General features: G+C 45.2%; 5 protein-coding genes across 13 annotated transcripts in view; 2 read left to right on the top strand and 3 right to left on the bottom strand.

Moving 5' to 3' along the window:
* Positions 1-6,414: 6,414 nt before the first annotated feature.
* On the bottom strand, positions 6,415-69,865 carry ARID4A (AT-rich interaction domain 4A). 5 transcript variants are annotated; one of them, XM_083166623.1, is made up of 25 exons: positions 69,774-69,865; positions 68,800-68,856; positions 66,361-66,471; positions 65,263-65,328; positions 61,709-61,799; positions 59,717-59,796; positions 59,540-59,634; positions 56,644-56,773; positions 47,521-47,600; positions 45,728-45,801; positions 43,155-43,315; positions 33,449-33,521; positions 27,408-27,502; positions 27,222-27,319; positions 23,948-24,179; positions 19,870-20,117; positions 17,596-17,820; positions 16,186-16,270; positions 14,717-14,918; positions 13,380-13,442; positions 11,590-12,741; positions 10,955-11,059; positions 10,595-10,801; positions 9,365-9,511; positions 6,415-8,520 (listed from the first exon to the last, which is right to left on the bottom strand). In XM_083166623.1, exons 2-25 carry the CDS (start codon positions 68,803-68,805, stop codon positions 8,417-8,419), a joined length of 3,930 nt encoding a protein of 1,309 aa, XP_083022749.1. In that variant the 5' UTR covers positions 68,806-68,856; positions 69,774-69,865; the 3' UTR covers positions 6,415-8,416. The 5 variants fall into 5 exon arrangements, with proteins under 5 accessions (XP_083022749.1, XP_083022750.1, XP_083022746.1 ...); XM_083166624.1 differs by lacking the exon at positions 69,774-69,865 and adding an exon at positions 69,619-69,752 and having other exon boundaries at positions 17,596-17,793; XM_083166620.1 differs by lacking the exon at positions 69,774-69,865 and adding an exon at positions 69,619-69,751.
* Positions 69,866-88,937: 19,072 nt separating this feature from the next.
* PSMA3 (proteasome 20S subunit alpha 3) lies at positions 88,938-103,259 on the bottom strand. The gene is made up of 11 exons (XM_083167812.1): positions 103,105-103,259; positions 100,216-100,298; positions 97,362-97,485; positions 94,023-94,124; positions 93,867-93,940; positions 92,951-93,023; positions 92,217-92,282; positions 90,684-90,730; positions 89,430-89,497; positions 89,176-89,240; positions 88,938-89,089 (listed from the first exon to the last, which is right to left on the bottom strand). Exons 1-11 carry the CDS (start codon positions 103,123-103,125, stop codon positions 89,045-89,047), a joined length of 768 nt encoding a protein of 255 aa, XP_083023938.1. The 5' UTR covers positions 103,126-103,259; the 3' UTR covers positions 88,938-89,044.
* Positions 103,260-105,151: 1,892 nt separating this feature from the next.
* ACTR10 (actin related protein 10) lies at positions 105,152-127,318 on the bottom strand. The gene is made up of 13 exons (XM_083167359.1): positions 127,163-127,318; positions 125,566-125,638; positions 123,243-123,325; positions 121,873-121,981; positions 120,258-120,365; positions 119,634-119,701; positions 109,982-110,061; positions 109,806-109,841; positions 109,164-109,243; positions 109,004-109,077; positions 107,792-107,873; positions 106,529-106,730; positions 105,152-106,371 (listed from the first exon to the last, which is right to left on the bottom strand). Exons 1-13 carry the CDS (start codon positions 127,237-127,239, stop codon positions 106,190-106,192), a joined length of 1,254 nt encoding a protein of 417 aa, XP_083023485.1. The 5' UTR covers positions 127,240-127,318; the 3' UTR covers positions 105,152-106,189.
* Positions 127,319-131,098: 3,780 nt separating this feature from the next.
* On the top strand, positions 131,099-264,112 carry ARMH4 (armadillo like helical domain containing 4). 5 transcript variants are annotated; one of them, XM_083167008.1, is made up of 9 exons: positions 131,099-131,617; positions 132,060-132,154; positions 161,113-162,240; positions 165,976-166,203; positions 167,480-167,677; positions 179,198-179,461; positions 244,070-244,101; positions 258,102-258,236; positions 258,388-264,112. In XM_083167008.1, exons 3-9 carry the CDS (start codon positions 161,154-161,156, stop codon positions 258,454-258,456), a joined length of 2,013 nt encoding a protein of 670 aa, XP_083023134.1. In that variant the 5' UTR covers positions 131,099-131,617; positions 132,060-132,154; positions 161,113-161,153; the 3' UTR covers positions 258,457-264,112. The 5 variants fall into 5 exon arrangements, with proteins under 5 accessions (XP_083023134.1, XP_083023133.1, XP_083023135.1 ...); XM_083167007.1 differs by lacking the exon at positions 131,099-131,617 and having other exon boundaries at positions 131,939-132,154; XM_083167009.1 differs by lacking the exons at positions 131,099-131,617; positions 132,060-132,154 and adding an exon at positions 136,296-136,527 and having other exon boundaries at positions 165,979-166,203.
* Positions 264,113-284,556: 20,444 nt separating this feature from the next.
* LOC146049783 (potassium channel subfamily K member 1-like) overlaps positions 284,557-288,358 on the top strand; it is a 14,783-nt gene continuing 10,981 nt past the window's right edge. The window contains exon 1 of the mRNA XM_083166406.1: positions 284,557-284,999. Within this exon, the coding sequence (XP_083022532.1) occupies positions 284,681-284,999 (319 nt within the window). The 5' untranslated portion in view covers positions 284,557-284,680. The remainder of the gene's footprint in view (positions 285,000-288,358) is intronic.

Here is a 288,358-nt window from a genome sequence, read left to right as displayed (position 1 = left end):
TTACGACCACTATGACGATGCCTAAAGACAAAGAGACCGAGGTGCATTCCCCTGCACCAATCCAAGAGAAGCGACACCTGATCTTCTGATCAATGGAGACCCTCACTACCCCCCCCCCCCCCCTCTACCTGGTCACTATAAGAGGTTAAGCATAACCTAAGAGCTCTCTCATTGTGCTTCTTCTTCCTGGACTATATTCTGGATAGAATATAGGGATCTTGGACCAGGTTTGCGCCAGCGCTATTGATGAGACGGTAACTGTTGCATTCCTGTATGTGAATACTGTATTGTGGCTGATTGTATTTATATCTGTTGTTTTTCCCCTGTAAGTTTAGAACCTATTTTGTAATGTATAGCAGTCTGTATATCTTGTTACCTGCTTCTATATGTCTGTAACCCCTGTTGTCCGCTAGGGACAGAAATCTATGGTACAGGGAATGTATCCCCTTGTTCCGGAATTAATACAGAGTCTTGGCTTTTATTAGTACTGAGAAAATATACCACTATAATGGCATCGGTATGGCACTCACCATAGGCAATTTTCAAGGGTTGAAGCTAAATTTATTCAGTCCAGCGGGCATAACATTGTATATACATATATCATCAGGTAAGTGTACAGGGCCTAACGCGTTTCGTCATAGCAGAAAACTGCATTCCAGTTTTGGATCCCAGCGTTGCACATCCCTACTTACAGAACAATTATCTGATTGCTGATATTGAGTAATTGAACAGAGGACCAGCCTAATTTCAGCCAATCAAAGAGTATTCTGAGGTACTATCATTGGTGGTTTTCTGCCAATAAACTTGGAACTACCTATACTGGATTGTTGTCTGAAAATCCTAAAGGAGACTCCCACCTTTGTACAAATCGCTCGATTGATATGCTGTTTTCATTGCCCCTGACGAAGTAATTGAAATGACGAAACGCGTTGCTGTTTTCATTGCCCCTGACGAAGTAATTGAAATGACGAAACGCGTTGGTCTCTGTACACTTGCCTGATGATTGTAAACGATCGAATATCTGAAAAAAACTCATCCAATGCTGTATTGTTATATTATTTTATTTTGTATATACAATGTTATGCACTCTGGGCAATTTTTATTAAATATTTTTCATATACATTTGTGTATTTACTCTTAGCGCCCTCTGAACTCCTCTTCTTTTCCATTTCTAAAAACAGGTGAGCCCTCAGAAGTACTGCTCTACTTATACTGAGCGTAAATGGGGGGGGGATATATATATATATATATATATATATATATATATATATATATATATATATATATATATATATATAGCACTTACCTCCCTTCTGATGAGGGAAGAAACGAGCCAGCACTCACATTAATTTTGAAGCAAGAAAAAAAGGGTCGGCCGCTGCTTGCTTGTATGCCATAATATGTAATGTATCCTTAATACACTTTTTTTCTTGCTTCAAAATTAATGAGTGCTGGCTCGTTTCTTCCCTCATCAGAAGGGAGGTAAGTGCTTCTATAATTCTTTATATGAACCTTGGGTACTTGTTTCCTAGAACAGCCACACCGATTTTGATCGGGTCGGAAAAATCGCGTCAATCTCATCGCATGCGATGCGACTGACGCGATGGACCCGATTTTTACATTGATTCTAATGTGAATAGGGTCCCTGGGAGCCTATTTTACATTGGATTCAATGTAAAATTGCCCCAGACCCCAATTTTAACCCCCCTGATGGCTCAAATACCCCCATTGTGAACGGCACCCCACGATTGACGCCAACCCGAAGCGTGGCGAGCGTAGTGAGCCAGCGAGGGGCGGCTGTATGCGTCCTCTGATCTTTTCATACCCCTACTATCCACGTCAGCGTGGAGTTGAGAATATAAAGTGTGGCGAGCGCAGCGAGCCCCGCGAGGGGACGCGCATAACTTCACAGGTATACGCTGCACTCGCCACACTTTACATTCTCAACTCCACGCCGATGTGGATAGTAGGGGTATGAAAAGGTCGGAGGACACGTACTGCCGCCGCTCGCCACACTTCGGGTTGGCGTTCACCGTGGGGTGCCGTTCACAATGGGGGGGCATTAATTAATAGCCATGACGGGGGCATATACAATGAGAAATGGCCCATTTCCCATTGTTTGCTATGTAAAATGTTGTTAAATCGCGTCCATCGCATCTTGTGCCATTATAATGGCACGCGACCGACGCGAGCAACGTGATTGCAATGTTAAATTTTTTTTAACATTGAACCCTATGGCAAAATCGCGTTGATCGCGTCGCGTGCCATGTTAGTGCACGCGACCGACGCGATCTTGCCTTTGCCGGCTAAACGGACCTCATTTCAAAGGAAATCATGTCCATCGCGTTAGTCGTGTACCTTAACTTAAGGTACACGATTACTAACGATTGTGGCCGTTCTAGGAAACAAGTACCGAAGCACTCCAGAGGAACTTGTCAAAAAATCTTTACGATGTACAAAAACTGCACCAACGTTTTAGGGCCGGCACGCCCCTTTGTCAAGGCAGTAAAAGGTGATATACACACACACACACCCTCTATCTCACAAACCCTACCAAACCCCCCCCCCCCCCCCCCAAAAAAAAAAAAGAGAGGGCTGTATACTCTTCCATGCTGGGTGCTCCCCACTTGCAGATGTACTGGGACAGGTGGAAAGTGACGTAGAGGCCGGCGACACAGAATAGGAGGGCGGCTGTGGAGAAGGAATTGGTACTGGGTGTCAGAATAAGTAATTGCTGGTGTATGTGACTGTAGGCACAGGGTGTTCAGCTAACAGGTCATCGGCCGCATAAAATACAATGTATTTAAATCTATGACGCTGGATGAGATTCATCGTTTACATCGCAGTGGCGATATCCATGTACAAAATCACTAATTCAACCGGGAGTTTCCCAAGAACCTCCTCCGCATGTTCTCAACAGTCCAGGGCTGGAAGCTTTAGCAGACAACCGTCTTTTCTTGGTGGCCGGCTGAGGAGGTGGGGGTCTCATCATCGGGTCACTGATGGCAGGGTCCAGTTCAGCATCCGAGGTGACGAGCTCTAATGAATAAAAGAAAAATAATTTGAGCAAAAAATGTTTATTTTTATTTTGTTACTTAAAAAAAATATATACTGACCTAGTGGAGAGAAAAAGCACCATAAGTGCCAAAAATGGAAAAGTGTGCAAGAGGATACTTTAGTTAAATACAGGCAAACTGTCCCCTGGCACAATTCTCCATTCTTGTTAATGCTTCACAAAAAGGTCTACTGGTTTAGGATTAAAAGAAACAAAAACAAAAAAATTAGCAGTAGGGTATTTTTGCAATGTGCCTAGCTGCTTACCAGCTTTTCACTGTACGCCTGGTATTCCTCATATCCTCAAGTGACCTTACCATCATTGGGCACTCAGACTTAACTCAGAGGTGGTCACTGACTATTTTGGCCTTTACTGTACATGACTAGTTTCTAGAGCGCCTGATTTTGGTTGTGGCTGTATTCTTTTGAATACATTGGCACTCATTAGCTTGGTAAAGATCAATTAATCCAGTCGAGTTCTTCACTTGCCATTTCTGTTAAAAAAAAAATGTGTAAGAGAAAAATAAAAAAACTAATAATATTTAGATTATTTTTTACACTTTTTTTGTGACACTTACAGCACACCACACTGCAGTACAACTTTAAACATGCCAGCTATCCCCTTGTACACATTGCTCCAGGTTAGCCAATTATAAATAGGATTATTAGTGGGCAGTGCGTGGAAAATGTGGTATCCTGCACCAGAAAGGCTAAGGAATCCACCCACCCAGTGCCTTATACATAATGTCCGCCATAGTGCCTTATACATAATGCCCCTTATACAGTATGCTCCTCCCCCTCACAGCGCCATAGCACCACATAAATAATGGTTGACATTTTGAAGTATATATATACACACATTAGTGGCCAGTACGATACACTTTTTAAAAAATTGGTGGTCAGTGCGGGACACAGGGACTTATTCTGGTTCACTCCTGGTAAATTCCTTCTTAGATGGACAAAACCATGAGCACTACAGGGGGGCAGATATAACGTGCAGCGAGAGAGAGCATTAGATTTGGGTGAGTTATTTTGTTTCTGTGCAGGGTAAATACTGGCTGCTTTATTTTTACACTGCAATATAGATCTCGCTTTGAAGTAAAACCCCACCCAAATCTAATTCTCTCTGCAAAAGTAACATCTACCCCGCCCACATGGTTTTGTCCATCTAAGTAGGAATTTGCCAGAAGGAGTGAACCAGAATAAGGCCCACAGTTTGTAAAAACATTGGTGGTCAGTGAGTGTTTGTACCATACATTCACTGTTGCCAGGGGGGTGGGAGTTGCATTCAAAAACATTGGTGGTCAGTGTAGTTGTGTGCTGTACTTACCTCTAGATGAGTTGTTCGTAGGAGCCCAGTGCTGTGCTGCTTCTCTATGTGCAGCCAGCAGATAATTACCCTGAGTGGCGGCTATGACAGAGGGGGGGGGGGGGGGGGGGTGTTATTTGTTGTTCAGCACGTACACACTTAACAACCTAGCCAAAATTGATCTGCTTGCACAGTCAACAAACCACTTTGATGAAGGAGCGGTGGGACTGTGCAGTTGTTTGTAGCATACACACAGAACCATCAGTTTGAACAAGATCGTTCAGAAGGTCCAAAATGAACAATATTGGCCAAAAAAAATGCATCCAGTGCCTATGCACCAATAGAGTTGAGCATAAACAAGCTAAAATCATGCTATATCACTGGAGGGAGCATTTGTGTTTAAAATGATCCATTTAAACCAAAGTATTTATTATTTTCATATTTAAAAACGGACAAGTCTCTTATAGATGTTGAGATAGCTCCAATACCACCTGATGGTAAAATTAGTAGTCTTACAATGGGGAAAATGTAGCCAACATTCTTGGAATTATACGGATGGACATAAAATGCAAGCTGGAAACACGCACATAAAAAAGGTGCACAGACTACAAACCTGGTTGCTAACTACCTCATAGGCTCACGTGTCTGGAGTTGGGAGAAGAGAAATGTATGCATACTGTATATATACCAGCAATAATATTATAAGGGGAATGCAATTACCTGTGATGTGAGATACATGTGGTTGTATGCTGCACGAATGTTATCGGCACTAGAAAGGACCACAAAGAGGGCTAGCGTATAAACACAGCTGCAACAGCCGCTCAACCCTTCGCAAGGATTAGGATCCCCCATAATATTGTAGCTGGCACCATAAGAAAGCTTAGGTACTCTTTACTTAGAACGGCGCCCACGATTTTGATCGTGGGCATCGTTAGTAAAAAATCTTGGCCATCTCGGGCATTGAATGCACTAAAAAATCGGGTGCGATGCGACCGACGCGATGCCCGCGATTTCCCATAGGGAACAATGTTAAATGTCTCAATTGACCCAATTTTCCTGTTCAATGCCTCAATTGACCAGATTTTTCCATAGGAAACAATGTTAAATGGCCCACAGAGGCCAAATAGGCACCCTGAAGTGTGAAATGGCCCCCACAATTGTTAACGCCACCCCACGATCAACGTGAACCCGAAGCGTGGCGAGCGCAGCGAGCCCGCGAGGGGCGGCGGTACGCGTCCTACGACCTTTTCATACCCCCACTATCTACGTCGGCGTGGAGTTGAGAATAGAAAGTGTGGCGAGCGCAGCGAGCCACCGAGCCCGAAGCGTGGCGAGCCCCGCGAGGGGACGCGGACAGCTGTGAAGCCCGCGAAGGGACGCGGATACCTGTGAAGGTATCCGCGTCCGCTCGCCACGCTTTGGGCTCGGTGGCTCGCTGCGCTCGCCACACTTTCTATTCTCAACTCCACGCCGACGTGGATAGTGGGGGTATGAAAAGGTCGTAGGACGCGTACCGCTGCGCTCGCCACGCTTCGGGTTGACGTTGACCGTGGGGTGGCGTTAACAATTGGGGTGGCCATTTCACACTTCAGGGTGCCTATTTGGCCTCTGTGGCCCATTTAACATTGTTTCCTATGGAAAAATCGGGTCAATTGAGGCATTGAACAGGAAAATTGAATCAATTGAGACATTTAACATTGTTCCCTATGGGAAATCGCGGGCATCTCGTCGGTCGCATCGCACCCGATTTTTTAGTGCATTCAATGCCCGAGATGGCCACGATGGGCGCCCTTCTAGGTAAAGAGTACCAAAGTTTATACTGCAGAACAAGTATCTAAGCGAAACGGCAAATAATGACTTACTGAATACTACTTCCAGTGTAGTCCAGATGTTACTCTGTATTACAGAGTATCTCTCAAACTAATACCGAGAAGTCTCTATAATTGAACGGCTACACAAGGCATTCCCTCTGTTTGGAGCATTTACATAATTGAATAGCAAGCACTGAATGACGAAAGTTGAAAAATATAATAAAATAGCAAAAAAAAAGCTAAGTTTAAACCATGGCCTTTATTGATGCTCTTCATTGAGTGCTGTATACATATACAACTCTGTGTTGCTTAAGAAAGACAGAAAAAGTGCATATTACAGGAGTACTTTCTGTATAACCCCCTCTGGCAGCTGAGAAGTTCAATCATCTGTGCTGGAAAGAATCAGGACTCACAACTTTACAAGGCAGCAAAAGTAAAATAAAATAAAGCGCATGTTGATTCTTTGCTACCGATTTCTAGTGTTTAGCGTAGTTTTTGTGAACATTAGCTCAGATATACAATCTAGCGTCATGTCTCCCCACCGTTCTCCGTACAGCTCAGCAAAACCGAGCTCTGAATTCCGTCACGGTCACAAGGGCCGCTATGGTGGCCGGACCTTGTGGCAGTGAAGGGAAAGCCTTCATTGGAAAAAAAAATAATTATTATTAAACAATGATGTTTTTAGACTTCAATGTGTGAATAGCTGGTTATCCTCCAAGACACGGTACCTCAAGGCGGATGGTTGAGAAACATTGGACTAGAGAATTTACATTATTCTACAACATATTAAACACAGAAGAAGGGGTTGCAAACCCATTTAATGTACAAATGAATTAAAAAATTGATAGAAAAATCACTTTTGTACATACTGTATATGCAAAAAAACTCTTAAATACAAGATTCAGGAAGTATTTACAAAATGTTTTCGCCTATGGAATGAAGTACTGTCCTCTCAAGCGAATTTTGTTTTACTGTATATGCTGCATCTTAGCAGTTGGAGATAACTTAACTTGGCAGTATATTAAATAATAATAATAATAAAAAAAAAATATGAAGGGCCACGTGGAAAAATAAAAAAGCAAAAAAAAAAAAAGGAGGTTGTTAGAAAAATAAAAAAGGTAAAAAATAAAAATATATTTCAAAATACTGTGTTATCGTCTCAGTATTAAAGGTCAAAGAGCAGAAAATCATATTGAGCGCTACGGTTGTATTGGAAGAGAGAACTAAGCTAGACCCTTCTCTTCATTTTTTTAATTTATTAATATTTTAAAAAATACATAAAAATACAACATCCAATGTCTGAATAAATATATTTAACAAGTTGCAAGATAATACCTTATTTTACACAAAAAAAAAAAATTTCAGCTTTAGAAATCCTGTTAAATAACGTCGCTGTAGTCATATATTTTCTTTTTGTCTTTTTTGTAACAAAATAAAAACTCTGAAATTACATAGAAAAAAGACAAAATAGATTTGCCAAGGGAGAAGATAGTCCACTGAAAACATTCACAATTCCACTGTAAACATTAATAAACATTTAAAATAGTTGCATATTTCTGTGCTCTAAATTCCTGTAAAAAGTGGAAGACTTGTTTCCATGTCGTTTTCAGTCTACTACGTTTCCCTTTCACAACTTATTTTGCCTCGCTTACAGCTTTAAAACTGGGCACTCTCGTTGAACACATCGGACTTTGGCAGTTCTGTACGGTGCAAGTGCTTTCAGAAATGGACACCAAAACATTGGACGTTAAAATGCAGCTTTCTCAAAAAGTGCGGCTGCTGTGACATTATTTGGAATAGTGCATCGATCTTTGCTTTGTACACTTGCTTCTTTTTTTTTTCTCTTTGAGTGTGTTTGTTGGGACACAGGAGAGCGTATTCCATGAGGAGGAAGCTCTTGAAAATATTATTCAGACATTTGTCAAATTCCTAAAAGTGTCGTTCCTCTGTTTGGACAAACCAAGAAGCCGCTGTGGCAGACTTACTGCTAGGACTACTATCCCCTACTATCCCTAATTATAAACAAATAAAAAAAGAAAACAAAATAACAAAAACATGAAATGGAAAAAAAAAAAAATAATTTGCAATCCAGCAGAGGAAATAAAAAAACAAAAACAAAACAAAAAAACCTTGGCAATATCAAATTGGTTGAGTGCTTTATGTGGTAGGATTAAAGGGGGCAGGGGAGGGGCGTAGCAAGTGTCCATGGCAGCCGGCCGCTGGAAGAAGTTAGCGGCACGTATCACCTGCACTCTAAAGCCAGTGTGTTTTGTGGGGGAGAAGAAGATGAGGGACTCATTCCAGTCTCTGAAGATGCGGAGGACATTGATGCTCCTGTATTGGATACTGTTGATAGGATTAAAGAAGAGTTAGTTCAACAGCAAAACATATGGAATTAACCCCATCTGTGGGAGGGGTATTTGCAACTACAAAACTCAATGTCTACATGTTCTTCCCTTTTACCCAGGAAAACTCTTGACCTGTGTAAGAGCTTTATGCAATAAACTGTCCTGAGAAGACTACAAAAACCCTTTAGGACCACAGCATTGGACCAGCCTGGTCCGGTGACATGCGGATGTATAGCTGCCATCCTAAAATTGCATTGGTTAAGATAAACGTTGTGTGATAAGAATCTCCAGTAGCTCGGTCACTGGCATGGTCAGAACAGCAGGTTACATAATCCATGTTCTGACAATCAATATTGGTATTAACTCCAATGGCTCTTAACATAACCCCAGCCTGGCTTGCTTATCCAGCATCAGGAGCATTATCCTTGAGTACAAACTGCATTCCTAAATGCAGCAGAGGTGCAACTGATCAAACTTGCAAACATTAGGTTTATATACTTTCCCAGTGGGTGAGGAGGCTAAATTACATATGGGTGCCGCCATGAGCTGAATCCCGCCAGACTATCTACCAATTTACAAAAACAGTTTTGCAAAGTCGTGTTTTCACCTACTAGTTTCTCCATCTTTAAAAATGCCCTTAAAAAACATAGTTGTCCAAATGCATTAAGTCTTAACAAGTGATAAAGTACCAGCCAATCACTGTAGCCTTTTAATAGCTTCAGCGTGAGTGCTGTTAATAATAACCCATTAGTCTGTGCGTGCCAGGAACAGTAACATACTGTAATATTCACTTGTGTATAATTGTGGGACATTTTTGTAGCACAAACAGAATAGTGTCTCACCTTCTCGGTCTTTCTTTTTTAACCGTTTCCGCCTCCTGTCTATTGTAGCTACTTCAGATTTTAAAGACATGTAGTACTTTCTGATCTCCTGCAATTTATCCTGGAGGAAAACTATCTTCTCTGTGCCAGACATATTATCCAATTCACCTAAGAGATAGAACAGGAGAAAGGAGTTACATCACTAGGACAGCACCTGCTCTCCGCAATACATATAATAACCAGAAACGGTTATTTAATATAAGTAGCTCTAATGAAAGTGATAATGATCATTGGTGGTAACAGGATCACCATCTTGTGGGGTAGGCAGGAATGCCAGGAGAGCGATATGGGTACAATGTCACCTGCTAACAGGCCTCGGACAGGGTCCGGATGATCTCTATTTCCCCAGCTGCTAAAGTTGCAGTAATCCAGAGTTTCACTTTCTGGCTGACCAACACTAAGGCGGCGTCACCGGGCGTTTGGGATGGTCATATGTATGACCCTTATGCTTCGCTCATCCACACTCAGGGCATACAGTGCAGTCTAGGGGAGGATATGAATCAGCCGGGCAGTGGTTATCCACACCTGATACATCTCCCTGGTGTAAGGAATATGGGGCAGCCATAGTACGCTATAGACCTCCCGCTCCCCAGCAAGGACTAAACATGGATAGGAGATGCAGGGACCTCCCGCTCCCCAGCAAGGACTAAGCATGGATAGGAGATGCAGGGACCTCCCGCACCCCAGCAAGGACTAAGCATGGATAGGAGACGCAGGGACCTCCCACACCCCAGCAAGTACTAAGCATGGACAGCAGATGCAGGGACCTCCTGCTCTCCAGCAAGGACTAAACATGGACAGGAGACGCAGGGACCTCCCGCACCCCAGCAAGGACTAAGCATGGATAGGAGACGCAGGGACCTCCCACACCCCAGCAAGTACTAAGCATGGACAGCAGATGCAGGGACCCCCCGCTTCCCAGCAAGGACTAAACATGGATAGGAGATGCAGGGACCTCCCGCACCCCAGCAAGTACTAAGCATGGACAGCAGATGCAGGGACCTCCTGCTCTCCAGCAAGGACTAAACATGGACAGGAGACACAGGGACCTCCTACTCCCCAGCAAGGACTCAGCATGGACAGGAGACGTAGGGACCTCCCGCTCCACAGCAAGGACTAAGCATGAGTTGGAGATGCTGGGATCCCGCTCCCTGGCAAGGACTAAGCATGGACAGGAGACGCATCGCTTACTGAGCTGTAGTGTCCATTTATACGCCCTGGGCGAGTGCCGATGCTTCTCTCGATGTTTGTCTTTTTCTAATTCTTTTGTATGCGGAGACGTGACTGTGGTCGGCGATCTCATGATCTCTTGTGGCTTAGGAATATTAATGTGCTTATCAGGGGCACATTTAATGGAGGTGTCCAGAGCAGAAAGGTCCTCACTGTCACTGCTTTGTCCTGCAATATAATACACACAAATAACCAGTTATTGATGTAACTAAGTCACTAACAAGGTGTCAGTAGACAGCGATCACCAGTACAGCCAGTAACACAGTGGTAATCACAAGTGTCCGCCAATACATTACACGGGCTGAGATGTGCGCTGCTCACCTAGTCCATTCTTTTCCCTCGGACATGATGCGCTCACTCGCTTTGGTGTTCGCTTCAGTTTCTTTGCCAGCGTTCCAAGGCTGCTGTCACTGATCCGCTTATGGCCTAAAAAGGAATAACACAAGAAACACTTATTTACAGAAAAAGATACTATCCTGGGTAAGAGTATACACAAGATGGGGACAACAAGGAGTCCTATGTTACAGAGCACATAATCATCTATCTATCTAGTGTCCTTGAGTCTCCGAAACACTGCCATCTGCTGGCAGAGAGTGAAACTACATCTCTTTCTCACACAGAAGGTAGCAGACTAGCTTTCAGGGTGAAATCCATTAGATGGGGAGCAATTGTGAATGGATTTCCCCTTATGTGCATGACTGGGAAAGCATTTGCATCCGTGTATCGGGGCTGGAACAGGCATTTACCTGATCACTGGGTTCTGAAGACTTGCAGCCCAGTGGCCAGGTCTGATTACATACATTGGGTAATTGCGGGGAACAGAATAAAGCCTTCATAATGTTAACAATATAAAATACAGTGGAGTGCCGTCTACTTCCTGGTAACAGGGGGCCGGATTGCTAGAATATATACACAAACAGTGGGGCATCAGTAAAAGTAAACGGAACATGACTTACACTTATCTCGCATCTCTGCCTCTTGCACGGTTGTGCTGCAGTTGCTAGAAGTTGTGCTGGCTTCAAAGCCATTCGCAGACTCGCTCTCACACAGGCCTTCTTGCGATTCTTCTGCCACGCTGTCCACCTCAATGGTTATGTCACTCTCACTCTTTGTGCTGTGAGACTCATCGTGACTGAGTGCAAGTGGAGAAGTCACAGAGTAACTCTGAGGCTGAACAGTGGGAGGCAACGTGGGTGCAATTATGGCCGGTGTGTCCATCTCTACCTTCTCTATTACCGGCTCCTCTACCTTGTCCGGTTCGTCGCCATCATCCAAATCAACTTCATGACAAACCAGAGTTTCTGGTCCAATAACGGGCATTACATGCTCGGGTTCTAGTTTACAGGACACCCTAGTGATCTCATTCAGTGGCAAGTCATGTTCCTCAGCTCTAGCGTTCTGCAGGTGATCTAGCTCAGAGGTTAAGGAGGGCATGTCCTCATTTACATTCTGCATCTGCTCTTCCTCAGCTACGTTGAAAGGTTCCGAAGTCTCGCGGAGAACAACCGGTTTCTCTTCGGCGGTGATGACCGGCAATTCTAGCTCACACTCAGCACGTGACTTTTTCTCTGGAGAGATCTGTTCTGCTGGTCTCCTCTTGCATCCTTTCTTCTCCTTGGTGGGTGAGTCCCTTGGAAGATCCACTTCCACAGGCGCAAAGAGCAACTCCTTAGTCTGTAATGATACAAATGGCGCAAAGTCTAATGCTTCAGGTTCTACTTTAGGTTCCACCAAATTATCTTCCTGAGGTACTAGAAGTTGTGTGTCCTCCAGAGAAGGTTCTTTTGTTTTGCTTCTCCTCCCCTTAGGCTTTGGCATATTATCAGCCTCTTTTACATCTACTATTAGTTCTGTTTGCTTTCCATAAATAGGAACAATTTGTTCACTGTTTTCCACTTCTTGGTGTAAGGTCTGTGCCGGCGTTACCGGGCTGGATTCCTGATCTGGTGGAGCACAAACCACCTGCGGCGCTGTATCTTGCTCAATGGTGTCCTCATGATGCAAAGTCTCAGCCTCTTCAGGTTCCTTCTCCACCATTGTCAGAAACTCCTCATTCACAGACACCTTTTCCATAATTTCCTCTGAATCACTATCAGATGTTGAAGAGTCTGCAAATCAGAAACATGGATCAAAATTCAACTAGGACAGCAGAAATGCAAAGGTGAACCCAAATAACCGGTCAAGCACTGGTCATGTTGGCCGGTCCAAACAAGAATACAAACAATATTGCTTATTTTGTTATATACTGTAAGTTCTTAATATTGACTAGTTTGTATGCTCAATATCATTAGCTATGCACGTTCCCATGGGTTGTTAATGACCCCCACCCCTTGTCATCTTTACAAGGAACTCAATTAAACTATATTGTCAGAAACTGCATATAACCAATTGTTATATGGACTTTATTAACCAATGGGAGCTGCCCATTGCATTTGTTCCAAAGTCAACTCAATGAAGGTCGACAAACATTGGGTCAACCACGGCTGGTTTGAGCCGACATGTGCCAACTCATACCCTACCATCCACTACGGCGCCACTCTGCCCTATTACGAAATATAATGTGATCCCCCTATAGTAGGGAACCATTAAGGCTGCCCTACAGTTGGTGCCTCTCACACCCTTCCTCTAAGTACAGTATGGAGAGAACATAAATGACTAATGAAGAGACAGGATAATTGGGTTCTGGTGGAACCTGTAATAACAGCTTAGTAGGGTTGGTATGATAATCTCATTGGGTCTAACTCACCATTAGAGCATTGGTCAGAATCGTACATTCCTGAGCTCCTCCTCGTCCGGCGCCGAACTGCTCCTAATATGTACAAAGCAGCATCAGCACAATGTTCCACAGTATTATTATACACAGCCAACAGTAACTATACACACACTCATTGCAGTATCTGTATACACTAAATTAGTGACTGGTATATTGTGTCACCACTTACTATAAGGGATAACACATTACTATACATAATGCATATTACAAGTCACCTCATATATCAGTGGTCTGTATAAGAGGGGTCTGTGCTCTGATATGGCCACAAAACTCACCGGAGACTTCTAATATCACTAGAACTCCAGCACACAATACAGTACTCCATGTAAAGACTGCACGTACATGGACAGGTGTGTGTAAATGTGCCTGGTTGAAGAGAAAGCACCATCCAAACATAGGGGGTTATTCTAGTCCATTCTTTCTGACAAAATCCTTCTTAGATGGACAAAACCATGTGCACTGCGGGTGGGGCAGATGTAACTTGTGCAGAGAGAATTAGATTTGGGTGGGGGTTTTTCTTCAAAGTGAGATCTATATTGCAGTGTAAAATCATGCAGTCAGTATTTTCCCTGCACAGAAACAAAATAACTCACCCAAATCTAATTCTCTCTGCACATGTTACATCTGCCCCCCTGCAGTGCACATGGTTTTGTCCATCTAAGAAGGATTTTGTCAGAAAGAATGAACTAGAATAAACCCCATAGTGCAATGTTATCTCTATACCACAGGTTCTCAAAGTCGGTCCTCAGGACCCCACACAGTGCAGGTTTTCCAGGTCTCCTCACAGAATCACAAGTGAAATAATTAGCTCCACCTGTGGATATTTTAAAATGTGTCAGTGAGTAATGAGTGCACCTGTGCACCTGTCGGGTGACCTGGAAAACGTGAACTGTGTGGGGGGTCCCGAGGACCGACTTTGAGAACCCCTGCTCTATACAGACTGAACACACTGGGGGAAATGGACTAAGATGAGAGTTCGCTTTTGCATGGGATGTTGCTATCGGCAACCAAGCAGATACTTTCTATTATCTTCTAGAAGGTGCTAAATAAACAATAAAAAAAAGTAGATTGATTGGTTGCCCATAGCAACAGCCTATGTGAAATAAAACTTCCATCTTCGTAAATTTCCCCACTAAGGGAGTTTTGTACCAATTAAATTGATGTGACAGGGTTCAACTGGATTATTCTCATTTAGCCTTGGCACCGTTAGACCTGAATGGTGGGGGCAGCACAACTCCGGTGAGTAAGACTCATGAGGGCTAAAACAGTGGTAACACATGATGTATGCACTCTAATCAGAATCACAGTACCTTCTAATCCATTGGGCAAGGCGTTGCCATCAGGCAGGCTGTTTCTCATAGGTTTATTGGAGGCTTTGCCCTCACTGCTTGGGGTCTTGGATAGAACACAGGCCATGTTAGACTGGAGAGTGGACTTTAACGGAGGCCGTCCCCGCTTTGATTTCTGCTTCTCTTCCTCTCGCTTTTCATCTCTTTCAATTTCATCTTTGTTCTTAGAAAAAATATAAAAAATATGAAGATAGGACGGACTTACATATCACCAATGTGAGACTGCAATCTTGAATATACATTTTGTATATGTATTTATCTACCCTATAGTAAGCGCGCGCGCGCCCACTCGCAAACACACACGCACACACACACACACACACAATTACACTACTGAATTACACAGGTTCTGTGGCTGGCTGATTTCAAGCCTAAATGTTAATTAGATTGAAAGAGACTCTAAGAATGACCAATCAGGTTCCCCTATAGATACTGTACCAGCAGCACTCCGTAAGACCAATACCTTCCCATCTAGGATAATATGGCAGTACAGGCACATATTAAAAATGCAGACACACCGTACCTTAAGGAGGTGATGTAAAGAACATGACCCCAAAAAAATTAATACGCACTACCGCCCAATAATTTCAATACACCACATTTGTGATTTTTTTTGATGATTTACTTAAATTTTGCTTTCATAAAAGCTCAGTTTCCGGATGAGCACCAGACATGTACCTGATGTCCGTGCAAGCGACCACGAGACTTTGAGCATGAGTTTCGAACAGTTATAGAGATCACAAACGGTTCTGCTGCACGCCTCGTTATCTAGCTAGTAATGATTATTGAGTATTTTACAACAACTATATGCTGATATGATATGAATGAGTGCAGACATCCCTTACAAATAGCAGTTCGACCCATTTATGTGCGGCAACCATTAATTGGTCTTTCCTTGGAAAAAAAAATAACAAAAAATAAAAATATGGCGTGTATTGAAATGAATGGCCGGTAGTGAGTATATGTATCGGGACCCCACTTTTCTGCAGGTCCTACTCTATCACCATAAACATAGCGATTACATTAGTGTTAAGGTGGCCATACATCTGCAGATCGATTGTCAGATTGGGCTGGTTGGAACAAAATCCTGGCAATGGATGAGCGCAAATGACAGTTGACCATTTGCTTTGCTGGAAAACTGCCAAAAACGGCCATTCAGATATTACCAGGTTTTTGTTCCAACCATCGATCTGTAGACGTATGGCCACCTTTAGAATTCAGGCATGCTCTCTGGTCTAAAGCTACTGTGCTTGCAAAAGGTGAGGCAATTACCAACACACCTGTCACAAAGCACCTAGGGAAATTGTTGGCACAAGCGACGATGAATAACGTAAAACAGGGTACATGAGAAAATGTCAATCTTATAAACTGAAAGCACTATACAATATATATTGGATATGTTCAATGTAAAAGATAAAATGGATTATTACTCTTGATCTTTTCTTTAGTTTTCTTTTCGATCCAGCTTTCTCTGAAGGCCAGATGATTCTGTCTGCTTTTACCCATTCATCATATCTGGAAGAGTATATATATGGTATATTAAGAACAACAGTAGTATTTGTACCATATACAAACATGTACATTGAATTGCCAAAGACAGTTTTACCACCAAGATTAAAATCCAGTTTCAGTTGGCTTCATTTTCATGAATTTATACAAAAAAAAAAAAAAAAAGTGTTGGGAGCAGGTGAAACTACATCTACTATCTTTCGAAGCATTAACAACGAGCGGCCTTAATAGTGATTTATAAGCTGTATTTCCCATCACTACATTAGTCCTGATTCTACAAAACAGAACTGCAACCCTTCTATGTCTGAAGTGATCAATATGAAATCTTCCTTCTAATCAGCCAGGTAGAAGTTCTAAGGTATATTCCTTCTACCATATACACAGGCTCATTACTAACTGCCACCCTATTACCATGTTAAGGCTGCGGCTTCCTGTGGTATTCAATCAATATTTAGAACAGGAAATAGCGGGCGTCACCTATTCAATGTTGCAGTTTCCTACAATACAGACACGACTTTAAAACAATTGTCACATTCATGGACTTCTTTTCCGCCAATCTGCATCTGTTTTCGCAGACACGCCCACTTTTCGACACTCAGAACATTTAATTCCCCCTGTCGAGCAAAACAAAGCTGCTCGGAATTCCGACTGTCGGGACGCTTCAAATCCCGGATTGAATACAGCCCTATGTATCTGCAACTCTCCTATTGGGCAACTGTGATTCTAAGATGGGAACCGCCTCGTGCGGAAAGCAGAATGAATGGCAACCAACATCTGCTGTCCAAGTTTTAGGTGAGCTTTCAGTACCATTTTCACAACTTTTTAATATAATAAACATTGGACATTCAGGATGGGTGCCAGAAAAGATGAAAATAATCACGCCATAAAAAACAGCAACAACCACCCAAACAGATCTAGTACAGATGTAGCGCCTCTCGTTTAGCAGGGGTCTGGCGGTCGGATTGGCAGCCGCGGGAAGGGGACGCGCTCACGGTCCCCGCCCCCTCCCTCTCTAACCAAGCCACCTCCCCGAAGCAGAGATGTGCAGGGTTCCAGTTCCCTTCCGCCGGGAAACTGGGACGTGCTTGAGATGCTCACAGGTCCCAGTCAGTTTGAGCGCGTCTCTGCCGGCGATCGCCACCGGGGACAATCTGGTTATCCCCGGCGCTGGTTGAAAGGTGCTCCATCTGTATATCAACCACTGTGCTTTATTTGCAACAAAGTTATGGATATAAAAATCCTTTAATAAGATATACAACACATTGCCGATTAGGATTACTGCTACACTGTGTTCCTGGTTTGGAAACTGTTGGGATTCTGTCCTCACTCACCTCACGTTCCAGCCATAGTAATGCACCAGGTATAACAGCTCTCCTCCATCTACCTCCGTACTCTTGATATTGGCTTCATATATTTTCTGGGTTTTCCCACGCCCATATTTAACCTTAACTTTGGTTCCGGCCAGACAATCTCTCTCCTCCGAGTCCTCCTCGCACTCAGTGTCTCCTTTATGTTCCATTTCTTCCCTCCTGCACAGTTCAAGAATACCAGAGTAACTAGCAGGGAAAAAAAGACAGTGTGACTGGATTCCCAGCGCTAAGGTGTAAACATCATAAAAGACATTATAACCATCTATACTCAATGACTTCACGGGAAGCAGAAAGCCACAAAACAAAATTATATAAATAAAAAGTACTTGGCTAATTAATTTCTTACAGATCCTATATTAATGTTCTAAAAAATACAGAGAGGAAAGTATACTCTTTGTTGGGGCACTCTTCTATTCTTAAAACTGAACTTTTAATTCAATGATTGGACTCACACACAAAAACATAACAAGCACCGACAATGTATATGAATAAACCACAGTTAGAGAACATCAAGGGTTTTCCCCCCCTCGGCCCAGTTACGGTGCAGAGGAAAATAGATAAACAAAAAATGCTCTGCAGTTTTATCCCTTTGTCCTATAAATATCAAAAGATCATGGGAATCAGTCTGTCAAACAGGCTGTTAATTTTCTAAAAGTAACGTAAAAACATATTTAAAATGAAAAATAAATAAATGTTGTCACTTTTAATGACCAGAAAGGTTTGTGATGGAGAATTTAGATTGTTTGCTCAACTGGCGCAGGGACGAACGAGAATGAATACACGGTATGGGTTTGTTCGGAGGCTGGGAGTATAGCAAAACCCATGTTGCACTGCAGGTGGGCATATTTAAAAGATGCAATGAGAGGGGCGTGTTCAAATACAATTCTAAATCGCTGTAAATGATCCGGAGTTGGAGGGATGCAGCCACTATTTATCCTGCATTAAAAAAACAAAAAGTTTTAGCACCCCTTGCATTGCAACATGCTTTGTTCTGGTGCACAGTTACTTGCTTGTCTTTTTTTTTTTGCTCTCACATTAGACTCGTGCTCTATATTTCCAGCGCTGTCTAACAAGCTGGAGATCTGCAGTTTTTTTTTTGTTTTGTTTTTTAACACCGCCATTGATAAAGAGTAGTAATGTTTAGCAAGTGTTGTATCACAGCTGAACTGTCCACTGGGTGGCAGTGTTCTATTTCTGGCTACGGATTATTGGTTTTGCCTTGGCAAACAAAGAAGAGCATCTAGGTGTCTATCAGACAGGGTGGCTCTTATAGGGTAAATTGTTGTACATTTTTCTAGGATGCTGGATTAAATATAACCTACAATGTCGGAAAGCAGAATTGCTCCTATACAGTTCCGCACTCACATAACAAATATAGGGGCAGATGTATTAAGCTTTAACAAGAGATAAATCCAAGGGTGATAAAGAGAGATAAACGTCCAGCCAATCACCTGCTAACTGTCATGTTACAGGCTGTGTTTTAAAAAAGTCAGTAAGGAGCTGATTGGCTGGACGTTTATCTCTCCTTATCACCCTTGTATTTATCTCTTGTTAAGGCTTAATACATCTGTCCCATAGCTGGAATTGGATTCGGCATGAAAAGCCGGCGGTCGGGATCCCGGCGTTCAAAATCCCGACGCCGGAATCCCGAATGCCGAAATCCCGACAAGGTGGGGGGGGGGGGAACACGGGGATCGCCCCCCTTGCGGGCACGCTGCGCTCGCCACGTAGCGGGCCCGGTGCCTCGCTACGCTCGGCACACTAATTTATTCTCCCTCCGAGGGTGTCGTGGACACCCACGGAGGGAGAAAGTGTCGGGATTTAAACTGCATCCCCTGGAATTGGCGCCCTCATAGAAGAATGGGATCTGTGACATTTTAATTTTAATCACCCATGATCCACTATGGGTAAGCAACCACTCAAGCTGTTGTGCAAATACATATTTCAGCATACCCTGCCACAGCTATGTTGTTAGGGCATGCTGGGATGTGTAGTTCCACCGCAGATGTGCCTATACTCTGTGATACGCAATGGTCATAGTGGATTACAAGAGAAATATATTTCAGCCTCAACGGATTTCTGCTACTCATCTGTTGATGAAGGGACAGATAACATAATGATACACCTCATGCAGACATGGATTGCTATTTTGATGCACACTGCAGTAACAGTTTTCAAGCAGAGAAGTGTACAGTGGGGTAACTATAACCCCTAGAAGATTCGCTAGTCACTTACATGTCGCTAAGCTTATCGTCCTCTTCATCAGACTCTTGCTCAGAGTCCTCTTGTTTCCAGCTTCTCCGCTCTTTCATTCTGTACGTTAGGCTCCTCCGTGCCGGGGTGGTGTCATTTTCCTTCTTTTCTTCATCTTTGTCCAACTCCTCTTCCATATCCTTATTTTCCTTATTATGGTCTTTTCTTTTATCGCCATCTTCCAGATTTTTTGTAACTGAAACGGGGTTGCAATTAAGTCCTCTTCTCCCCTAAAGAAGACAAAAACAAAAATAGTTAAAGGAGAATACCTGCAATCTCCATAAGCTAGTAAAACCCTTTAAACCCAAATCCCGGATCCGACCCGGAACACAGATCGAAGCCATGTTGGATCAGAAACTGCGGCTACCAGCAGTGTAAACGGGGACGGCACTTGGAGATGACATCTCCAAGCACCGGGGCTGCTGATTGCTGCGCCGGGTCCTGGACCGCCGCGCTGGGGGCAAGCCCAGCACCAACATAAGCTGCTGGGCTGCCCCCAGTCCCCGTGCACCCTCTCCCCCGCGAGGTGAATGGATGCCGCACACAGGCATCCATTCACCTCCTCCCTGCCTCCGCTGCTGTCTGCATAGTACAGCAGCAGAGGCTGTGTGTGCCCTCTGTCCAAGCTCCATGTTGACCGCAGGATGCTGCGGTCTGGAGGTTGGGCTTCCCCCATTGCTGTAAAAGGGAGCCTGCCCGTGTTCTACCCTGGTCAGGACCTGCGTAGAAGCTCTGTGAAAAGGGACACGGGTTAACCCCTTTTACACCGCTGCTGACCCGGGTCCAGGAGTAAAAACCTGGGTTTTTGCGGAAGTGTAAAAGTAGTAGTACGTTTATTTATAACGCGCCACAAAGTGTCCGCGGCGCTGTACATAGCAAACAAAAAACAAATTACAAGGTAACGTACAGGGTGTGTTGATAAAATACAGTATAAATAGGGGTATAGCTGGTAGAACTAAAATCAGCATCAGTTCAGAAGTAGGTGTGGAAATTGTCAAGGAGACTGAAGATGAAGCAGAGGAAGAGAAGAACAGGGCAGGAGCGCTGGTGAGGTAAAGAGGTAGGGTGAGTACGTGAGGAAGGAGGGCCCTACTCATAAGAGTTAACAGACTAAAAGGAGGTGGGTGGACGAACGAAAAACAATATGATAAATAGGAACGGATGGGACAGAGGCAGGATAGGAGGATCAAAAGAGGTTAGGAGGAGCCAACCTGCCTGGACGCTGCCACAAGAGGAAAATCACCCCCAGATTATGCTGAGGAGAGCTTTCAAATAAATACAAGCTGATGACATCATTCAATGCTTTCTGAGTGACAGTGATAAAAAACCCATCATTTTAAAATAAAAAAACAAACAATAAAAAAAAAATCCATAGTGGAATGGAAGATGCATACTGACAAGCCACAATGCTTTTGGGAGAATGTCCTTTCCATGAAGAAGTAAAAAAATTAGCTATTTTGGCAAGTCACATCAGGGGGGAAAAAAAACCCTTTTATAAGACACCATAGCAGCTGTGACACACGGAATAGCCCCAGTTATGTTGTTTCGGGCTGCTTTGCTGCATCTGTTATGGGGTGACTTGAATCTACACAGGGAACAATGGAATCTGAAAACTATTCGGAGCAAAGCTTACAGCTCAGTGTCCAATAGCGGTCCCAGGTCACGGGTGATCCATTAGGATAAAGGCCCCAAGCACACAGCTAAAACACAATAATGGATAAGACTGTTCTTATGTGGCCTTCCGACGAGCCCTGCTCTGAAGCCTACTGAACATCTATGGCAGGAACTGAAACATGGAGTCTGGAGAAGGCACCTATTACACCTGAACCAGCTGGAGCTGAAGAGGAGTGGGCAAAACTCCCTGCTGACATGGAAGTCACAGTGCTTATGGTCCAAATTAGTGGTGTCAAACATATGGACCTCCAGCTGCTGTGGAACTACAGGTCCCAGCATGACCTAGCGATCCATTATATAAAATCTGTGGCAGGGCATGCTGGGGTGTGTAGTTCCACAACACCTGGGAGGGCCATGAGTTTGACAGCCCTGGTCTAAATGGTAGATAGGTCAACAGCAAATGGTCAACATGAAAAAGGTCGTTGTGGAAATTGTCAACACATGAAAAGGTTGACAGGAGTTTTTTTCTGTGTCTACTACCAATGCCTTCAGATCTCATGGTTCAACAGTTGAAATCCGCACCACAGACTGAATATTTGTGGTGCATGCTCACCAATGATGACCAGGAACTAGAGCTGGGGTAGCCAACCCTAGTCCTCGAGAGCTACCAACAGTGCATGTTTTGCAGGTCTCCTCACAGAATCACAAGTGAGCTTATAAGCTCCATCTGTGGATCTTTTAAAATGTGTCAGTGATTAATGAGTGCAGCTGTGCAGCAGCTAGGTTGTCTGGAAAACGTGAACTGTTGGTAGCTCTCGAGGGCTAGGGTTGGCTACCACTGAACTAGAGCATTGAACACCGCCCTTTGTTCCATTAAAATGATTGAAAGCTTTGACTCTTCTGGGGCCAAAATACCTCTAAGGATGGACTGAAGTAGAATTATGTGTCCTCTAAATATCATTGACATAAGCCCGACTTGCCATTCTGTTCACATAGACATTTGTGGGGCAAAACAAAATAATCAGCCAAGAGAAGTAGATGAGCTCCGGCCATGGCAACTCCAGGGTAGGGATGGCCATTGCCCATCGAAGATTCAAAATAAATCGATGGTTTATGGTTGATTTAGAAGAGTTTTGCCATCGACAGGGGAGAACCAGATAGTTTCCCTCCTTCAATTTAAAAGCATAAATGAATAGTTTTCTTTATACCCCCCCCCCCCCAACGGCTGAGACATGAAACATAGCTCCGCTCCCCGACACCGTGAAGCCTCGCCCCCATGTTTTGACTGGTCCACAGGCCAATAAGTCAAAGAGAATGGATGACCATCAATAGGCAGAAACATTGATGTTCATCCATTGTATAGTAGGGCACTATCAATGGCCAGTTGCACTATTGCCATCAATGGCAATGGAAACCATGGCTATCCATACTGGCGAACAAAGATGGCCTTCTGCAAATCAGACGCAGAGACCTCTCAGCAATGAAAGAGCAAAACCTGGGGCTGTGGGGCAGATGTATCAAGTCTGGAGAAGAGATAAACTGGAGATAAACTGGAGATAAACTGGAGATAAACTGGAGATAAAGGGCCTTATTCTAGTTCACTCTCTGACAAAATCCTTCTTAGATGGATTTGCACTGCAGGGGGGGCAGATTTAAAATGTGCAGAGAGAATTAGATATGGGTGAGTCATTTTGTTTCTGTGCAGGGTAAATACTGACTGCTTTATTTTTACACTGCAATATAGATCTCACTTTGAAGTAAAACCCCACAAATCTAATTATCTCTGCACATGTTACATCTGCCCCACCTGCAGTGCACATGGTTTTGTCCATCTAAGAAGGATTTTGTCAGAAAGAGTGAACTAGAATAAGGCCCAAAGTGGAGATAAAGCACCAGCCAATCAACTCCCAACTGTCATTTTCAAACACAGTTCATTGGCTCCTGCTTTATCTCCTTTCACTGTATCTCCAGTTTATCTCTTCTCCAGGCTTAATACATCTGCCCCATTGAGTCTTGAGGACAGTGAATGGAAGAATGAAACCACTATCCAGATCTTAGTACCAAGGATTTGCTACCATACAAACTCAAACCCCTAGTGTCTAGTGTGGAGCTGCCCTGGCGACTTCACGTCCTCCACTAAAATGTGTTCCAGTGCCTTAATAGGATAGAGAGGAAATAACTTTTCTCTTAAAAGGAATGTAAACCTCTAGAACAGTGATGAAACTACACATTAAAACAGTAAACAGTAAACAGAAACAGTAAACTACACATCCCAGCATGCCATGCAGCAGTTTTAGCATGGCCAAAACAGTAAAACTGAAGCTGAGCATGCTGGGATGTGTAGTTCAACAACAGCTGGAGTGTCAAGGTTAGCCATCACTGATCTAGAAACATGATCCATGAGTGTTCTGTTCACAAAATGCACATAAAGAAAATGTAACTGTACCCGTGGCGATTTAACGTCGGTCTCCTCTTTCTCATTCTCGCTGCTGGAGTCCGTGTCATCCTCTTCTTTGAGTTTCACATTGACCGGTAGGTCCGTGGCCTCAGTCTTGTCACTATTCTCCATTGGTTCTTCCGGTACCGGGCTCTCCTCTATTGGTTTAGGGTCATTGTGGTGAATAGTCCTAAACTGAATGTCTGCCGAGCGGCAATATTCCTCAAACCCATACAAATACCTAAAATCAGAATGACATCATACAACGGTTAGCGGACATTGGATGGCCAGAAACGTACTGTAGCTGATTCATGCCAATGATGTCAAACCGGAATTCAATATATAAGTAACTTACCATGGATTCTCGTGGACAGATTTTACCTGGCATTTTAAATAAGAGTTTTATAAAAGGTATTGCACTGGAACGGTAAATACTTTATCTGAGGACACCTCATTAGAACGGATTGATCTGGAAAATAACCCGTGGCGTGACAAGTGGACGAGCGGTTTTGTGGTGGCGGTCTTATGAAGAACCTCAGATAAGCATGAACCGATTTTACTGCAATTTGGAGTTGAAATGTGTAAGCTTATGGGTATACTGCACTATGGGTGCACCCTTGTTCTTTTAATTATATGATTAATTGGAATCAAACAGTTTTTTTTAGGATAGAACACAAGGAATAAATGCCAAATAATTATATAGCCCATAACACTGCTCCTCACCTCTATGGAACAAGTGTTTTGCACATTAGTGGCCACCAGATGGTGCTATTTAAGTATTTCTCCTTGCGATGTGCACACCAGCCGGCACGGACATCGCCGTTACGTTATTCCGTCCTTTTCTACATCATACTGTCGGACCCAATTGTCCTGTGAGCCACCGGCAGCTCCCCGGGAGGCTCACATACAATTTGTCACTTGATGAGCCAAATTTACATGTGATAAATCGCTTGCGATTTATCACATGTAATGGGGAGCTGCGGGCGGTGAGGAGCAGGGGGCATGTGGTGAGGGGCAGGGGGGGCGCTGGTGATCCTCATCAGGGGGAGCAGTGGGGCGGGTGGCAGCTCCCTGAGCACTTAGCTGGCCGGGCTGGGACGCAGGGAGCCATGCAAGAAGCCACTGCCGTCAGCGGGAGCAGGGGGAGGCAGCGCAGAGCACCAGAGAGCCGGGCAGGAGAAGACGCTGCAGCGGCGGGTCTCGGGAGCAGAACACTTAAAAAAAAAAAAAGCCCATACAAACGCATAGGAAGCCATTCATTGGCTGAGACCTCTCTCAGCCAATTAGCGATTGGCTGAGAGAGGTCTCAGTCAATCAATGGCTTCCTATGCGTTTGTAAGTGCTCTGCTCCCGGCGCCACTCGCGCTGCCGCTGCAGCGTCTTCTCCTGCCCGGCTCTCCGGTGCTCTGCGCCGCCCCCCCGCCTGCTCCTGCTGACGGCAGCTTCTTCCTCCTCTGCCCGGCTCCCTGCGCCGCCCCCCTGATCCCTCCGCCAGCTGCAGTCCCCGCACGGCTCCGGGCAGCACATAAGATTTAGAAAATCTTATGTGCAGCCCGTCCGACCTGCCGACTCTGATCCGATGCCCGGCTCCCTGCGCCGCCCCCCTGATCCCTCCGCCAGCTGCAGTCCCCGCACGGCTCCGGGCAGCACATAAGATTTAGAAAATCTTATGTGCAGCCCGTCCGACCTGCCGACTCTGATCCGATGCCCGGCTCCCTGCGCCGCCCCCCTGATCCCTCCGCCAGCTGCAGTCCCCGCACGGCTCCGGGCAGCACATAAGATTTAGAAAATCTTATGTGCAGCCCGTCCGACCTGCCGACTCTGATCCGATGCGCACGGGGCCGCGCATCGGGTCGGCGGGCATGTCTCCACATGCGATTTGGCCCGATTTTACGTATTCATGGGATATGGTTGCTAGATCAACAAGCATTAGGTCGACAACTAAAGGTAAACAGGGCTTGGGTCGACACATGCAATAGGTCGGCGTGACTTAAGTCGACAGGGCCAGAAGGTTGACAAGCATTACATCAACAATGGAAAGGTCGACATAAGTTTTTCACTTTTTTTTGAGCCATCCAATAAAGGTGTGGTAGGAGAATATAACTGTGTACCAAATGCAGCGATCATGGGGCGGGGCACACGGATATGATGTCCATGTCGACTTACGTCAAAATTCAGGACGAAAAAAAAAACGTGAAAAACTCACACTGACCACCCGACTGTCGACCTTAGCCAAGTCGTCATATTCCGTGTGTCGACCTTCATAGTGTCGACACTATCACCCATACCCCTGTGTTTGCAACTGTAACCAGAAGGAATAACATCCATAGCATATATAAGTCCCAACTACTATTACACAGTGTTTGTATATAAAGTAATGAGACCTATTTTTTCCTACCACGACTGTACGTCGCAGCGCGTATGCTCCAGACGGGTTCGATGGAGGTGGGAGTCAGCTTCTACACGCACCGAGCGTCAGTCACGTCCGAGCTTCCGTGTGGTTCTGATTGTGGAATTAGTGGACCCCTGTCCCTAGGCTCGGTTGAAGCTTAAAAATGCAACGTTCTATGGAACAGCGCTACGCCATTAAATTCTGTGTGGGGCTCAGAAAATCGGCTATGAAGACATTAGCCATGATCCAGAAAGTATTCAGGATCAAAAGCTGCAGTTTCATGACAATGCACCAAGCCACACCTGCGAACGACTACCTGGCCCGGGACGGCATCGCAACGCTTCCCCAGCCCCCTACAGTTCCGATCTGGCCCCGGCGGATTTTTTTGTTCCCCCGAGTGAAGACAGCCCTCAAAAGACACCGCCATGGTACCGTAGCAGAGGTCAAAGCGGCTTTGACGCGCTGCTTGAAGGACGTTGCAGAAAAGGACTTCTTTGGCAGAATTGTGTAGACGCACGCGTCTTATTTTGAAGAACTGTAATTGTTTGTAGCGATATCTTCACTAAATAATTGTTCCCAAATATGGTCTCATTAAGTTCTATACCAACCCTGTAGATACTGGGCATCTATTATTACAATACTGATGCTATGCAGGTGCAATTGTAAGACCATGTATTATTCGGGAACAGCTGAATATGCTCACAGTCCCACCCTTGCAACAGACACCCCCAACAACGATTAAGCTCACACCACCTTCTCGGTGTGTCTCTGGGTGACAGGAAACTCTGCTTTATAGAAAACATGGACCGATAGAGCCACAATTTGCGGGCACATGCCAAGCTTTAGGCCCAATCGCTCTGCCGCACTTCCACCAGGAATAAAGACACTTACTTTTTGTATGCTGTTTTTACATTGTACGATGCTGCAGAGTTCAAAATGGGAATGCCAAGGTCCATATAAATCTGCTTCCACACAGCACCGCTTTCAATCTAAGAAACAGAAAGGGTTAACGCTCAATATCCTGACAAATAAAAGGTAATTCCGTATTGTAAGACACAGGAAGCCGGATCTACTTACATTGTCACAACCCCCCTGCTGATAGACAAGTCTAAACAGCTTGAAAAGTTTCAGATCCTTGTAACCCAATACCGGTGGCTTGTTGATTGGTGTTCCTGATAGGAGTAAATATAAAAGATAGGTGAAAATTCTGCAGATCATCGATGCATGAACGGTTTCATTATACATACTGGAATGTGATACTTAGAGGGAGACATAATCAATCAGAAAGCAAACCGAATATTACTTTCATTAGTAAACTGCAAAAAAAAAAAAAAAAAAAAAAGATCCCAGCAAGCAACCGCCAAACGGACAAAGAAGTCATCTCACGGGACCGAATCCCCCCAGAGAGAAGTCACCGTACAAGAAAGAGCTAGCTGTAACATTCACAAGTATCTATGTAAAATCTCCAGGAACTTATGATAACTAGATATATGCAATTATATGATTATGGAGGAAGCATTTTTCCGTTGCACCCCAGTGTTCCTGTTGGGAAGCTTATTGAAGCTTTTCAGGGGCTTATTAGGTGAATGCAACATAACACTATAATGCAAAGCTTAGGGGGGTATTCAATCTGAGATTCCAACTGTTTGAATGTTTCGACAGTCGTAATTCAATGTTCCTACTGCATACTTGCCTACTTTTGAAAACTAGTTTCAGGGAGAATATAGTTGGTAGTAGAATTTGCACGGCACCCCATTGAGGTGGAGTGTCATGCTCCACCCAAAGGGCGGGTCTAGTTCCATATATGGGGAGATTGTGAAAAGAGATTGTGAACGTGGCACCTAGAAGCGTGGGTGTGTACTGCTACATATCAGAGGAATCTTTTAAAATGACTTATATACAAATGTAGATGACCCCAAAGCAGTTAGTAAGAGCTACTATACTTGGTAAAGTGCTGGGGAATGGCGCTGATGATTCAATGTAAATGTATCTCTCATTCCTTAACAGTGTAATGTGGGCTAGGTGAAATGAGGGAGATTGCTAGACTAATGAGGGAGATTGCTGCTAATTCAGGGAGTCTCCTGCAGAACGCAGGAGGGTAGGCAACTATGTCCTACTGTCAAGTGTCGGAAAGTGGGCGTGTCGGCGAAAATGGCAGCAGATTGTCTAAAAACGTTTGAGAAGTCAACGATCTGTGGCCATCTCCGACAAAACAGATCCGACTTGTTTTAAAGTCGGATCTGTTTTAATTGAAATCCGCTGTCGGAAACGGAAGCATTGAATAAGCGGCGGCAGCTATTCCCACGGTCGGAAATAGCGTCCGATATTGAATACCCCCCCTCGGTATTGAAACTTTTACATATAGATCTGCAAACATAACAAGCCACCTCTTTACATTGGATCAACTTGTACTGTACTGGGATTGAGTGGTCCTTTCTATTTGGCGATGGCTGGCTGGGTCCTTTTACGTTCTGCCACTTGAACCTTAAAAAATTGGGTGGTAGAAGCGATACGTAGAATGTATAGAAGATTGCATACACCAGAAAAGTCTAGTTCTATGTGAAACACAAATAGGAGTTTGTGGCTATGGTATAACCTTAGCATTTTCACTGAGAAGGTGGCAGCTCGGAAACAGTTTCACTTCTGTGGCTGAAAAAAAAAAAGACATATGATCTAGAATTTGCAGAGTTGCCTTCGAGTGACAGTTAGGTCTAACGAAAGAAAGCTGGTAACTGCAAAAAGGGGGGATAGGCATCTTCCCAAAATAATGAGGCAAGTGAAAATGTTTAGGGCCCCCACACAGACCGACCAAACTTACAGAAGGAGTCACTGCCTTGGGGAGACGAGCACCCCCGTGGCATGGGCCCTTGGTCGGGTCAGTGGGTGAGGGACAGCCTACAGTCTGAAGCCTGGAGGCAGCCGCTGCAAAAGTAGAAAAACCGAAATCAGGTTGGTGAGCGGTACCCAATTCACAGCTTTAAGAAAACGTAGAATCAGCAGTTGTGACAGTTATGTACAAGATAATCAAGTCCTAATACTGCCAAATGTATGGTTGCTAGAACATCCCTTTAACCAGAAAAAAAAACACATGAACTGCACACAGGTATCTCTGATTAAAAGGAATATTATAGCAACACTAGCCTAAATGCAATGAAGACTTTTTTGATGTTAGCAATGCACAAAAACAAATATTGCAATCTTAACAGTCTAAAATATGCATTCAAATACATCATCTTATGCAGTTCACATATACAAGACCAACAAATAATAAGTTGATTACTGATTGAAAAAAAAAAAAAAACAGTTCAAACAAAAACTTTATTTATAAGGCTACGGCATTAAATGAACATTGTTAATACGTTAGGCTACATTCATAGATACAACCACGAATCAGGATGACTAGAGACTTTGTTACAGATGGTCAACTGATTTGCCATCTCCTCCTTTGATGGCTACCAGGCAGTAATTTTTTTTTCAATTCATTGTGCTAGAGCTTAAGCTCACTCTTCCCTGCCTACCCCACAGCAGGTATGGGCATCGTTGTGTGCAAATCATTGATTGTTTTCTGTTGAGGTCTCATACCATCGATGGTGAACACACTGAACAATGGTTAACACCATGACACTTGTTGGAAATAGGTTTCAGGCATTCACTACTAAGGTAAGTTCCCTAGTGTATCTGACAGACCAGCATTTATTAGGCCTGGAGAAGTGATGAAGTGGATGGTGACAATGCAGCAGCCAATCCGGTCACGTTACAGGCTGAGTTTGAAAATTTACAGGAGCTGACTGGCTGCTGTGTTATCACCTTCCACTTTATCACTTCTCCGGGCTTAATCAATCTCCCCCTTAAAGAGTGATAGAAGAGGTAATCTCGTACACCAGATGTCCTTCTATCAACACAGACATTCCTGAACCTTCAACGAAGCTCCCCTCTAGAGAGCGCATGCCTGGTAAACCTCCTGAATACACCAGCCCTCTCCAATATGGGGAGTGAGCCGGTGAAACATCGGAGGGGCTACATGGACAGAAGTACTAGGCGCTGATAAGCCGAGGCAGTGTACGTAGATCTGTTGCAGAATCCTGATGCCAAGACATTCCAGGTTGTTAAAGAAACTAGATGAAAAGGACATTCCAAGGTTTTTTATTATTTCAGTACTAAATATGCAGCCATTAAAATAATGTTTTGCTGGACAGAAATAGTCATCAAAAGCCAACTAGTCGTCTGTAAGTGTGGCAAGGGGCACAATCTGAGGATTATGTGCCACACGGTCACTGTATAAGAGATAGAAAATGTCTAGGTCGACACCTGAAAATGTTCGATATAAGTTTAAGGTCGACAAGAGTTTTTCACAGTTTTTCAATGTCTATGTTGACATTGATACCGCGTAACTGTGCAGCGTCCCCTCGCATGGCTCGCCATTTGCTTTGCCGCGCTTGGTGCACTTTTATATTCTTACTCTATGTCCAAGCTTGTTTAGGACCCCCCCCCCCCAAAAAAAAAACATGAAAAACTCATGTCGATCTGGTGTGTGTGTCGACCTTAAGCTTGTGTCAACCTTCTGTCAAAGCCGACCTATGGTATGTCAACCATTTCCAGGTGTCGACCTAGTCGCGGTCTACCATTAGCCACCCTAGTAACTGTCGACCTAGACCTTGTCGACCCAAGGACCGCATACCATGCCACTCGTGTAGATATGCTATTAACACAGTGAAAGATGATTGGTTCACACAGAGTATGGAAGGTACCAGGCTGGCACAGTGTTACTCAGCCGGTGTTCTATGTACATTCCAGACACACAAGATTAAGGGGTTTTTATCACCGGCCAATCAGCTCCTAACTTTGAAGTTAGACTTGGTTTGAAAAATGACAGGTAGGAGCAGATTGGCCAGTGATAAAAACCAGACACTTTATCACTTCACCGAGCTTAATAAATCTACCCCATAGGACCTTATTCTGGTTTATGCGCGCCCATGCGAATTCGCACGGGAGCACAATGTTTTTATTCTGCACATGTGCCCGCTCCTCACTGCAGCGCAGCTTATTCTGGTGGACATGCAGCGCTGCAGGTCAACCAGAATAAGGTCCCTAGTCTGCAACTGACAATGCGAAGCATCAAATAATAAATGTTGGGAAGAGTAAGGAAAGCAGCCTATGGCCGGACAGGTAATACCCGCGAAGCTGAATTGCCAGCCACACCTAGATAATTGGCAGGTAAACCAGTCTGATGTACAGTATACTTACTTTCAGTAATTTGAGAACTTTGAAGCCTGAACATTCTAACAAATTGCTCTTAAAAAAAAATCTGTATTGTGCACAAGAGACTATGTAATATATTATGCTTAATACGTTTATCCTAGTTTTTCACCATCTTCTTTTTTATGATATATAAAAATAGCCAGAGGCAGGGATTTTATGGTAATAATAATAATAAGAATGCAACCCATCAAGTTACATCGGGTGCCGGATGACCTCCCGACAGGGGCTATTCTTCCTTGTGGGGGTCCTCGACCACATCCAGTTACAATCCCAGCAGAGGAGTCTAAAGGGGTGAATTTACTTAACAAGAAAAAAGGTGATGTTGCCCATAGCAACCAAGCACATCCTGTATATCATTTTCTAGAATGCAACTGAGAAATGACAGGCCGAATCGGATTGGTTGCTATGGACAAAATCACGTTTGGGGTAAATTTACCAAAGCTTCCAAAATTGGAAATTTAGTAAATTAACCCCAAAGTGCCTCAAACGCAGTCCTCAAGGAACTCCAACCATCTGGGTTTTAAGTATATCTGTGCTTTGTCACGGGTAGGGATCCCGGCATTTGGCCTCAAATTCACCGGGTTTTCAGGATTAGACTGCATTCGATCAAACACTGCCCGGCGGTTCCAGACCTAATGTCTGGCCCTACACAGCGTGATGTGAGGTCAGAGGTCACGATGAGCAGGCCACACCCCCACACATGTCTGTCACTTGCTCTGCTGCCGCCTGTCTTAGTGTGGCACCCCCTGCCAGACCGATGGATGCCAATCCTGGGATAGAGCAATTTTTGGTACTTGTTTCCTAGCACGGCGCCCGCGATTTTGATTGTATTGATCAGGTCGGAAAAATCGCGTTGATCGCATTGCATGCCAACCAAATCGCATGTGATGCGATTGACGCGATTTTTACATTGGAATCAATGTAAAATGGTCCCCGAGACCCAATTTTACATTGATTTCAATGTAAAAAGCAACAAAACCCCCCATTTCAATAGAAACCCCCCCTGATGGGTGAAATGGCCCCCCATTGTTAACGCCACCCCACGTCCTACGACCTTTTCATACCCCCACTATCCACGTCGGCGTGGAGTTGATTTCATAAAGTATGACGGGCGCAGCGGACCCCGCGAGGGGACGCGCATAACTTCACAGGTATACTCGTCCCCTCGCGGGGCTCGCCACACTATATAAAATCAACTCCACGCCGATGTGGATAGTGGGGGTATGAAAAGGTCAGAGGACGCGTACCGCTGCCGCTCACCACGCTTCGGGGTGGCGTTAACAATGGGGGGGGGGGGCAATAACTATACTTGGCCCGCGATGGACGCGATCAACGTGATTTTCTCTTTTACCGGCAATTAAACCTGTGATTGACAGAAAATCGCGTCCATCGCATGCCTTAAGTACCTTAAACTTAAGGCATGCGATCAACCCGACGGGCGCCGTGCTAGGAAACAAGTACCCAATTTTTCAATGCAGAATCACAGAATTGGCATCCCTAGTCACAGGCAATCTGATTTAACCATCTGTGCTAAATCATGGATATACTTAATACCTGGACCGATGGGGTGCCTTGACAGCCATCTGTAAGAGGTGACAAAACATGGTTCCCTTCTCGAGGTGACCTGAACACCTTAAAAGAGCAATTTTTAAATAAACCATGAATGGAGAAAACGAGGTTTCTAAAACCGGCAGACACTCGTGGTTGATCATCCACATGACGAGCAGTCGTGTAAATTGCACTCCTAATGGCAAGGTCCATGTGATCTTTAGTTACCTATAGTTTGTCCTACAGGAGGCTGGCTATTCTGGAGTGAAACCAGAACCACATCACTAGCATTACACTGGAGAGTACTTTACCTCTGTCTTCCATAAACCTGTAGAGCTGCTGTAGAAAGTTGTCCCTTTCAAGAGGATCTGCCTCTTCTTCTGGCTGCAAGAGAAAGGAAACCCAAAGTTGAAAGAGAGATCTCGGTCACTATTACTGACAGGTGAGCAATCCTGCGCACAATTGGTCCAAATCTGTACCAAAGTCATTAGCCAGCAATGTAAGGTTTGTTCCACAGGCCTCCAACATCAGAAACAAAATTATGATCATGGGATTATCCTTAAACGGTGTCCTGCTGTTTTGAAAATGCCACACGTAGTAGAAGCATTATACATACATGAGGCGAATGCCGTCAATTTGCAGGGTCACCAAATGATTCAGCCTATCAATTCATTCCTTAGGTCAGGCATGTCCAAACTGTGGCCCTGCAGCTGTTGTGAAACTAAACATCCCAGCATGCCTTGCCGAAGTTTTAGCATTTCCTAATAGCAAAACTGTGGCAAGGCATGATGGGACTTGTAGTTTCACAACAGTTGGAGGGCCATAGTTTGGACATGCCTGGCTTAGGACCATCGCTACTTCCTAGTAGTATCTGTATTAATAACAAACTATAAAAAAAAAATTGTGTATTATCACGGAGCCCACGATGTTGATCTTAGTACATCACATGCGATATAGCGGCATGCAATGCGATCCGATTTTTAATTGTACAAGCACCCTGATGGGTGCTTACAATGTTAAATGCACCCCCATTGTCAACGCCACCCCCACTATCAACCTGAAGCGTGGTGAGCCCGCGAGGGGCGGCGGTACGTGTCCTCTGACCTTTTCATACCCCAACTATCCACGTTGGCATGGAGTTGATTTTAGATAGTGTGGCGAGCGCAACGAGCCCGAAACATGGTGAGCGCACGCGGATGACTTTACATGTATTCCACGTCCCCTCGTCACGCTTCGGGCTCGCTTGCGCGTCCGCTCGCCATGCTTCGGGCTCGGTGGCTTGCTGCACTCGCCACACTATCTAAAATCAACTCCACGCAGACGTGGATTGTGGGGGTATGAAAAGGTTGGAGGATGCGTACCGCTGCGCTCGCCACACTTCGAGTTGTGCGTGATAGTGAGGGTCGCGTTGACAATGGGGGGTATTTAACATTGTATGAACCCATCAGGGTGCTTGTACAATTAAAAATGGCATGCGTTGTGATATTTAATTGTACATTTTGCCTTTTTTATGCGAAAATCGCATTGCATACCCTATTTAGTGGTATGCGATGCTGGGTCTCATGGCAGCCAGACCCAACAACAGGGGGGTCCCCAAAACAGCCCCCCACCTATTTAGTGGTATGTGCCGTGATAATACACAAGTACTAAAAAGTGTATATATTTAGTATACAGAATATCTCCCCTAAACTCACGTCAGGCAACAGGTCCAAAACGTATTTTCAGATTGTGCTTTGACACATGATTTTACTCTGCAAAACTTTTATGCTGTGACGGATGCAAGCAGTGCGGTCCTCCATACCCCGTAAATACAGACAGCCGAAGTAACCAACTTTAAGCAATAATATACTTACACTATGCCCAATGAAGTGATAAAGGGATCATGCACCAGCCAATCGGCTGCTAACTTGACAGCCAGAGGGCTGGATTGGCTGCTTCGTTATCACCTCCCACTTCACCAGTCTAAGAACATCCTACTACTGTATAGATATAGCATAATAGGATATCTATATTAGGAAAAAACATTTTTTTTTGCAGAAACGGTGCTGTAGATGATAAAATTATAAAATAGACTTGGAAGCCAGACATAATTTATGTACACAGTATTGCCATATTTTGCTTTAAACATGAACCTTTGTTGCACATGTTGGGATTGTTAAGAACGCCTGACCTGTAAACAGGAGTGAGAGATCCCTATGAATGTGCTTGTCGTGTCCTTTGTGCATAGTGCTGAATGGAGTATTCAATCATCCAGCATGAATTTATTACAAATACAGGAACACCTATCGAGCAGGCTCACATACAAAACACTGAAAGAAACTGTATGGCTTTATCGGGCCTGCCCACGGGTATATGCTCGCTCGTCATTCTGCTGTATTAGCAGGGAAGAGACAGGCAGGCTAGTCATAAGTGGAGACAGTAATTGGAAATGGCATGCACAATAGGAAGTACAGCATGCAGGAAAAAATATGGCTGAATACATCCGATCCCAGCAGCCTCATCGTTCAGGCTTAGGTGCGACAGAATTTATCGGACGTGAAGGAGCACCCATCCATCCGTACCCACCTGCTTAACACAAGACCATATGTGAGACCTTGAACCTCTGCCAGACAGCCAATACCCTGGCCAGGACAGTGATGCATCAGCACAGACATGGCAACTTCGGGGTACATGCTACCCTACTGAGACAATATTAGAAACAATGGCCAACATACAACCAACACCTACAAACAGAATTGCTTGGTCATTAACATGTAGAACTCTTAACACATTGATGTCATAGAATGACATCCTTGTAGAAATGAGAGCACGAGATCCGCTCTTTATGCAGACCTCATGCAGACAGGCCAGATCACCTCATGGCTACATGTATAAAAGGTCTCTGCTGCCATCTCCTGAAGCCACCAGGAGGCTGAGATGCAGCCCGGCCTCCCCCCCCCCTTCCCCTGTTTTCCTACACTGCAGTTCCACAAACTTCACGTCCATGCAGCAATCCGCCCGGGCTTCAGGATCTGCAGGCGGAGGTCAGCTCCCACCTAACAGCCAGGGAGGGAGGGCAGCTCGTTTCTGTACTGAAGGAGAATGCATGACAGATTCCACTTTATTGTCTGCCGACATGCCCAGCCTCCACATGTCAGCCCTGCTCTGTACATGACAATCTCTGCATCTGAGTGCCACTAGCAGACATCCCCCTGCCCGTCTCTGCAGATCAGATCGGAAGGAACTACGTATATAGGCACAGCCGGTGCTACGGGGCAGGAGCCCACGCACGTTCTCCGGCAGAAATAACATCACATAATGCTCACCTACCGACGGGGCTCTTCAGAGAGGGAATTGCTCATGCATGTCCTAGCTGGCAGGCTGCGCCTGTGCGGCTTCTCGGACAGGCCTGGCTGCCGTAGGACTCCCTTGTCCGCCCGGGGTAACTACTCACTCACTGCTCTGCCTGCATTCCCTCCCGTATGGGGAGAAAGGAAAAAAATCAGACATTGCATGAAGAAAAGAAAGACAGCCCCATTTCAAAGCATCTGGCGAACCTCCCCTGGCAGCCGGCCAAGCCTCTGCTCAGCCTTCCTGTCTCCGGCAGAGCATGCGTGCTCCATGCCCAGCACCAGGTTTCCATGGCAACACTCTAGGCAGCCCCAAGTAGGGGGAGAGGGTGTCGTGTTTTCACACAGACAAAAAAAAAAAAATCATGACCCTCAGCAGTGGTGTAGAGGGGTAAAAAGGGGAAATGTTTCAGTACAAGTAGACACAATGACCATACACTGCAGTGTCTCTCCCACCCCCAGCCTTCCTCACAGCCAGCTTAGCGATGGGCCTAACACAGGGACTACAATGGTCTGCAGTAGAAAGGAGAGGAGAGTAATGTTACAGAACACGTTGCAGACTCTGCCCCGCCCACTTTCTTTTCAAATATATGCCTGGGACAGGACAGGGGAGAGTTAGGACAGTGGTGAACAGAGACCGAGAGGTCATGTTAGGGGAAGAAGGGTCAAGGAATCCGGAGGCCCAGGGGACAGAGACACTCTTTCACTGCCACACTGGTGGTCACGATCCTCCAGATCACAATTCTAACAATGCCTCACTGTCACCTTTCATATCAATGTGTAACGCACATGTAAGGCCCCATACACACCAGAACGACCAGGATCGTCTAACGATCGGCTACCGATTTGGCGTGCACTTTCCTGGTGCGCTCTCCCGCTGCCGGTAAACGACTAGGGAACGATCATGTTCCCTGGTGCACACGATTAGCTAACGATCCGACATCGGTAACGATGGTCGTACGACCGTCGGATGTGCGGATCGTTAGTAAATCGCGAGTACAGTGGTACAGTCGTTTTTAAAATGTTAATAAGGGGCAGGGCTAGCATAGTGGGGCAAGGGGGAAGGAAAAAAGAAAACAAAGAATATGGGCTGGGCTAGCAGAGGGGGTACAAAGACTAGGGGCCATTTTGCAGGACCTCATTTCTGCTTTGTGACTAGTGAGGCTTGGTGTATACCTGCTGAACGCTGCACATTGCTATTTTTGGCTGCTTTGTTTTTGCTTTGCACTACAAAGTTTGCTTTTTGCTTTTCCCATCCACGAGGCAAAATGGCTGCGGTGGGAGTGTCTTTATAAACAAGCCGGATTGGAACGACGGTCCGTACGACGGGAGCACACACAATGTGCTTCAGATGTGCATACAATCAGCACCCGACCTGCGGTCGGATTGGAGATTCTGCTGCAGGAGGCAAAATCTCCAATGCGACACACGACGTGACGGGAGCGCGCATCCCGTCGCAAACGATCCTGATTGTGAGTGAAAAACGAACGATTGACCCACAATGCATGCACAACCGTCGTTACAACGGTCGAAATTAGCCCTAATCGTGAGCTAATCTTTCTGGTGTGTATGGGGCCTTAGTCACACACACTAGCCACAGTTAATAAGTGCTGTGAAAGACCACATGCAGGGGTGAGCACATCTATGGCAGGGCATGCTGGGATGTGTAGGTCTAGAACAGCTGACACAAGTTTTAGAAGAAGCTGAAAGCACTCAGCTACAAGTATAAAAAAGGAAACAAAACAAAGTGTCCAGTTCACCCTCCAAGAATAAAAACAAGTTTCCAAAATAAAGTTTGTATCAATTTCCTAAACTGCCACAAAAGAATTACAAGTGGTATTTATTTATGATGGTTTGCAAAACAGGGCTGTGTGCTGCATTGGCAGCTTAATATCCTCAAGCACTGCCATTGGCTGAGGATCAGCTCATTGGGATTTTACAATATATAAGGCTGAATGAAGCAATACGACCACATTTTCACGCATTAATACAGTACGTTTCCATGGCTACAGCAAACGGACTTTACGTTTATCAGAATAACAAAAATAAAAATACGTCACAGCCATTACAAATGAATCGGGAATGGTCATTGTGAAGGCAATATAATACATAACGTACAGAGGATTGGTTGTGCCACATACACACTGGAACCAGAGTTTAGGCAGCAACAAGTCCCATATAGAGACTGCATAGTAATACTGTATATGCAGTTTATGGAAATCTAGTTTAAAGTGGCCAAACGAAAAAAAAGGTAAAGAAATGGCACCAGCCATAATACAAACTTGGATACAATAGAGCAACTTCAAACTAACTAAACATTTTATGCAACAAAAAGGGATAAAATCACATTACTACAGGAGACAACAAATAAATATACTAGAGGGATACAACAGTAACCAACCGATAATAAATAAAGTAGTGCGTTTCTTAAAGTGACAATGGTCTGATAACTGCACCTGCGCATTTCCTGTAATGCACATGCGCAGGGCCGGCTGCCAGTGCCTTCGGCAAACTTTTGTTTATGTAAGGAGCTTGCAGTCTGATTTGTGTGCCAGGGTGGACCCCCTGCGTTTTATGGGCGCGCCCACGAAGACTGTGGGCACACCCATAGTAATGCTGAGAGTGCCAGGCCGAACGCAGGCGTTCCTTTACCTGCTAGAGGTGGGCGCATGACCTTGGCGCCCGCCCGGAATTCGTTGAAACCCTTGCAGTCGCCGAGTGACTCCAGTGGCCTGCGATGGCTGCGAACAGCAGGCACAGGACGAGAAATCATTCAATGGTAAGTAATGATGAAATTATGTCTCCTGTGCGGGTGCTGGTGAATGGATACCTGTACACAGCCGCTGATATCATTGCACAGGTGTGGGTAAGGCTGGGGGCCTGCGTTAACCTGCTCTCTGGGCTCTGAACACAAGCAGCCCAAAGGAGGTCTAAACCAAGCCCAATTTCTCCAGGATGTGCCATAGCAACGGTAGTGAAAACATTTTGAGGAGCACAAACAAACTCCACACAGACCGAAGGTCCAAGTTGTCTAACCAACTTGTGGGGCAGATGTATTAAGCCTTAACAAGAGATAAATGCAAGGGTGATAAAGAGAGATAAACGTCCAGCCAATCAGCTCCTTACTGCCATGGGTACTCTTTACCTAGCACGGCGCCCATCGCGGGCATCGCATGCACTAAAAAACGGGTGCGAAGCGATGGCCGCGATTTCCCATAGGGAACAATGTTAAAAGTGTCAATGGACGCGATTTTAGTGTTCAATGCCCGCGATTTTTCCATCGGAAACAATGTTAAATGGGCCACAGAGCCCAAATAGTCCCCCTGAACTCTGAAATGGCCCCCACAATTGTTAACGCCACCCCACGATCAACGTGAACCCGAAGCGTGGCGAGCGCAGCGAGCCCGCGAGGGGCGGCGGTACGCGTCCTCCAACCTTTTCATACCCCCACTATCCACGTCGGCGTGGAGTTGAGAATAGAAGCGTGGCGAGCGCAGCGAGCCCCGCGAGGGGACGCGGATACCTTCACAGGTAAACGCGTCCCTTCGCGGGCTTCACAGGTGTCTGCGTGCCACGCTTCGGGCTCGGTGGCTCGCTACACTATTCTATTCTCAACTCCACGCCGACGTGGATAGTGGGGGTATGAAAAGGTCGGAGGACGCGTACCGCCGCCGCTCGCCACGCTTCGGGTTCACGTTGATCGTGGGGTGGCGTTAACAATTGTGGGGGCCATTTCAGACTTCAGGGGGACTATTAGGGCTCTGTGGCCCATTTAACATTGTTTCCTATGGACAAATCGCGGGCATTGAGGCATTGAACACAAAAATCGCGTCCATTGACACTTTTAACATTGATCCCTATGGGAAATCGCGGGCATCGCGTCGCACCCGTTTTTTTAGTGCATGCGATGGCCGCGATTTTTTACCCCCGATGACAATCGCGGGCGCCGTGCTAGGTGAAGAGTACCCTGCCATGTTACAGGCTGTGTTTGAAAAAAAGTCAGTAAGGAGCGGATTGGCTGGATGTTTATCTCTCTTTATCACCCTTGTATTTATCTCTTGTTAAGGCTTAATACATCTGCCCCATGTCTGTTAGCACTTTTTTTGATTGTCATTTGCTCTCAAACATTACCAGGTTATTGTTCCCACCCAGATCGGACAGATACATCTTTAGGTGTGTACCCAGAATATCAAGTGAACTAATCCTTTAAAATGTGACCATGAATAATGAGTGCACCTGTGCATCTGCCGGGTGCACCTGGATAAGCTGTTTGGCGTCCCAGGGACAGAGTTTGAGAACCACTTACAGTATATGTGCTTACAAAGCATTGTAAATGGCAACTACTATAGTATTTTTTATTTCACTCTATCAAAGCACTTTTTAACCTTTAAACATACATTTTATTAGTCCCATAACTTAATTTTAATTATATTCCATGTTCAATGGGTCTTTACTCCAAGCTTATATATGGTCACCTATATTTGACAAACTAATTTGTTTAATTTAGTACCAAGTCAGTAAAATCTAGGGGACAGATTCAATTAGAGCTTTTCCTAAAGCCATCTAATTAATGTGGCCACCCCTCACAAGAAGATCCCGAGGGTGTGCTTAATGCGGATTGTTCCTGGCAGTCTCAGGTGCACCCCCTAATGCTTACCACACAGGGCCTCTCCTGGATTCCAAGCACTCACCTGGTAATCTGTAGGATAACGCGCATTAGCCATGGGCTTACAATAGAAAGAAATGGGCTAATAATTAAATAGTTCCAGGCAATAAATCTGGAGCTTAAACTGTGCAGTAAGCCCCACGGCTAATGGGAGTCCATTCATAGGAGCCAGCAGCATGGATTATAGAGCCACGGTAGATGTGGAAAGAGTCATTAAATAATAATTGACTCCCAGAAGGTACCGTGTTTCCCCGATAATAAGACAGTCTTATTTTTTTTTATTTTTTTTTAAGAACAAAAAAAAAAAAACCATATGGCTTATTTTTGGGGTAGGGCTTATTTTAGATAGCATGGCCCCCATTCCTGCTTTTATCCCCATTATGCCCCTCATCTTTCAGCACAACTCTCGCTGTTTCATTTCTCAGCCTTTCCGCCTCTGCTGTCACTCTGCTCCCGCCTGTGTACCGTACAAAAGCCGCGTGGATGGTGCGCGGTGACATCAGGGCTTATTTTGGACCATTGTCCAGAACTAAGGGTAGGGCTTATTTTCGGGGTAGGGCTTATTATCGGTAAAACAGGGTAGATATCCGCTCAATGTTTAGTTCTAGTACAGTAGCCCAATGAGAAAAATCATTGCCAAAACATACCGCTATAAACAAGATGACTTGTTTGGAGAGGCTGATCTGGGCATTAGAACCCACCAGACCATGGGCCAGATGTATTAAGCCTCAACAAGAGATAAGGTTAAGCTGCCCATACACAATCCCGATTCTGGCGCCGCGATGTGTGCTTTGAGTTGCGCGCTCCTGCGGCATCTCATTGCACAGTACAAAAAGTATGTGCAGCACATCCTTTTTGTACTTGCTTTTTATCGCATTGCATTGCATGCACAAGGCATGCAATGCAATGCTTTTTTTTTAGCCCAGAATGCACGCCGGCATTGGGACGTGTATGGGCAGCTTAAGTGATAAACATTCAGCCAATCAGCTCCTACCTGTTATGTTACAGGCTTGAATGGCAGTTAGGGCCAAGTTGACTGGACGTTTATCACTCTGCATCACCCTCCACTTTATCTCTTGTTAAGGCTTAATACATCTGGCCGCTTCTCTGGAACCTTTACAGTTCAATTCAATAAGGTTCAAATGTGCTTTTATTTTATTCAAAGTTGTGCATCAACCCCACCCACTCTCCATTCCCATAATGCATCAGTATCAGTTCACTTCGCTCCCACCGAGGGAAACAAAGAATCAAGCGATGATCCAGCCATTAACAGGGAAAGGTAAATATCAAATACACCAACATTCCTGCATCACAGGACATCAAACCTCCAAAATCGCAGGTGACTGTAGGGACCCCTAATATTTACTAGTATTAAGCGTCATATACTGGTGATCACAATCCCAAATAGTAAGGTGGGGCCTGGACAACAGGTTGACAGTCAATAGGTCAATATGCATAAGTCCGACTTGACAATGGTCAACGAATGATATGGTTGATGTGAGTTTTTCACAAGTCTTTCATTGTTTGGTCTCATACGTTCCCATCCACATAGACTCCGATTGGGAATAGTGAAGCGTGCCAAGCACAGCAGTAGAGGGGCACATGGAGCCTGAAATGCTACACTAATTAGAGGTCCAAATGCTCGAGTGTCAACAAGGACATCGATAAAATGTGAAAATCTCATGTAGATTTTGGCTTGTGTTTTGCTTTTGTCATCGGCAACTTTGAGCATAATCAACCTTTTAGCATCTGTCTTATGATCCAGACCCAGGAAGAGGCCACATCATCTGAATCGGTGGACTACCTGCCAGCAGTAATTACCAGTGAGCCAATCAGAAGAAAGCAGGTAGATGTGAGCCATTCCAGGTTACACTGAGCTAGGCTACAAGTTTTTATCCCCATCCCCTCAACAAACGTAACCTGCAGACAATCCTTTGACAACCAAAATATATAGCAAACAAAAGGTTAATACAGGGTTATATGTTTAGCATTCTGTGTATACCTAAACACATAATTACGTACCTCGGCTTCCTCCCTTTCCTCTTTATTCTGTTCCCCTTCACTAATATCTGCATCCCCATCTTCTTCATCGCTGCTGGAAGACTCCAGGATTTCACACATGTCCATTTTCCAGCTGTTGGGGACCGTCCGTGACTTGAGGAAAGGTATGGCTTCCGTTACACCTGATGGCAAACAAAAGAGCTCTTGAATTTTTGAACATCCTGCTAGATGGTTTTATGGGGATGGGGAAATAAACTGATACCCGTCACATCACAAACGCAGGTTGCACCCGGGAGGTGGACACGAGTTCTTCCCAGCAGCGACCTGCCATTTGCGATCAAAGTCCCCCACAGCGACAGAGCAATAAGCCGGGTCGCTGATGTCAGAAAGGGGCGGGCATCAAAAGGATAACCCGTTAGCACAGCAACCTGGGTCCAACCTGGGATTAACCCCAGTCAGAATGCGGGGTTGCTGGACCTGGATAATTTGAAAAGGCCCTTTCACAACGCACATTGACCTGGCAACAACCCGGGTCAGACATTGGTTATTTTTGCAATGTGAAAGGGGTAAGAATGACCCATGCAACAAGACTCTGGGTTCCCAAATAAAGATGGTAATTCAATTGTGACACATGCTGCCTGCTGGCGGCCCTTTGTAATGGCTGTCTAGCAGAAAGATTCAATTGTTGCTCCAATTGAAAGCAGATTACCCGGAGTGCACACATTTTTTTCTTAAAGCCTTCAGAAAAGCAAGAAAAAAAAAAAAAAGGTACTTGTGTATTATAACGGCGCCCACATTTTCCATCGTAGGGCATTGTACAACAAAAAAATCACGTTGCATAGCATTGGACCCAATTTTTTAATTGTACAGGCTCCCAGATGTTTGATTCGTAGGTTAAATGCCCCCCCAGACCCGATTTTTGATTGTACACCCACCCTGATGAGTAATGACTATGTTAAATGCCCCCCATTGTTAACGCCACCCCACTATCAACGCGAACCCGAAGCGTGGCGAGGGCAGCGGTACGCGTCCTCCGACCTTTTCATACCCCCACTATCCACGTTGGCGTGGAGTTGATTCTATATAGTGTGGCCAGCGCAGCGAGCAACCGAACCGGAAGCGTGGCGAGCGCAGCGAGAGGACGCGGATGACTTCACATATATTCCACATCCCCTCACGGGACTCGCTGCGCTCGCCACGCTTCGGGCTCGGTGGCTCGCCACACTATATTTAACATGTGAATAAGCCCAAATCGGGCACGATCGCGTTGCATCGCATGCCATTATAATGGCATGCGATGCGATATTAAAATTGTATGCTCACACCCGGGGAAAGGCTCAAATTGGGTCCCATCGCATACCTTAATTAGTGGCATGTGATGCGATGCGATGGGTGCCGTGATAATACACAAGTACCAAAAAAAAAAAAAAGTTTATAAAGTCTGTAAATTTGGGCGCCCAAATCACTCATACAGAGATGTTTAGAGGCTCCTACAGCAACATTACAGGAGTTTTCTGCTTTATGCGGCTAAATCCGAAGCGGTCAGCTTTGGAACCTGCTAATGTGTGTCTGATCGAAGCAAAAATTGAACAGCCCTGATAGACATCAATTAGCACAGATGTCCAGCAGAAGGGGGGCAGAACAATTAAAATGGCCTAGACATAGTACTGCCTAGACATAGTACTATAAATATCAGCAAGGTAGCACCTCTCATTACAAGCAGCTACGGTGTGCAGTCTAGAGCCCCTCTTCCTATACGGTTTTCACTGCCTGTAAGTGGAGAGTCCGGCAGTGCACATATATCTATGGGTGCTCTGTTTTTGTTATCAGAAGGGCAATGATTGTAAAAGTGGGCAATGATGACCAGGGCAATGCCCTGTGCTAGGAGTTAGGTAAGCACCATCACAACAGGAACCACTCAGCTAACTGAGGATCAATGTTAGGTAACCTTGACCTAAGCCATAGATAACATGATCTGCTGATTAGTATTAACAGTGCTATGTATAGATTCCCAGTGCAGAGAAAGGAGACGGGAGCACCCAGAGGAAACTACAGCAGTAACCAAAATATACAAAGCAGTAAAGACTGAGCAGTGTGGATGACAATTCTCAGCATCTAGAACCAACGACAATCGATGCATGTGACACGCAGTGTGTCGGACTGAGACACAACATACAGGGGATGGGAACATCTCTAACTCTCCTGGCTTACAATTTGCTTTGCGTTTGGGTTTCTTATTGTGGGAAACACTCTAGAGTTATGAGTATATAGAAGAGATCTCTTCACAATAACAGAAGATGCAAACTGTACGGCTTTGTCACAATTCTATACACCGATAGCCAGGTTGGCACTACTTCATGCCAGCGATGAGCACCATGCGTTTTGGACTAGATCACATTGCATCGATTTGACAATGCATGTGATCTGCTAAGACAGCTTGCGTTTTGAACTAGATGCGAAATAGTCCAAAAAGTTCCTGCTGCACATTTTTTGTACTTTGCGATGTGATGTTCGCGGGTGCGTGCTTTGCAAGCCCAAAACGCACCGCGTGTGAAAGCCAACCCAACACTATGAAAACACAATCATTCATTTACCTGGCTTTGCAAGACAATCAGACGTTAGTGCATTTATGTCAAATTCTTCAATATCCTTCCTTGCGACTGGATAGCTAGTTTTAGGGTAGGGGAGACAAAACAGATTTTCAGTAAAATATAGGGTTGGGAAAAAAAAAACACTTTTGTAAACAATCGCATAAATTCCCTTGAATTGCTATCAATAGAGATTTAAAATTCTAAGGGGGCAATTTAATTCATTCATTCAGCTCTTGGGCTAAGTGCCCAGGATGTATTCAATTACTTCATGCAATAATGCCCAGGATTAACCACCCTCCTGGGCGTGATGCATCTTTAGGTTGCAACATGCCCCGAAGAACGAAACACAGATTTTGCCCATATCTCCAGAGGTTGCGAGCAGAAATTTGCGATAACTGCAGCTTCAAGGCCAGTCACGGGAAGCAATTAAACTGCAAATGATCATTCTACAAAAGAATCATTCTGAATACAGGTCTTCTATTCAATTAGAAAATAGAATCGAAGGGAAGTATTGTGCCACAGTATGGCATAATATAGTATTGCAGTACAACTATAGATGCGGTAAAGCAGTATACTAGTTCTTGAGGAGAAGCTCAACAGTTTTAGGATCGCTGATTACCATGTGTATGTACTCTGTACCAACGGGGGCCAAACCTGTCCTCAATATCTACCAACAGTTCATGTGTTTTAGGCAACCTGTGGATCTATAGTAGGAATGAGTGCAGCAGGTTTAAAAATGTGACAGTTAGTAATGACTACAGCTGTGCACCAGCTAGGTGATGTGGGTCATGTGACAGTTAGTAATGACTACAGCTGTGCACCAGCTAGGTGGTCTTGAAACTGTGGACTGTGGGTAGATCAAGAGGGCCAATTTGGCCACCCCTGCTGTACGAAGTAGAAAGAAAACCACTTTTTTCCCATACAAAAACCAAAGTAAAAACCGTGCATTCTGTATATTAAATATCTACATGACGTTCTTATTAAATGGACAGATTTTTATTAAGAACATCCAGAAACTTGTTCAAAACTGGCTTTAATGGCATATGTCAGAGGGAGGCAAGTATTTGCAGAAGTGTATGGACACCAAATACGACCAGAGACCTCAGCAGTAAAAAAATAAAAATAGTGAAAAAAACAAAACAGTAAATAAAAATTCTGTGTGGTTTATAGAAGTTGTGGTTCTTCGCTTTTTTGTTTTTCCCTCTATTGTTTTTGGATCCAAGACTTCCTCCAAGGTTATTTATTTATTTGTAGTTTAGATTATGTCCTTCCTTTTGTTACACGGTGTGTTCTGCCGGCTTCACTATTTGTTTACACTATACGAAATGAAACAACTGGCCCAATAGAAGCTGTAAAAAAGTGTCAAACAATTCTGTATTGCCAGAATAATGCTAAAACGATATATTTGTTTTATACGAAAGGTCTTGTGCAAAAAAAGTGCCCTCTCTGTATGTCTCTACAGGCTAATCTCAGCTGACAAACCAGCTTTGTGTTTATTGTTAATAATATAAGTCAAGTGAAGGAACCATATGTAACAAGAAGACATTGGTTGTATCTTTATCAGGACCGAAGGTACTATAAGCCAGGTGCACGTCATTATTTGATCAGCAGGAAGTGTTACCAAGTCTGTATGAAAGCAGAACCGGTGCCAATACTGGCCTGGAGTAGAGGTTCCCAAATCCATTACAGTCTATGTGTTCAAGATTGTTTAATCAAATCTCAGGTACTAACTGTATGTAGGAACACACACACACACACACACACACACGTTAGCCCTATATAGTAACTCTACTCACAATTTTGCATCTACAAAGGAACGAACCAAACACTGGTCTTTTTTCACTGTAGCGTCATCACTGCAACCAGGGGACACAACCTAATAGGAGAGGAAATAAAACCGAACATTTTTATATTTGTATTTATATTTGTAGCTATTAAACTGTAAATATTCCATGTCCTTACCAGTGACAGATGACATTCCCCAGCTTTGTCATGTGCATTCATCTGTCACCCCCCCCCCTCCTCAATCTCTCACTGCTATTACACCCCCCCCCCCTCCACACACACACACACACACACACACACACACACACACACACACACACACACACACACACATCAGCTTGCAAAGACTCAATGTATCAGTATTCATTCTAGAACTCTGCATCTTCCAAAACCCATGCAGTTCCTCTTCCCTAGCTTGGGTGTCTTTCTCTGCTGTGGTGCTTCTAGCACAGTGTGGTCTGTATTTCAGCACCAGTATACAGACCAAACATGTGAAAAAAGCACCAGAGCAAAGAGCGACACCCCAAGCAGGGAAGAGGAACTGCAAGGGTTTTGAAAGATGCAGGGTGCCGGGCTGGGAACCTGCAATATTACAGATGTTAAAAATGCCCAATTCCCCTATTTCAACCAGTTTCGCTCAGCATAGGGGAAATCAGGATTTGAAAACACATTTAATATTCCTGATTGCCTGACCCAGCCATTGTGGTGGTTGGGGAGTTGTCCCAATATCGCTCTGCTGTATTGTGGGGCCATTATACAATGGGTGTCACTGACAGCACTTATTGAGTACCACCACCTGTGCAGAGATGCATTGCGGAACTGGCCCAGACTCCTGATGACCAGGTCAGGGAATCAGGAATTGTTAAACAGGTTTAAAAAATCCCTGATCCTGAACTGGACATTTGTTTGAAGCAATTAGTGATACATTACAATAGTAGAAACGTAATAAGGTATCACGGATAGAAAGTAATTTCTATTAGAGCCCAATATCACAACTCGTACACACGAATACAATACAAAACAAAGTTTAGAGACAACTTTTAAACATTCCAGGAGGCAGAGGAGACAAGTATACAGTTGTACACATCTTGACAGAGCATCACAATGGCATCCAAACACCAGGGAGACAAGTAAGCAAAAAAAAAATATATGTTTCGTTGCGTAAAAGAATGTTTCAGAAAACGGACACAAGGTCCATAAAAAAAAATCATTAAACAATACATAGAAACATAGAATTTGACGGCAGATAAGAACCATTTGGCCCATCTAGTCTGCCCCTTTTTTACCCTTCAGGTAAACTCAACCCTTTTTAATCCTTATTTCTTTGTAAGGATATTCATATGCCTATCCCAAGCATGTTTAAATTGTTCTACTGTCTTAGCCTCTACCACCTCTGATGGGAGGCTATTCCACTTATCCACTACCCTTTCTGTGAAGTAATTCTTTCTAACATTTCCCCTGAACCTACCTCCCTCCAGTTTCAGTGCATGTCCTCGTGTTTTATTACTTTTTTTCCTTTGAAGAAAATTTCCCACCTGTACTATGTTAAAACCCTTGATATATTTGAAGATTTCTATCATGTCCCCCCTTTCCCTTCTCTGCTCCAAACTATACATGTTAAGATCTTTTAGTCTATCCAGGTAAGTTTTGTGATGTAGGCCATGAACCATTTTAGTTGCCCTTCTTTGTACACTCTCCAATGTATTTATATCCTTCTGAAGATATGGCCTCCAGAACTGGACACAGTATTCCAGATGAGGTCGTACCAATGACCTATAAAGTGGCATTATTACGTCTTTTTTTCTGCTACTGATTCCTCTCCCTATGCAACCAAGCATCTGACTAGCCTTCCTCATTGCTTTGTTACATTGCCTCCCTGCCTTTAAGTCACTTGAAATAGTGACTCCTAGATCTCTTTCCTCCTCAGTAGTTTCCATTATAGTACCCTTGATACTATATTGAGCCTTTGGGTTTTTGAGTCCCAAGTGCATAATTTTGCATTTTTTAGCATTAAACTGTAGTTGCCATTCTCTTGACCAATTCTCAAGTTTACTTAGATCATCAGTCATTTGATTTACCCCTCCTGGTGTGTCTACTCTGTTGCATATCTTTGTATCATCTGCAAAAAGGCATACTTTCCCTTCAATACCATTTGCAATGTCACTGACAAAGATATTAAAGAGCACTGGTCCAAGTACAGATCCCTGGGGTACTCCACTGGTAACATGTCCCTCCATAGAATGCACTCCATTTACGACAACTGTCTGTTTCCTATCCTGCAACCAGGTTCTTATCCATTTAATTGTTTTATAATCCAATCCCACACTTTCAAGTTTATTTAGCAGCCTGCGATGTGGGACAGTGTCAAATGCCTTACTAAAGTCTAGATATGCCACATCTACAGCCCCCCCTTCATCTAGTATTTTGGTCACGGAGTCAAAAAAGTCAATGAGACTTGTTTGGCATGATCTCCCTGCAGTAAAACCATGCTGTTTTGGATCCTGTAAGTTGTTTAATTTAAGATATTCCACTATTCTTTCTTTTAATAGTGTTTCCATTATTTTCCCTACTACTGATGTAAGGCTCACTGGTCTGTAGTTACTTGCTTCTTCTTTGCTTCCGCTTTTGTGCAGTGGAACTACATTTGCTTTTCTCCAGTCCTCTGGAACTGCACCTGTATCTAGTGACTGGTTGAATAAATCTGTTAATGGCGCTACCAACACATCTTTTAGTTCTTTTAGTATCCTTGGATGCACTCCGTCTGGCCCCATTGATTTATCCACTTTCAGTCTTGAAAGTTCTGTTAGGACTTTCTCCCTAGTAAATGTACCTCCATCTACCTTATTTTTATAAATGTCCTTGCAACTTAACTGTGGTCCCTTCCCTTCTCCTTCTATAGTGAATACAGAGCAAAAGTAATTATTTAGCTGATCTGCAATTGCCTTGTCTCCCTCCACCAAATTCTCAGTGTCTGTCCGCAGTCTTATTATTCCTCCATTTGATTTTCTCCTTTCATTTATATACTTAAAAAAAGTTTTGTTTCCTTTATCTACCGACTGAGCCATTTTCTCCTCAGCTTGTGCCTTGGCACGCCTGATCACTTTCTTAGCCTCTTTGCGTCTGGCAAGATACACTTCTTTGTCATTATTATTTTGAGTCTGCTTGTATGTCCTAAAGGCCATCTTTTTTGCTTTTACACTAGTTGATACCTCTTTTGTAAACCACACTGGCTTCCTTTTCCTGGTACTTTTCTTAACCCTTTTGATACAAAGGTCAGTTGCCTTTAGTATTGCACTTTTTAATTTTCTCCACCTCTCCTGCACTCCTTTCAAGTTCGTCCAATCCGCTAATGAGTCGCTTAAACATCTCCCCATTTTTGCAAAGTCAGCCTTCCTAAAATCCAACACCTTAGTTTTTGTGTGACTGGAGTTGGACCCTGACTTGATACTAAACCATACTGCTTGATGATCACTGGATCCCAGGTTCTCACCCACATATATGTCTGATATCCTGTCACCATTTGTGAGTATTAAATCTAATATTGAGTACCAGTAAGCAAAAAATATATAATGTTCCGTTGCATAAAAGAATGTTTCAGAAAACGAACACCAGGTCCATAAACAAATACAATATCTGAGCATTAATCATGTTCTCCCTGCCCCCCCCCCCACGATCACACAGTAATATGAGAATTGCGCAGAGAATTACGAGTCTGGGTTTGTTTGGCTGGTGACAGACCCTCTGTGAAGTTCACCCACATCTTAAAGAATCTCTCAGTTCTGGCCTCCTTCCCCAGCATAACCACTACCAACTCCATTTGGAATACAGGAAACTATTTTGTTTTAAAAAAAGGATAGTTGGAGGCTCAGGTACTATGCACACCTGAGAATCTAGAATATTCAACGTTTAAATTTTCCGACAGATCGCTGATCATTAACAGTCACCAACCAGCAGGTGGTGCCTTGAAACGTCAATACGCTGATTGGCGACCATCGATAATCCGTCATGGACATTAACCATATTAAAAATGCCTGCTTTGCCCACACCGACCTATTACGGTCGGCATCAGGCAACCTTGATTATTAAGCAGGTTTAATATTCCAAATTCCTCAACATGACCAGATCATAGCATTGCCCCTATAAACTGCAAATATATGGGGGCCATGATGGAAGTGATCTCAACAATAGAAAAATTGCACAAATGGACAATACCGGTGTATAGAGAGGCTCAAGCAGGAGGCTGCACACTAATGGGTCAATTTACTAAAACTTCTACAAATGCCCTGATCAACCAATCCAATTCTGTCTATCATTTTCTAGGATGTAATAGATAAATGATAGCATCTGATGGGTTGCTTATGGGCTTATTCATTTTTAGAGTAAAATTACCCCCAAGTTTAACACAAAATCAATCTGGATACCCTCCTGTGATTTTGCAGTTATTTTCTAACTAAGAGTAAAATGAAGGAACCAAACAGTAAAAGGAGAAAAAAGAATAAAAATAATGATAATAAACCCTTCATGGTTCGCTCTTTATGTCCAAAACAAACCATGTTGAAGAATTTATGGACACCTGTACTGGAGGCCGCAGCAAATATGACTGCAAGGTCACGGTTTCCTGGCTATCCTTCCCCATTATAAGACAAAGAACAAATTAATGATGCAAACAATGGTCTCTGAACAAAGCTCTGAAAAGGTCCAGAGAGTGAAGATAAAACAAAGACTTCTTCAAGAAACCTACCATGGCCTAAGCCAAGACTGAGAACGTCCTGGTTGAGAATTAAAAAATAAACTATATGAAGACATGAGGGGAGGGGGTAACTGGCTAAAATAGGGCCTTTCCAGGTTTAGAACAGGCAACACCAAAAAAGGTTTGAAAAGAATGCTGTCAGATTGTCAAACCCAGAAGAGGGTGCCAAGGAACTACTTTCAGTTAGAAAATCTGTATCGCCAGGAAAAGCTTTTATTTATTTATTTTTTATCAAAAAGTCAGAAATCTAATCTACTAGAGACATATTTGTAGATATCCTGCAAGAACGGCAAGTGTAAAGGACAGAAAATCAAACATTCAAAGATAGGATACTAATTAAAAGCCTTAAGGTATGTACACACTTGTACAATTTAGATTATCTGCATACAATATATACAATTTAGACTATATAGTGCAGATCTGCACTATATAGTCTATGCAGCCAAGACTTTCTGGCTGCAATACGGGAGCGCGCATCGGGATCACAAGGTTTAAAACCCATACAATCTGCATGAGATCCAGATGAGATTTTGACTATATAGTCAAAATCTCATCTGGATCTCATGCAGATTGTACAAGTGTGTACACAGCATAACTCTGCTCCTCACCTCAATAGTGTGCCAGCAGCTGACCGAGCTCTGTTCAGACACACACACACACACACACACACCCCACAGCATGTCAGAGCCCCAGCTCCCAGAAGCTCCGTTATTTTGACGGGCTGGTAACTAGTGTACGAAATGAAATACACTGACGTACACTGGTCCCACTCTAAAGTAATTCATGTAGAGAAAGATCAAAGAAGAAATCTTTGAAATAAAACATTATCCCTTCTAAATAGATCACATTGTGATCTGCAGAACTACTGTATATGTGTTTCAGTTCGATACAATGCAACATAAAAACAGGTAAACATGTAATACAGTGTAAAAGTCAGAGAAATAAATAACGATCACAAATCCTCTAATTAAAATCTCATATTAGGGGAGAACTCAATTTCAGCATGATAGGGTGGCTGCGTGTATATAGGTCATTATGGTAGTGCTAACACTGCATAGGAGAGAGACCGGAACTCTACTCACCGAGCGATGGTCTCAGTGGTTCTCAACCTCGGTTCTCAAGTACCCCCAACGGTTCACCTGACAGGTGCACTCATTATTCACTGACATTTTAAAAGATCACAGGATGAGCTAATTAATACACCTGTGATACTGTGAGGAGATCTGCAAAACCTGAACTTTTGGGGGTACAGAGGTTGAGAACCACTGATCTATCGCATGTCAAAGTCTTCAACACTTCTAAAGTGCGCAGGGTTATATGAATGTGGGTGTGGCACACCAATGCAGTGTGTAGTATACATACACATACCCTCTATGAGATGAAGTACCGCCAGAGACCACTTGACAAACTAATTACTCCTTTGTGTGCTAAAAGATGGCATAGCAGAAAGTGAAAGCAATTTCCGCAGGGACAATCGATCGGTTTCAAAACTTGCTGGATATGGAGTAGGGGGAGCTGTGAAGACAGAGATTGAAGGTAGGAGCAGATAGGGAGTGGGGGTGGAGTGGAGAGTTTGTGGGCTTAAAACTAACACCTCATAGTGAAATTAAAAACTGTCACAGCTCAACGTGAAAGTACAGGCTTTACATTGCAGACCGGCTTTTAACTAGTAGAGAAATGATACAGAATGTGGTTGCTATGAGCAACGACACTTAAACAGCTGCCTTTTAATAACAGAAAAGCTAAAGCTGGTATAGGAGTAATGAAGGGTGAAAAATAAACTGTAATCAGTATCTAAAAGGTAGTATAGGGAGATGCACGAATCCACCAACAGGTGTGTGTACTACCGTATCACCACGTAGGGGCACCTTGATTTTAAGAAAGACCCTCTTTTTAATAGATCGTCCTACATAATGTATTATTGTAGAGAATTTGTTGACTGAACTGAACACTGAAATAACACAAACACAGCGTTTAATAAAAGTCTCTGCCCCTTTGTGCCCTGGCCAGAGAACCAGTGTCCCAATCTCAGTGATCTGTGTGTGTACGGCTCACTCAACCATCCCGACTGAAGCTTAACCAAGAACATGCTGGCGGTAAGCGCGCTGGTTTATAAATGCAGCATTTCCTACAGCGGTGACCTTCAGCCATCCTGTGGTCAATCACAATGTTAATGTGCTCTGCAGATTTAAATGAAACCTCAATGCTAAATAAACGGTGTTCATCCAGAGCAGAACACAGCAGGCACGGGACATATCGCAGGCACATAAAACGCACACACCTAAGTCCAGTTCTGCAGACTAACTTAAAATAAAAAGGATCGGAGTCTGTAAAACAGCGCAGTGTCCCGAACGTGGGAAACCAAAGAAAGGACTGTGGTGCATGAGGTAGGAACACATTTACCAGCACATGTTACGTTCCAGAGAGCTGTGCAAAAATACTGTAACTGACAAACGCTTGGAATGCAGTTCCACAGATGTAGGACAGTAATTAAATAATAGGAATAAGTAGATCCCTATCTAGAAAGAAGTAGATGGTCTAGTTGGTCTTCAGTGTTTCTGTATACAGAGTGCTAAGCCTACCCAGGCAGCATGGACACTTGGATGTGCTCATGTCATCCTCTGCTGCCCTCGCACAAAAGTGTTCCCTTTCTCTCCTCTCAGCGGAAACAAAATAAAAAGGTCAGCTGGGCTTTAATTTCCAACTCAACCTTGATAAATAGGCTTTTTCTAGACAGTTCCGGACAAAGGAAAGTGACACAGTCCCAGACAAAATATCAGCTACGTATGACATATTAAAACCACTGTGAGCGGACTGCCAGCGGGCAGGTGCTAGAACAACTTCATCAAGCCAATCGTCAGACAGGCAGTACATAGAGCAGCACAGGATCTCACTGGATTCCTGTAAGCATTTATTGCTATTTGACTGTAATGAGTGCTCCTGCTGGTGGCCCAGGGAATGTGTCAGTGCGTAATAAGTGCACCTGTGCTCCTGCTGGTGGCCCAGGGAATGTGTCAGTGAGTAATAAGTGCTCCTGCTGGTGGCCCAGGGAATGTGTCAGTGAGTAATAAGTGCACCTGCTGGTGGCCCAGGGAATGTGTCAGTGAGTAATAAGTGCACCTGTGCTCCTGCTGGTGGCCCAGGGAATGTGTCAGTGAGTAATAAGTGCTCCTGCTGGTGGCCCAGGGAATGTGTCAGTGAGTAATAAGTGCTCCTGCTGGTGGCCCAGGGAATGTGTCAGTGAGTAATAAGTGCTCCTGCTGGTGGCCCAGGGAATGTGTCAGTGAGTAATAAGTGCTCCTGCTGGTGGCCCAGGGAATGTGTCAGTGAGTAATAAGTGCACCTGCCGGTGGCCCAGGGAATGTGTCAGTGAGTAATAAGTGTACCTGCTGGTGGCCCAGGGAATGTGTCAGTGCACATGTGCTCCTGCTGGATGACCTGTAAAATGTGTCAGTGAGTAATAAGTGCACCTGTGCTCCTGCTCCAGGGAATGTGTCTAAGTAATAAGTGCACCTGTGCTCCTGCTGGATGACCTGGAGAATGTGTCAGTGTGTAATAAATGCACCTGCTGGTGACCCAAGTAATGTGTTAGCGAGTAATAATTACCTTTGCACCAGTTGGATGACCTTGAAAGCAGGATCTGTTTAGGGTCCTGAAGACAGAGATTCAGAAACTATGGCTTATACCACAGGTTCTCAAACTCGGTCCTCAGGAACCCACACAGTGCATGTTTTGCAGGTCTCCTCACAGAATCAAGTGAAATAATTAGCTCCACCTGTGGATCTTTTAAAATGTGTCAGTGAGTAATGAGTGCACCTGCTGGGTGACCTGGAAAACATGAACTGTGTAGGGGGTTCTGAGGACCGAGATTGAGAATCTCCTGGAATATACCATCACTACCATGTGGATCAAGTATTTTCAAGAAGTAGTCAATTAGGAAAAAAAGCACAAACAGAACGTTTACACATCCTCCCACCAAACTTAATGATTTGTTAGCTGATCATGCTGGGCACAAGACAGCGCTACATAACTGCACATCTTTACACCACTTACTGTGAGGTCTTACAGCAATACTGGTTAGGAGAGTATTGTATAGAACACATGACTATTAGATGAAAACACACCTACCTGACACAAAAACTACCAACCAATTATTTTAAATAATAAAGTATCAAGGACCAAGCAAAGATGCTCATGCTATCCCTTTCAGGTTCATGCTTATAAATAAGAGGATTTAATAGAATAAAACAGTTAAGCACAAAGATTATAATGCGTTTCTAATCCAGAAGTTCAGCCCAAACACACACAAAAGGCTTTACGCTGCAGCAACATAAAGAGCCCCTTTCCCCCTGTTAAACGCTGGTCAACAATGGCAGGTACTCACCAGGGCAGGGTACCATTGTTTTGTCAGACTGCAGTTCACACCCACTACTTTGCCCAGTAATTCATCCACAATGCGCTTGTCATCTTCCTCATCCTCTTCGCTGCTGCTTTCCTCTTTCTCATCTTCGGTCCTACAACAATTAAATCGGAGAGGACAATGAGAATCCTGAGGTCACGATGTCCACAGAAAACAGGGCATTACAATACAGAGAGGTTATAATATGACTGAAAGGACGCATGTAGCAGGATCATCACTGGAAGACCTTTAAATCTGTTACTCCAGGCATGTCCAAACAATGGCCCTCCAGCTGTGGTGAAACTACACATCCCAGCATGCCTTGCCACAGTTTTAGCATTCCCTAACAGCAAAACTGTGGCAAGGCATGATGGGACTTGTAGTTTCACGACAGCTGGAGGTCCATAGTTTGGACATGCCGGCATTACTCCAATTACACAGTATTCATATACCACCTTTAGCGAGAAATAATTTGCAAAATCTAATAGCATCAGAGTTCGGTGGCCATGTGGCCATACTGGCTGAACTTGGACCTTTTTTTTTTTTTTTTTTTTAAAGGGGCAATCATTTACAAGGTAAAACCATGCCTTTAAATAAAGTCCCAAATTCGGAGGCTATTCCATCTGGCCCTAAAGCAATCCCCTGTCCTTATAACCGATTCCACACAATTCAATCGCCTCCGAATTGTTCTCATAATACAAAACTACTCAGACTCCAATTGAACAACTGGACTTAGAATATATTTTGGAAGTGGCACACAAGCACATCAGGGGGTTGTCAATAGTAAATGCGCCTTCTGATGCCAATAGAATACTTTGCCAGGCACCTGCGACTTAAAGTCCCGGTAAACATCCCTAGGCGTTCAGGTTTGGGGAAATAGTACAGACCATTCACACTGTAACTCACGTTCCAAACACATTCAGCAAAAAACGTACGAGCCAATAACAGAGATGGTGCATTCTGATCCGTGATTGGTCAGGTTACCATTGAGAACACCTGACTGCATACATATTGTCATTGGAGCCTATGAAAGATGTACTTGCCAAGCAGAGTACATCTGGAGTTTCCAAAGCGAAACTAACCAGCCCATTTCCTGCCCCAAAGTATCTAAATAAATAGTAGGAGAGGAACTGCACTAGGACTGCGTTACATAACACGAGAGCTCAGGGCTAATCAGATTATCAAGTAACTGCTCATCCTGTACAGTCGCAAGACTGTCAATCTATTCCACTTCCTACTCAAATGAGGCATTTCAATGGTTTTACCTCACAGCTGCCACTAGATGGTGCATTTAAATGATTGCTAAGTTGGGCATGAATAGACGTGGTGGGTTATCACTGTAAAAGGTCCATACACACTGGGCAACTATGCCCAGCATGAATGGACAGCGATGATCGCCATCATCACTGGGGGTAGAGCCACACAGTGCATACACGCTGAGCCACTTCACCGCTGGGGCATACACACTGGGCGGCTTTGAGCTGAAAGCCGCTCACACCTGCTGTTTTCAGCTCAGTCGCCCAGTGTGTATGGGCCTTTACACTCGAGATGACCCAACAAAGACTTTTCACACCCTGGGCAGAATTTTAGTTAAGCTTAGCTGCTTTGCGTGGCTCAACCCGATGCATCTGGGCACGTCAGAAGTTAATAGGTGCCATATCGCAGCTACATATAAATCGTTCCGATGGGTCGCCATTACTTTGTGCGCCCAAAAACGTAACAATTACACTATCATTATCATTCTGCATTGTTGGTATTCCTTAAGGTTACCTGGCCTCAGCATATATAACACATCACCGTTGGTGGTACATTTAATCTGAGCAGTGTACCCACCCGACCAATGCAACTCAACATGCACTTGAATTTAAGAATGTAGCAGAATTGTGCACATTTCTCAGCGCGAATGTAGTATGTCCCCATTGTAAATACTAGGGAGCATCAGGACAGTCACACATCACAGTGCGCTAAAACTGCAGGGCCAACGCAAATCTGCCTATATCTCCCATCTCTTTCAGTTATACTGGGGCTGGTATCCTCTATACATCACAGCCCCACCGCTGTGTGGGCTCAAAAGAGAGATCGCATAATGAGTAAAACACTAAAGAAACGGAGTAATTCAGATGCTGGTGCCTAGTGTTAGCCGCTATGCTACAAGCTAAAACCAAGCTGCCCTGGCCCTCAGAAGCATGGACATCAACATAATGAAATAGCCATCAGGGCACAAAGGCTTACATCCATAAGAATAAACGTCCGGGATATAGGATTCTATATGTGCACTGATCATTACACCTAAACAAAGTTTAAGGCTCTCGGGTGTAATCAAGAGGCAGGACTGCAAATCTGAGCACGCGAGAGCCAGAAAGCCGGGGAGCGCGAGAGCCAGAGAGCGATACTGTTGGATGAACGGCACTCATGAGGCAGGAATAATGCCCACAAAGGTGTGTATTAAGACAACGTGATGGGGCAGCACTGTGTAGTTATGCCTGTCCTGATGAAGGGGCTCATGCCCCGATACGTTGTCCTAATACACATCTCATGGGTATGATTGCTGCCTCATGAGTGCTGTTATTCTTAGAGAAGTATATGTTATGTGGATCGGGCACCGGGGCCAGTTGCTGTAAGGACATACATACACACACACACGCATACATACATATATACATGGCTTGTTCAATACGGTGGTGGTGGCCCCCGTCCTGAGGAAACGTCGGCTGTAACGTCACTTTGATATCATGAGTAATACAACCATTCAATTAACAAGTCCCTAGTGAGCGTTATCTGTTATTTACCGGTCAGGTAATCCACTGTATACATCCACACATAAAATAAGCAGAAGAAAACCGTAACATGACAAAAAAATAAAAAAGGGAGGTACACTTACATTGGTAGAGACGATCTCCTTCCCCTGTTAGATTTTTTCCCAATGACTGGAGTGCCAAAATGTTCTGGATTAGTTAGCGGGAGTTGGTCCAAAGTCTAAAATGAGAGAAGAGATGTGAGGAACCTCCGGGACCTTCATGATAATACTAGGACAATGTCTGTCTGCTACTTGTGTTACCTCGCTCTCTGCAAAGTGCCTTTCCCCCTTTAAACACAACGACGTCCTTCTTAAAGTCCTTTCATCACCATCATCAAAAACTACAAAACAAAGCGTTAAATATAATAATCACCTAAAAAAAATTCCTCAGCCATTATGTAGTATCTCGTGGTGGACAGATTCTCCTTTCCCATAGCAGAGCGGACTTCCTGTTCCTTATCACACAGCCATGTGACCACAACAATCACCGACACTCTAGGCCTTGCATACTTCCACTGTTTAACTTTGACAACATTCAGCTTTGCTTATACTGGAATAAATCCACAGTGTTGAACCCGTACGGTACACATTCCATGCCCTTCTCAAACAAAGCCTAGATCACTCACACAGGATTCTGTCCTGCAGCCAAGTGCCACATAATGCAATACAATCACACTGCAACTCCGTTCTCAAACCACACGCAGCTAGAACGTGTGTTATACTCGTCAAAGCTTGGAAACACAACTATCGGTGCCGTTATGCGCATCATTGTGAGACAGTAATACTCGCTTATGAATGTTACTGTCTCACACTAGCTTTAACCAAATTTACATTTAAGCCATGCAGGAGAAAACGTACAAGCGGTACGGAGCAAAAGATCTATTGCAAAACCTAAATAAGAGATTATGTAAATTCAGTTCCACTGGCAATGAATTCCATGTATTAACCCTATGAGTGCCAGCATTGCTGTGAGAGATCCTCAAAATATCTGTTAAACATGCCAACGCCGCTCACAGCGACTGTTCTTTTAGTATAAATAAATACAAATACGGCCGAGTCAATACCTTAAAGTTTAGTTATATATTGCACCCAAACAAAGAACAATCGCTGTGAGCGGCGCTGGCATTTTTTAGCGGATATTTTGAGGATCGCTCACAGCAACGTTGGCGCTCAAAGTCTTAAGCTGTGCTTCATCATAACGAAGTATATTTTATAATATTTACTAATGACAGATGGAACTAACCAACAGGAAAGCGCATTAACGATGTTGGTAATACACACAGGCCCCGATTCTGGTTCATACGCTCCTCTGCGCGCTCGCACAGGGGAGCAACGTTTAGCAACTGCCCATGCGCCTAATCTTTTAAGTGCAGCCGTTTTGTGCGAGTAAGCAAGAAATTTGCCGGCCCGTTCGCACCTAACACTGCGAGCGGGGGGGGCATTGGGTGGCGGCGAGGGGTAGCACCCATGGGAACGCCCAGCGTATATTGGGCATCCCCCATGAAAACGCTGTGACGAGGGTGTGAACAGCTGACGTCATGGGATTTCCGCTGCCCGCCCTCTTCCCGTACAGGGACGCCGCAGATTTGGTCTGCGAGAAATCATTCAATGGTTGACGACAATCTAATGATTGGCCCCCGCACACAAGGCTGTGAATAGATGTTTATGCTGGGAAATCGACGTGCGAGGGGCGTCCGTGCGGGCAACGTTTAGATGACCCGCAAAGCTGTGAATCAATCGGAATGACCTCCGGAACGTGCAAAATCACCCAAACATTTCACAAAACAGTTTTTTAATGAAATGTTGCGATATGCAGCTCTTAAAGAATTTTTTTTTTACTAAAGCTTCTAAAAAAGAAAGAATTTTTTTTTTAACTAAAGCTTCTAAAAAAGAAAAAAAGAAAAAAAAGTGTTATTGCCCATGGCAACCCAATTCTGTCCATCATTTACTAGGATGCAATAGAGAAATAAAAGAATCTGATTAGTTGCTATGAACACCTTTTGGAATTTTGGAAGCTTTGCTGAGTTTACACAGTTGCCTGTGACATTGGCCACACAGGTAACCAATCAGAAAAACGTCCCTGTCTACGATTGTATTTTTTGTTGATGAACGCGGATAAAGCAGACATTTCCCACACAGGTGGCACCATTAATGAGAAACGCAATAGGAAAAAGGCTATTAGACTAGTGCTGGTGTGAGGCAAGAGGACATGGAACCAGTCTGAGCACACATTTATAGCTTGCCAACACTCACCTACAGTATACCAGCTGGCATCTGTTAGTTTACTTATAACTGCTTCCTGGAGAGATCCGTCAGGTGCTTTCATCTCGACTGTAGCTCCAACCTGGGGACATACACCAACAATACTTTAGGATTACAGGTAGCACAACTTGACCCCTACCCTAGGGGTTTACGGAAGCACCACCTTACACACTTCCCTGGACACAGACATTTAAACCTTTGAAGTGCAACACGGCAGCTTTCATGAAAAGAAAAAAAAAAACTTTATTACCCTCGTCCAAATGTAACAAACTCCGAGTTTGGTGGCTGTGAGGGATGCCGGACGAATTTGGAGGTTTTATTTAAAAGGGGCTGGCAGTTACAAGGCAAAACAATACCTTGTAGAGGATTGCCCCTCAAAAAAAAAAAAAAAAAAAAAAAAAACACACCTTCTGAATTCAGCTGCCATCCCACACTTGGAGGCTATTACATTGGCCCGCCTATATCTAACTTTGGCTCCAACATGCTGTTGATGATGCTACTATCACACGAGACTACATTGCTAGGAAACCCGGACCACAACAGAGTTCGCGGATAATTTTTAGCTCCAATTTAAGCTAGGTTCTAGAGCAGGCGTTCCCAACTACGGTCCTCAAGGTACATTAAACAGTCCAGCTTTTAGGGATATCTAGAAATCATCTCACTGAACACTGGAGGAGGAGCAGGGGCCCGGTACAATACACAAGTGTCCTCGCCTCCAGGTCTGGAGCACATGTAGTCATATTTATGTCAAGATTTACTAATTTAGAGTTAGAACTGTGAATGGTCTTAATCCTGTGACAGCAGGGGATGCTGTTGAAACCTCATGTAAATATAGAAAGTGATAAAGTAGCTGGTGCATTATCGCCCCCGACTGTCAAGCTACAGGCCATGTTTGAAAAATGACAGCTAGGAGCTGCTTGACTAGCATTGTCACTTCACCAGGCTTAATAAATCGGACCCATACTGACACCGTACAGCAGTGATTTTCAACCCTTTTACCTTGCAGCACATTAAATACATTTTAAAATTGCCACGGAACTCCATGGAATCCCCACAGGGCAAAACACATTGGCCCACACAGGGGAAAAAAAAAAAAAAAAACTATTGGCCTCCATATTAAAAACAATCACACTGGTCCCCACAGGTAACAAAAATAAAATACATTGGCCCTTTACATGAAAAGAAGAGACCAGTAAATAACAGTTTAACTGGTGGTGGCTGTGAACTGGTTTGGGCATCTCTAGATCTGGGGGCACACTTGAGAACAGCTCAAGGCACAATGAAAATATTTTCCCAACCCTGAGTTCTGGGGTTCTATAGTTAAGTCACAGATAATTTGAGGTCATAGAGTTTAGTCATGGTTCCTAATATACCGTAGCAGGCATTTCAACAACAGACCCTTATATACCTACAAAAGCGCTGAGAAGAACTTAATGGCATGACTATTTAACAGGGGGAAAAGCCAAGGCTGATCTAGAACGCATCACCTTAACAAGTAGCATTAACCACTCCCTTAAACAAAAAAATAAAGTGCAATAGAGTCATGAAGTCTCAAGATAATAACATATACAATAACCACGGATAAGGCAAATATAATCTTCAGAGTAGCAGGTAATCTGTAGAAGTTACTATGCACACATTTTCAGATATCACATGCAATTTCCCAACAACCCCTTACAACTATGGTCATTTATACAAATGTGCTGCAAATTAGTGCAAGTGTTTTAGGTATAGCGCCTTAGTTTAACATGAGGAGGGTGGTAATCAGGGGTTGTGGATGATCTGCACCCCCTCATTCCAACCATACAATACATGAATGTATCTCAGGCTGGAAATTGTGAGGCTGGACTGCCACATTAAAGCTCAAAGTCACATGCCCAGCCAATCATTGCAGCTTCTGCTCCATTATCAGATGAACAGAACAAACATCTTTAGAAACATTTGGGGTCATTTAACATCAGTGGTTCTTAACCTCGGTCCTCAAGGACCCCCAACAGTGCATGTTTTCAGGTTTCCACACAGAATCACAAGTGAAATAATTAGCTCCACCGGTGGATCTTTTAAAATGAGTCAGTGAGTACTGAGTGCACCTATTGGGTGACCTGGAAAACGGGTACTGTTGGGGGTCCCTGAGGACTGAGGTTGAGAACCACTGATCTAGATGACAAGAATTCAATTATACTGATACCAAACATGGGGAAATAAAAGTGCAGTGACATTAGGCTACAAAATTCACCGTTTTAGGTGCCCAGTACTCCTGCCTAGGTTCACCTAATTATAGCACCAGCCCTGATGATAATAATTATACTAACCTAGAGCGAAGCAATTCTTTTGAACTGGACCCATATTTTGGAGAAAATCAGCCTATACATTCACAAGCCACTTTAAATACAATAATGGGTGAGGCATAAAATACCTCACACCTCCGGCCATTAGTCTCTACGTAAGCTAATAAAATGGTTCCCTCTTAGCAAAGATTATAAAAGACTACAGAGACTCCAAGATGACAATTCCGAAGACCTGACGCACATCAGCGCTACCGGCACAGACAAAACGTGGAAGGGGAGCAATAGTTCCTGCTTGCACAGAACGTGCTAGATCTAACAGCTTAGCGACGCTCTCTGTGTTTTATTTGGCCGTACATGTACAGCAGTGTACACACACTTCCATTTGCTTTAGATTCGATTTTCTATTAGATCTGGCATTAGACCTGTACTTTTACATTCGATTCTATATCAATTTCACAGTGTACACATTCGATTTACTGGATATTTGCTTGGCTGCAGAGTCGATTTTTCTTTTCGATATAGAGAAAACGGGAGCGCGCATCAAATCGAATGCCAGTCGAAAGTGTCCTAAAAACCATTCGCTTTAAATCAAATCGAAAACGGGGGAAAAAAAAAAATAGTGTACACAGCTTTAAGCTGAGAAAACAGGATGAGATCCGGCACAGGAAAGGTACTATAGTCACTTCCTGCACCTATGAAGTCTGTTTATGAACTGTACCACAAGGCCAATAGTAGTCAAATACATAAGGCCCCTATACTTTAGAGCAAATTGGCCTCTTTTCACCCGATTCCAACAGATCGGAACGAGAAGTCGGGTGAAAAGTTGTCAAACTGGATGTGTTTGATCCAATCTGATGTGCGGTCCCTTGCCCTTCAGACCAGAGTCTGAGGTCGGACGTGCAGCCCGACCTCCCACCCGGCAGCAGGGACCGCATGTGTTTTTTCTTCTTGAGATGAAATATTACAAAATGATTAGTTTAGTCAAAAATAAAAAGTTAACTGATAATGTACCCTTACTATGTTATTAAGTATGTCAGAAGCCATTCAGGTGTTCTGTGACTCTTGTTCTAGTTAAATAAAGCTGTGTTGACTTAAGTCTCACAATAATTTACAGTACGTAGATCGAGCATTAATTCCAATAATACACGCGATATCCTAATGAATGGGGACGTGACAACAAGACATAAAGAGATATTTTTCTCACAAAGCGATTTGCCCAACAATATAGGTCAAAAGCATCTCAAACATCACACTCACCCTTAATGGTCCTTTTACTTGGTCATCCTGTATCAGTTGTGTAGAGCTATCTTGCTTCAAAGTTACCTGTGAACAGAACATTTCTGAATTAAATAAATGTGTTGCTGCAACTGAACACCACAATTTTTCCCCTCGATGAGTGTAGGAAAAAAAAATATATATATTTTTTTTAGGAGCACGGACGTTGTAACCGTGTAATATGCCACTGATTTTACTTACATGTGCTAGGTTATAAAACAGGTGTGTGGCAAGGTATTTTATGTGTACTGTGAACACTCGAATTAGGGTATAGCCCTTGGTGTTTTCTGGAATACAACTGACCTGGAAATGGTAGAAGAGTAAGCCACCAACATCTAGCTTTCCCAATTGTTCTTTTACGACAGGGATGAGGAACCTTTGGCCCTCCAGCTGTTGTTGAACTACACATCCCAGCATGCCCTGCTTCAACTTTGTCAAGGGTTTCCCATCCCTGTTTGAGGAGGCCACTGGATGCCCAACTATGTGTGTGGAATTGCTCTGCATGACTGTTGTGCAAAAAGTATCAGCCAACATAGCACTGGAAGCTGACAGATCTGCAGATATTTTTACACAAGATAACAACTGAATCTAAGTCCTGTGTAATTTATTATCACATTTTCTACATCTAGGTCAATTATTTAGGTCTTGCTGCTGCTGGACTACAACTCCCAGGAGCCCAAGCCAAGCAATAGCAAGCGGATCATCTTAGAACCTGTGTGTCTTGAAAACATTTGCAGGCATATTTATTGCTGACGAAAGGGCTAAGAGACTGTCTGCAACAGAGGACGGGCAAGCAGCGAAACAGTGAGTGCAGCTGTCCGCTCTAATTGAACATTACATGATGAAGGATGAGATCTATGGGCCCTGTGCTCCCAAAAAAATCATAGAGGGAACACTGCAGTCACAAGACATTTTGCTTAGTGGAGGTGATGGTATGGTCACATTATAGCAATACAATAGCTCTAATAGCTGCCTGGATGTCATTCTAAAATGAATAAGCACAACGTCTGATTTTATAGAAATGGTAACTAATGAAAATGAAAACCAGAAATCTATGTCCCCATTTCTTGCACAACCTACCTTAACTTTTACCAGTCTTTTCACGGTTTTAATCTTTGCCTCGCAGAAGGCACCCCGGTATTTAGCACTGACATCAGTCCCCACGGTTAGGTAGGCAGGCTCATCCGCTGCCTAATAGAAGACAAGCAGCAGTCAATTATCCGGAGTAACATTGAATAAGTCATGAAAGACAGCAGGTACTAAAGCTAATAAAGGCCCATACACACTGGGTGATTTTGAGCTGAAAGCAACTTAGTCTCATCGTTTGAGCTGCTTTCAGCTCAAGTAACCCATTGTTTACTGGCCAGCGCTGGTGTAAACTCCTACATCATCACTGGGGGCCGTTGATCATCTGCTGGTATAACCAGCAGATGAGCGACGGGGTGGGCGGCTTTCCATAGCGTCAGAAGGACAAAAACCGCTCAGTGTGATTTTGAGTCCAGCTATTTTCTCCATCATCGTTGTCCATACACTCTGGGCAAAATCGCCAGTGTGTATAGACCACAAGACTGCAGCTTCCTGAAATAAAAGGTGATATTTTTCTCTGTATTTCTGATTTAGTACAATAAGAAAATGAATTGAATATTTGGTTGGTTTACAAAATAATACAGAGAAGTGTTATTAAGAAATAAAGTTAATAAAAATGTAATGACATGTTAATAATTATGGGGCCTGCAGTTAGAGCTGATGGGAAAGAAAGATTGGATGGTGGTTAAAGATGAACCAGGGAGGGTCTTTTAAGGATGGGAGATAAGAGAGTATGTTTAAAGAATGGGGAATGTATGTATCCCCGATAACAAACAGTAAGGGGTGTATGCAATGCGGCCGGCGAGGGGGTCAAATGGCAGGGATCGCAGAAAACAAGCGATCCTCACTGTTAAACCCCAGCGCCGGCCGCTCACCCTATTCAACGCAGCAGGGAAATCCTCACTGTCAAAGGACAGTGAGGATTCCCCCAAACAGCGAGGCTCTCGGCTAATGCAGGGGAGCCCGCTGTATTTAGCTGCGAGCCTTGCTGTTTTAGCGGATGCACACGCCGTTTCCCCCTGGCTCCAAAAACCTAGCGAGTGGGGAAACAGCGTGTACAGGGGGGGGTGGGGGTTAGTTGACCCTGCGAGCTGTGACAGCTTGCAGAAAGCACTGAAAACACCCCTAAGACTGGGTAAAAGGTGACGTAGAAGCAGATTATGTATTGCTGGGTAACATCGGGTGAGACCAGTGAAAATGTATGAGTTTCACAAGCGTCAATGAAATGCTCTTATGTACAATGTCTGTGAACATGGGTCTAAAGCTGCTCATCCGGGTCATGCACAACTTTGCTGATGTTTACTAAGAAGGGAACAATCAGGCAGATTATTTTCCAACACAATGAGAGGTTTACAGCAAATCCTGAAGAGAATGCATGAAACGTACGTACATTGCTCAACATAGAAAAAGTGCTCACATTCATAAAATCAGAATTGACAGATAGGGTACTAAAAGGATCCTGAAGACACAACCGCACAGGAGCAATGTACAGTAGTAAACAGATTAAAGCAGGGTTAGAATGGAAACAGGTCAGAGTGTGTGTGTGTGTTCCTCGAACATACCTCCTATAGACAGAAGTGTTCCCAGAATACCATTGTCACTTTAAAGCAAGCTGAAAACTTTAATAAATCTCAGCAGACTCCTGCCTCTAATTTCCGCATGAGTCTGCTGGTCTAAAACGCGTGGCTTGTACGGGATTGCAGCACATAGATGCCAGTAAGGGCTGCTGCGACCGCATAGATGTAGTTTCAAATCACGAGCGCTATCTCTGCTAATTGCAGTCTGGATGGGCAATCGCAGTGGGAGGAGACAGCAAGCCCTGGCACTGCCTGTCCATCATGTCATTAGCATGGAGCGTTTCCAAAGGAAAGACACTACTAGGCAGTCACTGGGATGTCCGATTTTACTGGGGAAAGTCGCAGCTCCAAGGTAAAACCTGCCACTGCTCAATATAGAGAAAGAATAGAACAAATACTGAACAGGAAAAATTTACATAGCACATTGTATGCGGGCAAAACAGATGATGCAGAGTTTGCACCATATATTCTAACCCTTATGAAGTTGTGGTATGAATGGACATATGTTACACAAACGTTGTGACACAAAGAAAAGTAAAACAGACCAACTATAAACAAATACAATTTCCTGCCAAGACGAACACTAACTAACTGAACCCCCACGTCACTAATAAAGTTGAAAGAGAGATTTTACATACACTACAACTAATACATCAGGAAGGATGTTATGTATGGTGCAAATTTACAAACGTTTCTCATCCTGGTGTAAGAGCATACAGACAGCAAGCAAAAGCCATTGACAAGTACATTTACCAGCCTGCAAGAGACTGCTGACAGAAGCAGCACATACCACAACCCCCACCGTGCATGTTCCAACATGGGCACTGGACGTGGCATAGGTAAATCGGCCACTTACCTTCATTGTCCAAGGTTATTTGAGGGATTCCAGCTCGAAGATTTGCGTTCACTACACCTGCAAGAGACAAATCGGAAGACATCACATTAGGGAAGCCATGGACCGCCAGCCTCCTGCCGCCATGAGCCCCCAACCTGTGGCCCTCAGCCCCTTTCTGCTGTATTGGCAGAACAGCTGTGTAACATGGATATAAATGCCTTCTGGTAACAGGCAGGGATCTCCTGATTGGATCATATGTATTATTAGAGTGGCCCTTTGGAGGGGGGAGAGGACACCCATGTGGCCCCTCTGAGGTGTGTCAGGGGGGCTATCACTGCTCTATAGGGCCACGGGGAGCAGCCCAGGGGTGAGGGAGCTGCAGGCCGCCTTGTGCCGGGTGGTCTCAGTCTTTGTGCCGGGAGTTGGGGGAGGGGGTGTCGGTGAGCAGGGGTCTCCCGTCACCAGTGCGGGGAGATGTCAGGTCGCCATTGCTCCCCACCGCCCTTTGTGGAACTTGCTCGGAGCCGGAGAGCCGCGGCGGTCCCCCCTCAGCCCCCCCTCTCCTCCTGCCCGGCTGCAGCACCGAGACACCCCATATGCCTGCTCCGATCCTCACAAGGGCCGGAGCCACACACTCTACCCCATCCCCCCGCCGCCGCCTGCCATTCACTCTCCGGCCCCGTCACATACCTCCAAACTCTCGCCTGAGAAGTCAGCGCTCGGCCAAAGCCGGATGCCCCGATCAGAGGGATCCTCCCGCCCCCACCGGCCTCCCCTCCGCCCCCCTCCGGACCGCAGGGAGCAGCAGACCGGGTGAGATAAGGGGAAAGTTTCACTCACGCACTCGGCTACTACAACTCCCCCCTGGCACGGAACTGCGAGCAGCTACAGACGGAATAACAAGCTGTTGAGCAGAACCAGTCCTTCTCGGAAACCCATTGGCTCATCCTCACGCCGTGGGGACCAAGCTCAGCGCGCTATTGGCCGGAACTCACCGAACACCAATTGGCCGCATGAGGGTGTAACGTCATTGGCTGCCTCGGATACAGGTACGAGAAGGAAGCCTCCTGACTGGCGGTACCGAGTTGCCGTCGCCGATTGGGCAGCTGTGAGAGAACACCGCCCCTTTCTGTGCGTGATTAGACATTTAAGATCCGGATGGGGCGCAGAACACGCTGATTGGCTGCGGCGGATGAGCGGCGAACCCCTGCCCGCCGGCTGATTGGTTGCTTCTGTTTCCTGGAAACGGAACTAAAGCCGAGTTTAGAGCGAGCCGGGGGCGCGTCGCAGGGAGGAGGCGGGTCGAGGCGCGCGCTCCCCGGCTTGAGTGCGCAGGCGCCTGCCAAGGGGCTCGGCGCCATTTTGTAAGGGATATTTCCCATTTTATGCTCAATCGGGCAGGAGGCGTCAGCGGAGACAGGCGGCGTGGCTCGGAAAGAGAAGCCGTAGGGTTTGACGGCGGTCCCTGCTACACTCCGGCGCGGTCATGACCAGATGCAGTGACTGTGTGCGGCGGGCTAGGGTAAGAAGCTCGCTTCTAGCGGAGCCCAAAGGTCATATGAAGGCTGTGACGTCGCTTGGTTTGGGTGACGCCAGTGACATGGCGTCGTCACTAGGGGGGTGTGTCTGTTCTATCCACTTCCGGATTTTGTGCTAGCTGTCCCTGGCTGGCTGGCAGGTGTCACATGTGTGCGGCAGCATGGCGGTGACCTGCTGGCTCCCAAGGCCCCAGCGTCTGTGTGATATGCTGGGACTTGTGGTTCACTGTGTACTGGGTACAAATAAAGGCGATATTACTATTTTCCCTTGAATTCTTGGACAGACGGTATTGTGCATACACACTGATTATTATTATTCATAATACTATTATCAATATTAATAAATTGAATGATATTGATAACGATCTGCCGTTGAATGATATTGATAACGATCTGCTGTGTGCCAATTCACACTTGATGATTCACTCCATGAACAATATTGTCAAATATCTTAAGCCCAATACACACTTAACAATTCCCCGCTGACGCCAATATTGATGGGGTGCCAGCATTGGCAAGTGTGTATGCACAGTAAACTGCAAGTCCCTGGAGAGGGGTTTCTGGGAGCCAGCAGGTGACTGGGGACCTCCATGCTGCTGCACATGTAACCCCTGACCGGGAGCTCCGGTCAAGATACAGCTCCCTCGCCTGGACATGTTTGGACACGGTAGGTGGTTGAGGATGCGTGGGAGTGTGCATTGTTAACGGCATGGAGTGTACACACTAGGCAATATTTATACACTATATTTCTCAGAAAGCCCTTTCTGAGCAATGTTGTGAACAATATCGCGTAGTGTGTATGGGGCTTAACCTTGTACTGCTGGTGAACGATATTGAGCGTACACACTGAGCGATTTCCCCTGCATTGCTGATATTGCTCACTATATCGGTGGTGCCACAGGAGAATGACAGTGCATACACGCTGACCGATATTAGTCAGTGATGTCAGCTGCCCCTCACTCCATGCATGCTGGCTTTGACAATATTGTCAGATTAAGCTGCATGTACAGATGAAGGGGGCAATATAGTGGATATGCACTTAAGTGATATTATAAATGTTAAAGCTCATAATATTGTTAAGCCCCGTATACACTAGGTGGCTAGCGGCACCACCGATCTAGTTATATTGGCGATGCCACTGGGCAAACGATAGTGCATACACACTGAGCTGTATTTAGTAATGTCAAACCCTCCCCCCCACTCCGGTGAATATAGACGCTATTGTCTGACTGAGCTGTGTGCAGAGATGGGTGTTTTGTCAATGATGTAATTCTATTAAGCATACACATTAGATGCGTTTTTAAATGATATCTGAGAAGGGCCCTTCTGAGCGATATTGTTTAAAAAATCATCTGGTGTATATGCTCAATATCTTGTAAAAAATTGTCTAATGTGTATGGGGCTTTAGCAGTGGAACAATACAAAGCACACTTGACCAAAGCTTGTAGAGTGATAAAGTAGCAAGCAATCCGCTCCTAACTTCCATGTTAGACGCTATTTGATAAAATTACAGGAGCTGAATAGCTATTACTTTATCTGTCCAAGCTCTGATAAGTCTCTACCCAAAGCACGACACTGACAAACTAGGTAGAAGGTAGATGTGGGACAGTGAGTCATGGGCAGTGGAAGGTAGCTGAGCACTCAGTGACCCTGTACACATTGAAGGGTGAGCAGAGAGTCAGTGGCTGAAGGGCATGTGGAGCACGGAAAGCAAAGTAGTACTGGTGAGGATGGAGCGCCCTAGCCAACAATCTTGTAGTATCATTTCGATGTTTGTAAAATCGCTCAGTGTGTACGCACAATATAGATTGTCCAGGAGTTCATGGGAATAACATAGTATCATTTGCCTGATGTCTAGTGTGTACCCGGAGTAATTGATACATATATATCCCTTTCACACGAGCCTCACAACCTGGGTTCTTGCTTGGTGCGAAGGGGTCTAACTGGGTTGTATCCCAGGTTTAACCAGCACAGACTTGGGTAGTTGGCAGCATGATTCGGGTCATCCGATCCAGATCAATCTAAAAGTAGCCGAGAGCTGCATCACCATCACCTTTAGATGTCTCCTTCCATTGCCCGCAGTAACCCAAGTCCAGCCTGCAGTGTGAAACTTTTCAGTTGCCTAGGTTGGATGTGGGGTTTTAGTGTTAAAGTTGTAATAATACTAAGGTGATGTGTGAATTGGGCAACAGAAAGTGAAATGGAAGGGATAAGAGTGGAGATTAAGTAGGCATTAGTGAAAAGATATAAAGATTTATTGACTGTTCTGTTAACAGGTTGACATGTACCATGTTGACGCAGATAATGTCAACGAGCTGCCCCTGGTGTTTTCTTACCTTCCCATTATCATCTTCGTCATGTGACCGTCACCTACTCCTAGTACCTAACCATTGGCATTCTTAGATTGTCAGCATTGTGACAGTATTGACATTCTGAGGATGATGACATGGTGCCTGTCAGCAGTTTGAACGATGTTAACATTGAGATGTCGACATAACTGTTGAACATGTGACTGGCTATGATGTTTAACAGCTTATGTTTTGGCTCAGAGGTTCTCAAAGGCAGTCTTCTAGGTTCCCTAAGGGTCCAGATTTTAAGATATTTATGCTTGACAGCAGGTAACTTACAGTAATTAGTACCTCAATCCGTTTCATTTAACTATTTGTGCTGAACCATGGATAGACTTAAAACCTGCAGTGTTGGGACACCTTGAGAGCTGCATTTGGGAACTGAATTGTTGTAATGTTTTGTAATTGAAGCCATGAATAGATGTTGATGTAAAGAGATGTCACCATGTTCTGTTTCTGACGCTCGTTTTTGTGTTTCTCACTAGGAATGGCTGAGCAGATGTAAATCTGAATACACAATTGTTGGAAGACCCTCAGGCACCCGTTTTGTATCTATCTGTAAAGAAAATTGAAATTGTATCTTGTGACCTTCCAAGGTCAGGTAACGTGATGTGAGGCCCGATCTCTTTGTATGGCGATGATGGTGCTGGTAGACTTCATGGAGCATCCTGGTAAAGTCAATTCTTTCCACCAGATTGTTCTGTATACCGGATGTGGGAGATTCGATTGGCTTACCGGCAGTTGTATTACCAACACCGGAATCCCGACACTGGTCAGAAGACCGGCACCAGGCACCCTATTTGTAGGTATGCTGGGGAGGGACAGACAGCTACAGGTTTGGCAAAATAAATATTGGGGCTCTAATGTGTCTGGGGCCCTAGTTGTGCATCACATGATGTCAACTGAGTAGTATGGGGAGATGAACAAGTGACAAGGCCCAGGGATGGTTACCAGAGTGGAGTAAGTTCACTTCCAGGAATCTGGGCAGGCTGGTGGGTGGCCCGTGCCTTAAACCATTGCTGGGCTCTGCACGGCTGCATAAATTCTTACTGCCCTGAATCCCTCAACCTTGGAGGCCCCTGTCACTTGCCCTGGGCTGCAGGGGGAAGCTTAGGTTTAAGCTGCAGGGGTGAGGTTAGGTTATGCACGAAGGGAGGGAGGGTTAAGGTGCGTACACACTGGGTGATATATCGCGTAGGCTCTGCAACAGAGCCAATGCACAATAAATCTACAGATATATCGGCACATTGTACTGTGTGTATGGGCGATTGGCCGACCGCACATACAGCAGCGCTGGGAGCCACTGCTGACTGACAGCTTAGTGGGTGGGCACATGCAAATGCACCCGCCCACTTGCGATGTCACTTCTGATGGATCGGGCATTGTGAATGGAGATCCATCTGTAGATATATCTGCAGATCAATTAATCTGCAGATACATCTATTAGTGTGTACCCAGCATAAGAATAGGTGAAAAGGTGTCTGGATCTTGGCCACGGGGATGCCACGTTCAGTCTTCTGACAGCCGGGTTCCTGATACCATCCCATGAGGTGAATATAGATGCAGTAAGCTGGTGGATAGATGCTCCTCTAGTAAATATCTCAGGAATTCATGTGGGCCAATTCCTAAACCTGGTCTGTTATTAGGTTGTGTGACCCTTTGGGACTTGCTAGGTTTCTTGTCTGTTCTTTTTGTTATTACTTCAGCTATTTGTAGTTCTAATGGTGCGTACACATGGGGGCGATTATTGCAAATATCGCTGGCAATATGGTCGCTGAGCGACCATATTGCCAGCGATGGAAGTGTGCACCGGCGATAAATCGCCGGGTGCGCGCTCCTGTTTTCTGCCTGTAGTGATCACCTGCGACCAGCTGATTTCCACTGCCGGGCTCTCCCGGCAGTTTCTTTTTCATCAGCGACCATCTCTGGTCACTGATGCAAAAGGGGCACCGAGCGATATATCGCTCGGTGTGTACAGGGATTAACACAGCTGTATTGCTTGTTAATCAGTTCTCTTTTGGCGTTATCGAACAGTTGGTTTTCATTGTCTTTGCTTTCCCAGTGATTTACGCTGTCTGTTGCTTTCCATGTGAGTTTCTTAGGGCCCCTATACAATATGGGACTCCTCCCCTCGGAGAAGTCCCATCCAATCCCCCTTGAGCTGCCCAGGACCTTCCGGTACTTCTGCTTCCGATCCCCGTTCCCCCGCCACCGGGAGGGGATCAGACTCGGAAATCTTACATGCAGCAGCACGTATGATCTTCGATGCGCACGGGATCAGATGGCGCACATATGTTTTTGGGCCGATTTCACCCGATCGCTCTGCCTGATCCTCTGGGGTCGGGTGATGTCAGGCCCAAATTGCATAGTGTATGGGGGCCTTTAAAGTCTTGTGTAAATAAAAGTAGCACTGAAAAAATGAATAAGTTGAAAACTGTGTATGCCTTTACATTGTTGTCACTTCCAGAGTATCCAATAAACTTTACAACTGCTTTTAACAAGTGATTGTGTGAAATATTTGCAATGAATGCAGTACTACAGGCCTGGGGTCCAAAGTTTGTAAGCCAGGTGTATATCCAATGGGCAATTAGAAGATCTGTGTTCAGTAAACTAAATATATACCACATAAGTAATGTCGGTGTACAAGCTAGTGAGAGCGGAATAGGTATTAGATAGATCTCTGTACTCGTTTCAGATTAATGGCCGCTCTGATAATAAAGTACAGTTACACATGCCTAGTATACAGCTTTATTACCACATTGTTTCATCATAGAAAACCTGGAAAGAGAATGTAGTAACTTTATGGTTTCCCCTGGAAACCGTAAAAGTTACATAACTTAGCTGATTCACACCGTTCTCAAGTAAAAGTATATAAGCTATGTATTACAGGTGGGGGATGCGGCATGTCAGACTGTGTGCCTTCCGGTACTTGATTAGAGGGACCTGATTCCTACTCACAGCTGACAGTGACCCATCCCTTTGGTCTATATTTCTTATAGACTCCTGCAATATTGGGGAATATTGCATGCACGTGTGATCCCAGCCAAGCCTGCTTGGCTCAGAAGCGAAAGATATTGCTTCTGCAGCTGGTGCGACTCGCAGGCTCTGGTGCGCTGCACACAGGAGCCCGCATTGCATCGGACCTGCTGTCATTCGTCTGTAATTTGGGCTCTTCCTGCAATTGATAGCCGCAATCCCAGGAACAGAGCCCATATTGCAGGTGAACTGCCAAGTGTATGGGGCCTTTAGTGCAGGGGTGTACATGTGGCCTTCCACCTGCTGTGGAACATAGAGCAGAACCGTGGCAGGGAATTCTGGGATAAGAATGTGGTAAAAACTGGAAAGGCACATACGGAGGGCCAAATGTTCACCCCTGTATTAATCTCTGTGATTATATGCAAGCACCGTATCCCCGACAGCTGACCATTCTTCCTCTTCTATACCCACTCAACATGGTATAGTTTTAGCACCTGTTTATACTAGATAACAATATCTAATCTGTAATGTATTTCTTTGTAAACATCGGTATTGTTATGGCCAAGGGGGAGGTACCTGCAATAAGTGTTCATTTCTTAAGCTTGCCAGGCGTTGGCACAACATAGAGTGGCTGGGGAGGGCAACAGCCTTTCCAAACACTTCACAGAGCTGTAAACTAGAGAAGGATTAGTACTCTGCAGAAAGTAACATGTGGGTTTATATTTTGTAAATATAGGATGTGCTAAATCTTCCTTCTCCTTCCTAAAAAGTCAGTTATTGTTTCCTAGGTATTTTAGTGAATAGAAATGTTGTGAAGGATGTGCCGCTGACTTTCCTCCACCACCCACTGCAGACTATGGCTCTTATTAAGGAGGGTTCTGGTTTTGGGCACATTAGAATGCAGAGAGAATCTGCAGGTACTATAAAGAGGTAATGATTGGCTAGCTACAGACTATTGGTAGGGTATTTGGACAGTTCGTGTCTAGGTCAACAGGCTGACACCATATGGCTGACCTATATATGGTCAATAGGTTGACATTGTGTTTGATGCATGAAAAGGATGACATGATTTTTCAAATATATATTTAAATTTATGGCGAGCAAAGTGGTATGCTAATTTTGGGGCCAAGTGCTCACGTGTTGACATTTTTGACCCAAGTAAGTCAAAAACTTTTGTCGACAATTGACTGACGACCTATTGTCTGTGAGCTAGACCACCCCCTAATGGTAGCGGGATCTGCATTATGGGCAGTGTAGGATGTGCCGTTTAGGTGACGGAACCTGGCAGCAGTATTTGGTAGGGACGGAAGTGGGGAACAAATGCCACTCTTACTGCCAGTATCTCAGAGGGACAGTGTGCTATAGGAGTAGTGCAGATTTTATATTGGAGATGTATGTTGCTGTGTGAAATCCATGCTATAAGGTAGTGGTAGTAACAGCATATGGTGGTTCTGGGAGCCACTCTTCTGGTGGTTACGGCTGACTGTCATACACGGTGACCTATATGGGCTTTGTACTAGGACTCGGGCATTGCTGGCACCCAGTAATCTCTTGTCAGGGTGTAACAGTAAAAATCTACTGCTGCAACTTAGCCCCATACACGCTGCACTAGTCCCTGCTGATACTCAGGGCATACACACTTGCTGGGGGGAGCAACGGTTATGCTGCGGCTGCAGCGTGACCGTCATTAATGAGGACTTCCTCATTGGAACATGTTGACCAGTTGCTCGCAAACACTGGAATACTGACAACAATTCTATTTCAGACAAATTGTCTAAATCCATTTTGATTTTATCCGAACAAATGTTTTTGTTTGTTTTACATCCTTTGGTAGCAGATGGGTGGGTACTTGTGAGTTATCCGGGCTGCCGATTTTGTCCTTAAGTTTAGTTAACTTATGGACACCCGACCGACGCGATGCCCACGATTTAGCCCCAAATCGGGGGCATCGCGTCGGTCGTGGCCGTTATAAGGGGCCGCGACGCCCGCGATTTCCCATAGACAGTAATGTTAAAAGACACGATGGACCCGATTTCCGACCCGATTTCCCATAGACAGTAATGTTAAAAGACGCGATGGACCCGATTTCCCATAGACAGCAATGTTAAAATAAAATGACAATGTGAAATTGGCCAATATGGGCATTTCACATTGGATATGTTTTCAAAAAAAATGTTTCATGGCCCCCCACCACCATTAACGCCACCCCGCTATTGACGCCAACCCGAAGCGTGGCGAGCGCAGCAAGCCCGCAAGGGGCGGCGGTACGCGTCCTCCGACCTTTTCATACCCCTACTATCCACTAGGGCGTGGAGTGAGAATAGAATAGTGTGGCGAGCGCAGCGAGGGGACGTGGATACCTTCACAGGTATCCGCGTGCCCTTGCGGGCTTCACAGGTGTCCGCGTCCCCTCGCGGGGCTCGCTGCGCTCGCCACACTATTCTATTCTCACTCCACGCCCTAGTGGATAGTAGGGGTATGAAAAGGTTGGAGGACGCGTACCGCCACGCTTCGGGTTGGCGTCAATAGCGGGGTGGCGTAATGGTGGTGGGGGGCCAAGAAACATTTTTTTTAAAAACATATCCAATGTGAAATGCCCATATTGGCCAATTTCACATTGTCATTTTATTTTAACATTGCTGTCTATGGGAAATCGGGTCCATCGCGTCTTTTAACATTACTGTCTATGGGAAATCGCGGGCATCGCGTCGCGGCTCCTTATAACGGCCACGACCGACGCGATGCCCACGATTTCGGGCGCGATGAAAAAATCGGCAGCCCGGATAACTCACAAGTACCGATGGGTGATTGTAATTTGCTCCCATATGTAACCAGATTTTGGTTTGAACCAGCCAGACCCTTGTGCTGGGTAGACACTGGCTGATGCATCGGCTGTTCAATAGAACGGCAGATATTTTGAAACTGGTGACTTTGGTACTACCGAAACTTGGCGGGCAGTCGGACAGAGAACGCAGTCAGGCTGCTGTCCTAAGGATTTAGCTGGAGCTTCACAGATTCACTGGGTGTCAGAGCAACACCAGGGCATGAATCTGAGGAGAGCGCTACTATTTATAAAGGTTCTAAGATCCCACGCTGTGCAGTTGGGATTCCGACGTCTGACTAATGACTGTCGGCATCCCGTCCGTCGGGTATTTATACCACACCCCTCTGGATTAAATATGGGTAAAACCAGTGTAAATGGGTAATGGGACATGTTTACATCAATGGAAAAGTCCATACCTCCCAGTCTGGAGGATAGGGCGCATGCAGAATGCACTGCTGTACTACGCAGACAGCAATAGCAGTGCCGGGGCAGCAGCGATGCAATGCGGGCACAGATGGAGGCAGCCCAGCAGCATACCCAATGTGCTAGACTTGCCCCCAGCATGATGTAGCCGTTGCCAGAAGTCCTGACCTGCGTGTTTCCTGGCACTTGGTGATGTCATCTCCAAGCGCTGGCCTTCATATCCTGGGTCAGCTTCCAATGTAAGAGAGAAGTGGCCCATGGCAACCAAATTAACAGTAAAGTATCTATAATTTGCATAGTATAAAATTTATACAGAGCAGCCGATTGGTTGCTGTGTGCCACTTCTGCTCTAGCTCATTTATCCTCCCTTATCACTGCTTCATAAATCTACCCCATAGACTGTAAGCTCTACTGGGACATGGGCTGCTGATATAGCGCACACCTATTCCGCAGCACTATGGAAATAACTGGTAATAAATCCATTCTACCATGACAGGTGTTACTGCAATATTAGTCTATACATAGTGTTTTGGGGAAGAGGCATGTTTTTGTAGCCCCCTGTTTTGTTCTGTAGAATATAAAGATATATTGGAGATAACTGATATCAGAGATAAGACAAAAATTTGATTCTATGGGGGAAAAACAGGGCTGTCACTCGAGATGCTTCGGATCTTGTGATCCTTTCTAAAGCTTAATGTTTTGCACAAGACAAGGGCGTGAAATCTGAAGTGCTGCTACGGAATTCATAGTAAGCCCAGATTTATTACATATCTCTCGACTATACTACGTTGGTTTTTGCATTGTACGGCTATCCATGGGGGATTGCCTGCTTGTATCTAGCTGTTCCTCCCTATATATAGCATTTTTCCTGCAGATGATATAATGTAAATGAAGTGTCTGTGTGTATCTTAGTGCAGAGACTATATCTGTGAGCGCTGTCCCCCCACCTGCTCTCTAGACCCTTATATGGAATAGCTGGGAGTGTTGCTGTGGAAACGCTGATTGCTCTGTCATAAGGGGGATGCTACAGCTCCTCCCATGTTCCTGAATCCACGCACCACACTAGCAGTTGTGTAACAGGAAGATTCGCAGGAGAAATGCTTTGTTTTGTTAGAAGTAGGTAACCTTTAATATGAATATCTATTTAGCACATGCACTGGGACTGATGTCTCTGATGGAATAGATTTCCAGCTTGTATTGGAAGCAGCTGCTGCCTGGAGGTTGCACTCAGCTGACCCTGAGTTAAAAGGACACTTATGTACAGTGTAACAGGTGACGCTCTGCGCCTCCTGTTTTGTCACTCGAAACGTTAATGTAGGTGGCGCAGAAGTGGCATGACCATACTATAAGGTGATCTAATAAAGGATCCTTTTTCCTCTTTGCTGACTAGTACCAACATGAAGTGGTATAGACCAAACCATATTCCTGCCTACTTGTGCTATCACAGACATGAGCATGCTGCCTGATAATGATCCACTCTTTATTATTGAGCATGCCAACAGGGCTAACCAGCAGTATAAACTCATATAGCACTCCTTAATTAATGCTGGGTACACACCAGCACCATACAGCTCTTGAGTGGGTCGTTACAGGAAGGTACGACCCGCTCACGAGCTGACTGAGCCTACGACCCGCTCCGAAAATGCACCTGATGTGGTTGCGACCCGCACCCACTTCATTGGTCATTTCTCAGATCCTGCCTGGAGCAGGTAGGATCTCAGAAAAGACCCAACAACCCGCGGGGCTGCTCATTGGATCGGGATTACATCAGAACTGTAGTGAAATGGCCCAAAACACGGCCAATTTACATACAATCTGTCGCGATTGTATCTAAATTGGCTCATTTTGGGCCAAATCGTCCTGGTGTGTACTCCACATTACTGTCTTGTTTGGTTGGATAGAACACATCCAATCACCAGTAAAGGAGGCAGTACACTTATACAGTATGATACTTTTCTATACAGTTTCAACGTATTTTATTGTGTAAAATCAGATGTCATTTACTCACGATTCCGATGTGCAGTCCTGTGCGCATCTGATCAGATCCGCAGAATCCTAAAGGATGGTTCTAACCTGGTGTTATGGGGCCTACACTGGGTGACACTGCTGAGCGATGTAGAGCACACGGCAATCTGTCAGATCCAGTGTTCTCTGGTGAGAACACTGGCCCTGACCGGGGCCACACATCATTATCCTGATGGATCAATGTAGGGGCATTTTCTAAGCTATCTAGTGAGATTGCTCAGTGCCCTGAAATTGCCCCATGTGTAGACCCTTTTAGTTTATTTTTATGAATAAGCGCATGGAAGTTAACCAGTATTAAGTTTCCTTTTGGCAACAGTCTGTGTTGTGACCACGTGTAGTAGAGATTTGTTTTGTGGAGCTAAAATATAACCTTGTTACAGGACATAACTGAATGAGTTGTCACTTACTTGTGACTTGCACCTCTTATTTACATTGTGACATTGTTCTAATACCAGGGTTTGCTCGTATCTGATGCCTCTAAGCAGTCTGTTTATTTTTGCAGCGTTCCATTCTCTTGCAGACATCGCTGGTATGTGGTTGAACAAGTAGGAACATTGAGTACACTAGGGATAGTTATTCTCCTGTAGTATTCAGTTTGTACCAAGTGTATTCGCGGGTGCCTCCAGGACATACTGCACCCATGTGGGAGACTGAATTAGAATCATAAGCTTGTTTTGTTGTAAGCGTTAGGTTTTTTCGGGTCCCTGCGCACTGTACCCGGTGGTCGGGGTTAGCTGCTTCACTTATTGGTTGACTGGTCCAATTGGGGGTACGTAGTTTAGGATGGATTAGGTGTAGCGCTTGGCCCCTTCGGTGCTGGGTGCTCAATAGTCAGTGTTGCTGTATGATGACACTACAGTCAAAATACTGACTGTAGTGTCATCATACAGCAACACTGACTATTGTTTTGTTGTAAGTGTAGCATGATGGATGTAATACATGGAGCTTGTTTATAATCCGTGATGCCTATTATCCCTCTCTGGACAGTTCCCTGTACAAAACACTAACATTTTCTTAATGGAGGAGCTTGCCATGAATACAATGCAATGTAATATAAGGCCAAAGTTGTAATACACCTTAGTACCATAGAGTCTCGCTTTAGCAGATCAGCCATAACTGCTACTTATTCAATCATTTTTGATTGGCTCAGAAATATAAATGATCATCTGGGTATTTTAACTGTGTTCTTTCCCGATTGGCCGTTAAATAGACCTAGCTGAAAAAAGTTCCTTTCCAGCTAGGAAGCACGTTTCTCAAATTATGAAACCCTAACCCATAGCAGGTCAGCTTGCTGCTGCCACAGATGACATGGTATGTTACATTGGTCATGTGGTCCAAAGGTGGTACAGCCACAGCCTGGAAACTAGCTGCTACCACATCAGAAAGCATGTAAAATGTTAGGTCATGTTTGCAAACCTTTCTAGTGGAGGCAACCATCTCCAGCAACCCGCCCTCTGCGCACCCACCGATAATATGGCTTTCCAGGCACCCTTCCCCCAGTCTGCATCTGTAAAGACATTTTGCATACATGCTCTAACTGTATTAGGCTGATGCCTCTGTCTTGCACTTACAGCCACAGGTTTGCAGAATCAGGCCACTTAAGGCCCTTCCTGGTTTATTTATAATTACCCAAAGGTTCTGAAAAACAGAACAACAGTCCTGCACGTGAACAATAATTGCTTGTTGTAGCGGTAGCCGCGTGTCTTGTGAACTATATTTGGTAAGCTGTGACTCAATCCGCCTATTGTCAGGGAGTCGGCTCTATCACACACAGCTGTGTGAGGCAGCGAGGAGACTTGTCTGTGTGGAATGAGTGTAGTACATGAGTAATAGCTGGGGTGCCGCAGGCTGTGACGTCTCATGTTGTTGCAAGCACATGTCATGAGACTGCTGCTCACCTGTGAGATCTGGTTACAGTGAGGGTGTGTCTGCTATGCACTAAGGGAGTGGCTGGCACTGGACTGTGCGTGCCATAGGCTGGGGATCACTGCTTGGGAAGTTTTGAATTCCTAAACAATCACTAAAGGAAGTGCTTAGCGAGGAAGAAAGTGCATTGGTGCATAGACTGGAAGGTGGACTGATTTTGGCTCACCGCCACCTAGAGGTGTGTGTTTTTATTTAAGAACTGTAGGCCAGTTATATCCTTATTAGAAGTTTATTTAGTGTAATAACTTGCAGAGAAGAGAGAGAATGCTGTAAAGTGGCTGCTGCTGGGTTTTCATTTGGTCAGCCTGGATAATAAATGGCACTATATATAAACAACTGATTTTCATTTACGATGTAAACAAGCTTTTCCTTTACAAAGCATTCAGAAGCAATGGCTCATCCCACCCTGTAACAACCATGCCGGATGTATCTCCTACACTCTGCATCCTATGGGTTATGTGTGTAACTTATGGTCCTAACCACAGAAATACAATCATAATATTTAGGGGGCTATTCATTGAAGCTTGTAGAGCAGGCATTCCCAACCCCAGTCCTCAAGGCACGCTAAAGTTTGATACACACCTACAGATTTATTGGTCCAATCAACCTGCTGGGAACAAAAATTTGGGAGCAAATGAGTCAACCATTTGCTGCCAAATTTTGGGAGATGAGATATTACTGACCATTGTCTACTTTTCAGCATTTGGGTGCAAATTCTTGCTTCCTGAATGCTCCCATACATTTTTGTTCCCACCAGATAGATTGGACAGATATATATTTGTGTATCCAGCTTAACAGTGCAGGTTGGTGATATCCAGGCATCAGCAAAGATCACTTACACCCTTTTCACATTGCACCTAATTACCGGGTTCATGCCAGTTTGACCCAGTAATTGGTGCGATGTGAAAGGGGTTACCTGTTACAGCTCACCCCGCTCTAAGCACTGCCTCCTCCCCCACCCTCTGATGATGCTCCACCACGCCGCCCAAATGTCAGCGAACCAGCAATATTAATAAAGGTTTTGCCAATATTGAGGTGTCAGCACAGGTGGTTAAATCAAAATAGCTGAATTACTAATTAATACCACATTCAGACCGCACATGCAGGGTTGCACCGGGACTGAACAGTTTCAAAGTTCCGGTGCGACCCTGCGGTTTGAATGCGGTAACTAGTACTTCAGCTATTTTGATTTAACCACCTGTGCTGACACCTCGATATTGCCAAAACCTAGATCAACAAATGAGTCAACCTTTTCTCCCAAACACTGGAAAAGACAAACACAATTGCTTGGATAAATGTATTCTCAGATTGAGGGGTAGATTTATTAAACTCGGGGAAGTGATAAAATGGCTTTTAACCACTGGTCACTCAGCTCCAACCTGTCATTTATCAAACTAAGCCTGTAACTTCACAGGTAGGAGCTGATTGGCTAGTGATTAAAAACCAGACACTTATCATTCACCAAGCTTAATAAATCTAGGAGTAAATATTTGCTCTCACATATTTCCAGATTTTTGTTCCCACTAGAATCTTGATTGGACAGATAGATCTGTAGATGTGTGCCTTGAGAACAGAGGGTGGGGATGTTGGTTGTAGTGATAGAACTGTTGAAGTACTAACTGCCATTTAACAAATTGCCTGGAAAATGTAAAGGGGCACATACATGCTCCGTTTTGTACTTAATAGTACACATCGCATGCCTTGTGCATGTGATGCGATGAAAAGCTAGTACAAAAAGGTATGTGCAGCACATCCTTTTTGTACTGTACGATGAGATGCGCTGGAGTGTGTATCTCAAAGTACAAAACTGAGCTGCAGCGTGTATGGGCTCCTTAAGGCAGAAGTGGATTAGCTGATATTTTTTTATCTCTCAACTGTTTTTTTCCCCAGGCTTTGCTAAATATATGCATACCACCATATTATATCAAATCTGCAGTATAGTATATTTTTGTAGAACAAGCAAGCAGCATGTTAGGTTTACTGTGCTGTATGGACATCCCAAACTGAAGCAAGGCTGCCTGACCGCATTCCAGAATGGTAGTAGAAAGATTCCCAATGGCTTGTTTTAATACAAAGAAACTTTCCCAGCAGTACTCTTGCTTTCAGTGTATGTAGGCTTCGGCTTCCTCCCCCGCTATTGTACAAGGAACAGCAACAATGGAACACAGCCAAGTGGTTTTGACAGCAGTTCAGAATGTTTTCCACACCCAAACCTTTCTACATGGTATCTGCATAGCTAAATATCACCACCTAGGGGTTACTCTTTGTAAGAGCAGGTTTTCTTTTCTCTCCTCTAGCACATTTGAACAAAAACATAATTCCAGCTTGATGTATCATTTTCTCAATGGCAACATTAAGGCCAGGTCCACATGCCGTTTGGTGCTCCTGCATGTTGGCCACAATGTCTTCTGATTGGCCGTACTTTGCAGCCAATGAGAAAATAGTGTATGTTGCAATGCTACTAACTGCAGCATGACCTGGTACATTGCAGTGGTGTGATATGTAGTCACACCATATACACACATATACACCATATATACACATATATACACATATATACACATATACACATATATACACATATATGTGATATATGGTCTATTACTTTTTACCTCTAATTAGTTTCTGCCCTCGCTCCATAAGGTAATACAAAAGATAAGTTACAGTTTATAGCATCAACTTAAGCTGAAAAAGTGATTATGTTCAGTTTCTATCATACTGTGGAATAAGTGCAGTATAAATACACTGAGAAACAATAATAGATCCTCAGTGTATATTATATGCATTAATAAATCAATCCTATTCAGATATATTTTAGCTTAACCTGGGAAAAACAATGTAGGTGAGGGTTCTCACCTTTCATACACACAGCTGTTACTCCTTTAAAAGAATATAAATTAAGTGACAACAGGAAACTCATGCTTGTACCCCAAATTCCTGAGCAAATGGGGATAATTCAGTTAGGTACAATGAACAGATGCACACACAGTAACCCAGTACCAGTCTGATTTTTCTGCACACAACAATGACAAGACCAGCACCAAGGTAAGCTGCTGGGCAGCCCCCAGCCACAAGGTGAATGGAGGCTGTGTACATTGCCTGCCCAACCTCCATGTTGACCACAGGACGCTGCAGTCCAGAGGTTGGACTTCCCCCATTGCTGTTAACAGGAGCCAGGGCAGATGACCTAGTGTACCCAGGTCCTGCCCATGTTCTACCCTGGTCAGGACCTGGGTAAAGGAACAAGGGTTAACACAGTGATGGATAACCTTGATACTCCAGCTGTTGTTGAACTACACATCCCAGCATGCACTGCATCAGTTTTATCATTGCCAAATAGTAAAACTGTAGCAGAGCATGCTGGGATGTGTAGTTCAACAGCTGGTGTCAAGGTAACTGGGTTAACCTCTTTTACACCACCACTGACCCGAGTCCAGGAGAGGTGTAAAAGGAGTATTAATCTGTACATGCTTATGGCAATCTACTCAGGGGCAGATTTATTAAGCTCTGTGAAGTGATAGTGTCTGGTTTTTTATCACCGGCCAATCAGCTCCTACCTGTCATTTTTCAAACCAAGCTTGTAACTTCAGTTAGGCGCTGATTGGCCAGTGATAAAAACCCAGACACTATCACTTCACAGAGCCTAATAAACGTGTCCCTCCTCCCTGAGGAAGTCACGCTTTCCCTGTCTGCTCTCGGGGAAGGTGGTTGCAAAAGTCTATTTAAGTATTTGTTCTGAAAAGTTTTAGCACATTAGTTTACAGTATCTAAGTTATGATCTATGGGTTATATTTAACAACTATATTAAAAAGATTACATTTAATAATCTGCGCAACTTGTCACTCACTATAAAAGGTTACTTTCTAATACACCCATACCTCTAATTCTATAATACATTTACTCTACAAATAAAACATTATATATTGAATATATACAGAAAAGAATGTGATAAAAACTGTCCTAAAGCTAGTAGTGATTGTGAGACTGGTTTCCACAGCTTTCTAACACTGAATATTTTCTCTATTAACACTTCTGAATGATGAAGAGCGTTATCTGTCACACACACGCTGCAGGAGACAAGACTGCGTGTGAGTATTACTGGGATGCACACAGGGACGCTTCACAGCAGTTCTGTTCAGTATAAATCATGTTGGACAATCGCTCATTTTAACAGACATATAGGGTGGTATTTAATTAGGTTTACCACCTCATCCCTTTAATTCCGGACACATTAATTACACAGGTTATATGGCCAATTAAAACCAGGTGAAACAGTCTTGAAGCCAGCCAGAGAACTTGTTTAATATGTGTCCTGAATTAAAGGGATGAGGTGGTAACACTATATTCAATCCTGGCTCATGATTGTTGGGCCGTCCCGACAGTCGTGTCCCGACAGTCGAGTCCCTTGCTCAACCCGCTCAACTGCATCTCGGCAGGTGGGATTCAATATCGGAAAGGGGGCGTGGCTGTGGATCATCGCGATACGGTCACTCTCGGCAGAACATGCCCAACAGCTTCTGAAGTTAGGTCCGTTCTGCCAAGCTGCCTGTTCAATGCTGTCGGGAAAGACCGCATCAAATACGCACCGCCACTATTTCCCCTGTCTGATATAACAGCAGAGGATTGAATACCCCCCCATAGAGTTTAATAGGCTAGTCACTATAGTGACTACCGCTGCAAACTGTGGATACTATTTATTCAGCCAGGCCTTAGCATTCAGTGTCTTAGCAATTTAGAGATCCATTACTATGCCACATCACCCACTTTCCATAGTCTCCCCTTTTGGACATGGAGCTAAAGATTAATGTAAGTTGCTTAAACATCTTTGGGAAGACTGTCTATTCCTGGAGTGTATTCTGTAGAATGCTAATTCCCAATAACTAATAAATCACAGGCTTGGTAAAACCTCCACCACCACAGGATAGTGCCTATAAATGCCAAGTGATGCAGTGGTGACAACAGATTGGGAAACACATGTAGGAAGAAAAATGAATAAGCGATCGCAGTGGATTCTAAACTTAGACCTCAATGCACCCTAACAGTTCAAGGCTATCCATGCTTAAAAACACATGTGACTAAGGGCCTTATTCTGGTTCACTCCGAGGCAAATTCCTTCCCAAATGGACAAAACCATGCTGCACTGCAGGGGGGCATATGTAACAGGTGCAGAGAGCTAGATTTGGGTGAGTTATTTTGTTTCTGTGCAGGGTAAATACTGGCTGCTTTATTTTTACACTAATAGATCTCACTGAAGTAAAACCCCACCCAAATCTAACTCTCAGCACAAGTAACATCTACCCCACCTGCAGTGCACATGGTTTTGTCCATTTGAGAAGGAGTTTGCCTCAGAGTAAACACGAATAAGGCCCCAAGTCAGTACCTTAGTAAGTTGATCTGTGCACAAGCATACATCTCCTTTAACCATGGTCTATTGCCGTAAGGCCCAAATTCAGGCTTTACTCACGCCTGCGAGTTCGGCCCCATCCCGATGTTTGTGGGAACGCAGACGGACTATTACGTGCATGTGCAGCTCCCCTATTATGTGCAGCTCCCCTATTATGTGCAGCTCCCCTTTGCGAATAGCTTCAGCGACTTCCATAGTCCCTGAGCGGTTCACAAGGGGCAGAGACTGGGAACGCCCGACATTTGATAAGCTGGGCTTTCCCTTGGGTACACAGGACAATGTGGGGCAGGCGGCTGACGTCACCTGCCCAGTCTTACAAATAAAAAATAGTCGCCACTGATTTATTTGCTTAGCCAGGAGAAATCATTGGATGGCTGGCGACAATTGAATGATTTCTACTGCTGTGGAGGGGTGTGACGGGAGGGGTGTGTCCTCGTTATACAGCCCGTCGCATGGTAGTGAGGGGGAATGGGCAGGGCGGAGCTTTGATCCTCGCAGATTACCAAGCAAACCAGAATGAGGGCCTCTGTATTAGATCTTCTGGTGTTCCAGACTACATTCAAGTGTAACTACAGTGGCAGCCTCCCAGAAATCACCAACTGCGACTACGCCATGTAAACATTATACTAAAATGGTAACTAAACAAAGATAAACCACTATACATTCCCAGCGATCTTGTCCAATAACACATGATGTGTAAACAGTAGTTTTATTGCCGGGTGACAATCTGTTCAGGGTATTACATATCTAAAAACAGTAACCTAAGTAAGGTGGATATAGCCAAGAAAACACAAAAATGAAATTACATGTTGTCGTCATCGGAGTCGTCCTCTTCTTCTAAAGATTCCTGGCAGAGAAAGAGTAACACCGGATTAGTACAACACATCATATAAGCACCACAGACGTCACAACTGGATACAATGATATATTTACCTTTGCATATTTCTCAGCTTCTTCGCGGACGTCTTTGGGGACCGTTTCATGTCTGCCTTTAGTAACTGTTTGAAAAGTGTTTTGTTTTTTTTAAACTTTAAGGATAAGTGAGACCATAATAAAGTGTACCCAAGTATTCTATGAGTCACCCAAAGAAAGGTAATAGATTGGACATCCATATTTAGGACTACAATCATAGCATGTACATCGATTCAGCAATGAGGTAGGAACAATACACTACTTGTTATACTTACTTTTGCCAACCCAGCTCAGTTCCAGTTCAAAGGATTTATCTTTAACTTCATCGTGTACAATATAGATTCTGTAAAGACGAATGAAGAAAATCACGATGGAGAAATTAAACTGATGACAAACCACCTAGATAGCCCCGATGGTAGGAGCAATCTAAAGGGGATGCGCACAATTGTTGGTACCAAACATGAGAACCATGTACAATTTTGTGGTCTATCCTGCCTATCCCAAAGGTTTGTTGCTTTTATGAATGGTATACTCGCACTGCTCTGCGTGCAATTCCAAAGTGTTCGTGCTTAAGAATCCCAAAGTGTTTGTGCTTAAGAATCACTTCTATAGTTATCCACTGCTACAGAAACCATCCTGCAACGAAATAGATATGTTCTTGTGTATGTATCATGCTCCATTATACATTCTCTATCAGGAAAGTAATGGGGCTGATTTTTTCACACCACGCAGAACTGGTGCATTGTGTCACTGTACAGTGGGATGGGTGGAGGCGTGTCCCAGCTACACATTCCCCTCAGTGGCAGTTGCCTATGAGCCTTTACAGTGTACGGTTCGAGCTGTATTGTCCTCTTTTTTTACGTCGGCCGAGGTTCAATGATATACAATTAAGCTTTGGGTTAAACTCTGGAAATCAGGTACCAAGACACTTGCTGTGATTCAAAAGGCCTTTGGGGGGAGAAATCCTTTTCCAAGGCGCAAGTTTACCACTGGTTTAAAATTCTTTGAGGAGGGCAGAGAAGATGTTAATGACGAACCACAAATGAACAAAATGTGGACAAAGTGTGTGATGTTTTGAACACGGACCGTCGTTTGAGTGTTAGAATGGTAGCAGCAAGGTTGGGACTTCCAAAAACTGCTGTGCAAGAGATAGTGATAAACCAATTAGTGATGCGAAAAGTGTTTGCCCAATTGGTTTGTATTGATGCTCTAGGGTCAAACTTTGAATATTAACCCTACGTATCTGAAAGTTCAATAAAAAAATTTTATGGATCTAGTCTCATTACTTTCCGGACAGACCCTGTATATTCTCAGGAGTGCTTGAACATAGCACTAACTAAATCCTACCCAATGCATCAACTGCAGTCTCACAAATCTAGTCAGGACACACAATGTTTGCTTCCACTTTGCAGCAGGAGAGGGTAATGAATGTGTGCCGCATGTTTACAGTGTACAACTTTCATTACAGTTCCCCTAAAGGGAGGTGAAGCTGGAGCTTCTGCAGTTGTTATATTAGTCTTAATACTTACATTTTTGCTACTTCTTTCACTACTTCTCGGCATGTCATGTCCTTCATCTGAGAAAAAACAGACGCCACGGGTTGGATATACACAAATAAATGCATAGTAAGTATATCAGTAAGAATCCAACAGGCATCCACATCATCATACCAAATAGCATACAGCTATAATGTAGGGACCCCGAGTGCTTACTCCACAGTGGTGGAGGTCACTGTGCACTGGGGACAGCATAAGGCAATCACAGTGAATCCTAAAATTGGTCACACACTTAAAAGCCCCATACACTCAAAAAGGGGCTTCTAAGCAATGTGGGGGGGATTCTGATTTGCGAACACCCGCGTACGGGAAGTTGGATGTTGAAGATCTGCGTTTTCAAATATGCACATGTGCAAGTCTGCTCTGCGGGTGCCTTTGGAGACTCGCAAAGAGGGTGGCATGCAGGAGGCGGGTGGCTGACGTCACCAGATGTCAACTGCCCGCCCTATTCTCGGAGAAGGGTGACGCTAATCTAAGTCACCAGAGATTAGCGAGCGCTGCATAAATCATTTGCTGGTCAGAGACCAGCAAATGATTTTGGGCTTGCGCACAAGCCTGCAATTGGAGGTTTATGAATTCACAGGCCTGGCACGCAGCATTACATGGTTGGCAATGCCGCAAACTAACCAATCAGGGCCATTGTTAAACATATCGTCGTTAAGTGTGTACATACGACAGATGGCGCCTCGCTCCTGTAACCGGCCAGCTTGTCATGGCGATACGTCTCAGCGTGCGCCTCGTTCTTGGCACGCCAAAAGCAGTATAGATAAAGGTGGCTCTATCTGTACACTCATTTATTTTACCGTTTCTTCTATAATGCAGAAAATTCCATTGCGCTTTACAAAAATATAGTTAATGATGCAAGTTTCCACGTGTCGTTAATGATGACTGTACATAGCCAAGCGACCTGCATGTTTAGTAGGTTCCGGTGATGTCACTGAGCGATATTGGTGACCCCTATCCACTAGTGTGTATGGGGTTTAAAGATTATCAGCTGTAAGCCACTTACGTTAACTATCTGAGCTACTTTCAGCACAAAAAAACACCCAAGTGTGTTTGGCCCGGTGGTGAGCGCTGATGGTAATACCCGCATCAGCCGGGTATTACCATCAGATGAGCAGCGAGGGGGGGGCTTGAGGAAAAAAACAAATTAATAAATAAAATCGCTTCGATAACACGAAGATCGCTTCGATAACACGAAGATCGCTCAGTGTGTATACACCAAGCAATTTTCAGCCCAGCGATTTTCCCATTCATCACTGCATACAGGCTGGGCAAAATCACCCAGTGTGTATGGACCTTTATATAGTACCTTACCAGCTGACAAATGAAAAATAAATATTTTATTTTTTCCCGAATAAATGCGCTTTTGTTGGACGTAAAGACTGATGTAAATATCTTATATGTTTTCCCTCTGATTTGCATATAAAACCAATCTGCGTTACAGCCAGTCTGAAGACTAGAATGACACACTTGTACCGAGACAGACACACAATTATCACTCACCTGCAGTTTTTCAATCTCTGTTTTGGCTGCTTGTTTGGCTTTGCCAATAGAACATCCCCAGTAGCCCTAGAAGACATAGAACGGTTATATGACCATATCTTGGATCTGGGAACGAAAAGCATGTACACTACTCATCTAAAACCAGGAGAAACCCTTTATACGGCAGATTGAAAAGTAGTGTCCAGATTCCATTACAGATGTGAGCGTGAACAGCAAGACTAAAAAGAAAAAAAATTCAGCCGTTTTATAACACTTTTGGTTTAATGTTATTTTCTTATTGTTGAATTTTTATACAACGCAATTCAACAAATGAAAGGACGTTAATCCCATTAACAATTCCCCCCAAAAAGCCCTGCGAAACCAGCAAAGGCTATCCAATTTCCACAAAAAACTGTGATATCAGTGGAGTCTTTCCCACGTGCAAATCGATTGGGGTTTATTTTTTCGTGGACCTTGGAGTTGCGAGATTCAGTCAGACTCATGGGCCTTGCACAAGCTAATTGAATAGCCTTGGCAAATTGCCCCCCACGGATTCCTTAGTAGATTAAACACCGGAGTTTAACCAGGCTTGTATAGAACCCTAGACGTGCCTTCCCAATAACCAGGTCACAGAATATTTGGTGCATCATATGGAATTATAGGTACTAAACATATTATACAATATGGAGACATTAGCAGAAAAGACCATCTTTATCAGCAACATGAACAGAACAAACATGTTCTTAAAAACTTACATACGATATACCCGAGGGGTCAACCATATACAACTGAGCGCCATCGTCTTCATTATAAGATCCCAACATAAAACTGCAAGAAAATCACATGCAACCAAGTCAAGTGAAGAACAGGATTTTTCTATGATTTAAAAAAATAGGGCTGTATTAAATATGCAGTTTTTTTTTTAAAAGGGGCAATAATTTACAAGGCAATGTTTTGCTTTGTAAATGATTGCCCCGTTAAAAATAAAATAAAGAGACCCAGTTTGGCTACCATCCCGCATGGCCACCAAATTCAGGAGATATTACATCTGACCCCTAGTCTGTAAAGCAGAGTACACAATGGCTGATCTATTGGGGCAGATGTATTAAGCCTTAACAAGAGATAAATCCAAGGGTGATAAGAAGAGATAAACGCCCAGCCAATCAGCTGCTAACTGCCATGATACAGGCTGTGTTTTTAAAAAGTCAGTAAGGAGCTGATTGGCTGGACGTTTATCTCTCCTTATCACCCTTGCATATATCTCTTGTTAAGGCTTAATACATCTGCCCCAATGTCTCAAGTGAAAGGCTGATATTACGCTGGTCCATAAGCCAGTATGTCCCACTGAATTCAATTAAATGCAGAACACACTTCTCTGTCTACAGATCTCAAGACATAGCTATAGGTGTGTACCCAGCCTTAGCGTTCCTTGAGGCGTTTGCTCTATTTTCCAGTTACCCAGATCACTAACAACTTCTGCAGGCGATGTTCATGATTTATGTCAGAATGGTAGAACCTAGGTTATAACAACAGGACTTTTTCAACACAGTGATCCAATCCCCTTAACTCTTATTTACCATAAAAAGCAATAGCTGTGATCTCTGTGTCATGATAAAGTTAACAGCCAATTCCTCCATACTGCACACACTACTAGAGGTGAATGTCCCTTACCTGCAGCCAAATGGTCTGACAGCACTGTACAGTGTATATGCATGTACATACATGGCCACTCTGTCTGAGAGATGCTAAGAGGAAACAAAAGACTGCATTACTAAAATGGACAACATTCAATTTTAGAATAGATATCGATATAAAGGAAGGCTATACCTTTAATGGAATGTCATAGCCGTAGTTTGATCTGAAGTTGGAAGCTTCCTCTCTGGCGATGTCTGCCAGGGAACGAGCATCCGCCAAGAGCCCAGCAACAGACTGCAATTCACACAGGAGACCGTTACAGAGGTAGGATATGCAATTCGGATTTCAAATACACCGTACCAAGTTCTTGTGCAGTAGGGTGTACATTTATATTCAATCTGTGCTTTGATCTTTTAACATAATTAAGAGTGTAAATTAAAGATCTTCCATTGACTAAGTTAAGCAACATGTACTTCGTTCCTTTATTACTGGGTAACTATACCCTATAACTATAACTGTAGCAGCCAGAAAGGGAACCTAAACAGACATTGTGCAAAAAGGACAAGGTCTTAAAGAGCGCCAATAACGCATTGTTAACTGGTGCATAAACGGTTCATACAAACAGCTGACCGAGTGGATTGGGATTGATCCAATTTTACTGTACTAATCCAGCCCACCCAATGGTAAACTTGCTACAGTCTGTGTGAATTGAACAGCATAAACATTGAGTGGTGGGTCTTTAAGTCAACGTACTGCCAATGCTTCATGTATCTATTAAAGAGGTCACACTTGTTCATTGCATAATACTCATTTACCCCCTGCATTTTATTGTGTCATCTGCAAACAAAATCTCTGCAGTGTGCTAGAGACCGCAACAGCCATGGAAAGTGGAGGACTGGAACCAGCACCAATCAGGGGCCTCAGGTGTCGTGGATGTACTGTATTGTAATTACTGAACACACATTAAAAACAGCTGCGACTGGTGGTGCAGTCGTGGATTTTATTTCACATCTCAAAACTAGGAGAAAAATAGGGGAAATTTGTTTTGAGAAGAAAAAAAATTAAATTGTGTGTGATAAAAGTGGGGCACCCATGACAAGTTAACATATGTAGAGGGTTATAAATAGGAAAAAATTGCCAATAACGAAGTCATTTTTTCCAGGCGATTTTCTCAACATAGCATAAGAATGACGTGAGAAGTTTAGGATAGGAAGTTACATTAATGGGGTACGTGACATACTGTACACGATAAGGTGTTATACTAATTTATTTATTTATTAACAGTTTCTTATATAGCGCACACAGATTCCGCAGCGCTTTCCAGAGCATAGTTATAATCAAAAACACATAACAAATTACAGTACAAGACAGTTTAGGACAAGTACATGGTTAATATGGATAGCTGCACCAGGGGACAGGACACTGAAGCAATTATCAGGGTGGCAAAGGTTTATATATTCTAAGAAAGGCACATAAGGAGAGAAGGCCCTGCTCGTGAGAGCTTACATTCTAAAGGGGAGGGTTAGACAGACTGGGGTGACACAGAAGGCGAAGAAGTGAGCTTAAACAGGTTAGGTTGAGAGATTGTCAGGTTTTATGCAGGAGGGTGGGAAGAGGTCAGCTTAGTCTTTAATATTTTAAGTCTAAAAAAGCACTGGGTCATCCAAGAGTAGACAGCAGAGAGACAGTTGGAGATATGAGTGAGGATAGAGGGAGCGAGATCAGGAAAGGATCGGTAGATTTTAGTATTATCAGCATAGAGGTGATAGTGGAAGTTAAGTGAGCAAATAAGCTCACCCAGAGAGGACACGTAGAGATAGAGAAGAGGGCCAAGAATAAAATGTTGGGGGACACCTACTATCAATGGAAGAGCAGGAGAGGTGAAGTCATTAGAGGTACAGCTGTGCATTTTCAAAACAGACAGTGCATATGCTAATGAGAAAGGGGTTTCTGAATTTGCAGATGGGAGTTGCAAGTGTTTTTTTTTTATATCTTGTAGACACCTTAATATTATTAAAGTACCCCAAAAACAGGTTTTTACTGAAATACACCCGCTTGCCATTATTTTTCATTAATTTCACTGCCCCCTATACTTACATTTACATAATACATTTATCATAAAGTAAGGGTTCTGCTGATCAGTAAGAATGGCAGATTTTAAATGTCAGGGGCAACACTTACACGTGATGTATTGCTGCAGTAGCTGTAGGATATATCATGTTTAAAATGAAAATTTGCCCTCCTCGCTGATCAGCACCCTGCACCTGAAGTGAACACTAGATCATGCATCCTGGAACACAGACCCTCTGGTTCTGAAAGCTAAAAGGGAATAAGAGGAATTCTTTTGGAGAGTATAACAATCTGTTCTTGAACCAATGCGTTATTGTGAAATAATGGGTCTCTAAGGGCTTGTTATCTGGGATTTGCTGTGCATGCCTGAGAACGCAAAGCTTAATCCCCAAGAAGCACAGACTTGTCAGAGTTACCTGGATAGCCTGTGGGAGATCCATAATACCCCTTTTACACCAGAGCCTCGACCCGGGTTATTGCCGCTCCAGTCCGGGCCGGGGCTTGGTGTAAAAAAAAATAACCCGGGTCCTGTTTCCCGATGCCCAACCCGGCAAATGTTCAGGGTCGGACACGGTGCTTCCCCAGAGTCAGGGGCTATGTAAATTGGTAACCTGGGTCATCCGACCCAGGACCCAGGGACCCATTTCCACCAATCAGGGAGCCCCAACCTCCGGACCGCAGCGACCTGCGGTCAGTCTGGAGGTTGGGCAGGGGCTGCGTACAGCCTCCACTGCTGTCTGTGGTACTATGCAGACAGTAACGGAGGCTGGGCAGAGGTGAATGGATGCCTGTGTGCGGCATCCATTCACCGCATGGAAGGAGGCTAGAGCGCACAGAGGCTGGGGGCAGCCCAGCAGCTTACCCAGGTGCTGAACTTGCCCCCAGCGTATCGGTCGGCGGGTTTCCCCACGCTTGGGAGATGATGTCATCTTCAAGCGCCGGCTCAGGGTCCGACGTCACCCACCCGGCGCCGGTGTAAAAGGGAACAACTGCCGGGTCACATCTGGGTCCAAAAACCTGGCTGCGAATGGGCAATTTTGATGTAAAAGTGGTATTAGCCACAGTAATTTACCACAGCTAATTAGGTACCCCTAAGACTCTGCTTAGTTCAGAGTTTAGGATTTAGTTACTATGGGGGTATTCAATATGTGGCTATATTTCCCTACAGGAGAAATATTGTCACTCACTTATTCAATGCCACTGTAAAGGACAGCACTGAAGGCTGTCAGATCCGACTTTTTTTTTTTTTTAAAGTTGTATCTGTTTTGCCGCAGATTTTTGAATTCACAGCTGTTTTCTCCAAGCAACTGACTTTCCAACACTCGACAGCCGAAACATTAAATTTGGACTGTCAAGTTACTGTCGGATCAGACAAAAATGGCCCAGGGTTCCGACAGTTGGAATCCCATATTAAATACACCCCTAAAACTTTTAATCTGTGTCACAGGATATTTTCCTCACCATTCCGACATGCCGATCCACATTAAAGATCCGCTTGTTAGAGCCTTCTTCGTACAGCTTAGACAGCACAAGTTTTTCTACACCAAACACAACTCCGTCCTTACATCTGATGCCGATGGCAGTGCTGGAAAATGAGAGGAATGGAGACAGAATTCACAATCCTGACTACATAAGAAATTATCGGGCCCTCGTATTGTAGGGCTTCTCCCCCTGAGAGCTTAAAGCCTCTTCATTTACAATAAGCTACAGTAGGTCTCTGTTAGGATTTTATAAGAAATCCAACTTTGGCATTCCAAATTCAATAAATGAGCAATGATTTGTAAACCTTATTGAAAACGTTAATCCCCATGCACACTAGAGGATATTTTAAAAGATCTTGCTCAGAAAGGAGCTTCTGAGCAAGATCTTTTAAAATATCCTCTAATCGGTATGTATGCTCAATGTTGTTAACGATGCTCACTTCCATAGAATAGAATAAAATCAACTTTATTGGCCATGTATGTTTGCGCACACTAGGAATTTTTTGTGGATTTACAGTGCAGCATCAAGCAGGGATGAAGGGGGGGGGGGGGGGGGAGGTATTACATACATTTCATTAAGACATTATATGTGGGGAACACATGCCCACCGAGTTGCACAGCGCCTAGGCAGCCATCAGCGGCGCCACTGGTCACTGCTACAGCCAGGTAGGTAACATTAAGCAGAGACAGTACAGTTATAACACAGGGAACACATACCCACCAAGCTGAACAGTGCCTAGGCAGCCATCAGTGGCGCCACTGGTCGCTGAAACAGCCAGGTAGGTAACAATACAAGCAGACAGTACAGTTATCACACAGGGAACATATTTGGCTGAGCTGCACAGCTCCTAGGCAGCCATCAGCGGCGCCATCTTGATCATGCTGCTCAAAGGCAGCAGTAATAATAATAATAATAATAATAATAATAATAATAATAATAATATTTGTATTTATGAACCACTTTTCTTCCAAAGCTGACACACCCTGCCAGCTTGTTGCTGGCAGGGTGTGCAATCAGTGAAGGAACAGCATACAGGCTTTGCATACAGTGTGAGTAGAGGTATATGATGAAGATCATGGTAAAGAAACAGTAAAACAAAGAGTAATACATAGCTTTCCTCAGCTCAGAGGCGGAGACAGATAGTAATTTGGGAAAAGCAAAATAAAATGTGGCAGTGTTTCGGTTTATGTCCAAACTCCAGTTCTAAAGGTGCCCATACACGTACCAATTACCCGGTACTTTTTGCGCTAAAATAGCATTGTTGTGCATGTGTTGTGCATGGGATGCAATGCTATTTTAGCACAAAAAGTACCGGGTAATTGGTACGTGTATGGGCACCTTTACTCATTGCTTGCTTTAGATGACTTGCTTCAGATGATGATGCCAGACAAGCCTTCCATGCATGACCCCCCCCCCCCCTTCCCTCTCTCTGTTGAACATGCAGGTGAATTTGGTTATATATCCAATGACCCCCTTGTTTAGCGGGTCCTGTTGACGTCATTGAACGACATTGTTCAGTGTGTTCAGTGTGTACAAGTCAATTCCCCGCACTCCACGAAGAGACAGAACATTACACAGAATGCCCAGCAGTCATACTGTAATCCACAAAGAGACAGAACATTACACAGAATGCCCAGCAGTCATACTGTAATCCACGAAGACAGAACATTACACAGAATGCCCAGCAGTCATACTGTAATCCACGAAGAGACAGAACATTACACAGAATGCCCAGCAGTCATACTGTAATCCACAAAGAGACAGAACATTACACAGAATGCCCAGCAGTCATACTGTAATCCACAAAGAGACAGAACATTACACAGAATGCCCAGCAGTCATACTGTAATCCACGAAGAGACAGAACATTACACAGAATGCCCAGCAGTCATACTGTAATCCACGAAGAGACAGAACATTACACAGAATGCCCAGCATTCATACTGTAATCCACGAAGAGACAGAACATTACACAGAATGCCCAGCAGTCATACTGTAATCCACAAAGAGACAGAACATTACACAGAATGCCCAGCAGTCATACTGTAATCCACGAAGAGACAGAACATTACACAGAATGCCCAGCAGTCATACTGTAATCCACGAAGAGACAGAACATTACACAGAATGCCCAGCAGTCATACTGTAATCCACGAAGAGACAGAACATTACACAGAATGCCCAGCAGTCATACTGTAATCCACGAAGAGACAGAACATTACACAGAATGCCCAGCAGTCATACTGTAATCCACGAAGACAGAACATTACACAGAATGCCCAGCAGTCATACTGTAATCCACGAAGAGACAGAACATTACACAGAATGCCCAGCAGTCATACTGTAATCCACGAAGACAGAACATTACACAGAATGCCCAGCAGTCATACTGTAATCCACGAAGAGACAGAACATTACACAGAATGCCCAGCATTCATACTGTAATCCACGAAGAGACAGAACATTACACAGAATGCCCAGCAGTCATACTGTAATCCACGAAGAGACAGAACATTACACAGAATGCCCAGCAGTCATACTGTAATCCACGAAGACAGAACATTACACAGAATGCCCAGCAGTCATACTGTAATCCACGAAGAGACAGAACATTACACAGAATGCCCAGCAGTCATACTGTAATCCACAAGACAGAACATTACACAGAATGCCCAGCAGTCATACTGTAATCCACGAAGAGACAGAACATTACACAGAATGCCCAGCAGTCATACTGTAATCCACAAAGACAGAACACAGAATGCCCACACATTAGATCATTATGGAAACCATAAATATCGCCTGAAGAGAAATAAATCAACTATTTCCTTACCTACTATTTTCCACTGCTTTAGCAGCATATTCAACCTGAAACACTCTGCCATCTGGAGAGAATGTAGAGGCCGACAGATCATACTGTAATCAGAAGACACGTGTTTAAGGTTAATTCCAGGAACAGAAAAACCATCAATAAGGCAAATAATAGATAACATTTTTAAGACCTAGAGACTGGTTTAACGCTTTCAGAGCAGGCATTCCCAACCACGGTCCTCAAGGCACACAAGGGTCCGGGTTTTAGTTACATCCATGCTTAAGCACAGGTGACTTCATTAGTACATCATCTATTTTGATTGAAACACCCGAGGATGGTTGGGAGTGCCTGATTTAGATTTTAAAAAATCAGCGCGGTACACACATCTTTAACATTCTTGTACCTTATAATTACTCATTAGTCATGTGGTTTTATAGCTTTGCCTCTGGTCCAATTCTGGTTTATAATGATTCCTGCTCTTATTAATGACACTAGTAAAGGGTCCCATAGACTGCTGCACACATACACCCCCCACACTTATATTATAATTACCACCATTCTGGTCGGGTCCTTCTCTTCTGTGGTGCTAGGTCTGTCCCAACACTCTCATTGTGGGAGCAGTTAGACAGGTGTTGCAGCAAAAAAAAAAAAAAAAAACACCCACACCATTCTAGATCCACAGAGAGTCACATGTGTATATATACCAAACATGAGGTTTCCATCTAAACACTGGATAACTCCCATCATCCACTACATTCATCCATTAACAGCATTAAGCAGTGGCTGCCCTGTCTGTGAAATTACAGAAATGCCTTGTTACCATTGTGCCAATATCTGCAGATAGAATATTTTCTGCAGCAGTGGAAGTATGGACCGTCCCCAAAGCAGAGCATTACCCTAGAAACCAAACTGTCTTCCTACAACCGAAGATCCAGGTGTTAAAAAGTGTGAATGTATCATCTGTGTGCACCTTATAGAGGAGCAAGCGAGGTACTACCCTCGTAATTACCTTTTTATGTTATCATGTGCACATCCTGCAAAGTTCCAATAGAACATGGAGAGTAACTCAATGTGCCCCATAGCTACGGCTAACCACAAAAAAAAAAAAAAAAAAAGCCTTCCCCTCAGTGAACGGTGTAGGTTTAAGAAGAAACCGACTGTTGCATTCTGTACCTGAGCATGTTAATGCAGCCCCCTCACAGAGCAATAGCCACATTGCGTTGAAATGATGGGACTAATACCCCTTTCACACCAGAAAATGCAGGGACCCACCTGGGGATATGGCCCAGGAATCATGCCGGGCCATTCCCGGGTTGGCCCCTTTCACACCAGAAAAGTCCCTTCATTTTCTGGTGTGTGAAGGGGGCAGGAAGGAGGCTGCCAGGAAGTGGGCAGTCGGGCGGGAGGTGTGTAGAATACTCACCCCGGTTGCTGGTCCTCCGTGCAGGCCAGGGATCCACACGGGCGGCGGGCGCAAATGACGGGACAGCCGGCGGATGAAGATTACGCAGCTCTCCGGTGCCCTCACTGCCGCCGGAGAGCTGCGTCATCTTCATCCGCCACCTGTCCAGTCATTTGCGCCGCCGCCTGTGTGGATCCCCGGCTGGACAGCACACAGAGGACCGGCAACCCGGGTAAGTATCCCCTACTCCATTCACACGGGCCATGTCACCGGGTTAAACCCGGGAACAACCCTGCTCCATAGCAGGGTTGAAATCGATTTTGGCCCGGGAACCTTTCACACCTGCACTAGTCGCGGGCCCAACCCGGGAAATTATGCTGGTGTGAATGGGGTATAAGACAGATTTGACCCTGAGGGTTCCAGTAGTATGAGCCCCACAGCCCAGGTAAGGGGGTCAGGTTGCTTTTCAAAAGAAACTCTGTGCAAGAGGTGAAATAGCAGAGAGACACAGCATCCCCCCCACTTTGGACATCTCACTGATTGATAATATAGCATCACTTCTTGTCCCGGCAACTACCAACAGTCTGTCGGGGGGTTTCAGTGATGCAACGGGTTTTGCCTTTGAAAATAATGTTACCTAAACAGGTGACATCTCATGGCTGCCAGTAACTTGCAGCCTATTACATTTATTTCAGTCATTCACATCAAAGGGGCGTGCAACCTATATGCAATGTATATATAACCCAGTGTGTACGTTCAATGTTGCTACCAATGCACGCAATTGCACAACATTAATGACCTGCACATGCAGCTCAATCTGACAATATGATCAGAGCCTCCAGGGATGCAGCAGGAGGGCGACATCACTAATCCTTATCGCCCGGTGTATACAGTCAATATCGTTCTCCTGCGGCACGGCTAATATAGTTAAGTATATCGGTGGACGCAGGTATAACTTTAGTGTGCACTCTGCATTAGGTGTAATTCAAACTCAGGGCCACAGTGCTGTGAGGCAGCAATGCTTACCACTGTTCTACCATGCACCGCCAGCTGCAGGAACATGGAAGAGATGCACTACATGTCGGCAGTTACTCAAACAAGCCGGGACAGTGGGGAGTTAGGGCTAAGCAGGGACATACAGGGGGAGATGTACTAAGCCTTGGAGAGGAATAAATGAGAATAGATAAAAGTATTTGCCAATAGGTCCCTAACTGCCACTTTACACACTGTGCTTGAAAAAGGGGACTAGGAGCTGGTTGGTTGGTACTTTATGTACTACTAAGCCTTGGAGAGAGAGAGAGATAAAGCTACCAGTGAGTTTCTCTTTCACATGCAGTCAGTGAGTCAGCACCGGCCCGGCCCGCAGCACATACAGGAAAGGCCGGGGATCAGCGCACACAAAGAGGGGGAAGCCCCGCTCCATGTATAAGCGCCAGGCTCGGACAGAGCAGCCAGCTGTCCCCCAGGGACAAGCCACACCACTGACCGGCCACAGAGCAGCAACTCACCCCGGTCCCGATGGAGCTCATGTCTGACAGTACCCGGCGGCTGCAGCAGGCGGTGATACTGCACTTTCACTCTTGACTTCCTCCGTACGCGCTCACTAGCCAGTATAGCCCAATGTGATAGGCCGGCCCTGGCCCAATCAGCAGCTGCGTTCCCGCGCATGCCCAGTATACTGCACGGCGTAGAGGGCTGAGCGACAGGTCCTGTATGTGGCAGCTCCCCCTTGTGTCCGGAGGCCGGTACAGCTGTCAGTTGTCTGCGTTTTGAAGCAAATAACAAATGTGTCAGCAAGAAGAAACCTATATTTGCTGCTGATCCTATAGCTGTGATAAAATACAAATTAAAAATACAAATGCCTAGTGGACCCAAAAAATAAGGGCATAGAGAGCAGTGCCGCGAGGGTGGCTCAAAGGCTCAACAGCGTTTTGGTCAAGTCAATCGCTTGACACATAAAAAGGTCAACACGAGTTTTTCGCGATTTTTCTTTCCATGTCGACATCTAATAACATGGACCCCCAACTAGTGTAGCATTTGCGCTCGCCATAGTGCCAAGCCCATTTACCATTCCCATTTGTAATCCACATATATTGTCAAACATTGAAAAGCACCCCCCCCTCCCTTAAAAAGGGGGGGGGGGGGGGGTTTGAACTCATGTCAAGCTTTTCATGTGTTGACATTGCCACAATGACATTTTGTGGGTATCCACCTTTTTTAATGTAGTCCTAGTGTATGACAGCTTTATGGCATCAACCTATTGATTGGCAACCTATTATCCAGACACCATGCTGTGGACATCACTGCCAGGTATCCACAGCTGAATAGACAATGTAGAAAAAAAAAACAAGGACGAGCCCCCAAACATCGTCATGTGACATTTTTATGCAGTTCAGTCATTCTATGGAGGGTAGACAAGGTTGGCCGATATTTCCAACAGGTCGAAATATCAGCCAATGGTATTCAATCCTGGATGCTTTTGGCCAGGGCTCCCCCTCAATGCAGATTTGACTTTGTTTAAAGTCTAATATAAATTGTCGAAAAACGGACGCTAGATTGACAGTTTCCAACTGTCAGAATCTATTCCGACAGTTGGAAAAAGTGACCAAAACATTGAATTTGACAGTTCAATGTTTGATTTGATCTAATCTGGTCGTAAACAGACTATATTTTTATGCCTGGCAGAAATATTTTCTGGCATATACTACCACCTATATATTGTGGTTTTTAAAAACTGGTTCATGTAAAATTTTAACCCTTTCACTGCTGAGGGTTTTCAGTCCTGTAGTAATCCCAGTTTTGTGTTCATCACAATCACACACACAGCTAACCTTTACCTGCAGTATATATACACACACACACACACACACACACACACACATCTACCCTTTACCTACAGCGCGCACACTCACACTATACCATGTTCTATAATAAACTGCATTTATTTATTTATTTTATAATATAATTTGCAAACCAAATCTGAATTGCAGTACAAATAGAAGCTGTCCAGCGTTTGCCTGCTAAATGCAAAAGCAGACAGTATTTACCCTGCATGCAATATAATACATGTATTTGCACCCCGATAATGCCAACCATGGTTTGTCCAAGTTACTTAAATAGGTTTGCTTTCCTCCCAATCAGGGCACTGGATATAAAGAGGAAATCATGTTAAAAACAAAACCAGGCATGATTCATATTCAGAAGTACATGGTCTGAATCAGCTTTGTTAGAACATAACAATAAAAGCACAGAAATGGGTAACACTATGCTACACTGCAAGTGGGTTAGATGTAACATGTGAAGGGAGAGTTAGATTTGGTAGGGGTTTTTTCAAACTGAAATCTAAGTTGCAGCGTCTGTGGGATACATGCAAAAGCAGCCAGTATTTACACTGCACAGAAACAATATAAAATGTATTGTTCCCCATGCATAGTAAAATGGTCTGTTACTTGCTTTTTTTTTTTTTTTTATCTGGCCCATAGACCCTGTAACATTTATAATGGTTATTCAGAATTCCAGAATGTGCAGATTTCTCACAACACAGAATTTGGAAGATTTATGTCAACGGTTTATTGTCCACTTATATCACATAAATACAGAGTAAAGAGCTTCATGTGCGCTCTCCAAAATAAGTATACAAAAAAAAAACTGTGTAAAGCGAAACAACTTCTATTATTTGACAATCTTCACTGAAGTAAAATAATAAAATAAATCTCAGCTCCACCCTCCAATAAAGCACAGGCCACCCTTTCAAGATTTCGGTTTTCTTTGCTAGTTACGTTAAATCAACTGGCATCTTTATGAAAAAAAGAAAAGCAACACCAATACATGGCACTAGATGTGGTATGGGTGCTTTAATTCTACCTGTGGTGCTGCTAATTCTTGGTAAGCTGTGTTCTTGTCAATAAAGTTACAAAATGGCTGCCACAACTGCGTGCACGAGACAAGTGCTTTTGCAATTAAAGCTTGTGTGAGTAAACCAATGCCCTCTCCATTACATTTTGATCAATGTAAAGGTCAGTAAAGAAATTAAATCTGCAATAAATACAAGATTTTCTACTCGGTTTATCAAACCATTACATCTTGTGAGGGGGATAAACGGTGGGGATTGCCGGAAACAAGCAGCCCTCGCCGGCCGCTCACCCTATTCTACGTTCCGGGGGAATCTGACGGCGAGGATTCCCCCCAACAGCAAGGGTCGCGGCTAATCTAGGGAGCCCACTGCATTCAGCCACGAGCCTCACTGTTTTAGCGGCCGCCCAAGCCGTTTCCTCATCACTGCAAAAAACCTAGAGACGTGGAAACGGCGTGTGCAGGGGGTCAGGTGAATACTGACTGTGCGAGCTGTGACAGTGAGCAGTCAGCACTGCTTACTGTCATAGCTCGCAAAAAAACATGGAATATACCCCAGTGATGGAAGCAGTCTGTAGATCTAGTTATGTGGTGTAAACAAGGCAAAACATTTAATACAGAGAAACATTAGGCCTCTTCAGCTTTGAAGGTTATAATAAATACTAGTATTTTTTAACATATAATTATAGTCGTTTGCCAAGCTTGAGACAGAGTAGCGTAGAATGTTCTGGGCTTGTTGTATCACTTCTCAGTAGAAAAGGCTCTTTTCATCATAGGTGGAGCAGACTTTGACACATCAAAAATAATTTCCAGAGGCGGGTTGTTAAGACAGCACCAGTCCGGTATCCGCCCGGTCTGGTTATAATATTCTTTAGACACAGAACGACTCCCAAGGATATCCTGCAAGGCTCCGAATATCGCTCCTGAAATGGGAAGAGAAAAATCAATATAGTAACCCCTAAATATCACATTTTGAGGATTTTAATGACTGTATCATGCACTAGTAAGCCTTTTCTGGATCAGACAATAGTCCATCTGCACGCACAAGCTATAAGTACCCAGAGAACATGTATACATTACCTCCAAGCCAGGCCACGCAGTTGGATTTTGCAGGAGGAGTGTGAACCTTGAAGGTCTTGGTGGCGAGAGTTTCTTTATATTTTGGCTTTTCGACCAAGTATCGGATCTCTGCCAATAACCGGTGAAGGAATCCTGGTAGCATAGCTGTGCCGCCAATAACCACAATGTTTTCAGCCAGTTGTTTTCTGGTATCTATAGGACACTGATATACAGAAATCTGGGATCAGGGGATCTTGCTAATAATAATAATAATAATAATAGGCCATCTGGAGTAACTGAAACAAAACGGTATTCTAGAAAGCATTTACCAAGCACATTGTAGAACATGACAGAAGATGATTGGTAGAGTGTACATGTGGAGACATTGGATTTTACATTATAAGGTTTGGTATACCTCCCTCTAATGGGGCATTTTCTAAGCGATCTCACTAGACGTGTGTAGGGGCGATAGCGATGCCTGGCCCTGCGCGCCACTATCACCCGGCAATTAATATCCAGCATGCTGGATAAATCTAATTAATCGCCGATCAGGACCGGTGTTCTACCTGGAAAACACTGGCCCTGACCGATCTCTCAGCACAGAGCGCTGTCACATCGTAGTGTGCTGAGCGATCTTGCTGAGTGTGCTGAGCAATCTAGCATCCCTCAGAAAGCTCAGCAGATCTCTACATGTGTAGGCCTCTTACGTGTGTGTCGGCCACTCCATGATTTTGAACCTACCATCATGTTCTTTTGCAGCATTATGTAGATCTGCTCTAGCCCGAGTTATGTTTTAGGGCATTACCTTGCTGCAGGATGAACCTTTGACCAACTAGGACCAGGACCAGAGGATGTAGCATGGCCCTGTATGATGCTGGCATAGGGTGAAAGTCAACGACTCGGGATGCAGCAAAAGAGCCAAATATAACCACACTTCCGTCTAATGGTGCAGGCAACATTACTTACAACACACTGGTTTTCACTGCAATCTCCTTACTTTCAGAGTTACAGATGGAGCGCCTCTCAGCCAGCGCCGGAGCTCGCCAGAATGTCCCTTCTGGGACGCTCCATCTAACTGGGACACGCAAGCGCCTCACGTGCACGCCTCCCATTCCGGCAGCTGGCGGGTGGCAATCCGACTGCCAGACCCCCGCTGAATGAGAGCTGCTCCATCTGTATAATCATCTGCATTCCTTATTTAACTGCCAACTTCTTACCAAACGTAGTGTAAAAGATCAGAGAACATACAATTGTGACGCTATTGGCTATGTGTAGTTGTGTTACCTGCACAAGTGAATCCAATATCAATGTGGCAATAGACTTCTCTTCGTTGTCCTGCTCAAAGAGAATTTCTACAACCGAGTCCCTGGGGATGAGAAGAACAGATCATGAAGCGCTGACACAAGTTGCGTTAAGGTCCCCCATACACTACTGCGATAACCCGCCAACTAACCCGGCAGCTCCCGGTGCTGCCGGATTGCATACGGTACTTTGTATACAAAAGCACTGCGTACAGTGTATCGTATGATATCCCAGTTGAGTACTATGGCACGACCATAGTATTGGATGCATCATTCATTGCTTCCCCCAATATCAGCACACTCATCTCCTAACACAATCGGTACGGTGAGGATTTGGTTATGAGTTGGCAGCATGGATGGTGTTACGGTGGTTAGCAGTACTGCCTTATAGCACTGAGGTCTTGAGTTCAAATCCCACTAAGGCTCTTACTGTGTTAAAGTTCTCTGTTTTCCTCTGGCTTTCCCTGACCATCCAAAGCCATAGTGGTAGGTTAGTTGGAACCTGACCCAAAAATGAACCCAGTGTTTGTGAGGCAGGGAATACAGGAGGAACTGATGTGAATGGGCAAATGCAAATGAGCTGTGGAATACACATGCACTATAGAAATAATAATAATAATATTAAATTAAAATAATTGCGCCTGTGCACACTTCAATATCAGACATGAAGGGATGGACCCATTAGAAAAAGGAGCACAGTCCTTCCCATCACATCCTAAAATACTATTTCCAATAACTTTATTATCATTACAAAATCTAGAACATCCTTATACCAGTGGTTCTAGCGGCTGCCAATTACTTTGACCACAACTAATTTTGTTCGGTCCTGGACCAAGAACCCGCGGCATCCCCAGCAAGACTCTCCAGCATCCCAGGGTGCCTAGACACACAGTTTGGGAACCACTGCTATAACCCGTTCCTGATCATAGATCCCACACCTGTAAAGTATAACATTGCACAAACCTTTATAATCTGCTATCTGGGATACAACGGGCTTTATAGTGCTTACAAAATTAGCATTAGATATGTGCTGGTTCTGATTTACTCTGATTTCAAAGCAGGATCTTATTGGCTATCCCAAATCACATGACAGTTGTTGATAGCCAATAAGAGCCTGCTTTGAAATCAGAGTAAATCAGAGCCTGCACATCTCTAATTAGCATAAACACCTTTGTTCTAAAAATGAAAATCAGACCTGATCGCTCCCTTGACATGCAAAATCTTCTGTCCATCTAGGGGATAATCCACGTCAGGGGGTGGTTCAGGACGCTACAAAAAGGTCCAAAGTTTGGAGTCAGAGACTGAAAGAACAAGAATTTCTGCGGGGACAAGAAGTACACAGACAAAGAGCCTACCTCTGACGTGCCGTCAATGTTAAACTTGGCGGCCTGGATCTTGAGTCCCCGCTGCAGGTCACTGACGAAGCAGATACGCACTACAACAGTAACACAGAGGGAATCAGCCAGGAAAATCCCTCATCATCTTACATGCTCCTGCCCAAAGATCCTACACAATGTATATATTCAAGGTATATGAGATATATTGATGGTGTACTACCCATCAGTATCACCATAACCTTTATTCTGGTTCACTCGCAAAGGCAAATTCCTTCTCAAAAGGACAAAACCTTGGGCCTTATTCTGATTCACTCTTTCTGGCAATTTCCTTCTTAGATGGACAAAACCATGCTGCACTGCAGGTGGGGCAGATGTAACATGTGCAGAGAGAATTAGATTTGGATGAGTTATTTTGTTTCTGTGCAGGGACTGCTTGATTTGTACACTGCAATATAGATCTCACTATGAAGTAAAACCCCACCCAAATCTAATTCTCTCTGCACAAGTTACATCTGCCCCACCTGCAGTGCACATGGTTTTGTTCATTTGAGAAGGAATTTGCCTTTGTGAGTGAACCAGAATAAGGCCCCGTATGTGCACCTTTAAACTTAATTGTACTCATTATTCAGGCATCGATACCATAGCATAGTAGCACCGTACCTTTAATGTCTTCCACTATATCTTCTGGGACACTGCCTGCAGAAGACATGCAATAAAACAAATGAGAAACCCAGGAACACAGGCCACGCCCAGCACTGCACAACAGACATGGCATATAGGGAGAGAAGAAAGCACAGGAAGGTTTCCTGTCCTCGGGCAAACAACATAAATCTTACTCATTACGGACGGGAGGCTCTGGTCCTTGGTTGTGCCTGTGTTGGCAGTGCATTGTTCCAGCAACTGAGCCTCCAACTCTCTGTACACAGAAAGAGAATAGAGTAAATGTGGATTAGAACACTTAGTATATTTTCTATGTAAGGCAGGTTAAGTTTATTGGCACCTAAGAGTCACAAGTATGCAATTGTTCCCATATACTTATAGAACTTGCAATATTTCACATTCTGTTTACATTTGACGTGTAATACAGAGCAAACTACTGCTCTCTGTTATCAACTATTAGTTTTGCAATTCATGGGATGACGGATCTGAAGTCTCTAAGTTCTCAAACTCCTGAAGGGTTTTATATACAGTACACACTGTAATTGTGCATATGGATTACAAGCCAACTTGTTTAGTGACCCCTCATTCTGTAGACATTGTTTATAGAAAAACAGGACAAGGTATTTGTGGCAAGCTTCTGCAAGTAGAACAGGTATACCCTTACACATAGGGGGTTATTCTGGTTCACTCGCAAAGGCACAATCACTCTCTAATGGACAAAACCATATGCACTGCCGGTGGGGCTGATGTAACATGTACAGAGACACTAAAGCTGGGTACACATATATACAATTGTCGGGCCGTTCTTCCGTTCTGGGTCGGACAGCCGTTCAATTGTATATGTGTGTACACTGTCCCGTACGAGCGATAAACGGCAAAAAACTGTCTTGTCCGTCCAAACTCGGTCGGTCGAAGGTTCTTTGCAGTTTAATTTTCATCCGACAGGACGGCCTCATATCGGAACAAAAGTGCAGTGTGTACGCACGTTCGATCGATATGCTGCCGTCCTTGCGACTATACTGCCAAAGCTGGAACGCCCATGTGGGCGTTCCATAGCTGCATGATCTCTCCTACAGCACATATAGACTGGTTATGCGTCTAAACTTTAAGAAGCCGCTTAGAGATATAGAGAGCAGCGGTTAAATGATCATTAGCCGCAGACACAAATAGAATCAATTGTGGACTCATAATAAAGATAAATATACAAAAATCTGGATATCAGTCTACATAAAAAATTCTAATAAAATCAGCCAAAAATCTGCCAATTCCCTAACAGCCTGAGACGGAGGAAGCGGCAGGGGAAGCTTAAGGTAGATTTACAGCATCAGGAAAGGCATTCAGGATCGTCCTGCCCGCTGCACTAACATCCTAAATTATCCCTCAGCATACAGCAGGTCGCCCCGTGCCCCCTCTATATAGCTAAAAATGGCCCTGGGTGGAAATATTACTGTTTTACAAGCACAATTACAATTACCGCTAAACCCATCCACGGCTGATACATAATGCGCCCAGCGCACTACAGTCTTCTCCAGCGGCGCGGAGGGGGGGTTCATCTTGTTTGCAGCCCAGCTTTCAGAGAGATTCATTTCAATGGACCTCAAACAGCAGCAACTTCAATTTCCAAAGGGAACGACACATGCAGCGTTTGGGAACCCCAGTAAAATCCCGACTCCCAAAAGCCCAACCTGCACCAGCCCTGGAACTCTGACTCCTCACACAGTAGCTCTGCAGCTGCACCACGCACCCACCAGCAACACTGTACCCATAGGCATGGAGGGACAGGACAGCCCGGGTCGCGCGACTTCGCCCGCAGCTACAGTATGAATCCCTGGCACATACATGACTAGGGGACACTACCATGCCTCACACAGGGGACCTGCTGCTCCTTGACTCGGTCAGTAAGATCCACTAGATCCAGAGGGGGTTGCAGCACTGGTACCAGTCAGACACATCCAGATCCAGGCACAGAGAGAGCGACTGCAGCAGCGCTGCCGGCTGACTAAAGTTTACACGCATAACCCGTCTACATAGAACTTTAGTCACCCTGCCGGCTGACTTATATATATATGACTATCGGCAGGGTGACTAAAGTTCTATGTAGACGGGTTATGCTCCAAAAACTGTGGAAGCCCGTACAGAGCTAGACACAGATATTAATAGCTGGAAACAACTGTTGTGTAACAAATAATCACTCATATCACACCAGTGAAGGGAATTAATAATTGAATGACACACAAGGATTTGCATATGACTGAGTATGGATGCCAAATTATTCCAGACAAAGGATTAATTACTAAAGAAGGAATTAATGCATTCACATGTACACCTTAAATCAAACTGCCTATATGCAAATAAGAAATAATATATGAAACAAAATAACTTCACACATGGTCTTTTTAAGAGAGAAGCTACCAGAATACAGCCCCAAATTACCTGTTTAAATAAGAAAATATTGCTCTCCGATAAAACTCTGCTAACTCCCGTAAGAAGCTTAACCAATGAAGAACTAACCATAAAACAGTTACATTGTATAACTGGCAAGCAGCCCAGAAAACAGATCAAAGATTCATGATATAAGCAGAACTGAAAAAGATACAAAGTACAAAAATATATTGAAAAAGATACTGTACATAATTTCTTACCAGCGCTGTTGCTAGACTTGATCTAGAGACCAGACTGACAGGCTCATAGTCCCTCTATGCGGATGCCCTGCGCACCATCTACCGTCTCCCCACTCAGTGCAGGCACAGGAGGAAGAGCCCCAGGTCAAGGAAGGAGAGGCGCAGTGTAAGGGGGTCACAGGAGCAGAAGTGGTGCAGTGTATGGGGAGCAGCAGCACCGTGTATATGGAGGAGTGGCGCCATGCACATAATGAGCACCAAACTGCTATAAAGCCGGGTATGCGACTACAGGGTGACTACCGCAAACTGACAAGTTGCATACCCGGCTTTATAGAAATAATGAACTACAATAGTTACAGTTGCGGTAGTCACCCTGTAGTCGCATACCCGGCTTTATAGCAGTTTGGCAGGGTGACTACTGTATCTCTTGCGGCGGATGGCGGTGTCGGCGGTCAGTGTCGGCGGTCCCTCTGGCGCAGGGGAAAAGACCCTATTTTGAGTGGAGATGGGGTACCTGTCAGCGGCCAGCCTGACACGGCGCTGCCACTGCTGTATCTCCCCCGCTGCTGTATCTCTTGCGGCGGATGGCGGTGTCGGCGGTCAGTGTCGGCGGTCCCTCTGGCGCAGGGGAAAAGACCCTATGATTGCCGGCGCTGCTGTATCTCCCCCCAGCGGCCGGTCCTTGCGGCGGATGGACAGTCAGTGTCGGCGGTCCCTCTGGCGCAGGGGAAAGAAATAGTACTATTTTCCCTGCGCCAGAGGGACCGCCGACACTGACTGTCCATCCGCCGCAAGGACCGGCCGCTGGGGGGAGATACAGCAGCGCCGGCAATCATAGGGTCTTTTCCCCTGCGCCAGAGGGACCGCCGACACTGACCGCCGAGGGACCGCCGACACCGCCATCCGCCGCAAGAGATACAGCAGCGGGGGAGATACAGCAGTGGCAGCGCCGTGTCAGGCTGGCCGCTGACAGGTACCCCATCTCCACTCAGTAGCCGCAGGGACCCCCCTCCTCCCGCAGCACCCGGGGACAGCTTCCCCCCTCTACCCCCACAACACCCGGGGACAGCTTCCCCCCTCTACCCCCTCCAAGCTATATAGATAGATCTATATAGATCTATATATATATAGATATATATCTATATATATAGATATATATATATAGATATATATATCTATATATATATATATATATAGATATATAGATATATATCTATATATATATATATATCTATATAGATATGTATATCTATATATATATATATAGATATCTATATATATCTATAGATATCTATATATATATATATATAGATAGATATATATATATATATATATATATATATATATATAGATAGATAGATATATAGATATATATATATTAACAAGGAAAGGCAGGGCTGACCCAGGTCTACGACTAGTCAGTTTGCGGTAGTCACCCTGCCAAACTGCTATAAAGCCGGGTATGCGACTACAGGGTGACTACCACAAACTGACTATACTCCCATACCCGGCTTTATAGAAGTTTGGCAGGGTGACTACCGCAAACTGACTAGTCGCATACCCGGCTTTATAGAAGTTTGGTGCTCCGTGTGTGTCACATTATGTAATGCATATTGAAATATTAGCAACTGTGCCTTGTATTATCCTTGGCCATTTTAAGGGCTATTGTCTGTCTGCTTGTGCCTCTCAAATTTAACTGCGGGACCAGACCGGCATTTCTATACTGAAGTTTAGTAGACGCGTACCCCGTCACTTTTGTTTAGGTTCTGTACTCACGCCTCTTTGTTTTGGTATGCCCTTAACCCAGCCCATTATGATAATTTTGTTCATATATATCGTGTCAAAAGCCCAAATCGAGAGAGTGTGTACGGTGGTACAATCTTTTTCTTGCGACTGTTTGGACGGGAGTACATCGGACGTCGCAAGTAAAATTGTACAGGTGTGTACGCGCGTGATCGGCTGTTGTTTGTGGACGGTCCGACGGGAGTACAGTCGGCCAAACGGTTGGATTGTATATATGTGTACCCAGCTTAAGCGGCTTCTTAAAGTTTAGACGCATAACCAGTCTATATGTGCTGTAGGAGAGATCATGCAGCTATGGAACGCCCACATGGGCGTTCCAGCTTTGGCAGTATAGTCGCAAGGACGGCAGCATATCGATCGAACGTGCGTACACACTGCACTTTTGTTCCGATATGAGGCCGTCCTGTCGGATGAAAATTAAACTGCAAAGAACCTTCGACCGACCGAGTTTGGACGGACAAGACAGTTTTTTGCCGTTTATCGCTCGTACGGGACAGTGTACACACATATACAATTGAACGGCTGTCCGACCCAGAACGGAAGAACGGAAGAACGGCCCGACAATTGTATATATGTGTACCCAGCTTTAGAGATATAGAGAGCAGCGGTTAAATGATCATTAGCCGCAGACACAAATAGAATCAATTGTGGACTCATAATAAAGATAAATATACAAAAATCTGGATATCAGTCTACATAAAAAATTCTAATAAAATCAGCCAAAAATCTGCCAATTCCCTAACAGCCTGAGACGGAGGAAGCGGCAGGGGAAGCTTAAGGTAGATTTACAGCATCAGGAAAGGCATTCAGGATCGTCCTGCCCGCTGCACTAACATCCTAAATTATCCCTCAGCATACAGCAGGTCGCCCCGTGCCCCCTCTATATAGCTAAAAATGGCCCTGGGTGGAAATATTACTGTTTTACAAGCACAATTACAATTACCGCTAAACCCATCCACGGCTGATACATAATGCGCCCAGCGCACTACAGTCTTCTCCAGCGGCGCGGAGGGGGGGTTCATCTTGTTTGCAGCCCAGCTTTCAGAGAGATTCATTTCAATGGACCTCAAACAGCAGCAACTTCAATTTCCAAAGGGAACGACACATGCAGCGTTTGGGAACCCCAGTAAAATCCCGACTCCCAAAAGCCCAACCTGCACCAGCCCTGGAACTCTGACTCCTCACACAGTAGCTCTGCAGCTGCACCACGCACCCACCAGCAACACTGTACCCATAGGCATGGAGGGACAGGACAGCCCGGGTCGCGCGACTTCGCCCGCAGCTACAGTATGAATCCCTGGCACATACATGACTAGGGGACACTACCATGCCTCACACAGGGGACCTGCTGCTCCTTGACTCGGTCAGTAAGATCCACTAGATCCAGAGGGGGTTGCAGCACTGGTACCAGTCAGACACATCCAGATCCAGGCACAGAGAGAGCGACTGCAGCAGCGCTGCCGGCTGACTAAAGTTTACACGCATAACCCGTCTACATAGAACTTTAGTCACCCTGCCGGCTGACATATATATATGACTATCGGCAGGGTGACTAAAGTTCTATGTAGACGGGTTATGCTCCAAAAACTGTGGAAGCCCGTACAGAGCTAGACACAGATATTAATAGCTGGAAACAACTGTTGTGTAACAAATAATCACTCATATCACACCAGTGAAGGGAATTAATAATTGAATGACACACAAGGATTTGCATATGACTGAGTATGGATGCCAAATTATTCCAGACAAAGGATTAATTACTAAAGAAGGAATTAATGCATTCACATGTACACCTTAAATCAAACTGCCTATATGCAAATAAGAAATAATATATGAAACAAAATAACTTCACACATGGTCTTTTTAAGAGAGAAGCTACCAGAATACAGCCCCAAATTACCTGTTTAAATAAGAAAATATTGCTCTCCGATAAAACTCTGCTAACTCCCGTAAGAAGCTTAACCAATGAAGAACTAACCATAAAACAGTTACATTGTATAACTGGCAAGCAGCCCAGAAAACAGATCAAAGATTCATGATATAAGCAGAACTGAAAAAGATACAAAGTACAAAAATATATTGAAAAAGATACTGTACATAATTTCTTACCAGCGCTGTTGCTAGACTTGATCTAGAGACCAGACTGACAGGCTCATAGTCCCTCTATGCGGATGCCCTGCGCACCATCTACCGTCTCCCCACTCAGTGCAGGCACAGGAGGAAGAGCCCCAGGTCAAGGAAGGAGAGGCGCAGTGTAAGGGGGTCACAGGAGCAGAAGTGGTGCAGTGTATGGGGAGCAGCAGCACCGTGTATATGGAGGAGTGGCGCCATGCACATAATGAGCACCAAACTGCTATAAAGCCGGGTATGCGACTACAGGGTGACTACCGCAAACTGACAAGTTGCATACCCGGCTTTATAGAAATAATGAACTACAATAGTTACAGTTGCGGTAGTCACCCTGTAGTCGCATACCCGGCTTTATAGCAGTTTGGCAGGGTGACTACTGTATCTCTTGCGGCGGATGGCGGTGTCGGCGGTCAGTGTCGGCGGTCCCTCTGGCGCAGGGGAAAAGACCCTATTTTGAGTGGAGATGGGGTACCTGTCAGCGGCCAGCCTGACACGGCGCTGCCACTGCTGTATCTCCCCCGCTGCTGTATCTCTTGCGGCGGATGGCGGTGTCGGCGGTCAGTGTCGGCGGTCCCTCTGGCGCAGGGGAAAAGACCCTATGATTGCCGGCGCTGCTGTATCTCCCCCCAGCGGCCGGTCCTTGCGGCGGATGGACAGTCAGTGTCGGCGGTCCCTCTGGCGCAGGGGAAAGAAATAGTACTATTTTCCCTGCGCCAGAGGGACCGCCGACACTGACTGTCCATCCGCCGCAAGGACCGGCCGCTGGGGGGAGATACAGCAGCGCCGGCAATCATAGGGTCTTTTCCCCTGCGCCAGAGGGACCGCCGACACTGACCGCCGAGGGACCGCCGACACCGCCATCCGCCGCAAGAGATACAGCAGCGGGGGAGATACAGCAGTGGCAGCGCCGTGTCAGGCTGGCCGCTGACAGGTACCCCATCTCCACTCAGTAGCCGCAGGGACCCCCCTCCTCCCGCAGCACCCGGGGACAGCTTCCCCCCTCTACCCCCACAACACCCGGGGACAGCTTCCCCCCTCTACCCCCTCCAAGCTATATAGATAGATCTATATAGATCTATATATATATAGATATATATCTATATATATATAGATATATATATATATATAGATATATATATCTATATATATATATATATATAGATATATAGATATATATCTATATATATATATATATCTATATAGATATGTATATCTATATATATATATATAGATATCTATATATAGCTATAGATATCTATATATATATATATATATATATATAGATAGATATATATATATATATATATATATATATAGATAGATATATAGATATATATATATTAACAAGGAAAGGCAGGGCTGACCCAGGTCTACGACTAGTCAGTTTGCGGTAGTCACCCTGCCAAACTGCTATAAAGCCGGGTATGCGACTACAGGGTGACTACCACAAACTGACTATACTCCCATACCCGGCTTTATAGAAGTTTGGCAGGGTGACTACCGCAAACTGACTAGTCGCATACCCGGCTTTATAGAAGTTTGGTGCTCCGTGTGTGTCACATTATGTAATGCATATTGAAATATTAGCAACTGTGCCTTGTATTATCCTTGGCCATTTTAAGGGCTATTGTCTGTCTGCTTGTGCCTCTCAAATTTAACTGCGGGACCAGACCGGCATTTCTATACTGAAGTTTAGTAGACGCGTACCCCGTCACTTTTGTTTAGGTTCTGTACTCACGCCTCTTTGTTTTGGTATGCCCTTAACCCAGCCCATTATGATAATTTTGTTCATATATATCGTGTCAAAAGCCCAAATCGAGAGAGTGTGTACGGTGGTACAATCTTTTTCTTGCGACTGTTTGGACGGGAGTACATCGGACGTCGCAAGTAAAATTGTACAGGTGTGTACGCGCGTGATCGGCTGTTGTTTGTGGACGGTCCGACGGGAGTACAGTCGGCCAAACGGTTGGATTGTATATATGTGTACCCAGCTTTAGATTTGGGTGGGGGGTGTACTTCAAACTGATATCTATATTGCAGTGTAAAAATAAACCAGCCAGTATTTACCTTGCACAGAAACAATAAAACACCCATTTCTAATTCTCTCTGCACATGTTACATCAGCCCCACCTGCAGTGCACATGGTTTTGTCCATTAGAGAGCGATTGTGACTTTCCGAGTGAATCAGAATAACCCCCATAGTCACCTTTCCAAGTATTAGAGTAATCCATTTGGCCTTATGTATGTCTAACTATACTGTGCTCTATCACAGTCTTGCCGCTTTCACCTCTGCGACATCTCACGCATCAGACCATTCCTCTCCACTTACGCGACCAAAATTCTCATTCACTCTTATCTCCCGCCTTGACAACTGCAACATCCTTCTCTCCGGGCTACCTTTCGCCCCTCTTCAATCCATTCTTATCTTAGGCTCATCTTCCACTCTCGCCGCTCTACCTCCGCCTCCCCCTCTGTCTATCTCTTCACTGGCTCTCCATTCCTTTCAGAGTTCTCTTTAAACTCCACACCACCACCTACCACCACCACCACCACCTACAAGGCTCTCTCCATCTCCACCGCTCCTTACCTCTCTTCACTGATCTCTATCCACACTCCCTCCCGTCCTCTTCGCTCCGCCGCCGACCGCCGCCTGACCTCTCACCTAATCACCTCCCCCCCCACTTCCGTGTCCAAGACTTCTCTCACGCTGCCCCCCTGCACTGGAACAACCTCCCGCCACCCATCATGCGCTCCCTCAAAACCTACTTCTTCCGACTAGCCTATCCCTCCTCCTCCTAATCTCTTTCGTTCCTCCTATCCTGCCTCCCCTACCCCTCCATCTGTTACCATCCGTTCCTACTTATCCTATTGTCTTTCATTCGTCCACCCACCTCCTTTTAGTATGTTAACTCTTATGAGTAGGGCCCTCCTTCCTCACGTACTCACCCTACCTCTTTACCTCGCCTGTGCTCCTGTCCTGTTCTTCCCTTCCTCTACTTCATCTTCAGTCTCCTCGACAATTGCGACACCTACTTCAGAATTGATGCCGATTTTAGTTCTACCAGCAATAACCCTATTTATGCTGTATTTTATCTTCACACCCTGTACGTTACCTTGTAATTTGTTTTTATGTTTGCTATGTACGGCACTGCGGACACTTTGTGGCGCCTTATAAATAAACAAACTACTACTACTTGTAAGAATGATCCATAGTTCTAAGACTAAACTCAGACAGCCATGCTATAAAAACAAAGTATATAATGTGAACTCTTACTTGTGAATGGCTTTCCCACCCAAGGGAAGAGACTCCCAGCAGCTGAGAATTGGAATACCTTCATATATCTAACAGGTGTTAAGGAGAAATCAATTCTATAGCAAAGAAAGACATTTACTGCGGTATTCAATTATTCCCGATCGTGCAACGCTCACAAAACACAGGGGGCGGGGACTATATATTGCTGAAAAATCTCCCTATTCAATTGCGTTGTGTGAGACCACACCCCTCATGTTCCGCACAAAAATACACATGGTCCGTGAAAGGCTGCTGACCTATGTATTTTTATGACACTTATTGTAGCTTTTAAGTACTCTTTTTGGGGGAATTTGGTTGCCTGTCTAGGGCAGGTTCACCAAACACCCCATAAGTGCCAGTCTTCAGGGCTAATAAGAGTCCCAGCGTGCTAATTAATAGCGGTACTTTACTGCAAGCCTTTGGCCTAAGTGCTACATAACTTCCACTAGGAGGAGACTTTTAGCCAAGACACTGTCACTGCTTGGGAGTAGGACACACACCGCTGTAGAAGGTTATCATCTCTACTAAAGGTGTAGCAGGTTATTGTTTTATATGTATAGTCTCATATAATTATAACATTTCTTTGTATAGCATATATGCGGATACAGGTAGAACTAGACTCTCTCGATATCCACAGTCCAAGACGATTGCGGAATTGATCCCGAGTGTCAGCAGAGACATCAGGTGTCCTGGGGCAAACAGCACAGATGGAACCTGTACAGACAGAAAAGAACCTTATTACCTATGTCTCATAGTACGTCCCATCATGCATCAGCCTTGCTACCAGATGAAATATCAGGCCACTGTTAGCTATACCCTGCTTCCTGAGCAAACATCATTTATAGCATTAAGCTTTTGTACCCCCCCCCCCCCCCCCCCCAGCACAGTGGGTACAAACTAAATAATACGCACAATAATATCATGAACAACATAGTTACCATGCATATCGTTGGCTAAAATCCCACCATGTGTGCCCAGCTTAATCTAATTTCTTCCATTTTTTTAATCTATAATTTATCCTAAGCGTTGTGAAGAAATCTATATTGATTACAATTCATTTCCATACCTTCTGTATAAGTCTTCATAGAGTTCTCTATCACTGCTTATTGTAGAAAGAGGATTACTTTCCTGCGTCTGCCTGGTAAGGACTCCCTCACCCTGACTGCCAACTAGACTGATGTTGCGTATATCTTATGGAAGAAGGGAATTCCTGTTTAATTTACACCAGGCATGTCCAAACTGTGGCCCTCCAGCTGTTGTGAAACTACACATCCCAGCATGCCTTGCCATAGTTTTAGCATTTCCTAATAGCAAAACTGTGGCAAGGCATGATGGGACGTGTAGTTTCACAACAGCTGGAGGGACATAGTTTGGACATGTCTGATTTACAGTGACTTCATACAGAGAATATGTTATTTGTCTTTTGACAGTTGTCCTAGCATGTGAGAACATGCTATAGCTTATGTTGTATCAGTGACATGTAGTGAACCCAAAAACAGGACAGATATTCCACCGCTGTAACCTACATAGGCAGAGCTTGTCCTAATTATTATTTATTTTACTACCAGCATTAAAAAGCTGGGACTAAATGAGACACATAGGTTTATAACCAGCGCAAGTGTTTTAGGCACCGTATACTAGCATCTTAGATGTGTTTATATCCTTAATTGGTACTTTATCTCTCCCAGGGCTTTGCTAAGTCTCCCCAACGTGGCTGGTGGGAACTAATAAGCAGGTACCTTATCTTTTCCCAAGGATTGATACAGCTGCCCTAGGCCCTTATTCTGGTCCGTTGCACGAACACAGAGAGTTCGTGCACCCACGGTGAACAGACTGTTCTCTGAGTGCCCGCACCCAGGACAGCGGGTGGGGCGGCCCCGTCAGCATATGGGAACGCCCAGCGTTTCATGGGCATTCTCATGCTAATGAGGCTGCGGGAGACGGCCAGCTGACATCAGCGGATGTCAGCTGGCGCCCACTTCCGTCCCAGTGTACACCCCTATGTAAGTGACCATCGAAAGATGTGGGAGGTTCCCCCTATCCTGCGAATGGATGTTACTGTGTAACATCCATTCACAAGCCCCTGCGAACGAGTCACTCACTCAACTGGGTGGTGCCAGCCAACCATTCGCAAGACGGGGTTTGGTGAACTCGCAGACCAAAATCAACCAGAACAACCCCCCTAGTTACTTAAGACCCCCGTATCTCCAGAGAACGGTACCTCAAAGTATTTAAACAGAACTCGTGTCAGAGTCTCCCTGAAGTGAGAGGGCGACAGCACCGATTCTAATATGACAACACGCCGGTCGCGGGGATTCACCAGCAGATGTCTGTAAAGAAGAACACAAGCTGTAGACATACTTAGAAGTGCGAGTAGGTCTATAAGACGATAAGAAAGCCTCAGTCTGATGTCACATGTCCATAGGTTACTAATATAAACCTATATGTAAGAGTAATATCTTGTGACACACACTATGGGTGAAATGTAATAGGATGAGAGATTCAGAAAGTGAGAGATTTGGTAAGAAATCTCCAGTTTTTTTAAAGCGGCAATCATTTACACTGCAAAACCAGTGTGATTTTGCAGTGTAAATGATTGCTGCTTTAAAATAACTGGAGATTTCTTACCAAATCTCTCACTTTCTGAATCTCTCATCCTATTACATTTCACCCCAGGTGTTCAACCTTCATATTCAGAATAATGCATATAAGAGATTGCTATATACTGGCAGTGACTTTTGCCGATCACTATGTATATTTGTTTTTAAAAAAACACCATCCATTTCCCAATGTTGCATAGTTTACGGGAGAAAAGGACATATCCTTGCGATGGAAGAGACATTTGCTTCCAACTCATTTCTGCATGCATGTGATTAATGATATTATTTGATCATAATGCAGGGTTGCCGACCCTCCCGGAATTCCCAGGAGTCTCCCGAAAATCGGGTCCCCCTCCCGGTCCCCCGGAAGGGTGGGCAAGGGTGGGCAACCCTCCCGGAATCTGGGGGACTCCCCTGAGCCCCCCGAATCGCGGCATGTAAATGCCGCAATCCGCGGGTCTCAGAGGAGGGGGCGGAGCTAAAATGGCACAATCGCGTCATTTTAGCCCCGCCCCCTCCATGGATATCAGTCATTTCTACAATTTCCATCATGGGGGCGGGGCTTAATGACGTCACCATCAAGCCCCGCCCCCTGATCGGGTAAGGAAAGTCTCCTCTCCGGGCTTCTCCCGGAGAGGAGCATTAAAAAGTCGGCAACCCTGTCATAATGCATATATTATCATAACGCAAAGACCACACTCCATTAGTTAGTACATATCCTAATATATGCATTAGAACGTGTTTATGGTCTTCCTCATCAGCTCCTTCCAGAGCATACGGAGCTGCTGGTAATACCAGCAGCTGAGCAGCGGCGCCGGCGATGATGTGGGAGCGCGCACTGGGCCAGCTTTTGACCTAAAAGTAACTGAAACTACAAAACGGAGCTGCTTTAAGCTCAAAATCACCCAGTGTGTATGGGTCTCAAGAGTAAATGCACCAATATATGAACCTTAATGATGCAGTGCAATAGACAGACAGCATTGCTCCGTACCTGAAATACAGCATGTGGATGAACTCCACCAGATATGAATACAGTTCTTCAGTGTTTATATGGTACTGAACTACTTTGATTGGCTGTGAAGAGAAAAAATATATATATACACGAGGCACCATAATTTGTAGCAAGTTACAGGTTAGTTCGAGTTTCTTTCTCAATATAAGCAACTATAACACAACACAATATAAGGTGTAAGATACAACGTACATACTAGGATTTGGATTAGCTGTAGATGCTTTAAAATCCCCAGGGATATTGGTAACACAATAGTTACAGATCGTACTAGGATTTAGCAGCTGATGACAAGTGATCAGATACACTGTAGAGAAGCCAGATAAGAAATTAAGGGCCTGATTCACATTTGATCAGTCCCCGGCATATTCGCACCAGGGACCGATGTTTTAGCTCTGCGCATGCATATATTCTCTTATGTGCAGGGCTGCTGTGCGGGCGCCGATAGTGACTTGCACAGTCACCAAGGTGTTTGTTTAGGGGGTCAGGATGGAGGCGGTCCCATGGATACGAGCGTGCAGCTAATGTCACAGGACGTCAGACACCCGCCACGTTCTCGGAGCCGCACGCCGCAAATATAGGTCAGTCAAGACTGACTTATATTTGCGAACAGGGGAAGAATCGCCGACCATCGAATGATTTCACCCCCGTACGCTCCCCTGTGAAGGGATGTTTATGCTAAACATCCATTTGCAAAGTGGCGGCGAGGGGGGGGGGGGGCGCGGCATTCACTCGCCCGGTGGTGCGGCTTATCGAGCCAATGTGAACCAGGCACTAAGGAATTGGTACTGAACATATTATTTTATCAAGATTTAAATATATGGTACTTGTTTAGTTTCTCGGCGGCCGATATATCGGATGCGATATTGGCCGATCCAATGCGATTTTTTTACCTGTTCATAACCCCACTATCCACTACGCATGGAGTTGATTTTATATAGAGTGGCGAGCGCAGTAATCCGCATCCGCTCGCCACTCTATATAAATTCAACTCCATGCGTAGGGGATAGTGGGGTTAAAGCATTGATAATTACATTGCTGCATACAATATTGTATTTATATTCTATACACATAATAGATGTGACGCTTATACACTTTGTAAATTCTCACTCCTATGATCATCTCTTGGTAAAAAAAAAAATAAAAAAAAGGATTTTAAACTTTTGCATTGTGCTTGCTATCCTAACGACTAAATGGGCCAAGTGGGTCTTATCTTCCTTCAAATTCTGTGTCTGTTACTAAGAAAACAAACAAACATTCTCAACCTCAGCTCACACCAAACAGTATTAACCCCTTCAGTGGTGTTTTTTTTTTTTTAGAGAGCGCTCCCCACTGGGCAAGTTTTTTTATAGTGGGGTAAAAAAAGTGGATACACATGCGCAATCCCTACTGCTTAATAACAAATAACGTATAACCACCAAAGTTTTTTTATAGGGAGTGCTCGCTAAAAAAAAAAACCCACATCACTGTCTCCCCTGGTCCGGGCAGCACCTCTGAACCGTCAATCAGCTCTTGCCTGGCCCTGCGCCACGGCTCGTCGTCTCTGCATGCTGCGACCCGGCTTGTCATAAGCCGGCGCCGCAGGCTGTAATGTAAAAGCCGGGGGGACGGGGTGAGCCGGGGGCGTGGTGGAGGGGAGGGAGCTGGGCAGCGCTGAAGCTGCCTGAGTTCAGCGATGAACTCAGCAGCGCTGCCCGGCACTAATCACTGGCAATCCCGCAAATTTTCCGGACTTGCCAGCCTGGGCATTAAGGCATAGCCCGGAAAATTCTCTGTATTCCGAAGATGGAAGTTCTTTAAAAATGGGATGTTGCTATGGGCAACCAAACAAACTGTTATTTTCTAGAAGATGCAAAAGTAGATTCCGGTTGGTTTCTATGGGCAACACCCCATCTTTAATAGAACTCCCATCTTAGTAAATAACCCCCATTGAGAGAAGACAACTCTCTTACTCAGACTTGACTGCTGGGAGAATAAGATGGGGTTGCTAAGCGTCGACATTAGGTACTGCTGTGCCCAGATAATAGTCATAGTGACTGCAGCAAATCACTTTCCTTGAAAATTCCTTGGTGGTACACCTGGCTGCAGTAAATAATCCGGGAGGTTTGATTTATGATGCAGGGCAACAGGAGATAAGAACTTGAAACGGGAGTCTCCCGCAGGATACTGGAGGGTAGGCAACTCTGCCACAATAAGCTACAACAGATATCAACCCAAAACAAACAGCAAATCTGTGGAAGCCAGTTTGCAAATAACCCTACAGCTCTACCTTCTTTATTAATCGTGAATTCTGCCCAATAATTACCTTCGACATGCCAGGTTTCCGGATTTCGCTGCTGATAATGCATCTTGGTCCAGTTTCCCCAGCAAAACCGCACCTTTTAAAATAAAAATATGTTTCTAGAAACTTTTTTTTAAAAATTCCCCAGCATAGGACGGCGGTGCCATTAACAATGATGCCAACAAACAACAACTTTTCTTAATAATGATCTTAATCAATAAAAGCTATGGCATTAAGGGAATAAACCAACACAAGCATTCAACCTGTACATTTTGGCTGTCAATAATAAGGCATTGGTCACGTAGCAAGCTATTATATGACGATTCATTTGCAGCTGGTTCTACCAGGGCTATTTCTCAAACAACTATAGAAGGAGAACACATTCGGTGTCAAATACAGTCACGCATGCTACATACCAAGACAGAATTTATTTCTGTCACTGGATTTAAAAGCAGGCCGGGCAGCATTTACATGCCTGAATCCGGCCCTCTGTTTTCTGGTGTTTCTAGCACATTTTGGTCTGTATCTCAGCACAGACACAAGCTATGTGCTAAAAGCACCAGAGCAGAGAGCGACACCACAGGCAGGACAGGGAAACTGCATGGGTTGAGGAAGGTGCAGGGTGCTAGAATAAAGACTAATTAAGTATTTGAACTTGGAATCAGGGTAATCTATCCTGTAAGTTGAGTGACTTTAGTGACTGCCCCTTACGGTAAGCTGATACTATGATAACTACATGTAGTGTCGGCCGCTAGATCGTTCCATTGGACATACAGTACATCCAATGGGACAATTCAATGAACAACAGATTGGGGTTACACACTATACAATGGATTGCTCCAATCCATTTCGGAACGATATATTGTAAGATAGATAGCATAGTGTGTACCCAGCTCTAGAGTAAACCTACTGCAGATTTCTAGAAGGGCCACATGACTCACTGCAGGGGCCACCTAGGCATCAATCCTTTAGAAGGGCTGAACACAGTCCTTATTCTCAGTAATATATTCAAACATTTAATGAAAGGGCCATATACCATTGTTTACTCGCACCCCATCTCCCATCTAAAGAGACGGGAGATTGCGGGGACGATAGTCAATTCATTTTTTTTTCTGGTTCACTATGGCATATACTATATACACACAGACTGTATATACAGAAACACATACAGTATGCACACATATACTGTATATACATAAACACACATGATGTATGCATATACTGTATACACACATACTGTATATACACAAACTATGCACACATATACTGCATGCACAAACACACACATACTATACACACACACACAAACACATACTGTATATACACAAACACATACTGTATGCACGCATGCACTGTATACATACATATATACACACAGTATAAACACACACATAATACTGTACATAAACATACTGTATACACACACATACTGTATATATGCACTGCATACAGACACATCATACACAGTATACACCCAGATACTGAATACACACACATATGAAGAAGGACAGACGTGCAGTGACAGCACCATACTTAGTACCCCGGAAGAGCAGCTACCAGGCCCCTGGGCCCTGCTCCCCCTGGTGACCCGCACACCGCTCTGCCCGTCCCCGGTACTCACTTGGTGAAGGCCTCCCCTATATCGATGACCACTGCGGTCTTCTCGCCCCCGCTGCCCAGGCCCTCGTACAGCGGCATCTCTGCTCCCGGTCCCGGAGCCCGGCTGCAGCAGCACCACTCACATACACAGGGAGGAATGGGAGGGGAGTGCGGGGTCCTTCCACACAGCCCGGGCTGTCTAATGCAATGCCTGTGTAACTGCTGCTGCTGCTGCTGCTGCTGCTGCTGCTGATGATGATGATGTGGTACTGCATTGTACTGCACCATCACATCTACAACTGCACTGTACTGCACCATCACATCTACATTCACTTATCACATTCACAAAGTTAGGTGTGTGGTGCGGTACCATCATATAAATGGGCTTTTTTGTCACCAGTACGGTGGTTGTGTATCCATAGGGTAAAGGTGGCCATCTACAGATCGATTGTCAGTGTGGCTGGTTGGAACAAAATATGGTAATGGATGATAGCAAATGACAGTTGACCATTTGCTTTGAATTGCTGGAAAACTGCCCAAAACTGTAGCTCATCTATTAGCAGGTTTTTGTTCCAACCAGCCAGATCTGACAATCGATCTGTAGATGTTTGTCCACCTTAACATTATATATTGGCAGAAGCTGTTCAGTTCCACCAAGATTTTATTTTCCGAATTGAAAATATTGATCAAGTCACCATTAAAAATAAATACTCCATTCCATCCAATTCCAGAAGACGCTGGGGACCTTTTGATGACAGTCACCACACACAACCTTTACCATGAATATCATACCCTCCAACATGACCCGTTCCATTGGGTACAAAATGCTCGGTACTGCTTTCCTAGCAAGGCGCCCATCGCATTAATCGTGTACATTTTTATATGGCATCTGTGCGATACGTGCGATTTCGGTTTTTAAATCGCATGTATCGTATGAAAAACAGTAGTATAGTAAGCTACGATGCGTGCGATGCGATGACTGCGATGTATGCGTTTAAATCGCATGCATCGCACTCATCGTTTACTTTATTCATGTGCGATGTACGATGTACGCGATGCGTGCGATGATTGTATGTCGAGTCAATTGTATGGATTGTATGTAGTTTTATATGTACAATGAATGCGATGGGTGCGATGCAAAATACTAAAGTGCATATACTATGGTGTATGTATGCCCCCTATACGATTAAAAATTGTATAATCACCCTAAAGGGTGCTTTTAAGCACCCAAATGGGTGCTTACGATGTTAAATGCAGCCCCACGCCAACCCCCCACTATAAACGTGAACCCGAAGCGTGGCGAGCACAGCGAAACCGCGCGGGGCGGCGGTACGCGTCCTACGACCTTTTCATACCCCCACTAGCCACGTCGGCGTGGAGTTGAGACTAGAAAGTGTGGCGAGCACAGGTATCTGCTTCCCCTCGCGGGCTTCACAGGTATCCGCGTGCGCTCGCCACGCTTCGGGCTCGGTGGCTCGCTGTGCTCGCCACACTTTCTATTCTCAACTCCACGCCAACGTGGATAGTGGGGGTATGAAAAGGTCGTAGGACACGTACCACCGCCCCTCACGGGCTCGCTGCGCTCGCCACGCTTTGGCCCTGCAGGAGACTCCCTGAAATAACAGCAATCTCCCTCTCTCCCTCATTAGTCTAGCAATCTCCCTCATTTCAAGGAATGAGAGACACACCCCCTAAATGCGGCACTGTGTAAAATTATACTACCAACTATAATCTCCTTGAAACTAGTTTTCAAAAGTAGGCATGTATGCACCACAGTAAAAAGAAAATTAATATAAACTACAGTTCCTAGCAGCCCTAGCTGCAGGAAGCACAGGGCTGCTGGGAGCTTAAGTTTACTTTCAGTTTCTTCAGGTGCAGTTACTGTTATACCCCTTTTCCACTAGCAGAAATAACCCGTTAATCTCCTCGGGGACACGCATCTACCCAGGTTTTTCTGCTAGTGGAAATGCTCCCTGTAAAATAACCCGGTTTGGATTCCCCAGCAATCCTACCCAGGTAATGACCAGGGTACATACCCTCCAATAATTCCGACGCAAAAATCTGTACAGACCAGGGGGTGTGGCCATAGATAGTGGGCAGGACTGTTGTCCCGGTCCCCGCTCACCTGGATCCCCCGACTCGGCTCCCAGGAAAGGTGTGCGGAGGGCACGGACTCTCTGGTCAGGGCTCCAATCCGGGTGTCCCACACCCATATCCGCCCATCCAGCCTGTATATATATTCATATATATATATATATATATATATATATATATATATATATCAACCAAATAATGGTAGGCTGCCTTACCACATTGTCCCCTGAGGGTTAGGGAACCAACCCTCAGGGGACACTTCCCCCATTGAAGCGTATAGGCTCTGCTTGAGTAACAGGAGAGTGCTACTATGTGGTGCTCCCTAATTGGCTGATGGGTCTCCAAGTGGTTCTTCTAAATAAGAAATGGTAATAAATACACAAGTCACATGGGGGCCCTCCATTTAAGGGAAGAGCACTTATGTGTATACAATTTTTTTTTTTTTTAACCCGCTGAATGCCAGCGAAAAAGAACGACCTACACTGGATTATGTGAGTATGTATTTTCCTTTTGCAGGTACCCTATGGATTCTACTGGAGAGGAGGACCGAAGGGCCACAGGGTGTAGGTAAGTATGTGCAAGTGTATCAGTATGTATGAAAAACGTACATAAAAAAGGTACAGTCATGGTGTGCATGTTTATTGAAATATTTGTTCTTCTGGTGGAACTACAGTTACCAGCAGACCTTTTAAGTAAAACACAATATGAATTCTTAATTTTACACTTTAATGTTATGAATTCGCCACCCGTTGCCCAAGAAGGCCAGGCACAGCACTCGGGTGCCCTTGTAAGGGGGCAGTTTTATTGGGGGGACCCCAATTCCCCATAGGATCCTGGCCAGGGCAGACTAATTGGGGGTTAACGCTACGGCTGCAGGGATTAGCATAAACATGTCCCCCTGCTGTGCCATTACCTTCCTGACTAGTGGAGCATGGTGCTATTTAAAAAAAAATATGGGGGACCCCTACTTTCTTTAACCCATATTTTTGGAACCAGGACTGATTTAAGAACCCTGTGCTGTTTTTTTAAATACAAGGGAACCCTCTGCAATTTTTTCCATGTATTTTTAGAACCAGCACCAGCTGAAAAAGCCCAGCGCTGGTCATGGGGGACCCCATGCTGGTTTTTTTTTTTTTACTCGTTCTTTTAATATTACTCACAGAAGTATGAGTGCTTCATGTTCAGCAGAATATGGTTGCCGGCAAACTCATCAGCAAAATAGGAATTAGCTCTCCATCAGCAAACACGAATCCGGTAAACACGCGAGCTTAGTAAAATACCAGTATTTTTTGTTGTTGTACATAATCCTTGTTTATTTCTCCAACAGCAGTCAGGACATTCAAAAAAGAAATAGGCCCGGGTACATTCTTAACTAGCTGAGATGCAATTGGGAGGAAACACGAGAGCTTAGTAAATTTACCCCACATTGTGAACTTGGTGGGCTGCTTTGTGTTATCTACTGGTTAATAAACCAAGTAGTGTGGTTACTTTTGTGGGGATTGACCTCCATCGCACACCTCGCTGACACCTGACCTCCATTGACCACCGCTAACACCTAACCTTTATCACACACCGCTGACACCTGTCCTCCATCGCACACCGCTGACACCTGTCCTCCATCGCACACCACTGACACCTGTCCTCCAACGTCCACCGCTGACACCGGACCTCGAACGCCCACCGCTGACACCCGTCCTCCATCGCACATCGCTGACACCTGTCCTCCATCGCACACCGCTGACACCTGTCCTCCATCGCACACACCGCTGACACCTGTCCTCCATCGCACACCGCTGACACCTGTCCTCCATCGCACACCACTGACACCTGTCCTCCATCGCACACCACTGACACCTGTCCTCCATCGCACACCACTGACACCTGTCCTCCATCGCACACCACTGACACCTGTCCTCCATCGCACACCTGTCCTCCATCGCACACCGATGACACCTGTCCTCCATCGCACACCGATGACACTTGTCCTCCATTGCACATTGCTGACACCTGACCTCCATCGCACACCTGAACTCCATCGTACACCACTGATGTACACAGCTGACACCTGACCTCCGTCGTACATTGCTGACACCTGTCCTCCATCGCTCACCACTGACACCTGTCCTCTATCGCACACACGTTTGGAGCACCCTTCTCTCCTCCCTGCCGCCGACTGGTCCCCGCTAGGCATCCACCTTTACGCCCTGGCTCTCCTCAGTGCCAATGCTCATTCCACCAGGCCTTAATGTGTGGTACACCTGGCTTCACTCACTGGAGCTGACGGTTCCCCCTTGACCATCCACATAGGGTGGCTCGGCTCTCTGCCACCCACAGCCAAATTCTCTCCTCAATACCGCTTTACCCTGGTCATGCACCCATGAAAGTAAGTAGCATGCATGCCATGCTCTCACCCTGACCACCAATGTCCTGCTGTCACCCTCCCCACCGGAGATCCTGATTTCACCCTCCCTGTTGTCACTCTTGTTACCCCTGTCCCTGCTGTCACTCTTGTTGCCCGTATCGCTGCTGTCACTTTCATTGCCCGCATCCCTGCTGTCAATCGTCGCCCGCATCCCTGCTGTCGCTCTCGTTGCCTGCGTCCCGGCTGACATTCACCCTGCCCATGTCCCCTGCTGTCCCTCACCATGCCCACGTACCTACTGTACCTCTCCCTGGCCATGTCCCTGCTTTCATTCGACCCTCTGCTGTCACTCTCACCACCTGCGTTGTCCCTCTCCATGTCCGCGCTATCGCTATCCCTGTCCATATGTCCCTACTTTCACTCGCTGTCCCTGCTGATCACAGCCTCTTCTGCACCAATGCAGATCACAGCCTCCTCCGCAGCTGCCACTGACCAAAGACTCCTTCGCACTGTTTCCACAACCAGCCTCCTCCTCAGCACCACTGATCAAAAACTAAGGTAAATGTTTTCTCTCTTCCACCTGTATGGCCCTGCTGTGTGTGTGTGTGTGTGTGTGTGTGTGTGTGTGTGTGTGTGTGTGTGTGTGTGTGTGTGTGTGTGTGTGTGTGTGTGTGTGTGTGTGTGTGTATATATATATATATATATATATATATAAATAAATATATATATATATGTAACAAAGAGTGGGGTACCCTTTCAATGCGGTAGATAAAGTAGATTGGGCAGCACTCTGTCAGTCCCCCCTGTTAGCGGGGGAAGTGGGGAATAGAAGAAAAAAGATAGAAGACAGAGCGCGCCACTATTTTATGGAGATCCACCACCAGAAGGATCAAGAAAATATATGGACAGGTCACTGTACAACAGTATTGAATACAATTAATTTAAAAACAAAGTAAAAACATTTTTGCTTGTATGCAGTCAGTTGGTCGAATCGATATAATCAGGAAAAAACACCCAACGCGTTTCATCAAAAAAATGACTTCCTCAGGGGTAACTTTCCTTAGGTAAATGGATAGTGAATGTAAGTTTTCACTCCGGATAGCGGTCTTACTGACAAACTGTACAAAAGTGTGCAAATGGATCCCTTGGAGATCTTAATGCTGGTATCCAGCTGCAACAATTTCCATATGTATCGCTTAAAAAACAGGTCTTGAGAGATTCTCTTCAAGCCAGTTCCTCAATATGTGGAACAACAGCAGACAAGTATCAACCAACTCAGCCCCAAATCTCCCAGCATCCTCTCCCTCAGCCTGGTGTTGGGTCAGCACCCTAACCTCCCAGCAGCCGCTCCCTCAGCTGGGCTGGACATCAAAATCTGCAGTCCAGAGCTTGTAGTGTCCGGTCCAGGAGATTTTCCATCCTGGGAGTGTCCTGTCCGGGTGGGGGGGAGGCTTCATGTGACAGTTGTCACAAGGGAGAGGAGGAGGGGGAGAATAAAGCCTCCCTGTATGGAGTCCTTCCCCATGTCCCTGGTGAAAGCTATCACAGGCAGCCCCCCGGACAAGACACCCCCAGGACGGGACACCCCCCGGACCAGACACTATAATCTCCGAACTGCAGATTTTGATCTCCGATCAGGGGTCTTGTCCGGGTCCGGTTTTTACATAGTCCCTTATACTATCTCTCTATGCGGAACCTCACACTAATATTGTTTCAATATTATAACGGGATACGGTTATTGGGTCACCAAGTAGGTCGACAAGCATTAGGCGACAGGGTTAGGTTGTCCGCGTCATTAGGTCAACAGGGTCATTAGGTTGACATGGGTTAGGTCGACAGTCAAAAGGTCAACATGGTTTTTTTACTGTTTTTTGAGCCGACATGTGCCGACAGGCAGTATTTCATGCCCTACCATCCATTAGGGCGTGGTGGGAGAATGTAATAGTGTGCCGGAGCACACAAGCCATGAAACTGTGTCGACATTCGGGTGAAAAAACAAATGTAAAAAAAGGGGGAAAAAATGCAACTTTTTTACTGTCGACCTTTAGTCATGTCGACCTTTCTGCTTGTCGACCTTAAGCCATGTCGACCTACTTGCTGGTGGCCTAATGATCCATAACCGTGGCTGGCATGTCTTTTTTTTAGCTATAGGTTTTGTGCATGGCAGTGGGATAGTGCTGCAGCTCCACCTATCTGCGGTTGTGACAATACATAATGGTGCTGATAGTGCATGTGCAGTTAGTGCTGACCCCCCGCTGACCCCGCTGCCCCGGCGGCAGTGCGATCCGTAGCCCATCTCAGTATTTTTTTTCTCCCCCCTGCAGTTACCCATTGACTATTGACTATTGATCGGTTAACCTGAGCCCTTATGAGCACTTCTCCATTAGAGCTTTCAGATTATCAACCATTGTAGATACCACAAGACATCTAATACCAATACTCTCCCACAACATTTTTCCATATGTTTTTCTGAGCACCTCCAGTTGAAGACCACAATTATTATGGGTACAACTCTCTGATAATCCAGATGCTCTGACTAGCATGCTTCCCCATGGGGTTTACATGTACTCTCTCAACAACTTTGGAGTTTACATGTACTCTCTTATTACAATGTTCCTACCTTTTCTTTATAACATGTCCTTACATTTGAACTTATACATATCTACATGCAAGGCTTTGTAATGACAAGTTAGAAGGGGCCCCCTGTCTAAAGTAACCCGGGCCCCCCCAAAGGCTTAATCCGGCCCTGCAATAACCCAGGTTGTTGCGGCAGTGAAACGGGTCATGAATGACGGCTGAGACCCGCAGTCCGGACTTAACCAATGCTGACAAATAATTGATTTTGGCAACAAAAGCATCTGGATTTAACGTATTTGCATGTGTAATACTCCTCTTCAACAAATATTAACTTAGAATGGTTACATACAAAATAAGAATAGAGTGTAAAGAATAAGATATTTTATTATACAGTTTCTCAGTACAGAATCCACGGGACAAAGATTTCCAAGGACACATTTTGGAGTCTGAAAACAGTGACAATGATCAAATATGCAAATGTAACAAATCCCTTTCATTTAGGAGTCTAAATCATTAAAAAGGTGACATGGAGAGGATTTATTAACACAGGTTATTTTATGTTCTATATTCTAAGGGGCGCATTTATCATTAATGTGCGATGCCGGCGTGGTGACATCGCCGCCCATCGCATTGCGGTTCCTTGTAAAATGTTTCTGAGTCTGTTTGTTTTCAAAGTATATTGTGTTCTATCTTCAAAGTCAGATCAAGATGTTCTTGTTTAATCACATATTTCATTAATGTGTCTAGTTTCTAAAATAAAACAACTCAAATGCCTAGCTCTACTTTCTATTAAATGTACTTTGCACCTTGTTTTTATTTGTATTATATATAGGTATCAAACCTTGGAAATAATGTACCAGTCAATTTCTAATGCTGTGTACACATGGTACAATCCAGCATGACTATATAGTCAAAATCGCATGCAGATCGAAGAGGTTTTTTACCATGCGATCCCGAAGCGCACTCCCGGAACAGCACAAATCCCAGATAGACAGGGCAGCAATGACTATATAGTGCAGATCTGCACTATATAGTCAAAATCGCATGCATGTCGTGTGGCTTGCCGTGTCATTCGATCCCGATGCGATTTGATCGTGTGCCGGGGGTCTGTGCATGGTTAGCCATGACACAGGACTCTAGCTTATAGGCTACTTTGAGCTAACGCCATCCCAGAATGGCGGTAGCCCCGGGATCCGATGTGATGTTGTCCGATATTGAAATCTCGGGCAGCATTGCATCCCCATATAAACCTATGGAGGATACGGCTGCTGGTGGAGCAGGAGGGATTGCAGCAAGGATCGGAGATCCCTCCATGATACCTTCTGGGGGGTACTTAATATTTTCAGCTAACCACACGTTTTGGGGGATATAGCCAAAAATATGAAATGATAAATGGGCCCTTACATTGCTTAGCTAAGTCGCACCTGGGATTTTGTACCCAGCTCCGACCGGTTTGTGACCTCTTTTACACCTCCGTCCCTACATGACATAATGCCATGTCGGTGACATCACCGGAGGCAGGTCCTGATGAGATCATCTCCCAGCTCCCGCTGTTTCATTGCTGTGAACGGGTCTTGGGTTACATTGACCCAGGTTACCCGTTTATACTGCACCTTGATCCGGGTTGAATTCCTGTTCGCTACCTGGGTTGAAATGCCGGGTCACTTGACATTTTCCACTGGGTGCATTACTACTACTCCCGGGTTGCTGTGCTTTCATGTGCAATAACCGGGATATTTATGGCAGTGTGAAAAGGGGTATTACATATTTTACGGAATTAAAAATGAAGCCATGGGGAGAAAGCATGATGTTGGCTGTGCCTAGAATTGTCACTATGGACGCAGCCCTTGCAATAATTATAATGGATCACATGTTACAGTACATATATAAATATGTTTAAATAGAATGAATGCAGATATGTGCAGCCTTACTGAATCATGCACACATCCTGTAGCCAGCAGTGGGCATATGCCTGCTCTGAGCTGGCTGTACATCTGTAATTGCAATAAGAAGAGGACAAGGTGCAGTTCTCTCCCTGCACCCCTCCAGCACTGAGCCCAGGCTGCTGGGGTGACACTGAATGGTGTGGGATACAGGCAGGAGGAGGGCTGCGCATGCGCGTTGCCAGGCGGGGCTGCACGGCTCGGGCTGTGGAGTGTGAGGTGAGACTGGGAGCGCAGCGCACATCGATGTGTTACCTGCTACCGCTCCCAGGAGAATAGCACCGGCTAGGGCGGCTCCGGCAGCGGCAGAGACCAGAGGGAGGAAGATCGATCGCTGCAAGGACATGAGCCAGGATGGTGATCCCAGGGCATGACTAGACCCAATGGCACATTGCAAGATCAGGCTGGCTGGTAAGGGTCCTCATGGTGACACCTCCACTATTGTTTGTTTTCATTGCAGTGACAATGACATGACACGAGAGACCAGCGCTGGGACTCTTATATTGCAATGTATGATCAGGACTAATGGTTACCAATGGTACCATCTGCATGGCAGTAATTAGGACTTAATCATTAGTGTCTATGGTGCAAACTGAAAGGAGCTATTTAAAGAAACAAATGCATTCATAATAATAGTCTCTTTTCTATCTGGTGCAGATGATTAGTGATCCAACATTGCAACTTTTGTGCAAGTCCATTACCAGTATATCTACACCAAGAGCAATCATAGTAATAAATGTCATATTTCATATATAGTGCAAGTGCTTATACCTCTAGTTTGATACATTTGTCCCTGTCAGCTCAGCCTGTCAGTGACAAATCTAACATGCAGTGCAGGAAAGACTTTCACTGCAGAAAATCACATGACCTCACCGACCAATTAAATCAGTCTACAGTTAAGGGGGGATACTTACGATATCCTGGCGGTTGGGATGCTGGCTGTGAAAAGACTGACCCCAGTATCCTTATATGGAGAATCCCAACAGGGGCACAGTAAAGTGACTTAACCCTCTCCCCCTACCCCCTAACCCTAAGAGGCAATGGCCTTCAGTCTGGCTGCCAGCGATGGTTGCCATCTATGGTAAGCATACATCGATGGTCATCAACTATGCAGTGGATAACCATTGATGGTTTCACTACTTGATGGTCATCACTGTTCTTTGACTGACTGGCCTGTGGACCAATCAGAAGCTGGGGGTGGGGCTTCATGGGTGTTGCTCCATGTCCCAACATTTGTAAAACAAAAATAGAATCAGTTATGCTGTGTCATCGATGGAGGGAGTCCTACCCTATCAATGGCAGAAGCGTTCTACATCGGCCAGAAACCATCAATGATTATGAATCATTGATGGCCATCCCTAACCCGAATACCCCACTGCCTAAACTAACCCCCCATACAACCTCAATTCCCCTCTGTAAGTGCCTTAACCTAACACCCACCCCTTCCCCGGTCTGACCTAACTCGCCAAACTTAAGCAATGTACACACACTTTATTTTGCTTTAGATTCGATGTTAGATTTGATTTTCTATTAGATCTGGCATTAGATCTTCCCATTCAATTTGGCATTAGATCTGTACTTTTGCATTCGATATCGAATTCCATTTACATTCATGAGACATTGTACACATTCGATTTGCTGGATCGAATTCGATATTTCCTTGGCTGCACAGTAGATTTTTCTTTTCGATTTTGAGAAAACGGGAGCGCACATCGAATCGAATGCAGATCGAAAGTGTCCTAAAAACCATTCGATGTGGATTCGATTTTGCTTCTATAAGCAAAATCGAATCGAAAACAGGGAAAAAAATTGAAGCGTGTGTACACAGCTATACATTCGCGATGTCGGCTGTTGGAATTCTGGCTCAGGCATCCTGCCATGTCAAGTCCCGGTGCTCGTGTCCTGAAGGCATACAACCGCTTCCCGTTTTAAAGGGATCTATTTATCAAGGAGGGTTTAAAACTCATTGTGAATTAAAAAAACAAAAAACTCTCATGATAAATGCCAGCCAATCATCTCCTAGCTGTCATGGGAAAATGACAGTTGTGAGCAGCACCAGCAGTGGCGCTCAACCTCAGTCCTCCAGGTCACTCAGCAGGTGCAGTCATTACTTACTGACAAATTTTAAAAGATCCACCGGTAGGGCTAATTACTTCACCTGTGATTCTGTGTGGAGACCTGGGAAATGTAAACTGTTAGTTCTTGAGGACTGAGGTTAAGAACCACTGATTTATTATACGCAACAAGTTTTATTTTTGATTTAACACTCGTTGATAAATCGGCTCCTTATTTTGATAAGCTGTTGTTTCAACTGATCTTTATAAAAGAATGGCAAAACGTGTGATTGTTTGTTATTGTATACATGAAAAATGATACACAGTGATTTCCAGAAAAACTGACGTATATGTAAGTAGAAGAGATGCTTGTACGTTGCCTCACCAGGTCACCGCATATATAAGCCTTTTTTAGAGAGTGTAGAACGGTATTTTAATTCCTTAACCCTTATAGCGCTGACATTGCTGTGAGCGATCCTCAAAATATCCGTTAAAAATGCCGGCGCCGCTCACAGCGACTGTTCTTTTAGTATAAATACTTACAAATACGGCCGAGTCAATGAATTGATGTTTAGTTAAATATTGCACCCAAAAACAGAGCAGTCGCTGTGAGCGGCGCCGGCATTTTTAACGGATATTTTGAGGATCGCTCACAGCAAGTTGGCGCTCAAAGGTTTTACGAAAAAGGTTTGCTTGACAATTTTCACACCTATTTTGACAAATTCCCTTGACGCTCAAAGGGTTAACCTTGTCAGGCAAACGGCATTTCTGTCTCTTTATAAGATTTGTCTTTGTTCTTATTCCTTTGCAAATTTACCCCTGTTAAGTGTCATTGCTGTCACCATACATCAGGGGTGGCCAAACCTGTCCTACCAACAGTTTCTGTGTCGCAGGCAACGTGTGAATCTATAGTAGGAATGAATGCAGCTGGTTTGAAAATGTGACAGTTATATCCCTTTCACACCAGATTAAATTTCCAGGTTGGGCCCGGGAACAACCCGCGACTAGCGCTGGTGTATAAGGTTCGCTAGGATTTCAACCCTGCTATTGAGCAGGGTTGTTTCCTGGGTCAACCTGGGGTCCTGGCCGGTGTGAAAGGAGCAGGGGTACTCACCTGGGTTGCCGGTCCTCTGTGCGGGTGGTCAGGCCAGGGATCCATACAGGCCGGGGACACAGATGACAGGACAGGCGGCGGATGAAGATGACACAGCTGTCCGGCACCCTCACTGCAGCCAGTGAGCTGTGTCATCTGCGCCCGCCTTCTGACCTGTCATCTGCCCCAGCCGCCTGTGTGGATCCCCGGCCTGCACTGAGAACCAGCAACCTGGGGTGAGTACTCTCCGCCGCCATCCCACCTCCTGCCCGCCTCCGCCGCCTGCCCACCTCCTGCCTGCATCCTTCCCACACCAGAAAATGCAGGGACTTTTCTGGTGTGAAAGGGGCGAACCCGGGAATGCCCCGGCATGATCCCTGGGCTGTATTCGCAGGTGGGTCCCTGCATTTTCTGGTGTGAAAGTGGTATTAGTAATGACTACAGCTGTGCACCAGCTAGGTGATTTGGAAAACGTGGACCATTGGTAGATCTCAAGGACCGGTGTGGGCACCTGTGCCATACATTGCCAAGTTAAACAGTATGTTTTTTGGGTGTATTTATTAAATTTGTATTGAGAGGGTCTCTGTGATAAAAGGCTGCACCCAGCAAACTTATAGCTCAAGTGTAGGCTGTGGATCTTTTAAGATGTGTCAATAAGTAATAAGCGCACCTGTGCACCAGCCAGATGACCTGGAAAACATGAACTGTGTGGGGTCCTGAGGGCCGAGTTTGAGAACCACTGCTCTATGCATTCATTATACACATTGTTAAATCTCTGCATCTATAATTCAGCTGAGAAAAGTTTTTGTCTTACAACATTATAATACAACATTAAAGATTTAGTATCGTATCCGAACGGCAGATTGTTGAGAAACAGCACTGATTACAGACAGAACTTTCATGTCAAACGCTATTCATGTTCTTCAGACATAAGGCCGGAATCAGAGACGGGGCAGGAGCGCAGCTGCCGAGGCTGTGCTAAAATAGGCTAATTTCGCAGGAGGTGTCTTTGATCTGGGACTGTATGAAGATGCAGCCTCGGATCACTGTTCATGAACATCAGTCATTTTACACCCCATACACACTAGGCGATCCTGGCCGCTGCTGATATAGGTAATGTGTACAAACTGAACATGATATCGTTCACTGATGTCCCCGGGACCCGCTGAACATGTGGGTCATTTGGCTATATAGCCACGTTAACCTGCATGTTCAGCAGACATCAATGGTCGTTAACGATGCGCATTGGGGCAGTACGGATGGTGTAATGGGTGTGGAATGACAGTGTCGGAGTCAGACAGCATGGCGAGCGCAAAAAAGCCCCTTGCGGGCTCGCTGTGCTCGCCACCCTGCGCTCACCACGCTGCAGGCTACGCGAGCCTCCTATTCTATTCTCCCTCGTGGACCCCCACGAGGGAAAATAGCGGGTGGCCGTCGGGCACCCAGCTGTCGCCGTTTTGACTGTCGGGAACCCGTCCGGCACCCGGTGTAATGGTTAGCATTACTGCCTCACAGCGCTGAGGTCATTGGTTCTATTCCCACCATGGCCCTAACTGTGCGGAGTTTGTATATTCTCCCCGTGTTTGCGTGGGTTTCCTCCGGGTGCTCCGGTTTCCTCCCACAATCCAAAAATATGCTTGTTAGGCTAATTGGCGCCCAACAAAATTAACCCTAGAATGTCTGTGTGTGCGTGTATATGTGGTAGGGAATATAGATTGTAAGCTCCACTGGGACAGGGACTGATGTGAATGTTCAATGGTACTCTGTAAAGCGCTGCGGAATATGTGTGCGCTATGAAAGAAACGGTTAATAAATTAGTAAAAGATCTTTTAATATATCCTCTATTGCAGGCCTAGCCAAACTATGGCCCTCCAGCTGTTGTGAAACTACAAGTCCTATTATGCCTTGCCACAGTTTTGCTATTAGGGAATGCTAAAACTATGGCAAGGCATGCTGGGATGTGTAGTTTCACAACAGCTGGAGGGCCACAGTTTGGCCATGCCTGCTCTAGTGTGTATGGGTCATAGGGTCGAAATGTTGAACAAGCAATAGGTTTACATGAGTTTTTCACTTTATTTGGTGTTTGTCAACATATGTCAGCACCGTGTAAGTGTACTGCGTTCCCTCGTATTGCTCGTTTCTCTATTATAATTGAACTCTGTCCAGACTTGGATGGTAAATTAGGTAAAACCACCTTTTTCGAGAATAAATTAAAAAAAATGTTTTTTTCATCTTGACCTATTGCGTGTGTTGACCTTTTAACTATGTCAACTTTTTTCATGTGTTGACCAATAGCGGTCCACTCTCTAGAATGTTGAGCTTTTGATTTGAATACCGCCCCAAAATCTCCCATCACTTTAGACAGGAACTCTGGTGCGCATCAACAATTGAATTCCCACCTGGGTGACTTTCCTGCGGATCAGATATTGGTTGTGTATAACAAGCCCACATGCAGTATAAGTTTGGTTAGATATAGTGTCAGATATGTTCTGTTGTTACTGTTTTTCATTGTGTAGAAATTCTAATGATACATTTGTGACTTTTGCCAGATTCCGTGTCATAGGTTTCCCTGGTAATCTCGTCTGTGTAACATGAGGTTAAATGATATGTACAATACTTAAAAGGGACCTATCATATTCTGTCTATCATTTTTTTAGGATGTAATAAAGGAATGATTGACAGTATCTGGTTGCTATGGACAATTTAGAAGCTTTAGTAAATTTACCCCTAAACCTCTAGTTACTTACAGTGTGGATGTAACATGTAACAAACACCATAACCATAGGTGTAAAGTTTTGCAACACTATGTATAGTCCAACCTGATCCTGTTGAAGGCTGCTATGTTTCCAATGTACAATATAACAATAATTCTCTCTTACTGTTTTGCATCACAGTACTGCAGGGTTGCCCACCCTCCCGGAATGGCCGGGAGGCTCCCGAAAATCGGGTCCCCCTCCCGGCCCCCGGAAACGTGGGCAGCCTTTCCGGATACCAGCGAACAAACAACCCCCCCCCATCTCAACGTTCATTTGTCAAGTTTTGCAGGGTTTTCAGGAGAGGGGCGGGGCTAAAGATGCATATCGTGTCATTTAGCACTGCCCCCTCCTTGAAGACCCGCAAATTGCGTGATTTGTCATACTAGGGGGCGGGACTTGATGATGTCTATATCAGGCCCCACCCCCAGAAGTGCTGCTGACAGTCTCCTCTCTGGGCTTCTACAACACTGCACCACTGTTCCTATAGTTTTATTTATCAGGGAGACCTAGAAAGCCATTGCAATCTCTCTATGCTACTGTCACCATCTGAGGCTTTCTAACCCTTTGAGTGCCAAGAGAATTTGTCACAACAGGTGTGAAAACTGGCAAGCTAACCTTTTTATTAACCCTTTGAGTGCCAACGTTGCTGTGAGAGATCCTCAAAATATCTGTTAAAAACGTCGGCGTCGACTCGGCCGTATTTGTATTTATTTATACTTAAAAGAGCAGTCGCTGTGGGCGGGGCCGGCATTCTTAGCAGCTATTTTGAGGATCTCTCACAGCAACGTTGGCACTCGAAGGGTTAAACTGGACAATATTGTCAAGAGAAGGTATCAAAGCACTAAGAGATTATAACTTATTAAAAAAGAATAAGGAGCAAGTTTACAACACCTGTAATATTTCTTCTCATGCTGTTTTAATTAGTTTAAATATTTTAGGCTTTTCATGTTTGCAGGGGTGGATTTAGGGTTCACGCCAACCCTATTGACATGACTGGCTGCCCTCGTCACTGCTCCCTTCGTTTGGTGCCAGTCCAGGTGCCTCTAGACCGCCCAATCAGCCACAACTGTACCCCCCCCCCCCCGCCGCCATTTGTATTATCCATGTCAGTTGCAAAATAAAGTAATTACAAAAAAAAAACCACCGGAGCTCATCATCCTAGTACCACCACCACCACCAAGTGTTGCCCTTGGCACATGCTAGTGGGAAATCCACCACTGTCTGTTTGTCTGTCTGTTGGTGGATAAGCATATTACTCCTTCTCTTGCAGCTACTGTGCTATCATATGATCACTTATGCCGCTTTCAGATCGCAAATGCAGGGTCACACGGGACTTTTAAGCGATTCAGTCCCGGTGCAACCCAGTCTGTTCACACTGCAACATCGAATCTGCAATATTGCTGGTTCGCTGATGTCATCAGGGGGTGCGGTGGAGCATCAGCGGGCGCTTCTCCAAGCGCTGCCTCCTCCATAGTGTGAACGGGAAACAAGTCGCTCGACCCGTTTAACCCATTCACACTGCACAGCAACACGGCAACGAACCGGTAAGAACCCTTCTTTTTTACCGGTTCGTATTGCCATGTTGCTACCCATTTGCGGACCCGGTGACCCCTTTCCATCGCACTAATTACGGGGTCTAACTGGTAAGAAACTGCCTTTTTCCCAGTAATTAGGTGCGATGTGAAAGGGGTATTAAGCACCAGTTGTAGAGTAGTTTTCTTGTTCTTTTTATGCTGCCCATACACTTGTGAGATATTGCATGCAATCATTCAATTTTGACCACATCTGACCGATAAATCGAATGATTGTATGCGCAAAATGGTCGAATGCACGAAATGGTCGGGTCTCAAGATCTTATGTGCTGCACATAATATTTATCGAATTGCAGGAGCAATCGCATGTGGTTTTTAATCACATGCGATGCTCGATTGCAATCCGCTGGTGGGGGGCGGAGGGAACACTTGCGTGGGGATGGGGAGAGGGGGCCGGCGGGACCGCTGGCAGCGTGGGAGAAGGTGGGCAGAGGGCGGCATTGTAGCTGTAGCGCTAGCGGGCGGCAGGGGTCAGTCAGCGGTGGCGGCAGAAGTGTTTAAAACACTGGGCAGCCCTCTGATTGGCTGAGATAGCTCAGCCAATCAGAGGGCTGCCCAGTGATTAAACACTTCTGCCGCCACCGCTGACCTCTGCCGCCTGCTAGTGCTACTGTGGCGGCAGAATTGTTTAAACACTTGGCAGCCCTCTGATTGGCTAAGCTATCTCAGCCAATCAGAGGGCTGCCCAGTGTTTAAATAATTCTGCTGCCACCGCTGACTGACACCCGCTAGCACTACTTCTTGCGCTACATAACGCCACCCTCTGCCCGTCCTCTTCCAGCACCCGATGTGCCATCTCAAGATTACATGCGACATCGGGTGCTGTAAAGGGGCACTTTAGCACCACAAGATGCGATCGGGTTCGGTGGACATCGAATCCGATCACACAAGTGTATGGGCAGCATAAGTTTATCTAGTATATGTAGTTATTTTTTTTCTTTTGGTGCCAAACAATGGTTAAAGATCATAGTTGCCTTCTCTTCCGGAAAGTATTTTTAAGATGCTCAATAGACTTCCATAAGAGTAATTAATGTGGGGGTCTTGGCCCCGCTCCCTTATTCCATGGGCAATGATGGTGTTGTGGGATGTAGTTGAAATATTCTTAGATCTTGGCTCCATTCCTCTACAAGGAACAGCTCTAGCAACCGTCTGTATGTGCAATCTGTGAACCTTTAGCCCTTTTGCAGAATAGGAAATCACGATGGGAGCTCAGGTAATGACTTTTGTCACGTTACATCCATCCGTAAGAGCCTTCGGAGCTAGGTGGCAGATGCTAATACCGTAACACAATTACACTGCTGAAATAAATACGTTCTATCTGCAATTCCCATTAAATGCCACACACTTTGCCAGCCTTCGCCAGTGATCACAAAGGATGACATCATTGTGCAGGTTGGTAGAGTGGCGCAGGCTATAGCGATCTCATCATACATAAAGATGTCACAATATAATTGATGGACTTGCTTTTTCTACAGTGCAGTCTGATGGTATAATGAAGGCCGTCATATAATTAATGCCCTTGTCCTTGTGGGTAATGTTTTACAAAGTGACACATTATCTGTACCAGCTGGGAAATGGCTGAATATAGTGCCACTTGACTCTAATACAATTCATTGTCTTTGGCAGATCTGATCCTGGGACGTGATTTGTCTCCTAAGGATTAACCGTTGCGATTCCAACTGCACAGCTAAACTAGTACCATAGTAGCAGACAGATGAATGGAACAGTAGGGGCCGTATTCAATGCGGGCGGCAGGGATTGCCGAAAACAAGCAATCCTGGTGGTTAACTCCCGCGCCGGCCGCTCACCCTATTCAACGCACGGCTAATGCAGAGGGCTCCATGCATTAGCAGTGAGCCTCACTGTTTGGGGGAATCCTCGCTGTCCTACAACAGCAAGGCTCACGGCTAATGCATGGAACCCTCTGCATTTAGCCGCGAGCCTCGCTGTTTTAGAGGCTGCATACGTTGTTTCCCTCTCGCTCCAAAAAACTAGCGAGGGGTAAACGGCGTTTGCAGGGGGTCAGTTGAATACTGACCGTGTGAACTGTGACCGCTAGCAGTCAGAACTGCTCGCTGTCACAGATCGCCCGCCGCATTGAATACACCCCAAAGTGACCCTAGCAAAAACTATAAGGGGTTTATTTATCATTATCTAGCTACACCTGGGAGCAAGTTTGAATGTACATTTACTACAACCTTTTTAATATTTACATTTTTAAAAAGGCGTTGATGCCATAACAAATGCATTTACTATGGGCGAACCCTACATATAAGCTCACAGCGGAGGGCAATGCAATCATCCCCGCACTCGGACGGCCATTTTTAAATTTGCTTTACTAAAATCATCATTACTCAGCTCTCTTTTGTCATAGATTAATCGTCATGCTACTTATGATCAGCAGTCAGCAAGCTTTTTGGAGGGGGCACAGTAAGGATGGTGGCCGATGTAAAGTTACAGATATGGAGAGGTGGATCCAGGGCCGGATTAAGGTGTGTGGGGGCCTTGGACAACAAAATTGCGGTGTCCCCCCCACACGGAGGCAGGTGGTACCTGGGCAGTAGAGATACGGGCGGCGTGGTCCCTGCAGTGGATGGGAAGTCAGCAGCGTGGTCCCTGCGGCGGATGGGCAGTCAGCGGCGGGGTCCCTGCGGTGGATGGGAACTAGTAATGTAGTAGCAAAGGCAAGCAGGTATATATTAGATACTAGCTTGTCATTTCATCCCTATTTAGATGAAAAAAGGATTATACGCCACCAGCCAGACTGAAATTACGCCCTGTGCGAGTTTGTAAAATTGCTTAGCAGGGCTTGCGAAAAAGTGGATTGTGGATTCGTCGGCAAAGCTGCTCGCCATGGAATGATGTTCCCAGTGTGTGCAGTCTGTGAGCAGCCCGGGACGTACTTGGTGGCTGTGAATGAATTGGGCTGGAGCTGATGTTACACACCTGGGCATGTCTGCGTTTTCCTTGACACTTCCAGAAAATGGCCGGTTATCACCCCCAAATGCAACTTTGTGAATGGCCAGCCATCAAAAATAGTAGCAGGCTTTTATCACAGGACAGCCTCGCGCATGTAGACTATGGGCCGTATGCATTCGCAGTCTATTGATTATCGCTTGGCCTGCCGATCCACAGTCGTGCCATCAGGTCTGATTCAGACCCCATGTTTCACAAGACTGTAAAAGGAATGTATCTATAGATGAATCACCATCCCTTAGCTGGCGATCGCTGGCGGAGTGGTGCTCCATCTGACAGGGGCGCGTGGCGGGGAGCCCTTTCCCTGCCTGTCTCCACTTCAGGGAGATGGGCAGTGATCGGGGGGAGCTGGGGGCAGCTAGGGGTGGCGGCTGCGGGCAAGCAGCAGAGGGCGGCGGAGGGCTCTGACAGAACGGGGCGCGTGAGCATCTCGTGCGTGCACACCCCCTTCTGGCGGATGACGATTCTACAACCAGGAGCAGCGCCGAAAGGAGCTGCTCCATCTGTATACTATCTAGTCAAAATGTTGACATGACAACGATCGACACAAAAAAAGTTTATACATTTTGTTTGCTGAGCAGGTATGGAGGCTTCAGACCTACAGTGTCTAGGTAAACAATCATTATTGGTCGACATGAGTTTTTTTTTGTGAAAACGCAACTTGTTCATACTTTACCATTCATGTTGGCATAGAGTTAGATTCAAATAGTTTGGCAAGAGCAGCTAGGCGCCGTACCCGAAGCATGGCGAGCGCAGCAGTACACGTATATGGGGTGACATTTAATAGGATGAGAGAGTCAGAAAGTTAGAGATCTGGTAAGAAATCTCCGGTTTATTTAAAGCAGAAATCATTTACACTGCAAAATCAGACTGGTTTTGCAGTGTAAATGATTGCCGCTTTAAATAAACCGGAGATTTCTAACCAAATCTCTCACTTTCTGACTCTCTCATCCTATTAAATTTCACCCACTGTGTCCATGCCAACCCTATGTTGATGTAAACAAAAACATTAACGTCGACCTTTGCCCATAAAAATGAATAAACTTGTACCCTTATGAACTCGCTGTGCTCATCACGTTTCAGGAAAGATGGCTCCGTCCCCTGTGCTCGCCAGAAGACCGAGCCATAAAGCCCCCATTAACCCCCCCCCCCCCCCAAAAAAAATTTTTTTTTTTAATCGGGTTGACCTTTTAATGATGTTGACAGTTTACAGGCTGACCTAATACATGGTGGTTACCTGCTAGCTGTCGACGTAGACCAGGCATGTCCAAACTGTGGCCCCCCAGCTGTTGTGATGAAACTACACATCCCAGCATTCCTTGCCATAGTTTTAGCATTCCCTAATAAAAAAAACTGTGGCAGGGCATTGTGGGACTTGTAGTTTCACAACAGCTGGAGGGCCATCGTTTGGCCATGCCTGACATAGACATTGGAAAGGGGGACACCAGTGGTGGAGTGTGGTACAGCTACACTATAATTGTATTCTGCAACCGTCTTTAAAAACAATCCGAGCAGGACATTTCCATTACATACATCACAGTCCTGCACATCTAACAGACATAATCTCAGCCCCAATCATCTGAAATTGTAAAGATGATTGAAGACGGTTTCAAATTGCATTTGCATAATTGTAATATTCATGAGGAATGCCAGTGTATAATAGTCTTCTTATAGTACTCGGTCTACCTTCAGCCACAGGACCCTGTCAAGTGTGTCTCGTGGCTGTTATTACTCCCCTGCTAAAAAAGCCCGGTGCTGGTTCTAAAAATATAGGGGACCCTTCCTTTCTTTTTTGTTCCCTGTATTTTTAAAAAACAGGACTGGTCCAAGAGTCCAGTGTTGGTTCCTAAAATACACACATTTGTTTCCCTGTTTTTTTAGAAACAGAGCCAGATCAAAAAGCCTGGAGCTGGTTATGCTTTTGGGGGAACCCAACGTTGTTCCTTGCTGGGTTTTATTTGTGAGCTTAACTACAAAGGACTAGCATTGACTCGCATATACAGTATAATAGCTTGTTGTCCGCAGGCTATTACAATTGCGAGTTGCAGGACAAACTCTCTTTTGACCCTGTAAATAAACTTGCACCTTAAAATCAAAATCCTGTTAATAATGTTTTTTTTCAGGTCCATTTGTCACTAATCCGAATGTAGCTGTTTCCAGGGATTAAAATCTCTTCCCATCTCACTGCCAAACAAATGAACAGACTTTAGTTGTTAAAGTGGTACTTGTTTCCTAGCACGGCCACACCGATTTACATCGGGGTGGTTGTGTCGGAAAAATCGGGTCGATCGCATCGCATGCGATGCGACCGACCGATTTTCGACCCGATTTTTTTTTTTTATGAAATGTAAATCGGGTCCCTGGGACCCGATTTTACATTGGATTCAATGTAAAATATTCCCACCCCCCCCAAATTTAATGGCGTACACCCCACCCCACGATAGACGCCAACCCGAAGCGTGGCGAGCGCAGCGAGCCCGCGAGGGGCGGCAGTGCGCGTCCTCCGACCTTTTCATTCCCCTACTTTCCACGTCGGCGTGGAGTTGAGAATAGAATAGTGTGGCGAGCGCAGCGAGCCACCGAGCCCGAAGCGTGGCGAGCGCACGCGTATACCTGTGAAGTTATACGCGTCCCCTCGCGGGGCTCGCTGCGCTCGCCACGCTTCGGGCTCGGTGGCTCGCTGCGCTCGCCACACTATTCTATTCTCAACTCCACGCCGGCGTGGATAGTAGGGGAATGAAAAGGTCGGAGGACGCGCACCGCCGCCCCTCGCGGGCTCGCCACGCTTCGGGTTGGCGTCTATCGTGGGGTGACGACGGGGACATCTATAATGTGAAATGGGTCATATTGGCCTATTTCACATTTTTCACATTTTTTCACTATTTCAATGTTAAAAAATATTTTAACATTGAAGCCTATGGAAAAATCGGGTGCATCGCGTCGGGACCATTGTTAATGGTCCCGACCGACGCGATGCCCCCGATATTTTACCTTTCCCGACACGATTTCAATGTTAAAATATTTTTTAACATTGAAGCCTATGGGGAAATCGGGGGCATCGCGTCGGTCGCGTCGGGACCATTGTTAATGGTCCCGACCGACGCGATGCCCCCGATATTTTGTCCTAGCCGGCCAAATGGACCTGATTTCAACGGAAATCGGGTCCATCGTATGGATCGTGTACCTTAACTTAAAGGTACACGATCCATACGATTGTGGCCGTGCTAGGAAACAAGTACCGTTAAAGTTTTTCTAGCGAAAACTACATACGGAGAGCTGTAATATTATACATTGCTCAGATCATGAGTTTTATGCATTCATTCAGTGCCTTCCCACCTATTTACTTGTACTGTAGTGCAGGGACGTGCAGTCAGGAGAGGCAGTGCCTCCCCTTTAATTTTGTTTAAAATAATACAAAGAATATACCTAAAGTATGACATATATTCTGTGTCATAAGTATTTTCTTTATATTATTTTAGTAATTTATATAATTTAAATGTGTTTGGGAAGCAATAATAAGCAGTGTTTCCCACTGACAAGTGTAAGGGGATGACACGATGGGGGCGGGGCTAAGCCATTAAAAAATAGTAAAAGTGGCACTTCTAGAAGTGCTTCATTGAAAGTGGCTGCTGTGATTGGACAGCAGATTCAGCTGCTGTCCAATCACAGCAGCTCCTGTCAATTAAGCTTCTAGAAGTGCCGCTTTTATCTGGCTCTCCCCTCCCTCGTTCTACTGCCCCTGGTGCCTCTGCTCGACTGTTCCTGCCACGCTGTGAGGACAAGTGACCTCCGTGGAGTGCTGTGCCTGGTAAGTATTTTTGTATTTATTATTTTTACCAGGGTGGGGGGCACGTAACTGCTGTGATGTCATAAGAAACCATAAAACAAATAATTCAGTAGCTCCAGGGAACAGTAAGATAAATTGCAACTCTTTTAGGGTTTGTCTGGTTTTTCTATTTGATTTTGCTTTTGCAGTCAATTTCGATTTGATCTCGATGTGCGGCATCGAAATCTAATAGAAAAATAGACTGTGCAAGCAAGACTATATAGTACAGATATGTACTATGTAGTCTAAATCGAATGTGTGCACGTCGCTGTGTGATTCAATCCTGTGTGTACACTCCTTTTGGAGAGAGACACTGGTGCATACATTGGGGCAGATGTATTAAGCTTTAACAAGAGATAAATGCAAGTGTGATAAGGAGAGATAAACGTCCAGCCAATCACCTGCTAACCTGCCATGTTACAGGCTGTGTTTGAAAAAAGTCAGTAAAGGCCCCCATACACTGGGGCGACTTGTCCTTAGGGGGAGCTTGATTAGATTGGCAATTGATGTGCCATTTTTTACATGTGATAAATCCTCTCGATTTATCACATGTAAAAAACCCGGGGAGCAGGGGGGGGGGGGGGGGGGGCTGCAGAGCAGGGCTGCTGGTGGCAGGGGGGGCTGGGGACGCTGCGGGGGACACAGGCGGCAAAGAGCCGGGCAGAGGGAGCCGGGAGCTGTCAGTGCTAGAAAAAAAAGCCTATACAATGAATGGGCAGCCTGTGATTGGCTGAGCGCTCCCTCAGCCAATTGCTGACTGGCTGAGAGAGCACTCAGCCAATCACAGGCCGCCTATTCATTGTATGGGCCTTTTTTTTTTATTCAGTGCTGACAGCTCCCGGCTCCCCCTGCCCGGCTCTATGCCGCCTGTGTCCCCCGCAGCGTCCTCAGCCCCCCCTGCTCCCTCCACCGCCGCGCCGCCCCACTAGGTCCCAAGTCGGGTGGTCGGACGTGCAGCAGGTGCGACCACACGACGCAGATCCGATGCGCACGGGACCGCGCATCGGATCTGAGGGGACATCAAAACTAGCCGATTTTGGTCCGATTTCGGCCAGATCCGACTGATCTGGCCGAAATCTGACCAAAATCGGCTAGTGTATGGGGGCCTTAAGGAGCTGATTGGCTGGATGTTTATCTCTCCTTTATCACCCTTGCATTTATCTCTTGTTAAGGGTTAATACATCTGCTGAATTTTCTCCTACTAATATTAGAGTATAAACAGCCTTAAAGTTCACAATGGGCGACTTTAAGCTGAAAACCACTCCGTTTACTCGTTTGAGTGACTTTTAGCTCGAAAGCCGTCCGGTATGTACAGAGCAGTGATGAGCGCTGATGCGCGCTCCCGCATCATCGCTGGCTCAGCTGTACATCAGCTGGTATTGCCAGCAGATGAATGGTGGCGTGGGCGTCTTTACATAGCGTCCTCCTATGAAAAGTCGTCCACCCCCGGGGAAAATCGCCAAAAGGGGTGAAAACCGCTCAGTGTTTTTCAGCCCAACGATTTCCCCCATCATCAGTCTGCATACACACTGGGCAAGAATGCCCAGTGTGTATGGATCTTAAGTATATAAGGTCATTTTCCTTTTGTTTGTTATGTTGTTTCTTTGCGCACTGACGCGTGACAACAAATTAATATTAATGTATGTCTGATTATAGGATAGCTTGATGAATTAAATGTACGTTTTAAAAATTCGAATATACAATTGTGCCCCATAAATAAAATGAGTACTTGTTTCTTCTCTGTTTCCTAAACCATAACCTACTAGGGGCCAGATGCACCAAGCTTTAAAAGTGATAAAATGGAGAGTGATAAACAGCCAGCCAATCAGCTCCTGTCTGACAGTTTTCAAACACAGCCTGTGACATGACAGGTAGGAGCTGATTGGCTGGCTATTTATCACTCTCCATTTTATCACTTTTGAAGCTTAGTGCAATTCTTGCCTCAGGCCTTATGTACTAAGTCTTGCAGAGTGATAAATCACCAAGCAGCTTCTCACAGTCATTGTTTTATGTTTATTTGCCCTGCCTGGTTGATTTGATACATTTTTATACATGTAGTCAGGGCCGGTGCAAGGCACCGGAGCGCCCCAGGCGAAACGGGGTGGGGGCGCCCCGGTGCCGGGGGAGGGGGGGGGTACCTGTCCTACGGCGCTATGTATTTAAAGCTGGTGGCGGTGGCAGAGAGGGGACCCTGCAGTCAACGAGCGCTATCCGCCGGGCTATGCGGAAGCGCTTCTGTTGTGAAAACACTGGTCGCACGGCGCACGCTGATTGGCTGAATCTCAGCCAATCAGCGTGCGGACAGTGTTTTCACAACAGAAGCGCTTCCGCATAGCCCGGTGGATAGCGCTCGTTATTTCTTATTGACTGCAGGGACCCCCCGCTGCCTCTGCCGCCAGCTTTAAATACACAGCGCCGCAGGACAGGTACCCCCGCGGCACGGGGGGCAAAATGCCGCCCTCCAGTGGCCGGCGCCCTAGGCAAATGCCTAGATTTGCCTAGTGGTGGCGCCGGCCCTGCATGTAGTGCTGTCATTTTATTATATGGGAATGTTTAGTGTGACAAATATAATAGCTTTTCTCTTCTGTTTGCGTTTATGTTCCGTTTATAGGAAGACTGTCCAAGATCACCTGTCAGTATGTGCAGACAGATCCTTCCTTTTATGTATCACCTTACTACCAGTGTGTATCCGGGGGGCATCTGGCATAGAATAGGTTAAATCACTCTATTGTCAGCTTTTTTACTGCATTGCAGTCCTGTTTGTGAGACTATCCCCAGCACTTTCTGACTGCAGTGCCACTGTATGCCAGTCACAGGGGGTGTAGTGAAACAGTGCATTGTGGGTCATCGTTCATCAGTAGGACGATAGTGTCTCTATGGCAACCCTCAGACAATGGCATATCGGAACTATCCCAGCTTCCATGCCTTATATTTTACATGTTGTTTACCATCCTGCCCCTGTCCCTCCCTGCATCCCAGTCTTGGCCGGTATCCAAGGTGACAGCGTGCCTGGGATGATGGGAGTTGTAGTTCTGTTCTGGCACTGCTTTTTGTGCTTGCCTGTTCTGCATCGTCTGCTTTTGTCTGTTTTCCTGGGGAAAGTCATTTGTTGCACGTCTTGATTTTATAATACATTGGTCCCTCAAGCTTTTCCGTTCTGCCCTAAAAGGATCTGAAGTAGGAGCTGTTTCATTACATTACCAGCTCTATCAGACGGATGTAATTCCCTGGACCCAGGGGAAACCGTTTCTGTGCCACTTGAGATTCTCTCTCCGTTTACTGAGAAAAATGTTTACGATAATGGCGCACTAAGCTGGTTGTTCTTTTCTTTTGTATTGCAATATAATAATAAAAATAATAATAACAATAGGAATATTATTGATTTCCCCAGTGTGGCCATATACAGTATAACCTTGTAACTGGCAGCTAAGGATAACCGTGTATTGTCCAGTCCCTTGCGATCCAGTGTGACTATATATTACTCAGTCCTTTGTAGCATTTTAAGGGGCACATCAGTTTTGTATTCTGTGTATATAATGCGCACACACACACACACACACACACACACACACACACACACACACACACACGCAGCATTAATGTGACCACGCTATTTAAAAAAATAATTATAAAATCATATAATGACATGACCAGGCCCAAGGTACCTGAAGCAGCTTCTGATTCCATACTGTACCACCCGTTTACTGCGATCTGTAGATGAAGGACTTTTAGCAGTACCTATAATCTCCCGGAATTTATCTGGGGTCCAGCTTTTAGTTATGCGGCTCCAACTCTGTGGAACTCACTTTCCCCCCACAGTTCTGCCACTCTGTAGTTCTCTTAAGTATTGTTTATGAAAAGCTTTTCTGTACTTCATTGTTCCTGTACTGTATTACATTCATTCCATCTGTTAAGCGCCTTCAGCCCTATTGGAGAAAGAGCGCTATATAAATAGAATTATTATTGTGATAATTATAATGTCCCAGTCCTTGGTGCCTCCCTGTGGACAGGGCAACTATCACCAAGTTCGCTTTTGATGCTCACTGTAGCCATGTTCTGACCAGATCCTGTTTTCACAACATCGGGCCTAATTCTGCTTGGATTTCTACTTAGAGCACAGGCAAACTGGCTGATTTATCGTACAAATTGCACGTACCCAATTTGCGGCAAAATTTCCAATTATGTAGTAGTCGCAGTTTAACAGGAAGCCCACTGCTGGGCGGATATGTGATGTTTTCTGGGTGTGTTTGAAAAAAAAAATGCAGGTGTCCCCGGGGTGGGTCCCTGACTTCGGCACTGACCACTTCCAGCCTGTCTTAAGGCCCCCTTACATTATGCGATTTGGGCCCGATTTTGCCCGATTCGGATGAATCGGGCCGTGAAATCGTCCCAAGTCGCATATGGAGACATCCCCTCCGACCCGATGCGCGGCCCTGTGCGGATCGGAGTCGGGAGGTCGGACGGGCTGCACATAAGATTTGCTAAATCTTATGTACTGCCCGAAGCCGTGCTCCCCCGCAACGGGGGACCTACCAGAGCCGGGCGGAGGGATCAGGCGCAGGGAGCCGGGCACAGGAGGAAGCCGCTGCCATCAGCGGGAGCAGGGGGGGCGGCACAGAGTATCAGGGAGCCGGGCAGTAGAAGACGCTGCAGCTGCAGCAGCAGTGCGAGTGGTGGGCAGCAGCAGAGCAATTCCAAAAAAAAAAGCCCATACAAATGCATAGGAAGCCATTCATTGGCTGAGACCTCTCTCAGCCAATCGCTGATTGGCTGAGAGAGGTCTCAGCCAATCAATTGCTTCCTATGCATTTGTATGGGCTTTTTCTTTTTTTGGAAGTGCTCTGCTGCTCCCACCACTCGCACTGCTGCTGCAGCTGCAGCGTCTTCTCCTGCCTGGCTCCCTGATACTCTGTGCCGCCCCCCCTGCTCCCGCTGATGGCAGCGGCTTCCTCCTGTGCCCGGCTCCCTGCGCCTGATCCCTAGGCATCAAAATCGAATAGAAAAATAGACTGTGCAGGCTGGACTGAGTCTATAGTACAGATCTGTGCTATATAATCTAAATCAGGTATGTCAAAACTCTGGCCCTCCAGCTGTTGTGAAACTACAAGTCCCATCATCTCTTGCCACAGTTTTGATATTAGGGAATGCTGAAACTATTGCAAGGCATGCTGGGATGTGTAGTTTCACAACAGCTGGAGGGCCACAGTTTGGATTGTCTCAAAGCATTTTGGTCATTTGGACCAAAATCACGGTAACAAACAAGGATTCACACTTTTGGTCCTCAGGTAACCCCTATGTATCATGTTTCGAAGATTTTAATGACTGTATCATGCACTAGTAAGTCTTGTTTCACAACAGCTGGAGGGCCACAGTTTGGACATGCCAGGTCTAAATGGAATGTGTACACTGCGCCTTGCGATTCCATCTTGATCGAATCGGGATTGAATAGAAAGTAAATCACACCGTATGTACACTATTTCATTAATGAATTAATTAATTAAAACAAAAGCAGATTGCAAAAAATTCTGCGTATTAGACTGCAGACAATTTGTTCTGGTTATTACATGCATACACTTATTTGGAGGGTCCTAAACTATTTTCTATTATTTTTAACCCGCAGGATAGACAGCCATTTCTTTTCAATAACTGATTTTTCAAGTATGGAATAATGGGGAAATTGCACATTTTGAGCCCAATTCAGTACGGGTCACATATGATAAGCTGCTTGTAGCAAGTTAGCATATGCAATCCTTAAGCAATGCAAATACAGGAGTCGTCTGCATTTGTGATCACATCAAACTTGGGATAGTTGAAGAGGAACATCGCGATCATCGGTCTAACCTTTCTCAGGCTGCCCATCGCAGGCCAAGAAAACTTCAACTTCCTGTACAGGCCTCTGATGTGATCCATAAGGAATGAGGTCCTTTATTCCAAAAGGCCAGATCTTTCAGGAAGATCTTTAGTCTCATGCCTACAGTAACATATATAACAAATCTAGGCCAGAGAACCAGGAATCTGGCACTCGGGTGAAGTTACCATATCAACCAATGATCACAACAGTTCCACAAGATGGATCAAGGCTAATCGGCTTTGCTGCTACAGTCTACTGGGGATCTGACATTCCCCACATGCTGTAACTTTCCTCTTGCTTCCAAAACTACAGATTTGTGAGAAACTTATTATAATGGCGGACTGTACTCACCAAGCATACTGGCCTACTCTTCTAGAACACCTTGGAGGCGTCCCAAAAAATTGGGTGGCACTCCAGACCACCTGGTACAGCAGCCGATTCTGTTTACATATTTTGGTAAAAGTTTTAAACACTTTTCAGCGCGTAACAAATAAAATAGGGAAATAAACATCGGCGATGTATTTTCAGTCTGGCGGCTTTACTATATGATTGGCATTGTTGTGGCCCCACCCTTCCGTGCCAAATTGCGGCATTGTGCAGTGGGGGGAGGGGCATATACAAGTTTGGTTGGAAATAAATGATTTGCGTGCACTCATTTGGGAAACTATTATGTTATTTGTTCGTGTTTGCTGCCAAAGAGGAATCCAAAAACATACAATAGCAATGGTCCCTTATGGCAGGGGTTCTCAAACTGTTGAAGAGTCCTAATCGCTTCTTTGTATTCAGTATGTTGAAATACCATTAAATATACCATAGATAAGTGGATATCATTTCACATTTGGCTCTTCAGAGTAAGGTGCACATGAAATGTGGTTGGTGACGCGTTTCAAAGTCGCACTGGCCACTTCCTCAGACTGTGTTTTTGCCCATATATTTTTTTGTATTCTGTCTCTAGATAGTGGGCTCGGTGTTCCCCTTAAATATCTGTAGGTATTAACAATATAGGGAATTGTGCTACTAGTTCCGCGGCAGTGTGTCATCTGGAAGAAATCAAAGGATTTTCATCTATTTCAGAATAGAGATGTTGCCTATAGCAACCAATAAGATGCTACCTATTTATCTAGCACGCTCTAGAGTATAATACGTAGAATCTGATTGGTTGCTATGGGAAACATCTTCACTTCTATAAACCTACACTTTAGTAAATACAGTATACCCCCAAGTCGGATGGAACTAACAGCATAATTCCATATACTATAGTAATTTGGGGGTATATTAAAGGCATGTCAAAACTGCCGTCTTGCCAAACAGACGGCAGTTGTCAACACGAATAGATCGGAAAGGGTTCTGATCTACTCAATGCTAGCTGTTTTTTTTCGGCTGGCTGAAATGTTCCGGCGTGCCGAAAACCAGGTGGATTGACGGAATAGCCGCAAATCCACCTGCTTTTGATGGAAACACAGCCAAAATCAAAAGGTTTTGGCCATGTTTCCGGCAGTCTCAATCCGACATGAAAAGATGTCGGATTGAGGCAGGGAGGATGGCGCCGGGTGAGCAGCAGCTACTGTCTCCTGTCTGCCACTGCCCGCACCCTCCCGCCACTGCCGTTCCCACCTGCCGCACTCGCCTGTCCCGCCGCCAGGCCGGATGAGAGCAGCTCACCTGGCCCCATCCCGGCTCCCGCTGCCTCCCGCCGCCGAGCTCACCCAGTCCTCGCGCCAGCCACGTAAGCATCAATCAGTGGCCAAATCCAACGTCGAGATTTGGCCGCTGCATTGAATAGATGCTGTATCCACTCTGGCAAAATAATTTCGGAATGGATCCGGTATCAATTGAATATACCCCATGGTGTCTAAATATAATTCATATGGTAAATAAAAGTACTAAGTATGTCAGCATACAAACTTTTACAGTAAATGCTTTTAGTCAGTTTATAAATGTTTAAATCCATAGTAAAGTTTCAGAAACCGTTGGACTGATGCAGTTGTTATGAGGTGCTCATTTTACTTAAATAAATAGATTGCATCTCTTGAATTCCTCTTAGATGAGTCTCATTTGTCGCTGTGTCAAATGTCAGTGTTTTAAATCACAGCCTCTAGTTCTCACATCAATTTCCTATTGACCTACGGTCTGTGTATATTGTGCATTTATTAGGTTAAGAAAACTACCTTTGGTAAACATAGTCTGTTTAAAGTGTCTGCTGTTATCGTTGTTCTTGGTACACACCCTTATAGAGAATGGTCCATTCAGATATCCAGGACTGGTGCAAGGCTTACAGGCACTCTATTCACCCCCAACTAGTATGTCTATTCACATACATACACCCCATTAAGCAGAGGCGGATTTTACACAAGGCAACCTAGGCGCCCTTCTAGGACCCCGCAGGTCCCATGGGGCCCAATAAATCTATCCTGACCATCCAAAACCTTCTCAGAGGAGCAGCGTGCGACTGCTGCGTGATGCTATGACATCACATGGACCCGCCCACACTCCCAAAGTCCCTTGGATGTTCTTTGATAGGATACAAAAGTGTTTGGTCACACAGAATGGTTTCACCTACTGTATGTGGGCAGTCCGGTTACTATAAATGTGACCGGGGTATTAAACCTACGGTACTCTTTACCTAGAACGGCGCCCACGATTGAAATCGCGGGCATCGCGGGTAAAATCGCGGTAATCGCGGGCATCGCGGGTAAATCGCGGGTACATCAAAATCGGGTACCCGCGATTACCGCGATTTTCCCATAGAGAACAATGTTAAAAAGCCTGATTGACCGCGATTTTAGCGTTAAATGCCTCAATGCCCGCGATTTTCCCATAGGAATCAATGTTAAATGGGCTACAGAGCCCAAATAGCCCCAATTAACCCTTAAATGTCCCCCCAATTTTTGTACGCCACCCCACGATCCACGCCAACCCGAAGCGTGGCGAGCGCAGCGAGCCCGCGAGGGGCGGCGGTACGCGTCCTACGACCTTTTCATGCCCTACTATCCACGTCGGCGTGGAGTTGAGAATAGAATAGTGTGGCGAGCGCAGCGAGCCACCGAGCCCGAAGCGTGGCGAGCGCAGCGAGCCCCGCGAGGGGACGCGGATACCTTCACAGTTATACGCGTCCCCTCGCGGGCTTCACAGGTGTCCGCGTGGCCACGGACACCTGTGAAGCCCGCGAGGGGACGCGCTTACCTGTGAAGGTATCCGCGTCCCCTCGCGGGGCTCGCTGCGCTCGCCACGCTTCGGGCTCGGTGGCTCGCTGCGCTCGCCACACTATTCTATTCTCAACTCCACGCCGACGTGGATAGTAGGGCATGAAAAGGTCGTAGGACGCGTACCGCCGCCCCTCGCGGGCTCGCTGCGCTCGCCACGCTTCGGGTTGGCGTGGATGGTGTGGTGGCGTAAAAAATTTTGGGGGACATTTAAGGGTTAATGGGCTCTGTGGCCCATTTAACATTGATTTCTATGGCCAAATCGGGTGGATTGAGGCATTTAACACTAAAATCGGGTCCATCGCGGCTTTTAACATTGCTTCCTATGGGAAATCGGGAGCATCGCGTCGCGGGCATCGCGGGTACATTTATGGCCGGCCGCGACGCGACCGACGCGATTTTTCAGGTTTAACATGGTTTTCAATGGGAAAATTGCGGGCATCGCGTCGGTCGCGTCGCGGGCAGGCATAAATGTACCCGCGATGCCCGCGACGGGCGCCGTTCTAGGTAAAGAGTACCAAACCTACTCCCAAAAGACCTAGGCCCTGATTCAGATTTGTACTCAATGCAGATGTTCACCAGCTGCGCATTTTTAGGTAGACTGTGCACGTGCAACGGTACCAATGGTATCAATGTCACATGCAGCCAGCACCAAAAATATAGTGCTATGGATTGTTTGAGGAAGGAGGACCCAAAACTGGTATCCTGCCTAGGGCCCCATGAGGTCTAAAGGCCCACACACCGGGCGATTTGAGCTGAAGCCATTGAAAACACCAAGTTTGAGCGGCGTTCAGCTCAAAGCCGCCCCCTTGTGTGTACGGCCCGGCAATGAGCATTGATACGCTCTCCCGCATCATCGCTGGGAAAGTTGCTCATCTGCTGACATTACCAGCAGATGAGCGGCTTTGTGGATGGCTTTGCATAGCGCTGCGCTATGCAAAGCCGTTCGGCCCCCGCGGACAGCGCCGGGCAGGGGGAAAGACGCTTAGTGTGTATGCACTGAGCGGCTTTCCCCCCCAGCGATTAGAGCAGTCATCGCTGTCCATACACGCTAGGCATAAGCGCCCAGTGTGAATGGACCTAGTCTGCCTTTGCCACCAAGCACTTTTACCCCTTTACCCTTCCCCATTACCACTTTTTGGTTTAATCTGGCTGCAACTCCATTCCGCTCTACGTTTTTGTGCTGTTTTGGAGGCGGAGCTTCTTGCATGATTATGTCGGGGGCGGGATGCCCTTTCTTGTACCTGCATCCTGCACCAGAAATGACACTGACGGGCAGGTGGTTATGGGGAGAGGGTGTCACAGCTTATATCGGCGATCTCATACACCGTAAGCATTGCGGCAACGTCTAAGTGCTGTACACAGGTGCCGATATCTACACGGCCACCAGTGGAATTCTCAAGGAATTTCCAGGCGGCTATGACATTACCATATTTTCACACCTCCTCTGCATACGGAATACATTAGGGTGTATATATATCTGACTCAGGCACTGTGTTTGCAATTTAAAGTCTCAACATTTGCTGTTTAACAATGCTGTTAATTATCATGGATAAAATAGAGAACTGACTGCTTATTCTTCTAAAGACTATAATGATGCATGTGCCAGTGAACCTGCAATAAAACCATTCCTTCTTCCTTTCAGGACTCCGTTACCTGAGTATATGACCTGTCTAATCAGCTGACATGAAGAAATCACTAGTCTTCCATATATGTGGGGTGCTATGTAGCACCCTTGTTTTGTGGCCAAGCATGACATGTCTTTCTCTTCAGAAATTTTATAAACGGGATGACCCGGTAGACAGTCGAGGGTTTGATGGTACAGATATCTCCCAAACATCTGCTTCCGATTTTCTTCTACCTGTGCAACCCACTACAGAGAAGGCGAAGTACAACTTGTCTTCCTATGTGACTTCATCAGATAACGTACTTGCAATCCCAGAGATCTCACAGAACAGCTCCAGTCTACCAGGTAACAGCTCAGTGACAGATATGAGCCCAGAGACCAATAATCTTGGTCTTGTCATCAAGGCAAGTCCCAGTGGGCAAGATAAGATGTCAAGTGAGAATAGAATTCTAACCACAGCTGGTTCAACCGTTGTTTACATCACCGGTGTGACATCTCTTAGCGAGCCCACCAAGGGACATCCGGAGGAAAGTTACCAATCAGCAGATACGAATAACACGGATCTGAAACAAAGCAACCTGGAAAATGCATCTTCAGCCAACACCATGGAGATGCTAACGACCAACCCCAGAACCAGCATTGTCAGAACAAAAGATGACCCGTCCACCATATCTTCTCATCTCGATGACCAACCACTGATTTCGGTCAGTGCGGAAGCCCCATCAACATCTCAAACTCCCACTGGTCTCAAAACCACAACGTTGGTCAATGGACACAGTGGCATTGAAGACTTCACAGTCTCGCAGATTAGTGAGGACTGGGATGATACAAAAGTCACAGCTCAGAGTCCTCACAAAGTAGGCAACTTCGACATCACAACCCCGCTTCCTGTCCATCTCATGGAAACCGAGTCTAACGACACTGGACTGTTCACTTTGTCACCAATATTGGCTACACCAGCTGATGACACAATAGGCCTCGGTGTTACTGTGCCAGAAGGAAAGGTTTCCACTGATATTAGTGAAACAATAGTAACCCAATCTGTCTTACCAGAGACTGAGTTAAATTCCAAGCACATGTCTACAAAAGTACCGGGTATAGTCATGGACATGACACAAGGTCAAGAACTTGATGCAGTCAACACAGGTAAATGCAAATCTAACATATCTTTAAATGACTGTACTATCTTGTCACATTCCGCAGTGTTCACACCTGACTTATACTTATACGATGCCGTGCGAGTAAGCTGCAGAGATAGAAGTCACAACCTTTCTTGTATTTCAGATGATAGGTCCATTGGATGAAGCAGAAACCTTTCTGTACGTTTTAGAATTTACCCTCGGGCAGGCCATTGCTGTCACAGCAAAGCTGTATTTTGCTGAGATGGGAGATATTTTGTGTAAGGCGAAGCAACGCTTGCTGATTCAATTAACAGGAGAGAGAGATAGCAAAAAGTCATGGCTGCCCTGGAACATTATCTCGGATTGCTGTTTTTCTGTGTTGATTATCTCTGATGTTCTATGGGGATGATCCAGACGGATCCTGCTGAGAAATCGGCCCAAATCGGATGTGTTTGAGGTCTGACCCTACAGATTGCACCTGCCACAGGTTTAATCTGTTGGATCGGACCCATCACCGGCACATCGTGGGTGCTTTTTAGCACCCACGATGTGTTGGTCTGATCCGTAGGTGTGTGACAGTAGTGAAGCACCACTGTCACACACCTATGTGCAGCGGCGGCTGGAAAGTGGCATACAGGCAGCAGGGTCCATGGGGTCCCTGCAGCGCTGGGCAGTAAGGCAGCGGGGTCTGTGCGGCGGCTGGGAACTAAGTAGTGGGAAGCGCTTGCCACACCACCGCCCGGCAAAGGGTGCAGGACGGGGTCCCGACAGTCGGGATCCCGACAGGCATTCATCCGATGTCGGGATCCCGACTGTCAAAACACCGACAGCCGGGTTCCCGATGGCCGTCGGCTATTTTCCCTCGTGGGGGGTCCACGACTCCCATAGAGGGAGAATAGAATAGGGGCTTTGTTGCGCTCGCCATGCTGTCTGGGTCCGGCCAGTCGGGATCCCGACTGTCGGACCCCTATAATACACCCCCGGCAAATAGCGCTACTTAGTTCCCAGCCGCTGCACGCACCCCGCTGACTTTTCTGCTCAGCACCGCAGGGAACCCGCTGCCCTCCCCGGGCTGCACAGCACCCCCCTGCCCAACCCCTGCCACTGTCAGCTCCCTGGGAATATACATGCAATAAATCACATGCGATTTATTGCATGTATAATTTGGCACCTCAAGTGCCAAATCATAAGCAGCCTCCCGGGGAGCTGCCTGGGGGCTCTCTAAGGATCATACACATGGGGCGATTTTGCCTAGCCTACATACTCAGTGATATAGGCTAGGGAAATCACCCATTCTCTTTCCCGGTGGCTAGATCACCAACATGTAGCCATGTGTGTATGGGCGATCTGTGCTAACCGCTGTTCTGTGGTTAGCACAGGCTGACTATTAGAGTAGATCTTGACTACATGTAGTCAAGATCTGAGCCGGCGATGGCGACGCGCAGAATCGCAAGTCACTTACTATGGGGCATACACATGGAGTGATCAAGGCTTAAGCGATCTAGACAGATAGTAACGTTATTGCTAGCATAGCCAGCTACAGTCAGTTAGAAGAGGCAGCTGCTTTGGGTTACCTTTCCACAGTCTACAACAGTTACCTTGGTGGTCTCCCAGCATTGAATCACATGCGTTTCCAATCTGTAAATTGCTGTGGTAATACATACTGAACAGCTTGTTTTTCCAGTGTACCCATCCATCAGCCGTCTGCACAAACTAGGCCCCAGCTGGTCTGGACGCTTGCTTGGATCGTGCGTAAACTGACGTACCCGGACTACTTCAGTTCATTAGAGAACAGTAAGACGTGAGTGAAGTGTCCGGCTGTGTGTATGGTCCAAGACAGGGAACCAGAAACAGGAAGCCCACTTAGCATAAACATTGCTCGGTGTGTAGTTCACGTAGTGTTCCCAGTGCCGGTTCTAGGCATAGGCAAACTAGACAAATGCCTACGGCACTTGGAATGCCATGGGGCATTACTTCCAAGCCTAGGGCTAGCACAGATTCAGTTTGACACATTGGACAGCGGCGAGATGGGCAGATGGCACCGGCTTCTCGGCATTTGCTGCTATACCAGGATCTGAGCTCTCAGCCAATCTCTGATTGGGCAGCCAGGCATATACAGCTGAGCTGGTGGGAGCACCGGGGTGGGCAGAAGTTACTGGGGGTATTGGGCAGTAAGAAATATGACTGTTGAAGGAGGGCTGCTGTGCGTGCCAGGATGTGCCCCCACAGGTCACTAGTTAGGATTAATCCTGCTCGGATGGAGTCACTGTCCCGATGGTCAAAATACCGATACCGGAATCCCGACTGCCGCAATGCCGGCAATTTCTCCCTTCATAGGTGTCCACGACACCCAAAGAGGGTGAATAAAATAGTGTGCCGAGCGTAGCGAGGCACCGGGACCGCTGCTTGGCGAGTGCAGCGAGCCCGCAAGGGGGGGGGGGGGGCGATCCACGGCCCCCCATGTCGGTATTTTGGCGGTCGGTACTGAATCCATCCTGCTAAATAGTGATAATGTCTGGCATATTGTGTAAGGGAAATTACTGTTTGGCATTATGTCTATACGCCCATTACTAATGTGCTGGGCCAGAGGTGGAACAAGCATCGGTGCTAGAGGGCACCAACTAAAATCTTGTCTAGGGTATCAAATTGGTTATTCCCTTATTCTCACTTACAGGTAAATGAACAACTAATATACAGATTTACAGTGTTATATACTAGTATAATCCTGGTAACCCATGACATTCTAAATCTAGACCTCTGTACTGATGAGGGGAACATTTCAGATGATTTTGATTTTCTGCCTGAAGTCATATATAATGTCTGATCACATGAATATTGCCTTTAGAATGTCAATGGGTTGGGTACGATATCCCGGCATTCAGGACCCTGACTATCACAATCCCAATCAACGGCAGCAAATAAATATATATATATATATATATATATATTTTTTTTTTTTTTTAACATAGAATTTGACGGCAGATAAGAACCTCTTGGCCCATCTAGTCTGCCCCTTTTCAAGATATATATAATCTCCAGCTTGCATTCAGCTCCTGTGTGGAGAAGGGACAGTGGCGTAACTAAGTTTTGGGCGCCTCCCCCCCCCCCCGCCCCACCAAGCACCCCCAATCCCCCGCCGCCCATGCAAACCCCCCCCCCCCCAATCCCCTGCAGCCTTACCTATCGCGCTGGTCCCGGCGGCTCCGTTCTTCTTCTGCTGAGGACCACCACAAAATGGCCGCCCCCATACAGCAGACCGTTTCAGAGAACTGTGTGCTATATGGGGGCGCCCATTTTGTGGTGGTCCTCAGCAGAAGAACGGAGCCGCTGGGACCAGCGAGATAGGTAAGTCTGCGGGGGATTGCTATAGTTACACCGCTGAGTAGGGAGCTTAGTTACAGGCGTCTAATAGAGCCAGATTATATGTTTTTCATAGGGGCTCTATGGGAGATTCTTATTCATCTTGAGCGTTCACTAAAGAGTTCCCTGCCGTGCTCATTACGGCTGAATCACCTATATCAGGCAAAAGTGGCAACGACAGACAGAAATAGGTGTTCTATTTCATATGGGATGTTATGGGCAACCAATCAGATACTATCTATTATCTTGTAGTTGGTGCTAAATAAATAGGAAGTAGATTCTGATTGGTCGCCCATAGGAACATCCCATGTGAAATAAATTTCACATCTTAGTAAATTTGCCCCAGAGTCTGTTTTTTTTTTTTCTTAGCTGCAGTTTTTAAAAAGATGTTTTTAATTAGCAGGTACCAAGCAGGAAACTTCCGACGTACCTGAGAGCAGTAATGTCACGGTGATGGGCGCCATCATGAATGTCACAATTCAAGATCTCTCCAAGGAGTGGAAAGAGATTCACGCAACAGAAGACCTGGTCATGGCCAGTATTACGCCACACATAGAGAAATCCAGAGACGAAATGAAGACTGTTCCACCAACCCCAGCTCATTCCTTCTCTGCAGAAACACCTGAAGGTACAAAACAAATGGGTTCAGTATGACTCGCAGATGTCCGGGATTCCCGCGGTCAGTATACCGACATCAGAATCCCGACTGCCGGGCTTGGTGGCTCACTTCGCTCGCCACAGGTTCTATTCTCTATGGGGGTGGTGGACCTGCACGAGGGAGAATTACCCCTGTTGGTCGGGATCGGGACTGTTGGGCCGTTGAACAGTCGGGATTTTGATGGCAGAATACCGACTGTCGAGACATCCGGAAGTGGCGGAAGCCAGATTTACTACCTAATGGGCCCCATACATCAGCAATTAATTGTGACAATTTTCAGATATGGAGATGATTGCCACAATTAATTTTAGATGTGTGGGCTCCCCCTTTTGGCAATCCCAATCAAAATCGCCAATCGATTGCTTAATCAGGTTTTTAAACATGTTTAATAATCTGGTATTATCTGCAGATCTTTTTTATATGTGTGGGCATTCCCAATTCGTCTTCTTCATCTATTTACATTATGAACAGCAATCGATTGGGCAATTTCCAGATATGAAGATGCAATCTTTAGATGGAAAAATCTGCCGATCATTGAAATAAATCTGTAATGTGTGGGCAAAGTCAAATAGATTGTAAAATCCATTTATCTGGCCAAAAAATCCCTGTATCTGGAAATCCATAAATTGTGATTGCTGATGTATGGGGCCCATTAGTTTCCATAGAGCTAATGCAGAAGTCCATGCGGCGTGTGGGTTTTATAGAAGTGGAGATGTTGCCCATAGCAACCAATCAGATTCTAGCTCTTGGCTTCTGAAAGTTGCTAGATAAACACTATGTAAGATCTGATTGGTTGCTATGGGCAATATCTTCAGTTCCACAAAACCCGCACTAGTAGATATACCCCTCAGAATTATATGGTTTCCCCCAGCAATACTCATCGGCAGAAGCCAGTCCCGACTCGTTTTTTTAATGTGTTTGGATCAGTGGCGCAGCTACGTTTTGGGCGCCCCCCCCGCCGCCGCCCTGCCAAGCACCACCCCCCCCCCCCCCCGCCACCCATGCAAACCCCCGCAGCCTTAATTATCTCGCTGGTCCCGGCCCGCCGCGCATCTACTCTATGCTTAGAGGTAATTTATAAATTATTGGGCATATTAGGAGGCCAATCCCGGGATTGACAGTTTTTCAATCCCGAATCATGCTAACAAGCGAGGCATCATAGGAGCGGTACATCCAAAAAACAGCTGGTTATACAGAAGAAGATCAGCTCTCATTTCAGTTCTTTGTTTTTCTGCTCTTCCTCTAGGTTTGAATTTGCCATCTGGGAATGAGGAGCTTTGGGCTGGTTCAGCATCTCCAGTTATGCCAGCAGCCACCACACAGACTGAGGATACCGCCGTACCCAGTACAGTCACATCTGCCTCCCAAGTCAGTGTCCTGCTTCCCCCAACCAGAAGAATCAGTGCTACAGCAGCTTATGGGGCGGACAAGCTGGAATCTGAAGGTAGCTTGTGTAGAATTGGTTGGTAGTTTACCTCGCCCCACTTTATCACTCTGGAAGGCTTAGTACATCTGCCACAGAGTGAACAGAGGGACTTATTCAGCAAGGCTCGCTAATCCGCATACATTCGCTGCCTAGCAAGCCCATAAACACTGCCCTCCCTCGTCTGAATGCCCGTCCCCAAGCCGAGGAATCTCCTCGGTACCATATGAGGGGATGTGTACGAAAACACACCCCTTGCATGCAGCCGAAGGGGAGAGAAATCATTCGATGTTTGCTGATCATCCCCATCGGAAAAGTCTAAACTGACTTTTATTTCCGTCGTAGTCCACCGAGAAGGGGCGGGCTCTTATGTTATGTGATGTCAGTCGTCCGCCCCAAGCATGCCATCGGGGACGCCCATAAAATGCTGTCCGTTCCCCTGTTCCTGCCTGGTGTCCGCTGCCGGTTGTGAAACTCCGGGGTCTGCACTTTCACTCTGCAGACCCGCACCATTGGAATGAGGCCGACTCAGCCTCGTCTGATCGTCACTGAATCGCCCGCAGAGCCCACCAGAAGGAATTCTATTTTATTGAGGATTAGAGCTTATTCGTCGGATTAAGATTGTTCCTGGGACCTAATTTCTATTTTTCATTAAAATGTACCAGTTAGCACTGGATATATCCCACGTGGCTGAAGGGAGGGAGGAAGGGAGGGGGGCGGGGGGCGCAGTATTTTCAGAATGTCGTTAAAGCTGACCTACCACCTACATAACCTTTTATACAGCTACCGCTCTCCCCAGCCAGACCCCTGGAGGCTGCTATGTGCAGACACATTGATAAAGTGGAGAGTGGTAAAGTAACAGCCAATCAGCTCATCCCTGTCATGTTACAGGCTGTTGTTAAAAATGACAGGAGCTGGTTGGTTTGCAGTTACCACTCTCGACTTTATCTCTTTTCAAGGCTTAGTCCATCTGACCCATTATGCGCTTTTTTCCTATAGCTGCCGTTTAGCAGGGTGACATCATGACGTTGTTAATTAATCTTTCCCCCATTGACTGATTTTTTTTTTTTTTTTTTTATTCATCTTTATTTGATCGTTTCTCATAAAATTATACAAAACATACACATACATCAGTACATTTGACATACCTAACATACAAACAAACATAAGTTACATTTCGCAGCAGCCAGTATATACTCTTGTGGGTTTATATCCGTTTTTCATCCACCTTCCCACTCCATTTATTCGTTCCCTCCTTTGTCTATAAACTTATATTAGGGGAGTGATCTACTCGTCCTAGTGTTTATGTGTGGATCCTAATCTATTTTCATATTTCATATTGAATTTACTTATATCCAATTATAAGTGACTATTGTGTAATTATCGCAGAGTTGACCATACATCTATCAGTCCTACTGTGTTCCCACCCTGTGAGGTATACAAAAATTAACAAAAAAGAAAAAACTAACAGGTTACATTGAAAAACCTCTCGTTGCAAGGTGCTCCTTTTTTTTTTTTTTCTTTTCCCCTATCTAACATTGTGCATATTTGTATTATGGGTTAAACCATCTCCCCCATATCCCACAAGTCTGGGACCCCCTTTATTACTAGGGACATGATTTTCTCATGCTCCAACGTTTTTTCGGGAGTTATACTTGGATTCTACCTACATCAATATCTTACGACCCAGAATACGTACAAATGAGGGGGAAGGGTCCACCCATGTGAGGTGACTATTAAATTACTATTATAGTGTTTACGTGAATCCGATTTTAAGTGAATATTGTGTATATCTCTCTTCTTAATGTTATCATTCAGTGTTTAAGTTTATTTTTTAAAGTATTAATCGTTATACTATATTCTACTCGGTGGTACACACATTGAATAACAACCTATACATTAATTGAACTAAGGGCAGGAAAATTTAAGGAGTTAAAGTGGAACGCCTCAACTTCTATAGTGCCTGTTTGTAGCTATTACATGTCGGACAACCAGTATATTATAGCACATAATCATTCCGATCTACTATGTTGAGTTATTATATTTTGAGTTATACCATTTCCCCCATATCCCATAGAATTTGGAAATTGCGTTCCTCGATAGGTACATATTTTTCTCATGGTCCATGGTACTGTTTACCAAACTAGACCAGGCTTGGGTTCTTGGGCCATTTTGGGCCATCCATGAACGGGCGATCACCGTTTTAGCAATTGCACATAGATTGATTGCAAGCTTTCTAAGATCTTTAGTCATTGTGTTACTGGGCCAGACCCCCATAATGACTGTTAGGGGTTGTATACAGTCTCTTGGAATCCCCAGGTCAATCAGTATTATCCCTATTTCTTGCCAAAAGATTTGTACCTTTGGGCACTCCCAGACCAAGTGCCAAAAGCCACACCCCCTATTCTTGCATTTTGGGCACCTATCCGATGTGTTTTTAGCAAATTTACCCATCCTTTCGGGAGTAAAGTAGGTCCTATATAAGATGTTTAGTTGTATCTGTTGGGTTCTGGCTGAGCTGGTGGCCTGCCCAGGAGCCGCCAGTGCAAGTCTCCAATTTGTTTCATTTAGTTCAGGTATATTTTTAGTCCAGTTCGACCTTAGGCCCCCCAACTGATCACTTTGGGTATTATCTAACAGAAACCTGTAACAGTTTGAGATCCGTTTATTGGAACTCCGTTTTTTAATAAATGTTTTAATCGGGGTCTCCTTTATACTAATAATTTTGTCCCTGTTATTTTGCGCTATTGCACTCCTCAATTGGAGGAATCTATAGAACATATTTTTAGGGAGGTCAAATTCCAACTGTAGTTGGGAGAAGGATTTGAGATTATTATTTACAAATATTTGTCCCATAGTGTATATCCCATATTGCCCCCAAATCTTGCCCCCTTGTTGTAAATTCAATTTTTTGAGCTGGGGAAGGGAAAAAATATACGTATCGGGGTCAGTTTCCTCAAAATCCATTCTCTTACACACCCAGTTCCATACATTCCTAGCTTGTTTAAGCAGAGGAGGGGATCTACGATTTCCCTCTTTTATCAAAATTGCCTGCAAAGGAGTTTTGACCATGGTCGCTTTGTCTATGAATTTGGATAGATCATCTGTGCATTCCTCCTCCTTAACCCAGCTTACCAGATGGGTCATCTGGGCCGCATAATAATATAACTTAAAATTAGGCATCGCAACGCCACCTCTATTCCGCTCCCTACTAAGTGAGGACATTTTTATTCTAGGAGTTTTATTCCTCCAGATGAAGGACGATAACACACAGTTGATCCTCCCAAAAACCTTCTCTCCAATTGGGACAGGCGATTGTAAAAATATATAAAGGAGCTTTGGAAGGATTGACATTTTTATAAGATTTACCCGTCCAATTACTGTCAACGGGAGTTTCTGCCAGCTTTTACACTTTCTTTTTATCTCATCTATTATAGGGTCAAGATTGTCATTAATAAAATCGGCAGGGTTTCTAGATATTATGATCCCAAGGTACTTAAATTTATCAACGCTATGAAGGCCCGAGCTGATTACTACTGGCCCACTCCCCAGTACATTAGTTAAAAGAAGATGTGATTTATTATAATTTATTGTTAGGCCAGAATACCGCCCGAATTCCTGGATTTTCTCAATAACATGGGGAAGCTGGTTTACATAATCCACCATGCCTATCAATAGATCATCTGCATAAAGAGAGATAATGTTACCACCGATTCCCACCTCACCCAGGTCTGCCCTCAATTTGCAGGCAATTGGTTCTATCGCCACTGCGAACAGCAGGGGCGAAAGGGGGCACCCTTGACGAGTACCTCGAAGCAGGGGAAATGACTCAGAGATATACCCATTGACAAGAATTCTTGCCATAGGAGCCTTATATAGGAGAAATACTCTATCTATGAATTTAGGGCCCAACCCAAAAGCCATCATCACTTGTCTGAGATAAGGCCATTCAACCGAATCAAAGGCTTTATTGGCGTCGAAGGATGCAATCGCTACATTTCTACCTGATACCTCTGCCATCTGGATATAAGTAAAGAGTCGACGCAAGTTAATGGCAGTAGATTTTCCACTCATAAATCCGTTTTGATCCGGATGTATAATTTTACTAATAACTTTATTAAGTCTATTTGCCAAGATCTTGGCATAGATCTTGGCATCGACAGTGATCAGCGATATTGGCCTGTAGGAATCAACCAAGGCCGGGTCCTTACCGCTCTTGGGAATGACCGTGATGATGGCTTCTGACATTGAATTTGTTAGTCCACCCTCAATTTCCATTTCCTGGAACAAATATAATAATTTTGGAGCTAAGCTCACTTCAGCTTTTTTATATATTTCTCCCGGCAGGCCATCTATTCCCGGGGCTTTATTTGCAGGAAGAGACTTAATCACCTCCTCCACTTCCTGAATGGTAATAGGGGAATCCAATGAGTTACTATCCTCTAGGGACAGTTTAGGTATCACTATGTTACTTAAATAGTTTGCTATTTCATTACTCCCATGCTTTAATTTGGACTGATATACTTCCCTAAAGTGATCCACAAATACCTCCGCAATCTGGGGTGGGGTTATCCACAGATCTCCCTTATCTGAGTATATTTTTGATATTATATTCGGGGGTTTATCTATTTTGGAGAGATAGGCCATATATCTGCCTGCTCTGTCAATATTCAAATAGAATTGGTGTGATTGTTTTAGTAATCTTTGGTTGGCCATAATTTGTAGATGTTCAACCCACCCTCTTTGTGCCGATAACCACTCTGTTCTACTTGGTTCGGTTTTATCAGATATATATTTCTGCTCCTTCTCCTTCATTTTAGTTTCCAGTACCAAGGCCACTTCTCGAGTTTCTCTTTTCAAGATAGATATTTTTTTCAACAAATTTCCTCTAAGGGCTGCCTTAAACGTGTCCCAAACTACTGTGGAGCTAGCTGTACCTGCATTAACCTCGAAAAATTCATCAGTTTCAGCATTTAGGTCTGCTGTATTACTAAATTGCTCCAACCACGAGGGATGGAATCTCCAATATCTAAAACCCCCCTGTGGATCGGAGTCTATCTGCATCAAAACAGGAGAGTGATCAGAAATACCTCGAGATTTATACTCTATTTTTGAGATGTTTTTAAGCAAATTTTTCGATGAGAAAATAATATCTATTCTCGAAAATGTATTGTGGGATGGGGAGTAGCATGAAAATTGACTGACCTTTGGATGTCTCTCCCTCCATACATCCCACCACCCTATTTCCGAGGTAAATTCAGCGAGTCTACTATTGCCGCTGTCATATCCCCCCTTGTTGTTCCATCTATCCAGACCGGGGTTCATGACCGCATTGAAGTCCCCCAAACATATGATATAACATTCAGGTCGTACGGAGACAAAATCTACTGCCAATCTGAGTACCTCATAGGAGAACGGGGGAGGTATATATACCGCTAAGATACAGTATCTAATAGAGTCAACATTCGCATCCAAAAATACATATCGACCCCTATCATCTATTTTTGATGCTATTAATTCAAAGGGAATATTTTTCTTAATAATTATAGAAACCCCTCTGGCCGACGAAGAGAACAGAGAATGGAAAGCCGTTCCAATCCAGGGACGCCTTAGCGCCAATACTTTATCCCCATATAAATGCGTCTCTTGGAGACAAATTATTTCGGCCGCCAGTGCTTTGCATTGTTTTAGTACCAAGGACCGCTTCACCTTCTCATTTAGACCACGCACATTCCAGGTCAAAAAAACCACCATTTCTTTTCAGGTATAATTCCTATCAACATTTGTATTTTATCTAGGGATGTCCCTACTTGGATCAGGCTATAGCTACATGATTTTTCAATAGTTAACTCCACACTTTCCCAGGGCTGCATGCACAATACACAAACACGAAAACACATCACAGATACCATATACCCACAACCCGCCCCCCTCCCTGTATGACCTACCCATCTAGGCATACCTATTTCAAACCCCTCACTATCAACTATCCCTTTCAACCTCCACCTTTCACTTAGGGCAATTTACTGTTTGTCACATCGCCATGAGCAGGCCCAGCCCCCCAGTGACCCCATGCATATATTATTTATGAAATTTTCGCCCACCCCCCCTCCCCCCCCCCATGCCCGCACACCCACTGAGCAGTAGTTTAGGATTTCCCATTTCCCTCCCCCTCCCCCCCAATCTCTGGAATTCAATCATATAATCGAAATATCAAAAAAAAAAAAGAAAAGGGAGAAGGAAGGGGAGAGAAAAAGACAAAAAAAAAAAAAAAAAAAGAAAGAAAAAACCACAGGGGACCACACGAAACATGTCCAGATATAAATATCAGGCCTCTTCTTATCTTCGACCTCTGGTTCCCAGCGAGACTAGGTAGTTGCCAGTTGTCTGCTGGTAGGAGAGTTCTTATCCAACCAAGCAGCAGCTTCCCCAGGTGTAAAAAAAAACTTGGTCTCATCCTGGGTCACGATCCTCAGTTTTGTGGGATAGATCATAGAGTATTTTATGTTCAATTCTCTAAGTCTTGCCTTTATCTCTCTATATCTGGCTCTCTCTTTTTGAACCTCGTATGGCAGATCAGGGAATAAAGAAATTCTTTTCCCGTTATGGGAGAGGTCTCCTTTGGTTCTTGCCAATCTCAAAATATTATCCCGATCTCTGAAATGCAGAACCTTTGCTATTAGGGTTCGTGGCGGACCCCCTGGTATCGGGGCCCTGGATGGAACCCTATGTGCCCTTTCAATTGTAAAGAAGGGGGAGAGGGCCTCTGTCCCCAAGTTTTGTTTTATCCAGTCCTCTAAGAATTTTTCAGGAGAACTGGCCTCCACTCTCTCCTCAAAACCCACAAAACGAATATTATTTCGGCGCAGCCGCCCCTCCATATCCGACATCTTGTTTTGGATTTCTGCAAGTTTACCCGCCATGGTTTTCACCTGACTCTGGATCGGGCCCATAGTGTCCTCTATCTCAGATACCCGGGTCTCCACCTCGGATACCCGAACACGGATTTTCTGCGCATCATCACGCAGAAACATAATGTCCGCCTGTACTTTATTAATTTGTTCTGCTAAGCGGGTCTCACAAGTGTTAACTGCCTCCAAAACTTGTTGTAGGGTAACCTCTCTTGGCTGTTCGGCAATGTTCCCCCCCTTTATAGGGGTGGATTGAGGAGTGCTTTCCCGAGAATCGCTCGGGTTTTTTGCCTGTGTGCGAGCAAACTTCTCCAGCCTTGCGGCCGCTGTATTCTGCCCTGTTTTCCCCATTCTGTTGGAGGGAGTATTCTTTAAGTATCTGGGCTTGGTTTAACAGCAAGTCGGCTACTTGGAGGAGATTTAAACTTTCTATATCCCTCAGTCCGACCTCATATAGAGGCCTGTACTGGCCCACCGAACAGGGATATTTCTGAGGACGGGATTGGCCGATCAATGTAATAATGAAAAATATTTCAAGCAGTGCTCTTAGTGTCTGTCCGAACCTGTCTGTTTATACTGCGCTTCACCACACACACTTATTAGTTGACAACTATGGCTTTGTTCGGTTTATCGAAGGATTTAGTGTCGCAGATGGTATTACAAGTATTCCTTTTTTAATGGTGTGTTTCAAGTAGAAAAATATTACTTAGCCGTATGCATAAACAGTCACATAGGACCCCTCCAACTTTAGGGGACGTGCTGTCCAAGTTATCAGCCACAGCAGTTACACCCAGGTTATTTTATTTTTTTTCCACTCTACAAAAAAAAAAAAAAAAAAGATACAAAAAAGGAAGGGAGCAGTCCAGAATCTAGATATTATTCAGAGTGTGTGTGGGCTTATCTGCAATATACAGGTTATATCAGGCACATACCTGCCGATTTCTTCCCCCAGGCAATTGTTCCCTGTCGATCTCCTCTCATATGATCCTCCAAGCACCCTGTTTCTGCCCAGGACCATTTGGGTTTATCTGTCGTTGTCTAAAGACCCATTCACCCTTGGGGGCCAGACGATCCCAGAGAGTAAATCCACGTGTCAGGGAGGGCTTTTTCTGTTTGGTCGAACCCACCGATCAGCGTGTGGCTCGATATGACTCCCAGCTCTCTGCAGAGAAACCTCAGGACACCACGTCCAGAGAGCGCGTCCCGATACCCAGGCTGCACCAGGGCTGGAAGCGTCGCTGACGTCACCCCTCTCCGTCCGTCTCAGCTCAGGCACGCCACCGCTATAGCCCGTCACACAGGGCACTTGGTCCGGTCCTCACCACCTCCGTCCGGGTGATAAACCAGCAACGGAGGGAGACCAGCAGCTGCAGCGTCACAAAGCGGGATCCCAAGCCGAGGTACTGCTCATAGGTGCACGATGCACCGGGGGGGGGGAGGCGGCGCGGGGTAGCTAGCGATCAGGCATGGAGGCACCAGGGAGCTTAGACCACCTCCTCTACGCACACGCCGTCGTGACCCCGCCCTCCGCTCACGTATGTGAAGCTCCCCCATTGACTGATTTACTGGTTGCATCATTGTAACATTAGACTGTTGCACTGCAGATCCAGCAGAGGGCCCCACAACCCAATATACTGATATTCTGTAGCTGAAATGATGCCACATATGGGAAATCCGGTGCGGCATATTAGAACTACATAAAATAGACGGTCAGTGAGTTTTTCACGTTTACGTCCCAAATGTCGACATATTCTAATTGTACCGTGCCCCCTGACATGGCTCACTGCTCTCGGCACACTTTTATTTTCCCACCATGCCATAGTGGGTGGTAGTAGGGGAAGAGATCACATGTTGGCTATAACAAAAAAAGTGAAAACCTCATGTTGACCTTTTTTGACTGTCGACCTAATGCTTGCTTCAACCTTCTGATCCTGTCGACCTTAGCCACGTTAAGCGATGTCAAGTGTCGACCTGTACATGCTTGATTTTGCAGTGGGCAAAAAGGATACATTTTGACACTTCTGTTTCTTATTGATTAAAGTGGTTCCTCTGTGTAATGTTGTATTGGCGGTCCCTTCCACTGTACACTGCATAACCTATTTGTCTGTGCTGTTGTCATATCAATTAACCCTTGCAGAGAGGTAACACAGTAGCTGCATAGTGGCTAATAGTTTGATATTTGACCCAGTTCTTTTTCTCTTTTGGTTTGAACCCCAGTCTTCAGTAGCAATTGTAATGACCAACTTCTATACGGTGAAGCAGACAGATCCTTACTGAGAAGGACTCAAACAAATAATTGGGGCGATGTATACTGAATTCACATGAACAGGTCACTGAGGACCGCTGCCTTATTTCTGTTACAAAGGTTAATGGTGTGGCTGGTAATAGAGAACTGGAACATATATGGCTCCTGGTTGCTTATACAGCCAGCGCTTTTTTATGTTCCGATTCATTTGCGCTCTCATAACTGGCACCACTCTCTCTCTCTTAATTCAGCTTTTATTCAGTTTGCTGGCTTGCATGCTACATCTTCCCTCCAGCCGTGCAGAACTGCCCGAGCGGTACGTTGTCACTCAGCTGTCACACTGCCATTACTTCTCCTGACTGCTCCACTGCCTCATTGATCCTCTGCCTTCTCGTCACGCACCCAACATTTCTCTTTCAACAGCTGCTACCATCTGTCTCCAGCATATATGATATATGTTGCTGCCTGTATGTGATGGCCATTTGGGGGGTATAGGTGAAAGAACTAGTCAGAAGGGGGGGGGGGATAGGTGAGAGATCCAGTCTGGGGGTAATGGTAAGAGAGACCCCTATCTGATGAAATCTAGTCTGGGGGGGGGGGGGGTGTATAGCTGAGAGACCCAGTCTGGGGTTTATAGGTGAGAGACCCAGTCTGGGGGTTATAGGTGAGACCCAGTCTGGGGGTTATAGGTGAGACCCAGTCTGGGGGTTAAAGGTGAGACCCAGTCTGGGGGGTATAGGTGAGAGATGCAGTCTGGGGGGTATAGGTGAGAGACGCAGTCTGGGGGGTATAGGTGAGAGACGCAGTCTGGGGGGTATAGGTGAGAGACGCAGTCTGGGGGGTATAGGTGAGAGACGCAGTCTGGGGGGGGTATAGGTGAGAGACGCAGTCTGGGGGGGTATAGGTGAGCGACCCAGTCTGGGGGGGTATAGGTGAGCGACCCAGTCTGGGGGGGTATAGGTGAGCGACCCAGTCTGGGGGGGTATAGGTGAGCGACCCAGTCTGGGGGGGTATAGGTGAGCGACCCAGTCTGGGGGGGTATAGGTGAGCGACCCAGTCTGGGGGGGTATAGGTGAGCGACCCAGTCTGGGGGGTATAGGTGAGAGACGCAGTCTGGGGGTATAGGTGAGAGACCCAGTCTGGGGGTATAGGTGAGAGACCCAGTCTGGGGGTATAGGTGAGAGACCCAGTCTGGGGGTATAGGTGAGAGACCCAGTCTGGGATTATATAGGTGAAAGAACAAACAATAGCTGAAATATTATTTACACAATGACCCCATTGTAGGAGAGGAGTTCACTATTTTATGTATTAAACAAGACAAAGTATTTTTTTGTAATGTTTATTCTAGTATTGTACTGTATTCTGTTGAATATGGAATATTGCTATGGGCAACCCATCAAAACTGCTTATTTATTTAGGAGATAATAAATCGAATCTGATTGGTTACCCATAGCAACATCCCATCTTCAATAGAACTCCCATTTTAGTAAATAAACACCTAAAATTAGAACAAGTGTGAATTTTGAGTTTAAAAGGCACTGACTACCTCGACTCCTCTTCTAAACAATATACCTTTAAACCAACACACAAGTATTTGTGCTGCTTTTACCATTCTGATTTTTTGCTGTTCTAACCAATATATCTCTGCTCATCTGTGTATATCATTGTTTATGAATGAATGCAATTTAGGGGGTATTCAATCCTCCCGCAGCCATTCCCAACGGGGGAGATGGCTGCGGGGCCCTATTCAATGCTGTCTTCCCCGACAGCATTGAACAGGGGATCTCGGCAGAACAACCCCGATTTCACAAGCGGTCGGGCTCGTTCTGCCGAGAACGGTTGGGAATTGACGAGCTCCCGGCCGCAGCTCGGCAATTCTGGACTGCAGCTCGCGGCCACGCCCCCTTCTCGACCCGCGGCAGACGGGACATTGAATCGCGCCTTGAAATTCTCGGTCGAGCAGACCGTGAATGGGACAGGGTCATGGCTGTTGGGTCAGCACGACAGCCGTGACCCAACATTGAATACCCCCCCTAAAGCTCTTATTCTTTCAACTGTTCTTTCAATTGTGAAGGTAACCCTGCCCAATTGTAAATCCTAAAATGATCTCTGTCTCCTATTTGCCATAGTATGCAGTGGGAATTATTATTTTAGGATATGACGGTGTAGTCTTAGTTTAATGTTTATTTGCAATTACAGCAAAGTTTTATGTTCTTCTGGATGTTTGTATGCCCAGAAACCTGAAGAAATACTTCAGACAGGTTCTGTACAAAGTGCCCACTGCTGTCTGCTGCCACATGCCCCTAATCTAATACAGGCATTACAGGGTATCATTCCGTGCATGGTGTCTCCTTCTAACCTCCTACTTACGTCTTGCCGGTACAGAGGTTGATGAGGAAGACGAAGAAGAGGAAGATGAAGACGAAGATGATGATGAGGTGGATGAAGATGATGAAGACGAGGAGGATGATAAGGATAACGATTCGGTGGATGACAGTTCAGAGAAAGATTCCGATCTTCCACTTTTCACCCTTCCCGGCTTGTCCTCTCAAGAACCTCTTGAAGATGATTCCAATGTGGCCCTGATTGAAGGAGCAGCTTATCAAGTACCCGACACCATGGAGTGGGAACAGCAGAACCAAGGACTAGGTAGGTTATATGACTATTACTGGTGGCCAGTATCTGGAGGAGATGTATGTACATATACTTCTAGTGTTGCTCTATATCAGTGATTGCAAATTGGGGTACTCCATTGCTCAAAGTGAGGCAAGTGGGTGGCTGGGGGCCAGGGAAGGCTCCACCATAACACATCTTTGAGTCTGCCTATGACAAAATTAAAACAGTCTTGTTGCACTTAATGCTGGAGAGTGGGTATTGGTGGCAGTGTGGCATGGGGGGGCAGTAGGTGGATGTTTTGCCTAGCGTGCTTCAAAGCCATACACCCGTCCAGCTGTGGTCCCTGTAGGAATAAGCTGAAGGCACAAGCACTGACTTTAATTACTTGAGTGCTGTGCATTATATCCCTTCAGTGCAATGACCCTGATACCCATTTGGCTCTGTGACGTCCCTGTGATGTCATAGAAGGGTGGTGTGTCTGCGCCCTGTACCTCCAGCTAGGTCTGTATTGCTGATAGTGATTCCAAATTACTAGGGCATTATCATGAGTGGGCCTTATAACGAGTCTTCAGAGTATTGCAGAATAATCTATTGCAAACCTTAAAATAAGTGTCATCCATTCACAGGGTAGCGTGCGGGCCCAAAATCATTTGATGGTCACCGCCCATCGAATGATTTATACAGTACTCGCAAATCTAAGTCAGTTTCGGCTGCGGTGTCCTGGTCCGAGAACTGGGCAGGCGGCTAACGTCCGGTGATGTGGCGTTCGCTTGGGCACACCCAGCATTTTGGTGGATAGTGACAGCAGTTCTGTAGCAGAAACTCGATCACTTGATTATTTTGTCGTGAACTGGTATTAGCCTGGGACCCTCATTACTTCACTTGCCTCCAAAATACATAATCCGTACGAGTAAGTAGGCCATACAGTATATGTATCCAGTCTTTACGGTGTGTGTCTTTTGTGGGTACTTATGTATTAGCAGGGCGCCCATTACGTTTGAGAATACCAATACACCACTATGCTGGCTACGTAAACTACGTAATTTACACAAATTACGCAAATTACATAATTGACACAGCTGTGTCTGTGCTTATACATAAAGGATCATATCCCCACTATCCACGTCACCCCCCAGTGCCCACGTGGGCATGAAGTTAATTTTAGAAAGTGTGGCGAGCACAGCGAGCCACTGAGCCCGAAGCGTGGCGAGCGGACGCAGATACGCGGCCGCACGCCACGCTTCGGGATCGGTGGTGAGCTGCGCTCGCCTTACTTTCTAAAATTAACTCCACGCCCACATGGACGCTGGGGGTATGACGTGGCTAGTGGGGATATGATTGTGTTAGTGGGTGTGATGCTCCCCCAGTGGTGACTACGCTGAATGACGTCCATTGCTGCACCAACGCCACTATCTCCGCTGCCTGTATCTCCATCTGGCCGCCACTGAATCACTGCAGCTAGTCCTTCATCCCGGGCGCAGTAAGTGAAGCCCCTCCGCCTCCGCCCGGCCGCCACTGAATCCCCGCCGCTCGTCATATATTAGCCGTCTGCCCGGCAATGGCTATGCTGACCACGTAGCCAAAGCTACGTGGTCAGCGTAGCATAGCCGGGCACCCGGCTAATACATAAGTACCCTTTTGTGCAATATAGAACTCCCTAATGCAGTGTGAAACATGGGAATCATTCGCTGTGCGCCACCTGGGAGCGCATCGCCATGGCGTCTCCATATACATACCACGCTAGGTGATGAAATCCAGCTGAAACACTGAGCAGAGCATCAAACAAAATAACCGTATAAGTTTGTCTATACTGAATCTCTTTGTAGATATAAATAAGTAATGCTGCCTAGAAGGAAAGTTGCTTAGAGAAATTAAGAAATCCGCAGAATTTGGTTGTGTGTGTGTGTGCGTGTGTGTGTTACCCCTTGATGAAGTCTAATGGATGAAACGCGTTGAGTTTTCCCTGCTGACCCCTTATACAAAGACCTCTCCTTATTTGTCTAATGTTCTGATATTTATAATCCTTTGTATAGTTTTATAAATACGTTTATTATTATATTCTTATCGAAAGCTATTGTAAATAAATTGTCCTTTTTTAAATGATATATGTGGTAAGTGATCTTTTATAGTGTAAATAATGGTTCTTTCTACTGCGCTATTATTTTAATTTGGATTTTTTTGTGTTGCCATCGGTCGCTAATATCTTATAGACCCTTTATTCTACATTATTTGTTACAGTGATTTATCATCACTGGCTATTTATGGTACAGCTGACACCCTCATTTACTAAGGAGCGTTTAACTAATTGTGAATCTATTTCTGAATATATGTATATATATCTAAATATATTAGATAATGTGTGCTTGCGTGTATGTCTCTGTCTCTCTCTCTCTCTCTCTCTCTCGCTCTCTCTCTCTCATATATAAAATATACTATCATTGATACAGAGCTAGCCCTAGGCATAAGTATTTATAAGTATTCGCAATGCCCAGTGACCAGCGCAGTTTGAACAGTGGTGGATCGCGTGGTAACTGGCAGATGGTGCTGGTCCTGCTCTGTCAGTTCCCCTCTCTGTTTCTACCACCCTCTTGCTTACACTTAGTTACAGTATTTTGCTGTAAGTGGTCATGGACACAATAGCAGGTAGTAGGCAGCTCTGTATAATTACTATGGTGTTGTCACTAGCAGCCAGGTCCAGCTCTATAATTACATGTGGTAAACAGATGGGTAGGACACCACACACAGTGGCTACCTGTAACATAATGCTGCTATGTTCCTGCCACCCCCCGCCTCCCCAGTCACCTGCTATGTCCCTGCCTCCCCAGTCACCCACTATCTCCCTGTTACACCTTCCTCCTATTCACTGACTCCTCATACCCTTGGTACCATGCCATTCCCTGTGAGACCATTTTCTGCAGTAAGCCAATGGCACGCGCTGTCCCTTTATAAAGTTTAGCCTATGAGGGGCTCTCAAATCTATAACTGCTTACCAAATATGTTTTGGTTAGGGTTAGGCTGAGTGGAGGGGGTTAGGCACTTAGAAGGTGGGGTTAAGCTACGGGACAGGGGGTAGGTTTAAGCAGTGGGGTGCGCAGGTTAGGCACTAGTGGGGAGATTATGGTCAGGCTGCAGGGGGGAGGATTATGGTCAGGCTGCAGGGGGAAGTGTTAGGGTCAGGCAGCAGGGGGAGGGTTAGGGTCAGGCTGCAGGGGGAGGGTTAGGGTCAGGCTGCAGGGGGGAGGGTTAGGGTCAGGCTGCAGGGGGAAGTGTTAGGGTCAGGCTGGGGGAAGGTTAGGGTCAGGCTGCAGGGGGGAGGGTTAGGGTCAGGCTGCAGGGGGGAGGGTTAGGGTCAGGCTGCAGGGGGGAGGGTTAGGGTCAGGCTGGGGGAAGGGAAGGTTATGGTCAGGCTGCAGGGGGGAAGGTTAGGGTCAGGCTGCAGGGGGGAGGGTTAGGGTCAGGCTGCAGGGGGGAGGGTTAGGGTCAGGCTGGGGGAAGGGAAGGTTATGGTCAGGCTGCAGGGGGGAGGGTTAGGGTCAGGCTGCAGGGGGGAGGGTTAGGGTCAGGCTGGGGGAAGGGAAGGTTATGGTCAGGCTGAGGGAAGGGAGGGTTAGGGGGAGGCAGGGGCAAGGTAAGTATAATTACAGTACCTGACGCCTGTCAGGATTCCCTCCATCAGGATGCTGGTGTCTGTATGCTGACCGCAGGTCATCCGTATGCATCCCCTACACAGGACTATGATCTGTTTCTGCAGTGCATTGCTGTTATTACTCTGGTACATTATCATACATACACCAGCAGTATTACTATATATAGATTTATCATGGGGCCCAGACCAGGGTGTTGCAGCTAATAGGAGCAGGAGACCAGTGCTGCGCGTGTTACTGGGACGGGTTTTGTTAGTTTTCACACATATCTATATCACAATTTATTAAATAAATTAAATAAACCCATATGCATGACACCATTAAAGGAAGCGTAAAACTACTATACGCACATAAACCATTAACATTAATAGATGCAAACTTTTTTTTATTATTTGCTACAATAAATTAGGGGTTAGTCCAATATATTGCTGTGTGACGGCTCTGTGAGCACCTGCACAGCTTCCTGTGTTTGGGAGTCGTGCGCCGTCAGCTGTCGTTAGTAGACCGGGAGATGTCGTTCTCATTGCAACAAGCCAACGCCTGCTGCTGTGACCAGAGGATGCCGGTCTAATGACGCTGTTGGTACAGAGGTGACAAGCAGGGGTCCCAGGGGAGGCATGTGACAAGTAGGGGTCCCGGGGACGCAGGTGACAAGCAGGGGAAGCAGTCAGCAGCGCCCAGGTAAGGGAAGCCAGGTGTCACAGGCTGTAGGACCGGAGTTGCAGCAAGGTGCCTCCACCAGATGATTAAGCGTTGGATGTCTTGCACCTCTTTGATGGTCTTCCGGCATCATCCGCTTCATCATCACTCACCGAAGGCCGAGATCTTGTTGTGCCTTGGCGAGGAGGCTCCATCACTTTGTGGAAAGTGCCGCCGCAGAGGCTGATGTGGTTAATGAACCACCTTTCCCGGCCTGATGGGGGCCGATTCATGCAGCGCTTCACGTAACTGTGGCACCTGTCACATTGCCACTGGTGGCATCGCAGATTGGACACTGCGGTGAAAAACCTGTGGCGCACAGAGATGTTAATGCCAGTCAGATAGTTAATCTTCTGCATGAGGTGTAGAAACAGCGGTCCGTGCCCACCAGTGTCTCTCTGCTGCGTGGTGTAGATATACACATGGATCATCTCGTGCAGGAGAATATCCATTGCATCGCTGCGGGACTGCTGCCTCAGGAGGGGCCTGCTGAGTTTTATCCTGCAGGGGCCGCCGGTATAACGGCTCGGGTATTGACAGATACCTGCACACTTCTTCAGATGGTTACTCCATGCCACAGTAACTCCCTGAAGTTTCCCTCCGAAAATCTTTCCATCAAACTCATTAAAGAGCATCTCTATATTGGCGGTGGGGTCTACAGACTTCCAACCATCATCAGTTATAGAGACATTGGCGCTGAAAACATCATCGTCTTCAGAACAATCCATAGCTTCATCATAAGCAACCTCCATCTTCCCTCGCTTGCCTAGAAGTGAGGCTCAGGAACAGGTGCATAGAATATGCGCGTGTCACAATTGCCGGCTGTATGATGCCTGTGCCGGTCACATGACTGTAACTGACTGGTTTGAATTCCTATCCTGATACAGGATGTTTCACCATCAGTGGCCAGGTCCGGTATAAGGACAGGAATTAGCTAATGGGATTTTTTGTCTGTTTATTTTTTAAATAACTTCATTGTATTTTATAAAACAAGAGGGACGATACAAAGCAGAGAACCAATCACAACAGCAACCAGCAGTAATACAACTGTAGAAAGAACCCGGCTGATAATGCTGATACAGAGGGCTTGTAGCCATAGAGAATTAAATAAATATCATCCAAGTAGGGTTTCAGTACGAATAGAATGTCATATATAACAGGGTAAGCATGTAATCAAGAACTACACAAAAAGAGTATGTATATGTGTGTGTAACTATAGTGTACAGTATATGTACATAAGGCATAGGCAAATACCTGGCAAAAATATTCTATGCCTAGGGGCGGACCGGGCCACATCAGGCTCCTCCCTCTTTCTCAGGGCATGTGGATGCCCAGTTCCGCAGCTGCCGCTATAATAGTGTCTCCTGGGGCAGGGCTGCTGAACCCACTGCATTTAAACTTGCACAAACAGTGTTTAAAACTGTCCACACTGGATGTAGGGAAAGAAGGGAGGAGCACAGGGATTGCTGGGTGCCCAGAGCCTCCGCCCAACCACCACACTGACCAACTGCAGCCAGCCGCCTTATGCCAAACTGTCAGGTTCCCGATGTAATAGACTAGCGGTGCGCTTCTTTCTTCTTCGTTCATCTTTCTGTCCCCAATGTGCATAAAGCAGCACCTGAAGGAACCTGCTATCCTGGCGGAAAACCCCAGCCACAGCCAATCAGTAACAGCAAATCAACATAGGCAGCATAGAACATACAAGGGGGTGATGGGCAAATATTGTAGGGGTGAAGGTGCTAAGTATAAATACAGCAAGGGATGAGAGGAGCTTCAATTTATGTATGTCAGTGCCACAACATCTGTATATACTGTATAACGTGTATTGCACATTAATGTGTGTAATTGTAATCGAAGAGTGTTATTGCCAGTCCTTGGATGTAATTGAAAATAATATATTCTAAAGAGCTTTGTGTTAGCTTTTTATAAGATATCCTCTTTTTGAAATCTGGAGAGTGTGGGTTGTGTTACTTTTTGTATTTATAGATATTTATGCTTGTGGGTACTTAGATTATCTATTTATATATACATACATACATACATACATACATACATACATACATACATACACACCCCCACCCCCCCCACATACTGTGTGGTGGTGGTGGTGTAACATGCAAAAAGGGCACTACTTAGTGGTATGTGAATAAAGAGCAACACTGTGTAAATAATGGACACTTCTGTGTGACATAACATGAATAAGGGGCACGACTGTGAGGCGTAATGTGTTAAGTTGTACTGTTAGTGTAAAGTGAATGAGGAAAGCTGTCTTGCAAGGTGAATAAGGTTGCACTACTGTGTGGCTTAATGTGAATCAGGGGTACATTTGTGTGGCCATGCCCCTTTGTAGCAAGACCAGATCCTATTTCTAGTATGGTGACGCCAATCCTCTTGCTCCAAAAGGGCACCAAAATGTCTAGGTTTGCTGTGGGTGAGGGGTGATGAGACTTGTTGGGTGCTTCTGTGAGCTGTTTAATAATGGGAGTGGGGTGCTTGGTCAGAGGAGGAACTAGTGATGGTGCTAGAGGGCACCAGACAAAATCTTGCCTAGGGCATCAAATTAGCAAGGGCCGACTCTGCCTGGATACTGGCGCAGTGAGCGCCGCCTTTTCCTGTTTTTATCTGTCTGTTTTTGGTTACATTGTTGGCGAGGATTTAATCGGTGGAGCTGCCACAATGATTTCTAAGTGACCATATTATTGTAGGAAATTAAGGTATACTTGCCCCGGTGAGGGAATTAACCGGTGGTAATGGTGAAGTGATTAAAAGGGGTGACATCAAAGTGCCTCCACTGAAAACCGCCCCATATCAGGGGGCAGCCAGCATTTACGGGGATGCTGGCTAAGCCCCTCTGAAATACTAGGCACTGCCCTCTTTTTGGAGACTGGTGCCTTTGGCGTGGCAGGGGTGACAGTGCAGAGTGCACACCGGGTCTCACCACGCCCGGCGACACCTCTGGTGCCACCAACATGCCATCCTGGCCCCAACCTGCATGTGTCCACTTTCCCAACTTGGGGGAGACTGGCCAACTTTGTCATGAGGTTGGGATAGCTCCCCCCCCCCCCCCCCGCCCTTACACTGAACAGACTTCATAAATCATCTGGAGCACCTGGTGGGATACGGTCACTAGGTCGATTACTGAAGGTTGACAGGGTTGGAAAGCCTACATGAGCATTAGGTCAACATGTGTTTTTCACATGTTTTTTTTTTTTTTCTTCTTTAGCCGACATGTGGCGACAGGCAGTGTTTCATACTGTGGAAGTCTAGGTACACACACGCCATTTTGTGATAGTATGGCCGCCATTTTGGTTCGCAGAGTTGCGCAAATAAAGTTTCCATACCCGAGTATGTGTGACAATGTGGACCAGAAGAGTAGACATACTATCACACATAAATTCATAATAACACACTTACACGAAAGGAAATATAGTTAAAAGGTTTAGAACGCCACACATAGCTTAGTTAGCCCTGCACACATCTGTCTGTATCGTGTTTAGTATCGTTCCGCTCAGCTCATCATGCAAAGTATTCCGGTCATTGCGAATATTTCGCAATGTACACTGTCCGATAGTTATGGACATAATCCATATTCCAGAGACAGTTTCTGTTGTAAGTAGTTAACAAAGGAAACTAGCTCAAACCGGTTCTTATCCTTGCTGACGCCGAAACCACCAAACAAAGGACTCTTAAAATTCCCTCCCCTGCACCTGGTCAGACCAGGTACAGCGTCTAACCTCCAATCACAGTGGACCGGACATATGATCTCTGGCCAATGAGAATGGCCTTTTGACCTCCCCCTTCTGACCCTATAAGATATGCGACCCAGAGCAGCCAGGGTCTCTTCGGCACAACTACTTTCCCTGGACCTTCCTACCGGACTATCGCTCATTCCTGAACGATAGTGAGCTCTGACCGGACTGCTTTTCACATACTAGATGACCACGGTAAACGGTTGCATTTCACGGTATTTATCTTTGTAGTATTGTTGGCTGATTGTGTCTTGTACTATTGTATTCTTTCCCCTTAGCAGAGTTTGTTAGTATTCATTGTTAGTAGATTGTATCACTTGTTATACCTGTTTATTCTTATTTCTGTAACCCCCTTTTGTCCATTAGGGACTTTAATACAACCTTTTATATGGAGTTCTAACCTCCTTACTTCTATTCAGTGGTCGTGTCTAGTTATTCGCATAATAGCGATAAGGTACATTAAGGACTCTGTCCTTACATTGCGGACTCTGTCCTTTAAGGTATATTCGCACAATTGGAGACAAAGTCCTGCGAAAGGATCTCTTATTAAGGTATCGGTTCTTGGTGTATAACATACAATAGACTGTACGCTGCGCTGCGCTACGTTTTGTTCGCACGCAGTTAGGTATAACGGGTAAGCAGGTTACGGACACATTACGTAACCTGCGCTTTCCACTTATTGTCTCCTTGGTCATATCATAGCAACATTAACAATTGGGGTGCTCGCCCGGTCGTTTCACAGTCCAGAACTCAGTACCAGGCGTGCGACTCGACCTATACCAGCAAAAGGGTGGAAGTATTTATTTGTTTCCATTGCTGGATAGGCCGAGTCCGCGGCGGTGCGGGGTTCGGGAAGTGCTAGCGCTGAACCCGGAGTACAATAAGTGAAAGCCACATGTTTTAAAGCATATCATACCTAAGTGTTTAGTAAACTGTACTTCTGCCTGCCACAAGTAGTTTAACGGGGTATAGTGTCTTGGGCTGCTTGTTTATTATAGTATATGTACCACGTGCGATAAGGTTCGCACACGTGGAATCTGTGTTTATTATAGTACATAGAGGATCCCCTCTGTGCAAAACTATAATTGTTTATTGTTAGCTACCGCAAAAACAGGGACTCCGCCACGTGGCGACAAGTCCTGGGCCTTTTGCAGTAACGTAAAGCGTCTATTGTGTATTACGCAAGGTGCGCGCGCACGTGCCCACATCGGGAAAGTTTCGCATCTTTGTACGTGGTTTACGGATTAAGTGCGGGATTTATTTCGCATCTTGATACGTAACTCTCGGACAGAGTTAAGGGATTTATTCCACATTTAGGCGCAATTACTGCGTATAGCGAAACCCGAGCGCAACCTTGCAAATACACTATAGAACACGTGGGTGGCCGATTCATCGGCGGCCTGTGAACAAGCGCACGTACACACGTGGCTGTTCATTGGTACTGCACACGCAGCACACATAGGAAGAAGTGAACAGTATTTAAACCACTAGCTTTATTTAAACAGTATAGTAATATACTGCGAATGAAGCGGTGATTTAAGAAAAGAAAATAAGGTTTTCTTTTTGTTCATTTTCTCATAAGCAAGCAACTCAAGCATTATTTTAATAGATTCCTATAGCTTATTATAAGGGATTTATACCTGCATAAGAATCTAGTGAAAAGCTACCGGCCTGGGAAAAATTTTCTGTACAGAAATATTTCAAAAATAAGCATAAGACCTAGGTGTAAATAGCGCCCAGTGTGAAAAAGAACTGAGGCGGACGGGTGTGGGACGGACACAACCCAAGCGCAGTGTAATAGGACAGGTCCAGTTAGGACAGGGTGTACGTGCCGACGTACACATAGGAACTGCCCCTTCAGTGGAATTAATTCCGCTAGGAGGGTACAAGAAGATATATCGGAACGCACTTGTTTCCGATTAGCTACTTTAGAAATCCGATTTTTGGGGGTATAGGAAAACAAGTTTGTTATACCCTGGAAAAATTGTGCCGCATCAAGCAAGTTGGCTAGAAGTTCGCTGCTAGTTGAGAGCTTGGTGATTGAGTATAATACCTCGTATCCTTCGCACCTGCTTGACTGTGGGATGTTCTAGGAAGCTGTAGAAGTGAGTGTTTGGGGAGCTCTCAGATAAGTAATAACCCACCGATATCTATTAAGCTGTGAACGTTTATTCCTGTAACTATGGGTAATAACGGGTCACGCTGTGATAACGTGCATGTTAGGGAGGAAGCAAGCCAGCCAAAAGGATCGGCTGCTTTTATTATGTGCAAGAAGCACGGTGAACTCGCAGTTGTTTACCAAAATAAATGGAGAAAAATGACACAAGGCAGCAAGTTAGAATTTCCCAGTGTTGGTAGCTTCGATCCAGAAATCTTATCGGCAGTAAAAGATGAAATATGCCTACTCTCCAGCCGTAAGGAGAGAGTGAAGCATATAGATATTCTTAAATTGTGGCAGAAGGAAGGACAGGAACAATGGGGAATCAAAGGTCTGGCAATACCGGACACAATCAGCCACAATAAAAATGCAACCGTTGCCGCAATAGAATCAGCTCCCCCACCCCCATATGTGCCGAAGGGGTTAATGACTTATAAGAAAGACATAAGTAATAATGTATCCATTGCTAACTTGTACCCTGTTTTTACCCTCTATAAGCAAGATACAGATCCACAAGGGAGATTCCTGACATCAGCCATCCCTTGCGAAGCTAGCGGAAAGGAGAGAGAGGCTGAGACAGCCCAAGCTGCTGTTGCCGTTCTGGTCGAGGAGATGGCTGATGCCAGGAACACGATTGGAGACACAGGTAAGTACACACAACACAGCACAGAGATAGTTGCTCCTGAGATGTTGTCCAATGGTGCAGGGGGGATACAGATCCGCCCTCTGCACACAGTGGAACCTCCTTGTGGACGGGGAGACGGGGATGAGGTAATGCCTGTAAAGGATAGTAACATGCACAATACATGGACACGATTGGAACGTCATTCAATCATCAAAAATTTCCCTGATCCCAGCAAAGATCTGGCAAAGTGTCAGAAATTTGTAAGGGAGCGAGGAAATTCAGATGAGCCCACCAATAAAGATTGGCGATACATGTTGAGAGCTTGCCTCCCTTCGCACATAAATGTCCAGAAGTTCATTCGAGACAGTGGTGTGGAGGGCGATAAGATTTTAACTGAACAGGGCAACCAGGAAAATATACGCCTAATAAATATACAATTGGGTGTATATTTCCCAGGGACAGTTGAAAATACCCTAGGGTTCACCATCACACAGAAAGATGGTGAAGTAGCTAGCGAATATTTCAACCGGGGTTTGATGGCGATATCAAAATACACTGGTGTCTCTAAACCTAAGGACGACCCCCACTTGAGGGAGCTGATTGTGTCTGTGCTGGTGGAAGGGCTTAACAAAAACCTGAGAGCCAGAGTCCAAACTTCCTTTCCAAATTGGCGTGGAATGACAGTAGACGCCCTACGGAAATCTGCTGTGGACCACGACCGCAACATTAAGAAGCACAGGGAACTGCAAACTGACAAACTAATGATGGTTAGCATCCAAGCCCTTACTAATGCCCCAAACAAAGCTGCCTACCAACGAAACACCAGGGACACAGGTAGAAAGCCAATTATCTGTTACAACTGCAATAGGGAAGGTCACTACTCAGCTCATTGTAGGTCAGGAAACCCCAGGAGTTATCAAGACACATAAGCGAGAATGGGAATCTCACAAAGGTGAGACACGGAGATACCCAGCCCCTAGACAATGGGAGGAGACAGACAGGTCACGCAACATGCCTCCTCCCCATCTGATGACTGACACTGTGCTAAGGGCAACCCAGGTCAGACAATAGGAAGCAGGTCATACCTGCATCCTACAACCAGTTAGACTAACTCAATACCTTAGGGAGGAGCCTCAGAGATGGGTAAGTGGAATAGTTTAAAAATAAAGTTTTTTTTGTATCAAACCTGTTAACAACATTCCCTCCTGGTCTAGGTTGTGTCAAGCAATTAGTAGCAGCAAGTGGGGTAACAGGAAAAATACAGCATTACCCACTGACAAAACCAGCAGATGTTACAAGCGAGCCTCTGCATACCAAACACTCTTTTCTGTTAGCTGCAGCGGCCCGACTAACCTCCTGGGTAGAGATTTACTATGCAAAATGGGATGTGTCATCTATTACACCCCTGATGGGGTATTTCTGGACACTCCTAGAAATCTTACACAAGAAGTGCAAGATATGCTGGACAGTCCTCAGAGGCTAATGTTGTATTCCACTGTTAGAGAGTCAAATCCATCTAAGGTAGCTAAAAACTACAGCACAAATACCGAGTTCCCTTTGAACTAAAGATGGGAAGGACACAGGATCAATGGCAACCATAGCTTCAATAGAAACCCTGTTAAAAACAGAAAGTATAGCGCCCCAAAGTACAGCTTCACCATTCGAAACCTGAGGTTGAGCTGGGAAAATACCCAGTGAAATAACAAGGTTCCCAAAAGAGAACTTTTAGCTAAATACCCCTAGACACAGCCCATAGTCACAACCACACTGGGAAACAGAAAGAAAGGGAGGGCTTATGAATCTGAACAGGAGTTGAAAAGGGTAAGAACCAAATAGTTGAGAGCCAATTCCCCCATAGTGCTAAATCCTGGCGTCCTCAAAATAAAAGAAAAATGTTTCTGTTGAAAATAAATGTACACATTACTGTCATAAATATCTTCTACCCTTTTTGAGTTTATCTCTCTCTCTTTTTCCAATTTTTTCTCCTTCCCCTACCCTTCTGTTCCAGAAACCCACAAATCATAGAAAAACAGTTCGAAGAATCTGTCGCACCCCCAGCAGAGAAATACCATTGTGAATATGCGGTACCCTGTAAAGCGAGTAGTCACAATATAGATATTTTTCAGTAAATCTTGAACAAAGTCCAAATAACTTTAAGCATTACTCCTAATGTTACCCAGGGCAACCACAGCCACCATCTTGTGAAAAGCAGTCCAAGTAATGCACAAAGCATTCCCCTTCTACAAAGAATGAAAAGGGTTGTAAAACGCATTTACATATAAATAGGTGCAATCACAATACCCATGTCTTCACAGACAGATGTGGACAATAAAGAAGGAGAAACAGGCCTGATTACAGCTTTTTGCCATGGGTAAAACTGACACAAGAGACCATGTGATTTAGAATATTAGACCTGCTGAGGGGGCGGCAGATATAGTGACGTAAGAAACCTGGTGATGCCAGCCTGACCAATGTCGTACTGCAGTGTACAATTAAACCCTATTACTTAAGCACTTCATATTTGTCTACACAGTGTAGTTGCCATAGCACTACTGGTAAACAAAACTGAGAATGTGGTGTTGGGGTGTGTTTTAACTGTTTATGCTCCTCGTATAGTCTGGACACTCCTAAAATTCTGCCTAAACATGTGAAAAAATATTCATCAGCCAAGTTCACTAAATGGGAACCTGCATTGATGTTACCAGTAAAAATGGGTAGTATTGTAAACCCAGCAACACTCTTACCAGGTGTGCCCACTAAGGCACAAAGGGTGGAGTGGTGCTGAGGTTGCTGGAATGGTGGAATTTAGTGGGAGCCGAGAGGAATATGATTGCATGACATGTTTGAATCAGACCTTTGCAGCATGCCCCCAAAGGGTGGTAACAACCCATTGGAAGAGGTAATTCATTTTAATTCATTTTTTTTTTTCGTTCTTTCCACAACACCGAGAGGGAAAATTGTACACTGGCTATACCGTAATAGATGGAAAAGGCATAGTAGAGGCTGAACCCATTGGACGGCTCACTCAGCAACAGCAGTCTCATTAGTAGTACTGCGGGCTGAGAGGAAAACAGCCAATATTCATGCCGACTCCAAGTATGTTTGTTGGGGTAATACAGAAGATCGTAGGCCCTATGGCGCCTCAGATGTTCTGTTTCAGTAGCTGGCACTCCAGTGGCGCAAGCGTTGTAAGTTTAAAAGATTTCTGACAGTCACACAGCTGCCGGACAGAGTGGCTGTTATCAAGTGTAAAAACCACATCCTCAATGAGGATTCAGTGTCACTTGATAATGAACATGCTGGCAAGGCAGCTGGGTGAGCCATGCGCTCTGCGGATAATGTTTGTGGTCCCCCTATAAATGTCAGTATATTCACATAGTAATACAAGATTTGTGTCCCCTGCAGGAGAAGCAGTCTGGAAGCCGAAGGGATGTGGACAGGAATAGAAAGATGGACAAGGTAAACCAGTGACTCTAAGAACATGCCAAACTGTCAGGACAGAGATAGCCCATGGCCTGATTTGTCTTGACAGGGAAGGTATGTGGAAAAATTAGTCCAAAATTACTGGTGTGCCCACAGACAGGTAAGACGACAGAATCATGCCTTACTTGTCTGGAGGAAAGAAACTGCAACGGCTGTTCCCACAGAGCCATCTCCACATCCCTCCTCCAGCAGGATCCTCTGCAGGTAATACAAAAATTGGCTTTGCACAGTCCACTCTAAAAGTATATAGTTTTTATTATTATTTTTTTATGTATATATATATGTATGTGTTGACGTTTGTGTGTATAGATATGGCAGCCCAGAAGCACCCTTGAGTATGCAAATATATATATAAAAGGTTTAAGTCATGTGTGAACCTTTAGGGACTGATGGTACACCCCATAATCTCTTTTTGTAGTAGTAGAATCACTCTCAGAACTCCACCAAAATTTGTCCCCATCGAAACTTTGCTTGGCGGGCAGCCACAGGTTATGGTAATCCCACAAGAAGATCCTAGACCACAAATGCAAGTGATGTATCCACACCTGGAAAACTGCAGCAAAAGGACGTTGTTGACACCTGTTGTGAACTATCATAACCATGAACCAGGAGATGTTGTTGTTGTTTCCCCTGCTTTGCCATATACAGGTTGCTTGATAGACCTTTGAAAAAAACCACCCCAAATCTTGTTGACCAGCACTACCTCAATAACAAAGTCGCAGAGAGAGAGATTCGGGTACGTTCATCCTACTGCCAAAGGAACTGAAAACCAGAAGGTCCTTACACTCGAGGGCGAAAGAAAGAAATCGCTAAGAGGCACCATTTCGGGAGGACTGGAGAGCAGCTAAGGTCAAGCAACCTGTACAAGCTACAAAAGGACTGTGACACACCCCACTGGTAACAGGTTGAAAGGATCACTAACAAAATTTTTCCTTTCTCAGTTTTCTCTATTGTTGTGGGTCCTATTCTTGTTTCCCCCCCCACTATCCGTTCTTATCCTCAAAAGCAAGGATACCGCCGCCGCCCTGCTGCCAGGCATTGGACGGACGATACAGAGTTCTGAGAGTGTGTTACCCGTCCCAGCTTAGGTTAAGGTAGAATCTATAAACTTGACACCTTACCCAGGACCGGATGTTTAATACCATCATACTTAAAAGCATACCAAAAAGAGAGACAACAAAGAGTTCAAGGGTCTGTTGTCACAAACAATACCTACCAAAGGATGCCATATTTGTGAACGTGTATATGTTGTAACCACCCCTGTTTTTATTTTTATCCCTAAATTGTACATTATCCTTCGTGACCCTGAGTAGATTGTTCGATAAATGCGGCCCATCGTTTATCCATGATCCTGGATCGGCCGAGAGCAGATGGTTTACTCCCCTTATATGTTTATTTCATGGATCCCAATTTCTTTGTTAGGATTATGAATTTCTGTTTTGTCGTGTGAAATATTTTGTAATGTAACAGTTTTATATTTACTGTTAAAGGGTGGACTGTGGAAGTCTAGGTACACACACGCCATTTTGTGATAGTATGGCCGCCATTTTGGTTCGCAGAGTTGCGCAAATAAAGTTTCCATACCCGAGTATGTGTGACAATGTGGACCAGAAGAGTAGACATACTATCACACATAAATTCATAATAACACACTTACACGAAAGGAAATATAGTTAAAAGGTTTAGAACGCCACACATAGCTTAGTTAGCCCTGCACACATCTGTCTGTATCGTGTTTAGTATCGTTCCGCTCAGCTCATCATGCAAAGTATTCCGGTCATTGCGAATATTTCGCAATGTACACTGTCCGATAGTTATGGACATAATCCATATTCCAGAGACAGTTTCTGTTGTAAGTAGTTAACAAAGGAAACTAGCTCAAACCGGTTCTTATCCTTGCTGACGCCGAAACCACCAAACAAAGGACTCTTAAAATTCCCTCCCCTGCACCTGGTCAGACCAGGTACAGCGTCTAACCTCCAATCACAGTGGACCGGACATATGATCTCTGGCCAATGAGAATGGCCTTTTGACCTCCCCCTTCTGACCCTATAAGATATGCGACCCAGAGCAGCCAGGGTCTCTTCGGCACAACTACTTTCCCTGGACCTTCCTACCGGACTATCGCTCATTCCTGAACGATAGTGAGCTCTGACCGGACTGCTTTTCACATACTAGATGACCACGGTAAACGGTTGCATTTCACGGTATTTATCTTTGTAGTATTGTTGGCTGATTGTGTCTTGTACTATTGTATTCTTTCCCCTTAGCAGAGTTTGTTAGTATTCATTGTTAGTAGATTGTATCACTTGTTATACCTGTTTATTCTTATTTCTGTAACCCCCTTTTGTCCATTAGGGACTTTAATACAACCTTTTATATGGAGTTCTAACCTCCTTACTTCTATTCAGTGGTCGTGTCTAGTTATTCGCATAATAGCGATAAGGTACATTAAGGACTCTGTCCTTACATTGCGGACTCTGTCCTTTAAGGTATATTCGCACAATTGGAGACAAAGTCCTGCGAAAGGATCTCTTATTAAGGTATCGGTTCTTGGTGTATAACATACAATAGACTGTACGCTGCGCTGCGCTACGTTTTGTTCGCACGCAGTTAGGTATAACGGGTAAGCAGGTTACGGACACATTACGTAACCTGCGCTTTCCACTTATTGTCTCCTTGGTCATATCATAGCAACATTAACAATACCCTACCATCCACTATGGCATGGTGGAAGAATATACATGTGTGCCAAGTGAAGCCAGTCACCGTGCCCGAAGCGAGGGGACATGTTACACTTAGACTGCGTCCATGTCAACTATGTTGACATTCAGGACAAAAAAAGTGAAAAACCCATGTCAACCTTTTGACTGTTGACCTTTCCATTGTCGACCTAATGCTTGTGTTGACATTCCAACCCTGTCGACCATATGCATGTCGACCTAAATAGGCTCCACCCAATGACCCATACCCCACATGTTACAAAATATTTGAGTCAGATTGGAAACAATGATTCCTATTAAATATATTCCGGTACAATTCACCTGGAATATGGGAAGAGATGGCCGGACTGGCCTGCAGTGTAGTGATAAGAGAAGTAGTACTGTGCATACCCTGACAACTTCCAGCAAACAGATGAGGAACATTGGGGTTAAGGTATGAAGCAGTGATAAGGGAGGAGAAGTGATAAAGTGCCTGGTACTTTATCACCGGCCAATCAGCTCCTGACTGTTAAGTTACAGGCTAGGTTTAAAAAAGGGACAGTCAGGAGCTGATTGGCCGGTGATAAAGTACCAGGCACTTTATCACTTCTCTCCCTTATCACTGCTTCATACATCTAGTCCATTGTGACTAGTTTGGACACTAGAGAGCAGTATAGGCCAATATCTAAATATTGAACATTCCCATACTGAGTAAATTACTGTAATTCCGGTCACCCAAGGGTTCCCCTCTGGGGGTCAAATAATGATGTCATGTTAACAAATTCCCTAAATGTGGGTCATCATTTTGCTAGTTTGGCATTACAGCTGATACTGCTGTACATGTCCTGCAGATAACATCTTGTGCCCTCATTCATTATGCACGGCTCCATACATACGTTACTTAATTTGCTGCGTTCCTATACCTATAACTGGGGCACTACACGCCACCTAGTATCATCGGCATAATCTCAGCCTGACCTTGTCTGTCCTTCTCACAGTTATGAATATCATCAACTCTCAATTGTAGCAGGGAAGAAGAAAAAAAAACTGTCAGGAACGAGCTACCCAGAGGGTGTTCAAAAATAGCAGTGATCTGAAATAAGCCAGGCATCTAATTGGCTTAAAAACAGCATAATGTGCATTATAGGATGGGGTTTCTACACTGCTGGTTATATAATGATGGACAGTAAGCCACGGTTGGCGGGAGCTAGCTTAAATAGTACTACTATTGGGGTATTACGCTTACATTAGTGTAAGGGGTAAATTTACTAAGATGGCAGTTATTTTGAAAATGGGATGTTGCTGTGGGCAACCAATCAGATTTTATCTATTGTCTTTTAGAAGGTGCTAAATAAATAGGTAGATTATTCTGATTGGTTGCCAACATCCCATCTTAGTAAATAAACCCCTAATAGGGGGATTTTTTTTTGCAGTATGCATCACCAACACACACCTATATATTGTAGAGATTCAGCATATAAATACACATGCCTTAACTTTTTCATCCACATTAACTTTTTGATAACTATGTACAGGAAATCCCACTAGTGCATGGGCATGATAACGTACCAAATGAATAACCGCTTTGGACTTTAGATAATATAATGTAGTCCTGTGCGCTATGAGATAGCATATGTCCAATGTATAATTCAAATGCAAAGTCTGGAATAAGGATGAGATGGGCCCCAGGCAATAGGGGCCCACTAGGAGTGTGCCCTGGTGGAACAATACAACCCTGATCATTGATGTAATAAACTATCTATCATCAGATGACCTATTGTGACCACTGACAGTTATACTCATAGTAACCGATTAACCACTTGCGTGGTATGCCCGGAAATTTTTCAGGCACAGCTGCGCTGCCGCAGCAGACTGTCCCAGACAATTTACGGGCATACCACTATGCAGTAGGTGCGCGCCAGTGGTTCCTCCTGCTGTGCACCACTGGCGCACCACCTTTAGCTCCCCCCCCTTTGCCGCTCCCCTCCTGTGCCCCCCCCCAATCATCTCCACTGATCGTACGCCGGAGCCTCCCCTGCACCACTGGCGCACCACCTCTAGCCCCCCCCCCCTCGTCGCTTCCCTCCTGTGTCCCCCCCCCCAATCATCTCCACTGATCGTACGCCGGAGCCTCCCCTGCACCACTGGCGCACCACCTCTACCCCCCCCCCCTCGTCGCTCCCCTCCTGTGTGTCCCGTCCCCCCATCACCTCCACTGATCGTACGCCGGAGCTCCCCTGCCGCTTTGTCAGCCGCCATTCACAGCAGTGACGGAAAAAAAAGACACTTACAACATATATGGGTTTCAAACTGGTCAATCCTTTACTAGAAACTACCAAAAGAGAAAGAAAAGCCAATTTCACGCATGCACAGTACCACGGACGATACTTTGCATGCGCCGGACCCAGGATATACCTTCAGGGGCTGCTGCAAAAGCAGCCCATAGAGGCTGGGGCCAGCGCATGCGCAGTATGTAAGAAGCGGCGTGCCTGGGACTGGGATTTGAGGCGGGGACCACGAGCGGGAGGGTTGGGGGAGGGGGCGCCGCCCGCATGGTGGCAGCCCCCCTTCTCTGCAGAGGTAAGCGCCACCTAAAGATACGTTGGCAGGGAGAAAGAAGAACAGATATCCAATGGCCCACTATGCTAGATATCAACTATAGAAAACAACTTGAGGGGCCAATTGCTTTACTTTACGTTCGCCAGGGTGGCAACTACCTGATTTGCTAGGCTGCGAATACAAGCAGTCTATCGAACAGGTCTGCAATAAATGGTATTGCTATGAGATCCAAAGCTGTGCCCGAAGACGCGGCACTGGATCACAAACGCGAACAGGAGGCGTCTACTAAGACTATACGCCACCCGCTAAATTACCATATCTGGGCATCGCATCAGGACAATTAGGTGTTTACTGCGCAAACAACAGAAGCCCTTAATTGCTATTTGTAAACAGTAGGATTCAGGGGATCCTGGGAGATAATAAAATAATATTAGAATAAGAAAACCTCCTGGTTGTATTTGCTTTCCATTGATAGCATGCAGGTGGTAGGAAAAAAAAAGCTCTGTGTAATAAAAAGCACAGGCCGACTTAACTTTAAAACCAGAAAACCTAACAGAAGTTATGTAAGCATGAATAAAATATAATCAAATAGTTCTTCCATGTGAAAATTCCATTTAAATGAATTATTGAATAAAATGCTGCGCGCAAACAAGCGTTTTACATTTTCAGGTGAAGTATTTAAATGCAGCGCTGGCAAATTTAGCCATTTGCTGATTCAGGGAATTTTGCTTAGGACACAGGAACCTAAATGCAGCCTGTGACCAGTCTTTGGATCATCAGCAGCTTTCAGGCGCAGAGCTGAACGTTCGCCCGTTTTCTGATTGTATCTAATGTGTCTTTGTGCTGTGCGGTCTCCAGAAATAACGAATGTATGTATGTAGGGCCTCAATCAGCTTCATATGTACTTGCCGCCCCTGTCGTCTCTGACTACGGTTGCATTTCTCACAAGTGCACACCTCCCAATTGTCCCGCTTTTTCGCCAGACCTCATGATTATAGGCCACACGCCTTTCAGTTAGGTCACGCCCCCACGTGGAGTGTCCCTCCTCCACATTTTCGAAAGTTGGGAGGTATGCGAGTGTTATTTAACATCTCATTCAATTGAATTCCCCCTATAGTGAGTTGACATAGGAGACAGATTACTTATTACTGCATTGCTCACTCGTCCGTCCTGCATCTCATTGAGGAACCTCCAATAACTGATGTCTGTAACTATTTTGCGAGTGGCGCCGTCCTGCGCATATGCAGTGTATCCGGACATTGTATCTTTACACCAATAGCATGATCTGAATCCAGCACAATTTGGAGGATGGAGTACAATTCTACATTTATTACCAAAATTGGAGGTGATCCTTCGATCTGACATCCCCTATGCCCCACCACTACGTACCACCACATACATGGGCTTGATAAGTGATAATCAAAGTTACAATTAATTGCTATTATACTGTTAACCTTCTCATGTTCTGTTTAGCCCAATTAACTAATTATCCCGTATACAGGACTCTTTCATCACTTTTTCATTCTGGTTACAGAGACCAGAAATCACTATTCCACACACGGGTCTAATGCTTGTTCCAAGGGTCTGTGTTGCGGCTGTTCTGAATAAATCCATACAGTATGTTGCTTTTGTACCATAAAACCAGGGACCGGTGACCCGTGTGTGACAATATAAGTATATGGTCACAATAACACGCATCATAGCATCAAACATGCATATTTGTGTTTCAGTTATGGCTGCTTATATATTAAGTATGCTCCTTCATTCCGATCACAAGGGACCCTGAAGGTCCCTTTTTGTGTCTCTGAAATGTGTTCAAGGTGAAATTGTGATTGAACTAAGTGCACATCAAGGCGAGGAAGCAAAAGTGATTTATTCAACCAATTATGTGTGTCAGTGGGGAGCGGGGCTGATTTATTCCGTATGTCCTTGTATTCACTATGGGGGAGATTTACTAAGATGGGAGTTCTGTATCACATGGGTTGTTGCTATGAGCAACCAATCAGATTCTACTACTTATTTATCGCCTTCTAGAAAATAATAGATTGCATCTGAGTGGTTGCCCATAGTAACTTCACATCTGTAATAGAACTCCCGTCTCAGGTGTGGTACATCTATAGTAAGGATTTAAGGCTTGGTTTACCAAAACTTGTTTCCTAGCACGGCGCCCACGATATTAGGTTGTATGGCATCGCATTGCATGCCATATGCCCGCATGCGATACGATTTTAAATTGTATAAGCACCCTAATGGGTGCTTACAATGTTAAATGCACCCCCACGCCACCCCGACTATCAACGCCAACCCGAAGCGTGGCGAGCGCAGCAGTACGCGTCCTCTGACCTTTTCATACCCCCACTATCCACGTCGGCGTGGAGTTGATTCTATATAGTGTGGCGAGCCCGAAGCGTGGCGAGCGCAGCGGTAGGCGTCCTCTGACCTTTTCATACCCCCACTATCCACGTCGGCGTGGAGTTGATTCTATATAGTGTGGCGAGCCCGAAGCGTGGCGAGCGGACGCGTATTACTTTACATGTATTCCGCGCCCCGCGAGCGCTCGCCACGCTTCGGGCTCAGTGGCTCGCCACACTATCTAAAACCAAACTCCAGGCCGACATGGATGGTGGGGGCATGAAAAGGTCAGAGGACGCGTACCGCCGCCCCTCGCGCGCTCGCTTTGCTCACCACGCTTCGGGTTGGCGTTGAGAGTGGGGGTGCTTTTAACATTGTAAGCACCCATTAAGGTGCTTATACAATTAATTATCTTATAGGGGGAACATTTAACATTGAAAACACCCATTAGGGTGCTTATACAATTTTAAATCGTATACCATTGTATATGGCATACAATGCGATGGTATACAATTTAAAATGGTATAACATCAGTTGCCATCGCGTAACATCACATACCATAAGGCAAATGCCTTATGGTATGCGATGCGATGGGCGCCGTGCTAGGAAACAAGTACCCCAAAATGCACTAATTGTAGCGGGCATTCAGTTGCTCCTGGATGTCAGATGCTCTACACGCCTGTATGAGTGCTGTACATGAGCTTAAACATCAGCTTGTTCGTCTACACATTCTAACACTCTTCATGACATCTTCCTGACATGTCAGACAGAACCAGAGACAGGTAAAATGCCTCCAGCTGTGAGATCTGTCACACAAACACAGGATTTCTCCCCCCCCCCCCTCCCAGAAGCTGCTATACCTTGCGTGTTTGCCAGTGACAGGTTTATAAACACTAAACGCTTCCTGTCCGTGGAGCGTAACTTGTATGTTTTTGCTGAAGCGATGTAACCGTGTGTTCTCGCACAACAGAGTGAGGGCAAGCGGACAGAACTGAGGACTGAGCACAGTTGAATGCACCAAATACAGGTATCATGAGGAGCACGAAGCAAGCATGCTGCCAGAGGGTAAGCGCATATGGACAAACATATGCATTTATTTATGCGGGCACAGTGCAGCAGCAACATACTGTAGGACCGATTTCTGTCCAATTCTACATCAGGCCTTATGTTTGCAGTATAGCCTTTGCAGAACAACAGATGCTTGGGCTACGGTAGCTTGTGCTATGGATGACAGCCATTTACACCCCAAAGGAGGACTTGATGTGTCATTGCAGAGCTGACAGAGATTGGTCTAGTTCTGTGATTTTAACGGGTCACCTCTTGCGACTTCCTGCTTCATGTTAGCAGATTGCATGTACAGCAAATGTTCCCCAAATAAAATGGAAGCTTCGCTCTCCTTTTTAATAGGAGCTGCAGGCTTTGGATTAGCTGCAGATGTCAGGAGGAACTAGGACTACATTGGTGGTGCAGTGATCACCTGACTCAAACAAACATGGCTGCACCCAGTGACAGGAATTGTCGGGAACCACTGCATGGAAATATCTGCAACCTCCACATAAAGATCAGGAACATCAGGAAACCGTAGCACCAGTCAGGATGGTGGATCCCCGGGAATCTGAGAAGCCTTGGCAGTTTCTGGAGCCTTCAATATCTGGGTCTCAAGGGTGTTTTGTGACACCTACTATGTATGCAACTTGAAGAGAAATCAGTGACTGCACATGCGCCAGACAAGGATGGAGTTTGCAAGTTCATACGGATTGATCCATCTCAAAACAAGAGTAGGGGCCCGCGCTTCCTATTGGGGAAAATGTTCTTTATCCTTTAGATATAGGGTTTTCTTCTTTATTCAATAAGGTGTTTTTGACCTCAGGAAAAAACCGAAAGAGATCTCATGGTGCAGACTAAGTGGTATAGGCTTAATTCTATGTTTGTAATGTGAGATGCCCGTACCGTATAGGGGCCTCTTCTAGGCCAAACACCACACGTAGATCGGGGGTCACACACACTTGTTAGACCAATATATCAGTTCCTTCCACGTATCTGGCCTTCTAAAAAGGCTAAGTTTGGAGCTTAGTGTGGGGTCAGATGTTAAGACCCGGGTAGACCTCCGCACATCGTCTCCACAGAGTAGTCCCAATATCAGGTCCAGATAAGGATCCCAGGTACCTCCAGTCTACCAACGCGTTTCGACTTTCCAAGTCTTCCTCAGGGTGTATGGAGGTAACCTGCTAGTGTCCATATTTATACTGTCCATGGGTCAGCCCCTTCACTTCCTGTTCCTGTGTGGGTGTGACCTGAATATGTTTGCTAGGGGCTGACCCATGGACAGTATAAATATGGACACTAGCAGGTTACCTCCATACACCCTTCGGAAGACTTGGAAAGTCGAAACGTGTTGTTGGACTGGAGGTACCTGGGATCCTTATCTGGACCTGATATAGGGACTACTCTGTGGAGACGATGTGCGGAGGTCTACCCGGGTCTTAACATCTGACCCCACACTAAGCTCCAAACTTAGCCTTTTTATAAGGCCAGATACGTGGAAGGAACTGATATATTGGTCTAACAAGTGTGTGTGACCCCCGATCTACGTGTGGTGTTTGGCCTAGAAGAGGCCCCTATACGGTACGGGCATCTCACCATTACAAACATAGAATTAAGCCTATACCACTAAGTCTGCACCATGAGATCTCTTTCTGTTTTTTCCTGAGGTCAAAAACACCTTATTGAATAAAGAAGAAAACTCTATATCTAAAGGATAAAGAACATTTTTCCCAATAGGAAGCGCGGGCCCCTACTCTTGTTTTGACTGTGTTCTTTGTAGAAGGTGATACTACCAGGGACCCTGTCGCATCCAAGTGGAAGCGCAGAATCTTACCTTCCTTATAGGATTGATCCATCTGCCAACGTAGCGATCTCTCTGTGAATATGCATTTCTGGGTGGCAATTGGGTCCTCTCGTGCAGACTCAGAACTGATCCGCATTGTAGGCGTGCCATTGGCATGTACATAAGCTTCCATGCACAACCGTAGTGTGCCGATGCACACACTTGTATCTGTCTATTGCATCTAGCCCTAAACCAGTGGCATCATGCAGTCATGCCTAGGGGGCGTGGCTGCTGGCTCTGGGAAGTAGGTTAGTGCCTCGATCAGAGGTTCCCAAACTTTTTTGAATCACGGCACCCTAGAGTATCAGAATATTTTTTAGGGCACCCCTAGGCCAAAGTTTGTTACCAAGAATAAAAAAGAAATAAATTAAATGAAATAAGTTGTGCTTAAATGTCATCCTTAGGTCCGGTTATGTGGTGAGGAACACGATTCACTTATGTTTCCCCATATATTTTATAATTGGAAGCCCCAAGCACTGATTTTGCCTGTTTCATTGGCCATAAATAATTTGAATTCGTTCTGGACCACCAACCTGAGGCACCCCTGCAAGTGCTCCGAGGCACCCCAGGGAGCCTAGGGGCACAGTTTGGGAACCACTAGCCTGGATCATCCCTTGGTGCTGCTCCAGGCAACCTGCATGCCTCAAGCAGGTGTCATGGGGCAAAGACCGTGCCAACCCTGGGCAATGCGCCAGTGGCAGAATTTATGAGAGGTTGGCCCACGTGCAAAAATATAATTTGGGCCCTCCTTCTCCACTCCAACCCAAGTTCACAATATGCCACACAGCAGTGAGTGGTAGCAGTGGGGCCCTTAGTCCTCAGTGCAATGCATCTGGTGTACCAATAGTAGTTCCTTCTCTGCACTGCGTCCTGCTTGACCGCACCAGTCACACAGCCCTGCACATTGTAAATGCACCAATACCAAGAATCTCCCGTAAATTCATGTGGGGTCGAGTTTTTAGCCAAGCGGCTCCGACTCTGTGGAACTCACTTCCCCGCACAGTTCGGGAGGCCCCCACTCTAGAATCCTTCAAAAACAGACTCAAGACTTTCCTGTTCACTCAAGCATTTCCTTAATTCCCTTAAGTATTGGTTAGGAAACGCATTTCTGTACTTCAGTGTTCCTGTATTGCTATTACAGTCAATCTGTGAAGCGCCTTGAGTCCTGCTGGAGAAATTTAATGAGGACCATTTAATTTACATAACCAGTACATTGCAAAATAATCTGGTTTTGGTCAAGCAACGCTACTATCTGTACAAATGTTGACTAAAAATTATGTTCCAATTATATATCTTTTATTTATGACTACATAAAACTGTGGCAATAGTTGGATGAAGACCGCTAGCCCATTTGCCCTTGACTTCGGGTGGCCTGTCCTAATTAATATTCCACAGTAATCTGGCAAATGAATGCACATTCAGCATGTCAATACATTTTCATTATAGTGGGTGCAGTATGAATTGCTGGGCTGTCGTGATGACTACAAACACTTAATCATTACTGCACTGGTCAGATACTTGTCACCTTGTGTTCAGACGAATGAATATGTGCATACTGTTATATATGATTCAACGAGTACTAATACTGAGCACAATATACCTTTTTATTAGCAGCTGTTTATTTTTGTTGTCCAAATATCAAGTGCAGTTCAAAATGTCTGCCCTAAACTAAAATATAGGTTCCAGGTATTCTTTATTAAGTCACCTGGTCTGCACACTCAGGTCCAATTAAAAGTAGTTAGTACATACTCTCTTCAGCAGCGGAACCCAGGAATCCGCATAAGCCATTACACACTCTTAAGCCTGCCCCCGGACTCCCATTGGCTAGTTTCACAGGAGTTTGAGGGAGTGTGTGATGGCTTATGCTGATTCCCGGGCACCGGCTTTACACTCTCCCTTATCCAGGTTATTGTTTGGGGCCGCAGCTCGAGTAAACTTGGCAATAACTTTTAGCAAAGGGATTTATACAGCTTCTGATTTGCTTCAAACACTGCAAAGCTGACACCTATCACTCATTTTCCAAATTATGATTGGTTCGCCGTGGCCATCTTATTATCTTGCGGGCACCTATCCCTGGTAGAGACAAATACATTGTCCCCGAGGACAACACTAGCATTCTATGATCTAAAACTACTCACCAATGATGTGAAGTCCCGGCAGTGACCACTAGAGGCCACTCAAATGACTTCTTAACAGAAAGTGAAAGCAAAATGATCTGTTTCAAATTTGCTGGATATGGACAGAGGTAGCTGCGAAGTCAGAGATTCGAGGTAAGAGATAGGGTCTAAGCCATCATTTTGATGTGCTTTTAACTAGTATAAATATAAATGTACAGCAATATTTGTATATCAAATTGTCCATCTGCGTTGTACCACATGAATATGACCCCATACCCTAAAACATTCCATTAGGTACAAAATGCTCTGTTCCTGGACTTCCCTGCCAGTGGCAGTTACAGAGGCGGGGCTGCAGCACAATCCAATATTCAAAAGAGGGGAGCCACACCTAATGCCACCCCAAACATCACTGTCCTGGACTCACTGGCAGTTGATGTGACCACCCCTCTTTGAATATTGGACTGTGCTGCAGCCCCGCCTCTGTAACTGCCACTGGCAGGGAAGTCCAGGAACAGAGCATTTTGTACATAATGGAATGGGTCATGTTGGAGCGTATGTGACCCCAGTGAGTCCCTAAACTAGGTCCAGCACCATAAAATAATATGCATCTGCGAGCGTTCATTTATTGATAATAAGGAAGCATTCATCTGCAGAATATAAGGGATATTATTAGAAGCCTGGCTATATTCCACATTGCGGAACACCTGTGAATAGATATAAATAAACCCACATCTGTGACATTTATCTATTTTTGCTCACTGAAGGGCGAATAATACTTTAATTTGTCTGGTGCAAAAAATCTATAAACAAAAAAAAAACATACTTCCTGTTTACCAAAACGTTATGTAGGCTGTGCTTAGAACGATTCCATCCTCCCGTCCCTTGCGTATAAACAATTCAGAACATTCCAAGTGCATTTTAACAAGTATATTATTGACAGAATTGATTCAGTATAAATAATGCATGAAAGGAATAGTGCGGCTTCATTCCCTCCCTCCGCACACTTCCAGCCGCATTTCTCTGCATAAACTCCCTAATTGGACGGATTTCACAAGAGCGAATAATAATACCATCCAGGATTACAGTAGTTTACCAGACTAGCGGAGATTAGGAACTTGTCAGGAAGATATCCTATAAGACTCGGTAATGCTTTGTGTCAGGATTTGGAGATCTCACGCTCTTGAGTGTCCGCTTCTTAGCCCACTCAGCTGAGTGAATATGGGTCACAAACAACCGCCGTGCAGTGTGCAGTGTGTTCTGGGCTCTGCCTTCTATTCAGGGACACTTAGATTCAATTGTTCTTAATGGGTTCCGTTTATTAGCAGAATGCTATCCAATTTTTTTTAATGGGCTGCGGAAGTATGTTCAAGAAAATGCAACACTGACACACACAGCTGAGGAAGCCATTTTGAATCTGCCGAATCTTCGTATCGGAACAGTAATATTATGCCTATTATGATTATCAAATAGGACCAGTGTTAATGTTAACCCCCCCAATGTTTGGCAATGGTTTGTCTAGACATTTTTCTGCTTTAAAGACTATAAATCTTTGCTGCTAGACTTGAATCTTGAATTGGCAGCTGATATAATGTAGTATTGTTTTCTGGGGAGACTCAATCAGTATTGTCCAAGTGTAATCAATTACATCTGACCATGGAGTAGTAAGTTATTAGGATAATTAGGATATATGCTCTTCGGAAAGCCACAGGAGAGCTATAAAATGGGATGCAATGTAGCTTTTAGTGATTGGCTTGGAGGAAGGTGAGCCTTGGTGCACAACGTACCCTACTACTGTATGCTAATTAAACATCCGTAGCTTGTTACTTTAGAACCAATAAATTACTTTCATTGCTTTCACATTCTTAAAGGAGACCTTGAGCCAGTTGGATCATTTTGCCCATAGCCTGCCATTTAGTAGTCCTGTGAGGCCCAGCTGCTTGCCAGACGGGATTAATGGCTATACAGGATGTGTCACGTGTCTACTGGGTCAGGCTGTAGGATTGGTTAGTGTGGAGATGTATCAAGCCTTTTAGAGAATGGATCAATAGAGAAGTTGCCCATAGCTAGCTTTTATGCAGTACATTGTATAAGTTATAGGTAGGCTGCTATGGGCCACTTCTCAACTCTTTAGAATGCTTGATACTTCACCCCCCCCCCCCATGGTTTAGGGCAGGAGTCGCTAAACTGGTCCTCGAGATCTTCAACTGGTCCATTTTCTCCAGATCACCTAGCTGGTGCACAGCTGTAGTCATTACTAACTGTCACATGACCCATGTCACCTAGCTGGTGCACAGCTGTAGTCATTACTAACTGTCACATGATCCACGTCACCTAGCTGGTGCACAGCTGTAGTCATTACTAACTGTCACATGACCCACGTCACCTAGCTGGTGCACAGCTGTAGTCATTACTAACTCACATAACCCAAGTCACCTAGCTGGAGCACAGCTGTAGTCATTACTAACTGTCACATGACCCACGTCACCTAGCTGGTGCACAGCTGTAGTCATTACTAACTCACATAACCCAAGTCACCTAGCTGGAGCACAGCTGTAGTCATTACTAACTGTCACATTCCCCAGGTCACCTAGTTGGACCACAGCTGTAGTCATTACTAACTGTCACATGACACAAGTCACCTAGCTGGTGCACAGCTGTAGTCATTACTAACTGTCACATTCCCCAGGTCACCTAGTTGGATCACAGCTGTAGTCATTACTAACTGTCACATGACACAAGTCACCTAAATGGAGCACAGCTGTAGTCATTACTGTCTGTCACATTATCATACATGCTGCATTCATTCCTACTATAGATCCACAGATGGCCTTAGACACAGGAACTGTTGGTAGATCTTGAAGACAGGTTTGGCCACCCCTTGTTATCTACCACTTGACACTTTTCCTTTCCACTACACGTCTTTTTATCCTGCGTCCCACTGTGGGAGATTCATTGCATTTCACAAACTGATTACCACCATTAACCCCCTGTTTGTTTACTAGCCGGACTTACAGATATTACCTCATACATCATCACTGAAGTTGCGCCAAACAGCCACATTCAGTGCGCTAGGTCCTGTGAGACCTTAATCGCCATTAGGTTAATTTGATATGCAAGATGTGTAGACCAGTGTGGGTCTCTGAATCTGTATACCCAGTGTATACAATGTAGCACCTTCTTTCTAATACAAGTTCTGTTCTGAATACAGACTCTATGTTACAGACAATATACAAGTGTCTCATTAATCAGCACAGTCTACTGGTGTGTCCTAGTTGCATCTCGTCATGACTAAGATGCATTTTTTTGGCAAAAAGACCCCCGAAGCTAGCAGAGTTGCACGTGAGTTGGCTTATTAAGGCTGGATGTATGAGGACACATAAATATAAAATTCCAGGGCTGTATAAAGTGGAAAGGCAGCTAGGTGGCGCTATGTCTGAACTAACAGTGTACAAACATTCCATTGTGTGTCCTAGCAGCGAACAGAGCTGGAAACAGTTGAAAAAAGACTTGTCAATCAAAAGAAAATAAGGTCCTCACATGAGTCTCTGAACCATGCATAACGTCAGAGCTAGCCCTGGGCATAGGCAGTTTCCTAGGGTACTTACTTTGAACAGTGGTGGATAGTGTGGCAACTGACAGATGGTGCTGGCTCTGCTCTGGCACAGAGGTGCCCCTCTCTGTTTGTACCAATGTCTTGCTTACACTTAGTTACAGTGTTTTGCTGTAAGTGGCCATGGACACAATAGCAGGATGACTTGTGCAGGTAGTAGGTAGCTCTGTATAATTACTATGGAGCGGTCACTAGCTGCCAGGGTCAGCTCTATATTTACATGTGGTATACAGCCTAGTAGGGCTCCACCCATAGTGTCCACCTGTAACATAACGCAGCAGCTGCCAGCCTGGTCACTGCTGGTACAGGTGTGGTATGGGATCCCGACAGTCATTAGCCCGACGTCGGGATCCCGACTGCCTGTACTCAGACAGCATGGTGAGCGCGAAAAAGCTACGCGAGCCACCTATTCTATTCTCCCTCTATGGGGGTCGTGGACCCCCACGAGGGAAAATAGCGGGTGGCCGTCGGGCACCCGGCTGTCGGCATTTTGACAGTCGGGATCCCAACGTCGGGTAAATGACTGTCGGGATCCCGACTGACGGGAACCCGTCCGGCACCCGCTGGTACTGCTAGTCTCCAGCTCGCTGGATGTGGCTCCTTTTAGATGTAAATGAGTGGCGTGATGTCATGATATAGCTTCGCCCACTGCCAGAACCTGTACTGGGGAAGGATGCTGACTGTGGGGGACAGCAAGAGATGTTTGAGGAGGGTGCAAGCCTGCCAGCCTTCCCGCCATCTAGTGGTGCAGCCTGCCCATCTACAGGGGCACCTGGGAAGCCAATGGTTGAATAAATATTTTTCGGTATGCTTGCCTATTCACCCAAATCCTGTGCCAGACACCTGATATTTCGGGTAGTCCCCCATAACCCTTGAAGTGTGGACAATGCCACTGCCCACCCACTTTCGAGTGAAGTGGGCAGAATGGGGGAGATTACTACAGGGAATCCGCAGACATTGGCGGAGTGATGCATTTTGACCCTGTCCTTATATGTACTCACAGTGAGTGGATGGGGCCTAATGGCGCATCTATCCCATCCCTTATACCTGCCCCTATCACCACACACACCGGCATCTCCTCTCCAAGAGGCTTATTCACTAAGATGGGTGTTCTGTTTTAGAAATGTTGCTGTGGGCATCAGAATCTTATTCTCCTGGTATCCGTGTTTTAACAGCAGGCTGTGTGTATATGCGGAGCCTAACGAGCAGGATAATACGGCCCAGGCGAATGCATGCACCCCCCCTGCCAGCCGAATCCCCTCGCTAAGCTGCCAGGGAATGTGTATGCTTACACATCGGCTCGCATGCACCCGGACAGAGGATGGTTACTCACCACTGAATGACTTTTCCTCTGTTTGCAGCAGAAAAATAGCCCAGGACTGACTTCATCCGCCCGCCCCGAGCAGGCAGGGGAACTCCTGTGCAGGTCCCCCCAATCATCAGAGACAGGGTCGTGTTCGCTGCCCACCAAGCAGCCCTGAATTGGCCCCCTTAGGCAAACCATTACAAAACCAGTGTTGAATGTTCATAGTGAGTCTGACAGAATTTTAGGAACTCTTTATTAGTGCAGTATTTGCATGGAGCGGGTGAGTCAGACAAACACAAACAGGTGTCACTTAGTGAGCTATCTTCAGCACAAATAAATTACATCTGATCTGGACCTTAACTTTTCTCCATGGAGACAGAAAGTGTAAGAGACCTTAATGCTGCAGCTCGTCCAGAGGCAGCACGAATATTGTCGGCTATATAAGATCACACAGAACGTTCCTTCCATGGTAGGCTGTGTGCGTCACGCGCTGCGGGTCACATAATAACCCCCGCGTTACATTTAAACACTGAGATGACTACTGACATCATTTCTGATATTTAACAGGAAAAAAATTAAATGACTTTAACAAATAAAAACTTCTGCTTATTATTATGTGTGGGCAAAATAATACTGAATATTCGGTACAAAGACATTAACCCCTTCACTGGTACTCCTGAGAATTTTCCAGGCTGTACTCCAGTGCGCAGACTGGCAAAGCCGGAAAGTTCACTGCATGAGCGCTGAGATCAGCTTCAGCCGCTGCCTGGCCCTGCCTCCTTCCCCCGGCTGTGCGCGGTGTGACATTGCTAACGTCACGCCGCACACAGCCGTGTTGCCCAGGGAAACGCAGTGGGGGGAGGGTTTAGATAGCGCTCCCGAAAAAAAAAAAACTTGCCCAGTGGGGAGCGCTCCCTAAAAAAACCATCACTGGAGGAATACCCGTCACTCAGGCCTTACCGCTAGCACGGTTACTTACTCCTGTGTCTTCCTTGTTGGAGAATAAACCCCAACCACATGTATCCAATGAACAAAAAGCGGCACTCGGGGACTTGGGTATGCAGTGCATCCTGATGCAGGGGTCTGCGTACCCCGAAACGGACGTTGATGTGTCTGATCACCTGATGGATTAAAATAATCCTGCTTTTTCACTGCATACCCAAGTTTCCGAGTGCCGCTTTTTGTTCATTGGATATACGTAACGGTATGTGTGTGTGTGTGTGTGTGTGTGTGTATGTATATATATGTCCAGTGCTGGGGGGTTAGTAGGAGTGTGCATGTGTAATATTAGCATGTCAGCGAGTGTGAGGTAAAACATTTCTGTGTTTAACTACTGTACTCTGCTGTGTTATATTTGCAGAAACACTATTGGGTGTTCCCAGGGGCATTCAGTCTGCTTACATTGTGATATTTGCTACAACATGTCCCTTTGGCTGTAGGCTGCAGTGTTGTCATTAGATTCTGCTGAATATTACATTGTTACTGTGACATAGGGCTAGTTGCAGAGTATCCGCTGTGGGCGGGGCCAGGCATGTATAATAATGTTATATACTGCAGTGTTTTATAGGTAGAATTGTTGCTAATATTTTCTATTTATTTCTCAATAAATGTGTAACGGACATACATCACAAGCAGTTTATTTTAGAGCCACACCAGTCTGTCTGTGTATGGTGAGATTAATTTCTATTTTGAATGTATATGTATACAGGATCCCCACACATTCATATAATGAAAATATTCAGATTCGTTTGGGATATATGCAGGGGTTAAAGGTGGGGTGGAACGGAGTTCCACCACCTCTAATGGTGAGGTGGAACATTTTAACCTCCACATTGGCCTTGCACATTAATTCTCACAGAAAAGCATTCTAGTTTGCAGGGGGATGCCAAATACCCTACCACTGGCCCTGTCCCTGCCTAATTGGGGGAGGGGAGGGGAGGGGGGGTAATTAGGTGGCATAGAGAAATTAGTTCCCCCACCTCTGCATGATCACTTTAAGCCCTGGATATATGACATGATATGTAGCTGTGCCTGTGTGTGTCTGTCTCTGTGCCTGTGTGTGTCTGTGCCTGTGTGTGTGTGTGTCTGTGCCTGTGTGTGTGTGTCTCTGTGCCTGTGTGTGTGTGTCTCTGTGCCTGTGTGTGTCTGTCTCTGTGCCTGTGTGTGTCTGTCTCTGTGTCTGTCTCTGTGCCCGTGTCTGTCTCTGTCTCTGTGCCTGTGTGTGTCTGTCTCTGTGCCCGTGTCTGTCTCTGTGCCTGTGTGTGTCTGTCTCTGTGCTCGTGCCCGTCTCTGCGCCCGTGTCTGTCTCTCTGTGTGACTATGTTTCAGAGCAACAGATCAGAGAAGCTGGCAGAATTTGCACATGCCCTCCTGTGGCATTACCATATTATCTCCCGGCCACTGCTGTGTAATACCGTCCATCTATGACTCCGGCCCAATGCTCAGCAATAGGGAAATATTACCCCTTCCAGCATCTTATACAAAGCCCCCTATTTGTGGGATCTTCCATTCATTTCAAGACAGACAAGGTTGGGGACTATGTGGATAAATAACCTGTGCCAAGGCCATACTATTGGCTATGCTTTATAAGTAAGCATTGAATACATTTCCGTAATGCGAGATCTTGCTCTTTATTGAACCAACCTCGTAGTCCGATAATTCATTTCAAGATACAAAGTATATTCTTTATATAAAGTAAATCAAAGTAAAAACGTGCCCACAAGTGACATACGTTTAATACAATTGTGATGTCCCTTGGATATCAGCGACCCTCACTATATCTAAGTGGACATATTGATAAGATACACAGTAACCACCCCAAGGGACTGCCATCAAATGATTCCTATTGTCGATGTTTCTTACCCTGCCTAGTATATCACTTTTACTATCTCATCATTCAGCGCCAAACTGCCAATACCCACTCAGGACACATCCAGAGGCTGAGCAGGGCTGACGTACGGAAGTGTTCCCGCACCTGCCGATAGAGGGATTCTCTAGATTTAAAAAGAATAGAAAATCTATCCAGCAATCCATCACGGTTTATTTGGGTTGTGATGCCGTGGCTGCCAAAGGAGAACAATGGGCACTATTTATCACAGAGCACATATGACGGCAGTATTATTTTGTTGAGACTGTTTTAAAGGGTATCTGCACAAGGAAGTAATAATGCATTCTTATAGAAAATGATCTATCTCGTCTACCATTTGTTTTAGAGTTAATTTTTTCTTTGTTTTCCATCACCGTGGCTTCCCTATGCTGTGGGTTGTGAGACATTCACTGGGCAGTCTACTAGTGCAGGGGTTCTCAAACTCGGTCCTCAGGACCCCACACAGTTTGCGGTTTCCAGGTCACCCGGCAGGTGCACAGGTGCACTCAATACTCATTGACACATTTTAAAAGATCCACAGGTGGAGCTAATTATTTCACTTGTGATTCTGTGAGACCTGCAAAACATGCACTGTGTGGGGTCATGCACTGTTTGAGAACCTGTGGACTAGTGTAAAAATAAATGTGACATGTGCTGTGTATGCGTTATGAAGAATGGAAGGTGTAAGAGCACAATTGCCAACTTACTGTGTCTGTGGAGGGGCGTGGCACAGCAAAGTGGGTGGAGGTGTGATGTCATGATTACATCATCGTAGCTGTGCAACCTGCTACATAATGCCAAAATGACCAGCATTATGAAGTGTGTGTGTGAGGGGGGGGGGGCTCATCCGCTTCAGGAAGCTTCAGTGGTCAAACAGGAGAGTATGTCCATGGAAAAACTGGCGCTCATAATGCAAAGGTGGATACTCGCTACACAATTTTCGTTAATATACACAATAACGATATTGTTCAATGTGTACCCACAATATTGTTAATGATGTGCCCTCTTGCAGATCGCTAACTCCTATCATGTGAGTCTGTCAATATCATCGGTGGCTGCATGTGCAGCGGGGGTCCCCGTGACATCACTGAACGATATTGTTCAGTATTTCCCACACATTTTGTTTGTTTCGCGGCACCACTGATATTGGTGTCACTGTACTTCATATCCTATAGTGTGCATTGGGCATAACACTCGTCTGGCTAGAGAGAGCTGATAAGAGGCATGGCAGGTGCAGGTTACCAGGGTGTCTCAGGTGCATTCATTAGCTGCAGTAGGACACAGGCTGTGCTACAAGCTGGTATAGCGGCACCCCTGCTGAAGTTTGGAAGTAGAAAGAAGGCAATCGCTAGTAGAGCAGCACACATGGTGGTCAGTGGTGCTGCAGCCAGTACAGGTTGTGACAGTCTGAGCCATATGTCTGGTGGTGCTAAGGCTGAGGCTGTCAGAGGAAGGTCAGTTCTCACACACAGGGTATCTATATGGCTCATTTAAAGTGTTCTGCCAGATATCCTGTAATGCCACATCGGCTGGGGAACCACAGGTACAGTACTGTACATACAATGGATCATTTGTCTTTCCATCCATATGGGGCAGTTACAGACATCACTGACATGTGGCAGCTTTATAAAAATAATAAACGTGTCCTGGTGTTCTGACTTATATATGTGTAGGCATCTCTGGAGCAATCAGAACTGGTGATATTTGCTGTAAGGTGTTAATAAGGGGATACTAGATTGGCTTATGTACAGCAGACTTATTCACTGAACCCATTGAAGGTTGCATGGCACTATTCTGCCATGTGTTACCCACCTGTTGTTTGCAGTTACTGTTTAAATACCTCATGCATTTAAATTGTTGTCTCTGTGTCCTTACTAGGGCCATTGGTGTGGTCTACATTGATGGTTGCCATTGAGGGTCAATAGATAACCATCAATGATTTTACCAACCAATGGTCATCCATGTTTTTTTGACTGATTGGCCTGTGGGTGAATCAGAACAAAGGGGCGGGGCAGAGCTATGCTCCTTTTTTTTCTGGCACTTGTAAAATAAGATGTAATTCGTTATGCTGTACAATCGATGGTATTCAACATCGACCATAAACCATCTATGATTATAAATCAGCTCTGGACGATGGCAATCCATGGTTAAATGCATGCATTGTCATCTTTTGTAAATTTGTTATTACATTATTATTATTACTCACCAAGTAGCTGTTTCTTCACATATAACCTAATGTCCAAAAACATATCCACTACTGGGACTAAACCACAAATTATTAATGGCTCCTTACACACCACAAAATGTAAATTGACAGGTATAATAAATCTGCTTTTGCAAAACTGTTCCCACTTTTGAGGAGAAACCTATAGACCTGAGTGTCGGAATGTGTAAGGGTTTCCAAGGGTTTTTGGGAGTTATTGGACAGATCAAGGGACAATCAAAGTTCAGACTTGATGTCTTGTGTTCTCCATGATATCAGAAGATCATCAACCATCCCTGTTGAGCACTTCATATAAGGGATCATCATTGATGTTTTTACCGTTGATGTTTATCATCGGTGGTGTAATGGCAAGTGGACAAGTTCCTGTCAGAGCTCCTGGCCCTATCCATCAGACAGAATCCAGAGATCAGAGGGATCACCGCACCAGGTCCAGACCGCCCAGTGGCCAAGTGCTCGCTGTACATGGACGACGTCACTGTCTTCTGCGCGGATCATCGCTCGGTGGCAGCACTCGTCCAGACCTGTGAGGACTTCGGACGTGCTTCGGGGGCAAAAGTCAACTGCGGGAAGTCAGAGGCCATGCTCTTCGGAAAGTGGCACCTGTCGTCCTCGGCTCCTTTCCCATTTACCGTCAAACCGGACCTCATCAAAATTCTGGGTGTCTGGTTCGGTGATGATGGAGCCGCCCGGAAGTGCTGGGATGAGAAACTTGCGACAGTGAGACAGAAAATTGGACTGTGGAGCCTCAGAGACCTTTCCATCGAGGGGAAAGCCCTTGTGCTGCGGAACGAGATTCTTCCCGTCCTGCAGTACACAGCCCAGGCCTGGCCGCCGCCAACTGCGGTCTGCAAGGCCATTACCCGGGCCACTTTCCACTTCATCTGGGGCTCCAAAATGGACAGAGTGAAGCGGAGCATTATGTACAAGGATCCCCTCAAAGGTGGCAAAGGCATTCCAGACATTCCAACTATGCTGAGAGCCTTCTTTGTATGTACTTGCATCCGCAGAACTTTGATTGACAATTGTGCCGGCTCTGCGGGGAACTCCATGTCCCGCTTCTTCCTCCTACCATTGTGGAGGACCCTTAAATGGGACAAGTGGGACAGCTCCATCCCTTACAACTGGACCACTCCGTGGTTCTACCTGGACGTGTCCAAGTTTGTGAGAGAACACCAACTGGAGGGATTGAAACCCGACTTGTGGAAGCCAAAAACTGTCCACAAGCTCATCAGAGCCAGAGACACTATGGAATCGATCCCAGGGCTCCCGGCGGCAACTGTTAAGTTTGTCTGGGAGTACGTGGCATCCAAGAGACAGACTAATAGACATAAAGACTTGTCATGGATGGCCATCCAGGGAGGCTTGCCTCACCGGTCATTCATGCACTCCCGAAACTTGTGTAGGTACAGACATTGTCCCTGGTGCCTCGTTCGCGAGGAAACATCTATGCACCTCTTCTGGGACTGCACCTATGCACAGTTGCTGCTGGATGCCCTAGAGACTGAGTTTAAGGACTGTGTGCCCAGGAGCCACCTATCGTACCATTCGGTGCTTTATGGACTGTTCCCCGGCACACACACTGTTGGGGCGACCCAGGAGGCCTGGCGCCTTATAAACTGTTTTAAGGACGCTGTGTGGTTTGCCAGGAATCGCTTCATCCTGAGGAGGGAGAGGATGTCCGTGCAGGACTGCCGCAGGCTGATCCACAGCCTGCTCAGAGACTACTCCATCCGGGATAGCCCTGAGGAAGAAGAGGACTAACCCCCCCTTCTTCTGGCCCTTTCCCCATTGAACTGAGTGATAAGAACTGTGACGTGGCCCCGCCCCCCCATTTCACGATGTCTGTTGTTTTATTGATGTCCTGTCTATTTATTGCCCTCCCCTTATATGTGTCTGTCTGGTCAATAAAGCTTCGGGCAACGTGACTCCCCCTCCCTCACCCCCCTTCCCTCCACCCATAGTCTTATCCATAGTCAATGATTGTTTAAGGTTAGAATGCATAGTGCATAGCATGTCTTATGGTATTTGATTTCTTATACTGTATTTCATGAAATGTACTATACAGTTTTGCATGTGTGCTGTGTTTTGGCTGTGCTGCGACACAGTATATATGTCTAAGTGTTACCGTCTGTTTTTTGCTTTCTTTATGTACAATAAAGATTTGCCTTTTCAATCAAAAAATGGCAAGTGGCCAATGATGGAGGGCACATACAGTAGTACAAACTGAAAACGTGAATTTAATTTTTTTAATTAACCAAAAAGATACTTGCATTAACCCTTTGAGTGCTGTGAGAGATCCTCAAAATGCCAGCGTCGCTCAAAAATGGGTATAATATGTAACTAAACTTCAATTCATTGACCTGGCTTTATTTATTTATACTAAAACAACAGCCGACGCCGGCATTTTTAGTGGCTATTTTGAGGATGTCTCACAGCAACGTTGGCCCTCAATGGGTTAAGAAGCAAGTCAATGTGCACATCACCACTGTTTGCCCCGGGATGGGTCTAGCCAGGAGAGTGACTAACATGCTAATTAGCCTTTCTAGTATGGTAATTGCTCTCCTGAGAAGCCTGATTCATCACTCTGCATCCCCCTGGCAACGTGTCCGTGTAGCTTTTTGCTTATCTGGGACCCTGTGTCCGTTCCCCCTTTTGTTCTGTGATCACAAATGAGCTGTTTTTTTTTTTTTTTTTTTCAATATTCAACCCTTTTGCCATTGCTTGTAACCCAATCGTACTGTCTAGTATGTTGGCACCTTACAAAAATAAAATAAATGATTAAAGAAATAAATTCTAGCTACAACTGTTGCCTGGTAAAGTAATGAGCTGGGGAACGTGAGTATTTCATGCACAGAGGAACATTGGGAGCTGTATTTGGCAACATTAATTTGTTATATTGATGGCTAGTTCTACACAATCATATGCCAGAGAGGCTGCTGTTATTTGTCACAGCAGCGGGGAATGACTTTACATTTCTGCAGTTCTAATGTGTACTCATTGTTACAATCTGCTTCTATATAACCCTTACTCATTCCGCTGTAGGGGTTTTTTTTTGTATTATTTTCAGCCCACACAAGTCACCGGTGACCGGCGCGGATGATAAAGCGGTATACTATATTACTTTGCTGATTTGTTCTTCTGAAAGGGCATGGTGATTACTCCGTAATAGCTGACCACAACCTTAAATCAATCCATACACTAAGCTGATTCATTCCCCGCTATTTATATTACTGGGTATTCTGCAACCTCTTATTACATGATGCACACGGTACATTTTATTAAAACTTTTAAGAAAGTTACCTTTAAAAAAAAAAAAAAATTACTTTTTTTTGTATAGTGTTCATTCTTGCACCCACCATCTTTGAAAACCCATACAGTTCCTCTTCCCTGCCTGGGGTGTCGCTGTCTGCTGTAGTGCTTCTAGCACAGTGTGGTCTGTATATATGCAAACCAGACCTGTGCTAGAAACACCACAGCAGACAGCAACACCCCAGACAGGGAACAGGAACTGCATGGGTTTTCAAAGATGGCAGGTGCTAGAATGAACACTATTGTAGTTTGCTACTCGGAATATAGAGTAATGTTGGTTTCACCTTAACAGATATACAGTATCTGCAGTCGATACGGTCATTTGGTCTACAGCATGATGGTCAACAACCACTAGGTTGACATGGGTCTAGGTCGACATGGCTTTAGGTTGACAGGTCATTAGGTCAACAGAAGCATTAAGTCGACAATGTCTAGGTCAACATGGGGTTTTTCACTGCTTTGTGAGCCAAAATGTGCCAACAGGCGGTATTTCATGCCCTACCATCCACTAGGGCATGGTGGGAGAATAAAATAGTGCCCGAAGGGGATGCAGTGCACTTTAAACTGTGTCCATGTCGACTGTGTCGAAATTCGGGTAAAAAAACAGTGAAAAACCCCATGTAGACCTTTTTGACTGTCCACCTAATGCGTGTGTCGACCTAGTGGTGTTGACCTAATGTTGTCGACCAACTTGCTGTAGACAAAATTATCCCAACCCATCTGCAGACGGATCAGTCAGCATGTTCTCCATTCTACTGATGGAAATGCTGAAAACATGAGCTGTTGGGGTAGGGGCTTGAAAAAACGGATTTGGGAAACTCTATTCTAAGTGTTTAAGCTGTAATCTACATTTACAGAGAATTTTCTGATTCTACAAAGTAATATATGAATGTAACCAGATAGTCCTATTTCTGTAAATATAAAAGGGGGGCTGTATTTGGGGAGGGAGGTGTGTGACCAATGCGGCTCAGGAGGGAGCTCCAGGCTTGGCGCCAGTCTCCTGCCGTGTTGTACACATGCCATCTGGAGAGAACCGCGGGTAGCTGGAGATGTTCAGGCCTTTATCTCTTGTGAGCAAATTACTTCCCGCTTCCACTTAAGGCCCGCATACACTGATTTCACTCGATTTGGATGGATCGGACCATGAAATCAGCCCAAATCGCATGTATAGCCATCCCGTCCGATACGATGCGCGGCCCCAAGCACATCGGATCGGAGTTGGGTGTTGGACCGGCTGCACATAAGAATTGCTAAATCTTATGTGCGGCTGGAGCCGGGCGGGGGATGCCATGAGCCGGCGAGGGGACCAAAGAGGCGGGCAGGGGAAGCTGGGCAGCGGGTGCACTTAAAAAAACAAACAAACAATATAAATGACTGGGCAGCCAGTGATTATTGCTGATGGCTGAGAGAGCTTCACAGTTATTTGTATGGGCTTTTTTCTTTTTTTGCAGCTTGGCTCACTGATCCCCCTGCCAGACTCTCTGACGTCCCCTGCCCACTGCCTCTGTGTCCGCCCCCCCCGCTCCCTCTGCCTGCAGCTACCCGGGAGTTGCATGTGATAAATCGCATGCCATTTATCACATGCAAAATCAATTAGCACATCAATTTCCTAATAGTGTGTGACAATGACAAGTCGGACTAATGTATGGGGGCCTTTACAATTACGGTCATGGTGTGGCTGGCGTACCATTGACTTAGGAACTGTTTCTGTAGAACCGCCACTCACTAGATAAGAGGTCAGGAATATTAACCGTTGTTTCTAATTAAGACCCTTTACACTGAACTAGTAAAAATGACGGCTTCTGCAAGGTACTTTCACTTTGAGCGCTGACAGTTTTTAGCCCACAATTTCTGCACCCCCCTTTACTCCCCTCATGGTACCGGTATCTGGATGATAGGTCAACAGGTACTAGCTCAATTTTGCCAAAAAGTCGACGTGACGTGTTCGATGCATGAGGCTTTCTCAAATTTTCTTTTTCTTTTTTTGGACTTTTTCATGCCGGACTATGATTGGGAACGGTGAAATGATGCGAGTGTATGCTCTGCGCTAATTGGGGGTCCATGTTGACCTGGACAGCAAATAAAATGTGAAAGATTCATGCCCACCTTTTCATGTCGTGACCTTTTCTCTGTCGACCTTTTGTCAAGGTCAACCTTGTGCCTGTCAAACTGTGGCTGTCGACCTATTGACTATCCATCTAGACACTGTCAGCATTATGGTCCACACCGATGGTACCTGGGAAGAGATAAAGGGATTATGAGACGGTGAACGTCGTGTTACTGAATTGTGAGCTCTGTAGTCAAAACACTGGTTGCTGATGCTTGGAGATGATGTCCGGGTGATCCGGGTCTATGTACATTTTAACATGACCAGAGTCACACCATTCATACCGCTGGATACCAGGCTTGGCTTCCTAGGTAATACAATCATGGTAGAACCTTCCAAACCATACTTGGAGCCCAATTGAGACCTGTTAGCGGTCAGTTAGCCGTTGCCCGGCCACTGCGTAATCCCGCCCATGTGCATGGCTGCAAATGCCTTTGTAGCTGTTCAAAAAAGGGGAAACCCAATGGCCGGGATCCGTCTGCATTTTTTTAGGGGCCCTCCCAGAAAACCCTGGGGTGTCGCCTACAAGTGCGCGCCGCCTTTCAATCATCTTGCGAACGGTAAACCTTGTACAGTTTTTTGAGTGGTTCCCGCACAGGATTTTCTGCCGTGACACCTAATATACTTTTGGTCACAATACAGGGCGAATGTAATTTCAAATTTATCCAAATCCCAATTACATAACCTGATGTTTAATTCAGTGTCAAAAAATTCAAAAGAGTCGGAGGTGCTCCCCTGAGTCAGAGAGAACATATACAAAACAGGTAGAAAAAGACTCTTTTTTGGGGGCACACTTGTAACAAATGGTGAATGTGTGAAAAAGTTATACTGTAAGATCGATGAGTAGTTAATCAAGTAAAACTTAACTTTTAATTAATTCTATTTATAAGATAGGGTATTCACAGAACATAAGATACACAAAGGACACACAAAAAGACATACAAACACTGGTTAAAAAGGCAATTCTACCGCCAAGGGTTGCCATGGCAATAATTCAATAATAAATCATTGTACATTTAATTGTAAATCTGTCCATTTAACATATACAAAGAGAAAAGAGAAATTTTGGAATACTGTACAATACTATTAAAACGTTGGTGCTATATAAAAAAGGGTAAGAATGAACAATAGACTTTCTGGCACAAAGACACATATTCAGTACGTTTTACTTTTCTATCTGGCACTCTCTGCCGACACAACAGATGGGCAGTATGCTTATGCAGCAGCAAGCGACCTAAAAACATATTGGGCCTTATTTAACAATGATCCTTATTCCCAGCGGTATATTACCTTTAATACTACAGTGAAACGAATGTGCCATTAGTGTTTAACATTGCTTACCAGGTCCAGCAACGCCCCCCCCCCCCCTTCCTCTGTGACATCCCCCCCACAGTCACTGACAGCCTATCAGTACCAGCGAGGGACAGACATTGCCCAGTCCCCTGGTGGGGACTGGGCAATGGCTGGAAGTCCGGTGCGAATAACCCCCATAACCTTCAGTGAGTGCAAAAAGTATTGTGTCATTGTTCCATGGGAACAAGAATAAGTATTCTTTCTATGCAAATACTATCAATAACAATACTGACTCTTGAACACAAAGCAAGTGTTGCACTGCACTGTACTGTGTCTCCAAATGTGGGAGTAATAATTAAACTTTGAAAACACCGACTGTACTATTAATCTTGCGCCACTAATTACCCTGTTCATATTACTGCTGCATTACGGAATCTATAATCTTACTAATGTTCTCTTCATAGACGAAGGCTGCACTCATTAACGCATACGCTCGTTAATCGGCTCTTCACGTGTTCAGACAGTTTAGCAAAGTGAAGAGTTTTCAAGCATCTGTAATAGGTGCATGCCCCTAGCCGGCTGGGCGCAGATACCTAGTCATACATATAATTAGTGGCAACAGTTATTCCTTCTAATTACACTGTATAATGCATTGAGGAAATTGTAGGCAATGCAAGGTGATCACAGCTAAGCTCTCAATGCCTATTGGTCTGGAAATGGATGGATCACTGCCCACAGATTTACTAGCCTGGTCCCGGCGCTCCTCCAGGCTCAGACTCCTTATGAAAAATGTCCCTCACAAAATGGCCGCCCCCTTACAGCAGACCATTTTTAAGGATCCGCAGCCTCCTCTAGCATTCTCAAAAACTGTCTGCTGTCTGCGGTGGCCATTTTGTAAGGGATATTTTTCATAAGGAGTTAGCCAGGAGGAGCGCCGGGACCAGGCTAGTAAATCAGCTGGTCTACTCCCGACTCACAGCCACAGCAGATGTGGCGGCAGTGTAGCAATAGCCCCAGCAGACCCCCGGTGCCGGGCACCCACACTGTCGCGGGGTCTGCGGTGCTATTGTTATGCCACTGCACATATGATATGATATATGGTATGTGATCCTGCTTCCTGGGTGGTTCAAGGGGCATTGCATGTGATCCGCTTAGTGTATGGGGCAGCTTTTTACTGTATGTGTGTGTATATACATACAGTATGTGTATATATTTGCAAACATTAGTGGCTCTGTAGCCCAGATAATCACAATTGCATCAGTTTATTAAAATGAATGAGGCCCGATCACCATAGAATGGGGCAGATGTATTAAGCCTGGAGAAAAGATAGCCGAGATAAGGTAAAAGGAGATAATGCAGCAGCCAATCAACTCCCAACTGTCATATTTCAAAACACAGCTGATTGGCTGGTGCTTTATCTCCTTTCACTTTATCTCCAGTTTATCTCTTCTTCAGGCTTAATACATCTACCCCAGTGTTCCACTGTAAATCATCACAGATACTTACTGTATGGCCTGGATTTCCCATGTTACATGCATGTGCCAAGGTGTGGTGGTTGTACGTGTAGAAGGAATGGTGAGGTCCTGTACAATGAATACTCCCACTATACAGTAAATTTCGCTCTGATGGTTTTGTCATTGGGATCAGTGGACAGGAAAATGGTCTGAGATTGTTACTATGTGATGTTGGAGCTAACAACTTCGTTAGTATTCTGCACCCATTCTCCTCTCTGTACAGGGAGAGCTGCTACCAGCTGCAGCACAGACCCATCCGTACATACAGCTGCTCCCGGGCATTTTGTAGGGTGCTGAGACTAATTCTGTGATTGTTTTTCAGATAAGCCATCATCAGCATTTTTACTGCCAGTATAAACCCTTTATATAGCTGTCATATGACTCTTCATTGGCAAACTGACGCAGTTTTGAATTCCTTCTCCAGATATTCTTTTGCATTGAATAACCACATAGCTTTACAGCGCTGAAATTACAATGTTTATTCATTATATGTCATTCTTAGTACTAGCTCTTATCTGTATAGCTTGTTCTTTATGGTGTAGACCAGCAGTGGCCAAACCTGTCCTCAAGATCTACCAACAGTTCCTGTGTGTCAGGCCACCTGTGGATCTACAGTAGGAATGAATGCAGCAGGTTTGAAAATGTGACAGTTAGTAATGACTACAGCTGTGCACCAGCTAGGTGGTTTGGAAAACGTGGGCCGTTGGTAGATCTCAAGGATTGGTTTGGCCTCCCATGGTGTAGAGCATGGGTCCTCAAACTGCGGCCCTCCAGATGTTGTGAAACTACAAATCCCAGCATGCTATGCCACAGTTTTGCTATAAGGGAGTGTTAAAACTGTGGCAAGGCATGCTGGGATTTGTAGTTTCACAACATCTGGAGGGCCGCAGTTTGAGGACCCATGGTGTAGAGTAAACAATCATATAAATATTGTTGTTATTTAGCCTACTGGTCATTTTATAGGGTGTTGTGTCTTGTGTCTGTCTACAATTAGTGTGTTGTGTGCAACTATTACTATATTAAGGGCAGTCACCTTGATCAAAATTGGATACGATTTGTATCTAAGCCCAAATGTAGCATGTGTCCAAGAAAATATACACAAAGGTAGTAGCGCTAGACAATAATAGGCTTGAAAATACCATAAAAAAGCACAACCAATTCATATAGAAAGCACAGGTACCTCTATTTCTTAGCTACCTAATGAGAGGATCCATTACTATTACACCACCATTACTCCTATAAGGAATTCCGGATATAACAACAATGTCTTTTTGATTCTGGAAAAGTGTTGTATAGTTACCGCAATGGATATCCAAGTGAAGATTTTAATCCTTTTTAGGGAAAGCGTAACAGCAAAGTCCTTCATGTGGAAGCAGGAATTGAATAATTTGGCAGAGTTCCATAAAATAGCGTTTTTTTTTATAGTAAGGCTGGTCTGGAACCAAGTGGCAAGGTAGGTAGCAGGAGGGTGACCAAAAGTGCTTACGCCTGATGCGTTTCGCTGTAACCAGGTACAGCTTTGATAAAGCTGTACCTGGTTACAGCGAAACGGAACTCTGCCAAATTATTCAATGCGTTAGGTCGACATGGGTTTTTTCACTATTTTTCGACCCGAATGTCGACACAGTCGACATGGACACAGTTTGAAGTCACCGCAGCCGCCCTAGTGGATGGTAAGGCATGAAATACCTGTCGGCTCAAACAGTGAAAAAAACCATGTCGACCGAACCAATATGTCGACCTAAACCCATATGTCAACCTTGTCCCATGTTGACCAAGACACCTGTCGACCTACCCACCTGTCAAACCAACGGTGTCGACCTAATGACTGTCGACCTAAGTGCTGTCGACAATACGACCGTATCCCCCCCCCCCCTACACCGTTCTGGCTATTTCCCGGCTGTTAGGTTTGTCTATAAACATAGACGTGATCTATTCTGCATATGTAACAAATGCATCTCCTTTCCCTGCAAATAACAGGCGCAAATGCACATGGCTCCCCTGTGACTCCAATAGGTAACAAAAAACAAGTTCCGAATTCATTCCCATCCCCACTGCGCCATTTTTTTGCCAGAGAGCTGCACTTGCGCAGTAGAGTCTCTGCTCAGACTGTAGGGGACCCGGACAGAGGAGGACGCACACGTGTCTTCTCCTCTCTTGAAACATCCTGCTTGTCAGCCATATTTATGCTAAACATGGCAGCCTTTAAGCCTAGAACCGCATACGGCATGCCATCTTTGTCCTTTTTTTTTCGCCGTTACCGTTATGTTTGCTCTTTATGGACTGCGGAGTTATATGAAACCAGACAACGAGGCAGTCGCTGTCGCGGCCGTCCAGCAGCAGCAGAAAATACTTCCAGGAGGAAGATGTTCCCGATATATAATCCTTCCCGAGATCTATAGATGCAGGCTAATGTAATGTGAAACAGGAAAGGCATATTTTATTTATAGTCTCGGACATTAATTCTTGCACTAAGCAATAATAGATTCCAAGGATATTTTGCTCAGGTCTGTGACAAATAATAGAATACATTGTGTTTTGCTTACGGTATACGCACACATTTTGCGTAATGCATAGACTTAACGTTTGATTACTTTTGGTTTTGACAGTGAATCTTTGCAGCTTGGGAAAAAGGGTTAAACCAGCTAATGAGCCAGTTTTGTACCAAGACATAGCGACTGTTGCCCATAATACACAGCCCTGGAATTTCAATTTTCCAGCTCAATAATCAGTGGGTGTTGCGGGCCCAGTATTAGATGAAACGAAAGCATTTTTCATACAAATTAAGGAAGGCAGGGTAAAAATGAACACCATTAAAGGAGCACGGAGGGAAGAAAAAATAGACAATCGCTATACTGTAGCTCAGGTCTTTTTATTTTTTTCTCTCCGTTTTCCAAGAATCGACTTGGAAAGTGACAGCTTTTAATAAAAGAACCAGAAGAGGGAACGGGAGCAGAGCTGGAATAGAAATGTAACGTTGACAAAGCCAAAATTACACTATGTTCTAAATAAGGGCCTATGGGTTGATCTGGTTGATTTGCTCGGATGCGAATTTGCATCCTTGCGAATCATCAAAATCCCGACTTGCGAATGGCGGTACGCCGTTGTAGATCCGCAATACCCCCGAAGTAACTTACCCGCTTTTGCCCTGTGTTCACAGTGAACTAAACTAGGGGGTCATTCAGAGTTGATCGCTGATGTGCGAATTTGCAATCTGTGCATTGATCAAATGACTGCGCATGTGCCCGAATCATTGCACACAGGCGTAAGCCACAATCGCAACAAAGAAGCAAAAGGATATAATCATAGTCCCCTGATAATTCATTCGATGGTTCGTGAAATGAGTATGGATGTGCGACAGGATATCGAATACCGATATTTTCACACTTCACTCGCAGATTTGCGCGTGCCGGGTTTTCTTTCTTTCTGGGTGGCAGCTAATTACTCACAGTCCTCTGTAACTCTGTGGATGGCTCGAACTGTGTGGAGTTTGTATATTCTCCCCGTGTTTACGTGGGTTTCCTCCGGGTACTCTGGTTTCCTCCCACAATCCAAGAATATACTAGTAGGATTTATTGGCTCCCATGAAAAAACAGTAACCCTAGAATGTCTGTGTGTGCGTGTACATGTGGTAGGGAATATAGATTGTAAGCTCCACTGGGGCAGGGACTGATGTGAATGTTCAAATATTCTCTGTATAGCGCTGCGGAATATGTGTGTGCTATATAAGAAACTGCTAATAAATAAATCAGGTAACTAGATAGCTATGGGCGAGAAGAACAAGTGCCTGCAGATTGCTGCCCGTTATATATAAGATAATAGTGTCTCTCCTTAAATTTCCATGACTGTACTTAAAGATCTAGAATACACTACTGTATATTAAACTTTGTGCTGACAATTGCTCTGTATATGCAATATATGTATATGAATTTGTAAATATTCTGTAACCACTGCAGGGTTTGTGTGTGTGTTGGGGGGGGGGGGGGGTCACTGGTATACTGCAGGCTGCAGTATACCAGTATATGGGTCATTGGGTTGACCAACAGAAGGTCGACATGGGCTAGGTTGACACCTGAAATAGGTTGACATTGTTGGAAGGGGATGCAGTCAATTTGCCGGCGGTCGGAATCCCAACACTGGAATCCCGACCGCCGAAATCCCGAAACTTTCTCCCTCCGTGGGAGCATAAAATAGCGTGCCGAGCGTAGCGAGCCCACAAGGGGGGGGCGCTCCACGTCCCCCCCATGTCGGGATTTCGGCGGTCGGGATTCCAGTGTCAGGATTCCGACCGCCGGCATTACATATCGGATCCGTTGGAAGGTTGACACAAGCATTAGGTCGGCAGTCAAAAGGTTGACATGGGTTTTTCACTTTTTTTTTTTGGTCCCGAATGTCGACTTGGACACCGTATCGGTGCACCGCGACCCCTGGCATGGCTTGCTGCACTCACAATGTTGTCCCTCCACTCCCTAGTGGATGGTAGGGCATGAAATACTGCCTGTGAAAAATCCATGTTGACCTTTTCACTGTTGACCTAATGCTTGTGTCGACCCTACAAGAATGTTGACCTATTTCATGTGTCGAGATATATATATGGCACTCTGGTGAAACCCTGCTGCTGGCTACTTCTCTAGGATCCCTATACACTGATCAGATCACACATCAGATTTATCGGTTGTGAAAGCCATTTGAATTGCCTGCTGTGATACTTAAAAGTCACATCTATTTGATTCCGAGTATTGAAAACCAACTGGACCGTTACATGAATTTTATATCTTCAGACTCTATCGGTATAGAACTCTTATAGTGTCTGCTGGCTATGTTATCTGCCCCTGATGAAGTTAGGATCTGACGAAACGCGTTGGGCTACTCTCTACTGAATAGAACATTATTCATGTGAAGCTGTAAAACATATGTGCCATTTTCTGTATTAAGCAGTTTTTATTTGTATGTATTTGTGATACCCCATTAAGGGATCTTGTTCACTTTTATATTAAACGGTCAAAACCGGATTGTCTTTGTTTGACATTGGATAGCGCCCTCTGGAAAACCCCCTTTCTTTCCATATATATATATATATATTTACAACAATAGTTTATAGGCGCTTATATCACTAATAAGTTTTATTAAAAATCTTTAAGTGTAAAAAGGCACATGCCCACGCTTTCTCCAAAAGTTTTTTTCACATGAGAGATACCACATGAGGGGTGTATATATATATATGGCTGACCCGCCAATGGCTGGGAGACGTCCCGTCCTCACGTCACCTTATGACGCGGATGTCCTTAATCCGTCCCCCCTTTCACATTGGCTGACCCGCCCGTGGCTGGGATACGTCCCGTCCTCACGTCACGCTATGACGCGGACGTCCTTAATCCGCCCTTCCACCACCTGCTCCTATTACCTAACGCTTACCCGCTCTGTAATTGACGGGGATAGCCCTATTTAAACACACTGAGCGCACGTAGTAGCCACGCCCTCTGACGAAGTCCGCAGTGACGAAACGCGTCAGGGCGTGGCCTACGACGCTCCATCTCCTCTGGCTACCGGCTTCCCCGACGTGCTGTGTGTCTCCACGCTTCCCTGCAATCCAGCTCTGCGGCGTTCGAGTACAAGCAAAGTCCTGGTCCTGGTACAGTGTGAGCAGCTTATGCCTATGGTTTAAAACCTATGTCTTGTGGTACCCAGTCCACAGTGTTTTTATATCTGGTACGAGTTCATGTTTACCCGCACCTGGGAATATATATTTTAATAAGTTTCATACTTTGAATACTACACCATGAAGCGCCTTCTTTCTGCCCATTTCTATATATATATATATATATATATATAGTATACAGTAGTGTGTCCTGCCCCCGAAATAAGCCACTCCCATCTCTGTGCATGAAATCAGGTATAACGTGTGCGGATTATGATTGTTCTGGAAGAGTTATGTCAGGTGTGCAGGTGAATGACGGAAAGCAGGGAAGGGAAGCGAAGGCTGAGACAGCCGCAAGGACAAAGCAGCAGAGCTCTGTTAGAACAGACCAGCAGTAGCATATGAGAGAGAACAAATTGAAGGCAAAAGGATAATTACCTTTCAATCACTGGGTACAGCAATGTTATGTATATTAACCATGTTCTACTACTCCAAGAGGGTTACATATTTCTGTGCATCTTATGCTGCTACGGGGGATATTCAGTCCTGGGTCACGACTGTTGGGCTGGCCCAACAGCCGTGGCTCTGTCCTCTTCTCGGCCGGCTAGACTGGCAGTCTGCAGGCGGATTCAATGTCCCGCCTGCCGAATGCAGAAAAGGGGTGTGGCCGGGAGCTCGACAATCCATGGCAGAACGGGCCCAACTGCTTCTAAAGTCAGGCTAGTTCTGCCTTCATCACCCTGCTCCGTTCCTCACACTACACCACCATCCTCTCCTCCATCACCCTGCTCCTTCACTCGCATTACACCCCCATCCTCTCCACCACCACCACCCTGCTCCTTCTCACACTACACCCCCTTCTTCTCCTCCATCACCCTGCTCCTTTTCTCACACTACACCCCCATCCTCTCCTCCACCACCCTGCTCCTTCCCTCACATTACACCCCCATCCTCTCCACCACCCTGCTCCTTCACTGGCTCGCACTTCACTCGCTCTACACCACCATCCTCTCCTCCATCACCCTGCTCCATCACTCACACTACACCCCCATCCTCTCCTCTATCACCCTGCTCCTTCACTTGCAGTACACCAGCATCCTCTCCTCCGTCACTCTGCTTCTTCACTCGCACTACACCCCCATCCTCTCCTCCATCACCCTGCTCCTTCACTTGCACTACACCCCCATCCTCTCCACCACCACCCTGTTCCTTCTCACACTAAATACCCATCCTCTCCTCTATCACCCTGCTCCTTCTCTCACACTACACCCCCATCCTCTCCTCCACCACCCTGCTCCTTCACTCGCATTACACCCCCATCCTCTCCACCACCCTGCTCCTTCACTCGCTCGCACTACACCACCATCCTCTCCTCCGTCACCCTGCTCCTTCACTCGCACTACACCCCCATCCTCTCCTCTATCACCCTGCTCCTTCACTTGCACTACACCACCATCCTCTCCTCCATCACCCTGCTCCTTCACTCGCACTACACCCCCATCCTCTCCTCCATCACCCTGTTCCTTCCCTCGCACTACACCCCCATCCTGTCCTCCATCACTCAGTTCCACCTCGTCCCCCCTCACTTTAACCCCTGCTCCTACATGACTGCAGCGTTCCCTTCTTCCCTACCCACAGTGTTCGCTCGGTGGCTGAGCTCGCCCTGTTGCCCTGTGTGTCGGTTCTGCAGCAGCACTGTCCCTGACGCTGCGAGTATTTACAACAATGATTACAAGGAAATCTATACCCCATAAATAAACATATTACAGGGCTACAGTACTTATATGTTCTATAATGAGTTATAAAATGACAGGTCACAGGGTAGATGTTCTGCTTCCTGTCCCATCTGTCTTCCAGGCAGGAGGAAGTAAAGGAAGGTGTCCGTCCCCCCTGTAGTTTGGTCATGATTGAGAAAAGTTGTCTTTTTTTGTTGATAACTGCAATGTATTTGATACAAGTTTATGTAAGCAAAATATATGAGCTGTCCCCAAGGCAGAAATCAAAGTCAGGCTTCCTGCACAAGCTCATCAGTCATTTTATGCAGATTTGTTCTGTACAGAGAAGTTACAGTCTGTAGTTAAACTTCAAGAAAACAGTCAAAGTCTCTGAGTGCAGCATCATGCCGCAGAGCAGGACTAGAGGCCCGTACACACTGGGTAATTGTGGGTTTACTTTTGGTGTCTTGAGCTACCTATCGCCTTGTGTGTGATGGCCAAAATCAGGTCAACCTCCCAGCCCCCCGGGTGCAATGCCTAAAATACCAGCATTGCACGGCAGGGGGCGTGTCCACGAGGACGCATTCCGCATGCCCCCACACTGGTCATCCGCCGGCCACCCCTCTCCCGCCCTGTCAGTGGCCCCGCCCCCCATGCCTCACTGAACTAGCTGCCCTCTCCCGGCTACATGCCTCCTACTTCTCCCAATGTAAGCGGGACAGTCCCTCAGAGGTTGTGCATCACAGCAGTAATGAGCAGTTGCTACATGGCCCTGCAACCAGCACTTAATTGATGATTTTAGGGAGGATATGGTCGCTAGGTTAACAAAATGAAGGTCGAAATACATAGGTTTGACCAATAAAGGTCGACAGGTCTTATTTGGACACATGAAATCCGTTGACATGGCTATGGGTGGCATAGTCGGAAGGTCAACACAAGCATTAGCTCGACCGTCAAAAAGTCGACGAGTTTTTCACATTTTTTTCATAGTGTCGATCCTATGACCCATACCCTTTTAGCGGATGAGGCTCCCCAGTCTCATGTATCTGATGCAACCCCCCCCCATCACACATGCACCCCCCATCACACATGCACACACACACACACACCCCCATTACACATGCACCACCATTGCTCCCCAATTTGGTATTGCGCACTACTCCGCACAGTAGACATCACATGGTTTTCTCAGTCCATCGTATGGAAGTAAAACGGGAGCTTGTACCCTGCCCATGGCCATGCCTATTTGCTAAGGTTGTTAAAGCTGGGTCACACAGGCCTAGTGCCTGGATCTGCATCTGATTGGTCCTCACATGCAGGTATTACTAGAGATCATATCATCTTGGAGTGATGGGGGAGGCAGCACACCGGCTGCCTCCCCTCTTAAGTTGTGTACACACGGAGCAATATGATCGCTGCCAAAATATTGCTCAGCAATCATATTGCTCAGTGTCCCATTTTCATCAGTGACCAGAGATGGTCGCTGATGAAAATGTCACACTGCCGAGAGAAGAGGCAGGGGAAGTCGCTGGTCGGAGGAGCAAGCTCCCCCAACCAGCGACCATTAGGGGGCTGAAAACGGGAGCGGGCACCCGGCGATTTTTCGCCGGTGCACACTGCAATCTTTTTGCCCATGTGTTCGCACCTTTAGAACGTCCCTGGAGCAAACCACATATATAATCAAACAATATGGAACTTCATTCACTAACATGCCAGCTCTGCAGCTTATCACATGTATTTATTAATGATTGCATGATATTTGCTTCTGTAATTGGTGAGTCTACTCCGGAGAAGCTAATTAAATCCAAATATTGGATATTTAGCAGGTGATGTCTTTTGCATCAGATGTGTTCCAGCTCAGTAAAAAAATGACACATTAAGAACTCTGTTTTTCTTGTTATAAATGATATTTCAACCGAGAAAATTCTACATCATGCTGCAGCATTAATGAACAAAGAGGATCCAGTACTCATTACAGTGAGAGAGTGATGGCCGGGGGAATTGCAGATAAAGGCTGATTAGTACTCGGCTGAATCCCCTGCACTGGGATTAATTGAATATTAATAGATTGTGTGGATTGTCTCGAAATTAACAGTGAAAAGTAGAATGCGGCTTGAAGAATCGATGGAAATAAATGAAGCGGTTGCTGCTAATTTCTTAACAGGAGCAGGCGGAGGGCAATCGATCGTTCTGCTTGTTCTTTTGCTTCTTTAACATACATTTTTATTTCATTTCGATGAATGGAAGGTACAGATTTTGAAGAAGTTGCATGGGATAGGTGCTAAAGTCATTTCATAGTTGCGCATTTAAAATAATGGTGATGTAAGGGGCATGGGTTGACAGTCAATTGGTCGACAGGAAAAAGGTCGACATGGTCACAAGGTTCCTACAAGCAATAGGTCGACATGAGTTTTACATTTTTTTGTTATATGGTGTCCATAAGTGTACTGCGTCCCATTGCATGGCTCTCTCACCATTTTTCTTAGTCTCCCTCTAAGTCTTTCCAGAGGGTGTCACCAAAATGCCGGCTCTTCCATAGTGACAGGAGCTAGGTGCTGCAATTATGACAGTATTCTGCAGCATCCAGCTCCTGTCACTGAGAAGGAGCCAGCAGAGCAGCCAGAATCTCCGTGGACTGCCCAGCATCTACAGCACCAGAGTGATGTCATGGGGGGACTTCCCATCAGGCCATTCCTCTATAGCAGGGCTGGGCAACACCGGCCCTCCAGATGTTAATGAACTACACATCCCAGGATGCTTTGCATTAGTTTTGCTATGTGGCCATGCTGAAACTGATGCAAGGCATGCTGTGATGTGTAGTTCATTAACATCTGGAGGGCCGGTGTTGCCCAGCCCTGCTCTATAGTGGCCCAAATAAGGGAGGGGGGTTGAAGTGACAAAGCGGTCAGACCACAGGTTACAGACAATGTTAGAGTTGCCCAGAAAAGGCCACAATCGAATGCTCAAATTCTGTAGAAATGGCTTTTACCCTTAGCAGTGTGAAGGGTGGCTCAACTAAGAGGGGTTAAAGGTAATCCTATATTTAGGTCCTATTAAGTTCTATGAGGACTAACTTGTCCTCCGCTCTTTTCTTGGTAATGTGATACTTGTTAAGTCGTGGAAAGCCGGTAAGTTCTTGGCCTTCAGACATCACAAGAATTTTCTTATCTATGATGGTTTCCTCCTTGGAAACAGAACAACACAATGGTACCAGAATGTCTTCGGTGGGAGAATGTGATGATATTTCTATGCTCGAAGACTGGAATAGACGGATCAGATCTATCTTAACTGAGTTGCGCATACTGGAACCACCGGATGCGGATATTATTTCTCCCGCTGCATTTTTCTAGATATTGGCAGAGTCCTTCAAACTAATGATTTCGTCATTAAAGAAATCCATTTATTCTACGGTGTCTGCCAGGAAAGACCTGACTTCATCCATCTTTGTCTTCAGTATATCCATTCTGTTAGTCTGGTCAGCAATACCTGGATGCAGACATTTTTCAGGTCCTCTTTGACAGGGTGTAAAACTGTACACTTATGTATTTACAGATGAAGCCACGCTCAGTGGCAAACGCTGGATTTTATCCTTTATATCGGCTGTTTCAAGCATTTAAATAAGATAAGTTGTCATGAAAAGGTTAAACGTCACATAATAAATATATACACAAACATGAGCTCACAATCTCCCACCTCATGGTAAGGCTCCTGTCTCTTCCTCCTGGCAGCTACTCTCTGGTCCATTGTGATGTTTGAGGGCTCAGATCCACACATACAGTAAATGTGGTAGAAGAAGCTGGTACACTGGGCATGTGCAGCAGCTCTGTCCCTTACACTGCATGGCGTGGTGGCAGCTCTACTGATCATATTATATACCAGTGCTATTGTTGTCATAATTTAAGGCACTTGCCAAGAGGAGGGGGGTTTCCAGTCAACCAGAACCCCCCCCCCTGCGTTTGCCTATGATGCTCATCATTGCCGGGCCAATCGGCACAAGCAACTTCTGTCAAGATTGGAGCGATCCGATCGCCATGCCCGTAGGTCTAATTTGCTCCCGCGCTCATACAAATGCATTGAGTAACTATGTCGCAGTGATTTCACAACGTAGATGCGATTTTGGAATGACAAACGAGCACAAGCGGGCGCCTGGTGGCAACAGTAAGTGTGCCTACAGCTGTCACTTCACCATTTTACAGCAGGCCAGGCATCACCTCCGTCATCCTGCTCTCTTTGTCATTAAAGGTTAAAAGAATATTTAGAAAAGTTTAGACGTTAATGATTTCAATATCATGTAATGACCACAAGAGGAGAAGAGAGACATTGAGACGACAATGTGAAGGATAACACTCTAAACCAGGGCTGGGCAATAGCGGCCCTCCAGATGTTGATGAACTAAACATACCAGCATGCCTTGCATCAGTTTCAGCATGGCCACATAGCAAAACTAAATTAAAGCATCCTGGGATGTGTAGTTCATCAACAGCTGGAGGGCCGCTTATTGCCCACCCCTGCTCTAAACTAACCACCCTTCCAATTATAGATGTTGGTGGGAATGTGTATGTGACTTCTCCAAGGCACATGTATTGTATTGTATTGTACAGTCACTGGGATGCACAATGTATTGCATATCAATCACTAGGATGCTCTATTTTAAAATATTAGTCACTCTGATTGAATATCATGCGTTAATGATGCTCATTATACTATATGGCAGATTATGAGGATATCTCTATATTGTATGAATGTCGCCGGGATGCCATCTGTATTGTATTGTGACTAGGGATAACTGATTGCCAACCTCAATGATGTATTGGTTTGGTCCAGCCTACATTTGATCACTTCCAGGGCCAACTCAGGTTCCCAGTCCACCCCAGCAGGCATCGCTGCTATAACCGATATAAAAAATTTAAAAAAACTATTTTCTTTAACGTACAGTATATATAGAATTGTGTCTGAATATAATTGCTTTAAGACCTGAAGCAAAATACATTTTTGGCTGTAAGTTATTGCGAAGATTGGACATTTATGCAGAATACACTTGGGGGTTATCGAAGGCCAAAATATGGAATTGGAAATGGAGAGACTCTCTTATCCAACTGGCATTCATGGGGACAAACACAATCAGCCTTTCCTTTATATAAAGCCCTTTTTGTTCTCAGGGCTCAAAGCTAAGCTCCATGTAACACAATACCGTGTGGAAATTGTGTCCAGCACAATATTGTGAGCAGATATAGAAAATAAACCTAGATGCTTCAATCCAATTCAGTGACATTTCAGAGGCAGCCATTCTACCGCTACGCAGAATATAGCTGCTTAAAAGGAAACACAGTAGCCAAATAGAAGTGTGTTGGTACATCAAACATATGTGAGTTCATGCAAACGTTACAAATATGTGCATTAATATGGATGTTCATGCAGATGTGCACCAACACTTTTATACAGAAAAATATGCACAGTAATTGTCAATATTTGATCCTCGTATGTTGCTGGGAGACAAATCCGGACGACGGTAACAGAAATGTAATTGTGCTGATTGTAGCCACAATAATGAAACCTTTGCAGGGACAATTAATTCAAAGGATAACGTTTTAAAAGTCTTTAAGAATGCGCCTGGATATAAGAGTCAGTTGGCAACTACTGTATACCTCTGTCTTCCATCATCAATAGGAATAAAGGAGCCTATTTATCAACAAATTGCTGAAAAGCTATTGGCTATTAATGGTTTTGGTGTAGTTTATCGTGGCACCATAGCTAGAATTCTGCTCCGATAAGCAGCTGACGAAGCATGGCCCCAACCAGTACTTTCCCTACTGATCCTAACAGAGAAAGACGCATTTTAGCACCGCACCATTACTGCACTTGCTTATTGATGGTGGAGGCGGAGGGATACACATTAATCTCTCCTTGCACTCCATGTCCCTTCCCTGCTGAGATACATTAGGCAGCCTGATACACTTCAGCGGTTGCATTGACTCGTCCTTTAACCGTCAACAGAACCACACCGTAATCTTCATATCAGTTATAGATTAAATCAATACATTTAATCAAGAAACTCCTATCTGTAATAACATATTAGCAGGCGTTGTAAAGAAATGTTCCATTCTGAAGCAAATATTACAACAAAGCAAGAATGATGAAAGCAACATGGGAAGTGATCCTGGGCCCGCCTGTTGCACTAAAAATAATCCTAGCCGTGCACTGCAACATTGCCCAATGGCTATCCAATTAGCCTTATACGTGGCAGTTATTGGGATCTGCTATAAGCATTCATTGTCTCCGCGATAATAGATGGGATCACGAACTTATCCCGGATCTCAAGTGTTATCGCACCATTGCAGATGACTTTGAGAAGATGGACGCCACCGAGACAGAAAAAAATCTGCTTATGAATTGCGAATGGATTGCTAACTGGCATCGACTTACAAATCCATTTGCCATCTCCGTCGGAAATAAAATTTGCCAACAGGGAAAAAAAATCGGTACTTGAACCCGAAGCGTGGCGAGCGCAGCGAGCCCGCGTCCTCCGATCTTTTCATACCCCCACTATCCACGTCGGCGTGGAATTGAGAATAGAAAAGTGTGGCATACACATCCACTTGCATGCAAATTCGGGGGTTTCGCACAGCGGAAGGGGCGGACAGTCGTTTGGGCGGTGGGTTGCAGTTACACGTTCTCTAGGCTGCGAACATATCGCCACCTTTTCTCCTGCCCTTTTCTCACTACCGCCTTTTCATTTATTTTATTTAAAATGCATTTTGTGATTTAAGGTTCTTTTTCGCTACCAAGAACACTGATTTATGCGTGTTGGCATCGTTTTCTGTGCTTTATCTGTATTCTTATTTCTGTATATAAATCTGCATAAGGGCACTTGGCACTTGTGTCTCTGTATTTTATGATTGCTGTATGCTGGGTATTGTATATCACTGTGTTGCTCAATATATTGGCTTTCTTTAGTAAATGGCTCAGAATAATGCTTCCCTTATCTTAATGTTTCATTTTGCAACTGAGAAACCATCCGAACCCACTTCGTTCATTCATCAGTCCATCCATTTTTCCTTCTTTTGTCAGCCTGGGTTCTCCTGAGGATATATCAGAGGAAATAATCCCACAACAAAAGAAAAATAATGATTTTCAAGTATTTGTACGTTCTAGGACCTGTTAGAATGACACCTTCCATCTGCCCATAAAGGGACTACAAAATATGTCTAATTCCCATTCTGGTGCTGTGCGGATCTGTAGGTTGTCTGTGCTTCTTATTCACACGTATTCAGTAACAATAGGGCTCTGAAACTCAGACCGTGCAGCAGATTCCTCTGCAAAGATCTAGCGGTGTGAGGATTATTGCACGGAATGCAGTCAATGGATAGGCCATGTCTAGGGCAACTAATGGTCGACAGCAGTGGTATAGCTACAAATTTTGCCCGTTGTCAGGGGATTACATGCTTATTCCCAGGGAGTAACATGCTCATTGCCAGAGGCAATATATTCCAGGGGCAATCTGAATCTGTAACTTCTGGGTAGCGATATACAGATGTAGCCCTGCTCATCCTTGCAGGGGATGGGGATTCTACCGCCATCCCCCGCCAGCGGTCGACTACCACCAGTGGCGCGTGCGCACGAGACGCTCACACACCCCGTGGCAACGGAGCTTGGCGGGGGTCCCCGCTGCTTCCCATGCCGTCGCCATCGGGCCGCCCGACCCCCCCCCCCCCCCAGGGCTGGGTAGCATCTCCCTGAAGCGGAGAAGGGCAGGGAGATGCTGCACAGCCGCCGTGATACTGGGACGTGCGTGCGGGTGAGATGCACGTGCGTTCAAGTCTCTATCGCCGGAGCTCGCCAGTGAAAGGGATCTGGCGCGTTCAAGTCTCTATCGCCGGAGCTCGCCAGTGAAAGGGATCTGGCGCGTTCAAGTCTCTATCGCCGGAGCTCGCCAGTGAAAGGGATCTGGCGAGCGCCGGCCAAGGATGAGTCCGGCTCCATCTGTATGCTACCCTGTAGGACCTCTATCATCTATCCATCTGTCCACTAGGACCTTTAGCATCTTTCTCCTTCAAGGCCGTGGCCATTTTTGGAGGGACATTTTTAACAGATGCTATACGGACAGCCAGACCCATTGGAATCTGCAGAGACAATGCGCCCCTCCCCCAAGCCACCGGTCGACAGTGACTAGGTCGGCACCTAAAAAGGGTCGACATACTTTACCTTTTGCTACTTGTGGTCCGTTCTTTAATGCTCTGGCTATGTTTTCCTACTCTTTTCTGTTTGTGCTCCACTCCTGACTTCTCTGGCTGTGTTCCTGTTGTCTGCTATATACAACCCGTTCCCGAATTCTCTGGCTGGGTTCCTGCTGTTTGCTATTTGTCCTCCGTTCCCGACTTCTCTGGCTGGGTTCCTGCTGTTTGCTATTTGTCCTCCGTTCCCGACTTCTCTGGCTGGGTTCCTGCTGTTTGCTATTTGTCCCCCGTTCCTGACTACTCTGACTGGGTTCCTGCTGTTTGCTATTTGTCCCCCGTTCCCGACTTCTCTGGCTGGGTTCCTGCTGTTTGCTATTTGTCCTCCGTTCCCGACTTCTCTGGCTGGGTTCCTGCTGTTTGCTATTTGTCCTCCGTTCCCGACTACTCTGACTGGGTTCCTGCTGTTTGCTGTTTGTCCTCCGTTCCCGACTTCTGGCTGGGTTCCTGCTGTTTGCTATTTGTCCTCCGTTCCCGACTACTCTGACTGGGTTCCTGCTGTTTGCTATTTGTCCTCCGTTCCCGACTACTCTGACTGGGTTCCTGCTGTTTGCTGTTTGTCCTCCGTTCCCGACTTCTGGCTGGGTTCCTGCTGTTTGCTATTTGTCCTCCGTTCCTGACTCTTTGTAGCAGAGTTGTGGAAGGGTCAGCGTTACAGTACGCACACTTGCACAGACTGGGAAAATAATTTGATGGCGAGTGTTTTGCGAATGGATTTGCAGCAGGCTGGCGATCATCCATCCATTAGCAGACACGAATGGGGCGGTATTTTACTCTGGCAGGTGCTACTCTAGTCTGACGTGTCCTAAGGACAAGTTGGACCAAATTCCACTTGAACTCCCATGGCAGCTCCCCGGAAGGGATTACTTATGATTTGCCACTTTATGTACCATTTTTACATGCAATAAATCGCATGGAATTTATCGCATGTAAAGACTTTTTTTAACAGTGTTTTTTCAAATTCTTCTGGCACTGGCATTTGAACCATTACATCGCAGGTGCTAAAAATCACCAGCGATGTGCCGCTGATGAGTCTGAGCCGATAGAATTTATGTGCAGCAGGTTAACTCTAGGGGGTTTTTTTTGGGCAGGGTGCTGACCACCAGGCAGGGCCCTTTTTTCAATCGGGAGGGCGCATTTTCTATTAGAAATGTAAATTAGACAAAAAAATCTATAAAAATTGCACACTGCACTAGGAATACGCCCATTAAACAGTCATACTCTGCTATGCCCATTACATATTCTGTCGTAATGACATTATGGCACACACTGTAATTCCTCTTACACATTATACCACACACCATAATGCCCATTACAAATGATAGTATACACTGCAATACCCATTACACATGATGGCAGGCACCAAAAATTATCAACAGCATGTTAGCGATGTGGAGGGCAACGTAAGGGCGCACAAAGGGCAGGGTGCGTTTTGAGGCATTAAAAACGGGTAGAGTGCGGCACCCTGCAAAAGAAGCTTAGAGGGAACACTAGCAGGTTCAATCTGTAGCGTAGGATCTGATGTGCTGTCAAACGCATGCGATTTAGTCCGATTTATCGTCCCGTAACTTTGGAATCGGGCCAAATCGCACTAGTGTATGGGCACCTTCAGTTTGCCTTGAATAATTCTTATTACTGCAATCACAATGCAAAAATAGAAAACACAATGAGAAATATTGCCCGTTATCAATGTTTGCTTTATTGCTGGGCAGGAAAGGATACCTTATTGTACTTATATATACTATACTATATATACTGATATTGTCCTGGTCATACTGTCTGTCCCCCTGAGCCAACCGTTATTTTTAACCGCATACGGAATTATGTACAAGACCAAAATAGACCCATAACCAACCAACCTCATAAGCAATTTGTTTTTAACAATTGGACAACTGCTGCTAATTGTTATGGAACATAATTTCTTGGTTTACAAAAGGGACCATTATTCTGCAGCGAGGGATATATCACAGGCTTATTTAAGGCCTTCAGCAGCCTGGGGATCGTATTAACAAAAAGAACATCTCTGCAATATTAAATATTAACATAACTCTAATATTTCTTCAAAAGAGGAAGCCAGGATGCCTGGTGGCGGCTAAAGACACTGTCGCTGTATCACAATGAGGGCAATGTAACATAATCATGTCTTTAGTGGAACGATGAAGCGTGTCACAGTAGGAGACATCAGCCGTACTACCCTGGAGCCTTTCATGACATTGCAATTGAAACCCAATAAATGTACAATAAGTAGATCTGTTCGCATGATGTGTGTGTATGTGTCTATAGCTGGCACTGCCGTAAGCGCTGTGATTTGCATATGGTGATTATTCAACGCCTTCAGCTTATTTATGGTAATTAGGAAAGGGAGGTGGTTGGTCGCTGTCATTTGTAGAGTGGCAGTTGTCTATGTGCATGCTTTATATGTACAACCCAATAAAAGTGTATTTACATGGGTGGGGATTATTAAGTCGACAGTCTAGGTCGGCCGCTATTGGTCAATAGGTCGACATATGACATAGATCGAGAAGGTCTAGGTCGACATTGACAAAAGGTTGGCAAATGCAAAATGTTTTTTTGTGTCTATGTCGACATTTGAAAACTTGGGCACAGTATTTGTAAGGACGTCGGTTTAGAAAAACTCATGTTGACCTTTTCTTGTGTCGACCATGGATATGGCAACTTTTTGCTTTTATTGATCTTTTGTCAATGTTGACATTTTTCACGTGTTGACCTATTAATTTTTGATCTAGACACTGTTGACCGGATACAGTCTACACCAGTGGTTCTCAACCTCGGTCCTCAGGGACCCCCAATGGTGCACATTTTCCAGGTCTCCAAACAGAATCACAGGTGAAATAATTAGCTCCACTTGTGATCTTTTAAATGTGTTAGTGAGCAATTAGTGCACCTGTGTGTCTGTGAGGTGACCTGGGAAATGTGCTCCGATGGGGGTCCCTGAGGACCGAGGTTAAGAGCCACTGGGCTACACAATGTTTAATATACAGGTTGATTTACTATGCAAAGCCCTGTTAAAACTTTTATAGAGAATATATATATTTTATCATAACTTCAATTGTTTGAAACTGTACATTTGTCTTTGTACATGTGTCCTGTTTTAACTTTTATCAATCTGGTAAATTATCGTCCATGCACTAGCAGTAATTACTATTTATCAATGGCCATGTGCCCTCTCTATCCCACTTGCATGTGCCCAAAAAGGAGGTGTGGCCTAACTTAGAGGGCATGTCCTCACAGGAAGTCCGAATGTGATCACCCTGGGGGGGAGGGACCCAGCATCCCCGGAGATGCTGCTCTGCCCCCATCACCAGAAACTAGAGCCTTCACTGACTGCTCCTTCGCACTGACGGATGCCAGATGCTGCAGGAGAGTCACACTGCAGAACCCAGGTCCTATCACTATGGAGAAGCCGTAATTTTACGCTACTGTATACACAGAACTGTATTCATGTATAACTTATAGGATGACACTAAATTATGGAATAGTTTCCTGCCTGCTCAGAACTGTTGCACCATCATCTTGAGTCATTTTGGAAGATACTTTGAAATACTACAGCTTTATGCAGTACACCATCAAGCTCATTAAACAATGTGATTTTAGTACAGATGTATTATAATTAACACAGTTTGAGACTTTATTTTTAAAAAAAATCGTGCAATGCTAGCTTTTGTTTTTGCAATTAAAGTTAATGTTCCCCATTTGTTTTATACAATTAACATTTAATGTTTTGCAGTAGATACTAAAGATCGTTTATTACGTAAATGCCTGACAAGCCTGAATGCTACAGTGTTTATAGTAGTGTTACATTCATTGCAAATTGTTATTTGTTCTCTTTCAGTGAGGAGTTGGATGGAAAAGCTAAAAGATAAGGTAAGTTGCCATGTTCTTTTCCATTAAAGGTTACAGGGCACAGTAAAAGCTGAAAAGTCAAAATATATTGCGGCAGAGACGACATCTTTACACATGAATGTAATGTGGAGGATCCGGTCCAGGTTTTAGAGCAGCAGCAGGGAAACTGATGTAATCAGGGTTGGGCTGATTAGAAGCACCTGTGCTCTCCTGATTTAAGTGTTTCCATGGCAGGGGGTCATTTCTCCTGATGGTGGAAAAGCTGCCCAAGTGATAGGCCGGGGTGTTGGCATTGGTAGGGACCACTGGAGCTTTTTGAAGTGTTTGCACTATGCCTTGACACCTGTATGCTGCAATGCTGTAACTGTTCTTGCTTATGCTAATTACCTGGTATGCAGAGTACCGCCTACAAAATAAAGACCAAGACTTTGTCTTATCCATTGTATGTGATTCCTTGTCACAATATGCAGAATTCCACCTCTGTAAGCAGCCGTCTTCTCTATCAGCAATCTGTATACTTGGTACAAAAGGTCTGTCTGAAAACTGGTGTATTACGCTTCTGCACAATGATGCATAGCACAAAGGAACGGGCATATAAAGAAACAAGGACACACGCTAAAACTGGATGGAGATAGGTTCAGGAGAAAACTGAGGAAAAATGACTTCACAAAAAGCATACCTCCATTTTGGGTCCTGGAAAAAGGGTGTGGCATCTGACAGGAGGGTGTGGTCTCCCATCTAGGAGGCAGGGTCTGGCAGATAGTGTCGCGAACGCGACACAAATCCCATTTTTGGCACTATGGGAGTGCTGTTTGTGGTGCTGCCATGCCCCTTGTCCCCCTCTTCTGTAAATAGACACTTTGGGGTGAATTTACTGGGATGTTGCCCATAGCAACTGGACAGATTGTACTACTTATTTATTTGGCACCTTCTAGAAGATAATTAATTGGTTGCTAAGGGCAACATCCCTACTTCAAAAGAACTTCCATCTTAGTAAATTCCCCCCTTTGAGTATGCGCTAAGCAGAGCAGCGAGTGGCAGGGGGACTCCTAACTGCCCCCTACCCAACTGTGGGGCACTGCTGCAGTCCTTAAAATAATATACTGTCCCTCAAAAATTGGGACAGTTGGGAGATATGCAGAAAGGGTAGTGGGTAAGTGGAATAGCCTACCATCAGAGGGATCACATCTTGTATGTTTTCCAAGTGGTAGTGGTTGTACAGCCTAGAAGTGTCAGATGAACTACATGTAGCAGAATGTGCTGGAGTCTGAGATTCCCCTCAGACTACACCCATTCAATCCCCCGCTGATTGTACTCAGCCGAGCGGTATGTATCCAGCCATGACCCCCTGTAACCCCATGAGGCAACAGGGGAGGTCATTGGCTCCAGACCGCTGCAGCATTATATGCCGCTTTATACTCCTGCACCGGTACCGTATACACCCCTATAGTCGTCATCCGTTCACCTAATATCTGGACGATGGGCTGACGATTGTATATGTGTACACCCAGCTTAGGACTGTGTACGCTTACTATATACCCTTTTATCATCCTCTGTCCAGTATATGTCACACACCTACAGACATGGCTTCTAATAACAAGCAAATAAATCATAAGTGTCAGTTTAGTAACAGTCCTCAATTCATTAGAATTAGGATGGATTAGGTAACCCATCAATGATCACCACTGATGGTACCATAAATAGTTAACCTTGTTGGAGTGAAACCATCTGCAAATGATCGATCAATGGATCCACCCACTGATGGTCACCCCTGCTTTTCAATTCAGTAGGCTTTAGGCCAATGAGAGCCTGGGGCGGGCTGTAGCGGGAGTGGGGGTGTGGTTTAGGGGGCAGGGCTTAACTCCGAGTCCCAGCATTTTTGTAAAAAAAAAAAATTGTTGCTTGTGCCCCATTGATGGTAGGAAAACATCTGGTCCTCCCTTATCTATAGCAAAAGTATTCGTCATTGGTCAAAGACCATCAATGACATTGAATCATTGATGGTCAATGGCCATTTCTACTTTAGATTAGAGGAAAGAAGCTCTTTGGGCAGTTCTGTTGTAACCCCAGACAGCCTCCTGACTCAGTTTGCAGGGAATGCTGGGATTTATAGTCCCACAACAATAATTTTAGTGAATGTTACTATTAATTTGCTTACATTAAGCAGCTACCGTTGTGGATTTAGTGGCCCTTTAAAGCCAGAGCCTACTGCATTTGCAGTCTGCCAGCAGAGCCATACAGTATGTGGAAGCTGTCGCTGTCTCAGCTCGCCGTATGTTCTAGCTTACAGCCTCCGCCTGTCTCCATTCCCCCAGCACAGTGCCATGGATTCAGTCACAGATTTTTCTGCTGAAGAATTTTATAAAAAAAAAAACTCCTCTCTATAGCAAACAGTCCATAAAGACCAAACTCGCATCCCGATAATTGGATCAGAAGCGCTGTGTTTACTCTGTCACTGACAGGCTGTGCTGTATAATTACACAATTAGAACCCGTACGTTTTGGTGCACTGCAGATTAAACTGCATTGCCCCCAGCTCGCTGAGTCAATTGGACACAGATAGGAATAATTTCTCTTAGGGGAGAGAGAGAGAGAGATCAGATGCATCTCTGCATAGACATCAGACTCGGATTTGTGCCGAAGCCCCTATATAAACATCCGGGCTTAGGTTGTGGTTTCATGGACAGACACGTGGTTTCCATTATTCCCTTATAATAATATCTTTCATTTATTTATGTTAAACAGGAGGGACTTTGGATCAATGGAAGCTCTGGCAGAGGAGCTGCAGGCACAGCACAGTTGAAAATTCAAATATGGGAGCAGCATCAAATATAAATACATTAAAATACAATAGGATTGCTTTGTGATCATGTCCAATGGCTAGGTAATCTTGGGCTGATGTTGGGTCCCAGTCAGTGGTAGATCCAGGGGGTGGGGTTGCAGCACATTTCAAAATTCAGAAAGGGCCAGTGAGTCAGTATGAAATGGCAGAGCGTGTGGCCCCCCTTCCTCTGGAGCCACCACACAATTGTTTAATAGTTGTTTACTGTTGTTCGTCATACTGAAAACCCCATTTAAGGTTCCAGATTTTTCTGGTCCTCACAGATTGTGCAGTGCATGACCGTTGTACAGATATGATCCTCATAACAACATGTACACAGGAATAGAAAAGTGCAAGGGTATGGTAACGAATGATCACATAGCACATAGAAAAAGGTCAGAATAAGATATGACTGGGACAAGCAGGGTAACAGTAAGTGGGTATTCAGTTCCTACCCTAGAGAGAGCTGTAATGGGGCACAATAGGAAATCAAGGGGTAAGGCTTCTAAAAATTAAGAGGTGATGTTGGCCATAGGAACCACTCAGATTCTGTATTTCATTTGCTACAGGTGACCATACACGTTACAATTATTGTATGCAATATCGCATCTCATTGCATCTCGGTTTTGCGATGAGATCTAGTACAAAAAGTTTGTGCAGCACATACAGTACTTTTTGTACTATTATTTATTTATTTATTTATTTGCAGTTTCTTATATAGCGCAGCAGATTCCGTTGCGCTTTACAATAGTAGACAGTGATAAAACAAACTGGGTAACAGACAGACTTGGAGGTTAGAGGGCCCTGCTGCAAGCTTACAATCTATAGGGATATAGGAGGGAAACACAAGGACAGGCATCAGTAATAGCATAGCAGTCCCAACAAGTTACAAGTCCAGAAGGGAAGCTATATAATACATAAGAGCCTCAGAGGGTTATGCGTGTAGAACTTAAATATGGTAGGCTTGCCTGAAGAGGTGAGTTTTCAGGGAACGCTTGAAAGTTTGGAGGCTAGCGGAGAGTCTAATTGTGCATGGAAGGGCATTCCATAGTATGGGAGCAGCCCGATGAAAGTCCTGTAATAGTGAATGGGAGCTAGTGATCCGCTCAGATGAGAGACGCAAATCTTGTGCAGAGCGGAGTGGTCGAGATGGGAGATATTGTGTGATAAGTGCAGAGATATATGCTGGTACAGTATGGTTAATAGCTTTATATGCGAGTAGAAGTGTTTTATATTGAATACGGTAATATACAGGCAACCAATGGAGGGACTGGCAGAGCGGATCAGCAGACGATGAGCGTCTTGCAAGGAAGATCAGCCTAGCAGCAGCATTTAGAATGGATTGCAGTGGTGAGAGTCTGTTCTTGGGAAGTCCAGTTAGGAGACTATTGCAATAATCGTATTGTACTAGATCTCATCTCATCGCAAAACCGAGATGCCATAAGATGCGATATTGTATACAATAATTGTAACGTGTATGGGCACCTTAAGATGCAATAGAGAAATAATCAAGAGAATTTTATCGGTTGCTAGGGGCAACATCACCTCTTTTCACTTTTTGAAGCTTTAGTAAATTTACCTCTTAGAATTGACAATTTAAATGCCTCATTCGCATAGTCAAAAGGTCGACATGAGTTTGTTCAATTTTCTTTGTCCTGAATGTTGACATAGTCGACACCGTCTAATCGTACAGCGTCCCCTCGCATGGTGTCTCGCTGCGCTTGGCACACTATTATATTCTCCCTCCACGCCAAACCTTCCAGCACAGGGCCCCAGAAGTGTAACACAATTCTAATCACAGACAGAAGTTCGGCACATACAGTGCAACATATTTGCACCAAATCTTTAAATGACAGAAATACACTTGCAGGGAGTAAACAACACCAAGGTTTATTTCTGACCACCACCAGGCTTGCCTGTGACCAGTACAGGGCGTATTTTGTTCCCTATACAGCGTACAGTATGATGATTAATCACCAGTAAAGTGAAAAAGAATATAAAACTCATTACGCTGCCCAGTAACATCTAGGTAACCAGACATCTAGCCTGTGTTGTGTTGGCGGCTTTCTGTAATTGTCTCCTCTCTGACATTACCGTCCAATTCTTCTCCTCCACTTACTGTCACCACAGCCCACATTTCCAATTTCAATGTGAAATTACTTCTAAGTATTGATCAAGGTTTATAAAATGCTGGCGTCCAACCTCATTACTCCGCACCTATCCTGTGTATAGTTGTAGTTTACTCCATGGCTGTTTCCTGTGTCTTTGGCATCTCCACTCCATAAATTAGCTCCGTTTATTGTTCATCGTTTAGCACCAGTGCACACAGGCCCACAGCACCCACCTTGCACCCATTTCTTGAATACCTACTGTACCTCTCCAGAATTCCAAGCAGCACACAAATCACAGGGAAAATGGAGTGGGGGCCACGGTAAAAAAATCCAGAGAAAAATGGATTGAGCACCATTTTCACGAAGACTTGCAAATGCGCACTAGGCTGGTCTCCTAGTGAACCTATTCTAAGAGTCTATGGAGAGGCTGGCTAGATAGGAGGGGGCCCACACTGAGACTGCACACAGGGCCCATTCCTCTTTTACTGTGCCCCTGTCTAGCACTGAAACTAGAGTTTCTGACATTATGGAGGTTATTCTGATCGTAGCGGCCAAACGTGCGTACGTTCCAAAACAACGTACGCTCTCCGTACGCGGCCGTTGGGGTTAAGTCCACCCACAAGTCAGCCGCATACGTACGGCCAGAAACAACGTCAAAGGGGAGTGGCGTACAATTAAGCGTACGCCAACGTACACGGACGGCCCAGCCCTTACACTCCGACAACTGGCGTACAACTGAGCGTACGCCACCATTTACGGACGTCTCTCGTCCGTCTTCCCGCCGACTTCTTGCGGAAATCTGAGCGTACGCCAGCTTGCACGGACGGGTCGCTATTGTTTTCAATGGAAAACTCCGCTTATGTCACCGCTCGTGAGAGTGAGCGTACGTCCGTGTACGCTGGCATACCCTTCACATATATGGACCTGCAAATCTTGCCTTTCAACTATAATTATGAAAATTAATTAATTGATTGAATTAATTAATGTGCAAAATAGTGGCCATGGGCTTAAAACATTGCTGAAACATCCTTTGTATGTGTTAGATGTGGTTTATGTTATTGTATCATAAATACAAAACCTATGTTTGTATTAGAGTGAACACGTTGACACATGTCGACTTGTGTAGATTGAGTGTGCTACTGTGTAAAGTCTATGAAAGCACGTAGTGAATGTGTATAACTGTTTAACAAATACCTACCTTGGCATATATAAGCAGGTCTTAAAAAGATTCTTACCTTAAATTAAACAAACCTTTAAATGTAGAGAAGTATAGAAAGATAAGCTTCCAATGTGTTTGAGTGCTGTGTGTGGCTTGCAGGTAGTGAAATCATGGTTTGGACTTAATAGACAGCAGCATTGGTTATTACATTCAGGTGTATGTGTTTGGTAGTAATCAGCGTAAATTAGCAAACCCAGGCGCACGCTGGCATGCGGTATCTGTAGGGGTGGTTTGAGATGGCGGTTGGCGGCCGCCTGTTTTGTGTCCGAAATGAACGGTGCTTTAGTCGATCGTGCGGTAGTAGCACCGCTCATTTTTGGTGCACACCCCCGTGTACGCCCATATTTACGCCCATTTTCCCTCATTATTTCGGCCGCTCCCCTCATCACGCCCCTATGCCGCCCCCAATGCCCGTACACTCGCGTATAGGTTTTTTCGCACGTAGAGACCCGTCCGTAAGCGTTGTGGAGTGTTCGCGCCTGCGCATTAGCGAATGTACGCATGCACAGATCATTAAAAACCCTGGGACGTGCGCGTACGGCCCGGCCGCTCCAACCAGAATAAGGCCCAATGTATCACCATTATGTACTGTACTAATCACCTATTGCAGGAGAGTACTGACAAGTGTAAAGGCCCCCATACTCTGGTCCAATTTTGGATGATTTCACCCGATTTCGATGGATCGGTTGGAGAAATTGCTCCAAATCGGATGTGTTCGACATCCCATCGGGTCTGAATTGCGGTCCCGCACGCGTTGGAATGGAGTCCTTGGTTGAACCTGCTTGGACCCTTGTCAGCAGCAGGGAACAGGGTTGCATGCGATACATCGCATATGATAGGACCGCATGCGATGGGGGATCGGATGGCCATACACTGCCGCAGAACATCGCAGCCACCTTAACTGTTCGTGCAGATTGCATTCCCCATTATTATCAATGAGGAATATAATTTGACTTCCATGTAGCAGTCCTCGGATGCGTAAACCGCTTTATCCCTATGGAAACATTCTCTCTGGAGAGGGATCTTTCAACCCCTTTCCCACAGTATCCGCCCAGCTCCCAAATATGACACTCTGCTCATGCGTTTTTATATATCTATGAGTTTTTCCCAAAGGTTATAACAAGCTACATAATTCGGGTAAGGTGCAATCAGAGAAATTGCTAGAATATTCAGGGATATTCGTAGAGTCTTCATGGAGTCACGGAGATTGCTAGATTTTTAATGGAGTCGGGGAGATTACTAATGTCTTTATGGAGTCAGGGAGATTACTAGGAGATTTTTGGACTCTTCATGGAGTCTTGGAGATTTTTGGACTCTTCATGGAGTCTTGGAGATTTGTAGACTCTTCATGGAGTCTGGAAGATTGCTAGACTCTTTATGAAGCCGGGGTGATTGCTAGACTCTCCATGGAGTCTGGAAGATTGCTAGACTCTCCAGGGAGCCGGGGAGATTGCTAGACTCTCCATGGAGCCGGGGAGATTGCTACGCTCTTCATGGAGTCGGGGAGATTGCTACTCTTTCAGCTAGTCTCCCTAACAATAAGGCAATTTTATATTTTTATTGATATACATTTAAGTACAAAGATTCAAATGGTGGAAACGCCCCCATCTGGAAAACCTCAGGCCCCATCCACTCAGGAAAATAAATCCTATAGCTGTATTAGCATTTCTATCTAGTATTGATTGAAGCAGTGAAAAGATGGTGACACAAGGCACTTTAAGTCATTAACTGATGTATTTTTAGAAAGAAGCCCCTTTATCTAGCGGAGGTCACTGTCTCATCAGCCTCTCTCAGCCAATTCACAATGGCAACAGCCCTCACCGTCCAGAGCCCTTGGGGAAGTGATTTTGTTATGTCATGAGGACAGCAGCCTAAATATTCCTGTCTCACTTGAGATCCCTTGAGCAAAGAATAAGGACTCTACGAGGAGCTAAGCCCATGTGTTGTCTGCAAGAATCCGATCAGTGTCAGAAATGACATCACAGCTTTCAAGGTTAAGGCATTCCTCACCCAGGAGACAGCAGTTGCAGTCTTTAACCATTACATGTCTGGTGTGCCTTGTCTTCGGCAGATCCTCCTTCTTTTCTCCCACAATCACTACATTAAATGGATAAATTTATATTCTTCTATTTAAAATATAGTGTTTGTACAATTCAATGACAGAGGTTTCTGATGATTACACAGCCAGCACCTTATATTGTTCTAATACACGTAAAGCTAGTCTAAGAGATGATGCAGCCGCAAGAGTGGATGTCGGCATAATGTTCCCAGGTGAAACAATTGCTGCAGGGTAGATATTGTTGACGTGGTCTTACCCATTCCTTTGGCCGGCTGCCTCCTGCTGCTGTCCAATTTCTCAACCGCAGCATTCCTACCTCTTGAAAGCAAGACTTCTCATCGAAATGCATGGTTCTGGGGGGGGTACCCTTGAGTCTGCTTATGACAAAATTAAGGATGCTTCTGAGATTGGCATCCTTGTTGACCTTAAAGTAGGCAACAGCTGTTGAAGTTTCTGAGATGCAACCTCCACACTTTCACACGAGGGGCTGTATTTTGGGTAATGGTGTGTGGGCCGCTTGCAACGGGCAAGCTTACAGTTCAAGCAGATCTGAAATATGGGATATATTTATATTACCGGCGTTCGGGATGCCATCTGATGAGATCCTGGCACCTACTGAACTTTGACATGAATAGGGATATCAATGTTGGAATCCCAACAGCTGGCATTCCAAAGGCAAGTATGCCAGGGTGATTAGGGTCATGCCGAGTGAAGTGTGTGTGTGTGTGTGTGGGGGGGGTTTAGTTTTAGGCACTATGAGGGGAACTTAGAGTTAGGCTATGGGGGGCAGGGGGGTTAGGTTAGGCTGCAGGGATGGCATGTCCAAACTATGGCCCTCCAGCTGTTGTGAAACTACACATCCCAGCATGCCTTGCCATAGTTTTAGCATTCCCTAATAACAAAACTATGGCAAGGCATGATGTGAGTTGTAGTTTCACAACAGCTGGAGGGCCATAGTTTGGACATGCCTGGGTTAGGGGGTTTGGTCATTAGGGGAGTCCCTGTCGGGATTCTCGATATTGGTTTGGCTTTGGACCGCTGGCATCCACTGCATCGTGTATATATCCCTAGAAATATGTAAAAATTGCATAAAAACATACAGTATATTTTTTTAAATAATCTAAGGCGCTGTGGTTAAATCATAAGGCCTAGACACCTTATACAATGGTCACTCACACCCTCGTAACAACCCTGACTAAGCAAGTTTGTAAGACCTGTAACTGTATGGCTGGTTTCACACACTCCGGCTCCTGCCGGACGGTGAAATCCCGCACGGCCAGGGAGCCGTGCCGCACACAGTACTTTATCATGGAGGGGATGGCCACAGCCCGGCAGCCGTCCCTTCCAGTGGCGGGATCCGGCTGCAGCCGTGCGACCGGGCCGTGGCCGTCCCGTGTGAATGGACACAATAGTGTCCATTCACAACTAATGTGTGCGGCACGGCTTCCTGGCCGTACGGGTTTTCGCCGTCTGGCAGGAGCCGGAGTGTGTGAAACCAGCCTATCTAGGACCAAGTCGGTCACACACATGTCCAAATCTGAATTAGTCACTCAGCATGCAAGACTGAACCAAATGAGGCTGAGGCTGTACAGTCAGCAGCTAGTGGGCCACATAAGGCTTGTATTGTAGGTGTTGCCACAAAAGTCAACAGAATTGGACACTTAAGGTAGCAATTGGCCGCAGAAGGCCGAAGATCAATCCTCATCGCATGATTGTCAGGCCAATAAAATAATGTTTCACAGAGCATCAAATGAACCTTTCCCATATATATAATTTATACCCACTTCCAGTGTCGGACATGTATAATCATGACAATTTATTATGACGTTTGATCATCGTGCAGAGAAGCAGGGATGACAGCTGTTGGAGCATTCATCTACATTACCGAATATTTACCAGAATGAATATATTTCTACGACATTGTAGATATTTAAAGCAAAGGTGACCTTTAAGCCACATCAGCGATAACATTTCTTGTTCTAATGGCATAAATTACATAAATATAGAAACTTATGTCCGTTTTTTAAGCAACACATTATCCCTGTTTAGTAGGAGTTTTTAGTCTAGCAAATGGAATGTACTAGAACAGGCCTCCCAACATGACCCATTCCAGGAGGGACAAGATGCTCTGTTCCTGGACTTCCATGCCATTAGCAGTTGCAGTCCAAATTCAAAGAGGGGAGCCCCACCAACTGCCAAACACCACAGTCCTGGACTCACTGGCAGGTGTGGCTCCACTATTTCAATATTGGACAGCAGTGCAGTCCAACCTCTGCAACTGCCACTGGCAGGGAAGTCCAGGAGCAGAGCATTTTGTCCTTCTTGGAATGGGTCATGTTGGGAGGTGTGTTCTAGAAGCACATACTAAAGTTAAATTCTGTTCCTTTGTTGATACAGTACATTTTATCGTGGAGCTCTTAGGGCCTAATTCAATACTGGACATTGTTGTGCAAAAATCGATAATCATCGAATTTTGCACAACTGCATGTGCGCGCGTGCCACAGCGCACATGAGAGGGCTCAAACTGCAGTCACATTCTGAAAAACATGATCGCAGCCTAAGTGAAGGCGACGCAGTGTTTGCTGGTTGCGGTCCAGACAACGCAGGCATATTCTTTAATGCAGAAATGGGACAGGGGCACAAAGATGTGATTCAGTGCAAATTGCATTATTAATGCCCATTATCAACTTCTGGTAGTCTGCTGGGGAATGCGGGAAGGGAAGTTACGCAGACCTGAGCTGCAAATTTGCAAGGCCAGACAGTTATCGATCAGCTGCCCATGTGTACGGAACATAGCGCACATGTGCGAGGCCATTCTGCCCAAAAATCCAGCATTTATTTTTTATTTTTAACGCTGCTCGTTTGATGGCGGAAACCAAACGTTTGATGGGAGCATCATGGAAAAAGCAGGCATGCCCTGGCGTTTTCAGGGAGGGCGTGTGACGTCCGCTTCGGCCTCAATCAGCCTGCTTCTATCCAGTGGCGTAACTACTGTAAGGTAGCCCCAGCTGCAGCTTGGGGGAGCAAGTGGCAGCAGGGTCTGTGTGGGCGCCGGCACCCGCTTCATGCACTGACATGCTGCTGCCTGCCACTGCCCACTGGCCGGAGGCGAGTCAGTCGCAGCGCAGGTGCGGCCATGGCAGAGATGACAAATCCCCCCACTGATTTAATTGACTGTACACAGAGCCGGCTATTGGCTACTGTGTACAGGATGGGCACAGATGGGCGTTCTAGGGTGGCCTAGATTTGCAGCTATACACAGGGCAGGACTTCACTCTGGCGGAGCGGCGGCTATCTGATCGCAGGGCTCTGCAAATTGGCAGAGAAGCGATCAGTTCCGAATAACCCCTATGTTTTAACATCACACACAGATCAGTAGTGATCACCTGTAGACTAATCAGTGTGGGCCTGATTCAGATTTGATCGCTAAGCTGCGTATGTTCGCAGCCTAGTGAACAAGTAAACGCCACCTGCCGGCCCGCCGAATGATTTCACCTGCCTTTGCTGGACTGACTTGTCTAGCACTCGCTATCTGCCAAATTTGGGGCAGGGCTCGCTGTTATTGTCACTTGCATGGCCGGCAGGGGAAGTGGTGATGCCAAGATGCCGCTCTATGCCGCAACCACAGTCTGTTCATTCATCAGAATCATGCATATTAAAACAAGGCCTTGCTCCAATATGAATTGCAAATGCCTACACCAGCTCTTTAAACCTTGGTCCCTGCGGCTCGGGACATCGCTCATCCACTGCAGTATCTCTGCTGAATGGTTGGCATTTCCAGGGGGATCTTAAGGATAGGAATTATTATATGCACATTTGAAGTAGTTTACAATATTGTGTACTTGTATTGCTGATTTGTTAAATGGGTCATTGTCCCTTTTTCTATAGACATATATGCATTGGTTTATATGCTGTACCCAGTCAATAGGCCAACACCATATGGTCAACATGAAAAAAGTCGACATAGACTAAGGGTCGCTATGGCAACACATGAAAGTTTTTTGGAAATGTTTTCCTTTTTTAAACCAAAGATGGTAAAGTGTGTCGGTAAAACGTGCCGGCAGCGGAGCATGGCTCCTTGCCCAAAGCATGGCGAGCAAAGCAGTACACAGTCAATTTTATAGAAGAAACCTTTTATTTCATAGCAGGCGACCAGAGGAAAAGCAATAGGATTCAGGTTCAGATGATTGCAGTGTAAATTGTGCAATGTTTTAAATGATGAATATGATAACTAAGGGTATAGGTCATAGGGTCGACACTAGGAAGTTTGACATGCATGGGGTCAACCACTGTAGGTCAACATGCATCAAGGTCGACACAGCTGACGGTCAACATGGAGTTGGGTCGACAGGGTCATTAGGTCTGCATGGGCAATGTCGACAATCAAAAGGTCGACATGGGGGTTTTCAAAAAAAATTAACCCAAATGTCAACACAGTTGACATGGACATTAAAAAAAAAAAGTGCACCACGTCCCCTCGCATGGCTTGCTGTGTATGCCATGATTCGGGCGCTCTTTTATTCTCCAACATGCCCTAGTGGATGGTAGGGCATGAAATACCGCCTGTCGGCATATGTTGGCTTAACAGAGTGAAAAAAAACACATGTTGACCTTGCCCATGTCGACCTAATGACCCTGTCTACCTAACCTCATGCCGACCTTCCGGTGTATCTACCTTGATGCATGTCAACCTTCAGTGATCGACCCAATGCATGTCGACCTTTCTATTGTCAACCTAACTACCACATACCGATAATATAGCCAGACGTAAGGTATACATACTGTGTAATGTCATTTTCAAGTGTGTTATCCAAAAGGGTCAAGTTACTAAGAGTTCTGTTAAAGATGGGGTGTTGCTATGGGCAACCGGTCAGATTCTATGTGTTATCTTCTAGAAGGTGATATACAGGGGCGTAACTAGATATTCATAGGCCCCATAGCAAAAGTTTGTAAGGGCCCCCTATTTAACAACTGATGGTGATAAGTGTATGTAAAACATTATACTTAGACAGTAAAGATGGGCCCCCTTCAGCTCAGGGCCCCATAGCAGCTACACCCTTGCACCTATGGTAGTTACACCTTTGTTGCTATATAAATAAAAAGAAGAATCTGATTGGTTGCTAGGGGTAACATCCTATCTTCAATAGAACTCCCATCTTAGTAAATCTACCCCTAAGGGGGTATTTACTGGGGTATGGTAGAAGTCCCCGTCAGTCGGGATTCCAACTTCCAATTTCTCTGACATGTCGACTGTCAAAAGCCCAACAGGGGGAAGAGCGCATTGAAGCCACTTGCCACCTGTTCTGTTCACCCTCTCTGGGGGTTGTGGACCCCCACGAGGAAAAATAGCCCCTATAAGTCGGGATTCTGTTGGAACATTTCCGACAGTCAGAATATCGGGCAATCCGACAGCAATTCAACAGTAGGAATTCAGTCTTTCCACTGTGAGAAATGTTCCGACACGGGGATTGACAAATCCACATATATTTTGTCAACAACTGACGCAGATTCAACAATCCAGCACCGTTTTCGACAATGCATATTCAACTTTTTTTATAAAAAGTTGAATCTGCACGGGTTTCAATACGGTCGGAAATGGCTTCCTTGATCATATGTTTGACGATATTTCTGCCTTTCACAAATATCGGTCCCATATTGAATACCCCCCTTCGTTTTTATATGCATATTGCTGTATACTCTTGGCTGTGTGATGTGTTACACTTCCGCTTGGGGTTTAATACGGTTAACCGTACAAGAGAGACAGGAATGGAGATGAACACTGAATATTTATGCGCTGCTGTTTTCCATGCAGGCAGGGTACATGTCTGGGATGCTAATACCGGTGGGAGTAGGAATCGCTGGAGCACTTTTCATCCTCGGAGTTCTGTACAGCATAAAGATTATGAACCGCCGCAGGAGAAACGGCTTCAAACGGCATAAAAGAAAGGTAAGCTCAGTGAGAGCGGTCTTTATTCATTACTACATTTAGTCCAGGTGCTTGTCGACCTTGACATAGAAAGACACCCTACTGTAGGCCGCGAATCATATCTGCAACATGGGACATACAAGTTAATGACGGCTTGTCTTTCTTCCCCAAGCAGCGAGAGTTTAACAGCATGCAAGATCGAGTCATGCTCTTAGCGGACAGTTCAGAAGATGAATTTTGAGTGGGACTGATTGAAGCACCGGGGGATTCAATAAAGTTTGGCAAGAAAGAATACAAATCTCACTGCTGCTATCCGCCAGCTGTATACCACCCTGTAGCGATTATTATGCATTGAGATGGGCAGCATGCTGTCTTGTACACCATGTTTGTTTTTATACAACAGTGAAATGATGTGTTAATATGCCGAGTCCTTCTAGTGCAAGTGTGATACGTTTTATAGCAAGCTATTTTTTTGTACTGAGTTACATCGTATTAATATGCTGATCTGGTCGGCAAAAGCTGGAGGCGAAAATAGGAAGCAGTGTGGTCTTAAACAAGGGGCAAACGTACAGCGCAGGGAATGTGACCGTTTCTGTACAGACCACACGGCTTATGTTGGCTAAACGGATAGAATGATTTACAATTGGTGACATTACATACAGCATGGACTGGTACAAACTAATGGAATAGGGTTCTACTGGCTGGATTGAGCATTGTTCGTATATATACCTGTCCTCCCCTAATGTGCCTAATTATTAATATTATCATGTTCCAACTGATCACCCACATGGACGGATTCTAATCCGTGCTCAAGTCACAACTTAGCAATATAAACGTTAGAAATCCCCTTAAACTGCTAATTCATTTTGCTAACACTCTTACTAGTACTGAGTGTGAGAGTATAGACATATTGGTGCCAATGGAAATGCAGGGCCGTAACTAGGGTACTGCAAGGCAGGATGCGCTGTTCAGCAGCACTTGTCAATTTTCTATTTTAATCAATCACACTTGCAATTTCCTCTTCTTTCAGAAGTCCAGTCATCTAGCAGCCCCCATCTCCCCCTTATGTCCCTAAGCCAGGGGTTCCCAATCTTTTTCTAATCACGGCACCCTAGAGTATCAGAATTTTTTCACGGCACCCCTAGGCCCCAAAAAATATATCAAATTAAGTAGATTGTGTTTATATGTGCTTCTTAGGTTCAGTTATGTGGTAAAGGGCAGGATTTGGTTCTGATTGTACACATTTTATGATTGGCAGCCACCAGCACTGGTTTTGTCCACAAATAATTGATCATAAATAATTTGAATTGGTCCTGGACGACCAACCCGAGGCACCCCTGCAAGTGTCCCGAGGCACCCTAGGGAGCCTAGGCGCACAGTTTGGGAACCACTGCCCTAAGCACCTACAGTCACACACTGCTTTATATAAGGCACACATTTCAAAAAAACTTTCCTGCTGTACTTCCCATAAAGGAGCAAACCGTTACATGAGTAAGGTATCTGACTTTATATGGAAGGTCATAGGTTTGAATCCTGAGTATTTTGATGTGTATATGTGTGCTTTGAATAAAGGCGGGTGTGACAGAAGTTCCTGGGTATGACTGCTAAGAAATGTGTGATTTAAAATAAAGGATAATGTAACAAAATTGCCAAATTATAGTGCATAATTCGTGGTATAAGAGAATCCATATTTGGGGGAATTTCCGTAAGTATAAAGGTTGTATACATCTTATAAATATCATAGCAAGTGCTTTCACTAGGCACCAGGGCTCCCCTTATGTCCCTATTTGAAAAATTTGGGGGCACCAATGGTTTTTTTGGCACATGGCACCAGTCTAGTTACGGCTCTGTGGAAATGTTCTGCTTTGATGGTCATTTTTTTATGATATGTAATTGTCATCTTCTGTAAGAACTGTTTTTTTTGGAGACAAGTCAGTGAGTTGAGGTGTAAAACAAACATTTGCAGAAACACAATTCTGAATAATTTTTCTAGAGTTGTTGGCATTATACTCTGTGAATTGGTTATAATTGCAGCTTTAACTCTTACAAATTCACAATCAGAATTACTCTATATTTAATGCTTTGTCACCAATAAATTAGTTTTACTGCCACTTTATTTACACTTGGACAGGTTCGGACCTGTTGTACAAAAGACACATTTTTTTGCTGAAGGATCCCTATAATATATACTACACTATCCTGATATATGTGAAATGATATTTGCAATAGTCTAATGTTAGTGCAATAATTAACCTGAGGGCAATAGAATTTAAATGGTGTATAAAATTCTGGGGCCTTGATCGTAAACTGCAGGGAAAAGAAGACAAACCAAATTCTGGTTGAAATGTCTGGATACCTATATAGGAAAATAGTATATAAAAATAGCCTTAACCTCATTGTAAAACTGGGACTTGTCCTTCTGAGTATAATCTGTAAATAGGTACATTCGGAGATAACAATAAGCTTAGTAAACAAAACAAAATAAGTTTGCAATGACTGTATATGTAGTATGTTTAATGTGGATATGCTCCTAGGCACCTGTGCTTTGTGTCATTCCCTGCTGAGGGCTATAGGACGTACCCATGGCGGTACCACCAATTTACAACTGATACTTTATGAAGAATAAACAGATGATCTGATATACTGTATGTTTGATCAGTAGTGCAAAAACAATTCCAGAGTGTAGTATCTATAGGTGCCAGCCTTTAAGAATGGTTGGGCTAGGTTTCTAAAAACACACAGCAACCCTATTTTCTTTCCCTATTACATTTACATTACATCTATTCTATACTCCCGTAATCACACCTGTTACATTTCCTTCCCTGGCTTTCATCAGCAGTTTATATGGCGAAGTAATCACTGAGAATAGGTAGGGGTGTAGTTATACTTCAGTCTTATTATACTGCATGAGCAGTAAAATCTATATAGTTCACTATAATCGGCCTTGCGTTAGATTTCTGAAGCCCCGCTTACAGATCTCTGACACTGTGAAATGTGTTAAGGCTAAAGTGTCATGCATATCTAACATGTACTGTATATTGTGTTCTTATTGTCTATAGCAGTTATTTGCTTATTGCCCCAAACTAATGGGCTATGTGTTGGCCTTGCGTGCTTGTGTCTTGTTACGTCACCAACAAAACACTTGTTGTATGCAAACTGAAGTAGTAACAATATTCGCAATTAATACTGTATTATGCTGTATGTATACTGTGCGTTGTTTCCACAGGATTATATTGCGACATGCCTTGTTTTAGATGACATATAATTACAGGTGTGGTGTTACAGTGACCTGAAGATAAGGTTAAAGTGTAATAATTCATAAAACCTTAAGGCTACATAGACAACATATTTTATTTTATTTGTGAAGTTAATTCAAACTACAGATACAATCCTAATAAAATCCTTCTATCTCCACTTTAATGGGATCCTAAAACAGATAAACATCTATAAACATCTGCAGTGAGAATGATAACTACTTATCTTTCACCACCCATATAACCCCATCTCCTGGTGGCACCTACAACCTGTGACAGCTCATAGACTTACAGAAGGCTGCCATTACCTAGCTAGGGCTGGCTGCACATGGTACACCACATACAGATAATCTACTTTACATCACCTTAAACTATGGCACACCGCATGCTCACGTAAACTGAATAGACACCGTCCCAGGAATACCACAATACATTTCCAATATGTTTCTGAGGCAGTGTGTCACCACGGCACCTTTGTGGGACACATGCACGGTGTGACTTGTACGCATGCGCAGTTGAAAAAAAATCAACTATTGCATGCAAAATCAGGACACATGTAAAACTAATCCCATATCATTAGTAAGGAAATGTTTTTTAGAACACAAAGCAACTTCTAGCCACGATGATTATAAAATATTTTTTATTACCGTGCAGTTGGTACATAATTATCTTTTTCTTTTGCTACATATCCTTGTCGGCATACCTTGAAATGAATCAGAGTGACTCGGTGTTTGCGCATGCACAGTTACAGGAGAACAACTTTTAGGGCTGCACAGTTTGCAGTCCCTAAAAGTATGTTATGGGCAGCTATTTAGAACAGTGTGGATTTTCCGGTGGAAGCTCTTACTGCTGAGTAGTTTCCTCCCCCTGAGACTGCCAGTCCAATGTTAAATGAGCAGTAAGAGCATCCAATTGAAAGCCACTCCAGTTTCTTTCTTCTCCTCCTTGCCTAAACATTACCCAATGAGGGACGGGGCCAAGTGTCAGGAGCTGTACTAGAGGCCAGTACACACTAGGGCACATCTTCACTTGGGGGCTGCAAGAGAAAAATCCAACACCGCCTAGCACATATAATATTTTGTGTACATCTTGAGATTCTTTCAGCTCCTCAAGGTACAAAGGTACACTTGAACTTTTTTTTCTTCTGGCTATTTTTGTTTTGAAATTATTTTTTTTTTTTTTTTGCAAACTATAGATAGCTACCTAAAGTTCATAAATCCATTCACATCATTAGTGTGGTGTGGTTCATGGGACATGTACATTTCAGTATGGCAGCAAATAAATATATATATATATATATATATATATATATATATATATACCGCTTGCCTTCAGCGCTATAGGAATCAAGCCCTGTAGGAAACATGGTGGTAGTTCAATAATGAGCAAAAGGTTCAAAATAGGTTAGTTACTGGTAACAATGAAATATATATTTTCTCATGCATCTGATAGCAATAGGTAAGTATTATATGCTGCAATATTTAGGGACGAGGGTTGACTTTCATAGAAATGTGGGTGTTTAGCGAGGATAAAGTCATCTGTGCACTTGGGAGGTCCCATGGCCTGTTATGAGAAGTGGAGGAGATGAGGACCATGTTATGTAGGTATGTAGAACCCATACACTATAAGCCCCCAGTGTCTCCCTAAATAGAAGTACAAAAATTGAATAAATGTGGAAAATTGGAATGCAATTGTAATACTTATGTTTTATGGTCAACCATGTGGCCAGCTGGTGTCTGTCTGGTGATCCTCATGCTGTCATGATGATGGGCCTGCATCACCATCCTCCCCATTGTTAATCTGGCTCTGGACAGTAGTCTAGCGTACAAATGGTTGTGGCAGTATTTTTGGTACCAGGGTGGGATGTGTACCTGGAACCTAGTACTAAGGATGGGATGTTCCAATGAAAGTACTCAAATGGCAAGCTTCCAGGCATCAGATTCTGCTTCCAATGCACATCGGAAGGCTGACTGCTGACACCCGAAAGTAGAGGTGGCAGCTCATCTTATTCATGCATACACATAGTTCCAGCTGCTTCTGCGCATGCTCACTGTATAACCATTGATGGTTAGACCATCGGATAGTTGTGATGCAATGGCTAGTAGTGATTGCATCACATTTTCTGATGTACATGTCTAACTTGTAACGAACAAACTGCCCTTTTTGGGGAATACTGTATGCAAGCGCCAGTTCGTGGTGCACCAGCCTGTGGAAGCCTTATGCTCTTACAATATATATATATACTCATTGACCTCTGGCACCCCTAGGGTGTATCTGGCTCTGGTGGCATCCACCTGGCTGTGAAATGACCCTATACACCAATAGTCGACAGAAGAGGCGACACTCAGAGACTTTAAGGTGAATGAAAAAAACAAGTATTTCACATCGTTTCAGGGAATAAATCATTCCCTGAAACGTTGATGTGAAATACATGATTTTGGATTCACCTTAAAGTCTGAGTGCCGCCTCTTCTGTCGACTATTGGTGTGTGTATAAATATATGTATAGCAGACAGGTAATCTGGCACTCGGATACATTCAATAAAGCAAGGATATTAATGCTGGGGTGCCCTCCTAAGTGAATCCAGATGGATCTGCAGAATCATAGAACAGGAAAGAGGCGGCACTCTAAGTGTGAGTTGAGTGCCGCCTCTTTCATATATATATATATATATATATATATATATATATATATATATATATATATATATATATATATATATATATATATATATATATATGACTGTGTGACAGCGGCACTCAAATCTTAGGCAGAAATAATGACCAGGAGACTGGATAAGTTTCCCTATAACTTATCCAGTCTCCTGGTCATTATTTCTGCCTAAGATTCGAGTGCCGCTGTCACACAGTCCTGCATGTCCTGAGGTCCTCTCAGGTTTTTTCCACGGAAGGCACCGCATTATTCAGATTGAGACACAGCTAACGTGTTGGAGTGCCGCCCCACCATTCTCATATATATATATATAATTTAAATTCATTTCCTCTGTGAACGTGGTTCTCATGGACTTGGGGCATGACTATTCCATGTATGGAGAGCATTAAATATATTACATATGTCATTTTTTTCCAATAAAGCGTAGACGCACTGCAATACTAATATGTAGTAGAGATGTACTTGAATGCTAATATATGCTTGCCAATTTCCTGCTGTAACAATGGCATGCACCACGGGGCGTGTCACAGAACAAAGGGCAATGTGGAATTTTGACTTTGTAACCATTGGTTTGGCAATAGAGGTGAATTTTACCTTACCTTGTATTGCATGAAGAGTCACTGTAGAACTATACGCTGCAAGTTGTCAACATGATCTGTTTTCTCTTTTACATTAAAAAGGTTTCCAAATCCCTGTTGTTTTATTTGTGATATCTGTAATTAAAAAGAAATGCTGAAATCACCCGATGTGTTGTCACATTACTACCTAGGTGGAAGCTGTGAGCCGGCACAACCAGAAAGTAAGGATTATCTTTTGCAGTATGTAATGCTGTGATTCAGACATGCTGTAGATTAGGCTTGTCCAACCTGCGGCCCTCCAGATGTGCTAAAACTACACATCCCAGCATGCCTTGCCACAATTTGGCTATTAGGGAATGCTAGAATGATGGCAATGCATGCTGGGATGTGTAGTTTTAGCACATCTGGAGGGCCGCAGGTTGGACAAGCCTGCTGTAGACTCTGTGTACAGAGCAGCTTTGCTAAATTATGCCAATGCCGCAGGAGGAGTCCTGTGTATTGCATAAGGTGGTGTGCCTGTGAGTTGCATCCCCAGGAGGAGAGATGTGTTGGATCACATACGGTATATTGTATGCAAAAGGACCACATATGATATATCGCATGCGATCCTCCCATGTGGGAAGATTTGGGCCGTTTAAAAGGGGATTGCAGGTGTCTCCTCCGCTCTGAGAAGTCGCCCTCGTGTATGACCAGCTTAACTGCTCCGCTGCTGCAAACAAAAATATTAAAAGTAGATCGCGCCACGAGATAGCTGCACCGCAAACACCGGGGGTTACCAGTCCCAAAGGTAGAACGTGCACATTCGATGGTGGTGTGCGCACTTGCGCTATCTCAACAAGTATGTCTGCTTTTCCACTTACTAATGCAGTGGCCTCATCAATGGAGTTTTGCACACACATGCAGGAATAGAGACATAGGAGAACAGGTCAGTGATGTTCAATAATCCAATAACCAACAAGGGAACAGTATAAAAGAAACCTTTATGTGCCAATAGGGCTTGGCAGACAAGTCAGTTTATAAGGGGGGGTACCCTTGTTGGTTATTGGCTTATTGAACATCACTGACCTGTTCTCCCATGTCTCTATTCCTGCATGTGTGTGCGAAACTCCATTGATGAGCAGTGACGGATTTTAGTGCCAGGCCGCCCCTAGGCAACACATTTTTTGCCGCCCCCCCACCCACCATCTATTAGGGGCTGTAAGGGGGTGAGGTGATGGGGGGGCAAGCTGACAGGGAGGTGACTGGGTGAGCTGACAGGGGGTAAATGGGATGATCAGACTGGAGTGCGAGGGGGAGAGGTGACAAGTGGAAGCGGAGAGGGTGGGGAGAGGAAGGGGTCTCATTCTTACCATCGGCGGGTATCCCGTTCAATGGTGCCGGCCTCCCGACTCAGTAGCTCCCCAGCCACCACTGGATCTGCTTTCCTGCTCCGGTTCCGCTGCTGCTGCCTGGTTGCCGCTGATCTGCTCCACGGCCGACTCTCTCCTGTGCCCCATGTGTTGATCACCTCTGCGGCTGCTGCTCTATTCTCCGGCGCTGTCACTGCTGTGACGTGGGTACTTGCACCGCTCCTCTCCGCCGCTCCACCGCTGCTCGCCTCGGTTCTCAGCTGCCGCGTAATGGAAAGCCGTCCCAGTAATCTCCACTACCCACCGGGCAACCTCCCCTTCAGGTAAATCACTAACCCTGCTCCACGCAAGGAGGAGGGGATGCCTTGCCGCCCCCAGCAGGTGCCGCCCATAGGCCCGTGCCTCACGGGCCTAATGGGAAATCCGGCCCTGTTGATGAGGCCACTGCATTATTAAGAGGAAAAGCAGACATACTTGTTGAGATAGTGCAAGTGCTCACACCACCATCGAATGTGCATGCTCCGCTGCTGCATCTGTAGGCGCAACGTTGAATTACTTGCCTGAACATCGATCATCTGAGTAAACCTCAGATGATCCCCCCCCACACACACACACTTTAACCCCTGTCTGAGTAGTTGATGAATGGAGATGTGTCTGTCAGTTAGCCATTACACTTTTCATTTGTGGAAAACATTCATTTTAAAACTGGGATTTGTAAATATGGGTTGATTTCCTATCCTGACTTTACCGATCCAATCTGCAGACATCGATGATCAGCATTCCCTTGTGGAAACTTCATGATCAATATGCCGCACTCACCGATCCCAATCACTTTTTGGTTGTAATTAGCAACTCAAGGAATTCCAACAAGTTGGGTTTCCTTGATCTCCCAACTTGGACATCAGCAGAGCAGGGAATTGCCCATATACACGCCGGATGCACAGGCCACATTACATGACGTTAATATGTTATCTTTCTTACATTATGCTTTCTGCAAGTTTTGTTCCTGTTTGAAACTTCTCTCTCTGGTCTGCAGGCTACAAAGCACGCCATTATCACAGTGGAGGTAAGATTACTCCATTTAAGTCCCTGTAAAGATCCTTCTTTGAGGAACTGACTGAGTTCTCTTGGAGGTTTAAGAGAAAGAAAATTGATGTTTCTGAATCGCTTTTGTAAGAAGCGAAAATGGAAGGTGGTTTGAGGGCATTGCGGCTCCAAAAATACCCCAAAAGTGAACAAGGAAAGAATGTGGGTTTTGTGTACGCAAAGTCTCATTAACTCCTATTTTTGGTGTGCTAGGTTGTGGCGCACGTGTTATTGCACATACTAACTGTACATAGAGAATTAAAAGTTTACACATGAATACAGTTTTTAGTTTTCAAAACATATATGGCAGCTTACTGCATCTACTTTTGCAGAAAGGGGACTGTACATCCCAGTTGTGAGATTGGTGGGGCATATTATGGCGGCTCCAAAGGTGAGGCTGTAGCACAGTTTAAAATTCAAATACGGGAGCCATACCAACTGCCTTTCCAAACTGACTCACTAGCCCTTTTTGAATTTTATAATGCACTGCTCCCCACCCCTGGATCCGCCACTGACTAGGACCCAACATCAGCCCAAGATTACCTAGCAATAGAACTTCCATCTTGGTAAATCTACCCCACTGCCTACAATACAGGCATCATGTAAACACATACTTGATAGACAGACTGTGACATAATTATTTCTCTGCAATCACAGGCAAAACTATGTAGAATAACAGATGGTGTATGTACAAACATACGGCCGATCTTCAATCCTTTATTTATTAGTGTTCACATACTGCCTTTCTCCCAAGGGGTAATACCAGCCCTGATTACTTTTCCCGACAACGTATTCTTAGCGAATGTTTTGTGTTGTGACAGGACATCTACAAATGGTGCCAAAATCAATTTAGACTTCAAGTCTCCCAATCTGAACAGTTACTTTGAAGGAATAAAATGAATAGCTCTCTGGGATTCGGTCTTTGTGGTGCACATTTTATAGTTAGCAAGAAAATATGTTTTCAGTCTGCAAATGTTTATTTTTCAATTGTTTCCAATGCCAGATGTTCGTCTTACAGGAGACCGCTTTCCTCATCTGCTCCAGGCTGTCCCTTGTGATTTTTTTTTTCTTATTCACCAGAATTAATACTCAACCTGGAATGACACTGGACCTTACGTGATACCTATATGACGTGTCTATTTTCTTAAGATTGCAGACTCAATGGACAAGGATGATGCCGGTATGCTGCATGACGGTATCCTAACCACTCCCATATTCTAAAGTCTCCCAGCAGTTTCGGAACAGTGGGCAGGCGTGTGTGCTATTCTGTATGGTTTTAACCTTGAAAAGGCAGCGAAACGCGTAGGTGCCTCACGGTTTGCCCACTGACCATTATTGGGAACTGGATACCCTTATCACCTCTAAAGACTCTCCAGCACTATTAGGAGTTTGCATCTACTCCTCAGGCAATAGCCATCCTTCCAGGACTTGGACCCACTGGGGTAACACATAAAACCGTGGAAACCACCTTAAAAAGCCCAGTTTGGGTGACTTCCAACTCCCATCACTTTACATCTCCCTGGCTACAAATATTGTGACATCGGAAATCTTGGAGGAACGCCACCTCCTTAAAGGCCTAAACAAGGGAACGTCAGAGTGGAAGATTCCCCCCCCCCCCTCCCCCCACACACACACCCCCAATTTGGACTACATATCTCATCATCCTAAGGAGAGAGTAAGGACAAACTCCATTGTGCCTATCCAATCCGAACTTCCCCAGTACTGGTGGGTACATTAGGTGACTATTATTTCCATTCTAATTTTTCACCTACTTTTTCAGTGCGCAACCATTGTTCAATTTTTATCTTTAATTTTATTTTCATTATGTTTTTATACTCATGAATTAAATGTATTGATTTTTATCATATGCCACGAGCCTGACATTAATCCTTAGCGCAGTTACCCTCTTCCTGATCCTTTCTGTTTTATTGTGTTGGGACTGACTACCCTTCGTTTTTACTTCTGCTTGGTTCAAGCACACTCATACTAAGCCCTGTTTCCCAGATATCTTGATATCCATACCACTGCTTCTACACCATAATCTCCTGCATATTTCAGTTTTAATCTTCCAATTACTCTGTGTAACAGTACATGTAAATAAATGTAAAAAAAATTACGTAGTGATGACAATTGACTAGTACAAGTAAAAATGTAAACGCACAATTGATCTTTTAATGGAATACAGTTCTAAAAAGCAAAAGACTTTGGCAAAAGGTATTGCTGGTTGCTAGTGGCAGGGAGGTGTTCATAACACTAAATGTGCGCACGTCTATGCTCTCCACCTATCTACTAAACTTTAAATGGGCTTTCAAGACCGACTTCTTCACCCACCCCAGCCAACTCTCATCCTAACCCACTGTTACATGCAACTTCACCTCTTTGCATTCTTGAAGCTTTATTAAATTTTCCTTTAAGCCTTGGAGAGTGATAAATAGGACTGGGGTCAATCCTATTAGCCTCGATGATTTCGCTAGTGCACCCATAGGGTAGCGAGCAATTTTGAGCAAATTCAGACTGAAACCAGCCTGCGAAGGGAGTCAATTCGGGCACCATTTCTATTTAAACGCTGTGGAAACAGCACTGCACACCCTTCGCAATTAATAGGAACATAGCCTGTAACATGCCAATCTACATCCACTTTATCTCTCCCCGAAGTTTAGTGAATAGACCTATTTATCTCTCTCCACAATTTAGTACATAGATCCCTTAGTTCTGGGCTGGCCAAACCGGTCCTTGCGATCTTCCAACAGGTCACGTTTTCCAGACCACCAAGCTGGTGCACAGGTGTAGTCATTACTAACTCACATTTTCAAACATGCTGCATTCATTCCTAACAGACACATTCTACAGATCCACAGGTAGCCTGAAAACATGAACTGTTGGTAGATCTCGAGGACCAGTTTGGCTTAGTTTCAGAGGCGGCTCCTACCATCTGCGGAGGAGGGAGGCTGCTGCAATGCGGGCCCCCTGGATCCGCTGCCACTGTGCTCCTGGTCCCTGGTGCTGCCGCTCCCAACCACCAGTTTTGGCCCCACCACAGGGCTGGCGCATTTGCAGTATTGTCCTAATACTCATATGTAGAACCCGTTTTTATGGGCTTCTGCTCAGCAGCCCATATAGAGGCATCCCGGAGGGAGGGAACACCTTCTAATGGGACTGCATTGGGTGACTGACAGATCAGACTTCCAATAGGAAGTCACTGCCAGTCACAGTGAAGCCAGAGCAGTCTCACAGACTGCATCTGGCTTCACTTAGGTAGAGAACAGTGGCGCACCTGGGGGCGCTGCATCCCTGCAGCTCATAGGTAAAAACCACCACTGCTTAGTTTAATTCAAGCAGAGTGGAAGCCATTCGCGATAATTTGTCAGCACAACGACTATTTTCTCGGACAACGTGTGCATGCCAATGTTCCCTCTATAAATGCACATAATTCAAACAGTTAACCATAAACAAATTCTTAGTTTGGAAAGCGCACGTCTGTGCTGACCACACTGTAATCTGTTGTGTTGTCATGGTGATCTCCATTTACAGGAGACTGGATAACCCATTCCTTGGAGAACAATGCACAATTCCATTACACTTTTCACAGCAGGCGTTCCATTGCAATGTTGGTGTGTTGCCCACTTTTTTTTCTTGATTTTGTATTTTTCATACCACCCACTGTGCAGCAGCCTTTCTGCAACTACAGGTTGTAAATGGTTTATTTTGGCAGTTATATTACCGGCCAGGAAATGTTTTACTCTTCCTATTGTGTTAGGGAGATTTAGTATCCTGGGTAACAGCATAATAACACTAGCATGTATACATATGGTACCAATGTTACAGGCTTTCTGCTGTGGGAATAATTCAACATACTGTCTGGGGTAACATTTTTCAACCAGCATCGGTCGTATGAGGAGGACGCTTGGTCCATGGAGATGTACCTTTGGCAGCCGATGGTAGCTTTAGTGTTGGTGATTCTGAGTGCAAACATCTAAGGTTCACTGTGCATCGGTCTGGAGTCTGGCTCAGTTGCGAATGAGTCAGACAGTATCAGAAATGTCTTGAAAATGTGTTGATCAATAATAATCATTTTATTCATATAGCGCTCTTTCTCCAATAGGACTCAAGGTGCTTAACAGAATGAATGTAATACAGTTCAGGAACAATGAAGTACAGAAAAGCCTTTCATACTGTAAACAATACTTAAGGGAATTAAGGAAATGCTCAAGTCGGTTTTGGAAGGATTCTGGAGTAGGGGCCACTCAAACTGTGCAGGGTACTGAGTTCCATAGAGTCAGAGCCGCATGGCTAAAAGCTCAACCTCCAGATGAATTATGGGAGATTCTAGGTACTGCTAAAAGTCCTTCATCTGGAGGAGCGTGGCTTGGCCGTGCAAGTGAGCGGACGCAAGGTGCATGAGCGCCGTCAGAAATCCGGCTGAATATCCTGTTTACGGGCATTTGGGCATCCCGGACCTGCTCATCCCTACCCCGGCTGCTCCCCTGCATCTGAAGCGCTACTTGAAGACCGTGCCACCACGGTGAGTCACCCGGCCCGGTGTGCGCTGCCTTCCGGACTACTACACACCCATGAGTGGGCGCCATCTTGGAGGCTGCATCTTGAAGAACACTTCCGCGGCCGTCGCCCCGCTAGCCCTCCTGAGTGCCTGCGTGCCCTTGCTGCTCCTCTGCACCTGAGCCACTTGTCTATCCGTGGGAGAGATCTGGTCCTGCCGTGGGGGCTCTCCTGGCAAGATGAGCGCTGCTGGTCTCCGGCGTACACGTGGGCAAGCACCATCTTGGGAGCTGTATCCTGTGCGTTCCCCCCGGCCGCTGCCCTGTTGGTCCTGCTTGAGTCTGAGTGCCTATTATTGCATCACTCATGCATAAGTAACTGGAGACCTGGGGCCCATTGTTCTTTTTGGCTGTACAGACCAACGCCCACTAAACATAATAAAGGCCCAGATTATACTGCTGCACATGTGACGACCGCTGAGTTGCCTATAGAGGTGCTGGGGCCCCCTCCCTACCCTCTGACTCCTGGATCTTTGTGTCTCTATATACTAACCAACCTGCTATTTTGGGCATATTTACTATCCCGTCCCAGCAAGTTTCTTTTCCTCCTGTATTCATGATAAATATGATGTTGCTGACGGGAAGTTACCCTTTATAGCCGAGTACCTACAGTCCATACAGATCATACGATTGATTGTTCTCTGGATGGGGGGGTCCCGATTCCCGATCCGTCCCGATTCACGGATATTTACAATCTCCCTTTACTACATCCGGATGATGATGGGTCTCACCCAAAACTTTCTACATTGCTTCTGACAGCTGTTTGCTAGACGAATATCCTGGTTTTTTTCTAGATCACTTACGAATGTCTGGAATCACCCTGTCCCTTACACCTCGGCCCCTTCTGGGTTTCAAGAACTGTCCGGATTAGTTTTCCAAGCCGCATAGGAATTTTAGATTCCTCTTCCGTATATATTTGTTTTTCTTATCTGTCATATTATTGTGCCCTTCCTTATTCTGTTTGTCTCTTTTGCTACAATTTGTGTAATCCACACCGTTAGTGTAAGTACTATTTGTGTTAAAGGAGCTGTATTTGTTGAGGGGAGCTGTGGCTAGTTTAGCCTAGTTTTTAGGGTCATCATTTCAATGCCCCTGTCAACTATGCGTTGTGATATCCTATATTTTTCTTTGTATCTCCCGAAAATTGGATGTACTTCATCTCCTACACTGTTACCATACTTCGGACTTGAAATGGCCGGACTAGCTGTTATTGCGTCCGATACTCTTTGTTATCATATGTCCATTGCCCCAGATGGTCCATTCTATTGTTATCCTATTGTTGGGCGGGTGGGAGGGGTAAATTAGGTTTTTAGGCACAGTTTTGCTAATATAGACGTGTTTATATCCACCGCTAATATAGATTTGATTAGAACTTGCTGAAAGTCACTAATACCCCTTTTAGACATACTACCCGGGATTTTGGCCAGGTTTACCCGGGATTTTCAACCCAGGTCACTTCCGGGATTTTAGTAACAGACCCCCTTTCACACTACACCTTAAATACCGGGAAAAACCCTGGTCAATTGCAGGTGCTCAGTATCCGGGAGTGAAATCCCGGGTATACCCTTTCAGACATACGCTAGTCCCGGGTCTGGGCGCGTTCATGTGAAAAAAAAACCGGGATTTTTGCGTATGTCTGAAAGGAGTAAATGATTCCCTCCTATAGCTAGTTAGTATAGTTAGTTGGGGGGGAGGGCGTTAAAATGTTAAGAGATCCAAGTATACCTGTGTTGGGGATGGGTCATACAAGGTGGGGGGTTATGGGATGGTTTGCTTTGATGGGGAGGGGGTGATTTGTTCATTTTTATTTTCATTTCGGTTTGTTCACACTTTAATGCCAATGTAATTCTTTGATCTTTCCCTGCGATTTGGTATGCAGTCAACTGCTTTCTACATTCTGTAATTGTTATATGCTGATTTATCACCTTTTTGTCGTTTATGCTTTTATGTTGTATTCTGTCACTCCATTGATGTATATCACATGTATATTGAAGTGAAAATCAATAAAAATGATTGAATAAAAAAAAAAAGTCCTTCATCTACAGATTGCAGTAATCGGATGGGACAGTATGGAATCAGAAGCTGCTTTGTGTACCTTGGGCCTTGGTCATGTAGGGCTATGTAAGTTAATGACAGAGAGGTGTCTATATGGTGCACAAGTATAATCCATGCTATGGGAGTTTGCTCACGTCTACCCCATCTGTCTCACTGCTGTCTGCCTCTTCCCGTGGCAAACAGAGGACTTCTAGATGGGTGTTTTCCAAATGCTGTCCACAATCTTCCAGTCTGCAGAACATTCAAGCAAGTGTGAGAGTTTGGGAGAGCGGTAGAGGAACCTAGTAAAAACCCTGGACATTAATGTAAATATTGTTTTTATTTATCACTGGACATTGTATGGAATACATTTAACACTATAGATGGTATAGGCTGTAGCAAGCATTTAAAAAAAATGGTCAAGAAAAGTTTAAATATACAGTACCATAATAAATAAATACACAAACAATATAGAAGCAGTGCTACACTTTCTAAGAAGGCATTCTCCCACCTCATGGAACGGCTCCTGTCTCTTCTTTCTGGTAGCTACTCTCTGGTCCAGTGCACTAATTAAGGCCTCAGGCACACGCACACAGCTGACCACGGCAAGATGCTAGCGTCCACAGAATGGAAGCGGTGGGACTGCACATGTGGGACTGCACATGTGGGACATGGACAGCGAGGTAGCTGAGACAATGGGAGGACCGTCAGAGGACTTCAGCAGAGATGGCCAGTGAGCGTGTACGTGTGCAGCCCACGTCCATCGGGACCTCACAAGATATACTTAATACCTGGATCTTTAGCCTGCCTTGAGGACTGTGTTTGGGAACCCCTGGTCTGGACGCTTCTTGAAGTTTTTATACAATACCGTACACAAATATATCTTCAACTATTACGTTTTAAATTCTATCCGTTTTTATGAAAATGCTAATACAAATAGTTTTTTTTCTTGGCTTTTTAATGCCAACCCTAAAGTCTCTCTTTGCTTCACAATGCAGACACCAGTTCTCTGGTGGCTATTAAATGCAGATTGTAGCACATGTATGGCATCCTGGGTTTCACATGTTTTGAGGCGGAAACAAATTGAGATACCATGGGGTTCTAGGCACCATACTAGTTTGGCCACACACCCTTCCGACCAGGACATTGAATGCCAGTCAGGATTTGTGTTTGGGTTGTATGTGTGATAGGGGCAAAGCTGTTAGAACAGCTGTCAGAGAGGACATACAGTTTTATCAAAAGCTACACTGGCAATGGATGTTGCACCTGGAGGGATTTAAATAGGCAGCCTTGGCTGCTGGTTGGCTGTAGTGGTCATGTGCAGCAAACCTGGGTCTGGACTAGATGGATTGTGGTCAGCTATTATTTGCATTTTCTGGTCACCACCATGTCCTATTCTACTGATCAGAGGACAACTATAATAGCCCAGTACCTTCCACCTTTACTACCCCATTGCCTTGCTCGTGGTCACATTATTTTTAAGACTTATGGCTGGCTGACACTGTATCCTGGCCCATGACGCATTCCTTCCTTTGTGTAGCTTTGTTACACATACAAACCTGCTCTGTACATTTGTAAAATATTTATATCTTTAGGCACCGGCATCAAGCGTTCAAAGCGGGATTTCATGTATCATGAGATTGGCACATTTTTACATCCTAATAATTACTAAAAATAAAACTAGGACACAGGGAACCCTGAAGCAAACATCCATTTTTTGTTAGCAATTACAGAACACTGTGCGTAGGGTAAGTATCACACATATTACTGTATAAATATTGTATTGTCTTTTAACAGTAGATCAGACAGTGTGTAGCTTTAGAAAACAAATTGTTTATAACGAGAAAAACTGAATGTAAAATGCATGTTGTTAAACCAAGTGGCTGTCCACCTTCAGATAACTTTTATGTATTTACTAGATTGCACCGTCTTATCATTTTACGGCACTCTTTGCTTTGTCTGTCTGAGGACCTGATTCAAAGGCAAACACATATTCACCCTACAATAAAACCTAATATTCCATGTAGCAAATTGGGGGACCCGGGACCACTGCAAGCTATCTAAGCACCAGACCCTGACTCAGAGATGGAGAAATCAGTTCATGCAGTTACAAATACCATAATGAAATGGATGGACAGCCACTAGTACCAGCATGTGGTGCATTAAAGGGCCTGCTGGTACTTGTAGTTCCACCTATAAAACACATATTCCAATAATAATAATAATAATTCCACACAGCAATAGTTCCCCTTACACATTATACAACATAGCAGCACAGCCCCTTACACATCATGTCACAGTGTAGTAATGCTCGTTATACTTTATGCCACACATCAGTAATGCCCCTTACACTCTATGTCGCAGTACTGCTCCTTAAACATCATGCCAACACAGTAATAGTGTCCCATACATTTTATACCACACAGCAGCATTGCCTCTTACACATTATGCCACACTGTTATAGAACCCTTTACACATTATGGCACACAGCAGTAGTGCCCCTAACACATTATGCCACACATCAGGAGTGTATCTTGCACATTATGCCACACAGTGATACAGTCCCTTACGCATTATGCCACACAGCAGCAGTGCCTCTTATACTTTATCCTAAACAGTACTGTTCCTTACACATTATGCCCTGCAACTCCTTTACAGCATGGTGAAAGAGATGTCGTATGACATTATGCTGTCTCTCACAATACACATTCTGGAGAACGTGGAATATAGGATGGCCGAGCTCCAGAGTGAGCTGACTGCGGAGAAGGTGACACTGTATAGGTAGATATCACGAAGCAGTGTGAGAACCCAGGTTTGGCACTACTACCCATAGAGACAGAGTCTAACATACCCCCTGGTTTTCTCCAAGAACCACCAGAAGCTGGAATGAGCTTCGCTGCAGACCATAACCTTCTCAGACAGCACCAATTGAGATCAGCAGGGCAAGATATCATCAAAGTGAAATGTAATGGCCAGAGTCTGCTCATTAATAAATGAACCCTTTATTTAGTCTTGGCTAGAGACTTTTGTATATACCATATGGTATAGTATGGTATAGACATAAGTTATTATGGAATGTTCTACAGAAAAGTGTGATTAGTGGATAGGACAGGGCGAGGGGTGCAACTGATGTGTTCCTGCAGGCAGTGCTGGTCTGAAGGACCTATGGGGTACAGCACTGTGCTAGAAATGACGTGATTTGCGGTTAATTAGTCCTCCAGGAGTTTAGATGTAGGTTAGGTGTAACGGCCCTCAGGCTGCCACTGTCTGCAGGGCTAAAATATAACAATCATGTCCCTTTAAGTGTTTCTAAGAACTACACAGTTCTCTTTTAAAAGCTAAAAAATCAATAGAAAAAGAGTATGTTTCATTTAACACTGATGCCCATACTGGAATTTTCCTGCTGTTTCTTTGCCAAGTGGCTTAGAAAAATCTCCAAAGTTTGTGCCCATTTGCAATTTTTATTGGCACCTAATTACTACAGTCGTGCTTGAAAATGACTTATTTCCGCTGACAAAGGGAAAATCTGGAGAGTTCTGAACAGTCATATTATAAATTTATTAGTATCTGCTCATTTAAATGCATAGGATGAGAAAGGTACAAATTCTTTTTCCATTAATCAATGAAGAAATATGAAGGTAGGCGGCTTTGTGCTTCTCTCTGATGCTGGCCAATAAATGTGCTCTAACGAACTCTGGCCCTTATTCAGATCTGAGCTCAGTACAAATTTGTTCTCAAAATGGGCAAACCATGTGCACTGCAGGTGGGGCAGATGTAACATGTATAGAGAGAGTTAGATTTGTGTAAGTTATTTTGTTTCTGTGCAGGGTAAATACTGGCTGCTTTATTTTTACACTGCAATGTCAGCTGCCCTCCCATTTTATTCCGGATGTGCACGAATATGTAAGGGTTCCTCAGACCACTCTTAACATATGCATGCACCTTCCACATCATTCGATGGTCGGCGACCATCGAATGATGTGGGTGTTCCCCTGCACGCTGCAAATGGATGTATATGCAAAACATCCATTCGCAGCCATTGTGAAGGAACGCACCTTGCGAGTGGTTGGCCTGCAAGGCGTGGTTAGGTTGACTCGCAAGGAGGTGTAAACGCATCCGAGCAAATCAACCAGAATAACCCCTATTGTGTAAGATGGTGGGCGTGCCCATAGAAACAATGTCTGATCTGAGAGGGCGGATGACATCACATGATTTTAGCTCCCGCCCCCAAATCGGACAACAACGCGCAGCAGAAAACTAAGTCCTGGGCGTTACTGGCTTTCTTCTGAAAAACCATTCGCCTGTGAGCAACCTCCTTTGTATGGGGGCTTGCAAGCAAATGTAGCAAGGGGATCCGGCCGGCGGGGACGGTGGCATTAGGGGGAGGGGGGTGGCGCTAACCTGCTTTCAGAGTCATCCTGAGGGGGGCGAGCAGCTGACGCCAGCATTTGTAAGCCGCCATTTGTAAATCATCCATTCGCATGCCTGCGGGGGTTCTGGGAGGCAGCCGTGCGGGCAGCCCTTGGTGGACTCAGAAGGCTGCGAAATTGGTGACTGTAACCTGAATAAGAAGACTGTAACCTGATCCCAACATTGCTCACAATTCTGAACAATCATAAGTGTTTCTGGCATCGAATACTCATGTTTATTTATAAAGGGGGCAACCTAGGTTACAGGGACCTCTGACGTCCATCCTGTGCTCACAGGCCTAGAGATGTCTCCTGTAGGGTATATTCTAAAACCCTTCAGTGAAACATCAATTCAGCTCCATCACCTCCACAAAGTAATCAGAACATTCTACTTGCAAAGCACCGATCTGCCATCAGCCGTTCCCGCACTCACGCGTCATGTACCGGAACTTCTGGGGAATTTCTTCAATCACTAAACAGAACCCGCTGGCCTTAAACAAATACATTGCCACAGAGAAAATCTTGTGTCTGCCTGTCTAGCATTAAGTGTTAAGGTGCCCATACACTAGTAAGATTTATCTTCAGATCTGGCTGGTTGGAACAAAAACCTGGTTATGGATGAGTGACAGTTTGTCAGTTTTCCAGCATTTCCAAGCAAATGGTCAACTGTCATTTGCTCTCATCCATAGCCATGTTTTTGTTCCAACCAGACAGATCTGCAGATAAATCTGCGTGTGTATGGCTAAGGGATGTGAACCAGAATCATATCGCTGCTATTGCGGGGGAAATGCTGAATTACAGAAGAGCCTGTTGCTAGGTCGTTGCTATGAACATTGACATACATTAGGTCGACAAATAGGTCGACACAAACATTAGGTTGACAATGGGAAGTTTGAAAGTCAAAAGGATGACATGAGTTTTTCACTTTTTTTTTGAGCCGACAGGTGGTGTTTCATACCCTACCATCCCCTGGGGCGTGGAGGGAGAACATAATAGTCTGCCTGAAGCATGGCGAAGGTACACTTTCATGTTGTCCATGTCGACTTACTGTGAAATTTGGGACAAAAAGAAAATGTGAAAAAAATGTCGACCTTTTGGCTGTCAACCTTTCCATTTTCAACCTACGTGGTGGTGTAGGAGGGATGATCTCTGTACTGTTGTGAAACTACACATCCCAGCATGCCTTGCCATAGTTTTTGCATTCCCTAATAGCAAAACTCTGTGACAAGGCATGATGGGACTTGTAGTTTCACAACAGCTGGAGGGCCGTAGTTTGCCCATGCCTGCCTTAACATGAGGATGGGGGGGCAGTGATGTGATGGTGAGTGATAATGTTTTGCAGAAGATCGGCCTGCCCCTAAATTCGCCCCGGAGTAACGCAGCAATGATTTTAAGAAAATGCACTTCACCTTTTGTACTCTGGAGATGTCCCCGTAGCCTCATACAAGTTGAGCAGAATACCGCAGTGGCCCTGATTTGCCCTCTTGGGATATTTAAACCTTGTGGAGATTGAGTTTTTGGCCGTGCGGGGTTTTGGACTTGCTAAAAATCCTGACTGGTGAAGAATGTCTTCACACGGGATATGGAGTAGGTGACGGACGTCATGAGGACTCCGGACTGATGTGACACCATCTGTCAGTACAGCTGTCAGCATAATGAATTACCAGGGTGCCTATCATTGCAGCACAGGTAGAGTGCTAGAAGAAGTATTTCGCACATGCCGGTGTCTGTCTTTATGGATCCACATCATTTACAGGTGCTGGCGGTTTTACATATTTATGGTTCTATGTATTAAGCCTAGGAGAGAGGTAAAGTGGAAAGCGATAAAGTACTAGACAATCAGCTCCTAATTGCCATTTTATACAACCCAATTGTGTCTTAGACACCATGGGGGTTATATCTGTATTCTTCTTGGTGCAAGCCAATGCTGACTTTCCATCTGGCTCTAGTACAGAGGCTTTTCAGCCATAGTACACCGCCAGTATTGATATTGCTGATATCAATTCCTCATTTTTTCACACTATTGCCTGATGTTTCATCAATTTTATTTTTCCAGGTATACAAGAAATTCCACCCCTCAATTTTTTTTCACCGCCATAGCCCTGCTTGTGATGTGTGATAGAAAATCCCCAATAAGCCAGGGCTGGTGTGTGAAACGACAGGAGCACTATGCGCCCATCTATATTGGTGGTGCTGTCTGAAAGATATGCGGGGGCAATGTGTGAATGATTAGTAGCGCTCACATCAGCTGGTTCCCGCTCTTGGTTGCATGTGAACTATTGTGAGTGTAGGTTTGAATGTCACATCACTTAGATCAGGGGTGGCCAAACCTGTCCTCAAGATCTACCAACGGTGCATGTTTTCCAGGCAACCTGTGGATCTATAGTAGGAATGAATGCAGCAGGTTTAAAAATGTGACAGTTAGTAATGACTACAGCTAGGTAACCTGGAAAATGTGGACCGTTGGTAGATCTCGAGGACCGGTTTGGCCACCCCTGACTTAGATGGTCACCACGAGCTTGGGTGGTACTTATGTAGTATCTGGGCGCCCGATTTTAAAATCGGGTCGGAAAAATCGCATCCGATATCGCATGCGATCCGATGCGATTTTCCATAGGATTCAATGTTAACATAGTCCTGTTCATTTCCCCACTATCCAAGTGGGCATAGAGTTGATTTTATAAAGCGTGGCGAGCGCAGCGAGTCACCGAGCCCGAAGCGTGGCGAGCGGCCGCGGATTACTTAAAATGTTTTCTGCGTCCCCTCGTGGGGCTCGCTGCGCTCGCCACGCTGTATAAAATCAACTCTATGCACACTTGGATAGTGTATGTATAGTGGGGAAATGAACAGGACCTTGCTAACATTGAATCCTATGCAAAATCGAATCGCATCGCAGAGGCAGAACTCTGGGAGGCAATGGAGTCTTCTGCCGCCGGGCTCCTGCTCCCAAGGGGGCACCTCTCCTCCACTCCGAGTTTGAATCAGTTCATCAAAAGCAGTTGATATTGCTAATGTGGCTTACTCCCCCTTCTAACATCATTTTTGCAAGTGTCACACAGTGACATGACCTTACTGGAGACAGACACCTTACTGAATGAGCTATTTGCGGGGGGGCACCAGTACTTACCTTGCCTCCGGGCAAGTGGGATGTACTTACACCACTGTCGCATCGCATGCGATTCGATGCGATTTTGCCGAAAATCGCGTTGAATCGCATCTGATTGAATGCCTTAAGGTAAGGCATACAATCACAAAATCGGGCGCCCAGATACTACATAAGTACCGCCTGGGGTAATAAATTCACTGTCAAAAAAGCTGATAATGAGAGAGAAAACTACCACTTTTGTCTGCCATAACATGTATAAGGGGTACTACTGTGTAGCGTAACATGGATAAGGGACAGTATTAGTGATGTAGCATGAATAAGGAACACTTTTTTGTGTTGTAACATAAATAAGGGGTACTACTATCTGGTGTAATAAATCAAGGGCACTACATGCCTATAATGTGAATAAGTTTATTTACTGTGTGGTGTAATTTGATTTGGGTGTACTATTGTGTGACCATGGCCGCCCTTGTGAGATCACTGTCCCTTTATAAAGCATTGGCGGTAGATATTTTATATAGAAATAATAGACGTTAGAGGTTTTTTATGCAAGTAGCAAACACACAGCATAGATCATTGGAATATTTCCTCTTAAGTAAAGTTTCTTTTTTTAGATTTAGTGTACAATATTTTTAGTTTCTAATGCGGGCACCTAATGGGGAAAAAAACAACACATTATTGGAAGCAAACCTTGAGCGAGGTTTTGTTTGCTTACTTGCAAGTCAATAAATAAATCTTATAAAATATTCATAAAATAAAACCACAGTGAGCGCCAAATAGTTTGACATACTGTATTGTACAGCTGCATTTTTTATGTATATTTTATTAGGCCTCTTGAAACATTATAGAGGATACCGTAGCAGCTGCACCCCCGGCACCTATGGTAGTTACACCCCTGTATATAACACATGTAACTGTGACAGGGAAGGTGGCCCCTCTCAGCTCTGGGCCCCATAGCAGCTGCACCCCCGGCACCTATGGTAGTTACACCCCTGTATATAACACATGTAACTGTGGCAGGGAAGGTGGCCCCTCTCAGCTCTGGGCCCCATAGCAGCTGCACTCCCTGCACCTATGGTAGTTACACCCTGTATATAACACATGTAACTGTGACAGGGAAGGTGGCCCCTCTCAGCTCTGGGCCCCATAGCAGCTGCACTCCCTGAACCTATGGCAGTTACACCCTGTATATAACACATGTAACTGTGACAGGGAAGGTGGCCCCTCTCAGCTCTGACCCCATAGCAGCTGCACCCCCTGCACCTATGGTAGCTACATTCCTGTATATAACACATGTAACTGTGACAGGGAAGGTGGCCCCTCTCAGCTCTGGCCCCATAGCAGCTGCACTCCCTGCACCTATGGTAGCTACATTCCTATATATCACATGTAACTGTGACAGGGAAGGTGGCCCCTCTCAGCTCTGGGCCCCATAGCAGCTGCACTCCCTGCACCTATGGTAGTTACACCCTTGTATATAACACATGTTACTGTGACAGGGTAGGTGGCCCCTCTCAGCTCTGGGCCCCATAGCAGCTGCACTCCCTGCACCTTTTGTAGTTACACCATTGTTTCTAGCCCCCTTCTCTGGGTTATGGGGTAGTGCACATAGGAGAGGGCCTGGACAGTGCTCCATGCCAGGTCTTCCCTGGGTTATGGAGACTTGCACATGGAAAGGGCCCAGTCAGTGCTCTATGGCAGGTCTTCCCTGGGTTTATGGGGAAGTGCACACAGGAGAAGGCCCGGTCAGTGCTCCATGCCAGGTCTTTCCTGGGTTTTGGGGCACTGCACATGGGAGTGGGCCGGTCAGTGCTCCATGCCAGGTCTTTCCTGGGTTATTGAGAAGCAAACATGTAGAGGGCATAATCATTGCTCCATGCCAGGTCTTCTCCTGGTTATAGGGCAGTGCACATGGGATTGGGCTGGTCAGTGCTCCATGCCAGGTCTTCCCTGGGTTACTAAGAAGTGCACATATGGAGGGCATAATCATTGCTCCATGCCGGGTCTTCCCAGGGTTATGGGGCAGTGCACATGGGAGTGGGCCGGTCAGTGCTTTATGCCGGGTCTTCCCCTGGTTATAGGGCAGTCCACATGGGAGTGGGCCGGTCAGTGCTTTATGCCGGGTCTTCCCCTGGTTATAGGGCAGTGCACATGGGATTGGGCTGGTCAGTGCTCCATGCCAGGTCTTGCCTGGGTTACTAAGAAGTGCTCATATGGAGAGAATAATCAGTGCTCCATGCCAGGTCTTCCCAGGGTTATGGGGCATTGCACATGGGAGTGGGCCGGTCAGTGCTTTATGCCGGGTCTTTGAGAAGTGCACATGTAGAGGGCATAGTCAGTGCTCCATGCCGGGTCTTCCCGGGGTTATGGGGCAGTGCTCCATGCCAGGTGTTCCCTGGGTTATGGGGCAGTGCACATGTAGAGGGCATAGTCAGTGCTCCATGCCAGGTCTTCCCCTGGTTATGGGGCAGTGCACATGGGAGTGGGCCGGCCAGTAAGTGCTACATGCCGGGTCTTCCCTGGGTTATTGAGAAGTGCACATGCTCCATGCCGGGTCTTCCCGTAGTTAATGGGCAGTGCTCCATGCCAGGTGTTCCCTGGGTTATGGGGCAGTGCATATGGGAGTGGGCCGGCCAGTGCGTCTCCATGCCTGGTCTTCCCTGGGTTATTGAGAAGTGCACATGTAGAGGGCATAGTCAGTGCTCCATGCCGGGTCTTCCCGGGGTTATGGGGCAGTGCTCCATGCCAGGTGTTCCCTGGGTTATGGGGCAGTGCACATGTAGAGGGCATAGTCAGTGCTCCATGCCAGGTCTTCCCCTGGTTATGGGGCAGTGCACATGGGAGTGGGCCGGCCAGTAAGTGCTACATGCCGGGTCTTCCCTGGGTTATTGAGAAGTGCACATGCTCCATGCCGGGTCTTCCCGTAGTTAATGGGCAGTGCTCCATGCCAGGTGTTCCCTGGGTTATGGGGCAGTGCATATGGGAGTGGGCCGGCCAGTGTGTGCTCCATGCCTGGTCTTCCCTGGGTTATTGAGAAGTGCACATGTAGAGGGCATAGTCAGTGCTCCGTGCCGGGTCTTCCCTGGGTTATTGAGAAGTGCACATGTAGAGGGCATAGTCAGTGCTCCATGCCGGGTCTTCCCTGGGTTATTGAGAAGTGCACATGTAGAGGGCATAGTCAGTGCTCCATGTCGGGTCTTCCCTGGGTTATTGAGAAGTGCACATGTAGAGGGCATAGTCAGTGCTCCATGCCGGGTCTTCCCTGGGTTATGGAGCAGAGCAGTGCACATGGGAGCAGAGTCAGACCCGGTCACTGTCCGCTGTTTGGACTGATTCAGTGGGGTAGGTGTAGTGAGCTCCGGCCCGTGCTGCTAGATGCACCTAGTGTAGCTACTCTCTCCCCCGGCCAGCGTCACCACCATGGGCAGCCGCAGCCCCCTGCTCCTCTGGCTGCTGCTGCTGGCCATCTACCTGCTCTACCTGCTGCTCGGAGCCTTCGTCTTCTGCAGCCTGGAGCACCCTCAGGAGCAGCAGCTGCGGCAGGATATGGATCGGCTGTGGGCAGACTTCCTGCAGGGCCACCCGTGTCTGGCCCAGGAGCCGCTGGATGACTTTCTCCGGAGAGCGCTGCTGATCCGGAGCGTCGGTGTCTCCGCGCTGCGCAACCTCACCGACCCCCAGCTCAGGTGGGACTTCGCGTCAGCCCTGTTCTTCAGCGGCACCACCCTGACCACCATAGGTAGGTACCTTCTGCGTCATTACCGAACATACATGGCCTGTCCAGGCACATGTGACTTGTACATCCTAATCACATTTATGACACATCCTAAGAGGCGAGCACATGTGTGAGTGCACATCCTTATCACATACATGACACATGCTAAGCACATGTGTGACTTGTACATCCTAATCATATACATAACCTATCCCAGGCACATGTGACTATTACATGCTAATCACATACAAGATACACCCTAAGTACATGTATTGTAATAACATACATGACCTAAGCACAATTGTGACTTTTTACATCCTATTCCCATACATGAACTATTCTAAGCACATGTGTAACTTCTACATCGTAATCAGATACATGACCTACCCAGGGGCCCAGGCACATGTGACGTGTACATCCAAATCACATACATGACACATCCTAAGCACGTGTGAGTGTACATCCTAATCGCATACATGACACATCCTAAGAGCTGATTTGTGTGAGTTATACAGCCTACGTGTGCCATACATACTGGGAAGGGCCAGAAACCTTTAAATCAGGCATGGGAGGGGGAACCAACATGTATCTGGCCTCAGGCAGCAAGCGCTCTGGCGCTATGAAGGATGGCTGTCACTTTATGTATGGGTCAAACCGGTCAATGACCTACATTAGCTCGACACCTGAAAGGGATCAACATGGCTTTAATTCGACAGGACCATAAGGTCGAAACAAGCATTAGGTCGACATGATGTTTTAACTTTTTTTTTGTCCCGAGTGTCGACACAGTTGACATGGGCACCAAAAAATGACACTGCGTCACCTGGCATGGCCCCCTACACTCAGCACACTATTCTATTCTCCCTCAACGCTCTGGTGGATGGCAGGGCATAATATTCCTATCACCTATCCGCTCAACACAAACCATGAAGATCCCATGTTGACCTTTCCAGTCGCCACAAGCATTAGGTCGACAGTCAGTCGACCTAATGCTTGTGGCGACTGTATGACCCTGTTGCCGTAAAGCCATGTCGACCTTTTTTCAGGTGCCGACCGGAACACTGTCTACCTTCAGTGGTCGACCCAATGCATGTCAACCTTTCCCATGTTGACCTACTAATGCATGGACAGAAAGTGAACTTCTAGTGACGGTGTATGCCGTAAGTTCACTGTCCGTCCATGCATTCATCTCATTGCTTTGTGGTGTGCTCGGGGAAGAGTTTCAACGTTGGCCATAAATATTCAGTATGGTATCGGTGCTGTTGCTGAACAGTCCGTGTACCAGACTGCAGATGTTTGGTGTACGGACATCTGGTATAAACAACTGGCTGAGGTGTACGCTAGGATTGTGAGGTGCTAGGACCAGCCCCAAACTGTCATCCCTACTAGCCACAGTGCTGCCCGTTGGTAAGTGATACAATAATATACTGGCTTCAGTTATCACACACCCCTGTTTTGTAGAATGGTCGCCGCCCCTGATCTGCCCTCCAAACGCTGCAGCATGACATCATGTTGTGGCTCGGGGTGTAAGGCAAAATGAGCCCCATACTGGGATATTTTCCAGTTTATCCTCGCATAGGAAAATACATTATTCATGAACGTGAAAGCAAACTGTTAAATCTGTGCTGTCCATTCATCTCTCTCCATAATGTCATCTGCTAGTTCTACAGTAGTTGGGTATATTGCCCTGAACTGGGATAATGCTTGTCCAAGGCCACACTGCCGTCTGATGCAAAGTACCAATGTAATTATGGCATCATTATTCTAATAAGTGTGTGGGGGGGGGGGGGGGGAGGCCTGCAATTAAAGTCCATCATGCCTGTTTCCGGTACCCAGTTCAGCGTCTTTGGGGTCCGATTTTATTTTGTCGAGTTTAATATAGGGGGATAATTCAGACCTCCTCGCACGGCCATGAATTCTCAGCGGTCCGTTAAAGATGCCGCCCTGTTAGTGTGAAATCCCGCCTTGCGAGTGAATGTGCTCGTTGTGCACGGCTACAAATCCATTCGCAACCGTGCGAATATGTCCAAATCTCGTTGCACGCTGCTCACCATTGAATGACTTTTACACCGGACACCAATCCTCGCAGGGCCGGAGAAGCCAGAGCAATTAATCTAGGCATATGCGGCCTGTTGCTGACATCACACCCCCTCCCCCAAAACGCTCGGCACAACTAGTTTTTGCACGCCTACGTTTTTCTGAGCACTCCCACTAATTGGCCGGTTACCACCCCCAGGCGCCTACTTCCTGTCAATCACCCTGCGATCAGCACTAGTAGCAGGCGTTCATCGCTGCCAGGCGTTGCCTATACGCATCTCCAGTAGATCAGTACTCGGCTGCTGTGGGGAGTCGCGGCTGTCTTGAGTGACATGGTACCGATATATATTATAATACCGTGTAATATAAAATGTGGTCCTGGGAGGGGCCGTCGCAGGCAGGATGTAGCGTTGTTTGCGTGTCGCAATGTTGTCTGATTTTTATCCATTGATAGATGTGAGAATTACCACTGACACCGTACAGCTGTGATCCTTTTAATCGGATTAGGTACAAATGAAGCGGAATGAGATGTCGCCGCTTTATTACACCGTGGAAATGTCAAATTGTTATAAAATGTATAAACACATTCATTGATATTAAAGCGATTATTGTGCGTTAGCTAATATGGGTATGGTCATTAAGTCGACACGCATCGGTTCGGTCACTGAAGGTTGACATGGCCATGTCGACCTAATAAATATTAAAAAGTGATAAAATTAATCTTTGTAGGCACAAATGCAAATTCTAGTTCGCTGGCAACAAGGACATTTATGCATTTGTAGGGGATGTTCTTGTTCCTCTTTCTCCTAGAGAAATGGCTTAATTGCAGCGTTTTCCTTAGAGGGACCCACACGTTGGGTGTTATTACAGTGACAGCCTGTAACCGTCTCTTCCTATAGCTGTGAGTTCTCGGTAAATCATCCTGTTTCTTCCTATAGCTGTGAGTTCTCGGTAAATCATCCTGTTGATATGGACCAGAGAGATGAATGTGTACAGGACTGTGAAATAGCATTTCAGAGACCTTGTATCTATCGTTACCAGTGGCTTATAAATAATCCATACAGCAGATAGAGAAAGATAAACTCAGGCTGAAGTCTCCCAAATATTTCTTAAGTCATTAAATTTGCTCTCTTATGTGCAGGGGCTGTGGTATATAAAGTCGGCATCTCACAATTTCGCCAATGATTATCAGTGGTTTGTACTCATGCTTCGATTATGCTCTCTTATTTCTCACTTATATACTGTGCACCTTTCAAAACATGTGCAGTGCATTTCCTGCCTGGTGTGTCGCTGTCTGCTTTGGTGCCTCTAGCACAGTCTGGTCAGGATTACAATGCTGAGGTATA

The sequence above is a fragment of the Crinia signifera genome, chromosome 12 (genome assembly GCF_055691185.1).
Source record: "Crinia signifera chromosome 12, ASM5569118v1, whole genome shotgun sequence".
NCBI lineage: Eukaryota > Metazoa > Chordata > Amphibia > Anura > Myobatrachidae > Crinia > Crinia signifera.
This window is presented reverse-complemented; position numbering and strand designations above follow the sequence as displayed.

What these genes read in the sequence shown, in the direction of transcription:
- ARID4A (XM_083166623.1), bottom strand. An exon ending in AACAATGGTACCCTGCCCTG is followed by an intron (nt 47,601 to 56,643) that starts GTGAGTACCTGC and finishes CTCTCCTATTAG; the next exon opens with GTTGTGTCCCCTGGTTGCAG. An exon ending in TAAATGGACACTACAGCTCA is followed by an intron (nt 9,512 to 10,594) that starts GTAAGCGATGCG and finishes TCTATCTCTTAG; the next exon opens with GTGAATTGGATAATATGTCT.
- ARMH4 (XM_083167008.1), top strand. Translation starts at nt 161,154, where the DNA reads ATGAAGAAATCACTAGTCTTCCATATATGTGGGGTGCTATGTAGCACC. An exon ending in ACTTGATGCAGTCAACACAG is followed by an intron (nt 162,241 to 165,975) that starts GTAAATGCAAAT and finishes GTTTTTAATTAG; the next exon opens with CAGGTACCAAGCAGGAAACT. An exon ending in CTCTGCAGAAACACCTGAAG is followed by an intron (nt 166,204 to 167,479) that starts GTACAAAACAAA and finishes CTCTTCCTCTAG; the next exon opens with GTTTGAATTTGCCATCTGGG.
- PSMA3 (XM_083167812.1), bottom strand. Translation starts at nt 103,125, where the DNA reads ATGAGCTCCATCGGGACCGGG. An exon ending in CAGAGATTGAAAAACTGCAG is followed by an intron (nt 90,731 to 92,216) that starts GTGAGTGATAAT and finishes GTTTTTTCTCAG; the next exon opens with ATGAAGGACATGACATGCCG. An exon ending in AAGCTGAGAAATATGCAAAG is followed by an intron (nt 89,090 to 89,175) that starts GTAAATATATCA and finishes TTTCTCTGCCAG; the next exon opens with GAATCTTTAGAAGAAGAGGA.
- ACTR10 (XM_083167359.1), bottom strand. Translation starts at nt 127,239, where the DNA reads ATGCCGCTGTACGAGGGCCTGGGCAGCGGGGGCGAGAAGACCGCAGTG. An exon ending in TATAGTGGAAGACATTAAAG is followed by an intron (nt 109,244 to 109,805) that starts GTACGGTGCTAC and finishes TTACTGTTGTAG; the next exon opens with TGCGTATCTGCTTCGTCAGT. An exon ending in ACATTGACGGCACGTCAGAG is followed by an intron (nt 109,078 to 109,163) that starts GTAGGCTCTTTG and finishes ACCTTTTTGTAG; the next exon opens with CGTCCTGAACCACCCCCTGA.